At 54.3% G+C, this 264,571-nt stretch overlaps 14 protein-coding genes across 19 annotated transcripts; 7 read left to right on the top strand and 7 right to left on the bottom strand.

The window, feature by feature from the left end:
- Positions 1-3,974: 3,974 nt before the first annotated feature.
- Positions 3,975-14,067, top strand: SPARC (secreted protein acidic and cysteine rich). Its single transcript, XM_036391657.2, has 10 exons — positions 3,975-4,101; positions 9,922-9,990; positions 10,166-10,216; positions 10,371-10,455; positions 10,873-10,994; positions 11,200-11,320; positions 11,503-11,636; positions 11,767-11,915; positions 12,481-12,629; positions 12,816-14,067. The coding sequence occupies exons 2-10, from the start codon at positions 9,934-9,936 to the stop codon at positions 12,842-12,844; spliced, it is 897 nt and encodes a 298-aa protein (XP_036247550.1). The 5' UTR covers positions 3,975-4,101; positions 9,922-9,933; the 3' UTR covers positions 12,845-14,067.
- Positions 14,068-56,698: 42,631 nt separating this feature from the next.
- FAT2 (FAT atypical cadherin 2) lies at positions 56,699-102,823 on the top strand. The gene is given in 25 exon segments (XM_054516450.1): positions 56,699-59,698; positions 59,700-59,964; positions 60,365-60,679; positions 67,085-67,146; positions 67,986-68,297; positions 68,926-69,136; positions 71,592-71,731; positions 73,421-73,696; positions 74,131-74,341; positions 75,303-77,354; positions 77,357-79,354; positions 81,686-81,882; positions 82,511-82,664; positions 83,343-83,576; positions 84,355-84,744; positions 85,540-85,754; positions 86,357-86,494; positions 87,331-87,474; positions 87,727-87,924; positions 89,049-89,856; positions 90,595-90,740; positions 93,813-94,254; positions 97,748-97,901; positions 99,593-100,185; positions 101,241-102,823. Coding segments are annotated over 25 exon segments (13,188 nt in total). The 3' UTR covers positions 101,774-102,823.
- A 1,364-nt stretch (positions 102,824-104,187) lies between these two features.
- Positions 104,188-125,047, bottom strand: LOC118692125 (proton-coupled amino acid transporter 1-like). Of its 2 annotated transcripts, none has more exons than XM_036391756.2 (11): positions 124,980-125,047; positions 121,434-121,581; positions 120,652-120,742; positions 119,967-120,055; positions 119,641-119,736; positions 118,841-118,925; positions 116,553-116,771; positions 116,215-116,313; positions 114,658-114,824; positions 109,572-109,741; positions 104,188-106,856 (listed from the first exon to the last, which is right to left on the bottom strand). In XM_036391756.2, exons 2-11 carry the CDS (start codon positions 121,574-121,576, stop codon positions 106,588-106,590), a joined length of 1,428 nt encoding a protein of 475 aa, XP_036247649.1. In that variant the 5' UTR covers positions 121,577-121,581; positions 124,980-125,047; the 3' UTR covers positions 104,188-106,587. The 2 variants fall into 2 exon arrangements, with proteins under 2 accessions (XP_036247649.1, XP_036247650.1); XM_036391757.2 differs by having other exon boundaries at positions 124,916-124,999.
- A 940-nt stretch (positions 125,048-125,987) lies between these two features.
- GM2A (ganglioside GM2 activator) lies at positions 125,988-130,752 on the bottom strand. Its single transcript, XM_036391939.1, has 4 exons — positions 130,496-130,752; positions 128,577-128,729; positions 127,569-127,751; positions 125,988-127,455 (listed from the first exon to the last, which is right to left on the bottom strand). Exons 1-4 carry the CDS (start codon positions 130,610-130,612, stop codon positions 127,300-127,302), a joined length of 609 nt encoding a protein of 202 aa, XP_036247832.1. The 5' UTR covers positions 130,613-130,752; the 3' UTR covers positions 125,988-127,299.
- Positions 130,753-135,576: 4,824 nt separating this feature from the next.
- CCDC69 (coiled-coil domain containing 69) lies at positions 135,577-143,323 on the top strand. Its single transcript, XM_036391938.1, has 9 exons — positions 135,577-135,624; positions 140,571-140,640; positions 141,049-141,203; positions 141,395-141,470; positions 141,643-141,716; positions 141,951-142,052; positions 142,225-142,344; positions 142,593-142,690; positions 143,155-143,323. The coding sequence occupies exons 1-9, from the start codon at positions 135,577-135,579 to the stop codon at positions 143,321-143,323; spliced, it is 912 nt and encodes a 303-aa protein (XP_036247831.1).
- A 582-nt stretch (positions 143,324-143,905) lies between these two features.
- Positions 143,906-154,191, bottom strand: LOC118692204 (cationic amino acid transporter 2-like). The gene is given in 16 exon segments (XM_054516485.1): positions 143,906-143,962; positions 144,559-144,640; positions 145,577-145,655; positions 145,785-145,901; positions 146,158-146,266; positions 146,785-146,951; positions 147,278-147,420; positions 147,533-147,635; positions 147,975-148,111; positions 148,559-148,781; positions 149,066-149,202; positions 149,449-149,617; positions 149,875-150,015; positions 150,018-150,029; positions 150,113-150,587; positions 154,144-154,191. Coding segments are annotated over 16 exon segments (2,199 nt in total).
- A 275-nt stretch (positions 154,192-154,466) lies between these two features.
- On the top strand, positions 154,467-170,532 carry ANXA6 (annexin A6). Its single transcript, XM_036391732.2, is given in 27 exon segments — positions 154,467-154,568; positions 156,861-156,919; positions 159,480-159,564; positions 159,812-159,906; positions 160,065-160,178; positions 160,286-160,376; positions 160,490-160,569; positions 160,646-160,702; positions 160,851-160,944; positions 161,027-161,122; positions 161,370-161,428; positions 161,675-161,797; positions 161,977-162,035; positions 162,463-162,538; positions 163,429-163,510; positions 163,740-163,834; positions 164,262-164,375; positions 164,757-164,847; positions 165,274-165,353; positions 165,553-165,606; positions 167,422-167,439; positions 168,234-168,330; positions 168,632-168,727; positions 169,005-169,063; positions 169,782-169,827; positions 169,830-169,903; positions 170,178-170,532. Coding segments are annotated over 26 exon segments (2,013 nt in total). The 5' UTR covers positions 154,467-154,568; positions 156,861-156,901; the 3' UTR covers positions 170,238-170,532.
- Positions 170,533-176,941: 6,409 nt separating this feature from the next.
- Positions 176,942-191,009, top strand: TNIP1 (TNFAIP3 interacting protein 1). 3 transcript variants are annotated; one of them, XM_036391624.2, is made up of 17 exons: positions 176,942-177,053; positions 182,753-182,923; positions 183,926-184,048; positions 184,354-184,436; positions 186,412-186,603; positions 186,776-186,870; positions 186,949-187,030; positions 187,270-187,359; positions 187,605-187,670; positions 187,915-188,046; positions 188,131-188,259; positions 188,574-188,690; positions 188,997-189,122; positions 189,437-189,517; positions 189,633-189,827; positions 190,071-190,161; positions 190,517-191,009. In XM_036391624.2, the coding sequence occupies exons 2-17, from the start codon at positions 182,791-182,793 to the stop codon at positions 190,540-190,542; spliced, it is 1,761 nt and encodes a 586-aa protein (XP_036247517.1). In that variant the 5' UTR covers positions 176,942-177,053; positions 182,753-182,790; the 3' UTR covers positions 190,543-191,009. The 3 variants fall into 3 exon arrangements, with proteins under 3 accessions (XP_036247517.1, XP_036247516.1, XP_036247518.1); XM_036391623.2 differs by having other exon boundaries at positions 187,267-187,359; XM_036391625.2 differs by lacking the exon at positions 187,270-187,359.
- Positions 191,010-191,647: 638 nt separating this feature from the next.
- Positions 191,648-194,342, bottom strand: GPX3 (glutathione peroxidase 3). The gene is made up of 5 exons (XM_036391626.2): positions 194,174-194,342; positions 193,030-193,183; positions 192,722-192,839; positions 192,452-192,551; positions 191,648-192,364 (listed from the first exon to the last, which is right to left on the bottom strand). The coding sequence occupies exons 1-5, from the start codon at positions 194,258-194,260 to the stop codon at positions 192,143-192,145; spliced, it is 681 nt and encodes a 226-aa protein (XP_036247519.1). The 5' UTR covers positions 194,261-194,342; the 3' UTR covers positions 191,648-192,142.
- A 4,573-nt stretch (positions 194,343-198,915) lies between these two features.
- SMIM3 (small integral membrane protein 3) lies at positions 198,916-200,712 on the bottom strand. Its single transcript, XM_036391765.2, has 2 exons — positions 200,584-200,712; positions 198,916-199,921 (listed from the first exon to the last, which is right to left on the bottom strand). The coding sequence occupies exon 2, from the start codon at positions 199,918-199,920 to the stop codon at positions 199,741-199,743; it is 180 nt and encodes a 59-aa protein (XP_036247658.1). The 5' UTR covers position 199,921; positions 200,584-200,712; the 3' UTR covers positions 198,916-199,740.
- Positions 200,713-203,066: 2,354 nt separating this feature from the next.
- On the top strand, positions 203,067-216,591 carry DCTN4 (dynactin subunit 4). Of its 2 annotated transcripts, XM_036391489.1 has the most exons (14): positions 203,067-203,239; positions 204,555-204,625; positions 205,055-205,233; positions 207,135-207,178; positions 207,884-207,991; positions 208,574-208,594; positions 209,516-209,589; positions 209,926-210,038; positions 211,297-211,406; positions 212,801-212,874; positions 213,226-213,280; positions 213,744-213,851; positions 214,229-214,326; positions 214,497-216,591. In XM_036391489.1, the coding sequence occupies exons 1-14, from the start codon at positions 203,105-203,107 to the stop codon at positions 214,708-214,710; spliced, it is 1,404 nt and encodes a 467-aa protein (XP_036247382.1). In that variant the 5' UTR covers positions 203,067-203,104; the 3' UTR covers positions 214,711-216,591. The 2 variants fall into 2 exon arrangements, with proteins under 2 accessions (XP_036247382.1, XP_036247383.1); XM_036391490.1 differs by lacking the exon at positions 208,574-208,594.
- A 203-nt stretch (positions 216,592-216,794) lies between these two features.
- On the top strand, positions 216,795-224,171 carry RBM22 (RNA binding motif protein 22). The gene is made up of 11 exons (XM_036391491.1): positions 216,795-216,900; positions 217,663-217,716; positions 218,616-218,645; positions 219,701-219,833; positions 220,090-220,190; positions 220,358-220,530; positions 221,063-221,263; positions 221,747-221,911; positions 222,318-222,406; positions 222,908-223,039; positions 223,727-224,171. The coding sequence occupies exons 1-11, from the start codon at positions 216,847-216,849 to the stop codon at positions 223,855-223,857; spliced, it is 1,263 nt and encodes a 420-aa protein (XP_036247384.1). The 5' UTR covers positions 216,795-216,846; the 3' UTR covers positions 223,858-224,171.
- Positions 224,172-224,705: 534 nt separating this feature from the next.
- On the bottom strand, positions 224,706-231,402 carry MYOZ3 (myozenin 3). Of its 2 annotated transcripts, none has more exons than XM_036392067.2 (7): positions 231,223-231,402; positions 230,217-230,303; positions 229,750-229,913; positions 229,431-229,505; positions 229,184-229,331; positions 228,734-228,905; positions 224,706-226,251 (listed from the first exon to the last, which is right to left on the bottom strand). In XM_036392067.2, the coding sequence occupies exons 2-7, from the start codon at positions 230,245-230,247 to the stop codon at positions 226,089-226,091; spliced, it is 753 nt and encodes a 250-aa protein (XP_036247960.1). In that variant the 5' UTR covers positions 230,248-230,303; positions 231,223-231,402; the 3' UTR covers positions 224,706-226,088. The 2 variants fall into 2 exon arrangements, with proteins under 2 accessions (XP_036247960.1, XP_036247961.1); XM_036392068.2 differs by having other exon boundaries at positions 230,217-230,275.
- A 328-nt stretch (positions 231,403-231,730) lies between these two features.
- On the bottom strand, positions 231,731-246,094 carry SYNPO (synaptopodin). Its single transcript, XM_036391911.1, has 3 exons — positions 245,638-246,094; positions 234,956-236,895; positions 231,731-233,683 (listed from the first exon to the last, which is right to left on the bottom strand). The coding sequence occupies exons 1-3, from the start codon at positions 246,092-246,094 to the stop codon at positions 232,916-232,918; spliced, it is 3,165 nt and encodes a 1,054-aa protein (XP_036247804.1). The 3' UTR covers positions 231,731-232,915.
- Positions 246,095-264,571: the final 18,477 nt, after the last annotated feature.

Genomic DNA, 264,571 nt, shown 5'->3' with positions numbered 1-264,571 from the left:
AAGGAGGCAGGGGAGAGACCTTCCCCATGGGGCATGGAAGAGCCTTCCACCAGAGCACCCAGGGACAGCTGCGAGAGTCCCCACACCTCATGGAAAGAACAAGACATCCCACAGTAAGCCTGTCCTGCTTTCTGGCTCTGCAGCCTGCTCCCAGGCCATGAGTCACTGCAGAGCCATGCACAGCTGCCTTTCCATCCCCTGCCCTGCTGGATTACAGCTGAGAATCTGCAATCCACTCCTTCTTCTCCATCTGCTTCTGACCAGCACCCATTGAAGAGACTGTGAGTGTCCATCTGCTCCATCTGAACCAGGCAGCAGCCCCACAGCTCAGCCGAGGGACAGGGTCCCATCCCACAGGGAAGAATTCCCTGCCCCATGCAGGACAAAGACAGCCACTCTCAGGCATGTTCCAAGGGCATTTGGGTTCATCCTGCCCTGTGCAGATGGTGCTTCCAGTGCCCTGCATCTGCTTAGTGCAAGCCCAGAGAGCACAGCCCTTCTGCCTCTGATCTGCTTCTGAAATGGAAAAAACCAGAAACCCTCCAGCTGACACACTCCCAGAGAGCAGGAGAGATGGGAAATTCCTGGGATAAGCAGATTCCTCTCTGCTCTGCATTTACTCTCAACTTTTCCTGAGCTGGGTGCTCCCACCCCTGCAGCCATTGACTTCCCCCACACTGCCCTGCACCTGTGAGGAGCTCAGCCTTCAGCCACACACCCAGGGAGGAAGACTTAGCAAATTACATTCCCACTGTGGTTCCAGGGCATCCTGTTTATTTATATGCACTTTGGGTTCATTGTTTTGCAGCAGCATCCACCAGAAATTAATGCAGACACATCCTCTAGAGAAAAACTCATTAGAGAATCCCTCCCAGAGCAGAGGGAAGGAAAGGCTCCTCACACTGACAGACTTGTGAGCAGGGGACAGCAGGATTATTAATCCACACTTGTATCACTCCTCCAGAGCTGCTCACTCGCCTTTTTCTTCATCTCTTACAGCAGAATTGTTCCCCTCTTGGAAAGCACCAGCCCAGATCTGCCCAGCCTGGCTCAAAGCAGGATGAAGAAATTTGGATTTTAATCTGGGGTTAGCTGGAGTTCAAACCTCACCCCTCCAGACCTCTCGGCTTTGCTGTAAAATGAGCTCAAGCCCCAGAGGGTCTTGCCCTGTTTGCTGTTTCCATCAGAGTTTGTGCAGCCACTTCAGCTGGGAGCCAGCACTGGGAGCCCTGGGGTTCATCTGCTGTGCCCAAATTTCACTGGCACAGGGTCAGGAGCCTGAGCTGGACCTGCTGCAGCCCTGCCAGGGTTCCTGGGGCTGAAGAGGACCCTTGGGCAATCTCCTGCCCATCCAGTGCCCCAGATGGCATAAGACAGCTTTCTAAATATGTGTGAGGTCCAGGTTTCCTCCTGGCAGCCTGACAGCAAAATCTCCTCTTTGCTGACCCTACTAAGCCTTACAAGAGTGGAAAGGACTTTCCAGGACTTCCTTTGCAAGCTCTCAGTCATTTCTGGAGCTCTTTAAAGCTGCTGAGTTTAAAGAGCCAGGCTGTTGCTCCAGGCTCTTTGTGATCCCCCTCCATCCCACTGCTGTTGCCTGGCACTGTGTCCTTCCCAAGGCACAGGACCTGGCTGTCCCCACGCTGTGCACCATGAGCACCCCTCACTGCCACCCCCTGGGCTCACTGGATGAGCTTGGGGGCCATTTCCAGATGTGAGTGCACCACTGCTTTTTGCTCTCACTCAGACCCAGGGCCCAAGCCACCACATCCATAAAGAAAGCCCTGCTATAATTATCTCCGTGGCACTATCATTTGTTTAAGCCCTCAGTAGAGGGCTTAACTCCAGGCTTTAGTGCAGAGCAATTGCCACGTTGACAGTTAGAAAAGTCGTGGTTTCTTTTCTCTTCTTTTTTTTTTTTTTTCCCTCTCTAAAATTTTTTCCAGATGTCTTTTTTTTTTTTCCTCAGGAGAAGAACCAGCAGTGGTACAATTTCAATGTGAGCCGTGACTAATCCACTGCAGAGAGCATTCAACAGCTGTGTCCAGCTCCTTGGGTTACAACTCCAGCAAATGAAACTTTGGCTTAGGGGACGTGTGACCTCTTGGAGCTAAACTGGACCTACAAGTGACACCTGGGAGCCACGGACACTTGTGGTGGGAGAGCAAGGTGCTCCAGTTGGTTGCATTAGAAGGAGCCATGGACTCTTAGACACCATCACAAATCCAGCCTCCACAGGGACCTGGGAGGGTCACATGGAATATCTATGAATGTCTCTGTGAGTGGTATCAACATCCACATATCAGCACCCAGGGATGGCTTTTGGAAGTGTGCAGCCAGGTAAAGAAATGGGTGAAGAAGATTTTCTTCTCTCGTTCTTTGCCACCAGCCTCCTGAGCTGCCTGATCCCAGAGATTGCCTGTTCACTGGGAAGTGATGATGGGTTCTCATTAACCCCTCCTCCCTTCTTTCCCCTCTGCCTTCCCTTTTTGTCCTGTTTATATTTTTTTGCCTTGTTGGCCATGGGATGTTTAGTCTTACATCTGACCTCTCACATGCAGCAGAAGTGCCATGAGGCTGGGTGAGGAGTGAGCTGATACAGAGCCATGACACAAAGGCATCCCACAGAGCAAGGAGCCAGCACAGCCTGGCAGGTGATCACAGCCCAGTCCCTGTGCTGACATCTAAATCCTCAGCAGCATCAGTGGGAAGAGCTAAGCACCCAGGTCCATGTCTCAGCCCTCTCAAAGATAGCACATTATCAAGAATGAACCCAAACCACAGGCAGCCAAGACAAAACACGACGTTGAATTTTGCTGTGATCTCAGTGTCCTTCACCCAGCATCCACAATCTCACTGCTGTGATCTCAGTGTCCTTCACCCAGCATCCACAATCTCACTGCTGGTGCCCAGATGTCCTCAGTCCTGCTGGCTACACGAGACATGAGACACCATCTTTCCATTGCCCTGGAGAGCAGCCCTAGGGTGAGGTTTGATGCCACAGGGGGATCACAAGCTGCAAAGGGCTGGATTACCCACGGGGCTCAGGACAGCCCTCTATGGCACAGAGACATTCTTTAAGGATGCCCAAACTGTAGCAATTTTTGGCTACTGGTTCTCCTTTGCAGTGCAGTGCCAAGGCCATGCTGGTGCTGGGGGAGCAGATGCACCTCAGACCCTCTCAGCCATGGAGAGAAGCAAGGGGAGAGGAGCTGGGTTTTCACCCTGGGCAAAGAGAGGAACAGATGGGAAAACTCAACTCCAAACAGCTTTGCTGCTTGGCTGCCTCTGGTGGGCAGCTGCTCCAGCTGATTTATGATCTGTAAATAGTGAGTGATGTCTGAAGAGACCACCAAATTCAGCTGAGTGGCAATTCTGGCTGTGGGGTTTGTTCAACCAGGCCAGATCTGCTGGATGATAACCACAACAGAGAGATCACTGTGCTGAGAGTCACATCGACCAGCCCAGCATTTCTCTGCCTACTTACAGCATTTCAGATATGAAATTATCTACACTCCACATTCTCTGGGTCATTCTTTCCTCTCCCTCTCTACAAGGCAGTCACAGATATCAGCAATGTTAGGAGACAGGATGAAGAAGCAAAAACTCAGTTTTTCTCTGCACCCCCCTGAGGATGGGAAACACCAGCTCAGGGACTGAGAAATGACAGCATTTAACATTGCAATTGCAGCAGGTCGAGGTGTTAGGAGGTGCAGAACCAGGCAGAGAGATGGCATTTCCCCATCCCCGTGTGCTGTCAGTCCGAGAGAGACAGAGAACTGAAAACTCAGCGCAGGCAGCTGCTGTGACAGTGACTGCTGGGAGGGCTGCTGGGGACTGCTCTGTCCCTGACAGGGACCCTTTGATTTTCAGCTTGATTTCTCTGGTCTATCCTGTGGAGCCAAGCTCAGGGACTGCCCACTGGGAAGCGGAGGAGAGGAAGAGACCGATTTGGAAAGCTAGAGAGGAGGAGGAGGGGGAGAGGCAGAGGGAAACCCAGCCCACCCTTTGGCTTCCTCCTGCCTCCTTCTAAAACTTGCAGAGTCCTCCAGCCTGTCCAAGCGCCTGAAGTTCCCTCAGCCGTGCTGCCGGGACTGCGAGGTATGGCCCGAGCTCCGCGATTGCCTTTGCTGTGCTTTTCCTCCCGACACGGGGGTCCCACAGCCCCACTCGTGGGGGTCCCTGGCCCCGCCGTCCCAGCCCTGTCCCCATCCAGTGCTGGCAGTGCGTCACTCGGGATGGGCAGCTGGACGCGGTGCCTTTAGAGACCCCTCCTGACTTCACCCCTTTCTCCTCTTCGCAGCATTTCCCCTTCTAAACCGTCTCTTATTCAATTTCGCTGCCAGAGCTTTAATGCTTTGGTGGCATCTGACTGTAAAGGTTTGATTTGCCCTCATTCTTCTCCCTCCTCCCTTTTCCCCCTCTGTGTTTTCAGCTGGTGGGTAGCTCTTTAGTGAGATCCATGACACCAAGGTGTGGGCACATCAAACCAATCTGCAGAGAAAATCAGATGTAGTTATGAACAGTCCCCACTTCTCCCAGCCTGAGGTGTGTTGGAGGGTGATGTTTTACTCACCGGAGTATCCAGAGGAAGAATAAAAGAGCTGCTGGCTTCATGTCAGCGGTTTTATTTCTTTCAGAGCAGCCGGTCTTATTTCTCCTTTGAAAAAAAAAAAAAAAAGACACTCGGCTTTTTGTTCCAAGCAAACTCTGAATGCCTTTCAAGTCTGCTGCCCTGGCTTGCCAAACTCTGGCTGATCGACTGTTAGGGAGACGGAGATTGCAGGAGAGGAGGAGCAAAACTCTTTCGGGGTGTTTTTTTTTTTTAAGTTTTAAGAACTTGGGTTCCGCCAGGCACAATTTTAGGTCCACATAGAAGAGACGAGGGCTCGTTTCCTTTAAAGGCAGCTGCTGTCCTTCCCGGCCCGCTGACGTGACAGTCTCACTCTGCTCTTTGTGTCCCTTCTCTAAGAAAGCATCCAGCCAAAAAAAAAAAAAAAAAAAAAAAAAAAAAAAAAAAAAAAAAATTTAACCGGCTGAATCCCCAGCCAAACCGAAAGGCAGAAGTTTCAAGTTGGAGTGAAATGGGGGGTACCGGCAATGGCACCAGTACTCCTGAGTCCTCAGAGGGCACCAGCTTGAAACAGCCCAAAAACTCAGCATCCCTCCAAAAGGACAGAAGTTAATTGCAGCCGTTTGTTGGGCGAGTTTTAAGTGGAAAAGAAAAGCTGTGGCGTCGGGCGCGGCAGCTGAAGCCAAGCCATTGTCTGCCACATAGGCAGGAGCAGGGGTGCGGGCGGTGTTGGGAGGGGGGAGAGCAGAAATAAACTTTTCGAACTTTTTTTTCAAGCCCTTCCTTCCACAACACTCTGCTCTTCCATGACTCAGCCCCAGAGGAATGTCGGCTCCCATGGAAACCTTTTCTGGGTCCTCTGGTCCGAGGGATGTCAGGGCTGTTATCGCCGGAGCGCTTGTGGCAGGGCAGGTCCAGGGAATGCTTTGGAGATGGTTTGCATTTTTTACAGAATATTTATCGGACAGTTTATTCTCTGTCTCCTTGGTGGAGCTGTGCGGGATCAGCTGGTGGCACCCCCGGGGCTGGAGGGACCCCCCGCACCTGGCACAAAGCGTCCGGGCTGCTTTGGACACTGCCTTAGGTCCAGCCCACACAAAAGAAAAAGCTCAGGCAGGACAGACAGCAAAATTCTGTCTCACTCAGGGCTCATCCATGAGTGGCTGCCTGCAGCCCACAGCACATCCAGGCTCTTTGCTTGGTACTAATTTAATTGTTTTCCATTATGGATTCAGTCTGTAATCTGGAGAAACTATGGCAGCTCCAGCACAGAGCTGTGATGGGGCTGGGCTCTTGCTGTTGTATCAACAAGCCCTGTAAGATCTGAGCATTTCTGAGCTCACACAGAGCTCCCAGCACAGGGAATGGGCTCACACAGTGCTGTGGTGTAGCCGTGTCTTTAGTGACTCTACACAGGCACATGGGGCAGGGGGATTTTTCTCCCCACTGTGTTTTACTCAGAGCAAGTGTGTGTGTGAGCTAAAGGGAATTTCAGTTCCATCTAAGCCTTGCATGGCTCTCTGAGCCTGCACAGTGTGTGAGAGGGGTCTGTGCAGGTGGCAGGAGCCCGGCTGGCTTCTGCCCAGTCCCCTGCCCTGCTCCCCAGGCACCCAGGGCAGCTGCAGCACATCTGGGTGAGCCAGCACGGGACGTGCAGGGACCTGTTCAGCAGGGAGCTTCATGGGAACTCACACAAACATCTCCGGCTTCAAATGGAATTTCAGCCTGGGAGTGGCTGATGAGTGAAGCTCAGAGGGTCTTGCGTGCACAGGGAGGGCAGGGCAGGCAGTGGGGACCCAGCCCTGGTGTTGTGTCTCCGTGGGGGTCACACTTGGTCACCCACCTGCACCTTGAGCACTGTGACCCCAGCCGGGTTTGGCAGAATCTTTTCCTGGGGCAGCTTTGCCTTTACACTCAGTGTGAGGTGGGGGAATGTCAGATCCTCCAGAGACTCGGAGGAGCAGTGGGCAGAGGGAGGGTGGGTGCAGGAGACCCTGCTGGCGGGCTGGGGTGCAGGCAGGAGCTGAGGCGCGGCAGGGCTGTGCCCCCCATTGCCCATTGCTGCCTCTGTGGCTGCAGGGGGAGGAGGCCACGGAGCCCCTTGCCCGGGGTAGCAGGGGTGGCAGCCAGGGCGAGGAGGAGCTGCCCAAGTGGCCAGGGAGAGACTCCTCCCCACGCTAACGTGGCATCCCAAAGGGCTTACGCAACCCTGGACAGGGCCAGCGCCACATGGACCAAGCTCCACCATCCATGGAGCCTCTCCTGGAGGCTGCACCCGCCCCATCAGCGTCCTCCCCACCCCACAAAGGCTCCCCAATCAGCTGGGGTCTCCAGGAAAGACCCAGTGGCACAGACTCTCTGTGCATCACTGTGGGGTACATTCCCCATCAGGAGGAGCTGATGGTGGTGCCACAAGCTTGGGGGGAGCCTGGTAAAGAGTTCCCTGAGCAGCTGGCTTGGGGTTTATGGAGGTGCTGAGGGTCAGGCTCTGCCCTCTCTACACCCCATGGTTTTCTTCTCTGGGGTATGGCTGTGAAATGCAATGAGCAGCTGGTGCTGCAATGAGGGCCATGCTGGAGAGGTGAACCATTGGGGTTCACCTCTCCAGGTGTGAAACCTTCCTGGGGTTAACCTCCAGGAGGGGTTTGGGGGAGCCCCCAGACTCTATTTAAAGAGTGACTGGGAGCTGAAGTCTCCATGTAGGATGTAAGTGGGATCAGGTATTAAAAACTCTGCACAGCCCATGGGTCCTGCAGCCCATGGTTGTCTGCTCAATCCACAGCATTGAGCATGGCAGGCCTGAGGAGAGGGTGGTGACCATGGAGCTTCTCTTATTCTATATTATCAGCAGCCTTTTCTGAGCTGGTTTCCAGCATCCTGCAAAGTGCTGGTGTCTGTTGATTCCTTTAGGATGCAGAAGGGCCTAAGTCCCTGGTTGCTAAAATCTTTTCCCTGTTTTCTTCTGTCCAAAATGACCCCACAGCTGCCCTCTGCCCTCCATAGGGCTCACAAAGCAGTACCAGGCATTCCCAGTGCAGAGCCCCTCAGGGATCCTTCCAGGTCCCTCAGCTCGTGGTGTGGCACAGCTGCCAGCTCCAAAGAGCATCCTCTTGGATAGCAGGACCATGGTTGCTCCACCAGGAGGGAGACTTGCACCATGGACCACGTTATCCTCATAGAGCAACCCTGTGTGCAGGGCTCCTGAGCTGTTATTTCAGGACTTTTGGCCACCAGGCATTCAGGAATGACCATTTGCAACCCAGCCAGGGGCTCACAGACTCTGCAATGTCCTCACTGCACAGCTTTGCCTCCAAAAAGTTGTTATTTTATTATAAATCTGTTTTACCATCTAAGGCACAAGACAGTTCTGCAGAGGCTGTTTGCTCAGACTTTTTCATGCTCCTTCTTCCTCCAAACACAACACTGGCAGCTCCAACTGTCTGCTGGCTCCTAGCAAACACCTAATTCCCTGACCCCACTTACTGCATGCCCAGACTTTGAAATTCAAGGCTTTTTTAAAGCTTGGGGAAATGATCTAAGATGGCCTTGGCATGGGGTTGGGTTCTCCTTAGTGCCACCTTCCACATGTGCATCCTCTCCTCCAGGCTGGGCACTGCCCAGGGAGCACCACTGAACCTCAGAGCACCTTCCAAAGCAAAAATCCCAGGAGGAGCCTTTACTAGCCAGGGGATACCAGCAAGGGAGGACATGGCCAGAATCACCTGTACTTTTCCACCTCTCTCCCCAAAGAACCCTTGCAGGAAGAAAGAACCAGTGATCTCTGCTGGCAAATGCTGGCAGGGAGAGGAGGGAGCTGCTCAGCTGCAGCCTCAACAGAGCCAAAGAGCTCATCACCCCTGCCCACAGCCCCAAAGAGCTCATCACCCCTGCCCACAGCCCCAAAGAGCTCATCACCCCTGCCCACAGCCCCAAAGAGCTCATCACCCCTGCCCACAGCCCCAAAGAGCTCACCACCCCTGCCCACAGCCCCAAAGAGCTCATCACCCCTCCCTATAGCCCCAAAGAGCTCATCACCCCTGCCCACAGCCCCAAAGAGCTCATAACCCCTGCCCACAGCCCCAAAGAGCTCATCACCCCTGCCCACAGTGTGACCTGCACCCCACTAGAGGCTGGGTGAGGTCCTGAGATTGCAAAGAGGATTTTCCCTGAGTGTCCAAACCTCTCTAAATCAGGAGGCAGAGCCCAGCCGGGTTGGTGCCCTGGCAGCACAGCTTTGGGGTGGCCTTACACCCAGAGAGCTGCTGTGCACAAGCAGGAAAAGGCTGCAGTGCCATTGGATACCCTGGGAGAGAAGGAGAAACCTCCTCCAAGGCTTTCTGTGCCATCAATAATCATGAACAGCTCGGTGGCTGGCCCCAGGGCGGGCTGTGTGCAGGTGGAGGGGAGGAGGGCAGGCGGAAGGGGAGGCTTGGCAGGAGGACAGGTCCCCTGGCTGGCAGGATGCAGGGGACAGAGGATGTTCCAGCAGCGATGCCAGCCGCATACCAAGCGGGCAGCTGAGCTCCCTGTGCCCGCACACAGAGCAACCAGCCCTGCCAAACAGGAACCGGGGGGACGAGGACACGGGCATGTCACCAGCTGTGCTCTCCTGGCTCACACTGCAGCCGCCCCCTCTCCTGCAGGGGCTCTGCAGCAGCTCAGACTGAGGGGGTGCAAAGGGCTCGTCCTTCTGGAGCTCGTCTCGCAGCAGGACACAACCCCAAAGAGTCTTGGGTCCCTCAAATGCAGTCTGGGGAGCCTTGGGTCTGAGCAGGAAAGGGATAAACAATAGACACACCAACATTTTGGGGTGCTGGGGATGAGGGACTGGTCTCTGATACCCCTAGGGGTGTCTGTGTCCATGGGGAAGGGGTTTTCTAAAGGATTTCATTCTCAAGTGCTCTGTCTCATTGTTTGTCTGTTATCTATTTCCTTCATCCAGTTCCATATTTATTCTGATTGGCAACTAAGATGATAGAGTTTCATTCCTTGTACCTGGCACTCTTATCAGGAGATTTTTAATGTGAAAAATATGGGGGGATTGGTGAAAAAAAACCCTCCAGAGAAGGAAAGAGCCATTTTGACTGTGATTTTCCTAAAGGCCATCCAGGAGAGCAACAGACATCTAAACCCCACTGTCTCATTTTGCAAAATCAAACGACTTTATCTTGGAAACACAATTTGGCCCAAGGTTTTGGCTTCAAAAGCCATCATGTGGGTCTGTAACACCAAACAGACGAGGCAGGAAATGGAGAGAACGCCTTCCTCGAAGTGTCTGCTCTGCCTGGAGCCCAGCAGCACACAGTGGCCTCCTTCCTCATCCCTCCTTTTCCTCTGCTTTATTCAAGGTCTGCTGAAAGATGAGGGCCTGGATTTTTTTCCTTCTCTGCCTGGCAGGCAAAGCCCTGGCAGCACCGGTAAGTGCAGGAGACAGCAGAGCTGTCAGGGTTGTTCATCTGGAGCAGCCAAGGGGATTTGCTTTTATAAAAAATAAAGTACTGAGGAATGAGGGACAACTTGAGGGTGGCCCTACTGCCTGTTCCAGTGGGTCCCCCCCCTTGGACCCCCACGCATGTGCGTTTTCCTCTGCAGCAGGAGGCTCTGCCTGATGAGACAGAGGTCATCGAAGATCCCACCACAGAGGTAGGTGGTTCTGTCCCTCCTCCTCACCCATCCCCTCAGCAGCCACTGCTCTGCAAAGAGCATCTCCAAAGCTCTGGGGAGCCATGGGGGGCTGCTCTGCCCCACAGGAGCTGGGGCTGTGCACCCACAGCAGAAACACCGACCTCTTTTGCAGGAGCCCGTGGGGGCCAATCCTGTCCAGGTGGAGGTGGGAGAGTTTGAGGAACCCACAGAGGATGTAGAGGAGATTGTTGCAGAGAGTAAGTCACTCTTCCCCTGCCCTCCAGCTGGCAGGGACACTGTCCCCTCCTTGTGTCAGGGAGCTTTAGCCACCCCAAACAGTGATGGGCTCCTTTGGGCAGGGCTGTAGCACAAGGACGATGCCAGCCTGGATGCACATTCAGAGCAAGAGGCACATGGCCTCTTCCAGCCCTGGGCTCTCTGTAAGCCCATCTTTGCAACAGAAAAGCCACTGGTGTGGCTACAGAAAGGAGTCCAGGATTAGCCCCAGGGCTACCATGGACTTCTGTAAACCTTCCCATCTTCTCAGTGTGAGAACAGATGTGGGGACCTGTCCCTGGTGAATTCTCAGTCTTCCCTCTGTGCTGAGGTGCCCTGAGCATCTCATGGGAGGTGAGGATGTGGCTGGCTCTGACTTTGCTCCCCTCCTGCTCCAGATCCCTGCCAGAACCACCACTGCAAGCATGGCAAGGTGTGTGAGGTGGATGACAACAACTCACCCATGTGTGTGTGCCAGGACCCCTCCAGCTGCCCTGCCACCGCCGGTGTCTTCGAGAAGGTGAGGGCAGGATCTGCTCAGTGCCCAGGGCAGGGAGGGACCCACATGGGCTTTGCCAGAGATGGTGACACATGGAGACAGTGTCAGGGTGGCTGGTCCCCATCTGGTGATGAAGAAGGAGCCATTGCCCACCCCAGGAATGAGTTAAACATCTCATCTGGAGGCTCTCCCTGCCTCTCACGCAGCATCTCCCCTTCCTGTGCAGGTCTGTGGCACTGACAACAAGACCTACGACTCCTCCTGCCATTTCTTTGCCACCAAGTGCACCTTGGAGGGAACCAAGAAGGGACACAAGCTGCACCTGGACTACATTGGGCCTTGCAAATGTAAGTGGAGCCACTCCCTCCGACAAAGGCACCTCTAACTGGGCACAGCCCCATGTTCACGGCCTGGTGGAGGGCAAAGATCCTGGCAAGCTCAGGGCTGAGTTGTGAGGGCACCAGGGCTGTGTCCAGGGCGTGGAGCTGCATGTGCAGATGCTGCACTGAGCCCTGTGTGTGACTTGCAGTCATCCCTGCCTGCCTGGACACGGAGCTGACTGAGTTCCCCCTGCGCATGCGGGACTGGCTCAAGAACGTGCTGATCACGCTGTACGAGCGCGATGAGGACAACAACCTGCTGACCGAGAAGCAGAAGCTCAAGGTGGGGCACAGGGCACGGGTCTGGGAGCTCACCCCCACAGTGGAGGCCAGCACATCCAGAATGACCTGTGGGATTGACTCTTGGTCCCCATTTCCCTGCTGACAAGGCCTCCCCACCTCTCCCATGGCAGGTGAAGAAGATCCACGAGAACGAGAAGCGCCTGGAGGCCGGTGACCACACCGTGGAGCTCCTGGCCCGGGACTTTGAGAAGAACTACAACATGTACATCTTCCCTGTGCACTGGCAGTTCGGGCAGCTGGACCAGCACCCCATTGATGGGTGAGTACCAGCACAGCAGGACGAGGAGCCCAGAGCCATCTCCTGCCTGAGGAGCAGGGTGATTTGGCAGTAGAAGGTGTCAATGCAGGCTCGAGATGTGACACAAGTGGGTGGCTGGTGGCAGAGGTTGTGGCAAACCAGGCTGGGGTAGAGGCACCTTTGCCTTCTGCAAACTGCTCTTCTGCAGCAAGAGGGGCCTCCCCCAGCCCCAGCTGCTCCCACCTCCCTTGGGTGTGGAGTTTCTCCCTTCTCAGATTTACTGTTCTATGACAGTCCCCTAAAATATCGTAGTCCAAAGGCCCTGGGATAACTGCAGCAGCTGAGATAGCAGCTGCTGGCTTAGCTGTGGGCTGCAGATGGGCATGGGAGTGATCACACACTCAGCTCAGGCCTGTGGGGTGGGGGCAGCTGGCAGGGACCCCCAGCTGGTGGCTGTTTTGTGACCAGCCCTTGACCCTCGTGACACTCGGTGGCTGATACTGGGAGGGCACAGGGCCAGCAGCCAAAGCAGAGAGCTGGGACCAGCAGCTTCCCTGCTGTGAGGGTGTGGTGGTGACCCTGGCAGGTACCTGTCCCACACGGAGCTGGCCCCGCTGCGTGCCCCCCTGATCCCCATGGAGCACTGCACCACTCGCTTCTTCGAGGCCTGCGACCTGGACAACGACAAGTACATCGCCCTGGAGGAGTGGGCCAGCTGCTTTGGCATCAAGGAGCGTAAGTACCCAGGAGGAATGGGGCAGGAGGGGCTGAAGAGCACCCCCAGAACCCCCAATGTGCATGAGGCAATGCATCACAGCCAGCCCTGGGTGAGGGCAAGCAGGGGGGACTGGGAAGGGTGCAGGAACAGTGGGAGCCTGGCAGTATCCACCTCCTAACTTTGTCTCTCTTTTCCTTCCACAGAGGACATAGACAAGGATCTTGTGATCTAAACGCTCACCTTCCTGCTCTGCTGCCTGTTTTGTCATGTTTTAACCTTCCCACTTCCTTTGGTTTTTAAACTGCTTTTGTTTTGTTTTGTTTTTCCCTGGGAACAAGGTGCTAATATAGGTCTAAACATATGTAGTAACGGTGCTAAGAGAAATAACAGTCCTCATTCATAGCCTTATCTATCACCACTAGATTACTCACCCAGCTGTTTCCACACGCTCTTACCAGCCTCTTCTCTCTCCTACGTCTTTACTGCTGATTGTTCCTGTGCTAAATATCCGCTCTGCCTCACCATCCGCTCTCAGACTTCTCTTGACTTCTCGCTAGCAGCACGTTCCTGGACACTCAGACACAAAACCCTCTCAGCTGATTCACCGCCCCAGGCACAGATGCCAGCGAGGGAAGGCAGAGCCAGAGGATGTAGGAGGATTGGGTTCTCAAGCAGAGCAGCTGCAGGTGACATTGTGGCCACCCAGCTCGTGGTAGGAAGGGTGGAGAGGGGTGAGAAAGACAGAGAGGGGTAGGATTTTGTTTTTTTTTTTCCCTCCCATTCCCAGGGTTTAGCAGTTATTGGGCACAGAAAAAAAAATATAAACTGAACAAGCGAATAGGGAAGTGCACAGAATTTAAAACAAGTAAGATGAAATTATTACCATCCTGTAAAATCCTCTTGAATAATAAAGTTTGAAAGTGCTACATGCTTCACCATCACTCAATGACCACGCTGCTGTCGTGTTTTCTGTGTGGCTGCCTGTTCCCCAGGGTGTATGTGTGGCTCACCTTGGTTCTGTGATTCAGCTCCAGGTGAGACAAAGCTCTTGGCTCTCCCCAAATCACAGTGCCCTGAAGCACTTCCCACCCCTCTGCCTTGGCTGTGCCTAATTCCAGCCCTGCTCTTCCAGAGAAGCTGTGTCAGACTTGGAAGGGATATTTCTGCCCAGAAAGTGGCCTGTGTGCCACATGCTTGAGGGAAAGGCTGTAATATTTTTTTTTCCTGTTGTGGATTTAAGGGATGCAAAGGATGGAAGGGAGAAGGTATTTGGATTTTGCTTAATAAGAGAGGGTCCTGACAGGAGCAAAGTGATGGTTAAATCTCACAGGCTGAGAACTCTTTTTTTACCTCTGAATGTTCCCTGTGCCTTATATTATTAAATTCCTGCCACAGTGTGAGCAACCTGATGAGTTTCTGTAATAAAAAATACTGATTTGAAACACTGACAATAAACCAGCCTGCAATGTTCCTCTGTTTCATCCCATCCTGGTGAGAGAGGGACTGCCCCCTCAACACCAACCTCATGCATGGGTTCAAGTTGTTCCCACAGGTCTCCCAGCCCCAAAAAAGGTTCTGGTCCAAGGTAAGCTGAGGTGTTTCTGCCCATTCCAGCCCATCACTGTAAAGGGCTTGGGGAATATTGGGTGGGAAACATGTGGGCAGAGATGGGGTCACTGCAGCAGCCAGCACAGACACTCACATGGCTCTCAGGCCCTTGTTTTCATCAGCAATAAAATCCCTGGGAAAGGCAAAAAGGCACAAGAGTAGGAAAGTAAACACCCCCATTTGCATGGGCTAAAAATAGCCAAGTTTCAAGAGCTCTGGCTCAGCTGTGAGGTCCGTGCTGACAGCCCTGTGGGGTGTGCTGTGCTCCCAGCAGGGCTGTCAGGATCCTGCACAGGGTCACTCCTGGCTGCAGATCCCACAGGACACAGACACTTTATATGGCCAAGGTGTGTGACCCCCCTGGGAAAGCTCAGCCCAGGGGGGCAGGGGAAGCACAGCACCCCTTGCCCTGGCCACACTGCCCCCCAGGGCTCCTAGCCAAAGGGGGCTCCCAGGGGAGACACAGTGAATGCCTCCCCACTGTGGGAGCAGCTCTACAAACTGGCAGACCTGACACAGAGAAGGGCACCACTGCCCGTGACCCCTGCAAGAGCCAGCTGGATGTGACCCACCTCCAGGCCTGGAGAGCTGTTGAGAGGAGGTTTGGGCAGGGCAGAGGACAGGAGGACAGGCAGGGGCTGCAGGAGATCAGCCATCCTGTGCCAGCTGCTCTCCAGTCACTCCCTCTCAGCCAGGATCCCTCGCTCTGCTCCCCTGTGAGAGGCAGCTCCTCCACTCCTTCCAGCCCAGCCCTCCTGCCAGGGCCACCAGACAGCACAGGAGCTTGGGTCCTGTGCAGGGGAAGGGTCTCCAGCCCTGCTCTCCCCTGCCTTCCCCTCTGGTGCACGAGTCCCAGCAAGCTCAGGAAAGCCAGCAGGCTGCCCCAGGATTGCTGGGTGTCACAGCTCTGGAGGTGCAGTGATCCCTCTCCAAGGCCATGTCCCATCCCATGGGACAACACTGCTGTCCCAGCAGACTGGCAGAGCCCAAAGGAGCCAACCCAGTGCTACAACAAAGTGCAGCTGGCCTGGCTTTAGCTGAGCATCAGAACGAGCTCAGGAGGTTTGGGCTCTCTTAACCCTTCAAAGGTCACAGCCTGAAGCATCAAGTGGTTGGAATTTCACTGCCTTGGGGGAAATGCCATACAAGGGGTTATGTCAGGACTTGAGGAATAAGCTGGCCTCTTTCAGACCCAGACAGTCAGCAAGGATGGAACAGAACAGCCCTTTCCCTGTTGGAGCTGAAATGGAGCCTTCCCGTGCCTGCACAGCAGTAAAGAAACTCCCCTGTACTTTCCGAGTGGAAATTCTCCCTGTGGTTTGTGCTGACTGAGGACACAGTTTGCAAACCTGAAAAAGAAAAAAAAACAAAAACCAACAAACTAAATAGAAAACTAACAGACAGATCTGGATCCAAAACCAGCACCAGCCTCACCTGAGTGCTCCAGTGCATCTGCAGAGATGGTTCCTCTTGGTGCAGTTACCCACTGAGCCATGTCCTGCATTCAAGAGAGGAAAGATAGCATAGACAAAGATTTCTGTACAGATTTGTGCTCTGTTTTCCTGACTCTTACTTTTGTAAGAGAAACAAACTGTGGCATAAATACTGCATTAAGGTTTGTGGCTGAAATGTACAAAATGCAGGTGATGAAAAAGGTGACAAGCCAGGGATCACCGGGACTACTCCAGTCACACACCTGGAAACAGCCTGGACGCAGAGCCCCAGCACCTGGAGCCCCTGCTTCTGCTCTCGCTAACGGTGACACTGGAAACCTGTGGAATTAAACTCATCCTACAGCACAGAAACATGGAATCAAAGTTCTGAGTTGGAAGGGACCCACAAGGATCTCTGAGTCCAACTCCTGTGACAGGACAACCCCAAGAATTACAACATGTGCCTGAGAGTGTTGTCCAAATCCTTCTAAAAATCAGACAGGTACTGTGGCCTTGGGAGCCTCTTCCAGTGCCCAATACCCTCTGGATATTTGAAAATATCCAACCTAAGCCTCTCCTGACACAGCTTCACACCATTCCCTCAGGCTCCATGTGTGAAGGCTGGTATTTCACACAGGTTCGAGCCTCATCAGCTAAAATCAGCCCTGCAAAGGAAGACTGAACCATGTGACTGAGGCCTTCGACCTGTGTTCAGGCACCCAGGGTGGTGGGGTCGATGGAGTCACCATTCCCAGTGGGAATCTCACACACAGGTCTCTGCCACAGCAGTTCAAGCACCCCCAGAATTACTGAGGGGGGATCTTATCATGGGTGTGGCACAGAGGGTGTCAGGATTTCCTCCACCCATCTGCCCTGCTCCGGCCTGAGGAGCAGCTCCCAAAATGCTCATATCCCCTGTGCAGCATCCTTTGGTCTCAAAATCCCTTCTTTTGAAAGATGCACGAACTCCGTCAAATCTTGCCCAACCGCCAGCGAGGAGACAATGCCGGGGGAAACCCCTCTAGGGACGCATCTCCTGCGGCCGGGCTGGAGGGAGGGCAGAGGGGAGGGAAGCAGACACATTTTGTCTGCCCCCTGAAGCTGTGAGAGGCGCGTCCTCTCTCTCCTTCCGCCCCGTTCTGCTCCTCCCCGGCCGGTCCCGTCCTCGGCAGCGGCGCGGAGCGGCCGGCGGGGGGAGCGATGCGGCCGGGGATGGAGCCGGGGCTGCGGGGAGGCTCTGCCGGAGCGGAGCGGGCACAGGGAGCTTGTCCCGGGGCTGCCCGGGCACAGGGCGAGAGAAGAGACCCGCTCAGCTGAGGGCTCTGCCCTTCGCAGCGGAGCGGCTCAGAGCCCTGCTCCCTCTAGGGCTGCGTCCCCACCACGCTGGGCTACTGCATCCCAATGCATCCCATTGCATCCCAATGCATCCCATTGCATCCCATTGCATCCTATTGCATCCTATTGCATCCCATTGCATCCCATTGCATCCCATTGCATCCCAATGCATCCCATTGCATCCCATTGCATCCCATTGCATCCTATTGCATCCCATTGCATCCCATTGCATCCCATTGCATCCCATTGCACCACATTGCACCCCATTGCATCCCAATGCATCCCATTGCATCCCAATGCATCCCATTGCATCCTATTGCATTCCATTGCATCCCATTGCACCACATTGCACCCCATTGCATCCCAATGCATCCCATTGCATCCTATTGCATCCTATTGCATCCCATCGCATCCCATTGCATCCCAATGCATCCTACTGCATCCCATCACATCCCATCACATCCCATCCCATCCCATCCATCCATCCCATCCCATTCCATCCCATCCCATCCCATCCCATTTGCTAAACCCTATTACAAATATATTTGTATTCATAATATTTATTATTTATTTCATAAATTATAAATTTTATCTATAATTTATTTCATAAATTACAAATATTATTTATTTATTATATTTATCACTTATTATAATAAATAACAAATAATTATTTATTGCATTTATAATAAATATTATTTGTTATATTTAATGAATATTTAATTATTAAATAAATATATAAATAAATATTTATAAATATATAAATATATTTTATATGATTTTATAAATAATTTAATAAATTTTATATAATAAATTATTTTATAAAGTATAAAATTGATTTATAATGTATCTTATAAATAATAAAATTTATTTATAATTTTAAAAATAAATAATAAATATTATTTATTACATTATTATTTTATAATAAATAATAAATAATTTTATTATATTTATAATAAGTAATTATTACATTTAATGAATATTTATAATATAAATATATAAATAAATATTTTATGTATATTTATTATATTTATAATATGTGTAATATATTATATTTGATCAAAGCAGTTGATCAAATCTCAGGCTGAGTTTGGCCAGGGGGTCCACTCTGAACCCCATGACTCAATGGGAGGCTCTTCCTTACCCTTTGCACTCTTATCTTTTTGTGTCTCTGGTCTCCAAGCAAATCCTTTTAAGATGATTTTGGTAATTTTCTTCTGTATGCTTCAGCAACCTAGGAAGTGACAGAGTGGATGTTGCCCATCAAACTCTGTTAAGTTGCAGTTTGACAAACTTTCATTCAAACTTGCTTTTGCTGACACCTTTGTCAGTGACTCTTTAAGTGACCTAATGACACCATCCCATCTCACCCCGAGGTGCCTGAGCCCCCCCTGCCCTTCTGGAGCACAGACCAGTTTGCACTCTAAAGGACTCATGGCCTGTATGATTCCAAGCTTTGTGCTTTGCAGCTCGCTCTGTCTTTCTCAGTACCATTCCCTCTAATTTTTGAACCTACTGGCTGGTCTTGATTTGATGGGCCATAAAACCAGAGCCATGGCCTTCCTCTGGGTGGCCTGAGGACAGAGAGAGGATGCAGACAGACAGACAAGTACTTCACTGCACAGTGATGCTGAATTCTAACAGGAGCTGGGCTTGGCCTGATGCTCTGGTGCCAAGGTAATTGCACAGTAAGTAATTATTTGTGTCAGGTTTTATCCAGTTTCTGCACTGCCCGTGGAGAACTTCCATTACTTTCTGTGTTATGTCCTACCACATAAACAAGGGCCATTTCCCAACTGAGTCCATTTTTTGCCAGGCTCAGTATTATGCTCCTAATCAAAGAAAGTCTGAATCTGTGATTCTTGGGAAACAACTCGCCCCAGGACATATTTTTATGTGCATTCCCTACATTTTTCTTAATTTCATATTCCTTTTGATTGCTACTCCATCTGGATTCGAGAGACTGCACAAGTCTCTTGTTGTTTCTTGTCCAAACACCTCACGGATCACCTTCACTGCCTGGGTTTTGGAGACTGCTGCTGTCAGCTCTGGGGCCAAAATTCTCCATGCTCAAAGCCAAGCCTGACCACAGCCTGATGGTCACTGTCTGCAGCTGCCCAGAGCAGTTGTGGCACCACAACCATGCCTGGCAGGACAATTCCTGGTGGCCAGGGCTGTACCTGACACTCACAGGGCTTTTCACAGCCAGGAGCAGTGTAAAACCACCACAGGACTCCTACACTGAGCATCCAGTGCTGCCCAGCCATGCAATGCATTTCCTTCCCATGAAATGAGGGGTCTCCTGGAAACTGGAGGCTCTTTCTCCCCCAGCACTAATCTCCCCAGAAGAGCTGCTTCAGCTCACAAGTGCCTGAACTGGATGCAGTCTGGAAGCTGGGTTAATATCTGGGTCACCACTTGTTTGCTCTGCTCCTTCTCCCTGAAGCATCTGCTGTTGAGAGCAGAGATGAGTCAGGGCAGACCTTTGGTCTGACCCAGTCCTGCTGCTCTTCTGCACTAACCACACCTGCAATCATGCCCTGTCTGCTTGGGCTTGAGCAGCACCATTCATCCTGCAGGATTCCTGTTGTTTCCTCCTGGCCATGGTGTCCTTAATGAAAACTTTATCTTCCATCAGATGATTCCCCCTTCACTTGAGAGCCAGCTCCAGGTTTTAGCTCTGGTGCAGATTTTCATGCCCTTCAAAGAGCCCTTCCCTGTTCTGAGCACTGCCCACATGCTGTCTGTTTGGTGAGCCTTTATCCTGCTCCACAGGAATAATTTCCTTTTCCTTTACAGCTTGCTCATCCAGGAGTATTTTACTTAACATGTTCTTGTTTGCATCCTTCTCCTTTGCCCAGCAGCTGGCATGGGATGAACTACCTGTGGCAGGAAGAAACATGCTGTAATAATCAGAGGGGAAATCTGGAGGGCTCCAGAGGTTTGTTGCCCTTCAGAGGCAGATGCCCATATCCCTTGCACATTAACCATAACACAGGGCCTGTGCTGGCAAACTTCAACCCCTGGCCATGGAAACTCATTTCCCCTGGAGATCTTGGCATGGCAGACAGAGTGGAAGGAGAATAAATTTCCCTCTCCATATGCAAAGGGCAAAAGAGGAAGGGAGGAGAAGACCATCCTCTTCTCCTTGGCTGCCTCTGCCTGAAAACTGGCAGGGATGAAAGTGCTGCACCTAGAGATCACACCTACAAACCCCTGCCCATGCTGCCCTGCAGGGAGGAGAGCAGGGCTGGGAGCCAAGCAGTGCTCAGCCCAGCACTCCCACCCTGCTGTGCCCATCCCTCCTCCTGCCACCCCCAGACCCCATCACCACCACACAGCTGCAGCATCACAGGCATGACCCCCTGGCAGACCCAGTCCTCCTACTGTGGATGGTTTCTCTCCTCAAGGACGCTCAATTCTGGCTTGAAAAGCCAAATGTTAGCTGAGGAGGAGCTCTTTGGAAAGGAGCTGGGCTGGGATGTCAGGGCACACCTTGCTGCTCCAGCAGCCAGCCCCCCCCTCTTCAGCCCCAAGCTTGGGGCTCTGCTGAGGGCTCCCCTTTCCCTCCACGCTGGAGCTGTGGCTGCCTCCCCTGCTCCTGGCCTCCAGCTGTACCTTTAACATGTGTGGGCAAACCCAGGTTCCTGAATGCAGCTCGGTTCAAGGCAAAGGTGTTGGGGCACGTTCCGTTTGGGAGAGCAGGAATGACTGAACTGCTGGGGAAAGGCCAGCCTTGGACTGCCAAAGCTGGGAGAGGCTTCCTGATCCAGCCCTGTCTGGGAAGGCTTTGAATGGACCCAGGGAGGAGGCAGAGAGGGTTGGGATCGCTGGCAGCCACAGGGACAGAGGAAACAAGATGGGGTTGAGACATGCCCCTGCTGCTAAAGGTTCCTTCTGTGAGGATGCCAGAGGATCTGTGAAGAGAGTGAATGAACCTGCCTTGGCATCCCTGCTTCTTTGGAAATGTTTCCTCTTTCCATCCAGGTGTGAGAGCAAAAATCTTCCCCTTCCATGCAGACCAAACCAAGGCCAAATGGCAGAGCCGTACTTCACACACACGTGTGCACACCCACGCACAAACAGGGGTTCTTGGGTTATCTGACAAGCTTCTACTTCTTCTTCCATGTTCTGTTCCCTCTCTTGCTTCTCCCTGGGCTCAGCTTATCCTTGCACAGCTCCCTCCATCCCAGTGAGTTAAGCTGAGGGTAAAGCTGAGTCCAGGTGGCTCTGACTCTGACTCTCACCAGCCCCACAGAGAACAGGAGTGGGGCTTGTTAACCCAAGAGATAACTTTGGTGGGTGAGTGCCTCTGGATGGGAGTCATCCATCCATCCATCCATCCATCCATCCATCCATCCATCCATCCATCCATCCATCCATCCATCCATCCATCCATCCCCTCCATCTCTGCACTCCCTCTTCCTGTCTCCATCCAATCCTGCCAAGCCAGGTCCTCAGGGCCACAGCTGGCCCCAAACTGGTCCCCACACAGGGCTGGAGAGCTTCTCTGAGCTACTCTGAGCACCCCAGGACCCCTTTGTCCTGCCCACTTTCCATCCTGCCTTCTCCAGAACCCGGCAGACCTCCCAGGAAATGCTGGAAGGGATTTTCTGCCTCTCTGTGCTGGGGTTTCCTCCTCCATATCTCCACATCTAAATCACCAGGGACATGCCACAGCCAGCAGCCACCCCAGCACTACCCCCATCCCTCTGGAGTGAAGTCAACCTTCCCCCAGAGCTAAACAGGAGGCTCTGCTCCCCACCCTCTTGGCAAGTCCATGGCTCACCCACAGGGGATTATCAGCCTTCATTCTCCTGGCCCCATCACTCTCTCCTTCCCCCCTCAGCCTCGGGGCTGGGGAAGAGCAGGCACTGATCTCTCAGCACGTTTTCCTAGCAGGACCCTGCCTGTGACCTCTGCCTAGAGACCTACAGAGGAGCAAAGTTGGAAAACATGAGCACAAACTGAAGGGTCTCAGCTTTGCAGCTGAGTTTGTTCATCTGCAGGCACCCCAGGAACGGGATTAGCTGTGGGGTCCAGCTCTTATCTGAGTACTTTGAGTCTGACTCTGCCTTGCTGAAGAAGAGATGGTTGGATTTCTTGTAGATTATTTAGGGTATCAGAAGTAGCCTGGCAACAACATTTTTCTCCCTTGCAGAACTCAGAATTAAGCCATGTGCTGCTTTGAAACAATGATCACACAGGTGATCATTGAAAAAAAAAAAACACCCAAAACCTCCACTGACTCCTACCCATTTCCAGTTTTGCTCAGTGCCAGTGCCTCTCATTTCATCTGACTCTGATGATGACGAGGAGGATTCCAGCACTGGGAGGCATTGATTGACCAAGTTCCTCATCCTTTTACTCACTTCCCCATCCACCCACACGTGGCCAGGCTTCGATTCCCTGAAGGATCAGCCCTTGGCGTTCCTGGAGCCTCATCCACAGCAACAGCCAGCACAGATGCCCTCAGCAGGGTTGAACTGTTTGAGGGAGGGAGTGCTGATTTTTTGGTGGGAATCCAACGAATGATCTCATCCTAGAAAGGAAGCCAGAAATCACCATCTCCACCGGGCAAGCCATGGTGCTCACTGTAAGCTGCACAGACCACCCCATGCTCTCTGCAGATGGCCTGTCATGCCTCCCCACCCCTCAGTCCCACCATCACCCCCACCTCCACATTCTTCAGCTTTGATTTCTTGGCAGGAATGGTCAGGACTGCTGTCATGGCTGTGACTGCCATCCCACCAAATGCCAACTGGACATCAGGCGAGCTGGCCAGAAGGAGAAGAAAACAAGTTCAGTGTCAGGGTAGCAAAACAAACCCCAGAGAAGAGTGGCACAAGCAAGCAGTCTGTCTGATAGGGCTGGGGTGGCAGAAGCAAGCAGTCTGTCTGATAGGGCTGGGGTGGCACATGTGGTGTGGTGGGTGCTGCTGGGCCAGAGGCAGATCGTGTGTCCCTGGCACAGCCCCATCCCTGCACTGTCCCTTCGCCATTTCCCTGCTCTGGTGGTGGCAGGGCAGCCTGGCCATCCTCCACAGAGCTGGGGGCTGTTCTGCACTCCAGCTGTTGTCCCAGCCACCTCCTCTTCCCCTGCTCTGGCATTTTCTCAGCAGGCCCAGGCAGCAGCACATCAATGGCACCATGGCTGCTCTGAAACCCTCAAGTTGTCCCTTCCCAGCCCCGTGGGAGGAGGCCAGCAATGCCACAATTGATCAGCACCATTCACTGCTTGCACTTCTCACCTGAGCCCCCTCCTGCCTCTGAGCCCTTTCCTGTCTGCCTCCCAGCTGCGTTTTCCAAAGAGCAGCTACAGGTGGTGGTTTTGAAGCCCAGGAGCCATGCAGCTCCTGTGATGGTCACTGAGCCTCCATCCATCACACTGCAGCCACAGCTGCACTCCAGACTGAGCCCTCAGCGCTGCCTTGCTGACCCAGCCTGCTCAGCTCCTGGAAGCAAGGACAGGGAGCACCCTGCCAAGGTCACAGAGAGGGCAGGGAGATGTGGTTTGTGCATGCCCACAGACACCACTGCAATGCTCCCACTGCCCGTGGGCCAGAGGCTCAGAGATCCCTCCTCAAGGTCTCTCCCTGACCTGCAGCAGGGCTGCTCTGTGGTGGAGTGGAGCCCTCCTGGCCCACCTGCCTCTCACACATCAATCCTCTTAGATCTCATCTTTGTTCTCTATCCCACTGTGACATCCTTTTTTCCATTCCTCTGTGTCTCCAGACATTTCTCCAGACCTCTGGCTCTTCCTTCCAGACTCTACCATCTTCACCATCTTAATTCTGCATCCAGTGCCTCTTGCCACAGCCCCCCATTTCACAAATCTCATCTAAGTATTTTTGCTCTATTTCTATCACTCACCAGCACATCCCTCACTGGTTCCATTTCCCTCCCCAGCTCCCCAAAAACCACCTCCACCCCCTTCTGTCTGCTCCCAAGTGCTCTCTCCGCCTGCCTCCACCCACAGCTGCCCACAGCACTGCCTACCTCACACGTGCCTTTCCCTCCCCACCTTCAGCCCTCCCCTCTTCCAGCTCCAGGAGGGCACAGAGCCATCAGGAAAGGTTCTGCCCTTTTGGAGAGAAATCAGACCCAGATCCCCTTCCACAAGTGCAAGAGACAGCCAGAGGGAGAGGTGCTTTGGATGGGTGCCTCCCTTTGGTGGGAGGAATTGGGGTCCACAGGCAACAGGTTTTGGTTTCCTGGGCTGGAAAGTCCTGTGGGACCTCCTACCCTCCCTGCCTATCAGCCACTCTTTCCAGATAGCCCAGGGTACCCTCCGCTGAATGTGGTGCAGCTCCTTCTCTTTGTTTCTTTTCCAAACTCTGCAGTACCTTTGTTCCCTGCAGATTTCAAATTGCTGAAAGATTTATAAGACCACAGTAAATCACAAGATGCAACACCCAAACAGGGGCTTTAATTATCATCACAAAGGTATTAAACAGACATCCAAAAAGAGAGGGGGACTGCTCATCTCTCTGTGGGTATAATTCCCTGTTGATGTGTTTGGGTACATCTCTTCCCCTCACCCTGCATATTTGTATACCAGTGCATGAATTCACCTTTGAAGGCTTTACAAGAATGTATAATCTCTGCCTTTCATGTGCTTCCATATCTTTTCTCATCTCGATTACCAGGCCTCCCCTTCAGTCATGTTCACGTTATGCCATGAAAGGCATTGTGCACATCCATGGAGAGGAGCACAAACTGGTGTTTACTACCTCCAGACATATTTCCACATAAATACATTCTGCACCAACAGCTGCTTTTGCACCTTACAGAGACGTTTTGACACATGTGTGTGTTAAGTGTTTATCCCATGTCCCTACAACCATTCATTTCTGCACATGCACAACTTTGGGATGGTTTTCTCCACTGCTGCTGTCATGTCCTTGGCTCTGCACCATTCCCCACCAACCTGCCCCAGCCTCTGCATCCTGGCTGCCCAGCAGAAGGGAAACCAGAGATGTGTATTTTACAGGTCACTTGTTTTATTTACAACATCTACCTTGGGTTAGCCTAAGATGCCCAACCAGCTTTGAAGGCAATCCCTTGATCCTAAAAACACCCCAACGTTTGTGTTCTTTCCCTTGGAATTACCTCTGCCTTCAGAGCTGGCTCTCATCAAAGGCCCTGGCAGAGAACAATCCCCCCCACCTTCAGTTTTCTGTCTCCTGAACCCCACACAGGTCCACATGTCTCTGTAAGAACAAAAGCACACTCAGGAAGGGTGGTGGAATACCACAGCCTGTGGTCACTTTGCCTTTACCCTCTGTTTACAGCCCATACATGCAAAAATCCACCACAGCAGAAGACATTGGCCAGGTACATCCATGTGAGGAGCTCCCAGGGATTTGTCCACTTGTCCATCTGGCACTCACATGCTCCCACTGCCTTGCTGGTCCATTCCTGTATAAACATGAGCAAGCTGTGGCCATCCTGTTGTTGTTTCCACGTTCCCCACAGCCGTTCTGCCCTCTGGTAATTTTGGACAGAAGCACTTGGGAAATTATAAACCACAGGTAATATAGAGGGCCCTTGCAGTGCTGCTGGCAGTCAGGCTTTCTGTTCCCCATCCTCGGTGATTTCAGGTATGAAGAGAAAGGAGATAAATCAGAGATACCAGAACTTGTGAGAATCCACACACTCTCCTGTTCTGCCAGAAAACAAAGAGCAGAAGAATGTCAAACCCTGCAGCCAGGAAGCAAATGTCCCTGCTGTGCACTGTGGGGCTCCTGCCCATGCACACACTCCCTGCTGGACACACTGGGCCACGTTTGGAGCCAGCCTGGCCAGCAGGCACACCAGCTGCCACAGGAGCCTCCTGACCTGCCCCACTCTCCAGCAACGCTGCAAGCTTTGGCTCAAGGCCCCTGTTTTGTGAACTAGGACCTGCCCTCACCTTACCCCAGCCTTGGCACTCATGCTGATGGATGTCCTGCTTCCCAGGACTCACAGCCAGAGCCAGTGCATGCCCAGCACAGTCACCCAGCACCTGCTTCACCCTGAAACTGCATCTCCCCAGTAAGAGCACAGCCCAGCAGGGAGGTTCTGTTCACCTTAAACCCCTTGGATTCAGTGGTTTGAAGCCACCCTCAGGGCTCAGTCAGAACAAATACCAGCTGATGGCTCTCCCCCTCACCTGAGGATTCAGTCACAACCATTGATACCTCACGGGCCCTTGGTGCAGGAGCTGCAAAGGCTGATCTGATCTGCCCTGAGAGAACTGTGCACAGCCAGGGGCTTTGGCTCTCCCCTCTCCAGCTCTGCATGCCCCAGGTTTCCCTGTAGCCAGCCCAGGGAGCTCCCACAGGGTCCAGCTCCACTGCACTTTCCTGTGCTGCTCTGCCCTTTCCCATCTGCTGCAGAGGTATGGTCCCTCCTAATCCCTTTATAATTTCTCCCATTAACACTACACGCTGCTTTTGCAGAAGGAAATCCTCTCCAAGCACCTAACAAAGATATGCCCCATCATTTCCTATTCATTTGGGAATCCTGCATGCTGCTGAAATCCACTGAGCTGTGCTAAGGACTGGCAGGGAGCTCACAGAGTAAGCAGTAAGGTAGTGTCTAAAGCAGAATTTCCTCTATAACCAGCTTAGGGAGCATTAAGAGCATATTAACAGCAATCTGGGCCTGGCCAAGGATCAGCCAGTGCAGATCCACATGGGAACACCTCACAGTGCCACACTCCCCAGCAGCAGCAGCTGCAGCAGCAGAGACATTGGCATCAGGGGTGTGTTCCCAGCTGCAGCCAGCCTGGGCTCCTCACACCCTGGGGCTGCAAGCAAGAAGTTCTCCAGACTTAAAACTGGATGAAACACCTGGCCCCAAGCTTATCTGAGAGCAGAGCTGTGTCTGGAGTGGCTCTGTGCAAGAGCCACAGCTCCTGTGCCCTTGTCCAGCTTTGAACAGCCTTAAATGAAGGGGCAGGCGGTGGCAGATGGACACAGAGAGAAGCACCTCAGCCAGCTGGGTGGATTTTGTGACAACAGAGCAAAAGAGAGGGGGCAGGATCTGTCCTCTGAGCACAGAAAAAGACATTAAGCTGCACATTGTGCCCCTCATCACGCTCCTGCAGGGCTGCTCAAGCCGATCTCAGCCAAGCAGAGCCCCAGCTGAGGCACTGGGACACCTGAAGAATTACCCCTCCCTGGTTGTGCAACGCTGGTGTGATTTGCATAACAGCAAACTATTGCCCAACAATCACATTTAGGCTGCTCACAATCATCCTCTGTACACACACACCAAGCCATGTCAGCATTGGCCAATATTTATTAGATCTCACCCATCCATCTGCCTGCCTGCATCCCTGCAACACTTGTGCTGCAGCAGACCAGAAGGCTGGGTTTCCCATGATCAGTCAAGGAACTGGTTATTTCTCAATTCCTGCTCTCCTGCTGCTTCCAATCCATATTTCAGGCATATTTACTCCTCTGATTTGACACCAAGGATGTTCAAGCTGCTCACCTGCAGATTACTCATTGGCATTAAATAAAACCCTAACAGCAAGAAAATGCAGCTGAGTGAGACACTCTCCAGATACCAGGGAGAGCCCCTCAGAAGGCAAAATGACCCCAGTGGTCAGCCCAGCCACCTAAAGCACAGATATTGCCTCCAGAGCCTGGTGTGTGAACCCTTAGGTTATTTCCCTATGAATTCCCTAAGAGAAATCACTTAATACCAGATGACTTCTTCTAAAACCCAGTATCAAATCACCACCCTCAGCCCCAAGGGGCAGCAATGGCACACAATTCACTTTTTAGTGAAGCCCTGGCCTCCGTGGGGCTACAGAACCGTGGGGAGAAGGTGTGCACCAGAGTCTGGAGAGGCAGGGATGCTGAATGGGAAGAAGATTCCTTACAATATTCCAGCCTGGGCTTTAGACCTCAGCCTGGCAGATGGTCCCTTTGCTGCCCAGTGCTCTCCACAGAGCCCATTTGCTGTTATTTACCTGAGTACAAGTCAGGCAGGCACAACCCTCATTGTCAGAGAGGAGCACAGGTTTTACAGCGGGGCTTTCTTCAGGCAGCTCGAGAGATGGCCGGGATATAAAACCCAGGAGAGCTTCGCTCTGGGTGGCACCCACCGGAGATAATTGCTGCTGGATACGTGCCTGGGGCTAGGGAGAAGTTCCTACATCAGCACGGAGGAGCTGCTCCCCAGGTACCCCTGCTCCTTCACCTCCTCCTGTCCCCCTTCCAACCTGCACCAGGGGAAATTCAGCCCCTCAGCGCCCAGGTGAGGTGGCTGTGAGGGGGTCCAGCAGCACGGGAGGGGTTAAACCGCAGTGCCAGCAGCAGGAGCCCACCTCCCACTCCCCTCCCTGTGGCTCCTGCCTTTTCCCGCTCCCCCCAGACGAGTTCTGGTTTGTCCTGAGGTTTGCTTCTTGCTTGCCTTGTTTATGTGAACGATAATTTTGGATGTGGTAATGGCAGAACTGTAGCAACATGCCTCCCTCCCAGCCCCCTTCCTCCATCAGGGCACTGAGCTGCTCAGTGCTGCAGCCCAGACACTTTGGGGCCTGGGAAGGACCAAGCTCCTCACCACCCAGCTCCCAGCATCCTGCTCACTGCCTCTTCCAACCCCAGCCCTGGTAACAGAGCTCAGAGCCATCCTGGCCAGCGCTGTGGGGTGTCCTTGGAAAGCCTCCCTGCCACGCTCCCACCACCCTCGCTGCAGCAGCAGGGGTGGAACCAGCTCTGGGCTTCACCTGATTTATTCCATGTGCCTTCTGTGGGCCTGTCCCCCACACAGGTCTAATAAATCATGAACCAGATCCTCTCAGAATAATATTAACAGCCATGTTTATAGTCAGCAGATTGCAGGAAATTCCCTCCCCACACCTATCACTGTCAGGCTTATCACTGAACTTTCAGGGGCTGCGATTTTATTCTTGATTCCCGTGCCAGGAATAGACGAGCTGCAGATCCCTCACCCTGCCCCAGAGATGTGTATCTGGGATTCATCCCCTGCAGTTATTGATGGTGTGAATTACCACAGCACCTCTCAGCCCTTGTCCCAGGGTGCCTCAGCACCAGGCACGTGTGTGTGTCTGCCAGCAGCAACAGCACCAAGAAGGTGCCTGAAGGATGGTGGCACCACCAGGGTGAGGTCCCCTTCTGCCCAGGACCAGCAGGGAACAACCCCTTTGCTTGGTATCAAATAAGGGATGCATGGGTGGGTGGGATAAGCCAAGATACATCCTGAGAATGAAGGCAACAAGCAGGATGAGGAGATTCAAGTGGGTGCAGCCATGTTGTCCTTTAGGGACCTGTGTCCAGATCAGACACAGCTTTGCTGCTGCTCAGATCACTCCTTGTGTAGACAGAATGGAGCCAGCAGCAAGGCCCAACAATCCTGGCCAATATTCCCACCAGAAAGCTCAGGTCAGAGTCACAGCCGAGCACAGAGCAGCTCCACACAGGGGAACCACAGGTGGGATGTCTGTGCTCCCCACCACCTGCTCCTGCCCTTTCTGAGTGCAGCAGGCTTTTCAGTGACTGGCCACAGGGTTGCTTCGACCTGTTAGGGACATACTTTTGCAAATCACATCTAAACAGATGCTGGATGATGCCAGGCTACCACCACATTAGCTTTTTGGAGAGCCCAAAGCAGCCTTACCCTCAGCTCCTAACTCCATTCTCCCAGGACCAGAGGATTTTGCTGCAAATGGCTAATGCTCATCATGCTACAGAGTGCACCAAAAGCAGACAGGTCAAAGAGGAAGGCTCACCAACTGGCTTTCTTTTAAAACTGGTGTCAATGCCACAAGTTGTTTTTATTGTAGTAGTTTTTAATTTAAGAACTCTTAACTGCTCTGAGCCAGTGGAGAGCAAATGCAGACCACAGCAAATGAAACAGCACAACAGAAGGAGCACAAGGAGAGTCTGCTCCATCCACACAAAATGCCACCCACTGCCTGTGGGAGAGGACAGCTGGGCAGGCAGGATGGCCCTGGAGCAGCTTCCCCAGCTGGAGAATCCCCAGCCTGCAGCTGCAGCACAGGCTGTGGGAATGGCACAGAGACCAGCCCAGCTCAGGGCATGGCATGGCCATGTCCCCTCAGCAGTGTCCGTGTCCCTGCTTGCCTGAAGCACCAGCAGAGGACGAGCCACGGGGCTGGGGACAATCTGCAGCCCCTGCCACCAGCACAGGGCAGGCTGGGCTGTCACAGACGTCTTTTATGAAAAATCCTTTCCTTAGGATTTTTCCTCCTGAGAAGCTGAGAGGCCTCAGGAACAAAATGTAAGCAATGGTTATCTGCTGCTGTGGAATGCAACAGGTGCATCTGGGATTGGTCTCATGTGGTTGTTTCTAATTAATGGCCAATCACAGTCAATTGGCTCGGACTCTCTGTCTGAGCCACAAGCCTTTATCATTCCTTCTTTTTCTATTCTTAGCTAGCCTTCTGATGAAATCCTTTCTTCTATTCTTTTAGTATAGTTTTAATATAATATATATAATAAAATAATAAATCCAGCCTTCCGAAACACGGAGTCAAATCCTCGTCTCTTCCCTCATCCTGGGACCCCTGCGAACACGGTCACACTCTGCTCTGCTCTGCTCTGCTCTGCTCTGCCCCGGGGCTGACAGCCACCAGAGTGCCCTGCAAGGCTGCACACGAGCAGCCAAGTGCCCCATCCCCGATTGTTCCCCCTCTGCAAACTCTGTGTGCTGCATCGCCAAGCAGCCCCGGTGCCTGTGCAGGAGGAAGGCTGCCCACACTCCTCCTCTCCTCCCATGGCCCGTCCTGCTGGCAGCAGGCAGGGCTGGGTGAGCCACTCCTGGGTGATTCACTGCCCAGCAGGCAGAAATGCTTTCCTGGATACACACAGCTGGGCCCGGGGAGAAGGCGCGAGTGCTCTGATCCCGGCTGAATCACCGAGCTCCGGCGTGCAGGGACAGCGCTCGCTGGGGTCGTGGCCAGGTGAGAATTGCAACAGCGCGGCGTGACTCACCGAATGGCAGGGAAAATGGCATTTGGGGCAGGAGAGGGGAACGGGGGAGGAGAGAGCCCGCCGGGGCACAACCCGGGGGTGGAAGGCTCGGAAACACCCAGGTCTGTCTCAGGGCGAGGAGGGGAACGCACTCCTGCAGAGCGCTGAGAGGAGAACAAACTCCTGCAGGAATGGGGTGGGGTGAGCGAGCCCACCCCGGGAGCCTCCCCAGCCATGGATTCTGCAGCCCAGAGGCAGTCACACAAGCCCCCCATGAACAGAGGGTGCTCACAGGAGGTTTGGGCTGGATGCACCTCGCTGAATTCTGCCATGTCCCTGTACGGCGTTTATCTTCCATGCTGGGACTTCTGTCTTGGTAGAGATGAAGCAGTCAGTCAGTGCATCACAGCTCCTGAAATGCAGGCAGTCCATGCACATCTTTGCTCAGATGCTGTGGCACCTGGAATGGGAATGCTGCTCTTTGGGGCTGACACCAGACAGAAGCTTAAACTCATTTTTTTTTATTGTCATGGCTGCTCAACAAAGCTGTCTGGGCAATTCAGAGACTGAGTGCTGTGACAGGTTAATGGTCTTCCAGTTGATTGATCACTAAGGTGAAAAAGTCTTTCCCAGCAGGGAATCCTGTGCCAGCAGCAGGATTGTAGCCTGCCATGTAGCAGTAATGTTGTGGTAATCGTGAAAGGAGCTTGGAGGGGAGGAGTGTGGAATCAGTGGCCTGGGCACTGGGAACTCTTATCCCTGACAGTGGCACTGCCAGGCTCTGGCAAACCAACCCATGGACATTGTTCCTCTCCTCCCCTGCCCAGTCCCTGGGACAGCATGCCCTGCACCTGCACCCCAGCAGTGAGCCAGTGTCCCCATTGCCCAGAGTATGGGCACTGCTGTGGGTAATTCCAGTGGCATGCCCTGCACCTGCCCTACAGGGTAACAGGCTTTTTCCCACACCTATGTTCCTGAAGGCAAGGCAGCCCTGATCAGCATTTCCATGTTGTGTTGAAACAAGACACAAACTCCCTGGAGTGAACTGTCCTAACAGCCTTGCCAGGGGCAGCAGGAAAATGGGCGGAGATTCCCGTTCAGGTAACAAGACTTTCCTAATTCCTGCTAGGAAATGTGTGTCCCTAGTCCAGGGCACAGCCCCACCCCTACTTCCAAGGAAGGGTGAGAGCAGCAATGCTGAGCTGACAAGTCATGATGGAAAGCTGCACCCTCCTGCATCCCCCCAAACCAGCTGGATTTCCTCCTGGGGACTGCAGTGGAAGGGAAACAGGGCACCATGAACTACCCACACCCAGACCAGCAGAGGGGCTCCCCCATCTCCCTCTAATGCCTCCAGTCCTTGGAGGATTTCAGGTTAATCAGGCTGGATCATTAGCTCAAGCTGCAGCCCCGTTGTTCATGGATCCCTGGGACCCCTTGTCCCAGAGGGCAGAGCCCACAGCATCCCCAGAGCAGTGTCCCCAGAGTGGTGGCAGTGTTTATGTACATGACAACAGCATGTCAGAGCAGGGGTACAGAGCCAGAGCCCTGCTGTGCAACATGCTGTTCAAATGGAGAACTGCAAAAAAAGGTAATACCTATCTATATAAATAAACCAGGCACATCTCCATTGGGAGTTTCTGAAAAAAAAAAAAAATCATTACCCTTTGGGATGCAAAGCAGCTAGGCCTGGAGAGCAGCTAAGAATTGTTATTAAATAAATTAATTAGCTCAGCAGAGCCCGCCAGGTACTGAACACTTTCCACTTCCAAGCAGGTAAATGAGTCCGTGGGAACAGAGGCTGCTCCACGCCTGCCAGGCAGCACAAGCTGCATTTTAATGTGCATGCAATTTCTGCAGCTCTGCCCCTGCAGGTGGCACTGGGTGCTGTGTGAGCCCCCGGAGGGACCAAAGAGCCCCCCAAACATCAGGGACCACAGCCACCTTCCCGTGTGCCCCAGTGCAGGAGGGGTTTGTGCACAGGGATGTCTGTGCCCAGCAGAGCCCAGAGCCTTCCCTGCAGGGCAGCAGCAGGTCTGGAGCCAGGGCTGGCACTGGGGTGGCACAGAGCAGGGCCAGGGCATGAGGAGTGCTGAGCATCACCTCGAGAGCACAGCCCCACGCTCTGCATGGCCCAGAGCTGCTGCAGGCAGCATGCCTTTGATCCCCTCCCCTGCCCTGTCTTGCTGCCTTTACACACCGACTTTCATCACCCTGGGGTCTGGCAGGAGCAGGCTGAGGAACTCCTCTCCTCCCATGGTAATTGCCGGGCTGGCAGCAGGGACAGGGCAGCACTGCCCTCCCTGCCAGGGCCAGGGGCTCAGCTGGGCTCTGACCCGGCCAGCAGGAGGTGACCCAGGGCCAGGCTGGGGTCAGATACGCTGAGAGGAGACAAAGGAAAACAGGAGTTGGGAAGGAAAGGCGGAGGTGGTAAGCAGGAACTCTCCTCCCTCCCATCCTTCCTCCCATCCTTCCTCCCATCCTTCCTCCAGGGCAGGGCCAGCTGCAATGACCCTTCCTGCATCTCCCGCTCCAAATTTTCTGCATCAAAAGGTGAAGAAATCCCTGTCCTGCACCAGCTTTGTTGAAACTGAGAATTTCAAGGGGACTGTAGAAAACACCAGCAGTGCTCAAGCCTCCCTTCCAGGGAAGTGGGGAGTTAGATCTCTGCTACAAGAGGAAGTTCACAATTACAGCACAAGTCGTTACTGGAAAACAAAATTCCCTGGCATGTTGCAAATAAAATCTGAATTCCCCAGTCTGGGGTTCAAGACAGCCCACAGCCTTCATTCCAGGGCCCATCTGAAAGATAAAATGAGATGATATTTATGATGGCGGAGACAGATAAAAGTTGGTAGGGAAACAACTCCAGGAGGGCATTTCAAACAATGACTGTTACATCCAAAACAGCACAAGATTCACTTGCAGAAAGAAACCCACAGTGCTGAAAACTCCTGAAATTAAATCTCTGTGCACACCCTCCCCAGTAACCTGAGCAGCACTATTGCAAACAGCTCCAGAGAGCAGGATCGTGCTGCCTCTTCCTCTCCTTGTGGAAAGAGGGTTATTAAGTCACTGGGAATCTTTGAACAGCCCTTATTTTTTATTGTGGGTGACAGCAGCTGTGTCCAGGGCATTCCAGAGCACCCAGCTGCTGCAGCACACCAGGACTGGGGTCTCTGCTTTGAGTGCAGCCCTGAGGCACCAAGAGTGACCCACAAAGAGCAGTCAGTGCTCTCCCCACCCAGCAATGAATCCTCATTCAGGTTAATTCCTTAATGGACCCCAATCCCCACCCTGGATCAACCCTCAGCATCCCCCATGGGGGGAGTCCTAAGAGCAGAGCACAAGCTCAACCTTCTGAGCACCCCTGCCTGCCCATACAGATGTGCCTGCCCATATAAACACATCACCTGCCCTTTCCTCCCAGCCTCCTCCAGAGCCACCACAAGCCCCAGAAGCTCCCCAAGGGGCTGCAGAAGCCTCTCCTGTCACCCCACAGTTGAGCAATCCACAGATTTGCCACGATTTGGGCAGGATTAGGCAGAGCTGCTGCCAGGCTGATCTGCCCAGGGAGGACAGATTATTCCTGCCAGGAGCCAAGGCTCTGAAAAGGGACATTGTTTCAAGGATGATTTGCTGTTTTCCCCTCACACACACACACAGATCTGTAGCTCCAATCTGGCTTTTTTGTGAGGCACCTGCTACCACCTGTGGTCAGGGATGAGACTGGAGAGGGATGAAAGCCAGGCTGGTCAGACAAAGCCAGGGTGCCCTGCTGAGGGGTGAGCTCTGTCTGGGTGCTCACCTTGCCCAAGCCCAGCTGCTCCAGGTGCTGCACAGTGATCTGAGGTCACCCTACAGCAGAAGATGCTCTGCTCCCCTCCCAGGCCAGCCCCCAACAGCCCAGCTATGCCCAGGATCCCCGTGCCCAGTCCTTGCAGCAGGGAACAGGTTCCCCATCCCATCCTGGCTTGGGTGTGCTGGCAGCTGGGCAGGGGCAGTGCTGCTGCTGACCTCAGGCCCTGCAGGAGCTGGGCTGGAGGGAGATGCACCCTGCCCTGGCCTCCTCCTGCCCCCAAAGCTGTGCTGAGCCACCAGGAGCCACAGGGCAAACTCAGCTGCTCAGGATGTGGGATCGGATTGCAGGGGCTGTACAGCAGCAAACCCACACCCCAAACACAGTTCCTCTGTCAAGCCAGCAGCCTTCCTTCCCCAGGGGGAGGCAGAAGCCCAGAGCTGCAGCTGTGGCTGCAGAGCTCTGTTCCTATTTCTCTTTGCCCTGTGAGATCCCCTGCAGCCCCTGCCCATGGCAGCACTTCCCTCTCCTCAGCACAGCTTGTTCCCCTGAGGTGGGATTACCCCTATCCTGCTCCAAAGCCAGCACTGCAGCCTGGCTTTGGTCACACCAATCTGAGAAGTGATGGGCAATCTCTTCTCCTGACCTTAACCTTAGTCTTAACCTTAACTTTAGTCTTAACCTTAATCTCCAGCCAGCTGCTCTCCTCCCCTTTATCAGGCAGCAAACTCCCCACCTGCACATTTTCCCCATTTCCTTTTTCTGCCAGCACAGTCCCTGCCCAGGTGTGATGCAGGCAGACCCACACCAACCTGACCTCTAAACTTCAGGAATTCAAATTAAAATGGGCCTGAGAGATAAACCAGCCTCCCAGGTTTACTTTTAAGCTCAATGCAACCAAAAGCAGAGGACATTTTGCAAAAGCCAACATTGCCTCCTGCTGCAGCGCTTCAAAACAAAAAAAAGAAACCCCTGGATTATGGGATGGCTCAGTATGAGGTTTGGTCCATGGGTCAGAAGCATCTGTCAAACATGCAGCCAAAGAGGATGGAGAATGCCTTGAGGTCTTTGCAAAGCTCCTGCAAAGGGCTTAGTGGGAGGATTTGCATCTGCCAAGCAAAGAACAGGGCCTGGGGCTGTGCCCCCAAGACCCACTGGTCCCAGTGGTGGGGGTTGCTCAAGCTCCAGGGCTCACCACGGTGCTGGGAACGGGGCAGGAGCCTGGCCAGAGGAGTCATGTTCACACCCTGGCTCCTTCCAAAACACTCAGGGATGGTTTGGAGCAGGATGCCAGAACCGCCCATCATCATACTTCACTTTTTTCCTTTAGTCTTTGCCTTAATCCTTTAATGAATTAAGTGGAGCAATTAAGCAGGATTTTTATTTCTTTTTAAAGTGAACACGCATGAAAATGGAGATGGGTATTTTTTGCAGTTTGAACGCTTAATATGATAATTAATGCAAAGCCCCTCAGCTTTAGGGATTCTCCACACCTCTCACCCAGGCCTTTTTCTGTTTATCTTCCTGGCAGACTGCCCCTCATTCCAATGAAGGTTGCCCCTTCCTCTTGCTCAGGCTATGCCTGAGCTGCACAGATCAGGGCAGGAGGGAGGGCTGGGTACTCAGAGCTGCTTCACAGCAAAAGCCCCAACCAAGAAGCATCAGGGGTGGAGAGTGCTGCCATAGCAGAAAATGGAGAAACCTTCTTTCTGGGGAAACTCAGAGGGGACCAACCTTGCTCTCCATCAGTGTATCCAGCCTTGATCTCAAACAGCTGAGCTGAGCCCTCATGCCCAGCTCACGGGGGAAGGGTTTGCTGGGCAGGGTGATGAGGGCAGTGCCTTCCCCAGCCCAGACAAAACAGAAGTTTTGGCTCTGCAGAGGAGGCTGGACAGGCTCACCTTCCCAGGCAGCATTTCCACACCCTGTATCTTCTGGCCCCACCAAGTCCTCAGGTCCCTGCTCCCTTCCTCTGCTTCCCCTCATCCATCTACTCCCTGTTTGGCTTAACATATTTGCAAGTGTGGCTGAACACGTCCATGCCTCATTTTCCCCACCAGTGAAAAGAAGGTTAACAGATGCCCCTGTTTCCCTGGAAGGATGCAGGCACTGGGAGATGACAGACATTTGGGGAATGCCATGGGCCCAGCCCAACACTGCTGAGGCTCTGCCACCCCTGTTCTCAGCACACATTTTTTACCAAGAAGACTGTCAGCACTACAGACATCATTATCCCCTAATCCAGGAACGAAGAGACGGAGCCTGGGACTGATACACATCAGAGCAGCACAACTCCAAAGGTAAATTTCTCATATATTTCTCCAAATGCTTGGACAAAGTGCTTCAAGGATAGGGAAAGTCCTGCTGTAGCCCCAGAGGTGTTACCAAACATGGCTCAGTTGAAAGCAGGCAGTGGGCCACCAGTGAATCCCACAAAGGCCATCCTGACTGGGCTGGATGGTATCCCTCAGCACTAGGATTTGCTGTTTGGGAAATGCCTCTGCAACCTGCATTTCTTTCATTTTTCAATCCTTTTTTTTTTCCTCACTTATTATAAACTTCTTCCTTTTTTCACCAAAACACATTTCCTGACGCAAAAAACTCCTGGTAAATGTTCTCTGACTCACTGAACTGCCCAAACACATCTGCCTCCACAGGAACTGGACCATCCTGTTTGTGGGTACCAGAGCCACCCCCAGCCGTGTGCCCAGGGCTGAGGAAAGCTGTTCCCATTGAGAAACGCTCCCTGCCAGATGTGGGCAAGCCCTCCCTCATATCTGGAGAGCAGTCAGACATTTTGATTTTCTCTCCCAGTTGTTTGTTTCCTTGTCCTGAGCAGGAGAAGCCTTGGAGATGAGGCTCTTTGCCTCTTTCTGCAGAGCAGCTTTTTTTTCCTGTTGGACTGTGGTTTTGCAAACCCAGAAGGAAGACAATAATACCCCCTGAAAAGTAGCTTCAGTATTGGGAGGGAAGTTTGCTCCTCTCTTTTGCTAGCCTGTGAGAAATCAGTGGGTTTTTTACAATGGATTTGTTCAGTAGTACAAATTCATGGAGGTTTGGGCTGCTGGGACTGTGTCCCTTGGTGGCCACTGCCCTTTACAGCACACCTGAGACCCAACCTCGTTCCATCCCAAGGCACAGAGTGCTGGAAAGCCTGTGGTGATCATGGCCAAACACAGCAGTCAATAAAGCTGATGACCTTTGCTTGCTTGTCCAGTCAGCCAAAGGAAACACTTTTCCCTTCAGGCTCCTGTACTAGATACTTCAAAAATTAGGGAGACTGCTCCCGTACCGTCCCTGGGAAATCTCAGGGACACACATCCATCAATATTTTGCAGTCTGAGACAGTAGCAACATCTCCTGCTACACTGGTACAAGCCCAGACACTGTGCTTGGCTTCCTGTAAACAAAAGCTGTTTAGCTCTAAATTCCTCTTTTGGCTGAGGCTGCCCTGGTTCAGGGAGGATGGTATCGAGATAATCATCACATGGATTGTGTTCCTGGGACTGGCTGCCTTGCACAACGGCGCCTCTTTAAAATGCCCTTGGAGCAAGGAACTTCCAGCCTGGTTTCTCTGCCAGGCAGGACTGGGTGTCAGGTCTAAGCACCAAGGCAAAGGAGAAGGAGAGAGAAGGATCTGAGAGGGGAGCATGGTACTCTGGGACTGAGGGTTAGCAGATTAATAAACATTTATGGACTGCAATGGGTTAACAGATTAATAAACATTTACGGACTGCAATGGGTTAACAGATTAATAAAAATTTACAGACTGCAATGGGTTAACAGATTAATAAACATTTATGGACTGCAATGCAAAGGAGAGTACAAAGGACTTGGGTTGAAGAAGAACAGAACTTTTTCCCCAAAGCATGACAAAGCAGGAAAGGAGTGGTGTTTCCTCGGGAAAAGAGTTAGTGGTCCACGGTTTTTCAGGCCAGATCAGAACAAGCACAAATTATTTCCCTATTTCAAAATTAACCTCCACTTTGAAAGAGTTTCTGCTCAAGCCAGGCAATCGAGAGACATTTGGGTGAAGCAAGAGTGTGGGCAAACCCTGCTCTGCCTGTGCCCGATCTCCCAGTGCCCATGCAATCCCCAGCACACGATCCAGCAGTGCACTGGACTAAAAGTTAAACATCCAGTCCAAGCTGGTTGTGTGGCATCAGTGAGGGGAGAGACTCATCTTCTGGGAATGGCTCATTCTCCCTGGACAGACACCTGAACTGTGGAGCTGTAATTTAACTTCTCATCCTTGCTCTACACTTTTAACTCACTGTCCTCTATCCCCCGCTCCTAGTAAGACCCAAGCAATTCCGACCTTGTCCCCTCCTCTATTATCCACTGCCACCCACCAACACCAAGTTGAAGTTTGGTTTTGCATTCAGGGTGGTGGAAAAGCACATCTGTGTTCATCCACCCATCACAGCCCCAGCTCCTTCATGCAAAGCTGGGCCAGCAGAAGGCACTGACCAGGTCCCTGCCCTGGCCAGTATCCTAGGGTGATGTTATGATGCTTGCCTTGCAGTGCATGGTGGGGAGAAGGGGGTTCAGTGCAGCCACTTCAGAAAGACCTAATGTGGCACCATTCCTGGTGCACAAAAGCATGACCAAGCAAAGTCCTGTGAAGGGGGACCAGCTCCTGAGTGAGTCACACCAGGAGGGTTTAGGGGTCTGTGATACAAGAGGCATCTGGGAATGGCCAGGAATACTGAGAGAGAAACCTCCTGCCAGACCTGGAAGTGAGAGGCTGTTCCCTGGGCATGCCAGCAAGGAATTCACCTCATCCCCCACCACCCACTCTAGCCTGGTGGGCAGTTTTGCTTGAGATCATTTCCCCAGGCCTCGCTGGGACGTGCTGCCTCCTCTTCCCACGGCGTCCTGTCGGGGACTGCGGTGACACGGTGACACGGCACTCTGGAGTGAGGGCTGGTGGCACAGCCAGCAATGAGATCAGCCATCCATGAGGTCAGCCATGCCTGAGATGAGCCATCCAGGAGATCAGCCATCCCTGAGATCAGCCATCCCTGAGATCAGCCATCCGGCACACGGGGCAGGACCAGTGGCTCAGGATGAGCTCATGCCTGGATGGAGGGGAGGAGGAGACACACTGACTCACCAGCTCATCCCATGATGGGGGCCTGGTACAGCCTCCTGTCCTCCCAGGAAAACCTGCAGCTCCAGCCCCCAGTGGGGCTCTGCTCGCAGGGATGATGGCAGTGGGGCCATGGCACACCTTGGTACTCTGCCAGTGCGTCCCTACTGCCTCACCTGGACACCAACCCTTCCCCCAGGGTCCTGAGCAGCACCTCTCCCCATCCCTTCAGGGTCCCATCTGTCTGTAGAGCAATGACATCCCCTCTGTGGGCTGGCATCCCAGCCTTCTGTTGCACTGAGCTCCTGACTTGTCCTGGTGCCAGATGGCTTCGGAGGGAGATGACTTCATCTCTTTTAAAGGGGCAATGGATCTATCAGCAGTGCCCTGCAGGAATCAATGTGCATCATGCTTGGTGGGAAGCCAACATGGGGAGCATGCCACAGCATCCTTATGATCCCACACGGGGCCCAAAGAGGCTTGGATTCCATTCCAACACTGCCAACAACCTTGTGCCCTTCACTCTCAGCCGTGTGTCATGCTTCATCTGTCCCAACAATAAACTTGTGGTGTGGGGGACCAACAGGAGCTCCATGTGATGCCCTCCTGAGTGTCTAAGGGCAGGGACTACCCAGCACTCAGCCTCACCAGCCAAAGATGTCTTAATAGATCCCACACTGAATGGAGGGGAGTGGTCTGCAGTGCATCAGCCTCTTATTCCCAAAATTATGTCTGATGGGTGGCCTGAGTCAAACTGATTCATCTCTGGACTCCTCTTGGACTTCAGGCCAGGATAACCTGGAGCTCAAAGGAAATCCCAGCTCAAATTTGTACTGGGTACAAAGGGTGAGTCTCAGAGTGGGAATGAGGTGTGCTAACAGAGATATGAGTCAAGGGCTGTGATTACCACTCTGCTGCAAGGGGAGAGATGGATCCAGCTTGTGCCCCTTGGGAGATTCCAAACCACCCAAACGTCCCTCTCCAGACAGCACCCCCTCATTCCCCCACAGATCCTGCCTGTCTGGGAGCTGCAGGGTGTTTTACAGGTCCATAGGAACGATCCCGAGTCATTGGAGCAGCCCTGGTCAAGGAGGCTGCAGCCAGACCCAGCTCAGGGAGCCGATCCCTGCCCAGGAGTGGATCCTCCCTGCCCCCAGCAGACGCTGCTGCTGGCTGGGGAAGCGCTGCCGCCGCCGTTCCAGGCAGATAATCGCCCCTTCCCTGGCAAGTCCCTGCACGCTGCCGTGCAAACAGACCCACAGAGCACGGCAGCAATGCAGGGCTGAAGGGCCAGACACACAGACAGGCTCTATTCCCTGCAAAGGGGAAACAGGAGTCGTTTGTCCCCGAGGGAGGTAACTCAGAGACCCCTGCGCGTCCCTGAGCGGGCGCTTGCGCCAGGAGCCTGCTGCCCACCCTCACCAACACAGCTGCAGCATTCCAGCCCCCAGCTCACCCACACCCTCAGGAGGGAGGATCAAGGGGGTCACATCACACCATCGTGGCTGTTTCTGAGGGCAGAAGGGTTTGGAGTAAAACAAATCCAGTGCCACATCTCAACAGCACTGCCCTGACCTGCGGGTCCATGGAGGCAACACTGCAGTGGGGCCAGCTGCAAGTGTTGGCCAGGAAAGGCACATGTTAGGGAGGATCATCTGGAAGATGGGCCTGCAGGCAGGACTTCAGGAGACAGGCAGGGCAGTGAGTCCAGCCACTGGCAGAGAGGCCCCTGTAAATGTTTCTTGCTGGTCCAGAGAGGCCCGTGGTGATTTCCCTGCCCCCAGCCTGAACATTCTGCTTTCTGGAAAACTCTGCATGCAGGTAACCCACAGCAGAACACCTTGGCTTTATTACATGGAGATCTTGGGTGGAACCAGGAAATGGAATCTCTCCCCATGATTAGGGAGAAAGAAGCACCCTTGCCAGCCAAGTGATGGAGCTCTGACATTCCCCACACCCTGGAAAGGTCCCATTGCTTCTGACAGGGTGAGATCCCGACAGCAGGACATGGTGGCATGAAATGTTGACAGCAGCTTATGGAGCGTTGCTGGCTTGTTTGACTGACTGTCTGAGTGGTGTGAAGAAGGACAAAGCCAGGCACCATGCACAGCCCCATCTTCTTTCTTTCCTCCTGGCACAGCTCCCCCAGCCAGGCCAATCCTCTCTGCTTGCAACCACAGGTAATTCTGCAACCCACCCCCTTCTGCAGGAGCAGGAGTTGCTCCTTGGGATAAACACAACGCTTTTCTTCCTAACCCAGTCTGACTTCAGGTTGAGCAGGAGAGCTGAGGAGGCAGAGCCAAAGAGTTTTCACCAGTTCCATGCTCTCGCTCACCACTGATATGGAATGAACAGCTGGACCCCAGGAAAAGCTCTCCTCTGCTTCTTGTGCTTCCTGGATCACTGGGATGGTAACCAATCCCAATGTGCTCTGAGAGACCATGTTTGTCTTTGTAAGGAAGGCAGAAGTCCATCTTTGTATTCTAGCTAACTATATATGAGGATTTTGGGGCTTCCATAGATAGGTTGCTGCTCACCCCAAAGCCATGATTTAATTAGGAAAGGTAATTTTGTTATTAAACCATCTGGTACATTTGGAAAAGCAGGTAGGCTTTTGGATAATCAAGCCCTCCTTCAGTCATATTCCTCATGTTCTGCTGCTCCATAGCCAAGGAAGTTTTTTTCTGAGAGCCAAGTCCCCTGCAGCCAACAAGAGCAGCACCATGCTCTGCCACCTCTGTGGGAAGGAACACCCAGTGCCACCAACCTGCTGGAAACAAGGTGGAGCTGTCAGTGGCTTTTGCATTCACTGGTTATTGTACATTTTCTGTAAGGGGATCAGGTAATAACAGGCTCACACCCAGTTTTTCTGCAGGGCCTGACCGATACACAGCCCTTCTGTGAGCACCAGCCTCCCCAAAGAGCATTTCATCAGCAGAGCAAAGAAAAGGGATGAAAGAGGGCCCCTGTCACCACCTGGGAGAGCAAGAAGACAGTGCAGACAGGGAGAGCTGGCTCGTGGGTGGCACTGCTGAGATCAGCACTGCTGGCCTTGCTAGCTGAGGGTTCACACCTTGCTCCACAGGATGAGACCCAGTCCCCACTGCTCCAGAAGGAGCAAGGCACCTGTGCAGTGGTGAAAGGCTCCAAACTCAGGGAAATGCTGGTTCTTGCAGCAATCAGCTGATGCCCCGAAGCCAGAGGTTTGCTCACTTGCACCTTGGTGTGTCTAACTATAATACAGGTATTGTTCTGAGCCCTGCGTCAGCCCTGCTGAGATCCAGCCACCAATACCTGATTTTCTCGCCTTCCCCAGCTGTGAGACATGAGACATCAGCTTGTGTGAAGGAACTTTTCCTTTCCTTCCTCCCAAATGCACCTCCCAGTGCTATCACTGGCTGATCTGGCCTCTTCTCATGAGATGTCATTGAAAAGGAGCTAATTTGCAATTTTAAGGTACTGTTAGTTCTACTGTCACTTTCATAATCCTCAAAACTTCATTACAAGTTCTCCTATAAATCATCCAAACCAACCATCTGGAAAAAATGGACAAGCTGCACATGTAAATCCAATTAAATTTTTGCCTTCTTCCCATTCAGTTCAAACTGTTTCTGAAAGGCCATGATGAGCTTGAAACCAATGGCACTTTCCAAGTGGAGTTAAATGCTGTGAGCAGAGCACCCAACAAGAACATTTGAAACACCAAAGCTACAGAGATTTCCCAAAACCCAGCAGTGTCCCAGGGGAGATTGTTCAGTCTCACCATGCCATGCACATTTCCTCTCTCGTTTCTGGTACAAACTCCCTTGATTTAATCGAAATTCCTGACCAATTTTGATTCCATCAAAACCACATTTTCTGGTGAATTTACCATGTTGCTCTCACTCATCTCCACCAACAACTCCAAACAGTCCCAATATATCATGGGTCAACTTCTTCACATCTTTTTGGACTTGCACCATGAAATCACATGGATTTTCCAAGGGATTGGTGTCGTGTGACTTAAATTGACAGCGTCTAGTTTGAGACAAGTTCCAATTGAGGCTGCACGTGTGGCCAGAGGATCAATAACCTCCTGTCTTGTGAGGCTTGCTGGTGACCAGTAAAGTGCAAGTTTGTGCCAACCACTCCTCCTCAAATGGGATGTTAATAGACCCTGTCTCTCTCCTCCACTCATTCCTGTGCCATCGTTGTGTGTAGTAGCCTCGTGAGGAGCAGTCAGGCACCTATGCGGACAGTTTGAAGTTAAAATTTCCATACACTTTTTTTTTTCCCCCTAAAACTATACAGAGGGCTTTGTGGTAATTTCATCTGCAAAAACACACCAGAGGGGAAGGAAACTTCACTTAAAGCTGAACATTCATTTCCCATGTTGAGAACTGCCCTGTTCAAACCTCACTTCAATCTAAAGGGGAAATGTTAATATTTACTGGGGTTTGGGGTGGAAAGGAAGAGGGGAGGCAGAAGGGCACAAAGAGGACTGAAGGACCCTCACAGAAACACCCACAGAAGGGTTCCTGTCCCTCTACCTTGGTCCAGCCCTGAACAACTCCCCCAGAGCCAGGATGCTCCACTTGTACACAGAGAAATCCCCCAAAGCTCCTGCACGTTGTCGGGTCTCCCCACGCTGCCATCTCTCCTCGCTGCCTCCTGCCTTTTCAGGGCAGGACCCCCTTTTCATCCCCTCTCCTCCGTGCAGCACGGAGCCCCCGGGGCTCGCTGGCACCAGCCGAGGTTTCTGGGGGCTCCCCCAACACAAACAACAACAACAACAACAACCACCTTCAAAGCGCCTCTCGCACGCAGCTGCTCCGAGGGCAGATTCAGGTTTCCCCCACCCCCTTCTACCCATCCCTCCTTACAACACCCACCTGGCAGATAGCTAAAAACAATCTTTGAGTTTTTCAGGTGTGCTGGGAGGGATTTACCTGACCTATTCCACCAGCCCACCGCCACCCCCCCTGCAGTTGAAGCCCTGGATTTCAGGGCAGCGCTGGTTAATCTAACAGTAAAAAGCGCTGCAATTATTTGGCTTTAAGGCTTGGGTCCTTGCCCACTTCTGACACAGGCACACACACATACAACTTCACGGAGGGAGCGGGCGATGCCCTTCCTCCTCCTCCTCCTCCTCCCGCAGCCCGTCACGGAAGGGCTGGCGCTCCTGCGAGCCAGTTCCACCCCTCGCTACTTTCTCCCTCGCCGCTCCCGGCCGGTGCCGCCGGAGTTCCAGCCGGCAGAACCCCTTCCTGCAGGAGCTTCTCGGAGCCCTCTGCTCTGATTCGCAGGCAGCATGGAGCCCCGGCGGGCAGCGAGGTGCTGCTGCTGCTGCCGGAGAGGATTTGCAGCGCAGGGAGCGCACAGACAGCAGTGAACTTCAGGAGAGGTGCCTCTCCTGTTGCAACAGGTAAGGCACGCTGCTCGCCGGTGTGGGGAGTGGGAATGACTCAGGGAGCAGTCTGTGCAGCATGGATGGAGGAAGGCATGGAGGATGCAGAGATTTAATCGTGAAACTGCTTTTGCATGTGAGTAACTTTTGCTGGGAGCAGCATTCACCTACAGAGAGAGCTTTGGGATGCAGAGCCCTTCATCTCTTCCTCACTTCTGGCAGCCCTAGCACGGGGTTTATGGAAGGAGGCAGAAAAAGTTTATTCTTGTTTGCATCTGGCTTAGCTGGGAAGCTTCAGCAGGCTGCAGCCAGTGCAAGCAGGTGGGCTCCAGGTATCAAAGGCAAAAGCGACGCTGCAGAGCAAGGCAGGTGTGGAGGGAGTGAGCAGAGAAGCAATCCAGGTGTCTGAGCAGGGCAGGATTTCGGCAGGGAGCAAGTTTGTGCTGGAGTAAATGGATGAGCTGTGGCAGGAGCAGCGGTGGCGTCTGGCTGTGGGCTCAGCTATTGGCCATGTACAGCCCTGCTAACCAGGGTGAGGTGGTACAGCTCCAAACTCTGTCCCCACGTGCCCCACTAAGCCACTTCCATTGTCACCTTGAACTGGGCTGTGCTTTGGGGATCCCGAGTGCAGTCACAGCGCTGGTTTTCCCCTGCCCAGCTTCCCTCTACACCCTGTACATCCTCACCTGCCCTTGTGCCCCTCCACGATGGGCAGCAGAGCCAGGGAGCTGAAGCCAGAGGCACCCTTTGTGTGTCTGCACCTTCATTCACTGCCAGTGCCTTGTGATGGGATGAAATCCCAGACAGAGCAAGCCCAGTCCCACTTCAGGGCGTGCAGGAATTATTTCCTATGTACGTGTGCAGCCCTGATAAAAGAGGTGGAAATACAGGCAGGGAGGCCTGGGCACTTGGAGCCAGCCCTTCCAACCTGCAGTTATCAGCTAATCAGCCTCCCGGGAAATTGAAGTTGGACTCGGTGGAGCACAGCACACTCCAGAGGGGCAAAGATCAGCGGTCACGCGACTGGGGTTGCTTCAGAGGAAACCCTCAAAGAAAGCTCCTGCTCCTTTGCCTTTGTGGCTGCGGAGGGCTGAGAGCTCCCAGGTGGTGTGGAAATTCAGGCTGTGTGGTGGTACGAGCTGGGCAGGCTCTGCTGGGCAGGCAGGGCTGTGGCCAGCGGGCTCCTGCTCGCCCAGGGTGCCCTGGATCCCGGCAGGGCCACATGGATTGCTCTGTTCCCCCATTCTGGCACTCAGAGAGGCAAAGAGCAGGCAGGGGATGTGAAGGGAGCTGCCGTGGCTCTCCAAGCTGTCAGCTAGACAGACCTGTGAGGTTATAGGAGCTTTGGGATGGAAAGCAAACAGTCTGTATTGGGCAGAGCTGGGCTATCTCGGGATTCAGGACAGCAAAGTCTCCGGGCTTGGCATTGTGTGCTTTTATCATCTCCTAATGTGCAGCACACCTCACCTTATCAGGAATGGTTCAGGGACAGACACCTGTGTGCTGTAGGATTGGGGTTCCTGAGAGTCTGGGCAGGGAGAGGTCTCTAACACAGCCAGGGGTTTCTCCCAGCCTGCTTGTTGTGCTCAGCATGCTCTGTGACAGTCCCAAAATGAGCCCAGCTGCCTGTGGAGGGAGAGTGCAGCAGGATCTGCTCCTCTCCCGAGCCTTTCCCTTGTACCATGAATGCATTTCAAACCCTAATGTTCCCAAACCAGTGCAGCTCCCAACCCCACAAACAAACAAGCATCGCTCATGTACAGAGGAGAGTTCAAAGGAGGCACAACACCTGGAATCAAACATCTGTGAGGAGCTAATGCATTTTGCATCCTGCTCTCCTGCCAACTGCTCCAAGGCAAGTGCTGCAGGATGGTTCCAACTACCTGCATGCTGCAGCAATGGCATTCCCTGCTCCCTGCACCTCGCTTTGTTTCGTGCCACGTGGGGAGCATGCAAGTGCAGCTGCACCTCGAGCAGTTAGCACCGGGCTTCCTCCTGTATCATGGACAAACATAAGAGGATTAAATACCCCTGAGCCCTTTTAAATTTTTTAAACTGGGTTGGCAGCATGGATGCTGCATTGTCTATTAACGAGCTGATCTGCTGAGCAAGCATTTTTTCCTCTAACCACAGTTTTTCCTTGGCAATGAGGCAGGTACTGCTTTATTAGCAAAGAAACTTTCTTCTCTAATTCTTGCAAGACGGAGCTCCAGGGAGGGGCAGGCTGCAAGGCCTGCTAGGAAGGTTTGTAGCTTAGAAATGGACAAGGAGCAGGGTTGAAACAAACCAAAGGAAACACTTTCCTTTTTGTATGGAGGGCATAATTAACTCTGGAACAAATTGCCACAGGATATTGCAGACACCAACAGTTGTGTTTGGCTTCTAACAAGGTTTTGATCCATTTGGGATGGATGGCTCCAGTGAAGGTTCTTAAATGCAGTAGCCCAAGATCAGACAGGTACTTGCACTGATGCTGAAAAGTGGGAGGAGGAACAGGTTACCTGTGCCTTCTTTTTTATGCTCCTCCACTAAGCAATCAAACCTGATCGTTTTGGGAAAGAGAATAGAGAGGTAGCCAGGCAGGGCTACTTGGATGCTCTTCCATCGTGTGACTATTTTTGCGTGGCTGGGTTGCGCGTTGGACAGAAGCTGTGACTCAGGCAGCCCGGGAGACGGGGGTTGTGCCATGAATAGCCACTCCATATGGCCCCGGGTGACAGGGACACTCTGTGCCCAGCCTGCTTGTCACGGGTGCTCCACGCAGTGTCCACGCACCCTTGCTGGCCCCTCAGAGGTGCTGCGCTGGCAGGAGATCTCAGAAACACACTTAAAGCAGAGAGTCTGGAACAGGAGGGAGTGACCTGTGCTGGGAGAGCTGACAAGGACACGCTGTGGCAGTGAGGCCAGCCTGGGCAAACGCGTCTGTCCTGCGGGTTGATCTTTTTTCCCGGTGAAACGCCGAGGCTCCCCAGGGCACGGGCTGGCCTTGCAGCAGCTTGTGCAGCGCTTTGGACACGGCACAGGAGGTGGGAGGCTGCGGGCAGCTCTGGGAGCTGAAGGTTTTCTATCAGTTTGCATTCAATAAATACCTGCTGCAGGGAATTTTTGTGGCACGGTTAACTGGCGTGCTGGCCAGCCATCCTTGATGCCTTGATTGTCTCATTCATTTTTTTGTCCTCTGTGTCCTTACGCTGCCTCCAAAGGCAGGAAAGGGGCGGGAAGGAGCAGCTGGAGGCGGACAGATGGACACGGAGAGAGAGGGGCTGCAGGCAGAGCAGAGCTGCGCTCCGAGCTCACCTGCGGGCAGCAGGAGGGAAGCACCGGCAGGGGAAGGAGAAAAACCGTCGTATCAGTGCGGGGACAGGTCTGCAGGGTGAATGAGAATTGCCGGGTAGGAGGACAGGGTGAGGGCAGGGCTGTGCTGCAGGGCAGGCGAGGCTGAGCTGTCCCTCCTCACCTGCACCCAGCGGGGCACAAGGTCCTTCAGCAGCTTTCACGCCGAGATGCTTCTGGGCTCCTTCCCAAGGAATTTTAGCGATTTTAGGATAACATGTGTGTTCCCCACGGGGAATCACAGAAAGGGCGCTGGAGGTGATGAGGGCAGTGGCCTCGTTAGCAACAGCCAGGCTGAGTTAAGGTGGCAGTGAGGACTCGCAGGGTCAGAGCCCCTTCAGGCTGTGCAGAGCTGCTGCTCTCCCCAGGCTGGGGTGAGCCGAGCCCTGTTGGTGTCCGTGGGTCAGGTGTGAGTCGTGTGTGGGGACCTCTGCTCTCCCAGCTTTGCAGCACCTCAGTAAACAGCTGGTTTGTGAGCAGCAGAATTCATGAAGCCGGGTTGCCTGCGGCGCTCCCTCTTGTGTGGATTCTCTGATGTCTAATAATCGGGTTGGGCTCACATTAGAGCTTTTTCTTCCAGCTGGGAGTCTTAATTTGGATTTGTCTCCTCTGTCCTGCTGCTCTGCACAAGCTTGTGCAAAGTTAAATCCTTTCAAGTCTTTGCCTATCTGGTTAAACTTGGCTGGAGCTGGCCAGTGGATCTGAAGGGTAGCAGGAGTGACAGTGTGGTCCCACACAGCCAAATCCCTCAGCAGTCTGCAGACAGGGGAATGATTATCAGTGTAAGGTAACTTGCATCCCAAGCATGAGGAAAAGGTGAAAGGCTCAGTATGATTTTGGCAGGAGAAAGCAATCAGAGAAGAGCCCAGGATCCCTTGTGGGCTCTCACAGATAGCTTGCAGTGACTGAGGTATGAGATCCTTGGTGCTACAAGCCTCCATGGCATCTGAATCACAGGGTGAGTGGTGCACAGTCCCAGCAGCAGCAGAGCTGGGGCACACTCACGTGAGATCCTGGCATGTTCCACCTGGCTCTTGTGCCAATGTGCTTGGGCTGCTGCACTGTGGTGCCCAACCCCAGGGCCCCTCACCCCCTGCCTGGTGAGCAGCTCCCACCAAATCTCCTTCCTACCAACACTGGCTGCCCCTTCTTCAGCCCCCAGGGCTGTTTCTTGTCCCAGCCAGCAGGTGCCCCATTCCCATGACAGCCACAGTGGGATGTGCTGTCTCTCCCTGTCTCCTGGCTGTCACAGCTCCTCAACACCTCCTCTGGTTATCTGTGCAGTGGCAGCTTTTGGATCATAAGCAGGATTTACCCCTTTGCTCCCATAACTGGGGAGAGCAGAGGAAAGGGATCAGGAATGATGCATAAGGATGGTTCCCCTTGCACAGCCCTTCTTCACTTCCCTCCTGTCACCCTTGCCCTGGGACAGGAGCCAGCAGCAAGGCAGCTGGCACTGCAAGGTTCCCTCAAGCCCCAGACCCCACTGAGGGCTCCATAGCTCTGGAGCTGCTCAGTTAACTCTTGCTCTAGAATGATGCTGCAATGCCAAGACAGAGAGAGATCATTGACCCTCGCAACTCTGCAGAGAGTTCAGGCGTGTTCAGGTTGTCCTGTGCCTAAGAGATGAGCTTACAACAGTGACACCTCAGCTAGGTGACACATCTGGGCCAGGCCTAGGTGTTGGCACAAGTGCAAAATCCAGCTTTCCCTGGGTTCCTCACAGAGCAGACAGAAATGCACATTGCAGGTGGAAAGGTGACCTTTGGCTTCACGTACCTGGCGATGCTGTGGGACAGAGGATGGCTTGGAGGCAAAGACACACAGCACCTGCTTGCTCCAGTGAAGGGTCACAGCAGGGCAGCAGGAGCAGCACCAGGGCACAGGCAGAGCCCCAAGGATGGAGGAATGGGTGAGATGTCCCAGGGGGAAGGGGGTGAGTGGCTGGCTGGAGGAGGCCACAGTGAGATGTCATGGAGCAGGGTGCCTCTAGAGTCACTCTGGCTCTGAGCATCCAACCTGTGGAACCTGGCACGGTCACAAAGGTGGCAAAAGCACCCAGCTGTAAGGGGGAAGGAGGAGTTGGACATCAGAGTAACTAAATGCTTCCCAACTACCCTTCCCATCTGGAAGGCCATCCTGCCACCTCCTCTCTGGCTCTACTCATCTGTGTCTTGTACCACTCAAGGGACAGCATCCCCCCCTGTTCCCACCGTCAGCCCTGAAGGGTGGTCCTGGCAGGACCCCTCACAGGTCCCCTGGCCACAGCAGACCAGGTCTGGGGAGGGCAGGGCTGCCTCAGAATGAAGCATTTTCACCAAGCCCTGCAGCAGTACAGAGAACAAGGTTCTCTCTGCCAGATCCCCCTCCCAGCCTGGGGCCCAGAGTGCCCCACACAACTCAGTGTCTCACAGGCCTCCCCAAACTCCTTCAAGGGAGTCTCTGTTCACCAACACCCATAGAGGCTGCCAGCCCAAGCTCCTTGGGGAACCCAAACCCCCTGGGTTAAAGCACCTGCCTGGTTTAGCTGGCAGATGGTGAAGGAACATCTGTAGTGTTTTAGGGCTGTACCTGTTGTGCTCAGGGACATGTGTGTGACCTCCTGCCACGCTGGGCAGGCCAAGGAGAGAGTCCCTGCTCTGCATGCCAGCATGAGACTCATTAACCCACGGCTTTCCACGGCTCTGCAGCTGAGATGCCCTCAGTAGAGCCCACCCCATCAGTGCACAGCCCCTTTCAGCTGTGGAATGGCTGTGGCACAGGTCTGGCTCTGCCCTGGCAGCATTTCATGGGACACCGGGAGCAAGGACAGTCCTTTGAGGTGAAGGGCACGTGCTCCAGGCTCTCCGTGTCCAGCCACCTTGCTCCAGGCTGCCCAGCAACCTGGAAACAATTTCCAAAACTCTGTCCAAGCCATTCAGGGATTGGAGAGTCGAGGTGGGGGAAGGAACAGCCCAACTGTGCCTGGATGGAATCTGCAAGTCCAGCAGAAAGCTGCACCCACACCAGCACAGCCCCCAAGCAGGCTGGTGCAGGCAGTTCTGCAAGCATCAGCCCTAAGAAACCATCCACAGGCGCTGGAAAACCCCGAGATACACTGAAGAAGGAAACACCATAACTTCAGGGGCTCTTTTCATTAGTTTTCTGGCTTTGTGTAGTACCTCCAGGACATGTTTCTCCTGTGCACTGCAAAACCAAGCAGAGACTGCACAACCAAAGGCAGGAGCAGGATCTCCAAGGATGGGATGGTTTTGTTTGGTTCTTTTTCAAAGTCCAAGAAAACAGTTTGAAGGATACCCATCTCCACAGAGCATTCAAACCCCACGGGGTGACTGTGAGCAGCCATCAGGGAGCTCCCCAAATGGATCCAAAAGGATCAAATTCCCACCAAAATCACTGTGGCAGAGGAGAGGGCAAACATTAACCAAGCAGCACAACCTCCCTGCAGGGTGAGCACAGGCTACTTCAGCATTGGGAAGCAAAACATTTCACAGACGTGGCCAACACAGTGTCCATTTAACTCTGTGACTTTGCCACACTGAAAGCCCAGGCACTGCTTTCTGGTCAGTCGTGTTTGGGAGGCAGCTGTAAGGACATTGCCCCATCTGTAGCTGGACCCCTTCTGCTCCACCAAGCCGGGAGAACAGTGTCCCATCTCCTGCTGCCTTCCCAAAGCCTTGTACTCACCATCTACAGGATTGCTCCCTTTGCTCTCTGTTTCACAATGGCCATTGAAATGCATCGTAAGTAATTACTTGAACAGCCAGTCTCATCTCCTGTCTTTCCCTGTTCTTGCAGCCTCTGACAAAGAAGTTGATGTGTTTGGGGGTGATTTTGCTTGGTCCTTATCATGGGGAAGAGGCTGTTTCTTGTATTGAAGGAAAAAGGGAGAGAAAATGGAGGGAGGTGAGGGAAGAAAACAAGAGGCAGAAAGAAAACTTGTGATGCATGCTGGCAAAAGAGTAGTAAGGGAAGAGTTGTCCTTCTTTTCCAGTGAAAATGATGATTTTTCTTTAAGCTTCTGATCTCAAAACCTTGTGCCAAGCCCCCACCACAGCTCATGAGGGGAATGCTGCTCTGGGTGCACTCAGCACTCGCTTTGTTTTGTGTTTTGGGTTTTTATTGCTTTTAAATGCTCCTCTTGAAGGGAATCAAAAGGTGGGGCTGGGGCCACACCTGCTTCCTGGCAGGCTGCAGCACTTTCCTGTGATATGGCCAACAAACAGAGCAGCCCACACCTTGCAGGAGACCCCTGGGAGGGCCCCCAGAGACCCCCTGGCCCTGCCCCAGCCACTCACCCCAGCTGGCCAGAAGAGCCTTTCCCTGCACCAACCCCCCCAAATCACCCATCTCCAAGGTCTCCCCACGCACACACTTTGAATCTCAGCGCTGTGTTTGTTCCCTCGTTTCAAGCCAACAGATTTGGGCATGTCTTTGACAGAGGTTCACAATTTGGATGTTAAATTTAGCCGCGTGCTCGGGCTCTGATTAGAGATACCCCGGCTGTTTACTGCCTTTGTGGGGAGTTTGCATCCACAGGGCTGAGGGGGAAGCCCCCCGAGGCTCTCTGATCCTCGCCTGGTGATTAGGAAAGGAGGCTGAATCACCACATAATGATGCCCTGGTATTTCCCTCAGTGGGAGCGAGCCCTGCCTTCCACACTCCATCCCACCGAGGGCTCCCTTCAGCACTGCTGCCTCCCCAGTGCAGCAGCTCCAGCAGGCCACCAAAGAGAACTGGAGCACTCAGGAGTAGAAAGAAATGGTCCCATGAGGTGAAGAGACCAGAGGCAAGTGAGGGTGTTCAAGTGTTAGATGCTTGCAGCTGGTCTGGCAGCCCTGAGGTGTGCATGGTCCTTGCCACAGGTCCCATGGGTCGTGCACTAATTACTGACAGCACACGGACAGGAGGAATGGTTCTCTTAATCTGCATGAAAAATCTGTTTGATTTCACCCAGTTTCCATCTGGAGATCCTTGAAATCCGTGGCAAGGACCCCTGAGCTTGGCAGTGCTGCTCCTCCTTGGTAGCCACCTGCATTTGGGAATAAGGGCTGGTAAATTGATTTTTTTGCTGGTTTCATGCTATGCAGAGCTTTCAACCCATGGAACAAAAGTCATAGAGACCCACCTCTTTTCTGCTGGTTCATTGCTGTCATCTTCCAGGGTCAGTCCCAACAGGATTTTCCCTGGAGCTGAGCCAATTCACCAGATTTCCCCTGTCTTCAGAGCACTGTCCCCTGTTTTTCTGTTAATCTTCCCCATGGCCCTTGAAAATGTCCCAGTCCCGGATAATTTTGCGTCGTGACTGTGGCATAAATGATTCCAGAAGCAGAGGACAGATCAGGGACAGCACAGACATCTCCTGGGGGATCTATTACACTTCAAATTGCATTAAAACCCTGCTGGAGAAAGAGAAACAAGACCCTCAGACATGATTGCTTCCCATGCAGCCTACTAAAGGAGAAACTGCAGCTGCAGGTCATAGGGGATGATTTCCAGGCCCAGGGTGGGAAGTTGCTGTCAGGGGACACAGGCTCTCTGTGATACTGCTCAACTGAGCATGGTCCTGACCCAAAGAGAAGCTCTTGAAAAGCTGATGGTGATGCCTCCCAGACACTTCTCCCTAAGTTTTGACCGTGTCTTTCAAAGTTTCAGATCATTTCCAGGGGAAATGAGGCTTCTGCCTCATGCCCCAGATGTGTAGTCACTCTCCATCCCTCATAATACCTGCTGAAGCCATTGATTGCTCTCAGTCCAGCTTGTAATTGAGAGCAAAGCTCTAAGAAATATTGAGGTCACAACAGGTTTTGAAAAATAATTATCTGGACAGAGGAGTAAAACCCTGCTAATACAGAGGGGGAAAGCAGCAATGTTAAGTGAAGCCCTTCTTAGATGTCAGGAAATAACACAGGGAAGAGGGAGGTTAAGTACATTCCAGGAGAGATTCAGACGAAAGCTTGCATCTTGTTAAATGCCAGAAAACCCACTCCTTGCTGAAGGTTATCCTCCCATATTGAATTGCTGGTGCCCAGGAAGGCATGTGCTCTGGATCCAGCTTTTCTTGTGGTTGTGGAGTTCATAACGTCTCTGCTTTGCGGCTTCTCTGAAGTCTTACGAGAGATGAGTTCACATTGCCGTTCGAGTACAATTCAATTAAAAAGTCAATTAGCCCAGATACAAAGCCATCGGATTCATTAAGTCTGCTGTTGGTGGAGCAGCTCTGCTTTGGTTGCTGGTTGATTCTGCTGCCTTGCTGCACTCTGGGCCGTGTGGATTCTGGCCCGGGCGCTCGCAGCCACGCGTGCGCAGCCTGCCAACGTCTCCTCTCCAGGTTCAGCAGTTGAAAATGCTGCAAGGGAGTAGCTCTAGGCAGGTCCCTACATGCTGCACAGCTCTGAAGAGCTGTTAAGTAACGAGCAACAAGCAGAGCTTTTAAGAACATGGTTTTCGACTTCTCAGAAGGAGCCACAGTGCCTTTCTGGGTCACCCATCTCTGCCCCCCCGAGTTTTTCTTTAATTTGAAGTGCATTTGGGGTTATGTTGTGTTTCCTAGAAGTGAAATGGTGACATGTAAAATTGAGTCTGAATTTTGTCAAAACTTAATTGTGTTGATTTCTCTCCAACGTCTGCTAGTTTGACTTCAGCTTCAGAGCAGTTGTTTCAAAAAGGAATGACCACAGAGAGATTTTTTGGATGGTTGGCTTCTATTTACCAAGGAGAAAAGGATTTGAAGCAAATATGAAATTTACAGCTTTGTATTTATCAGTAATTAGATACCTCAGTGAGAGAATATGACACATGCTCTTAGTTGGGATCTAACAATTTGTTCCTAACATTCAACTTGAGTTACAAATTGAACTAGTTCTGGTTCTTAAAGAGATGAGTCTTGAAAAAGTGTCTGGAAAAACAAGTCTTCCCTGTTTAAATTAGGAATGTGCCAAATGACTGGCAGGTACTTGATATATAATTTAAATTTAAAACAGGAAGAAACAGTTCTAGATAAGGATCTCCTAGGATATCTAGGGGAAATATATGCACCTATATTTAGCTTATCCCTGGTTTCAACCCCTAACTGCACACACAGCAGCGTGCACTTAGCTTTTGAAAAGAACAGGCCTTGATCCTTTAACAAGCTCTGCAAAGCTCCCTAATAAAGTTACATCCCTGTTAATCACATATGTGCTCCCCAGTTCCTCCTTTGATACACCATGGAGCCACAGTTCCACCTTTGATAAACCATGGAGCCACAGCTGCTCGGGAACTGCTGGAGAAGGGAGCTGATGGAAGGTGGTCATGGACAGCAGATCCTCCACAGGAATCCTGACCCTGGGGCTTTGCCATGAGAAGGCAGCAGCCAGAGAGATTACTCAAGGGCTGAGGGTGACATGGGCAAAGTGTCCAGCTGGAAACCTGCTCCTTCAGTCAGCACAGAGGAGAGAGGCAGCAGGGTCAGGCCTGTGAATTAGAAGAACTTTGAGGTAATTGAGACAGGGCTTGACTAGAAAGTGAGAGGAAGCTGTTGGAAAGGCCACATAGTGGGGCTACACATTCAGAAGGAATTTTTACAACATGGCATGTGTTCCCCATCATTACTGGGGAAGGACAACACATTCTGTAGCACAGGGAGAGAAAAGGGAAGACAGCCACAGAGAGGCACATAAATCAGTTTGTATTTTGACTCTCAAAGATAATTTTCAGAAACATCAGTGAAGAGAGAAGTTAAGATGGAGAAGGGAGGCTGGAGAAGCAAAACAAGAGGAAGTTTGGATTATGGGTGGAGAGGGTAGATATGCTGTTTGACTTAGGAGAAAGCAGAATGAAGGGAGGTCAAGATTGTTCAGAGTAGCAAGTTAGCCTGATCAGAGCATTTTGCATGACTTAGCACATTTTGCCCCCTCTATAAAGACAGAAACTGAAGCAGAGAAGGTGAAGAAATTTGAGCCAGCGTGGGGATGTGGGAGGACAGATCTGTCACTGGGACAGAGGGAAGAAGAGCTGAGCTAACAATTGTATTATCAGTAAAGGTCAGGGTAGACAGAGCAGGGAGGTGAGGCTGAGCCCTTGCAGAATTTCATCTGTAACACACTGACCTTAATGAGAATTACCAATGTTCTTCCTTTGACACCTGCAGGGCTCAAGGAGACACCGCACCATGGAAGTCTCCATCAGGAGTCACTTCCTGAGTGTTGCTGTTTTCCTCATGCATTGTGTGGTCCACAAGGCCAGCTGTGAGAAGGGCAACACTTCCCCTCTGCACTTCACCCACTTCTTCTACAATGCCACCATCTATGAGAATTCAGCCCCCAAGACCTACGTGGAGAGCTACGTCAAGATGGGTATTTACAAGAGAGAGCCTGAGTGGGACATCAGGTACAGAATAGCTTCTGGGGACAACACTGGTCTGTTTAAAACAGAGGAGCACGTGATTGGGGATTTCTGCTTCTTGAGAATAAGAACCAGGAGCAGCAACACAGCACTTTTAAACCGTGAGGTCAAAGACAGTTACATGTTAATAATCAAGGCCACAGAGAGCACCTTTGCCTACGAAGCCTGGGCCAAAGTCTTGATTCATATTCTGGACAGAAATGACTTGAAACCTCTCTTTTCACCCCCCTCCTACAAAGTGTCCATCAGAGAAGACACTCCTCTGAAAACCGTGGTCAGCACGCTCAGTGCCACTGACGCTGACGCTGGCCAGAACGCTGAGTTCTACTATGCCCTCAACACCAAGTCCAACCTATTCACTGTGCACCCCACCACAGGGGCAGTTATGGTCACAGGCAGGCTGAACAGTACCCATCGAGGCAGGCATAACCTGCAGGTTTTGGCTGTGGACAGAATGAGAAAGATCACGGAGGGGAATGGCTTTGGGAATTTGGCTAGTCTCACCATCCAGGTGGAGCCATCTGCCAGGAAACCCCCCTCTATCTCCTCGGTGAAGGTGACATCACCTGACTCAGATGAAGACTTTATCTATGCAACTCTCTCTGTAGAAAGTGGTGACTCAGAAGCAGGGATTGATTCGGTCGAGTTTGTGGATGGAGATCCAGGAAGACATTTCAAAGCCATCAGATCCTACTTCGGGAGCACTGAGTTCATGATTGTGTCAAACAAAGAGATAAACTGGTTACTTTACCCGTTTGGTTTCAACCTCAGTGTGCAAGCCAAGGACAAGAGCAAGCCACCACTGTTCTCTCCTGTCAGAGTTGTCCACATACCTCCCTCCAAGTATGTTTCTGCCAGGTTTGAGAAAGAAGTGTACCGGGTCCAGCTCAGTGAATTCTCCCCAGCTGGAAGCCAAGTTGTTATGGTGAAGATCACACCAGTTGTCCCAAATCTTAAATACATTTTGAGACCTACTCCTGACAGCACAAGCTTTAAGATCAATCCTCACACTGGACTGATAACTACAGTCAGAGCAATGGACTTCCATGAGCAGTCTAGTTTTGAGCTTGAAGTTACAAGCAGTAACAGTCACACATCCACCACTGTTATTGTTGACATCACCGACTGCAACAATCACGCTCCAAGTTTTACTCAGTCTTCGTATCATGGGGCCTTTGATGAAAATGTTCCTCCTGGCACCAGTGTCTTAACAGTAAGGGCTTCAGATGAAGATAAAGGAGACAATGGCTTTGTCACCTACAGCATTGCCAACCAGAAATCAGTTCCCTTTGTCATTGACCCCTATTCTGGTGTCATTTCCACCTCCAAGTCGATGGACTATGAGCTGATGCAGAGATGGTACCACCTGCGGGTGTGGGCGTCAGACTGGGGCTCACCCTTCCGCCACGAGACTGAGGTGTACGTCTCCCTCACACTCAGCAATGTCAATGACAATGCTCCTGTGTTTGAGAAGGCAAGCTGCAGTGGCACCATCCCACGGGACTTTCCAGTTGGGAGCCCTGTGGCCACGGTCTCTGCAATCGACAGTGATGAGCTGCAGCATATCAAATACGAAATCAAGTCTGGCAACGACTTACAGCATTTTGAACTGAATCCCATCTCTGGAGTAATATCCCTTAGAATATCTCTGCGAGATCTTCCTTCTGAACAGCCACTTTTCTACTCTTTGAAAATAACTGCAACAGACGGAGAGAACTACGCTTTGCCAACATCTGTAAACATCACTGTGGTCAGCCAAGGCCTCCCCGTCCAAATGCACTGTGAGGAAACAGGAGTCCTGAAGCAACTGACAGAAACCATCATACACTCCATCGAGTCTCAGTCTCAAGGCCATGGGCAGGATGATGAAACATCTCTGAACTTGCACCTTATAAACCATAATGCTCCTAAGTTTGATGACAGCTTTCCACGATCCATTGATATCATAGAGACTGTTCCCATCAACTCAACTATTGCTGACCTTTCAGCCATTGATCCTGACACTGGTTTTAATGGAAAATTGGTTTATGTGATCTCAGATGGAAATGATGATAGCTGCTTTACAATTGACCTGGAACTGGGTCTCCTTCAAGTCCTTTCTCCCTTAGATCATGAGCAAACCAGCTTTTACATTCTCAACATTACTGTGTATGACCTTGGCACACCACAGAAATCATCTTGGAAACTATTGGCTGTGAATGTATTGGATGCCAATGATAATACTCCTAAATTCACTCAAGGTGCCTATTGGGTGGCAATACCAGAACATGTAGCAGTAGGGACAACAATAGCTCAACTGAAAGCAGAAGATGCTGATACAGATGACAATGGGAGAGTAAAATACTCCCTCCTAACCCCCACAGACAAGTTTGCCATTAACAGTGTCACTGGAGAAGTGACAGTTACAGGTGCTCTGGATAGAGAATTGTGGCCTTGCTATGTGCTGAAAATAGAAGCTAGGGACCAGCCCAAAACAGGCTTCCAGCTGTTCTCTGTCACAGACCTCGTCGTGACTCTGGAGGATGTCAATGACAACACCCCTCAGTGCCTCCCAGCCCTCAACAGTGTGAAGGTCCCCGAAGACCTGCCCGTGGGGACCATTCTCCTGTTTCTGGAAGCTTTTGACCCTGATGCTGGCTCTGGGGGGGAGGTGAGGTACAGCCTCATCAACAATGAGGAGATGATGTTTCATGTGGATAAGCTGACTGGGGCGCTCCGTTTGGACAAGGAGCTGGACTATGAGAAGAGGGACTCTTACAACCTCACCTGTGCAGGTCAGTGACGGTGGGAAGCCCTTCTCTCGCTCTTCCCTCTGCCACCTGGAAGTGAACGTCATTGATGTCAACGAGAACTTGAACCCACCACGCTTTGCCTCCTTTGTCTTCAAAGGCTGGGTGCAGGAGAACAGCCCAAAGGGCACGTCAGTGATGGTGGTCACAGCCAAGGACATCGACAGGGGCAAAGATGGAGAGGTTCAGTATTTCCTCCGAGAAGGCACTGGCCTGTCTGTCTTCCACATTGAAAAGGACACAGGTAAGGACTTCTTCATTTAATAGTGCACCTTGAAGGATTAAACTACCTAGTTTTGGCCTGGCTCTTTACAATGTTCTATGCATTCAAGCCTTTCTTGATTTTGCAGAGATGTACTAATTTACCCCTGGATCTGGGTAGGAACAAGCAGGAGTTTTTCTCTTTAAAATAATGGCAGATCAATGTCTGTCCTGCCCCAAAATACCAAGGTCTTCTCTATCACCCGTGTACCAAAAATTAACCTCAGCAGCAGCAAGCCCCTCACACAATCTCACAGCCACACAAGGTGGGTGTGAGAGTTTGCGTGTGCAGCAAAGAGCAGGAAGCAGACTTGAGACTGCTCTGTCATCAAGGAGTCTGAGTTCCTTAAATCCCTCACAAACACTCCCTGTCCTTCTCCTAGGCACCATACGGACCATAGGATCGCTCGACCGGGAGGGAACATCTCACTACTGGCTGACTGTGCTGGCCCTTGACCTGGGAACAATTCCTCTGTCTTCTGTGACTGAAATTTATATTGAAGTCACTGATACCAATGACAACCCACCTCAGATGTCCAGACCTGTCTTCTATGCCTCTGTGATGGAGAATTCCCCACCAAACACGTCTGTCCTTCAGCTTGATGCCTTTGATCCAGACTCCAGCTCAGAGGGGAAACTGACCTTTCACATCCTAACTGGAAATCCTCAGGGACTCTTCACCATTAACCTCCTTACAGGTAAGACTGACCCAGCTCAGCATCTGTTTTTGAGGCTTCCAAGTGCCCAGAGGATGTTACATATTCAATATAAACAGCCCACACAGCTGCCTTTGTCACACTTTTCTGCTGCAGCAAAAGTCTCAGTCTCCAAATACATTCTGTGGGGAGTCTGAGGATTGAAACCCTCAACCTGAGGGCTGCCATTGGCATCCATATGGCTCTTAGAATGACACAAATGTGCTGCTTTCAAAGCCCTAAACAGTTGCTTTTAATCTTCCCCCTTATAAACAACTGTTGCACAGCCTGAGCCAGGGAACAACACCCTTCTGGAGGTGACTGTTCCTGACACAGACCCAGGCAGGATTAACAAAAATGAATTCCACTGCACTTAAAGGCTCCACCCATTCTCCAGCACCATTAATGTAGTAAGTGTAGTAAGCCTCTTCTGCCATCTTCCTAGACTATATCTTTCATCTGAGGATTATTTACCAGATCTTCCAGAGCCATCAAAACCCCGCTGATGTTTTGTGTAAACAGCTTCCTCAAAGTATCCCAGCAGAGCTGACATTGGGCCAGTCTGGCAGGGAAAGCTGTGCCGAGCCCTTCATGCCATCAGCTCCTGGGAGAGGAGGGAAGGGAGGGCACAGAGCCTGAGTATGGGAGAGGATTAATTGCATGACTTTGATCTCCTGGAGATGATAAAAGCAGTTCAGCTACTGCAGCGGGATGGAAGCTTGCTCTCAGATGAGGAGCTGGGTGGATTGGAAAAGGCTAGTGCTGCTCTCAGCTACATGTTACCAGTGGTGTGATGGCTCTCTGGCAGTGCTCTACAGCTGGAAGAAAGAAATTATTATTATTATTATGAAATACTAAATTATTTTTGTCACAAGGTCCTCACAGGGTGTGTTTACATGGCACTGTATAAATGCACCTGGAGATGTCAGCTAACTGTGACCACTGCTGCCCACAGCTGTAGCTGTCTGTGCTGCCAGAAGCCTTTTAGCCTGCTCAGGACATTGCTCTGCATCCAACTTTCCCACATAATCCAAACAGCCATGCACAACGCAGCCCCAGGACAGCTTGCACAATGCAGGGTTCTGCAGAAATGTTCCTTCAGAAGCCCTGTGGCACAAAACCCCTGCCTTTTTGATGGGATGTGGAGCAGGATGGCTGTCAGGACACCAAGCTGGCTCCCCTCTTCAGCTGAGCAGCCATGCACCCTGCAGGAAATTCAGCCTTTATGCTGCAGGCAAAGCTTTCAGCCCCATTTGAGTGCAAAGTCACGATCCAAGGCTGTTCCATAGGAAAATGAGTGACTGGCAAAATCCAAATGTTTGCTAATGAGACACCTCACCTCTGAGCCATCCCATTAATCCAATCTTTGACAAAAAAAGCTCTCTCAGGTATGAGTCATCTCCTCTCCATCTCTCCCTGTACTCAGGTGATTTGCATGAGAAGAGTGATAAGTTTGTCAGTTCTGAAAGAAACTCATGGGCTGATCTTATCTCTTGGACAGTTGCTGGAAGTCTCTTCTTTAAACCCTGAGCTTGGAGGTTGTTTAAGGTCCTGCTTCCAACCCTGATGACGATTCAGTTATCCATTACTTTACTTGCATGTCACCCAAAAGAACCTATAATTACCTGTGAACATTGGCATAAACGGAGCAGTTATACCCTCATGTTTACAGTATCTAAAGAGAAGTCATTTGCTGCTGCTGCCAGGAGGAATATCACAACTTGTCTAACGCTCAGGGCCCTAGGCAGCCTTTTGGAAACCCAGCAGTATTTTCATTCTGCAGGCTAGTTGCTCCATTTAGTAGAGTAAAACAATAATCTTTGGTCTCAACTTGGTAGTGGAGTGCTGGAAGATGAGCTGCTGTTATCCCCATTAGTACAGGATTATGTTAAAAAAAAGTGTTATTCCGCTGCAGGGCTGAAGACTGTGATCAAGACATCTCCTTTTGGCCTATCCCACATGGTCATTTTCATCAAAGGACAGACAAATAAGTCACACTGGCACTGAAATAAGAGCACAAGAGGGCCAGAGGTCAGTCTGAGTCTCTCCTAGGTAGGACATTTCTGGTAGTGGCCTCTAGGCAAAGGGAGAGGAGGAGGAGGAAGCTTGTTCTCATCCTATGTCTTAATAGGAATTAACGTCCTGATGTACTGCTACAACAGGTGTACCCACACCCAGAATAACCCTGCAGAATAGCTCTGGATAATCATTTAGGGCAGAGTGACACACTATTGCAAGTAACCGAATTCAGTTACTGGTTGTGTGTTTGATTCAGTGTCTTGACATGGGGTGGATTGGCCAGTGGGGACATAACCAGCAGGGCCCCTTGACTTCTCCTGAGGCCTTGCAGGGGAACCAGGAACAGCCATGGTAACTGTCCTGGGCTTCTCCAGCATTCCCAAACACCACAGAAAGGCTCTAAGATCTCCAAGCTCTCAGTTCTCTAAAGAGGGTGGAGAAAAAGGAGGAAAACACATGAAAGGCTGATGAGAAGAGGGAACAAAACTGTGCACTGAGATGAAAGCTCTGTGCCATGGGCAATGGAATCTCTCCAGCCCAGCCTGGCAGCTGGTGTGGAGCAGGGTTTGTGGGAGACAGGGGTAGAGAGATACATGGAGAGATGGGCAGGTAGCAGGGCTTGGGGTGTTCTTGGGCTGGAAAAGTTTTCAGCTTGTTTTGTTCAGGATTTGATGTGAAGGGGGTTTGAGTGCAGACAGGACCAGGAGGAACTGGGAGGCTGTGGCAGGAGGAGTCAGGACAAAGCCATTCATCCTGCTGAAAGGCTGTTTGGAGAGTCCTCTTGCTCTGGATTATTTGTCTCCAGCTCTTATCTAGTGCTTGTTCTTCTGGTGTTTCTTCTGCTGTGACTGTGTCCATTGGCTTCCCCAGGGTGTCTGTGGTTCCCTGCAAGGAAAGATTTCTCCATAGGGAAGGACATCCTGCTCTTTAGGCCCAAGGGATGGTTGCATGGCTGCTCCTCAAAATTAACATAACACATAGCTGAGCATGGAGCAGTGCACAGTGGGGTCAGAACAAGAGGCGGGGTGGTAGGAAGAGAAAGATAAAAAGGTTAAATGGAAACAGGAGTAAGACAAGAGAAAGAGGGTTTTAGGAGGACAACCTCTTCCCTTCTCAAGCTCTTGTGAAAGCCTCAGTGCCTGCAAACCTGATTCTGGCTATTTTAACTATCTTAGATTTTCCCCCCTGCAGCAAGGGCAGGGGGCCAGCAACCTCCACCCCAGCCCTGTTCTTGCCAGCAGAAGTTATTATTATTTTTTGTTCCCTGACAACAGTGCCCTGGTAATTTTGGTGCTCTTGTTCCAACATGACCAGCCTTCCTCTCTGCCCTTTGCAGGCAGCAAGCAGGAGAGAGGCAGACAATCCTTTCTCACTGCTGTGTGTGGACAGGCTGCTGGAGCACAGTCTATTCTGTTGCATGCAGGCAACAGAAGGCATTGTTCCTGGACCTTCACCTGGCTAATTGGCCAGGTGCAATTAAGACCTTTGACAGTGTTGTTCAGTCTCTGTAGGATTCAGCAGAAACCATCAGGGCCTCATGCAAGAGCACAAATGCAGGACACCCACTCAACTCCATCACAGGTCCCATGGGACAGGCTGGATGGGGTTTTCCAGCAGGGCAGGGCACTGATAACTCACACACATGCACATGCACACACAAAACACTCATTAAAACTGAGCGTGCACTTCCCAGGCCTTGTAGGGGACAGCAGAAAGAACCAAGGAACTGTGTCCCCAGGCCACAAAAGCTGATGGCAGCTCCCCTTTAATAACAGCTTCCAGTTGCATTTTAGCCCTCTGGCCTCAGAGGGTGTATAACCAAGCAGCAGCAAATGAAAATGTGCATTAATTCCAGTTGGCCTCTCTCAGGAGCCGTGTGCAGGGTCCCTCTCCCCAGCTCTGGGTGCTCTGTGCCCGTGTGAACACTGCTGTCAGTTTGTGCATCTCAGCACCGCGGCTGCAAACGGGAATTAGGGTGATTAACCCTAATTAATTGACCACAAGGCCTTTCAGATCCCAGCTGGTAACTGGCTCCAGAGGGGGGAACCAGGAGCCGCGGTTGGGCAGGAGTAAGGGACAGAGTTTGCCTGGGGTAGAGGAGAAGCCAACCTTTTGCCTTGTGGCTCAGCAGATGTGAAGATAAAGCAAAAAAATTCCATCTGGTGAGACTCCCAGCTGGGATACAGCACAGGTTATGTGATAGAGAGCAGAGCCAGCCCTTACTCCCCAGGAGAATGAGCATCTTCAGTGATACAGACATTCAAGTGTCATTAAATTCCAGTTCATCTGCCTTCACTGCAGTCCTTCTCCAGCACTAGAAAGCTGAGCTATGATCCTGCTTTCTTTCATTTTTTTCATTGAATCATAGAAGAATTTCAGGGTGTGGCCAAGCAAATCCAGATAGTTACTTTAGAGTGGTTGAGTTCCCTTCCATCAGCTGGCATGCAGTAATCCAGTACAAACAAGGTGTTAGTCTTCTGCAACTGGATTTTGGAATCTGATAAACCAGAAACATCCCCAATGTGCACATAGGTGTCTGTTTTCAATATCTGTGCGTCCTGTGAGCTTTTTGGGCCAAAATTATGAAGCATTCCCTGAAGTAGCTGCAGTTCTGGGCTCAATAGCCAACCTATTGGTAGTGAGGACAGGAACATCAGAGATCTCAGTGAGCTGCTGCTGCAATTCCTTCTCCAGGTCCCCATTAGAAGAGCATTTCCATGAATTTTGCTGCTAATGGAGCCATAGAGGCTCTCACTAACCTGGGAAAGTTTTAAAAGCTCCTCAGCCAGCAGGCTGTCTGCTGAGTCCTTTTCACCTGCTGAGATGTTAAAAGGATGATTAGGGAGAGAAAAAAACCCACTATGACAGACAAGCAAACAGAATTTTTCAAGCCATCTTGTCATAACGCATTAAGGAGTGTTGATTTATGATTATAAAGGCATCAAATAAATGTTTAGCACCATGGCTGGTGCCAAATGTGAATAATTGCAGAGAACAAGTGGAAACGGTGAACACGAGTCGTGTTCCAAGCAGCTGCTCCTTGCTCCCTCCTTCAGCTGCCTTGTGTTTCCTGCAGCCATCTGAAATTTTCTCCTGCTGTCATGCTCAGACAGACATACACAAAAACTATGGTACACCTGAAGACAAGACTGTTAATTAAAGCTGTCTGGTTCTGCCCCAGAAGTGAGAGTAGAGACAGGTTCATGCAGCTGGGATGTACAAATCTTTCAGGGCGCACAAGTGCAGGTGCTCACACAGACATGGCATCCCATGGGAAGCATTGCCCAGGGTAGCATGAACCTGTGTCAGCGCTTGCTGTGCTCAGGGAAATTCACCCTGCCTTTTGTTGGTGTGAAGAAGCAGAACTTCCCTTCACAGGGAAGAGAGAGACTCCCTTGATAATTGGGAGTGGACAAAAAAACACGTGTGTCAGCCTTGATGACTTTCAGGAGGACAAATATTACATATACAATACAGTACAATATTACATATACAATTTCCATTGTTGGTAAAGCAGTTGTAAAATGATATAGAGCTGCTTTTCCCCAAAAGTGAAGAGTCAAGGTACTCAGCAAGGACTGTTATGAAACCAGACATGGAAACAGAAGCCTCAATTCCATCCTTTTCACTCTTGCATCTACTCAGCTTTAGTCATTGACAGGCCAAAAAGGGGCAATTATGATGTTTTTGTTTCAACTCTAGTTTATTATAGCCACAGTTCTTCCCTCCTGCATCCAACCTATTCCCTGTGGTTAAGCTACTGTGTATTTTTCAGAAATCCCTCAAATCTTGCAATTGTTGGAAGACTCACCCTGTGTCTCAGCAAGGCTTAAATAATATACCAACATTATTTTTGATTGTGTACCTTATTTTTAGCCTGAATGCATTTGTTCTAGCAGTTGAGCAGAGGGTATTTCCCAAGACAGGAGACAAACTTTTGTCAAAACACTGTAAATTACAGAGAGCAAGGTTCAACAGAGGAAAAACAGGAGTAGAGACTTGTTAAGAGACTTGTTAAGAGGCCAGACTTGTGCCAGCACATGCAGAATGTTTCTTACTTAGAGGCATAAGAAAAGTTTTGTTTTCATGGTCCTGCAGCTTTTCTCACCTAATGCCTTGCCAACCCTCAACTGGTGCAGGCATCTGGTAGGTGTTCCCCCTCCTCCGTGGTCTCTGTGATCAGAGAGCAGCAGCAACACCTCCACAGAGGGATTCACGCTGGGAGGGGATGGGTTACCCTCTGGGGGTATCTGCCTTTCTCCTCTGATCACAAAGGGAGCCTGAAACAGGACAGGTGGGCAGGCTGATCTTGGGCATTCAGGGATCTGATCAGCCCTGGCTTTTCTTGCATGCTGAGTCTTGGAGCTCAAAGGGTTTCTTTCTTGGCAGGTCTGATTTCCACGACTTCACGGCAGCTGGATCGAGAATACAAGGCTGAACATATCCTAGAGGTGGGTAATGATGATTGTAATTAGCTTTATTTACCTACAAGTGTATTAAGTCCTCAAAGGGTTTTCCTTGCAAGTTGGAGCACAGAGAAAGAATCTCATCCCATCAGCTCCCAACTGCTGGGAAACTTAATTAAATGGTGTGTGTTAACCCCAGAGACAGCTGCAGCAGTACTGCAGGGTTTATTATTTTCTTGCTGAGGACTGGAGCAAAAGTTCTGTTCTGGAAGCTGTGGGAATGCAGGAAGAGGACTGGAACTGTCCTCTAGCAGGGTAGTTTATACATCATGGGGGAAAGAACAAGCCAGAGAAACCCACCCTTGTTTATCCCATTGTATCAGATATTGCTGTGTAGCTTTGCTCACCAGCACCCATCCTCAGCTGCTCACAGCTGTAAGTATTCCCATCAGAGGGATCTGGAGGTTTTTGAGCCTATCAGGGTCTATCATTTCTGTCTGCAATGCAACATGCTGGGAGCATGCACAGGCAGGGCAGGGTGAGGACGGCTGGTACCTGGCCAAGCCATGGCAGTACAGATGTTTTGAGATCTCTAATCTGTGTGTGATCTCTAAAGACCAGCCTGACCTACTGCCCAGAGCAGCTGGAGGCAGGAGCCCTGCAAACTCACCCCCCTGTGCATGGACAGGCCCTGCACACTGCCAGACACAGCCACCAGGCTTTGCCCTGCAGAGAGGAGCAGTGCCTCTGAAAATGTTGAGATACAAATGCAGACCCACACAAAACCCCGTAGCTGAGTCCTTGCCCACCAGGCTGGAGGCTGGCTGGTCACACTCTGGGTCACCTGAGAGCCCCTGTCACCTACTCCCTTTGCTTGCTGACAGGTGGCCGTCTCTGACAACGGAGAGCCAGCCCTGAAGTCCACCAGCAGAGTCGTGATCCAAGTCCTGGATGCCAATGACAGCCCTCCCAGTTTCCCCCACAAGCTGTTCATGGTGCAGCTCCCCGAGAGAGAGGCCTCAGAGACCCCACTGCCGGTGTACAGGCTGATCGCTTCCGACCGCGACCAGGGCCAGAACAGCCAGATCACCTACACCATCGAGGAGGAGGAGGAGGGCATCTTCACCATCAACCCCACAACTGGCACAGTCTTCTCCAGGAAAGCTTTTCCTGCCTCCGAGTACAACATACTCACGGTGAGAGGAGAGGGAAGCACAAAGAGCTGATGGGGAGAGACAGGCGGAGGGGGAAAGAGAGAAAGGGGTTCAGAAAGAGAAAAGATTAAAGAGATGGAGAGAATGCAGCATTGGAGAGGAGGAGAACTTGAATAAGGCAAATGTGTTAAGAGGGAGAGAAAGTGGGAGGGAATGGTAGGAAATGCAGAAGGTGGGAAGCTATTAAAAATGGACAATAAATTTAAAATTAACTGTCCAACCTACCTTCCGAGAGGAATACAGTGATCCATGGTTCTATACGGATGTGGACCCAAACCTGAGCAGTCTTTGTGTTCCATCTTGCCTCTGTATGGCATTCTGATCAGGCCGTGGATCTTGGATATGGGTTCAAAGCCTTCCCACAATCTGTGGGTCCTTGCAGACAAGACTTGTGATCCAGGTCTCTGCTATGGATAGAGCTTGGCAGATTTACTTGACAGTAAAGAGGAATTTGGGTTGCATGGCTCTGCCTTGGAAGCAGCCAGAGCATGGCCCACTGCCTCAGCATTTGTTTTGTGGGATTTTGGGCACACTGGGAGCTGAAACTTTCCATGGAGCTCCCATGAGATAACTCAGCTTTCTCCCTGGGTGCACATGCCTTTCTCTGCAGGTCAAGGCCACGGATGGTGGCAGCCCCCCGCTCTCCTCCCATGTGAGGCTCCACATCAGCTGGGTCGCCCGGCCCGGCCCTTCCTCAGAGCCTCTGGCTTTTGATGAGCCCCACTTCAACTTCGCCGTGATGGAAACAGATCCTGTGAACCACATGGTGGGAGTGATCAGCATCGAGATGGGCCCCAGCCAAGTGTGGTTTAATATCACAGGTGAGGCACAGAAATCAGAGCAGTGTCCGTGAGCGTTTGCTTCGGCTCCCTTGGCTTTCAGCGCTCACATGCCTGAGCTAATGGAATTGTTTGCTTTAGGTGTAGGTGAGCTACAGGGAAAGCTTTCTCACAGGCACAAGAGGTTTAAACAGCCATTAGACAAAGCTGCCCATCCAAGGCCTCTGGTGCCAAGTGCAATTACCCAACACACTTTTTTAATGGCAGTCTGGAACTTGCCTGTGTTTGAGGTGTTCTCCGATGTCGCACGAAAGGCAGGGCATGCCAGTGCCAGCTCCTCCTAGGAATCAAGTGACACTGCTGGTTTTGTTAAAACTGCCTGCAAGGATCCAGGTGTGTGGCTTAGTGTTACAGATACCCCCCGTATCTCTCTCCATGTTGAGTCTTGAGCAGGGAATGGAGAAGGAAGCATTCCTCAAAGACTTGGTCTGCCCCAACTTGTGGGGCTCTCCCTTCCTCCTCACCACATCCCAGGGGTGATTTAGACATGGAATGTGGAACTCTAGGGCCTCCTTCAAGACACAGGATTCAGAGGGGACGTGGGCTGTCACCCCAGGGGACTCTCCAGGCAGCATGTGCAGAACTGGTCCTACCAACAAGGGCCAATTGTGCTCATGTAATTTGATGTTTTGAAGTGGTGCCCCAATCTACCTTGCACAGCCTTTCCCCCTGGTACTGCCTGCAGGGCCTGCCCTTTTCAGACAAAGCCTTAATTGGGCAAGTAAATAGTTTTTCCCTTACTGTGTTAGGGTAAGGATAATGGTGTATAAATACAATTAACCAACAAGAGACACAACCCTACAAGGAGCAGACAATATCAGTGCAAGGTTTATCTGGCATTAGTAGTGTCTGCTTGGGTCTGCAGAATTAACGGTGTATTCCTCTGAACATTATCCCATTATTTCCCTGCTGAGTGCTGGAGCATAGATTGACCTCATCTTCCCCAGTTCCTAGAGCTCCAAGTGATGCTGAAGGCTCTCTTGGTTTCTATCCTGGTGGAAAAGGACAGGATTTCATTTTCCCTGCAAGGGAAGGAAAGCATCATGGTAGCTGGCAACCAAGGGGGTGATGCAGAGATCCAGGAGCCTTCAGCACCTCATTCAAAGTTTCACCTTCCCCAGACCACAATCATTCTGTCACTGGGATTGATGGAGTCTGCAAAAACTGACAAAGCAAATCATTCCTCATCTCTTTCCTTTTCTGGGCTTCTTCTTTCCGTTGGGCACTGTACACAGGGAGCTCTTCTCTCTTTTCTCAGGGAAAGACATCCATGGGTCTTTCTCCCTCTGTCTCTGCTTCCTTGTGTCTCCTTCCCAGCAGGAGAGCAGTGGTGCAGATGGCTGGTGAGCACTGCCTTCCTCCAGCAAGGGAAGAGATGTAATTTTACAACCAGAAAAGATTTTACCAGCTGGTAATAGAATAAAGCAGAATCAGAGCATCCAGTAGCCAGGAAGGAAGAACCTGAGACCTGAAATAAGTTACAGGAAACTGTTTCAGTTTCTCCGTATCTCAGAGCAGCTTTGCAGGGTTTAATGTGCAAGAGGGGCCCAACAGGCCCCAGCAAGTGAGGCATGAGAAAGGAGCTGCCATGCCAGGGCTGAGCAGCAGTAGGGTGAGGGACAGCCTTCTGCTGCTGAGCTGCTCAGGCCTGCTGTTCCTGGCCATTCTCAGCCATCTGGGTTGAGGCAACAGGCTCTGCTCACCCTGGAAGCACCGTCTGCCTCCCCAACTGTTGGAGTGTTGGGAATTCAGGGAGCTCACAGGCTCCCAGCCATGGTGATGAGGACCATTGCTGATACGCTCACAGTGTGACCTTGAATCAGAAGCCAGCAAGAGCCCTGTTCTGCCCAGCAGGTCCCTGGTCCATGCTAAGCCAGTGATGGTGCGTGGCTGGAAACCTTGTGCAAATAAATCAATGCTCAAATGGGCCTGTTGCCAATCTAGCCAGGACATCACATGCATAAGTGCATCCTTTCCCCTTCTCTCCTCCTCCTCATTTCCTCTCATTCCCCTCATCTTCCTTTTCACACTCCTTTGTCACCATCTGTGATTATCCCTTTGTCCAGCTTTGCCTTGTCCTCCCCATCTCCTGTGTGCATCCATCTATCTATCTATCTATCTATCTATCTATCTATCTATCTATCTATCTATCTATCTATCTATCTATCTATCTGTCTGTCTGTCTGTCTGTCTGTCTATCTATCTATCTATCTATCTATCCGTCTGTCTGTCTATCTATCTATCTATCTATCTATCTATCTATCTATCTATCTATCTATCTATCTATCTATCTATCTATCTGTCCATCTGTCTATCTAATCTATCTATCACATGGTGTTTTGAGTTTCCAGATTTGGAATAAACCTTACCTGTGGCACTATCCCCAGTCTGGCTGACTGTAACTGCCCTCCTGTTTCCCTTCTCCCCCGTGTCCCAGGTGGTGATGATGACATGGATTTTGACATTGAAAAGAGCACAGGCAGCATGGTCATTGCAAGACCCCTGGATGCAAGGAAGAAGTCAAGCTATAACCTCACAGTAGAAGTCACTGATGGGTCCAGTACAATCAAAACCCAGGTAATGTTTTTTTCTTTAGTGGAGACCCTGTTGAGAGGGAGGATATGCCAAAGGGAACCTTTCCTCTGGGTGTGCTGAGCTCTGGATCAGCTGCCAGGCACAGGAATGTCCTTACACTGCGATCCTCCATTACACAGTGACAGTGAAATGGAGGATCCTCCAGTACACAGATCTTATACCAAGCTAAGATTGTTTTTATGTTGTTAGAAGCACAGCTGGTCTAGGAAAGCTTGGATCTTTCCTGTTGATCCCAGGCAGCACTCGGGGACACATCCACACCACCAGCCAAACTGGGGTGGCATTTCACACACTCAGACCCCAGTTTGGTCTCAGCTGCTCAGGCTGAGTTACAACAATCTGGGACAAGGGAAGTGTGTACACGGTTAGGTCAGGTTTGGGTCTGTGTTCCCATGTCAAGGTGTGTTCCTGGGATTTGCTAGCCCAGGTACAGCCAGCACAAATCCATCTGCAAGAGGTGAGGTCAGGCCCAGGGAGTGAGTGGGGCAGCTGCAGAGATGCTGTGTGCTCTGAGTTCCCACATATAAAGTAAGTGCTGGTAAAAGGAGGCACTTCACTCTCAGGCATGTCTCTGAGCCCTGGCTAAAATGATGAGATTTTGCCCATCTTTACTACCCTAAAGAGAGGTGTTCAAGGCATGATCTTTCACTAGTCATTCTCTCCATGCATAAGAGGCAGCCAAAAATCCAGCCCTCAATGCACAGGAAGACCTAGGATGTGAGTCACCTGTCAGTAATGCTTATCACAGGGAATTCTCTGTGGGGGATGATGAGTGAGAAACTCCACCATTCCTGTGAAACGTGATGCTAACGGATGGCCACGTCTCAACTATCTTCAGGTATTGTTCCAAATAAACAAAGAAAGCCCCACCTTGCCTAGTGTGCATTCCATGCCACCTTGCATCTCATCCCCACGTTTATTTTGGCACTCAAGGCTGCTAGCAGATGTCAAGAAACCTGCTTGTGTAAAACCTCCCATGGCATGCTCAGGTTTGCTAAAGGAAGCCAATTATTACACTTGGTTGAGGCTTCCTAAGATGCAGGAGGCACATCAGTAGGAGGATCAGGACAGCCAGGGTAGGAGACCACACAGGAGAAAGCAGTGACTTCCCAGCAGGATTCAGGATTCCCAGTATGTGCTGTTCAGTGCAGAGAGGAAAACTTGGCTAAAAAGGGTATAACAGAAATTTTGCTTCTCCACACACTTGCTGCTCTTGAGATGGGCCAGACCCTCCTTTCTTTAACCAAACATCCCCTTTTGTCAGCTTTCTGTTGAGTAAATAATGGGGGTTGCTGTGTAGGCACCGGCCAGCAGCAAAGCTGGCACCACGGCTGAGCTGCTGCTGCTTTCCATGGCAGGCTGTGACTGCTTCCCCACGTGCCAAGTGCAGGCACGTTCACTCTGAATGCCTTGCCAGACTGGAGAGATTTTGAACAAGGAGAGGAAGCAAACTGAAAAACACAAAAGGGGAAAGCACAGCAGGTTTTCCTTGGGATGAAGGACAAAGGGGCTCCTCCTCATCAGAGATGGCAAAGCTCCCAGAGTTGGAAAACTGTGATGGTTATGGCACCCAAGAAGCACCCAATGTCAACATCCAAGAAGGATTGGTAGCTGAGATTTTACATGGCTGCATGTCCAGTTGCTGCCCTCACTGTGCTGTCTCCCCCACAGGCATTTATCCACGTGATTGACATCAACCAGCACCGTCCCCAGTTTCTTCAGAGCCACTACGAGGAGAGGATTCCTGAAGATACCCCCCCAGGGAGAGAAATCCTTCGAGTCAGTGCAACAGACAAGGACAAAGGAAAGGGGCTCATCTACACCATCCATGGCAGTGTGGACCCCAAAAGCACAAGACTTTTCCAGCTGGATCCAGGCAATGGAGCCCTCACAACAGCAGAAGGCTTCAGTTCCCAGCCCATGCCTCAGCACACCCTCACAGTGATGGTGAGTCCTAAACAAGCCCAACCAAGCTGAGTCCACTGGTTTGGCCAGGATATATGGGTCACTGGAGAAATTAAAAGTGGTTCTAGTCTTTGAGGGAGGACTTGTCTGGAACAATAGGGAAGAGGAAAGCAGGGTGTTAACCTTTACTATATGGCTAAATGTAGTTAACACCCTGCATTCCTCTAACCACCTTCTTTGGAGGGCCACTGGATTCTTACAAAACAAAACACAGTGTGTAATAGTTAATGTTTGCTTTCAAATTCAAGGCTGAGCTTTGGTGCTGAAACTTCAGGCTCATTCCCAGCCAAGGGGTCGGCACCATTGCAAAACACCCATCTCTGTAAGAGTGCTGATGAGGTACTCGGAAGATGATGCAGACAAGACTGGCTTGTCCCTGGGTGTGACTGTTCCTGCTCTCTCTCTCTGCCATTCAGGTACGAGACCAGGAGGTCCCCATCAAGCGGAACTTTGTCCGAGTCATCGTGCACGTGGACAGCTGCAACCTTCACCCTCCCCAGTTCAGCAGCATCCATTACGAAGCAGAAGTGCTGGACTCTGCAGCGGTGGGCACAGAGGTCATACAAGTCAGAGCCCTGGATCAGGACCAGGGAGCTAATGCTGAAATACACTACTCCCTTCAGGCAGGTGAGAGCCATGCAACAAGATGGTTTAGGTTGTGATCATACCTGCATTACCATGCTCTAACTGGTGGCCACTTGACAGCTTTCTCCTTGCAAGGAACATCAAGTGGCTGCACAGTTCTAAAATGTGATTTTCTTCCTACGCAGAAAAAATCCAGAGTGAGTAGGTAATGGCCATATTATGGATTATTAGCATCTTTTCTTAAGAAGACAGCTTAATGTTGAGTCACTAGTCAAAGAAAAATAGTGACTGGATGAGTTAGAACAGCCTAAAATCTGATCCTCTTTTTCCATGGGAACTATTCAGTTGTTAGGCAAAAGTACTCCCAATTCCCACAGGAGTCATCACCATTCCACTATTTCTGTCAAGAAATACATCCTCAAGGAATGGTGAGAACCCTCTCAGCATTGACTGGTGGTGGTTTTGAGTCATTCATGTTCAATGGGCAAATATTTTATCATTCACTATATAGGTTAAAACTTAAGTATTTATGTCTGTGCCACACGGCCTATTTAGCCTGTAAACTCTTTGCAGGAGACAAGCCATCCTTTGCTCCATCTTTCTCACTGCAATTTAGATCAAGGACTGAGGAATTTAATTGCTCCTGAAGTATTGGTAATTACAAGCATGACAGGGCTTGAAGGAGCTAGTACTGTCTTTTCTACCATGTTCTGCACACGAGGCAAAAGCTTCAAGCACATGCTCTGCCACCACTAAATATGCTTAAATTAGAAGGGTGTTTATCTCCAATTTACATTTTGATTGATTCAAATGTTAGCTCACAGATCTCAATGGGTTTGTTGTTCTTACAATTAAAATTATTTAGAAATGAATTAATTTCTCTCAGTAGAAGAAATAGATGTTAATCAGGTCTGCAATCAGGAGAATCTATGAAAAAGAGTTGCAGAAAACAAAGACCAGTAAGGTGTTTGCATTCTTCACTCTGTAATTTCTCTTCTTGCAGGTAATGGGGAAGGCTTCTTTAGCATCAACCCATATTCTGGAATTGTTACAGTTGCCCAGAAACTGGACCCATCCAGGCAGGAGCGATTTACTCTCATTGTAAAGGCAGAAGATCAGGGCTTTCCTCAGCTTAAAGATTCTGCTACAGTACATGTTCACATTAGACCCTCAGATCGAACCCCTCCAAAATTTCCAGAGGCTGAATACATCACAGAGATCAGTGAATCCACTGCTATTGGCTCTCCTCTGATCCAAGTTTCAGCCACAAGCTTGTCACCAGTCAGCTATGAAATAAAAGATGGAAATGGAGATGGAGTGTTCTCCATGAACTATCAATCAGGCCTTATTTCCACTCAGAAGAACTTAGATTTTGAGCAGGTGTCTTTTTACCAGTTGAAAGTCCGTGGTACCAACATGGCTGGAGCATTTATGGATGCAGTGGTGCTCATCTATGTCATAGATGAGAATGACAATGTGCCTGTCTTCGTTAAGCCTTCCTTCATTGGCTGGATCATGGAGAATGCCCCATCCCAAAGCATGGTTCTGGATGAAAGCAATGCTCCCCTCGTCACCTATGCAACAGATGCTGACCAAGACTCCAATGCTTTGCTGACCTATGAGATTTTGGAACCAGAGGCACTGAAATATTTCACCGTGGATCCCAGCACAGGGACGCTGACCAGTCGTGCTGATATAGACTATGAGCTCACCCCAGTGTTCCACTTCAGTGTACATGTGCATGACAGTGGAAGTCCCAGCTTGTTTGCATCCAAGCCTGCCAAGGTCACAATCCACGTTAAAGATGTCAATGATTCACCTCCAGTCTTTCTCAAAGACACCTATGACATTTCTATCTTGCTACCTGCCCACCCAGGGATGGAGCTTTTGTCAGTGCAGGCAAAAGATGCAGACTCGGAGGTGACCTACAGCATCGTGGAAGGGAACCTTGACAATGCTTTCCATATCCATCCACTAACAGGTCTCATCTCCATTCTTAACACAACTGGCCTGAGGAGCTACCAAGAGCTCACAGTCAGAGCTGGTGATGGCTTGTATAAGAGCACTGCTCTGGTTAAACTAAATTTAACTCGGGCACAAGGTACCAGCTTGAAATTTGAGCAAGACATATATACAGCAACTGTGATGGAGAACTCTACAGATGAGAAGACTCTAACCATTCTTGGAGTCAAAGGGTATCAGCTAAATGAACCTCTTTTCTACTCACTTTTGAATGAAAAGGAAAGGTTCAAAATGATCCAGGCCTCTGGAGTTCTTCAGACCAAGGGTGTGAAATTTGACCGCGAAATGCAAGACATGCATGAGGTAGCTGTGGAAGTGAAGGACAACAGGAAGCCACCAAGAGTGTCCCAAGCCACAGTCAGAGTTTATGTAGAGGATGTCAATGACAACCCCCCACAGTTTGAGAATGTGCCATACTACGCCTCGGTGCAGGACAGCACAGAGCCAGGGGATGTCCTTTTTCAGGTGTCAGCAACGGACAAAGACATAGGGGATAATGGAGCTGTTACCTACTCATTTGCAGAGGAATACAAATACTTTTGGATTGACCCTTACCTTGGAGACATCTCGCTTAAGAGGCCTCTTGATTATCAAGCATTAAATAAATACAACCTCCGGGTCATTGCTAAGGACAAAGGAGAGCCTCCCCTGCACGCTGAAGAGGAGGTGGTGATCAGTGTGAGGAACAGATCCAACCCTCTGTTCCAGAGTTTGTACTACCGAGTGAAGGTGCCAGAAAACGTCCCCCCATACACATCTATCCTCCACATCCAGGCCCGCAGCCCCGAAGGCTTGCGCCTCATCTACAACATTGTGGAAGAAGATTCCCTGAAACTCTTCAACACCGACTTCAAAACTGGTGTCCTCACTGTCACAGGGCAGCTGGACTATGAGCTAGAGACAAAACACACATTCACTGTTAGAGCCACAGACACAGCACTTGGATCCTTCTCAGAAGCCAGAGTAGAGGTGGAGGTGGAGGACATTAATGACAACCCTCCCATATTTTCTCAGATCATTTACACAGCGTCTGTCTCGAGAGTTTGCCACCACAGACCCCTGTTGTCCAGCTCTTTGCCTCTGATAAGGATTCGGGCAGAAACAAAGTGGTCTCCTATCAGATCATGGATGATGGTTCAGATGCTGCCAAGTTCTTTAATATTGATGCCAGCACAGGGCAAATAACAACAGCTCAAGCACTTGATTATGAAACAAATCAACAGTTCCGCATGAAAGTCAGAGCTGTGGATCATGGGGTGCCTCCTCTCAGTAGCGATGCCCTGGTAATCGTAGATGTGACAGACATCAATGACAATCCCCCTGAGTTCAGCCAGCTTCAGTATGAAGCCAAGGTCAGTGAAATGGCTACGTGTGGGCACATTGTGATCAAAGTCCAGGCCCTGGACCCCGACAGTGGAGACACCTCCCGGCTGGAGTACGTGATCCTCTCGGGTAATGACAACAGGCATTTTGCCATTAACAGCACTTCTGGGATAATATCCATGTTCAACCGCTGCAAAAAGGACTTGGAGCCATCTTACAATCTCAGAGTTTCTGCTTCAGATGGAGTTTTCAAGAGCACTGTGCCTGTGTATATCAACACCACAAATGCCAACAAATACAGCCCCTCTTTCCAGCAGAATGTGTACGAGGCAGAGCTGGCAGAAAATGCTGAGATAGGAACCAAAGTGATTGAGCTGCTGGCTATTGACCCAGATGGTGGTCCATATGGCACCATAGACTACACCATCATAAATAAACTTGCCCATGAGAAGTTCTCCATAGACAATAAGGGCTGTATTGCCACACTGCAAAAACTGGACAGGGAAAATTCCACAGAGAGGGTCATTGCCATTAAAGTCATGGCCAAGGATGGGGGTGGGAAGGTGGCCTTCTGCACTGTCAAAATAATCCTTACAGATGAGAATGACAACCCACCTCTGTTCAAAGCCTCTGAATACACCCTGTCCATCCAGTCCAATGTCAGCAAAGGCTCCCCTGTCATCCAGGTACTGGCTTACGATGCTGATGAAGGTGCAAATGCAGATGTCATTTACTCTGTTGACTCTGTGGAAGATGTGGCAGAAGACCTTGTGGAGATCAATGCTGCCACTGGGGTTGTTAAGGTCAAGGAGAGTCTTATTGGTTTAGAAAATAGAGCCTTTAACTTCAAGGTGAAAGCTGAAGATGGCAGACCCCCTCACTGGAACTCCCTTGTTCCAGTGAATCTCCAGATTGTCCCCAGGGAGGTGACATTGCCAAGGTTTTCTGAGCCCCTTTATACATTCTCTGCATCTGAGGATCTTCCAGAGGGGTCAGAAATAGGGTCAGTCAAAGCTTTTGCAGAAGATCCCATTATATACAGCCTAGTGAAGGGAACCACTACAGAAAGTAACAAGGATGAGGTGTTCACATTGGATGAACAGACAGGGGCTTTGAGAATCAAAAAACCTATGGATCATGAGACCACCAAGTGGTACCAGGTTGATGTCATGGCTCACTGCTCACATCTGGAGACTGAGCTGGTCTCTCTGGTCTCTGTGAATATCCACGTGCAGGACGTGAATGACAACAGACCTGTTTTTGAGGCAGATCCCTACAGAGCATTTGTCATGGAGAACATGCCTTCAGGAACCACAGTCATCCAAGTGACAGCTAATGACCAGGACATGGGAAGTGACGGGCAGGTGACCTACAGTCTGGAAGCAGAGTCTGGCAACCTCCGTGGGCTGTTCACCATTGACGGCGAGAGCGGGTGGATCACCACCCTGAAGGAGCTGGACTGCGAGGAGCAGGAGATCTATCGCTTCTACGTGGTGGCCACTGACCACGGCAGGAAGGTGCAGCTCTCTTCCCAAACCCTGGTGGAGGTCACGGTGTCTGATGAAAACGACAACGCCCCGCAGTTCACCTCAGAGTTCTACAGGGGGTCGGTCATTGAGAACGCGGAGCCGGGGCAGGTCGTTGTCACCCTGAGCACCATCGACGCCGACATCTCCGAGCAGAACCGGCGCGTCACCTGCTACATCACCGGTGAGTTGGGCCAGACTGTGAATCTCCAGTGGGCAAGGGGAGAGTGTCATCTCGAAGTGTGGGTTTGAGACCTTGTCTTACAGGTTGCTAGTACAGAAATAATGTTACACTGACAGTCCTGTCAGAAACAGGAGATGAAGGCTGAGCTCTGTCATGAGCTAGACTCAAATGAATCTGGGGAATACAAAACCCTTTAGTAACTGCAGTGGGTTGATCATTAAAATATGAATGATCATTAAAATAACTATCTCACCACTGAATTGACCTATTTCTCTGGGAATAAATAAGATACATATAAGTAATTATATATAACTGCAGTGGGTTGATCATTAAAATATGAATGATCATTAAAAATAACTGTCTCACCACTGAATCGTCCTATTTCTCTAGAAATTAATAAATAAGATACATGTAAGCAATTACGCTGTACTGTAGAAATATTTATTTACACTTTCTTAACAGAGGAATATTTAAGACAGTGTAATTGTAATAGCTATTCAAAGGACAGGAGAGGCAGTACAGCAGCAAGGAAGATTTTTCTCACACAGATACTGTGATCTGTATTTAAGTTCTTTGACCCAGCTATTTCTCTTGCCAGCACTGCAGACAGTTTATACATCACATATATACCTGTAGCCTATTTGTGTTTTTTAATAACTATGTATAACTTTTTGGTATTGTGTGTTTCCTACAAAACCACTTGGAGGCTGGCATAGTAACAAGGCTGCAGATAGTCACTCTGCACTGGGGAATATTTAAGACTATCACGTCAATCTCAGTAAAGGTTTTGGCTAACAAGAAATACTAAAGATTACTCTTGCATCCCTGAAATATCACGTGTGCCAACTAAAATTAACCACTGCTGTAAAATAACTAAAAAGTTACACTGGAATGTTTGTTTTGTATTTGCACAAGTAGAAGCTTGCTTTTATGGTATTTTTTGACCCTAAAGGGTCTTTCTAAGACCTGGGGCAGATCCTTCAAATTAAAATGTTCGTTCAGGCTCAAACGAGGACCCTTCAGGGTCAAAACATTAGGCCAGATCATGCTGCAGCCTGTTATCTATTGTTGTAACCATCTGAAACAGGGGAGGAATGCTGGTACTTTCATTTGGTTTATGGCATGCCTCGGTATTTGCAAGCCTTTGAGAGGAAAGATTTAATCCATTATGCATTAACATTTCTGCCATCTTGAACGTAGTAGTAACTTCCAAGTACTTTAAACCTGAGAGGATGCACACTTATGTTAGGGGTGAACACCTTGTGCTCTCTGCTCTGCACATAAAAACACAGATCAGACTTTACAAATAAACATGGACATGCAGCAAAAGAGAGGATTAGGTGAACACAGAGTCCAGCTTCCCCCTGTCCACATTGATTTCAAACACACAGAAACTAAATCTGGGCATAGGCTGGTGTTTCCCAGCATCAGAAGAAGAGCTAGTACAGGTGTCATAGTGCCTCCACAACCTCATCACTGCCACACAAATGAAAACAGAAAGGGAGTGAATTTAATTTATCCTACTGCGTGAGACCCTTCAGAGTCCAGCATGAACAGATTCCACAGCCAGCTCTCTTCAGTGACCCCCATTGCCTGTTGTGCCCTGGGTCAGCAGAGAGCACCAGCTCCTTCCCAGGAGAGAGGGATTTTCCTGTGGCAGCATCCAGCCCATTTAAAATCCAACATATGTAACAACAGTAGGAGCAGCATGGATCTGGTGGACCAGAGAGCCTGCCTAGTCTGGATTTACCTGTCTCTCATCATTTGGCTCTTACAGAAACAAAAAGTAGCCCCAGAAAACAAAGAAAAAATGTTAAATACCTCTACAGGTTAGAGGAAGTACAACGGTACATGGTACCATAACAGTAAGATCCAAACCATGTCTGCAGGGTGTTTACAGCTCTCAAATCCTTTTAGGAACATGCAGAAAAAAGACTGACAGGCTTTGGGAAGGTGAGACAATGTGGTTTTGAGGCAATGAATATGCACATCTGCAGAACATTACTGACTTTTCTACAGTCATTTGTTTCCTTCTGTCACTGTAATGTGCAGACAGGGAATAACTAAATTGTGCAGGGTATTTCCCAGCTGTGCAGTGAGGTTAACCAAAAGCTCCTCACCTGCTGGATATGCCACCAGTGCCCTCTCTGCATCACCAGTGTGAGTCAGAGTCATGGTATCATTTGGGTTGGGAAAGACCTCTAGGAGCATCCAGGTCCTTCAGGTCTCCTAAGGAGCATCAGTGGACACACCTGTATTCTGTTTCCTTACCCCTTCTGATTTTCAGCACTTAGTAAATGCCTTTTTTACTTGCTTCCTGCCCCCCTCTAGAAGGAGACGTACTGGGACAGTTCACAGTTGATCAAATTGAGGGCGAGTGGACAATTTCTTCCAAGAAGCCTCTGGACAGAGAAGATACAGAGAAATATCTCCTCAAGGTTATGGCTTCTGATGGGAAATTTCAGGCTACCACTGAAGTGGAAATTTTTGTACTGGATATCAATGACAATAGCCCTGAGTGTGGCCAGGTAAGACATCTGTTCTGGGACATCAGGGGCATAAAGGGAGATCCTGGGAGGGAAAGAGCACAATAGAAAAAAAGAAAGAACAGGCAGAGCATGTTAAAGGATTTGGCTTGTCATAATTCTTCTCACACGATCCTGTTGCTTTGATTATGCTTAACAATTTTAATTAAGCAGCATGTCAAGCAAGAATATTAAATCTAGCCTCCAAGCATGTTTGCCAGCAGCAAGTGAGAGCCTAAGCATTATGAAGAGTAATTTTTGGAGATAAACAATGCCAGGAAGCCTCCTGGGAAGGGGCATGTAAATTACTGAGTTTTATATCCTGCTAAGCTGGGAGATTCCCATCAGGAGGTTTGTTGCTGTAGAGAGCTGATTGCTGGTGTGGACGTCACCCGTGGTGAGAACGAACAGAGGTGGTTACTTCCCAAAGGAGATTCAAAGGCTTGTGTGAAATGAGCTCACTTGTCCCAGTCCACACCCCAGCAGCCAAGAATGGGAGGCACATTGTGTTCACCTATAAAACACAGAGTTTATCCTCTGTGAAGCTTCTGTGGGTCTGTTCTCCCTCCACATGGGGTGGAGGTACTTTGGAGACGGCTCAGATGCCAATGATTTCTTCTGTCCTGGCCAGATACTTTACACTGGGAGAGTCTCTGAAGATGCTGGGCCGGGTCTTTTAATTTTGAAGATATCAGCAAGTGACCCTGACGTGGGCAGCAATGCCCAGATCACCTACAGCCTGCACGGCCCTGGTGCTGAGGAGTTCCGGCTGGGCCCGCACACAGGTGAGAGCAGGGCTGCTTTCATCCTCTTCCTCACCCTCCCCTGAGAAATGCAAGCTCCCAGCATGGCTTAACACTTACCTCCTCTTGAGAAACACAAAGAGCTGTTTATTCCAGCTGTCCCAAGCTAGGAAGGAATGGCCACAGCAGAGAGGAGAGGGAGTTCTACATCATCCTGATTGCTCTGTCTGTTCTTTTGAAATGAAGAGCAGACACTATTGCTAGCAGCCAGGTCTCAAGGAGGAAAGAGCAGCAAGTATTTGGCTTCAGCCAAAGACACAAGTTCTAAATCCCAAAATACCTCTTACTGTGTCTTGGTCAGTGTATTTACCCAGACTTGATGATCATTCTAGAGATTGCTTGGGTTCATTTCATTGCAGAAAGCTCAGTGCAGTGGAGTTTAGAAGTACAATTTATTTCTGAACAGTTTTATCCCATGATGGCATCCCTTGGATGAAGTTCATCTGAACTTGCAGGACTGCCCATGCAAAGCCTTGCCAGGGCCCTGGCTGGCAACGATCTGAGGATAGCCCTGAGCAATGTGGCATGGACACATCACCACTATTAACTCAATTATTGTCTCCCACGGTTCATCCAGGAGAACAGCTGAACCTCTCTGAGGTCTTGTAGGCTGCAGCTGTGATTGCTGGAGACACGAGCACCTCCTGTTCTTTCCCACAGGGGAGCTGACCACATCTGCACCCCTGGACCGTGAGCAGAAGCCCGTGTACCACCTCGTAGCCAAAGCCACTGACGGCGGGGGCCGTTCGTGCCAGGCAGATGTGACACTGATCATTGAGGACACCAATGACAACGCTCCGAGGTTCTTCCCCAGCCACTGCGCCGTGGCCGTCTTTGATAACACCACAACCAAGACACCCATCGCTGTGGTTGCTGCCAGGGACCTTGATGAAGGTGAGTCAGAATGGGATTTATGTGTTGGTAGAGTTCATCTTTCATTCTGAATAGAAGCCTTTGAAACCTAGGGAAGTGCTACAGCAATGGGCTTAGATGATTGAATCTTGGCGAAGATGTGCCTGGATCTCATTGCTGACATATTCTTGACTACTGGGCTGGCATCAGCATTTTTGTGACCCTATTGGGAGCACAGTATCTGTAGAAACATGCAGACCTTCTTTGAGAATATGCTCAGTGACTGTGGCTGTGATGCACAGCACAAACTGTGACGCAGGGATCCAAACTGGACAGAAACTTGTTCAGAGGTGGGGACTGAGAATGAGTGTAATAAAGGAAAAAAGGAGCTTTAGATATGGGTGGTGTAGGTAATATGGATGGAGAGGTCCTCCCGAAAACACAGAGATTCTCCGAAGTATAGGTAAGGCTCCTAAGAAAGGAACTTTCAATAAACCTCTCCAGCAGAGGCTGGATCATATTTATCTTCTTTGGAAGCAGATATGAAGAGAAATTACATTTGAAAACAAGGTAATTAAAAATGAGGAACAGTAGTCAATGCAGACAGCTGACACTGGTGGATAATGGTGAGGGCTGGCTAGATGACTGAACCTGCAGATGGGCAGGGGCACACTTAAAGTTTGTATGATGTTCATACAGCCTCCATTTATCCTGGGAATTGAAGATCATTCTGTTCATGTAGTCCTAATGCATTATAAATGACTAAACCCAGCAGCATCCCTACCCATGAATTACTGCAGCCTGTCTGTTTCCCTTCCAGGTCTCAATGCTGAGGTGGTCTATTCTCTGTCTGACTCTGCCAATGGGCACTTTTCAATTGAGGAAACCACGGGGGTGATCCGGCTGGAAAAGCCCCTGAAGGACTCCCAGCACTCAGCATTTGAGCTGACAGTCTGTGCCACCGACCGGGGCAGCCCGCAGCCCCTCTCTTCCCTCGGCACTGTCACTGTCTCTGTTGTGGATCTCAATGAGTACCTGCCTGTTTTCCTGGCCCCTGAGTACGTGGCCATGGTGAAAGAAGATGTGGCTGTTGGTACCGAGGTCCTCAACTTGTCAGTCCTGACAAGGGACAATGCAGAAAACACAGAGATCAAGTATGAAATTGTGAACGGCAATGACCACGGGAAATTTCAGCTCAACTCAAACACAGGTAAAATGATCCTGTGCCCGAGCAGGTCCAGGATGATCCAACATCAAAGGATGTCTTTGTGTGCATCTTCTCTGGTTCTTCCCCATTTGGCTCCCACTTCTGCTTACCTCTGTCTTTACACATCATAAGGGTAGGAAATAAGTCTTCTTTTCTACTTCAAATTTTACTGTCCACATCACTTAAGTAGTGATCCAAATCTTACTGAAACCAATGGAAAGATTCCTCCTACATGTATGAGACCTGAGACAGGCCCATGTGAGTCAGGGATACATGGAGAACAGGATGAGAAAATTTTCCCACTTCAAAATTCAGGAGAAAGTGTTTTCATTTAAAAAGTCTTTCCATCAAGGAAAAGTCTTCCACGAGGAACCTGCTGCCCAGGGTAACAGGCAGCTTTATTGAGTAGCACTCAATGAACATGGATAATAGTACCCTAACTATGGGCAGGTGTTGAGCCATGATTGCCAGCCAAATAAAGCCCTATTCTGTTTGCACAGAGATGTGATAAGAGCTGTTATCAGAAGGCCAGTGCTAACTCCCTGAAACGAGCCCTTGGCTGCATCAGCAATGGCCTTCTGCCCTCGGCTGTAACATCCTCATCAGTGGCTCCTCAGCCTCTCTGGTCACAAGGCTCTTGCTAATTCTTCCACATCAAGGGGGTCGAAGTTAGGTCAACTACACTGTTTCAGCTGGCAGTTTGGCAGTTGCGTTGGCATGTCTGCAGTATTCCAAGAAATCCCATGTGCCGTTCATTTGAAGTATTTTCTGTCCTTTCCTCCCCATCTCCCAATGTAGGTGCCTTATACATCAATGGGAGCCTGGACTTTGAAGCAAGTCACGAGTATTACCTGTCCATTGAGGGCACGAGGAAGGGCTCAGCCTCTCTCAGTGATGTGACCATGGTGGTGATCAACATAACTGACATTAATGACCACGCACCAGAGTTCATCCAGGATCCCTACTCCACTGACATTCGGGAGGATGCTGCCATTGGAGAGATCATCCTCACGGTATGACTGAACCACGCCAGCTGTCTTTACCTCTGCTTTATTTGTGCTATGCAATATTCACTCCTCTTGTGCACTTTTCTTTTCCTTGGACACAGTGACCTCAGTGGGCTTGTGGCATTCAGCATCTAAGGTTAAAGCATGACTTTTAAAAAGGATGATTGGCGGAATTCCTGAAACTCCACAGGCATGGAGAACACTTTGCCTTATAAGACACCTTTAAGTGAAAATTAAGGGCTTAGGAGCTTTGAGAACATCCCAAGAAAACAAAAATGCCTGAAAAAGGACCATGCCCTTGTGGCCTGGGGAAGGCAGAGGCTCACCTGGGCAGAATAGCAGAGTCCAAGGTGATGTGGAGTTCCCTGTCCAGCCTATAACCATCACAGGGGTGGTAAAGTCAGGAAAGGGATGAGGAGAAAGCTGAGGAAACTATGTTGTCTTGAAAAAACTATTGGATGACACTTATTTGAAGTACCTTCCTTTCCCCCTTCTCATTTGAGACAAGCTCCAACCAATACCCTAAAATGAGAAAGTACTCCCATTTCTCCATGGCATCCTTTTTGGCCCAAGGATCCTAGTGGTTTGTTTTTTTTTCCTCCAAACAGGTGTCAGCTGATGACTTGGATGGGTCCATGAACAATCAGATCACATATTCCATTGTGGAAGGGAACCCACTGGGACACTTTGCCATTCAACCCAAAAATGGGCAGATCAGCATTGCCAAGCATCTGGACAGGGAGGAGGTGAGCTCAGGAAAATGAGAGTGGGAAGGCTGAAACAGATGTGCCCAAAAAGACTGAGGGAGAACAGCTTCCTCAGCTACCTCCTGTTTTCTGAATTATTTACTCATAATATTGTAGGTAGAAGACAAGGCATTCATTTGTTTTCTAGACTCACAGATATTGCAGTAGGAAGGCTGGGCTTTAGGAAAGGCAGTATAGAATCATAGAATGGTTTGGATTGGGAGGGACTTTGAGGATCATCTAGTTCCAACCCCTTCCATAGTCAGAGACACCTTCCACAGCTCTGAGTTTTGGTCTCAATATTGAGAATGTTGGTTGTGGAAACCAACATGGTTGGGTTCTGCTTCTCTGCATTAGAGAAAACAGGTGTGGGGGGGGGAGAAAGGTCACCTGGACAATCTCTCATTCATAAAACAGCAGCAGCTTGTCTCAGCCTGCCAGAGTTGAGAAGCCTTTGGATAACACTCTGAGGCACATGATGGAATTCTTGGGATGTCCTGCGCAGGAACAGGAGAAGATCCTGATTGGTCCCTTCCAACCCAGCTTATTGTGTGATTGTATGGTTCTTAAACAACTATTGGCAGGTGTTTGCCCAGCTTAGTTTCATCCATCTTTGCCAAGTTTCTCTTTTCTGCAACTGTTGTGAGGTTGATTTAGTTTAGCAATGAGCTTTGAGTGAGATTTATGGATGGAGAGCCTTAGCCAAAGGCAAAGCTGTTGTGGCCATGGTGCATGACCTCAGGCATTTCAACAAGCTGCAGGAGAATAAAACTGTGGTGTGAAAAAGCCACCATTTTGCCCTTTCTCCAAGTAATGCTGCCCTACAAATCCTCCAGATCCCCAGTTACTCGCTGACAGTTCGAGCCACGGACAATGGCCACCCTGCTCAGTTCAGTGATGTCCCTGTGCACGTCCATGTGTCTGATGTCAATGACAACCCTCCTCGCTTCTTCCAGCTCAACTACAGTGTGGTGGTGCAGGTAAGCCAGGAGACAGTTTGTTCTCCCAGTCCCTCTCATTGCACTCAGGAACTCATTCCTAGGCTGCTGTTGGAGTAAAGTGGGGAGACAGTGATGAATCACGTTGCTGCTTTGTGCTCTGTGGGTTCTAGGGCAGGGGTGGGATTTGTTTTCCTGTCCCTGATCCAGCAGCTCCTGGGGTGCTGTAGGTTCCCCTGGGCCATTTCTCTTTGCTTGCCTTCCTCCCTCCAATAGAGTCTTTCCCCATTTCAGGAGAATGCTCCCGTGGGGACAAGTGTCCTGGAGCTGATTATGAGCGACAGAGACTCTCCAGAAAATGGACCACCCTACTCGTTCCAGATCACCCAGGGCAATGATGGGAAAGCCTTTGAAGTCACCCAAAATGGTCTGCTGGTAACATCGTCTGTCCTGAACAGAAGAGTGAAAGAACAGTACCTATTGCAAGTCCAGGTAGAGCCTGTGTTACTGTCCTGGTGTCTGAATTCCCCAGTGAGCTTAAGTAGCAATAAAATGCGATTAGCATGGCCCAGCTGAACGAAAACATCTCTGGCTTTGAAGAAATCCAATCCAGGCACAAATTTTGCAGCTTGGAGCCAGCTGCAGAGCTCATTTCTCCACACAGTCTGCCCACAAGAAGCAGGGGGCCAGCTTCTGTGTTGATAAAATCAGATAATGTGATCATGAACAATACTCTGTCAGCAGTTTCCTTAGACAGATGCTTTCCCCATAATCATTCTAGTGAATTCCAATTTAAAGTGAGACCTGGATCTGGTCCTACAAGCTTTCTCTAATTATCCTTGTCATTTAAGAAGTGGTTTCAGTTCCTCTTCAAAAAGGATTTCTATTGTTGCAGAATGAATTCATTATTTTTCAACATTATCAGTAGGGGTAGTCCATTACAAACAAAAGGATAATAACATGTAAAGTACATACTTCTTCAGTAATGGCAATTGTTGCAAAAGCTGAGTACTATTATATTACAAACCTCAATCTCTAACTGCTTAGCATTAGGGAGAAATTTATCCCATAATCTGATTATTCGCATTTTTCTGTTTGAGGTTCCTTGACTCAATGCTAGGCAGACATTGTCAGAGGTGGGACAGGGGCTTAAAGAGCCTGGAAGGTGAGCGAATGTGTTGATGTGCGTAACTGCTTTACAACTCTGTACACTCAGTTACGCTTGGAAGCACAAAGATTGGCAACATCACAAAAAATTATTAAGCCTAAGGAATATTCAGAGCCACTCAGAGGTGCCTCAGCTGCTGCTGAATGCACAGGGAAGTGAGCGTGACCCCACCACTAGCAGAGGGCCTCAGTCGGTCTCCAAGGCCTCATCAGTCTCCTCCATCCTTCCCTAAGGAAGGGAAGCTCCCCTTTCCCTAGGGCCTTCTGCAGGCAGAGCTCCAACACTGCTGCCAAGTTTTCCCATTCCTTCTTCACTCCCAACCTGCTGCCTGAGAGCTTCCACTCCCTGCTCCCTGAAAGGCACTCTCCTCTGCAAGAGCTCACCAGTCAGGTGAGGTGACAGTGAGTGAGTGTGTGGCTCTAACAGATCCTTCTCTTCTCCTTGCCAGGTCTCCGACAGCGGCATCCCTCCCCTCTCCTCATCTGCATTTATAAACATCCAAGTGACTGAGCAGAGCCAGTACGCGCCCTCAGCCCTTCCCCTGGAAATATTCATCACCACCAATGAGGACGCCTTCCGAGGCGGCGTTCTGGGCAAGATCCACGCCACGGACCGGGACCCCCACGACACGCTGGTGTACACTCTGGTGGCACAGGTGCCCAAGGAGGGGCTCTTCTCTGTCGGGGCTGCAGATGGGAAGATCATTGCTGGGGACAAGCTCCCCCATGGGCACTACCTTCTGAACGTGACAGTGAGTGACGGAACGTTCACAGCCACCACGAGCGTCAGTGTCCACGTGTGGTGCTTCACGCAGGAGGCCTTGGACAAGGCCGTGGTGCTGCACTTCCGACACCTCTCCCCCGAGGAGTTTGTGGGGGACCACTGGCGCAACCTGCAGAGATTTCTGGGGAACATCCTCGTCACCCGGCGCCAGAACATCCACATGGCCAGCCTGCAGCCTGCAGCTGCCTCGGATGGAGTGGATCTGCTCCTGGCTGTCGGAGAGCCACACGGCTCCTTGTATGAGCCGCGGGTGCTGGCCAGCAAGCTCACTGGGTCAGCTGGGGAGATGGACCAGCTCGTGGGGCTCCGGATGAAGAAAGCGATCCATGTGCCCTGTCATGGGTCAGACTGTGCCCACCGTGTCTGCAAGGAGACCATCCAGCTGGACCCAGGCATGATGTCCACGTACAGCACTGCCCGGCTCAGCGTCCTCACCCCGCGGCACAGCCTGGAGCAGATCTGCTCGTGCAATGGTGAGCAATCCTTCTATAAACCTGGGCATGTTGTGCTCTCCTTCAGTACAATATAGAGCACCTGGGTTTTCCATGGAATTAGGTTGCCCAGTGACCAACAGTTCTGCCCACAACTTCAAAGACTTTAAAATCTGGAAGTTTCATATAGTCTCTTTTTAAAAATTTATCTCCTGTAGCATTTAATAACAGCAACATCTGTCTCTCTGATTGGGAAAAGTCACTCATATTTAGCAGGAAATGAAAGGTCAGTGATCAGAAGTTTTTATCTGTGATCTCGTGTGTTGATCCTGGACCAAAGCACAGAATAACAAATAAATTTGAGGAAAGCCAAATAAAATATATTTGTTACACTGGTTCAAGGATACTTCAAGAAATAAGTGGAGGGAGCAGGGATCAGTGACACTAGGGCAGGAACGTAAGGGGATACCACAGAGTAATAGAAAACCTTGCTAAGGATGGAGAAATTCAAGGGTGTTGTAGACCACACTGAGGGCACCTTGAAGGACAGAAATAGCCAGGTTGGTATTTCAGGGTTGCTTCACAGTTGAGTACATAGAGGAAATACTGGGAGTTCCTGGTGGGGCTGTGGGAGATGCAGTGCAGGGATCCATGAGTTGCTGTGGACGGGACTGCTCCTGGACAGTTGTGGCTTCAGGCTAGCAAAAGAGGCAAGGCTTGATACAGTGCACAGCCTCTAAGTGCCACAGAGATGAAACCTTTCTTTCACTCTCCTTTCAGGAACAGCTGTGAGGTTTGGGGGCCACAGCTACATTTGGTACCAGCACTCCCAGGCTGGCTCCTGGCACATGCACTTTCGCCTCAAGACCCACCAGCATCACGCAGTCGTGTTCCACACCAACGGGAGCGACCACGCCACGCTGGAGGTGGGTATGGCACTGCAGGGGGACTTCTCTCACAGCTACAAAAACCTCACTCTCTCGGGGGAGGGAATCACAGAAAGAATATGCAAAAATATGTACCCTTAGTAATTTGTGAAATACAAGACTTGGGAAGCCCAAATGAGAGCCAAGCAGAGTTTGGCAATTGCTGCAACCACAACGGGAAATCATCCTCTATACATGTAAGTGCATGTGTTGGTCTCTGGTGTGACTTCTGGTGAAGTCATCAGACACCCATAGCACGGTCTACATCACCTTCTTTCTTGTTTCTTCATTCCTCTCTTGCATCTCACCTCTCAGGACAAAGCATTTATCAGGTGGACTTGTCCACAAACCATTGTTTGTTTCCACTTTAGCAAAGGGCAAACTTTCTCCCATACCTCAAATTAAAGGTCTTTTACAATAATGGACAGAAAAGAAAGAACAGGAATCCAAAATTTTATTTTTCACACACACACACACACACCTCTCTTCTCAATCACTTTCTTCAGATGGTTTCACTATTTTAGACACCTGCAGAGACAGGAATATTTCATTCTGATCACTCTTCCTCCCTTTGACTGAACACTGAACTTACCAAAGCATTCAGAGATCATCTCCCTCTTCCACTTTGGCAACAGAAGGAAAGCAGCAGATGACTAAAGAAAAGCTGTTTTATATATTCCTCATCAACTGAATTCAGACTAACTGGAGACTAAGATCACAGGACATGCTTACCAGCTTACAGAGATTTGTCCTTGAGACTGATCACGTTGAGATCTACACACTATAACCTACCTGGAAGTGTTCATCCTATTTTTGGATTTCCCCATCCCTTCTCATGGTTTCACAACCCCATCTTCCTGTTGTTCCATCTTCCCACAGTTACAAAAGACCCACTCAGACAGGGAGCTGCACGGCAGCCAACCCCCACACACATGCCTTTTGCACATATTTCAAGCTCCTGCTGCCACAGCCATCACTCCTGAAGAGCAGGAGCAGAGAAATACCATCCATGTGTCCTGTACCCATCTCTGAGAGTGATTTCAGGCTGAACTCTAAAGGCCCAGTGTGAAAAACTTCTCATTAAGGGTCTCATGATTTCTACCTCACCTCTGGGAAGGAGAGTCACCCAAGAGCTCATCAGAAGGAATCCAGCACTTTAGGTGGTGCTCAGGAAGTACAAGATGGCAAGAAACTCCACTGATCCAGGCCAGCACAGGGAGTCAAGGTTCATTATTGGTGGAGTTCAGTGAGCTCATGATGTGCCCAAGCTTGTCTCCACAATCTTTTCAACAGGAAACACTCATAAATCCTCCTCCATAAAAGTGTCTGTGAATAATTTCTTTCCTGACTCACTTTATTAGCAATATCTTATGGATAAAAAGGTTTCTAAACCACCTGGCCTGATAAAATTGAAGGAGTCCCTCAAGATTTTAAACTTTATAGACTGAAGTACTCCAGATATGAGCCAAAGCCTTGAAAGGACCGTAACTGATGGTTTGTACATTTGATGAAGAGGATGAGCTCTCCCAAGAGCATGCATATCACCACTTTTCCAGTCTCTAAGCTCTCCTGATGTTCAGAAATAGGTTACAGGAAGAGGATGGCAGACCAGGCAAGCTGGGAAAGGCTTGGCAGTGTGTCAGTTCTTGCTCCAGGGAATCGAGTTCTCAGCTGTCTCCCAGCCCCAGAAATTGATAAGCCAAATCTACAGACCCATCTGAAGAGAAATCATGTTCCTGCAGATGAAGTGAAGTGACAAAGTTCTCTGGTGTGCTTGCCAATTGTGCAAAGGGATTTACACACGTGTTGCCCTGAGGCTCTTCCATGCCATGTGCCAGCTGCTTCTTGTTCTTTCTTCCTTCAGCAGTTGCTCTCTCCTCCCACTGTATTTATTTATACCATGGGCTCCTCTAAGAGTTAGCTGTTGTCCTGCTCTGCTCCAGAGTATCGCCTTCATATTGTGGGTGGGTTTCTCTAGAGTGTAGCCCATAATCATTCTGCTCTTCTAACGCCTTCCAAGAATGAAACCCTTCTTGCTGTCTCTAATGTCCTCCAGGGACATCTCTCCTGCCTGGGATGAATTGCTTGATGTTACATAGCAGGCTCTGCAGGTTTCCCACCAGCACTTCATTCCATCTCTTTTCTCCTTTTCCATAGGCTCTTGGCTTCTGTGAGAGAGAGGTTTTATCAACAAAGCACTGGGGAGATAAAGGTGAAAAAGGGGTTTAACCCTGACTTCACCCTGAAACAACACAACTAACTTTTTCTTTCTCCATCCTATATGACTTTTAAAGATGAATCTTGGGCCAGAAATAGGAATTTCTGATGTCCCCATTTAAGGCAGAGGACTTTGGTGTGGTTCACTTTTAGCAGCTCAGTGCCTTGTCTCTCTCCAGTCTGATGGAGATCAAGGATTGGATTGCAGTAACTTTGGCCTTGTTTTCCTGCATGGGTACAACAGTTATTCCTTTCTCTGCCTCCCAAGTCCTGCTTTTTCCTCCAGAGAAAGCTGCCAGTGCTTCTCCTCAATAAGATTCTTTCACCACCCTCACCCCTGCCAAAAGGGCAACTGGTCCAGCACCTTCCCCACTACCAATGAGACAGTGAGAACAGAACAAAAGCCACGTGGCCCAGAACAAGAGTCCATCTGTGACTGGTGGTGCTCTTATGGATAGTCTGAATTCCAGGGCTCTGATCAGGCTCAGGAAGGTGGGAGAAAGGGCAAGCAGCTGCAGCAGTAGCTTTGTGATCCCATGGCTCTATTGCATGGAAAGATGGGCTTCCCTCCTTGCATGCTGGTCAAAGGCTGCCAGGAAGGACCATAGGTGAAATTGTGCCAGAGAGGTGAAGGTGTTCTGCAAAGTAAAGGAGTTGCAGTCCCTTAATTGATCCAGGCATAGGTTAAAAAGGTGAAAAAGGCTGCATTTGGTACTTCTTGGAATTAGAAAATTGGGAGTAATCTCAACTGTCAAGGCTGGGAGAGAGGGGAACAAGCAGCAGGAGGAATGTTGAAACCCTTCATGAAACAGCAGCCACCTGTGTCCCAGCTAGCTGTGATTCTGTGTTTTACAGATGGTTAATGGAGTGCCTCACCTTGGCTACAGCTGCCAGGGGAGCTCCTCTGGGAACCTCTCCTCCTCACGGTTTGTGAGCGACGGCGAGTGGCACTCAGTGTTCCTGGAGGTGAAGAACTCTTCCGTCCGCCTGCTCGTCGATGGCCTGGGCAACGCCTCCCTCCAGCTGCCAGGGACCTGTGGTGTCCCCCAGGGCAGGCGAGACCTGGTCTTTGGGGGCCTCCCAAAGTTGCTGCAGTCCCAGAGGGTCACACGGGGCTTCAGGGGCTGCCTGGACGTGGTTGCAATCAACGGCAGAGAAGTGGTTCTCCTTCCAGGGAAAGGGCAGTCGAGGGAAGTCTTGGAGCAGGTGGGCATAAGGCAGTGCTGCTCCCCCAGCGGTGCCTGCAGCAGCAACCCTTGCCTCAACAACGGGATGTGCTCTGAAACTCACGGAGGAGGTACGTGAACATCTCGCTCAGAGCTGTGGAGGGCAGTGAGCAGTGATGGGGGGAAAGATGCAGCAGCTTTATTATCCCTGGGGAGGGGCTATTCCAGAGGGGAAGCAGAGATCCTCTGTCCCAGGGGACCTCAGGTGACTCAGTGCAGGAGCAGCTGCAGGGTGTGAGATCATCATCCTGGCTCTCACCAGTGGACCGTGGGCCCAGAGGGCAGGAAGGTGTTTCTAAGGAGTGTGCATGACATAGGAGAGCAGAGTGTTGCCAAAAACTCAAATGCATGTAGAGATTCCACCCACCCCTCTGCATCCTTTTTGCTTAAGGAGCTGTTAACAAGGCTGGAATCAGGCAAGATGGGATCATGTGGTGATGGTATCTGGGCAGAAACAAGCCAAGATCTTCTGCAGTGAGCGACTCCCCAGGGCTATGCAAAGGGATATGGGAAAACTGTAAGCTCAAATCCAAGAGTCCCAGGCTAACGTGGGGTGCACACACCCAAAAGAGGTTTGATACAGGCTCTGCACCAGGCAGTGTCCCTGCTGCCCCATTCCTGCCATCAGAGGGGCTCCTTGCAGTGAGCCGTGTCCTGTGTCACAGGGACAGGGGCTGTGAGCAGAGGAGCTGCTCCCAGTGATGTCCACCCGTGTGTCACTGCCCTACAACTGGCTGTAGCTGCCAGCAGAGCAGGGCTGCACCCCATAACACCCTCTATGAGATGGGTACTGCCTGTGCCTCAGCCCCTCAGAGGGGCAGTGGGGTGCTTCCCACGCTGCTGTGTGGGGCAGAGGCTGCTCCTGCAGCTCTCTGGGGCCCTTGCCAAAGCACACCCTGCCCGGCAAGCAAGTGAGGACAAAGGAGGCACCACCTTCCCCTGCCCTGCCCGCTGCCTCTGGGAACAAGATTCCCAGCCCTGTCGACTCAGCAGCTGCCTGGTTCAGGTGAACTTGTTTGACACCAGGTGTAAATGTACAGAACAGTTAGTCTGGCTGGCACTCACACCTCAGCCTTCAGACCCTCTGCACAGAAAACCTCTCTGGCTGGGCTGGAAGGGGCTCAAAGCCCACAAAGGGAAAACACATCTCTGCTCTAAGTCAAGGCATCCCCTGCTTTCATTGCAGAGAGAATACAGTGGGAGGGAGAGGTGAAAAATCATTCCTTCAGTAATAACCTAATGATCATCCAGCACCTTTCCCATAGTTTCCTTCTAGGATGAACAATTTCTCCTGCAAATGGCCCAGCTGGCCAGGAAAGAGCCTGTGGGACATGGCCCCAGGCAGGGCACTGCTGCAGGGAAGGGATTGCCCAAGGGATGTTTATTTGGGAGGTTATCCTGGTTACCTGAGTGCCATGGGCTCAGTCCTGGGTACCCCAGGCAGGCAGCACGAGTTCCTGCAGAGCTGTGCCCAGGATCTCAGTGAGTTCCTGCAGAGCTGTGCCCAGGATCTCAGTGAGTTCCTGCAGAGCCCTGCCCAGGATCTCAGTGAGTTCCTGCAGAGCTGTGCCCAGGATCTCAGCGAGATCCTGCAGAGCCCTGCCTGGGATCTCAGTGAGTTCCTGCAGAGCCCTGCCCAGGGATCTCAGTGAGTTCCTGCAGAGCTGTGCCCAGGGATCTCAGTGAGTTCCTGCAGAGCTGTGCCCAGGATCTCAGTGAGTTCCTGCAGAGCTGTGCCCAGGGATCTCAGCGAGTTCCTGCAGAGCTGTGCCCAGGGATCTCAGTGAGTTCCTGCAGAGCCCTGCCCAGGGATCTCAGTGAGTTCCTGCAGAGCTGTGCCCAGGATCTCAGTGAGTTCCTGCAGAGCTGTGCCCAGGATCTCAGCGAGATCCTGCAGAGCCCTGCCCAGGGATCTCAGTGAGTTCCTGCAGAGCCCTGCCCAGGATCTCAGTGAGTTCCTGCAGAGCCCTGCCCAGGGATCTCAGTGAGTTCCTGCAGAGCCCTGCCCAGGGATCTCAGTGAGTTCCTGCAGAGCTGTGCCCAGGATCTCAGTGAGTTCCTGCAGAGCTGTGCCCAGGATCTCAGCGAGATCCTGCAGAGCCCTGCCCAGGGATCTCAGTGAGTTCCTGCAGAGCCCTGCCCAGGATCTCAGCGAGATCCTGCAGAGCCCTGCCCAGGGATCTCAGTGAGTTCCTGCAGAGCCCTGCCCAGGATCTCAGTGAGTTCCTGCAGAGCCCTGCCCAGGGATCTCAGTGAGTTCCTGCAGAGCCCTGCCCAGGGATCTCAGTGAGTTCCTGCAGAGCCCTGCCCAGGGATCTCAGTGAGTTCCTGCAGAGCTGTGCCCAGGGATCTCAGTGAGTTCCTGCAGAGCTGTGCCCAGGATCTCAGTGAGTTCCTGCAGAGCTGTGCTCAGGGATCTCAGTGAGTTCCTGCAGAGCCCTGCCCAGGATCTCAGTGAGTTCCTGCAGAGCCCTGCCCAGGGATCTCAGTGAGTTCCTGCAGAGCCCTGCCCAGGATCTCAGTGAGTTCCTGCAGAGCTGTGCCCAGGGATCTCGGTGTGGGATTGCAGCACAGGCAGGGACTCGCCTGTGGAGCAAGCCTGGGAACCACGTGGCTGTGTGAGAACACAGCTGTGGGGAGAGCACCCAGGCCAGCCCAGCACCACCCCAGGACCACAAACACAAGTGAGCCCCACATCCAGGACATGTGTTTGGGCACACACAGGCCTGTGGGCAATGTCCAGCACCTGCTGCACCAGTGTCGGCACGTCCTTCTGGTACAGCCACTGACACACATGTGGGAACAGGCCCAGGTTGTTTGCCCTGTGCTCTAAAGCAGGGTTCTTCAGCTTGTGGAGGAGTAGCAAAGACTTTTCAAGTGCGCTGGAAGGTGCAAACTCTGAATTTCCCTCACTGCAGCACCAGCCAGGTGACGAGCAGGAGCTCAGCAAAGCCAGGGACATTCCCATGCTTAGGGCTGTGCTAAACAGCAGCCAAAAGCACAAACAGCAGGAGCCCCTCCGAGTCCCTGGCTGTGCTGGGTTTCCCTCTGTCTGTGAACAGACATCTCCTGCAAGCAGGAGAAACTCTGCATGTTGAGACAGGCACTTCATACCACGAGAACTCGCAGGACCAAAGACTCCTGAGAACAACAAATTACAGGGGATTGCACTCAACAGAGTCAGAAACTGTGAATCAGCCTGCCAAGTTCCCCTTCCTTTATCCCAGATTTGTCCCTCAGCTTCTCCATGCAATAAAGCTATGCCCTGACTGCATCTCTGATCTGTGTCAGGAGAGGACGGGCTTGACTTCTTGCTCAATCAGCTCCCTAGTGCCACTGTGTTGCCCCAGAATGGCCACCCAGCCTCCAGCAACTATGCCAGGTCCTGTAATGAACCCACCAGACCTCCAGGGATGGCCTGGGTGTCCCACAGCATCTCTACAGCAGCAAACTCCTGTGCCTGGGTAGCTGTGCAAGGGGCTGTGGGGGCCATCAGCACCAGGCTCTGCTCCTCTCTGTTCTTGCCCATTTTTTCACACGGATATGTTCACTCTCACCCTCCAGGTTACACCTGCATCTGCCCCGGGCTGTTCTCTGGTGAGCACTGTGAGCTTGGGGACAGTCCCTGCGAGTCCAAGCCCTGCCTGCATGGGGGAACCTGCACCCTCTCAGCCACTGGCTACTCCTGCCACTGCCCTGACTGGTACCTGGGTGAAAGGTAAGGTCTGGGGGGCTTTGGGACAGCTGACATCCCATGATGGGCTGAGAACATGAGCATTGCACCTTTCTGGAGCTCACCAGATCAACACACTCTGGGATTAATTGCAAATTGCAGGCGCCTGAGCGTTGCAGCCGGGAGGTGCTGGAGGGCAGAGCTGAGCAGAGCAGGACACAAATAACTCTGCCATCGTGTGGCCACTGCCTCTCTGAGCAGGAGGGAAAACAGAAACATCTCTGCTTACAGGTGCTTTGGTGGCTGCAGGTGCTGTGGGGCAGTGCAGAGGCTCTCTGTGATGGGACACAGTGCTGCTGACACACACTGCTACTCCCTGTGACAGGATCTGAGTTCAGCAGCAATGGGAACACCTTGGCAGTGGTGGGGGAGCTCAGCTGTGATGGGGGCCTGGCAGCAGGATACAGGCAGACACTGCCCTGGGTGGCAGGAGGGTGCCCTGAGGCTGGGAGAACCTGCCTGGCAGAGCTGTGAGGTGCCCCCTGCTTCAGTAGCCTGAACACCCACCCTGCAGGGTGCTAAAGAGGTTGTTTCTATCTGGGACCAGCTCTACGGAGTTCATGCAAAAGAAATCTCTGTCTCAGCTCGCAGCTGTGATTCATCCAATTCAAATCCCAGCTCAAGACAGTGGGCATTACCACCCCAGCCCAGCAGCCCCTCCAAGACCCCCACCTTGCCTCCAGCCCAGCCTGGTCAGAGATTCCCAGTGCAGGCTCAGACAGCATCACACCCAGTTCATCCTTCTGCCTTGCCCATCACACCCAGTTCATCCTTCTGCCTTGCCCATTTAGCCAGCATGGACACTGGTCCTGTGGATCAAGGCAAAGGCAGAAATTACCTGTTCAGCTCTTGAAATAAAAGCATGTAGCTGAGCATTAGGTGGCAGTGTAATTCCTGACATCAGCCAGACCCTGTGGGTGCATGTCACACACACCCGCTCACGCATCCTAAATCACTGACTACAACAGGAGCAGTGCAAACCTCACAGAGTTTGTTCAGTAATGAGGAAAAAAAAAAGGCATGAAAAGCTACTAAAGCACTGTATATTCGCCCCAGCATGGGGAGGTCATTGCTCTTGGAAGGAAAGGTCCCCTGTACTGTTGGCAAACATTTAGGTTGTGTGTGGGGTGGAGTAGGACAGAGAATCAGAAATTCCATCTCAGTTCTACAGATGCTCCATAAAAAATGTCAAAAAATTCTCTCCAGCAAGGGTGTCCATTCATCACCTCACAGGGTAGTCTTTTCCCAAATGTTTTCTGTAGCCTGCCAGACATCCAGAGGCTCCACAGAGCTTGGAGGACATGGGAGGCTTCATAAGAGGTTAAACACACCTCACACTGACCCTGGGCTCCCTAATTTAACAGGATGGGAGCATCTCTCTATGCAGTGTTAGCCCTAGAATTCCAAACTCCTCTGAGGCAGAAAGCCCCCTATTTTATTTTGGCTGTACAACTGAAAAATAAGACCACTCTGTAAAACGTGGTCTCTTGAACAGCATCATTTTATACTCAAGGATCCTCTGTCAGGATAAGCAGGTAGCAAGAATCCAACGAGGGAGAGAGAGCAGACCAGGACAGAGCATCCATGGGTGGTGTAAGCCAGAGCCTGACCAGGATCAGGCAGTTCTGGTGCATCCCAGGCTGACAGAGGTCATCTCCATCCCTTTCTCCCCACAGGTGCGAGAAGCTGGCAGAGGAGTGCCCAGACAACCCGTGCCGCAACGCCGGGCGCTGCGTGAGCAGCCAGGGCTCCATGTACTGCATCTGCCCACCGGATTACCAGGGGGACTACTGCACCCAGCCCATCATCACCCCGGCCATCGTGCCCACGCACTGGGCGCTGGGCCCCGAGGAGATCGCGGAGATCGCGGCCGGCGTGCTGGGGGCGGCCATCCTGGCCACGGCCTTCGTGCTGGTGCGCAAGCGCTGCCGCCACCGCGCCAAGGCGCACAAGCCGGTGGCCCGCGAGGACCCCGACCTGCTCTCCAAGAGCGAGTTCTCCAAGAGCGTGGGTGTGGGCACCCAGCCCGTGCCCCCCATCGAGCTCAACATCCTCGGCGACGCGGCGCACAACAACCTGGACCGGGCCACCCCCGAGCAGCGCAAAGGCACCGGCAGCCCCGAGTTCGTCACCTTCAACTCGGCCAACGCCCCCAAGCACCGGGGCACCATCGTGTGCAGCGTGGCCCCCAACCTGCCCCCCGCTGCACCCCCGTCCAACTCCGACAACGAGTCCTTCATCAAGTGCACCTGGGCCAGGGAGGAGATGGGTCAGTAGCCACAGATTCTTCTTGCACTTAAATATCCCTCTTTCCCTTGGGAAGTGGATCTGAGGTTTGCAAACATGCAGGAAAAATGGTGTTGGCTAAAGCAAAGTAGCGTTGTCATCTTATTGCAAAAGTTTCATGCCTTCTTGGTGATTTCTCACGGGCACCTCCTTAAAGCACTGACTCCTCATAGCACAGCCAACAAACTCCAGCTTCCTTCTCAACCAGCTAACCCCCTCTTTTATAGCACTCATCCTCACTGGACACAGCTGTGGCCTCTTAAGGGCAGGCCTATTCCTAATCTTTGGTAATCAGTACAGCTGCAACTCCTCAGGGGTGAGATTACCTTCTGCACTATCTTTATTTTCTTACATTCTATCCCCCCACAAAGTAGGGGCAAAATCTGCCTCAGCCCTGCTATAGGACCTTCATTGGCTCTTCCTTCCTGGTTCACCACTACATTGTCTGCTTTAACCTGCTTGGTTTTGTACACAATCAGCAGGGAAGCCATTAATGCACAGCAAGTTGTGATCCTGCATCAAAAAAGCCTATGAAAGAGAAAAACTGGAAAAAGAAAATTAAGATCCTAAAGCCAGTAGGGGTTTTAATGAAGACATTTGCATCAGTGCTTCTGGGCAGAGGGATGACATTCTCAGGGAAACACCTTGAATGGCTCTGGACAGCAAGGTTACCCCATGCAGGAGTTCCTCACAGGAGTAACTGCAGGGAAAGGGAGAGATCCAGGGCATCACTGCCCCAATCCCTTCATAACATGAGTTTCTTGCATCCAAACATAATGATGAAGTGTGTCTTTTGGGTGCTGGAGTAGTGGGTATCTGTAGGCTGGTGGGAACGCAGCCTCAGCACGCCCATGGGTGATCTCAGGTCCCCACAATTCCCAAAGTAGCAGCTACACCTCCCCTGTCCCTACATCTCCTCTTCTCCCTAGTCTGCCATATTTCCTGCAGGCTCAGAGCCTACAGAGGGAATTGGCAGGAGGGCAGAAGAGAGGCACCAGCTGCTAGAGCTGCATCTAACACAACTTTCTTTTGTTCCAGTCTACCCAGCAGAAACCACCTACTGGCCGCCCCGGTACCTGTCATCAGATGTCCAGGAGTATTCCCACTACGAGATCATCCAAGGCCCCCCTGCCTCCTCCTCTCACCCTCCTCTCCCGCCGCCGCCCCCTCCCCCAGCAGACGCGGAGCCGGTCGCTCTCTACGGGGGCTTCCCCTTCCCGCTGGACCAGAGCAACAAGCGCGCCCCCATCCCACCCCGCTACAGCAACCAGAACCTGGAGGACTTCCTGCCGCTGGGCCCCATGGACGTGGGGGCATCCCAGTGCCAGAACGAGTACACGGCCATCAGCTACTACCCAGCACAGCTGGTGCAGGGCGAGGGGGTCCCGTTCCAGCCCGAGCCGGGCTACAAGAGGGTCAGCATGCGCCTGAGCGTGGCCCAGCCCTCGTACGCCGACTGCGAGCTGGGCCACCAGCCCAGCATCCGAGCCCAGCCCCTGGCACCACCCAACTACGAGGGCTCTGACATGGTGGAGAGTGACTACGGGAGCTGCGAGGAGGTGATGTTCTAGCGGGGCTTGCTCCTGGGATGAGGAGAGAAGCACGTTTCCATGCAGGACAGAGGGCAGGGGGCTGGCACACGCTGCTGAAGGGAGGCTTGTGTGTGTCCCTCTCAGCTTGCAGTGTCCCCCCCTGCATGGCTGGGTTGTAATTTTGGCTGGATCTTTCCCCTCGCTGCCCTCCATGGTGCTCCTGCTGCAAATGGAGGGGAAATGCTCCAGGCACTGCTGGGACATGGAGGATGCTCCTGGGATGCCAGTGACTAACCTGCCTCCTCACCAAGGGACTGCCTCCAGCACCATGCAGGACCACAGCATGCTACCTCCTCCCACGCCAGGCTTCCTGGCCACAGGGAGGATGAGGAGGAGGAGGGCAAGCACTGCAGGTATGGCAGCAGTCATGGAGGAGAAAGGTGTGGAAGGATTAGCAGTGCACAGCCTGGCAGTGCCCCTTGTGGGGCACAGAGGCTCCCTGCTCCCAGCTCTGGCTCCAAGGGCTTGCATCAAGCCAACAGTTTGATCGTGGAATGGATCAGCTGCTGCAAACCCTCTTTGTGTCTGCTCCCTGACACTGGGGGAGGGAAGAGGGAATGCAGCTGGTCCCACCAGCACATCCCTGACTGGCTAACAGAAGTCCAAGGGAAAAAAAAAAAAAAGAAAAAAAAAATTTGTGTAGAAAAACCAAGCAACAAGGTTTGTTACAGCAGGAACCACCCACAGACTCAAACCAGGCTGCCCAGTTGGGCTGTGTGCACGCGAGTAAGGGAGACCCTGCCCTGAGGATTGTGTGCACAGCCTTGTCCCCATGGCTGTCACAGTCCCACACTGATGCAGCTGCACACCCCGTGCTGTGTCCCAGAAAGACTGGCCAGCACTGCCTGGAATCTCTACCCAGAGAGGGGCACTGAGGCTACTGAGCATGGGTTTGCCTGTTTGTCCTTGTGCTTGGACATGTATCGTTCTTCGTGAGAGGTTTGCTTTGGTTGGTTGTTTGATGTAACTTTTTTTGTTGTTGAATTTTTGGAAAGTATTAAAAGAGTTTGGATTTTTTTACTATTATGACATCCTTGCCTAGCTTCAGCCAAGGGAACAACAGCTTAGTTTGGGCACCAAAAGCGTTCAGAAAAGTGCCAAGACAGCAAGTTAAACACTTTTTTGAGGATCCTGTAAGTGCCAGAGGGATGAGGCAGACAGACCCACAGTACCCTGTCTTGCTTTGGGAAACCATGAGCCTCCTGTATCTCTTAGCTCAGGAGTAAAGGGCTTGAAAGGACCCAAACTGAAGCTTTTGATTTTCATCCCAAACAAACACCACTTGTTTTACCTCTCAAAGCTCTCATGCACTTCCATAAAACTTTTTCACCAGCTCTGCTCAGCAGAAAGCAGTCTCTGCCTAGATTAGACCTCTTTTATGTAGTTGGTTTTATTCTGTTTGGTAAATTGCTCTGATCCTAAAATAATGCATTCCTCTACTTCGAGGACACTTAATTTTGAGGTGTCTCAGCAACAGGCACCACTTTTACCCATAGGGAAAACACAAATTGTTCTTCCCAGCAGCAGAAGCAGCACAAATAACAGTGATGTTTTCCTTTAGATTTTTTAACTCCCCAGGGCAAAGGCAGCTTGAGATGAAGCTCTTCTCAGTAATACCTGGGAAGGAGCAGCCTCAGTAAAGCCATTTCATGGGATGGGGACAGCCCTGCAATGCTCAGCCCTAAGAAAGGATGGCTGTGGATCCCACCATGGTGACTCTCCAGAGTCAGAAATACCTGAAGCACTCGGAGTGCCTGTGCTCAGCAGTCTCTCCTGCCCTGGCATTCAGGTCACCTCAGATCCACAGTCCCCATCAGCCTGCAAAAGCCTTCTAGTTTAAGGAAAAAATTCTGCCAGATTTCTAAAGATGAACTTTTTATAGCACAGATTTCCCAACAGCCCTGTAATGACACACTGCAATGGCATGAATTATTCAGCAGTGAGGATAAGCTGAGCTGCAGCAGCGCTGGCAGTCTCCCAGTGTGGGCTGACTTTTGCTCCTTTGATCTCTAGGGCGGATCTACAGCAGCTCAGCATCCCCCATCTTTTTTTCACATGCCAAGCTCTTTTTTTCAGCTGCAGCCCCACTTTTGGCATAAATATGGAGATGAAAAACCAAGGCCCAGCTTTGGTGAGGCAGAGAAAAGCTCAGCCCTACAAGCCCAGAAGCTCTGCCCACAACCTACTTGCACAAATGAGGTCAAAAGAAAAATTAAATTTTCCAAGCAGCAAAGCTGGAACACTTTTATTTGAAACATTTACTGGGAGGGGAAATCGTGTGTGCTGTGTGGGGGTGGGAGCAGCACAGGATGGGATCCTGGCTGCCTGCTGGGCTCCACATCTCCTGCTCACTTCTTTTGGAAGAAAAACCCACACTTCACACCCCCAAAGCCTTTACACATAAAAAATAGATCATATTTATTGATTAAAGTAAGATACATGATTCAGGTGCAGCACCAGCTCTCCCGCTGGGCAGGCACCTGTGCTGTACACTGACAATATCCATAGGCACAAGACATGGACGTGACCATTGCTATATTTACACAGACAAGTTTCTTGGTTACTGAGCAGCCTACAATACACAAGTGTCAAGTTTCCGTGTCCATCATTGACCCCTGGCTCAGCAGAGCCCCTCACACCACCTGAGTCACCAGCACAAATTGCCCCATCTTCCAACACCCCTGCTCACCCCATTAAAAGGGAAGAGCTGCCAAACCCATTTAATGCTTCTGTGATATCCCAGCCCCCTGGGAAATGAGGTCTTCACTGCTGCTTGCAAAGTGAGTTTGGATACCCAGTGCCAGGCTGGGCACATGCCTTGGCACACAGCTGTCCCTAAAATGTGGCCAGCCTTCTTCAAGTGCTCTACTAGCAGGGCAAGGGGAAGCATCACACATCCCCTGCTCCTCACAGCACTTCCTCCTCTGCTTGACAGTTCTGACTCAAACCCAACCCCAAGGGCCACTCTGGGGTCAGTACACAGAGATGGACGTGAATATTGCACTTGTCCCGCTTGTGTCATGCCCTGGAGCCCCTTCCCAGCCCTGGGTGCTTCCTCTCTATCCCCATGGTGCCCTCCAGAGGGAGGATTTGAGTTAAAGCTTTGCTCTGCTCCCGACCAAGCCAAAACCTTCCCCAGGACAGCCTTGGACGAGACAAGATGAGCCCCAAGTGATGCAGAGAGCAAAGAGGGGCTGGAAAGGGGCAGAGACGTGGCACAGACCCACCCCACACCTGGCCATGGGTGCACATAGTGGCATGTGGCATCCAGAGCTGCAGCAAAGGGGCACAGTGCAGACACAAGCAGCAGGAGAGAGGCAGGGACACTGCTCCACACAGCCCTCCCCTCACAGAACCCAGCCAAACACCGAAAATAACTGCAAACCTCACCCTCCAGCAAAGATGGGAACACAGCCCACTGGTGCTGTACTCAGCCTCCTTTCCCACCACCAGCAGCCTTTGTCCACCCCCAGGGAGACATGGCTGCAGTGGGATGAGGGATGAAAGCTCTCCAGAGAGAGCTGGCAATTGGGAGATGCTGTGAGCAGGCAGGAGTTCGACCTGTCCTGTGGAGGATGCATTTGCTCCCTTGTCTTAAAAAAGTAGAAATCCAGTAGAAAGGTGAGGAAACTCTCTAGGGAGGAAGCTGGGCTCTCAGAGAAAGGAAAGCAGCAGTGCCACGGGACCATCCCCACCAGGCATGCACCAGCCACGACAAAAGAAGCAACAGGAGCACAGGGAAAGGTGCCAGGGAGCTGCATCCTACAGGAAGAGAGGAGCTGGGCAGAAGCAGAGGATGCAGAGGGAGTGCAACCAGGAGAGGAAAGGTTAAAAACAGAAATATTACGGAGTTTTTGTGTGTGATTTGACATTCAGTATCAGCCTGCAGAGGCAGGCAGAGCGTGCCAGGGCCAGCTCAGGCACTGTAAACAAGGTGATGTATCCTTGTGGTGTGTGGGCAGCATGTGGTGACCCCTGGGGAAACCCCCTCCCACCCAAAGGGGACCAGCTCAGCCCCTCATTGTGGCAGAGCCTGTTTGCTCCCCACACACCTCAGTTCTGTAAAGCTTCTGAAAGCCAAGCGTTGGGTTGTGCACTGGATGGGGATAAAGAAGTGTCACTACTGAAAGCATGGACCAAGGGTCAGCAAACCCTCCCAGTGCCCAGCTCCAGGGCCTGCTCAGACTTCCTGCTCAAGGCAGCTGGAAACAGAGCTGAAGCACTGCAGGAGCCAGTGCCCATGGATGGGGATCCCACTGAGAGAGCTGTGGGCCCCAGCATGCCCCGCACCTCAGGCTCTGCCCACCCTCCCAAGAAGGCCAAGGTGAAGAGGGAGCTCCACACTCTCTAACCTGAGCTGAGGTTTGTCTGTTGCTGTAAAAATAAAGTGCTCAGGGAAAAAAAAAATAAAAATCAAACTGGCACAAAAAAGAGTAGTCCCTGTTCCCTGCCCTGACTGAAGGGACAGGGGAAATATGGAAAGGTTGGGATTTTAAAAAATAATAAAATAAAATCTACATCCCTGGGATTCCTCACCTCTCAAAGTGCCTATTTACAGAGGGACTGTTTTGCTCTACCACCTGCCCTAAGAGCCCCAGGGAAGGCACTGCCCCAGCCTGGACCCCACCTTCCAGACAGAGCCCAGGGCAGGATCCTGCTGCAGCTGGGCCGTGGTGCTGGGCAGCCCCATCCCCTCACAGACCAAACCCACCACGCTTCCCAAGAGGAGAGGGGAGCAGTGCCCGCTGTCCATGCAGCCCCAGCTCAGCACCCAGAGGGGCCAGCAGGGATGGTCACTGCACCAGGACAGTGGTGGCATTCACCACGGTGGCCGCGGGTGCCACCAGCTCCACCAGCGCCTCGTACGTGCCCACCACGAAGCCCACGAAGCCGAAGAGGCTGATGGCGATGTCCTTGGCAATGACAAGGGGGTGCATGCCCTCCGAGTAGTAGGTGGCAATCTCCAGCAGCGGGGGGAAGATGAGAGCCAGGGCGCTGCTGCTGACGGAGCCCACCAGGGAGATGACGAGGTCCAGGCGCGGGATGAGGATGGCCAGCACGCCTGGAGAAAGAACAAGCACGACGTCAGTGCTGCCACCTCCCAGATGGCAGAAAGGCTCCTCCCCGTGTCAAAGCTAGCAAAACCCCACCCAGGCATGCCACTGGCTCAGTCCCACCTCTGCCCTCCTCCCTGACACAAGACAAGGCTGCATATTTTTCCAGCAACACCTCCCCAAGAAGCAATTAAGCTGTTAAATTAACGAGCCTTTTTGTCGCCCTGGGCGCCACCAGAGCGAGCTGCAGGGCTGAGTAGGATGGGTGCTGCTGGCTGCCAGCATTCCCGACCCCCCTGTGTGAGCCAGCACTCCTGCTCCCCACACCTGGGGAGCCATAAATTCTCAGAAACCCCATAAAAGCAGGAGAAGGGGAGAAAAAGGCATCTCCCCCCACCCCAAATCAATCCGTGTGGTTTGCGTGTGTTTAGAGCTGCTCCAGCAGCAGCACACCCACGGCACAGCCTGGGGGAGAACATTTGTTAGGAATCATTTGTTAGGTGAAAACTGCAGCCAAGGAAAATCCCCCTGGGAGACTCCTGACAGCTTGAGCTTAGCAGTGTGAGCTTCAGCTTTGGGATATTCCTGCTCCTCCTCCTGCATGGCACCAGGAGGGGACAGAAGGATGTCAGAACACAAGAGAACCCCCTGCAAACAAAGCAGACTTCAGTGCTTAACCAGTGACCAAGAGAAATAAATTGGTTTATTGCTATGAAAGCTTTTCTGCTTAGAAACAGGAGACACCTAGAAGGGCCTAGGTGGAGCAGCCCCTGTGGAGAAGGGACATCTCAGGGCTCCTTACTGGAGGGATTTGTTCTCTCCCTGGCCATCAGCTATAGGTAAGAGAGGCTGTTAGAGCCTCCCTGAGCCAAAGATCACCCATGGAACTACAGAAGAAGGAAAGTTTGGGAGACTGACTGTGCCACTACTGCAACACTGCTGTTATCTGGATAAGCCTAGAGATAAACCATCCCTTCACCAAGGGAAACAGCAGCAAAGGTCCTGAGCCAGTTTATCCTGGTGCTCAGCCCTAAACAGAGCCAAATGAGTGCTCTGCTGCAAGCAGCATCCCTGCTCCAGCAGCCTCTGAGGAGTGCAGAGCAGCTCCCCTCCAACAGCATCCTCAGCCCACCCCACACTGCTGTTAGGACTCAAAAGTAAACAAAATTATTAACTCCCCTCTAAAACAAGCAGATTTGAAGCACCAGCTGCAGTCCTCAGCCTCCGGGGAAACGGTCTGATTTCTGCAGGTATTAATTCAAAGAGGTTTTAAGCATGCTGGTTTTGAAGTTTAAGCTTGAAAGAGACCCATACACCAGATTGCATCCTCTCTTTAGAAGCCAAAGCCCTGGTGGGGGCTTGTTGTGCAGCCACACAATCCTCCAATGAATATTCATGCAACCCCCCTAATGGCTTTTATCCTCGGCAGGAGCCACAGAGATCCCTTAATGGAAGGGTGAGGGGAGGAGGTACAAAGGAACCTGCATCCTTCCACCAACACCTCTGCTGCCTCCCTACCCCCAGACAGGAGGGCACTGCTGATGCCTAAAGCCATCCCAACTCTCCTTCACTTCCATGGCTTGCCACAGCCCAACACCCCCCCGGAGAGGCTCCAACCCCACAAGCAACTTCCAAGTTCACCCACAGCACGAGGGTGACCAGAGCATATCATCCAGCAGGGCAGGATTTCATCCCTGCACCCTCTGAGGACATCAAGGCTTCAGGAACTCAGCACAGAGGAGATGGGCTTTGCCCATCTCTGTTAATGCACTGCTTCAGGCCTTTCATTAGTGAGAGCCAGAAGCAGCAGCACCCTGCTCTCAGCCAGCTCCACCACCCTGAGTTAGCACCTTGCTCCTCTCAAACCCAAGCCAAAGCCAGCTGGGACACAGGGCCAGGTCCCTGATGCTCAGCTCTGATGCATCAGCAGCATCAAGCCATGGAGCAAAGCTCCATTTCAGCAGGGGACGCCAGGGAGCTCAGTCAAGCATCTCAGCTGTGCTGACAACAGCAAGCATTTGGTCCTCAGGAATCAAAGCCAGCCAAAATCAGAGACCATCTGATTTGCTCCACACCTTTCCCAAAGGTCCACCAGGCTCAAGTCAGGAGCCTGATCCACCAAAACCTCACTACAGGGCCCCAGAGACCATGAAGGGAAGGGACCCTGTGGGGCTGCTCCAGGCACACCTGCCCAGCAGCACACCAGAGCTCTGGTTATGGCCTCCCCCCTGTCAACTGCCTCCTGCTGTGCTCCATGCTGCAATGAGTGTGTGGGCACAAGAACAGCCCATCCCTCACAGTCAGTGACTCCTTTGCAGCCCTGTCCCCATCACACAGGCACAAGGAGCGTGGCTGCACACTGCCTACAGAAAACAGCCTCTAGGCTAGGCTGCCCTGGCACTGAACCCTGTGCTGGGTGTTCCATGCAAACCCTGGTGGGACTCGACATCCTGCAAAACTGCCATCCCCAGGCCTGAGGCTCCATGGGGATCTGTCACTTCTAGACAATGCAGTTTCCTACTCCTCTACTGAGAAGACTGGTCACATACAGAGAGGGCAAAGGACCACTGCTGCTGCTCCTTGGAGGTGCCTTGTTTGTATGAGCCAGGCCCAGGGACTACCACCTGTGAGGGCTAAGGGTGCTGGGGCCAGGGGTGAAGGCTCAGTGGGAAGGAGGTGCCACAGCATCACAGGGAAGGTCAGACAAGGAGGTTTGTACTCACAGGTCACACAGACCAGGGCCATCCTGAGGAGCAGGTTGACCAGCCAGCCCCAGCGCTCCGACACCCGGGCCACGAGGGGAGGGATGATGATCTCGGCAGGCACGTAGAACTGCACGGCGTAGGTGAAGAAAATCCCAAAGGAGAAGAGCAGCTTGACAGCTTGGTACAGCCTGCAAAGGACAAGGACACAGTGAGACAGGCTCTTGCTCCAGCCCCTGCCACATCAGCAGCAGAAAAGGATGCTCTGCAAGGAGTTTTGTGAGCTAAGGGTCTAAACTCCCGAACATCCTTAGAAAATTAGGGGTGATGCATTTAATTCACAAGGACCTTCACGGAGCAAGAGACAGCAAAGATGTATCAGCTGCAGCCATGATTACACATTCCAGCTGCTGCTTGGCTTCTGAGGAGGGGGAAAAGGACAGCACTGCTGGGATAAGTCTGGGCTTCCATGCAGAGTGAACATCACAATGTTCCAAAAGCAAAGTCATGTAAACAGGCAGCTCAGCCTCCTCCATCAAACAAAAGGAGCAGCTGTTTTTGGAATGCTGCATGGTACATGTTTGGGGGGAAGAGAGTTAAAAGAGCAGTTTGGGCTGAGCAGAAGGAAGGCAGAGTGCAGACAGGCTGCAAACAGCACCTTGGGCTCACCCCAAGTCAAATCGCAGGGTGTCCCAGATCCTGCAGTGATACAGTGTGGCTGCAGGAGAGAGCCCGTCTCAAGTGACCAAAAGGCACCTCCCAGCCCCATCTCTGCCCTCAGCTTCCAGCAGCAGAAAAGCCTCTCCAAAAGAGAAGTAACATCTGGTTACCTCACATATGGTCCTAACCCTTCCCCAGCTCAAGACACACGAACCAAGCAGGAAACATGGGTCCTGGCCATACCACTTGGGTAAATAAGGGGTGGATCCAAGCTGAGGAATGTATCTGGCTCCTGCCTTCCCTCTACCTTCTTTGGGCCTGTGCCCTTCTGTATGCTGGGTCTCAGCACCCACCTTCTACAACAGCCTTTAATCAGAGAAATCCAAGTATTCCCATGCAAGGCAGCTTTGAACACTAGTGGCAGAGTCTGGCAGAGTCAAACATTTCCCACAGATGGAGTCAGGGATCACCTAAGTGAATGGAATGTTACACAAGTCTATGGGACCAGTCCAGATGTATTCAAGGTTGCAGCCAACAGGAGCCTGAAGCCACCTTATCATCTTCAAAAGAGCAGGGTGCTCAGGGAGAGGACTTATTGCCTTGGGAGAAGAATAATATCCACCTTCAAGAAGGATGAGAGAAGGTACAGGCTAATCAGCCTCACCTCAATCCCCAGAAGAATATAGGTTAAGTGCTCCTGGTATCTATTTCCAGGCACATAGTGGACAGTAAAGAGCCAGCAGGGATTTGCCAAGGGGTAATCACGGAAATATCCTCATCAGTGACCTGGATGAGCTTTCAGTGCAGCACATTCTCATCAAATTCCAAGCAAGATCAAATTGGAGGAAATGTCTGACACAGCTCAGAGCAACAACATGATGTCACAAGCAAAGCTCAAGTGCAAACACAAATTCCCACACATGTGAAGGGCTGGGGCCAGGAGAACGGGACCTGGGGGTCTTGGTGGGCAGCAGACTGAACATGAGCCAGTAGCAGGACCCTGCAGTGATGAAGGTCAATCACAAAGCAGGCTGTGTTAGCAAAAGCACAGCCAGGAGGTGAAGGACAGGGATCAAGAGATTATTTTCTTGTTCGGGGCTTGTGCATCTTGAGTATTGTGTCCAGCCCTGACACTCCAGCACAGGACACTGACTTATTCTGCAGAGCAAGTTGAGTGCAGGCTACCAAAATGGTTGAGGCTGGAGCATGATGTCTAAAAAGAGGCTGCAAGCCCTGGGCTTGTTCACCATGATGAGAAGGTTAAAAGGGGATATTATTAATGTCTTCAGCTGCCTAATAGGAAGGCATGGAGGAGAGAGTAACAGCTCTTCTTGGAGTTGCACAGAAGAATACCAGGTGCAATTAGACAGAGCTGCATCTTCAAAGGATGGTTCAGGGCCTGGATTGGTAGGCAATCACTGTCCTTACTGATAGTCAACACTTAAGCTGGTGAGAGGACCCAGTGATCCCATGGTGTCCTCTCCAACCTGAATTACCCTGAGGTTCCAGAGGCAAGCTGAACACAAAGTTACCTCCAGAGTCCAGAGTGCACCTGTGCAGCCACACATGTGCACAGGAGCCTTGAGCCACCAACCCATGGCTGGCATATCTTATCACTGCATTCCCAAGAAAGGGATTCTATAAAAGCCATAAAGTGCTCCAGGGCAATCTAAGATTAATAGTTGTTATTAAAACAAGTACGAAGGAAGACTGTGTACCTGTCCTGCACAGGTCATGAACCATGACAACAAGATCAAAGGGCGTTTTAAATACCCTTTAAAAGAGGAAGAATTCAAGCATTACCCTTGATCCACAGAAAACAAAAGGCCCATGCAGGGCCTTGGAGAGGCACTCTGCCAACCACAGCAACGCCTGCTTCAGCCAGATTGCCATGCCAGGCCATCCCAAAAGGCTGCAAGAAGTGAAATACTCTCCTGGGACCATAAGCTCTGCCATTACCTTCAACTGGCCACATGCAACCCAACAGCTTCCCCCTCATTACAGCATTTCTTCACCCTTCACATAGTGCAGTGAGGCAACCCTTCCTAGGAGGCAAGGAAGAATTTCTGCATAGCAGCACCATATTTTGGACACTGTGGTTAGACCTGAGCACTGGGAACTGACACACTCCTCATTTGAGGAAGCTGTGGTTTCAGAGAAACGAGACTGGAAAAGTCCTTAGTCACCCTGCAACTCAACGATTCCTGCAGCACTCACCAAATCTGCTCCAGAGACCTCCAGGCAATGGCTGCAGCTAAGGAAGGCTGCAGAACCTCCACCACAATCCTTGCCTTGTCTCCCAGGCTGCAGGCAAACCCCATGACTTCTCACCCACAGTCCTTATGACCAGCTCCTACAGCCCAGCCTTTTACTGCCAGGAAGAAAACCCATGGGCGAGGCAGGATGGGCAAGACTTTCATTTCAAGAGCAAGTCTTCACCCAGCACCTGTGGTTTAATCTACAGGAGTGGTAGTGAAGGCTTTATCTCAACTGTCACAGCCCTTACTTGAGATAACCCATTTCCAAGTCCAACATCCACTGCCAAGAGGCAACATGCACAAACATCAAGGGTGACAAGTGACAAGGACCACAGCACACCTTCCCTGCAGCTGGCCTGCCACATGCCCAGGCTTCCCCAGACACTGCTTCCAAAGGGCTACTCTCTTCTCAATATCCAAAACCCCTATGGCTACTTTTAGAAAAGTAACTTTAGAATGCTTCCCTTTCAGAAAAGTAGTTTACTTTAAGAAAAGACAGAAGGTGTGGATACTCCTACAAACATGGATTTGCACTCTTCTCTCTGTAGCCTAGCAGGTCAGAGTAATCCCATTCTAAGGACCTGTTCTAAGGGACTGTCATTCCTCAGGGCACACAGAGCTGAGATTCCCTGCAGAAGCCCCTTTACAGCATTTCAGGTCAGCAGATATCATTGCAGGCATGTGCAGAGCCCAAATCTGGAAATGACCTGCTTTCCACCTTCAGGAGAAATAGCAGTATCTCATCCCCTCCACACTGTACTTCAGTTTACTGAGCAGAAGAGATTCACACCTCCTGTGCTTGGCATGGTGGGATTCAGACCTCCCTATAACACAGGCACATCCTTGCACCAGCCCCATCCCTCCTCACTGAGAGCAGGGACCTGGCAGAGCTCCCAACACCTGCAGGGGACAGGACAAGGCTCTGGGCAGGAGCAGGATCATCTACCACAGCAACACCAACATCCAGCAGTGCAGTCACTACACAGACCCAGCATGAATGAACATCCATGCACTCAAACTGAAAAGAAACCCACAAAGCAGTAATTAAAGCAAAACCAGGCTCTATTTTTGTCAAACCTTTGCTGTCTTCAGAGCCCCAGCTGTGCAGCTCTACCAGGACAGCATGTGGGAGCACCAGTGACTCAAAACTTGAGTCCTGCCCAAATTTACTCCAACAGTGAGACAGTGAGTCCCAGTGCAAGGTGCTGGGTGCTACTAGGAGCAGAGAGGATGGGCTGAAGTGGAGGACAGGCACCCCCAGCTCCAGGTCTCACTCTGGTCTCTTGCAGGATTTCAAGCCAACAGAGACCATCAAAGAGGACTGCTTGCATTTCTCCTGTGGAAGAGTATGGAGCCATGACACTGAGCAGCCACCCATGCTCAGGGACAGAGCAGCACACAGCTTGGGCAGCTGCTGCAGCAGCCACCAGCCCTGGCAAGAGGAGAAACAGCCCTCCCAAGGCAGGCAGGCATGGGGTCAGGCATCAGGGCTCCAGAGAGAAACTGGAGCATCTCAAGAGGCTTCACCAGATCCCAGAGGACAGACAGGTTTGGGAGGCTGCTGCAGAGCTCATCCCCCACAGAAGGAAGGGGTATTCTCATGGCACCAGTGCTCATAGGCAAAGCATTGGCTCAAGATGAGCCACAACCAGGCACAACGTGGAGCCTAGAAGTGGGAGTTTCAGCTCCAGGCCTGCAAACAAGGAACACAACCCACACATGAAGATGTCACATCTCATTCTGGCAGCTCCCAGCTTTGGATTGGTTTTTCATGTGCTACATTTGAGGAAGAGAAGTTTTGCACAATTCAGTGATGTTCTGGTACGGCTGCATGGGGGTTGTGTTCAACATCTGCTAGTTAGTGCACTGCTGAGCCCCCAGAAAATGCCACAAGGCTCCAAGAAAAAAACAAGAGCTGCACCTACCCAGGCAGGGACCTTCAGGGACCCTGATGAAGCAGCCTGAGCTCCAAAACCAGGCTCAGACACTACAGCAACAAGCCTCTTCCAGCACATGCATCTGACAATCCTTGTCAAACTCCTTGAAGTTTGCCTATGGCACAGTTCCTCAAGATTCCTCAAGCCCACCCAGATTAGCTCCCGTAAGGACTGAGGTCCCTCTCTCCCACCTGCCTATCTGGGCCCCTCATTCCACACCCCCCAGTCCCTCCACTGCCCACAGGGACTCACCAGCAGTTGGGCAGGTTGAGTGTGATGCTGGCCTGAATGTCTGTCCCGAAGCGCAGGTAGCCCAGGACACCCAGGCTGATGTACAGGATGGTGACAATGCTCATCCCCACGTACAGGATCACTGGGAACTGACGGGGCTTCTTCATCTTGTTCTCCAGAGGCAGCACCTGGGAGAAGAGGAGGAGGAAGATGACAGAGCAGCAGGTTGCTCGTTCCTCTATACCCCCCTCAGCCCCAAAAAGAAGGAGGGGCAGCCCCATGGTCAAGCACAGCCCACCATGCCAGGATGGGATAGTCCCACGTGGAGCCTGGAGAATCCAGCTGTAGAAAAAACTATACTGGAGATCTGATTTCTGTGCTCCCATTGGAGCACAGCAATTGTATTAAAAATGGGACCTGCTCCCTGCCCTTGACAGGAGCTGTGCCCAGTGCTGGGTCTTGGGGCAATGCCAACCACCCATATCTTGGGTGCATTATGCTCTGCACCCCAAAACAGCACAGCCATGCCCACTGTTTCACATCGTCCTATTTTCCCCAGTAAATTCTGGAAGACGAAGACACACTCTCCTCTACTAGCAAGTTTATCTGGACAGATTTCAACCAGGCAGGACAATAAAAAGAGCAAGGAGAGGTAATTCTCCCACCTCTATACTACTGACACTAAATATAGGCCTTCAGCAAACAATTTTATAGCTGTCCTTGGGTGGTGTTGATTTCAAGAAGAGAGACAATGGCAGATCTGGTGAGGAGGCAGGACAAGAAAAACTTTTATTTGCTTTTTCACCTCCAAGTCAAGAGAGGAAGAGAGCATTTGTGCCTCAGTGCTGGCAAGAACCCTCTGCCCAGGGCATAGCATTCAGTAAGCACTCCTCCTGTAATGGATTTGGCCCTCTCCAGCCCTGTGTTTATACAGCCAGCTTATATTAAGAGATGAAAACATTTTTTCCTCCTTTGAAGGGAGCTCCCGGAAACAACTCACAACATCTTAGGGAGTAATTAAGCTCTCCACCCACCCACCCAGCTTTTTTCACAGACACAGTTGGTCTATTTACAGCAACTTGCATGAGAGGCCCATTTGCATGGGCAGGCTGGGGCCACGCTGCTGCCAAAGGGAGATCTCAGTGCCCCCGCAGCAGGGTGGGAAGGGAAGGGAAGGATCACATTTTTTCATGCCACACTTTTTGGCCTCCCATCTAAGCAACTTCAGGATCCAGCCTGGTTACAAGACTCAGGACAATTCCTCATCTTCAGGTCAGCCAGCAGAGCCCAAGGCAGAGGCTGGTGATTCCCAATCTACTGCCAGATAAAGCCACCTCTAAAGCAGCAACCAACCTCCTGAGGTTTGGAGCACGTGCTCTTCCAGCCTCAGATGGAAGCACCAGAGTTTGACCCAGGAGATAGCCTGGAGCTAAAGCTAACAGCACCATCCAGAATTTGGGCTACTGTCAGAAAAGTTCAGCTGCAACTGCAGCTGCAAAGCAGAGCAGGTGCTGCAGCAAGTCCGAGCAGGGCTGAGCCTCCTGTGCAGCATCCCCACTGCCACATGCCCAGACTTACCACGCCAATGCCTTCAAAAGCAAAGATTGCAGTGCCAAAGAACAGAGGGTAGGTCTTCCAGGCTGCTGCTAGAGGCAGGTTTCTGGGATCAGGAATATCCTGGAAAAAAGCCCATGCAGAGTTCAGACACAGGGAGGATGGGGAAGACCTGGCCTGTTCCCATCACTCCCTGTCACAGCCCCACGCTGCAGGGAAAGCCCTGCAGAGCAGAGGGAACCATCATGCCCACAGGAACAAGCAGTACCCCACAGCATCCAAATGCCCCACTGCCAAGCTCCCTCCACCTGCCAAAACATGGGAGAGCACAGGAATGGGAGAGGGGAGCCGTACACACGTACCCTGACAATGTACTGGTAGATCACTACAAGGCTGACAAGCATGGCCACGTTGGCCAGCATGGAGAAGATGGACAGGACCTTGAGGTTCTGGATGAACGTGAGCAGCACCACGAAAGGCAGGATGGAAAGCATGTACAGGCGGGAGTCCATGGTGGGGGTCATCACCACTGTCCTGTTTGGGCTGCAGTCATTGGTGGTCCCATTTGCAGCAGACACAACCTGGGGAAGCACAGGAAGCCCTGGTGAACTCCATCACACAGGTCTAAAAGCCACAGATCTTAGCAGCCCATCCCAGGTGGGTCAGAGTACCTCAAGAGGTCACTTCAAGCACAGCTAGCTGATTAAAATCAAACCAACACGTGTTTTCACACAGCTCTAAAGCAAATCCCTGTCATCTTGCAGGGGGCAGAGGTGGAACTGTGAGGTGGAACTATGGCACCTGAGCCAGGATAGCAAATCCTGCCCAAGCCCAGATACAGCGAGCAGGAGGACTCAGCAGCCAGGCACACAGAGGGCAGAAGGCACAGGCTGCATCTTTGCACTGCCCACGAGGTCAGTTGAGAAGAAAGAGGCACTAAGTGCTATTTCCAAAGGTATCCCTTCCCTCTTGCTGCACCAAGTTGTTCTCTAAGTCACACAGTCCTTCAGTTACCCAGTGCCCTGTTCACATGCAAGGACATCTGCAAACTACTGCTGGCCCCCAAGTTCACTTTCTCATGACAAACCATTCTTTCCTTGGGGTCTTTCATTCCAAAGGCACTCCAGGCCATGTGCTCACTTCTAAAGGCAGCTCAGGCCTAGGAACCAGGTGGCTGAGCCATCCCTCCCAAGAGCATGGGCTCCCTGAATCACCAAAACAACCATGACCAAGCTGGTTCAGGTACCAGGTCCTGTCCAGTCACTGCAGCAAAGAGCAGTCTGCAAACTGATTTAACCTGCTCCAGAGCAAGTCCTGCCCCAGAGGAGAGGCTGAAGAACTCTGTGTAAACCAGCATCCTCTGTGGGAAAGGGCAGTGCAGGGCCATGCACCCATGGGACAGTGCTGCTCAAGCCCCAGCCTGCCCTGCCTCTTCATGGCTTGCTCCAAAGCCATTTTCCAAACCAAAGCCCTGCCCAACACAGTGGCACCTCGCCCAAGGTACCACCTGCACTATGACTCTCCACCTAACACGCTATTCCTCACCACAAAAAGAAACAAGCAACACTCCCCTCTCCCCACCCAAAAAAATTCCAAAACCAAAGCCAAGGGGTTTCCCACCTGTGGCCTAAAAAACTGGTGCGGATTTGCAGGTTTTTGAAAATTTCCCCTGAGGCTTGAGACAGCCTTCAGTCTTTGCTGTGAGGGGCTGAGGAGAAAGAACAGGGGGCTGTTCCCAGGGGTGGGGGCCAGCAGCAGCCTGGCCCCTGCACACACCCTGGTCCCTCCTGCTCTCAGGGCTGGTGGATCACCAGTGTTGACCTATTTACTCCTCCTGCCACCCAACAATGGGAATCTCCTCACTGCTGCTGCAAGAGCAGAGGAAGAATCTCACACTGGAGGGACCCCCCCCTTGCTCCCCAGGAGCCCCCTCTGAAGCTGATGGCCACCACTGAAAAGCTGACAAAGGGCACAGCCATGGTGGCAGTGACCAGAGCACTGCTGCAAGAGCACAGCAGGAACACATGGGGAAAAAAGCTGAGCAGTGTCTGCAAGGCACTGAGCTGGTGGAGGCTGGGAATGGGGACTCATTATCCCCAGTTTCTTGCAGAACAGGAGCCAGCCAAGCGGTTCGGGGTTTCTGTTTATTTCCTCCTGAGGCCTGGCAGGAAGAAACTCTTTCTCTAAAGATGTAATTAAGCTTCAGAGCCACAGGATGAGGAAAGAAACTGGAATGCAAACAGATCCAAGGAAGGGAGAAGAGAGGTTCACAGCAGGTCTTGGGACTTACACATTACCATCGACACCAATAAACCAATTACTGAGGGGGACGGGATAGAAAATGCACAGTCCCTCTGCTTTCATCCCTTTCCTGTTGTTCCCTCACCAAGGATGGCCTTACTTTTCCTGAGCAACACAGACACCTCCAGCACCTCTGCAAAATCACAGAGATTCTCAGGAAAACCTGCTCTGTTTGAACAGGAAAACCAATCCTCAAAAGTATCTGGGCAGAGGAGTGGCCTTTTCAGAGCAGCATATCCTACAGAAACCAGACCTTTGGGGGAAAACAGGGCACAGGAGCTAAGAAAAACCCAAGCACCTTCACACCCTCTCACCTCCCCCCAGCTCATGAAGGAGGTGTAAGTCCAACCTGTTTCAGATTGTCCGCCAGAAAGACAAAGTACACGCAGCAGAAACCCAGCTGAGTGATGATCAGGAAAAGTCCCACTATACGCCTGGAAAGCAAAAGAACAGCATTTGTCAGCCAGATCATAAGGAAATAAGAGCCCACTTGGGTTGCACTTGCAGAGCACAGCAATGCTGCTCTCCCCAAGGTTGGGGTGTACAGGTCAGAGCACACCCAGCTCACTTCTCTGTGATCAGGACAGAGGACCTTCTCTCCACCCAACCTCATAGATCTCAGGCTCTCCAGTCTCCCCCTCTCAGCCTTTCACAAGGTCAGGACCAGCCTTAGGAGAAAAGTCTCCCTTTTAGGTTCAGCATATCCAGTCTGTTGCTGAATTGTCAGAGCTGGAGGCAACACTCCCTGGACACAGGAACAGGTGATTGCTCCCATCCCCTGATGGGCAATGATCTGTGTGATGCAATGTGGGACACCCACAGGGCAGGGAGCAGCCACTGGACACGTTCCATGTCTGGCAAGATGGGCCAGCACTGCAAGACCCTACTCACCCCTTTGTTATGCTGTGGAGACTTAGTTATCCCACATATTTAGTGTAAGTCACATCTAGCTGGGGACAGTACTGGATCAAAGACCTCAGCATTACCCTCTGGGGGACACTGAGCACTCAGGGCAGGTGAGCCAAAGAGCGTTTTATGGCACTTGTGCTTATCTGCTGACACAGCTCAGTGACCAGAGGCTCTTCTGTCCCAGTTGCAGCACATGCTAGGCTCAAAGACGAGTCCCTGCCTGGGGCAGGGGAACAGTACCTTCCCCAGATGGCATGTGTCCTCAGGCAGGCACTGGGAGTTGCCTCCAGCCCATACATCACAGCACCTCCATAGTCCAGGAACTGCTTCTGGAACCTGTCCAGAGAAGGGAGAAGGATCATCACATCAGCCCTGTGTGCTAGTTCCCAAGGCAAATAGTGACATTAAAAGGAAAACAGTTCCTGTGAAAAAGAAGAGAAGTTCCCAACTGAGGATTTGGCATGAGCAACTTGCTGCTGAGGGGCTTCAGAAAAACCCCAGGGCTTTTTGGGCAAGAGGGAAGAACTGTAGGAGTTGCAGGGCTGAGAAGGGGAGTTGCTCCTTACCTGTTGCAGAAGTGATGGGCGCATTTGACCAGGATGCCCATGCAGTGCACAGCCACAACTCCCATCACCAGCAGGCTCAGAGGACCCAGCTGCAGGGAAGAGAGGGGGAAGGCTGCACTCTGATGGCCAGAGGCAGAGCTGCACTGTGCCTTCTACTTCCAGACAAAACTCCACGGGCTGGGTGAGTGCAAGCACTGCTGGAGGCTGAACCAGAGCTCTGGTGCAGCTCCCAGGAACAGCCCCCCAGGACCAAGTAACCGGACAGAGCCACGAGCTTGGCAGGAATTATGCAAAATAAGCAAGTTGGGGCAGTTTGGCTGTAGCAAAACACTTCTAGGATTGTTTTCCAAACTATTTTGCACATCTCTACTATACAGGTGATGAAGAGGTCATGACCTGGACACAGTGTCCTGCCTGACCCCAGCAGAGGAAACCACAGGCCCAGCTCACACACTGACCTCCCCCATACCAGACAGCAACAATGCAGGAGCAGCAGGAACAGTCTCAGCAGTGAAACAAAGCCACAGAGCTTCAGGTGCAAACACGGGCAAGTCACCAAACAATGAGAGGTGATTGGGCATGGACTCAAGCCCCAAAACCCCCAACACTGGCCATGTGAGCTGCCCAGTGCCTCGGGGTCACTCTGCCCCACAAGCTCCAGCACAGCAGGGCTGAGCTGCCTTACCAGGATGCCAGCATTCTTCACAGCCAGAGGCAGCCCCAGCAGCCCTGTCCCAATATTCCCCTTCAGCAGATGGATCAGGGTCTGGTACCACCTGAGGGAGAGCAGATGCAGAGGTCACTGTCAGCAGGTGCCCACTGACAGACCATACACAGCTTATCCTGTTAAGGGTCCACAGCAGCTCTGAACTGCTCCAGGGAATGCACATGGAGGTCATGATCCTGTCCCCTGAACCCACCTCAACCAGCTGGGACCCAGCTAGGTGTGAAAGCAAAGACTGAAAAACAGATTTTGGATGGGCATTTGCAAAACCAACTTCATGGCAAAACTCAGCATAAGCACAGCCCAGCACCAAGGACCTGCATAAGGAAGTCCCTGAGGTGAAGGGATCAGTCTCTGTCAGACAAAGACAGCATCCTCTGCACACCTGGGCACAAGGAAGCCCCCAGACCATGGCTGGCTCTGAATGTGGGCATGCTGTTTGCTTGCCAGAGTTCCTCATCGAATGAAGGTGGAATGGGAAAATATTGGGAAAAGCATCAATCACTGCCCACTGTCAGCAAGCCCAGCTTCAGCAGAGAGCAAAGAGCTACAGTGGGGCAGCTGCCACTTGGTGCCAGCACCCCACAGAGGCAGGACCACAGCTCTGCCCTCATCACCCTCATGAGATCTCCCCATAAAACCACAGTTCCACCATCCTCTAGCAAAGTCAGCAGGGAGCCAGCACGACCTCATCCACCCTCCCCAGTGCCAGGCAGCCCAGGAAGGAGGGAAGCATCACTCACGTTGTCCCGTTGGTCTCCCCGAAGCGCTGGTAGGACTCGGGGTGGGCAAAGCCATTCATGCCATCAGGAGGGCTCCCCTCAGGTGTCACATCTGTGGAACTGTAGTCGTTGTAGTCCTCGCTGCGGAGGCGCCGTGTGGACATGGTCCCTGTGGGGGCAGTGGCATTAGGGGTGCCCAGCTCAACAGCCCCATCCTCAGGCACCTTGGGGTCAGCCATTGTGCAGAGAGACGGCTCGCACTGCCAGAGCAAGGTCTCCTCCAGGGCTGTTATACAGCCACGTGCTCCCGCCCCAGCAATCACAGAGCTGGCATGTCCTAAGGTCAAAGGTGCATGGCACATTCCCACTGGCTCTTCCTTCAGGCTCGTGCCCATGTTTTGGGCACACCCAGGCAGAATGGGGTCAGGATCCTGCAGGCAGAGCCTGGATGTGACCCAATTCATGTCAGGCATGGGAGCTGTGTACCTCTGCTCTAAGGGTGGTGAGTGTGACACCACAGGCAGTGGGGTACGAGGGGACATGCTGGCACTGTGTCCCCTGCTCTGGCACTTGGGACTAGGGCTGTCAAGTGGATGGGCCAGGAAAGTGTAACTGCTTTTAACTCGCACACAGTGTGCTGCAAGGGAACAGTTTGCTCTTGCCAGGGAAGGGAAAGTTTCCTAACTTCTCTTTTTTTCTTTTCCTTTTTATTTTTTTCCTTATTGAAGAAATTGTACTAAGGAGAATTTTTACAAAAATTTATTTTACTCCCATTAGTGAGGAGCACAGACCATGTGCTGACAGCAAAACACCTGCCCCAAAGGTTTCACAGCCAAGGAGGTGCCTATGGGGAAAAGGGACTTCCCAGGATGAGGCACCTGCACAGCCTGGAGCTCTTGCTCCAACAGAAACTCCAACAGTGTCCAGCAAACCAGGAGCACCAGCACAAGCCTCACCAAGGACACACACCTCATGCCTTTGTCTGGAAAACAATCAGCTGGTTCAATTCCCACACATGCCACACCCAGTATCCCAAACACCCACTGGGAAGGAGCACCAGAGGCAGGGAAATTATGAGTAAGGCTCTTGCGCCACAGACTGGTGTTCCAGTCCCTGCCCCACGGCTCCTCTGGGCTGTCATGCCCCAGGCTTCACACCTGCTCCAGCAGTCCTGGTGCTCCCCCATCCCACTCCCCAGCACTGGTAAAGAGCTGGGAGCAAGAGGAAGCAGCAGAGAAATGTTACTACTGCAAAAAAACTGTCTCGTTTCCTGGCAGAGCTCTTCATGAACCCACCAAGTCATGCAAGCGCCTGCCAGATGCAACCTCAGCATAGACCAGCACATCTGGCCGTGCCAGGAATGCTCAGCCTGGGCCACCTGGGTGCTGCTTCACCCACCCACAGAGCACACAGGCATTCCCCAGAGCACTGCTCTGCCAACCTGGCTGCTACATGGAAAACAAGCCAAGGGCTGCAACCACTGGGAGGGAGGGTCCAGCCTGGCGATCAGAAGGGTAGCAGGGAGCAGGAGTTTTCCCTCAGGTCTGGATGCTCCAGATCCCAGCTGCTCTGGAGCAGTTATCCAGGCCACAACAGCAGTGCTGTATTTCCTGTGGCACCAGGCAACACCAGCAGCAGGAAGCAGCAGTGTGTCCCATGGAGTACCAGGCTCTGGAGCAGCAGTGAGGCTGGCTGGCTGGCAGGCTGGCAGGCACTCCAGAGCCAAAGGCAGCACATGCATCACTCCTGCCCAGCCTCCTCCCTCACAGCTGGGATGTGTAATCGTGTCCTGAACCGGCTCTGCCGCAGGCAGGGCCATCCGGCGGGGCAGGGACCGGGAAGAGCGGCAGCAGGAGTTTACACAAGGAAAGCGTTAGAAGCCATTTGTCATCAGTGACAGCCCAAGGGGCAGCAGAGAAACCTGGGAGGCTCTGCCAAACCCCCATGGGCTGGCAGAGGGCAAGGAGAGTGGGCAGAAGTGGTGCAGGACTGGGTTGGGCACGGGTACCCTTCCCAAGGATGGCCTGCACAGCATCCAGAGTATCCAAGAGCAGTGAGTTTGAGATAAACACAACGTGCTGACATCACTCTGCCTGATTGCTCCCTGTGGATTTTTTTTCCCTTTCAAGCAGGCCCGTCTGCTTTCTGCTTTGAAGAGCCAGGGAAATGCATTCATCGTGACTTGCCTGCCTTGTGTCTGGATTAAAGGTTGCATAGCAGCAGGGAGCGAGCACTCTGCTCTACCTCAACCAACAAGGAAAAGCTGCAAAACTTGTCTCATCCACAAGAAAAACATTTAAAACCAAAGCAAAACCCCACTACACCATTTCCTTGTGATTGAAAACAGCAAAGGCAGGAACATTCGGTTCCCACTTCAAACTCAACTCCTCAGCCACTCTCATGTGCTTTTTTTGCCACCCACACACAGAAGCAATTTCATCCTATTAGGAAAGCTGGGGGGGTAGTGACAGCAATTTGTCCCTTACAGTGACAGCCCCATGCCAGAAGTCAAAAGCAAGTTGTTACTTGCTGCTGACCGTGACAGCTCTCCCCAGCTGAGCTGGGGTTATGTGTAGATCAGGAAATCTTCCAGAAAAGTGAGCTTCACAGCAAAACTCACTGCTGCTTCCCACCACGCATGTTGAATCCTTCATTTCCAAAGCACTACTTATAATAATCCACCTCAGCGTGACACAAGGGAGAGCCAACAACAAGCCCCTTCCCCAGGCCACCATGCCAGCCTGACACCTCCCAGTCACAGCATCAGTCCTCTTGTCCCTGTGCTACCCAGTGCTTTCACAGCTCCAGAAAGCCCCCAGATTCACCTTTCCAACATTTCACAGCATGGCCCAGCACCCAGAAAGGCTGCTGGGCACAAACCCCACAAGTCCCCACAGCTCCCACCCCAGCCAGGCTGTGCTGCCCAGCTCCCCTTGCCCCTCCACAGAGCAGCACAGCTGAAGCCTGCAGAGTGTGGGGCTCCCTGCACCCTCCCAGTGCCACAGAGCATCCCGCACCCTTCCCAGCAGCTCACATCGGGGGCAGTGCCCCCTACACTGCACGGCACGCCCGGAGGAGCCCCATGGGGTGCCAGCCTTCCTGCAGGGCATCGCCAGCACGCCCAGCACACCCATGTCAGCCTCCAGCACACCCATGCCAGCCTCCAGCACACCCATGCCAGCCTCCAGCACACCCATGTCAGCTTCCAGCACACCCATGTCAGCTTCCAGCACACCCATGTCAGCCTCCAGCACCCCCAGCACCCAGGTCAGCTGCCAGGACCCCCAGGCCCTGAGCACCCGCCCATGCACAAGGGCTGCCAACGAGGCTCCGGAGCCCCGAGTCCCTCAGCGCACCCCGGGTGATCAGCGCAGTCCCTCAGTACCCCGAGCACCCACGCGGGACGGCGGCACTGCCGGCACCCCGCGCATCCACCGCGCCCCCGGCTCTCCGGGCACGCGGCGGGCTGACAGGCGGCTGGCCGCCCCCACCCACCGACCCACCCGCAGCCCCGCGGTGCCAGTGCCGGTGCCAGTCCCGGTGCCTGTCCCGGTGCCGGTTCCGCACCTCTCCGCCGCCCGCACCGCCCGGCCCCGCCGGGCCCGCTCGCTCGGCCGCGTCGTCACGTGACCGCGGCTCAGCTGAGCGCGGCGCGTGCGCGCGGGCAGCGCTGAGGGCGAGGGGCGGGGCTGGGCGGGGCTGGGCGGGGCCGGGCGCGGGCGGTGGCGCCCCCTGGCGGCGGGCGGGTCCCGAGGCCGCTGTGGGGAAAGGCGGGAGCGCCGAGCCCCGAACCCCCGAGGGGCGGCCGGGGACGGGAAGCGAGCTGGGCAGCGGTCTGGAGCACAGGACTGTGAGGGAACTAAGGTTGTTCGGCCTGGAGGAGGCTCGGGGGTGGCTTTATCACGCTCTACAGCTCCCTGAAGGGAGGGTGAAGCCGTGTGGCGTCGGGCTCTGCTCCCAGGCAACCAGCGACATGACAGGAGGACAAGGTGCTGAGCTGCGCCGGGGAATGTTTAGGTTGGACTTTAAGAAGGCTTTCTTCACAGAGAGAGTGATCAGACTGCCCAGGGAGATGGTGGAGTCACCATCCCTGGAGGTGTTTAAGGAAAGGCAGGACCTGGCACTCAGCACCATGGTGAAGGGGACATGGTGGTGCTCAGTCACGGGTTGGACTCACAGAGTGAGATCGTGATCACAGAGATCTTCTTCAAGCTCATTGATTCTGTGCCTCTGTGATCCCCCTTGCCTTGGGGCAAGGCCTGCAGAGCCATGCAGGTGTCATGGTTATAGAAAGTCACCCAGATGAGTGACAACCTCAAAGCCCCCCAGCATGAGCTGGCCCCCCTGGGCCATGGCTGTGTCCCCATGTCCCCACATCACAAAGCAGCGCTTGCATATCTCTGCCCCTCACACAGGAACTGGGCTCGGGGCTGCTTAGCTCCACTGGCCACAGCATCCTCCACTGCTGCCCCCACCACACCACCTCCACTTCCCCCATCTCACATCCACACTATTCCCAGGGAAATAAATGTCACCTCCAGGTCACCCCCAGCAACAAGAGGCACTGGCTCTATGTCCTGGTAAAAAGATTTATTAAGAACCTGCAGAACCTGCCCAAAAGGAGGTTGCAGCTATGGCACTGAAGGGGAGCAGGGGCAGAGGGTTAGTGCTTCTCCAGGCAAAGCCACAGGGTAAAACAAAGTGAGTGGAGGGCACAGAAAGGCAGTGGGAGCACATCTGCATGGTGGAGGAACACCCGCAGCAGTTAAGGCATATAAAGTGCTTGTAGAAGACCAGCCCTGTTGAGGGGCTACAAAACAACAAGCAGGCAGGGACAGCAAGGGATGTGGGTGGCTGGTGGCACCTGGCACAGGGGAGTGATGACAGGCTCACGCCCTGCCCAAAGCAGCAAGAAGGACACTGCCTGCCCACATGACAGTCCCCAGCCAGGACACCCCCAAATAGGATCTAGGCTGGTGGTCTTCATGGTCATCTCCCAGTTATCCCATGTTCAGGATGTTGCTGTGTTTGGGTGCCTCTGCCAGCACAGGGGAAGGATAGTCCCAGTGCAGCATCCTGCCTCGGCTCACTCCCAGAGGAAAAATTAGATGAGTGGGACTGGTCCTCAGCCAGGCTGTGCCCCAGCAGTGCATCACAGCCTTGTGTCCCCCTCTGGAGCAAGCACAGCCATCAACCAGCAACCTCTTCTGCTGCTGGGAGCACCACCAACCTCTTGGTCCCCCCTAAGTGGGAATGTCCATGTGGGGCTCGGGTGGTTTCCATCCTCAGGTGTTCCTGTTTGCCACAGGAGGAGCATGGGGAGGCACAGGTACCTCATGCCACCAAGCTGGTTCCCCATGCAGGACAGGGATGCAGCAACAGCAGGTTCAAAGCTGCTGTGTGGGGTGGGGACACTTCTGCAAAACAGCCCCCTGCTCTGGCCAGAGATGGTGGGAAGCAGGAACACCCTCTGCAACTAGTGCTGCGTCCTTCTAGCCTGCCCCAGCACTCCCAAACACTCCCTCATCCCAACAGACTGCTCCAAGAAATACTGCTTTTCTCTGGAATGTTTTTGTCTAAAATTGCCCTGATAAGAATAAAAGAAAAAAAAAAATAAATTGGATAAAAAATAACAACCCCAGATCATGCTGGAGTTAGGCTCCAAGGCCACCCTGTCCAGGCAGGAGACACCCTGGTGATGGGTTTGGGGAGAGCAGAACAGCCAAAGGGGCCTCTCTGGGTGTAGCAGGGGAGGAGGCACTGGGGGGGACAGGAGGCGCCTCCTCCTGACAGCAGGAGGGATGGGCCTCACAGGGATGGGTTGGCACAGGATGGGATGGGACAGGGGGCCAAGCTGGAGGGGATATGAGGGCCGGTGTCGCACCCCTCAGTGGGAGTGCAGGGAGAAGGCCAGTTTGACACAGCTGAGCTCCTCCCCGCCATTGCTGACCACCACCCGCACGCGGTAGTTGCCGTTGGTCATCCAGGAAGGGAGCTCCACATCGGGCACGTCAAAATCGCTGGCTGGCAGGGAGTAGGAGCCCTATGGAGAGAGGGGACAGACAGGCAAGAGGTCAACCAAAAGGCCAGCCCAGCACCAGAGGGCACAGTGGCACCCAGCAGCAGTGCCAGCATCACCGCAGGGCGCGGCCGTACCGCTTTGAAGGGGCAGTGGCAGGGGATGCCGTAGGTCAGCAGGGGCTCCGGGCAGGGCGTGCCGGGTGGGATGAGCTCATCCAGAATGCTGCAGACATCGTTGTAGGTGCAGCTGCCCAGCTGGTCGATGCAGGGCAGCTGGATCCAGAGGTCACCCAGTGCCTTCTCTACCACCAGCGCTGCCTGGAGGGAAGGTGTTCAGCACCAGCACAACCAGCAGGGGCACCCACAGCTCCTCACCAGCCAACTCCCTCAGCTCCTGATCATGCAATCTTTGGGATGTCCATGAGGTCACCAAACCCCCTCCTGCCTCCCCCTCCTGGCTTTCAGTTCCTCTCAACCTGCAGCTTCTGTTCCTCCAACCCTTGATCCCTTAAGCTAACACCACCCAACACCTCACATCCCCACCTGCTTCCCCTCTCTTCTGCCTGTCCCAAAACTCCCAGCGTGCTTCCATCCTGCAGCTCTGGCTCCTCACTCCTCCAGCACTCACCCCACAGTTCCAGGCCCAAACAGACACCATAGCATTGCTCAAGACAGCCCATGCACACTGGACAAGAGACATGTTCTGTCTCATTCCAAAAAACTTCCCAAAAAGTGTTGCAGGGCAGCTGGCATGGCCCAAGGCTCCCAGAGCAGTGGGGAGTGGCATGTCCTTGGAGGGAGCAGCTGGGTTGGCTGCTGAAAAACAAGTGCAGCAGTTACCTCCAGGAGCACCCACAGCACCTGGGTTTCACTTCCCTCCTGGAGCCAATACATCCCCAGGACATGAAACGAGTCAGGTGGTTTCTGCCCTAGGAACAAGGTTGGGAGGCTCCTACTGAACTGTCTGCTCCCACTACAGGTCTCTCCATGCCCCCTGCCCTGTTCTGGCTTACAGAGCCCAGTGTGCTCAGCCCTGCACCTCACTCCCCAAGGGCTGCTCATTCCTGCACCCATTTCCCAGCTGCCAGTGGTTTGGGGAAGCTCTGCCCTCCCTCACCACACAGAGGGACATCTGGCACTTACCTTCAGAGGGGAGCCCATGGTCTTGCCACTCTTGACAGCCGCGCTGACACGCAGGCTCCCCGGGATGCTGATGGGGTCGGGTGCCACAGAGAGGCTCTGCAGCACCACGGGGTCTGTCTTATCACCACAGTTCTCCCAGGCAAAGCCACCAACCTGCAGCACCAAGGGACAGGAGGAGTTAGAAGCGGGACAAGCCCTGCCTTGTGTTTGCAGGAGGTTTATCCAGAGCTGCACTCTGACCCCGGCCAAACGTCTGCTCACAAAGAGCCAGAAAATGACCTTCAGCCCCTTCAAATGCCAGTTCTTGAACTCCCAGCTCTCTGAGACTGAGGACACTGCAGAACCCTCTGTCCATGTGCCTCTGCATGTACTTTACACCCATAGAGGATTACCAGGCTGCAATTTCCAAACTTGCCTCAGCTCTGCCTCCAAACACTTGATGTGCAACCAGGGCAAGATGCATCCTTCATGCCAAGGGCACCAAGCAAGGTGTGTGAGGACAGGTCAGAGCAAGCTGGGACCAGGTGGTGGCTGCACTGTCCAGCAGGATGCTGAGCAGGGGTGTGGGGATCCCCTTGGAGGGGCTGTGGGGTTGGCACAGCTTCCCACCTCATCAGCAGCCTTGCTTTGTGAGCCCTCATCCACCAGCTCCAGCCACCTAGCTCCACATAGGAGCAGGAATCACACTCGGGGACCAGGTGAGTGTCTGGGCTCATCCTCTGCCTGATGCACCCCAGGGGCCTGGTCCTGAGCTACAAATGAGTACAAATCCTGATCCACAGTACAAATGAGCCAGGGAAGCAGCACTGCCTATGAGATAATGAAAATCCACATGTAAGGAGATGTCACCCGAATGAGGGACATCACTTATGTGTCTGGTCTGAGTTAAGAGTCATGCTGGGACATCTCCCCTGTTTCCTACAAGTCACACCAACCTCTCCAGCCACCACCAGTAAAGACACTTTGATTCAAAGGTGGAGGGCGAGCAGCACTTGGCTGCAACAGCCACTTCTGAGCCTGCCAGAGGCAAATGGTAGAGAGCAGCCCCAGCTCCCTCCCCGAGCAGGTTTGGCCGGAGCATCCCGTGTCCCCGCGGCATGACGTGGGGCTCTCCTGCCTGCTCGCAGCCGCAGAACCGGTGGAGGCTGTATTGCCTGGTGCCACACGGCAGCCCCAGCGGGCACAGCGCAGCCCACGCAGCCGAGCAGCCCATCCCACATCCCGCTCGCCCGCCGGGAGCAGCCCCGGGCAGGACACAAGCCGGGACAAGGGTAGGCTGCACCCCGACACTTGAGCAAGAGCCGGGAGCCCCCAGCCCGAGAGTCTGCAGGCAAAGAGGCTCCAGCGAGCTGAGCATCAGTGTGTGGCTGCAGAATGCTGCCCGCCGAGCCCCCTGCAGCCTTCCCAACCGGTTCCCCCTTCCCTCGGGCAAGCGCAGGAATCCTGGAAAATAAATTGCGATATTTCCCTTCAGACCGCGTGGAAGTTACACGTGGTTATCGCCTGTGTCTTAATCAGCGAGTGTTAATGAGCCAGACCCAGAACTCCGTGGGAATAGGGAAGAAGAACCTGGGCTGGAAAAGATTCATGGAGCAGCAAAATGAGAGCCGGGCTACGATCAGCCGAAGGACGAGGCCGCTGGGTTTCAGCGTTGAGAAGTGTTTGTAAACACTGGATCTCTCCTGCTCCGAGCTGCCCCCAACCTCCAGCACTGCTCCCCAGCGCGGGGCTCCAGAGGGTCCATGGACCCCTACTCCCCTGCCCAGCCACAAACACGCACCCACCAGCGATCTTCCACCCTGACGGGATGGGAAAAGCTCCCGATCTCCTGCAAAGCCAGCGGGATGACGGAGTCTTCCCCCTCCCCGCCCCGCCGAGTCCCCTCTCGGCAGCCCGAGGGGTGCGGGGTCCCTGCTCACCTTGCTGAGCCGCCGGGCCCCGCTGCGCTCCACCAGCAGCGGCGGCTGCGGCCCGGCCAGCGCGGCCGGGACGAGCTGCAGCGCGCACAGCGCCAGCGCCAGCCCCGCGCACAGCATCCTCCGGGAATGCGTCGGGAACGGGCCGGGATGCGTCTGGGGAGCTGCTCCGAGCGGAGGGCAGGCACCTCGCCGGGACCGGGCTGGCAGCGGCCGGTCTTTGAAGCCCCGAGCAGAGGGGACGAACCCTCTCTCGGAGCCCTGCCCACCGCCCGATTCCCCTCCCTCCCCCGAGGACGTTCACATTTTCCCTTCCCCTTTTGCTTGCCTTTTTTTTTTTTTTTTTTCCCTCCCTTTCCCAGTTTCGCTGCCAAGAGCAGGACTGGACTCGCAGGGATGCTGGGACGGGAAGCGCCGCTTTCCCAAGATCCCAGAGCCGGCACTGGAGCGGAGGGGCGGGAGCTGCACCCACCATCCCGGGGCGCACACATCACCCCGCTGCCATGGGGGAAGCACGACCATCTCCCCACCACCCGCCCCTCCAGCCAGGGCTGCGGCTCTCCGCGCATCCCGCTCGGGGGTGCCCCGGCTGTGCGAGGGTCCGTACCCTCTGCTGGGCAGTGCCCGGGACCCCACGCTCCCCCCGCGCTCGGCACAGGGCAGGCGGCAGCTGAAGAGCAGAGGTATTTGAGATATTTCAGATATTTGAGACCCTCGAACCCGATGTGTATGAGCAGAGGGGAGGCAACGCTGGCATCGGGTAGCCCCTGACTGGGCAGTTTGCCACAGTACCCCTACCATCCATCTATGTAAAATGCTGGATTTATCATCCCCTCTTCCATTCCTACCCCCTGTTTGAAGATCATTTTCCAGACAGAGCTGCCCCAGGCACCCCCATCATGCTGGAATGGTCACACGGGTACCCCTCCATCAGGAGTGGCACAGTAGCATGGATTTTCCCATATATTTTGGTGGACAGATGCTTTTATCCTGCAGAGGGGACTGAGCACACATGACACAAGTGTGAGTGTGGCAGGTCTCACACCTTCCCCCCTGCCACAGCACAGTCAGCAGCCACTTGTGAGACCCTTCCTCACATTCAGCTCTGCTCTCCCTTGCACACGGACACCGCTCGGCCTCCCCATATTGTTCCCAGCCCTGGGAAGGGTTGCCTGGCTTGTCCAAACCCCCGTCTCAGCTCTATTTTTAGCCTTTCGTCCTTATTTAGCAGCGAGGCCGGGCGGCAGCGTGCAGGCAGGGCGTGGGAGCAGGCAGGGGACGCGGTGGATGCTGCTGCCCACCCCGAGCCGGCAGCGACAACTGCGCCGCTGGTCCACTGCCGAGGCTTAAGGGTGAGGAATAAATAGCCCGCACCTCCCAGCCGGGGACGGAGCGGAAAGTTATCCCCTGGGATTAGCTTTCACTTTGAGGCCCTGGAGCAGCCGGAGGACAGGGATAAGGAGAGGGATGCAAGGGGAGAGGCACGGGCACAGAAGGAGCATTGTGTTTGGGGCTGGGAGGGGAGCAGAGCCCCTCACCTCGAGCCTCTGGCATCGTATGCTTTTCTGCTTCTCACAGCCATTGTGAGTGAAGGTTTCACTTCCCTATTCCCATCCTTTTCCATTTCATTTTGCCATGGGGGAAAAAAGAGAATAAAGGACTGTGAGAACAGGTTAACCCACATCTTTTTGCTTGGAAAAAAGCAGGGACAGGAATGACTTGAAATCGTTTCACTACCTCAAGGCAGAATCATGTGTGACCTAAATCCCCACTAAAAGAGCCTGTGACTTTTTTTGGGCTCCAGCACATGTGAGAACTTCTCCAATTCAAACAGTTTTTTCAGCTATCTCACCCATGCAAAATTGAGTGCAAGTCATGAGGTCTCAGCAGACCTGGCTAAACACCTCAGATTTGCATTGAAGAAAAGCAGTCAGAATTTCGTTAGCTCTCATTTACAAAAGCAAACAGACGGCAAATGATGAGCAGGGTGTAACCACGACCACTCTGTGTCTACTGCTTGGGCTGCGGCTCTACCAGGAGCCATCAGGCATCACCACATGCCAGCTCATCACCCAAAAACCTTCCAGCAAAATATCCTCCACCTCTCTCTTTTTTTTTCTTTTTTCCAGACTAGGTTTCTGAAAATAAGATATACAAACAAGAAAAAAAAAAAAAAAGGAATGACCCCATCTGCACTCACAGAACCACTCTGCAAACAGACCATGCCAGGCTGGCACTGACACTGCCTTGTACCCATCCTGTTGTGCCCAGTCCTTACCAGCTAGAACCAGAGAGAGAGCCACAAGAGACACTTCAACAGTTTGCACAAATGCTTTTCTTATCCAAAAGCTTTGGCAAACACTTTAAATGACCATTGGTACAAATTAACTCGACTTTCCAGCTGTTATCCCATTTACGGCAATTCAGCCGAGCATGTGATAAAGCCTCCTCGTCTCACTTTTCTAGACACAGCCCTGGAGATGTCTCCAGCTGCTGTCATTCCTGGGGAGAGATCAAGATAACACCAAAAAAAGACATTAGAGCAAACTTCAAAACGAGCTGAAGCTGCCTCAGGTGGGGCACCACACCACCTCTGCTTTTCTGCCTTTGCCTGGGCAGAAATTCCCTCTTTCCCACAGTCTCCTTTTTCTCCAGGCTGTCTCATACAGACTCCAGGCCCTTGTGCTCCCCAGATCCCCGAGGTGCTCTGGTTACCCCTATGATGCCCCTTCTTCACTCAAAAGCAGCTGAACAGAGCAGTTTCTGGCTGTTAAAGTGCTGCCCTTTAAAAGGGAGCAAGTTTTCCATGTATTGGGGCAGAGGAGGATAAAGAAAGGCTGAGATGAAAGACCAGTCTGGCAGGCACATATCCCATGAAGTTTCCACAGGAAACATTGGAGAAACTGAGGAATTGCTAAAATCAAGCTAGAATAAGAGAGGTTTGGGGTAGCACAGGCAGGGCTTTTGGCAGGCAGCCTCACAAGTGCACCCACAGGCTGAAGGAAAGATATAATATGGTCTGGGCAGTCGTGTCTCCAAAAGGCAGCGATCTCTAGAAGCACAGGGCTGTCACAGCAGAGCCTGCAGCAGAGGCTGGGGATGGGGATGCTGGAGCTGGCCTTGCTGCACAGGCCCATCCCCAAGCCCCAGCTCTGTCCTGCTGGCTCGATGCCTTAGCCTGATGTGACCAAACTGCTTTTTCTCCACCATTGTCAAGAGAAATCCTACCAGGAGCCCCACCTTGTGGCATGGGGGCATTCCCAAGCACCCCCTCGGCACCCCACAGTTAAAAGCTGAAATTTCCAGAAGCACACGTGCAAACTACTGGACCTTTGTGCACCAGCAAGACGTGATGGCAGCTGGACAGGCTCCTCATCAGCTGCCCACACAGTTGCTTCTCTTTGCAGCCATGGCCCCAGCGATGCAAATTCAGCCTGGAAATCTGCATGTGCTTTGTGCTTGCCCCTGTAGACCTTCAGTCTCTGAAGTCTGGACCGGGATTTTCAATTAACCCTGGAGAGGTGGAGAACAGCACCTTGCACTTTTATCCCACAAACGATCTACTCAGCCCAAATGAGTACTCTCATGCAGGGAAGGAGTCTTGCCCCATGCTGAAGTGCTGGAAGAGATAAGAACTGAGAGCTCGCTCTCGCTCTCGGTGGTTTCTGAGCAGTGGGAGAAGATGCCAGAAGCTTCTGTGACTCACAAAATTTCACTCAGGTTTGGCAGCACCCACCCAAGAGGACGCAGGCAACTGGTCCCACCAGTCCCCGGGAGACTTGGGGCAGCATGGGCCTGCCCCTCACCTTCCCCACCCTCCCATCCAAGTGGGTGTTTCACAACTTCCTCCCGTGCCAGGGTTACCAGGGCAAGAAAAACACCTCCAAGTCGAACGTGACAGGACGACCAGGCACCTCCACTCCCTCGCTGCCCAGGCGAAATGCCAAGGTGTTGGCATCCCCAGAGCCGCAGGCTGCTTGGACTTCTCCCAGGGGATATTTGGAAAATGTCAGAATAGAAACTTGTTGACAAAAAACTTGCAATGTTTCCATACAGGCACGGCCTCGTGACCAGGTTCAAACACTCCGATTTCAGTAGTTCTGGGTAGCACCAATGGGTTTTCAGGTCAAAATGTGTGGTCATTCAGGAATGTATAAAAATATAATTTTAAAAAAGCATTTTAAAAAAATCATCAAAATCAAAACATTTGGAAGAACCTACCTTTCCTCACATTATTTTTTAGATGGGACATTTTCAAATCCATGTATTTCCCTATGTGTTCAGGACCCATTTCCATAGTGTAGGATTTCTCCCTGGAAAAGGACACCCTGGCTCCAGGCCCAGCATTTGGGGTGTTTGGGATGCTCAAGGGAAGAGTTGACAGGATGCAATCCCTCAGGCAATATGGATCACACCAAAACCCTCTCCAGCCAGCACAACGACCCTCAGAGCAGAGCTCCTGCCAGGAGTAACACCCCAAACCCACCACTTGTCCACAAGTACCCCCACACAAGCTGAAACTTGATGGGGTGATGGTAAAAGCCAGATGGATTTTGCTTTCTCACTCTCATCCCTACTCCTAAGGGGGCTGGGGTGGGTTCAGCAGTGGAAGCCCCCTGAGCAGCTGGTCCTGATCCCACCCTAGCCCTGGTGCAGGGCTCCTGTTCCCCTTTCTCCTGGTCCAGGAGAGGACACCGCCAATGCAGGGGTCCGGCTCTCCCAATCCCACACTCACAACGGGGCATCCTCAGTGCAGGGGCCCCGTGGGTCGGAGCATTCCCGAAGCACCCCGGCCCAGGGCGGGGACACCCCGGGGTGGAGGGGCCCAGGGCCAGCCCTGGGGGCGGGCAGGCTGCGGCCGGGGGCCCTGCCCGCGGCTCGGGGGTGCAGAGCACCCTCTCCCGGCGCTGCCTGTCAGCAGCTGCCGGACGTTTTTATTACTTTTTTTTTTTTTTTAATTATTTTTTTTTTCTGCCTGCCAGCTGGGGCGGCTCATCCCGTCCCGTCCCGTCCCGGAGCGGTGCCGCTCGCCGGGGGATGCCGCGCCCCGCGCCCCGCGGCTGAGCGGGTCCCGCCGGGGCTCCATGGGCTGCACCGGCAGCGCCCTGCGCTGCTGCCCCGTCGGTGCCGAGGTAGCGGCTGCGGGGGCTTTTGGGGCTGGGCTGAGCTGGGCTTGGGCTGGGCTTCTCTCGGGGTCGGGGCTCCGTGAGGTCGGGCTTTCGTGGGACCGAGTGCACACATTGTCGGGGTTCGATGGAGTTGGGGTTCGCGTGGGGCTGATGTTTGCGGGGAGTCCTGCTTGCACTGCTGGGGACGAGGGGTGCTGGGAGCACCCGGCGTGGGTTCCTCCCTGTCCCGGGAGCGGTGGTGCCGGGCGGTGTGGCTGTCCCCGGCTGCCTGGGACCCTACCGGCATTGTGGTGGGGGAGGTGGCAGCGGGGACAATGAAAGCTGGCAGCCACCCGCCCTCCTGCATCTTCCTGCACTCTCCTGCACCCCTCCAGGCTCACCCCGACATCATGGGAATTTTATAGTTAAGGGGGTGCAGGATCTGGGATGATGATGCCTACTGGAAATGCTGGTCCCATAGATGACAGGGATGGGTTCCCCCAGCTAGACCTCTGCCAGCTTCCCACAGCATCCTCCCTCGTCCCAAAGGCTGTGTCCCCTTGTGCTGAAGGCATCGCTCCTGTAGGGGAACACTTTGAGCCCCCTCAGTCTCAGCACGTTGCTCTGTACTGAAGAGCTCTTCAGCAAGGTCTGAAATTATCTGCTGATTGTTATTATCATTGTTATTGTTATTATTTGATGTGGTCATGCTGCCCCAGTGCCTCACCACTGACCTCGGGAGATGTTTTTGCTGTCGGATGTGCTGTGCTTACTGCTGTTGGTGTTGTGATCGCTGGAGGGTGGCAGGGGAAGGAGGGAAGGCAGAAACACCCCTGGCACGGGTGGCCCTTTGCAGATCCAGCTGTGAGAGTCCCCACTTGGGACCACAGAACCCACTACAGGATGTGCAGGGGGAGCAGGCACAGGGCTCATGCAGCCTTGCAGCAAACAAGTGCCTTTATTTACAGCACTTGCAGGCTTGGTCGCTTCTCCACATCATGGAAAAAATCCCACTCTTTGCTATGTCATAAGATCAGATATTTCTGGGCTGGTTTGTGACTCTGAGAGCTCTCAAGAACAGGCAGAGGACAGGGAGAAACAACAGCCCCAAGGCCCCAGGTGCTGAGAGCCCCACATTTACCGAAACACGGAAATTTGTCATTTGCCTCAGACGTCTCCCTTCCTGCGCTTGCCCGCTCTCGAGCTCTGCTCAGCCCTGTGTCACCAACAGTCACCACCCATAAACAGCGCTGCTGCTGTGACTGAAAGTCATTCTGAAAGAAGCACCTAAAATCCCCGTTATGGCTAAAAGGCATAAGGGCAGGCATGGGGCCACTCCTGCCCATGTTCTCATGTCCAGAGTGCCAAAAGGCAGGATGGGAGACCTTCACCTCCCACTGCTGATGGGTGGACTTGCAAAGTCGGTCCCTTGAGGTTGCTTAGGGTTAGGGGAGACTTCAGACCCCAGGGACAAGCCCAGCCAGAAGCTGGGGCCATGTGCAGGTCACAGGGTTGGGGACTCTAATGGGGCTGGGGGCTGCAGAGGCTTTTGAAGCCAGTCCCAGGTTTGAGGTGACCTTGAGGAACTGGTGCTGGGCTGGGTCTGGTGGGTGGATGACATACCAGGAGCCACTGTGTGCCCTGGGGGAGGTGCCTTGGCAGCCTCATCCTTCCCTGGCACCAGTCTGCGGGCAGCAGGGCGATAAGGGAGGCACAGAGAGAACCCAGCCCTGAGCTGTGGGTGCTGCCCCTGGGGTTTCCTTCCCCTTCAGCTCCATCCACCCCTGCTTGGCCACTCACGGTCACCGCTCATGCTTTGGTCACACTCCTGGCGTGAGAGAGGCCAAGTTGCCTTCCCAAAAGTCAGGGCTGAGGCTTGGCCGCCTTCCAGGGCTGGGGTGAATTTATTTTGAAGTGCTAGGAACTGTACGTAGCACCAGGAGTCAGGGAAGGGTCAGAATGCAAAACTCGGGGCTGTCAACAGTGTGAAGTGTTTGCCTATGGTCTGCGGCACAGATCTGACTGCAGGAGAGGTGATAATCACCTCCTAACACAACCATCACCATCACTGGAGGAAACACAGCAGCAGGGTTAGAGACAGGTCCCACGGACCCGTGCCAGCATTGCTCTGGCAGCACTGAGCATCTGCTGCAGGTCCTGGGAGGTGTTACAGTCATGGACCAAATCCTGGCCCCCTTCTCCAGAGCCACAAAGCAAAGCCTCCTACCCAGGAGCAGAGTCAGGATTTAAATACTCATTTCCTGCCTCTTTGTGATTTCCTTTGCTAGGTTGCATGGTTGAATTGCTTAATGTACTTGTAAAACAGGAAAAGAGGAAGAAAAATACAGTCCAAAACCCCACCTCACGCTAAGAGCTGAAGCAGAGGCTGCAGCCACCCTGGCTGCCCACACTATGCCAGCTGCTCTGCTCTGGTGCTCCCCACCCCAGAACTCTTGGAGATGACTCAGGTCCTGTTGGAAATCCCTATTAATCCATCCATAAACAGTTCTGCTCCAGACTATTAGAAATATTTAGTTCTAAGAATGTAGATACTTTTGGTTTTTCATAGCTGGAAGGTATTTTTGGCAGAGGTTTCCAAGAACTTACAGGATAAGCTACTCTGTGGATGGCCCCCACCTGCAGGATGTATCAGGCTGCTTTTTCCCTGGCCAAAGCTGTTCCAGCTGGAGCAATTCCCAACCTGCTCCTTGCACACACTGTGGATTCCAGGATGATTTTCCAGCTCTCCAAAATGCACCAGGCGATACCAGAGGTTTGGGTGCCACAAAGCTCTGGAAGTGACAGTGGAAAGTCCCTCCATATTTCAGAGCTTTCAGCCAAATTTTGCTGTTCATTCCAGAGGTGGAGCTTTTGTTCCAAAGGACAATTGAGTGCTTATGACTAAAATTAGCTCTAGATGTTATTTTAATTGCTCCTAGAGGTAGGAAGGTGCCTCACTCATAGCCTCAGGGCAAGTATTTAGATTTGTCTGTTGATGCTGGTGAACCTGTTGCTTGCTTCACCTATTTCTGAGTTCAGTGCTGGTGTCTCAAATCATCTTCCTTTAGAGGTGAGAGGCTCTGAGGTCCCATCCTGCTGAATTTGGGGTGTGGGGGAGAAGTGAAGGTTCCCTGGGTGTGTGCTGGGGACATTGGGGACATTGCCTGTGCTATGGGGGTGACCAGCCCTGGGCTCTCTGTCCTTAGGCATCGCTTATGCCAGTGAGCAGGACAAATGCAGCAGAGGTGGTTTGGTTTGGGGGTTTGGGGTCCCTCCTGGAGGTGGTAACAGCATCCTGCTCTCACCTCTGCTGAGATCATCCAAAACCCTTGAGGTGGGTGTCACTCCCCTGTGTCAGCAGGGTCCTCCTACACATCCTTTGCTTTGTTATAGGGAAGATATAGGGTGTGGGGCTAGGGGAGGAAGCCTTTTGTGACTCCTATGATGCCCTCAAGACTGCAGACCCTTGTTCATCTCTCCCCTTGCCCCCATCCCCTGCCTTCAAAACCCCTCACAGATGTACCAGGGAGATGCGCACTGGCATGAGGTGTGTCGGGGACAGGCAGGGATTCCTGGGGACACTTTGCAGTCAGGTGTGCCAGGATCCAGCAGCATCCCAGGGAACCCCACGCTTTCGGGGTGAGCTGCATGGACAAGGAGAACGAGCCCTGTGAACTCGGACTACCGGGTGCCTCCTCGGCCCCTCGCCTGGGCCACGTTCAACGCCGCGGCTGCTCATGCCATAGAAGGGAAGATAAAGCCGTGGCTTCCCAGAGGCTCGGAGCTCTCCTGCTCCCTGGAACTGCGCCTCCCTCCAGCTCCAGAAGGGGGGCTGCAGGGGAGGCGGAGACAGGCACGGCTGTTTGCTTTCCCTTGCTTTTTCCCAAGCCAGGCTCCCTAATCCGGGCTGGATTTGGCCGCGCCGCTGTGCGGGGCCGAGCCGGGGAGCAGCCAGCACAGGGCTGCTCTCCTTAGCGATCGGGATTTTTAGGGACAGCTCTGCCGGGGACTGGAGAGCAGCTCCGTGCCTTCAGGTGAATTTTCTCACCCCTCGTGCACCTATCCAGTATCCAGAAGCACATCTCAGTGATGGGCATATGGGCATCAGGGACAAGATTTGCCCTCTGCCAGCGAGGCCGAGCAGTGAGAGCCTGCGAGCTTTGCTTCTATCTTTCAGCAACTGATAAAAATATATCCACTCGTTTTTTTTTTTTTTTTTTTTTTTTTTTTTTTTCCCTCCAAGTGACTAAATTAATCCCATGCAGGGCTGGAAGGCATCCCACGGAGCTGTGTTGCTGGAGGCAGCTCCCGGCTCTGGGTTATCTCAGCCCCGAGGCAGCAGCGGGAGCGTGCGGGGCTGTGCAGCGCATTCCTGCGCTCCTGAGGTCATTGCTTGGCCGCCTGCTCCCGCCTGCTGCCAGCCCTGCACAGGGGCTCTATCGCCTCTGATTTATGGGTACTTTTCATTTCTCACTCCTGCTCCAGCTGTGTCAAACCCCATCTGTGTAAGGCCCTGGCAGAGGCGTGTGTTTGGGGGGCTGCAAGGTGCCAGGGACCAGACTGAGCTCAGCATCGCAGGACAGGAGGAGGGTGGCAAGGGAATGCCAAAGCCGGGACCCTGCCAAGTGCTGCCTGCTCTCCCCCACCAAAAGTTTTGCTGCTGGAGCCCATTTTGCACCAGCACCATGTCGGTGGGGGTGGCATCCCCCAGCTTTTCCAGCTGAATGCTACCTGGTGAACTGTCTGGGATGCAGGGAATTGGCATGAGCTTGAGGCTGCCTGATGGGCAGTACATGCACACCCATGGGTGCCCAGTGCTGGGAGAGGGCAGGGGGCTGGGGAGGGGCCGCTGCTCCCCAAGGACCTGTGTTTTAGCAGAGCTGATGGGGGCTCAGTGCAGGGTGTTCTCTGCCTGCAGCCACCTGCCCCACTCTGTTCCCCCCTGCTCCAGCCCCCTCTCTCTCTGCCAGAGACAGCTAAAAGCCCAGCAGCAGAGGGGATCAGCTTCCCAGGAGCTCTCGGCCGTGAAGACACAGAATGGTGAGGAAAAAATGTGTTTTCCCCCTGCTTTGCTTTCTCAGTGTGATGTTAAGGAAGCACTGGACAGGCCGCAGCATGGCACCAGGGAGGATGGGGAGGATGCAGGTGCATGCTGGTGCAGGAGGGCAAACAGGGCATCCCAGAGACAACAGCATCCCCTCCTCTCAGTCAGACAGGTCATCCCCAGAACAGGAGACCTGACAAGCTCTGTGTGCTCTCTGAGCCTGCCAGCACCATCCCAATTCGGGCCGATTTGGACCAGAGAGATGGAGGGGGGTGTTTCTCCAGTGGGAGGAGGGCAGTGCTGAACCCGGCCCACGGCACTGTCAGGTTCAGCTGCCCAGGATGTGCAGGCAGCCCAGCCAGGGGGAGGCAGCCAGTGCTGCTTCAGCCGTGTTTGTCCTGCAGCCAATGCCTGCCCGCTTCCTGAGCACGGGGAGAAGGCAGCACGGCCAGAGGAGTGGGCGGAGAGTGCGAGATTCCTCCAAGGCCAGGAGGAGGAGGAGGAGCAGGATGCCGGCCAGGCAGGCACTGCCAGCATCTCCCAGGACATTGAGATCCAGGTGAGCTGGAAGAGCTGGTGTTGCTGGAGGCAGCAGCTGGGCATGGAGCGTGTCACCAGCCTGCTCTTCCCTGGCACATGCTGGGCTCTCCCAGTTTTGGGAGAAGGATGGGTCTAAGAAAGGGTGAGGAAGCCCAAAGAGTGAAGCTCTGCATCCCTTACACTGAGATTTCTCATCCAACTGCTTCCCAGGTGGAAAAGAGAAAAGAGCTGGAGCTGAAGGAACAGCTTGATACCCTGAGGAGAGAGCACACAGAAACCCTGCAAGGTGTGTGCCAGGGCAGTGGGGCTCCCTGCAGCTCCCTCTCCCTGCTACTGCCACGTCCCTTTGGCTGCCTATGGGCCATGGGGACTCTGTTCCCTGCTCTCCACCTCTGTGGGGCTCAGCTGGGGCCCCAATGTCCCCACACTGATGGCACTCAGCTCATGTTCCCCCACAGAGCTCCAGGGAGCACATGAGCAGGAGAAGCTGCAGCTGACAGAGTCCCACCACAGGGCTGAGGCAGCCTTACAGGTACCAGCAGGGAAATCCCTGGGGAGGGGGAGCTTGTGGAGGGCTTGAGGACCATCTGCTGGTTCTGCCATGGTGCCCCACATTCTTCAGTGGCCACCTCATTCCCTGGTGTGCTTGGGGACTGCACCAGCTCCTCCAGCCACGGTGTTATTTGGGTACCACAGCCCAGCAGTCCCCTGGCTCAGAAAGAAGTCCCAGATACCTCTCATTCTGCTTTTTCCCTGGTTCTCCTAGGAGAAAATTCAGGCACTGAATTCCCAGCTGAAATCCTTCCAGGACAGGATGAAGCGAGTGGAGGAGTCACTCCTGAGAACAGACTACAAGAAGCACATCCAGGTGCAGGGAGGGTGGCAGGGAGGGACCTGCTATGGGGTGCTGACCCAGAGCCAAGGGGCCTCTCTGATGGACCCTGGCAGGGGGGCTGGAACCAGAGGGGAGCACTGAAGGGGGGAGCAAAGCCTGTCCTGGGAGGTGTTGAGGTCCCTTGGACACAAGTGATGGCCTGCAGGAGCACGGGAGCCCCAGCCCCTTCTGGGAGCAGGAGCTGGAGAGCCTGCACTTCGTCATTGAGATGAAGAACGAGCACATCCACGGTCTGGACAAGAAGCTGCTGCACCTGGAGACCGTGGTGAGTTGAAAGGGGGGGTGACAGGTGGGCTTTCCTCTTTGCAGCTCCTCTACCCACCTAAATTCTGCCCAGAAACTGCAGCTGGAGCAAAGCTGGATGGAGCCCGTTTCCTCTCTTGCCATGGGGAGGGGATGGGTGAGCAATGGGGAGATGGGGGAGCCACCACACCAGCATTTCACCCAAAATGGAGTGGCAGGGGGCTCAGAAGTGCTTCCCAGCTCTCTCCTCACCCTCCTGCCCCCTTCCAGGAGGAGAGAAACCTTCTGCTGGAGGAGAAGGTGAAAACTCTCCAGCAGGAGAACGAGGACCTGCAAGTTCGCACCCAGAACCACTTGGTCATGGCGAGGTAGGTGCCACCCACCCGGTGCACAGGTGACATCTCCGGTGGGGGGGACACAGGTGGCACTGCGGGAGCACATCACAGCCCACGGTGCCACCGGCTGCTTTGCAGGGAGCAGAGGGGCTCGTGGGCACTCAGCCTGTGCCCTCTGTCCGTGCCCTCAGCCTGTGCCCTCAGCCTGTGCCCTCAGCCTGTGCCCTCTGTCCGTGCCCTCTGTCTGTGCCCTCAGCCTGTGCCCCAGCCTGTGCCCTTTGTGCCCCCAGCCTGTGCCCTCTGTGCCCTCTGTCTGTGCCTTCTGCCTCTGCCCTCAGCCTGTGCCCTCTGTCTGTGCCCTCTGTCTGTGCCCCCAGCCTGTGCCCTCTGTGCCCTCAGCCTGTGCCCTCTGTCTGTGCCCCCAGCCAGTGCCCCCAGCCGGTGCCCCCAGCCCGTGCCCCCAGCCCGTGCCCCCAGCCCGTGCCCTCTGCCCGCAGGCAGCTCTCCGAGGAGCTCCAGGCGGCCCGCGGGGCTCTGGAGAAGGAGGCGCAGCTGCTGGACCAGGCTCGCCGGGAGAAGGAGGAGCTGCTGTACCGAGTGCTCCACGCCGGGGACGGCGCCCCGTTCCCCATGGCCACGGGCGAGGTGCCCCTCATCGCCACGTAGCACCGACCGCACCGGGGCCTGCGGGGGCTGCCCTGCGAGCCCAGGGCTGCTCTCACCAGTGCCCCACGGTCGGGGCAGGGCTCCGGGCTGGCCGAGCCCTCGGGGCGCCGCATGGACCGCAGTGATGGAGCATTTCACGGCAGTGATGGAGCATTTCACGGCAGTGATGGAGCATTTCACGGGACCTTTACTCCTGTGTTTCCCCAGCCCGTGTGCGGCTGCAGAGGGACCCTGGCCTCCCACCCACGCAGTCCCTGCACCCCTTCCTCTGGTGAGGGGGTGTCTGGGGGTGAAAGGGGTCAGCCAGGACACACAGACTTCCTTTGGGCCAGATCTGACCCAGCACTTGGCTCTGAGTATAAACAGCACCAGTGCTGCCCCAGGGCCATGAGGACGATGAGGAGGCCACTAGGACAAGCACCAGGAGGATGAGGAGGGCACTGGGGACATGGTGTTAACCTCACCAGGCAGGGCTCCCACCCATGCCCTCCTATTCCCATCACCTCCTCCACCTTCATCAAATGTCTCCCAGGTACAGCTCCTGCAGCTCAGGCATGTCCCAGCGCACAAAGACCCCAAGTCCTACTTGTCCCTGCTGCCCATCAGCAGCACCACCAGTCCCACGTCCTCCCCCCAAAGCTGGACAGAGGCTGGAGCAGCACATCAGGGAGCAGAGCATCCTCCCAGGGGGTACCAGGCTCTGGCAGGTCACATCCCTCTGCTCGAGGCAGGGCATCCCCAGCAGGGAAGGAGCTGCCAGCATGGCTGTGGCTCAGGGCTGGATGCACACAAGCACTTTCCCCCTGGCGTGGTGGGGGCCACTGCTCTGGGGCTGTCACAGGCCTGTCCCCTCCCTCCCCAGGGCTGTTTAACCACAGCTGTACATGTGTGAGTGTGTGGGTGTGAGTGTGTGTGGGTGTGTGTGTGGGTGTGTGTGGGTGTGTGGGGGGGGTGTGTGTGTGTGCAGGTGTGTGTGGGTGGGTGGGTGTGTGTGGGTGTGGACGTGTGTGTGTGTGTGTGTGTGTGTGTGAAGGTGTGTGTGTGTTGGTGTGTGTGCGTGCAGGTGTGTGTGTATGTGTGTATGTGTGTGTGGGTGGGTGTGTGTGTGGGGGGGGGTGTGTGGGTGGGTGGGTGGGTGTGGGTGGGGATGTGTGTGTGTGTGTGCGTGAAGGTGTGTGTGTGTGTGTGTGTGTGTGTGTGCGTGAAGGTGTGTGTGTGTTGGTGTATGTGTGCACTGGCCAAGGTGCTGCTGGCTGTAAGGATTACAGATCTGTAAGAAGCAGCAGCCTTGGGAATCCCATGTCAGTGGTTTGGGGACTGGTGCAGGAGTGTCCCAGAGTGGGGCTGTGTGCTCCACACCCCATACAGTGGGAAGCAGGGGAAGGGTGGGAGCTGGCACCACAAAGACTCAACAAGGAAGCTCCAGATGAGGCCCTTAAGGCTGATCCCCATTTTCCTGCTCCTTTTCCTTCGTTTCAATGGGCTCCCAGCTCAGGGCAGACCCAGACCCTCCTAGCATCAGGGCCACTGCATCAGCCACTTCCGTCCTTTGTGCTGACCCTAATCAGCAGCACAGCAGCTGAATGGGCAGCCAGGAAGGCAACGTGGATGTGGGGTCCAGCTCTGACCCACTCACCTCCATGGGGTGGCCACAGGGGGAAATGGGGGAGCCTGTTGTGTCAGAACCATGTCCCACCAGGGCACCCTCTGCTCCACACACCATCTGTGCCTCCCCCAGGGGCTGTAACACAAAGCAGGGATGGCCCAGCAAATCCTGCCTGGTTATGGCTGAAGGGATCAGGATTTCTGGACAAAGGGATGTGAGGCTGGTGGGCTCTGGGATCCTGCTCTGGACACCTGGTACCATGTCCCAGAGCCCCAGAGGCAGATCCTGCGTGGGACTTGGAAGAATGTGCCCGACTCTGGAAAAGGGGACACTGGGAACTGAGGAGGAGGAATAAATGAGTGCAGAAAAGGACTTGCACACTCTGAAGGGGGGAAAGCCTGGACCAGGCAGTACTTGGCAGTCATGGGGGGGGATGATAGCAGCTCAGGCTGGGTGCCCAGGTGAAATGGAGGTTCAGGGCAGCACAAGAAGCCTCTCCACCTCATTGTGAGCAGCTGAAGGAGCAGGGGTGGGCAAGGGAGATTTCAAAGGAAAAAAAACAACACAAAAACACAGCCCAGTAACAGCAGCAAAAACACTTGAGTGCTTTATCCTCTCCAAACAGAACTCTGTCTGCAGGAGCTCACTGTGAGGATTTGGGTTGCTCAGGGAGGTTCACCAGAGTCAGGGAAGCAGCTCCTGCAGCTCTGGCAGGGCTGGCCTCCTCTGTGGGACAGGACCCACAGCCCAAGGGGCTTCCTTGCCCCCTGGGCACAGGATGGAGGGAGCCAGGCACTCAGGAACTGGCCATCCCCTTTTATTGCCCTGGAGCAGGTGGGCACAGGGCAGTCCCACGGGGCTCCAGGGCCACCTCCCTGGCTCTGCTTTGGGGCAGCTCCCAGGGACCTGTCCCTTCAGGCCAGGGGCTCTCAGTGCTGTGCCAGATCCCATAGCCAAAGTAAATGAGGAAACCTGGGAAAGGGCAGAATAGGGTGTGTATGGACTGCTTTTCTTCCTTCCCCTCCCAGCCACCAAGTGCTGGCCCCCTCCTTTGGGCCACATATCAGAGGACACGATGCTCCCACCGCTGCTGGACATCAAAGGTCAGCATCTCCTCCCTCCCCACCACTGCTCAGAACAACATTAGTGCCAGGGGCTCTCAAACCACCAGCACTCCACCCAGAGGGGCGGGTGCCAGCTCCGGGGCCTCGGGAGTGGCCGCGCTCACCCGCAGCCATCCAGAGCAGGTACCGCAGCCATGGGGCCGCGCTGAGCCGGGCCAGCAGCACGGCGTTGATGGAGATGCTGAGGAGAGGCAGGAAGGGCAGGCAGGGAACCTGCAGGGAGCACAAGGGTAAATTCCGCGGCTAAATGCAGCTCTTTGCTGCTTTGGCTAGTCCCACGGGCAAGGGGAAGCCCAGCCTGGCTGTGAGGCTCAGAGATCCAAGCTGGGAGTGCAGTGCTGGAGAGGGATGCTTGTGGAGGGTGTTTTGCTTGTCAGATCCTGCACTGAGGCAGGATTTGAGGTGAGAGGCAGCAAAGCACTCATAAAAGTAAGCCAAGGTGTTAAGGCCAGGTATCTTTTCACTAAAGAGCAGCCCTGGTTCCTCAGCTGGGAGATGCTCCTTCAGGTCATGGGGGAAAGAACCCTCATGGCCCCAGTGGAAAACCCCACAAGCGACATGCTGCCTCCAGCAGTGCCTTATTAATGTGGGTGCAGCAAAGATGTGCCTGAGCTGCAGCTCAGGGAACAGCTCCAAATGGCCCTTTCCCCACAGGGCTGCAGCACCTCCTGCTGCCTGTGCCCCAGGTCCTTCCTCCTGGGTGCACCCCGAGGGCTGGGCTGGGTGCTCACCATGAAGGATGCCTTGTCCTGACTCTGAGGCTGCCTCCAGATGAGAAGAACTGCTGCCAGGATCCCCAGGAGAGGCAGGGCCAGAGCTGTGACGCACCAGGCACCCCCAGCCTGCAGGCAGGGCAGCCCAGCACTGCTCACCCAGCCCAGGGCACAGGCCAGGGCAGCTGCAGAGGGACCACAGTGTCAGGGCAGCTTCCCTGGGCTGGCCCATCCCTCTGCCAGGCTTCCAGAGGGGACAAATGACAACTGGGGGACACTGCTGGGTGACTTCTCGTGGTGGGTTTGGCTTTTCTCTTCCTCTGGGGGGTTTCCTGAGGTCCCACTGGGGCAGCCAGCTGTGTGGCAGTGGGGTGAGGGCAGGAATAAGCCAGGCAGCCCCTGCATCTGCTGCTGGGTGGTTTCCACCAGGCCAGCTCTTGCTAGAGCAGGGATGTCCCCCCAGGGTCCCCAGGCCAGCTCCCTTAGAGCCCATCCATTGTTCCAGACACACCTGCAGCTGTCAGAGCCCAGACCACCAGAGCAGAGGAGTGAGGGGTGGGATGGGGGGGTGGCTGGACCAGGTGGTTCCACCATGGCTGCACAGCTGGGACCTTCCCCACGGGCGTGTCCCGAGGGCTGGGCTCAGGCCGGTACCTGAGGAGCAGACACTGGGTGTCAGTGCACACCATCCTGCACCTGCCTTGTCCCAGGCATGGCCCACAGCAGAAGCTGGGCGAGCCCTGTCCCCTGTCCCCAGCAGTCTCACCTGAGCAGCAGCACACAGCCAGCCACCATGGAGTAGGCCAGCAGCGTGCCAATGGACATGGTGTCAACCAGGGCCTTCAGGTCGAAGAGAAGGGCCAGGAGAGCTGGGGGGAAGAGAAGCCCTTTCAGCCTTTGAGCAGAGCTGGCAGTGCTGCTGTGCCCACCTCAGTTCATACTCTCCTGACACCCACTCTGCAACAGAACCTCGATGGACTGGTGATGCTTTGGTCACTAGCACAGTGTCCCATCACCTCCTGCTTGGCAGTGCAGAGAGGCTGGACCAGAGTCTGGGACACCATGGAGGCCAAACGGTCCTCACCCACCGTGAGGAGATCTGTCTCTGGGTGAAGAGACATGGCTCAAACAGCTGCAGTCAAGCTAGAGGAAGGAGGACACCCACCAAGGCCTGCTCACAGCTAAGGGTAACCCAAGCACTCACCCACCTGCCACTGCCCCAGACACCAGAGTTGCCACCACCGGGCACTGACGGCGACTGACTTTGGCCAGAGGCTGGAAGAGGAGCCCATCTCGAGCCATTGCATACAGGATCCTTGGCATGGGGAACATGGAGCCCAGGAGGCTGCATGAGACAGGGGAGGAGATGGGGGAGAAGAGGGGAGGAATGCAGGAGGTGCCATCCTGCCTTTTTTGCCCCTCCAAGGGAGCTCCCTTTCATCTGTATGGTCCATAACCTTCTCAAGGCCATCTAACAACATCATCACCTTCCTCACCATCAGATGAGGGACAGTGTCAGGGAAGAGATGTCTGCAGTCACCTGTGCATGCCAGCCCACTCCTGTGGACATGGAGCCACAGGGCCACTTCCTTCAGTGGCATGCCAACGGGCTTGGCTGCTCTCCCTGATCAGGAAGGGCCAGGGTGGGAACATCCTTGTGTGGAAGGGATTTTAATCAAGCAGGGAAAGCAAGGAGGAATTCAGGAGGGAGGGGTTGGGGATATCTCCTGGATGTGTTCAGCTCCAGTACCTGCTCTGAACCACAGAAATGCAATCAGAGGATGCCCCTCACCTGGTGGTCAGGGCACACAGTGACCCCACAGCCACGGCATACTTTGCACTGCTCCAGCCAATGTACTCAAAAGCCACTGGCAGTGGGCTCGTGGTGTCCAGGAGGTAGTAGGGCATCATCAGGGTGAGGGCAGCAGACACCCCAAAGTAGGCCAGGAAGCAGATGAGAAGGGAGAGAATGATGCCCATGGGGATGGATCTCTGGGGGTCCCTCACTTCTTCCCCTGGGGAGAACAAGCTCAGCTGTAGGAACAGAGGCTCATTTAATGTGCCTGGCATGCTAAGAGCCCAGCACAAGCTGGAGAGAAGATCCCATATCCCCCCAAGAGAGAGCACAGAGACCTTCTAGCAAGGACCACTAGATGTTTTGAGCCCCAAGGATATTGGGATAGAGAATGTCTCTGCTTCCCAGCCTCACACCAGTTCCCAGGACTGTGGGGACAGTCACTGCCACTGCCAGCCCAGCCTGCAGGGAGGGTCCCACCAGCAGCACCCCCACCCCACTTACCTGTGGTAGCAATGCAGTCAAATCCAACAAAGGCATAGAAACAGGTAGAGGCTCCAGCCAAGGTGCCAGTGAAACCATAGGGCATGAACCCTCCCACCCCAAAGGCACTGGTCATGTTGTCAGCCATGGACTGGTTCCTGGGGAGGAGGAAGAAGAGTCAGGCAGTGCAGGGGGGTCAGTGCAATGGGGACCCAGGATGGGGTCAAGCTGAACATCCAACCTGCTCAACCCTCAGCATCAACCCAGCAGGGCTTAGGATTTTGTCTCTTTGGCACGTTGAGACAGAGAAACAGAGAAAGTGATGTCTCCTGGCATAAAGCACTGGGGGTTTGACTGCCCACCGCCCTCTGAAGGCAGCACAGGCAGAGTGAAGCCCCTCATACCCAGCCTCGTGGGCAGCTGCCTGTGGCAGGTCGTTCTCCCTGAGCTTCCAGTTGCTCATGTGGCCTTTGATGAAGCCACTCACTGTGACAAAGAGCAGGACGAGCACGTTGAGAGCTGTGAAGGCTTTGTTAACCATGGTGGACTCCTTCACTCCAAAGGAAAGAAGCGCTGGAGAATAAAAAAATCAAAACTGGATGAGGTCCCTGGATGACACCAGGGTAAATGTTCATGGGGAGGGTGGAAAAGGGGGGCAGTGGTAAATTCAGGACAACTTACAGATTTCCCCAGATTCCCTTTCTATTCCCCATTTCTTGCTCAAGAAAACGGCAAAGCCTCAGAGGGGTCAGCCCCATCCTGAAGAGCCCACGGTGAGGTGAGGAGCTCATCCTACCTGATGGAGGGTGGCACAGGGGGAGGCATCCTACCTGCCAGCAGGACCACCAGGCCAGCAGCAAAGGCATCTGGGTGCTCTGCCAGCCCCACAGAGCTCATGGCTGCGTGAGCACCCAAAAACCTCCCCATCTTCTTGCCGAGGAGTTGGTCGAAGGTAGCACTCCAGGCCCGGCAACGCTGGCAGTACCTGGGGAGAGGGGATGGCTGCGTTCAAAGGACACCCAGGAAAGCCACCAGCACATGGTGGGAGGGATCAAGAGGGCCTTATACCGATGACATAGGACAGCAGCAGGTTCCAGCCAGCCAGGAAGGCGCAGAGCTCACCCACTGTCACGTAGCTGTACAGGTAGGCAGAGCCAGCCAGGGGCACTCGAGCCCCAAACTCGGCGTAGCACAGCCCTGCCAGGGCAGACACCGCAGCCGCAATCAGGAAAGAGAGCACGATGCTCGGGCCAGAGCTGGTCTTGGCCACCTCCCCTGCCAGGACGTAGACGCCAGCCCCCAGCGTGCTGCCCACGCCCAGGGCAGCCAGGTCCAGCGGGGAGAGGCAGCGGCGCAGGCTGGAGCCCCCCGAGCCGGCTGGGACTCGCTTCCTGCGGGACAGCAGCTGGGGAACAGAGCGGAGGTGGCTCCAGCACGGCACCTGCAGGACAGGAAAGCAGCAGCCGTGAGGACACTGTGCCCCCACTGTTTTGCTGCCCCACTGTTTTGCTGCCCCACTGTTTGCTGCCCCACTGCTGCCCCACTGTTTTGCAGAGATAAACAAAACTCCACAGCTTTTGTGAAAGTTGGAAAGCTGGTATGTTTATTACAGCGCTGGACACATGTGGGAATCGTTCCTTTAAAATGACATGCGTACTTCTGGGAACTTCAGGTCCCTTTTTATCCCCCTCTCAAATCCATATGCATACAATTTCACAATAGGTTCATACAGATTCATTTTTATGAATTTCGCGTGACATTTGCCGCTGGTTCTTCTTTATCAGAAAGAATTCCTAGGTCAGGTTCACCTGCTCTCACAGCAGTCTCTGTCTCTATCACCTTCTGTCTCCCCCCCTTTATCTCTGTCTTTCACTGAAGCAGTTTCTCTGAGCCCAGGCTTTTGCAGTCAGGCTACACAGCAAGCTCCACACTTAAAGATGTACATTCCACCTAAATCAAAATGGATTTCTACCCTGGAAAATTTCTACTCTGCCTCACCCACTGACCACCCTAATGTGATACAAACCCAGCCTCAGTGATGGGCTTGCAGCTCCCACCATCCACAGTGCTCCTGGACTTGCTGGGTGCTGCCTGCTCTCCGTCCCTGCCAGTAAAACAGCCCATTTTGGAGCAAGATGGGGCTCAAGCAGCTGTGCTGCTCTCTCATCCCCAGTGACAAATGGAGCTATGCATGGCTGGGGTTTGTTTGGCTCTGTCCAGTTTGTGAGAGGGGACAAGGACACATGCTTGACCCCTCTGCCAGCTCAGAAATTCCTGTTGCTCCAGCAGCCTCCTCAGCAGGGACACACAGTCAGGATTACCCCAGCTTTGACACTGAAACTATTTGAAATACAGAACCCATGCCAGTCGAGGAAGGATGGGAGATGCTCTGGTCCTAGAAATTGCCTTGAAGTGCACCAGGAAGGACCCACCTGCTCAGCTGGAGATGCTCCCCCAGCACCTGTAACTGTGGGTCAATGGCACAGCTCAGGGGGAGACTGGATCCCCTGGGCCATCAGCCTGTGCAGTAATGCTTTGGCTTGCTGGGGGCACCAGTGGGGATGTCAGCCTGGCAGAAACCCCAAATAGTGTGACATCTGTGCTCAGGGGAAGGTGTGCTTGGTATGGCATGCTTGGGATTTGTGTGCCCCATCCTGCACATCCTTTCCCAGGAGCTCCAGGTCTGGACAACCTGCCTTCACGTCCCATGGTGCTGCCAGGACCTCCAGGCTATCTCACAGCAAAGCAAAAGCTGTGCCACACACTCCAAATGCCATCATCTGCTACTTCCATGGCTGGAGACCCTGTGCAGTGGCACATCCCCGTGGCACAGGGGACATGTGATCCCTGCTGTGGCGTGGAACTGGAGGGGACAGGGACAGCCCTGCCCGCACCCAGACCCGCAGGATGAGGCGTTCCTGGTGTCACAGGGAGCTCCAATCCCCAGGACAAAGGCTGTGCCCTGGGGGTGAGGAGGAGCCGCCCCCCAGCATCTCCCCCCCTCTGCACACCGCGATTTTCCCTTCTCCTGCAAAGAAAAGACTCACCCCAGCCATCCTTTGCTCCAGCGGCGAGCTGCTGAGGACAGGGAGCACCAGGCATGGCCCCCTGGCGCTGTCCCCTTAAATCCCTTTTGGGAGCACCCTGGCCCTCCCCCTGCTGACCACCGCTCCGGGCTGCACAATGGGAAATCTATGCAGAAATATTTTTCCCACAACGCCTTCCAAATCATACACACAGCCTGCAATGCTAATAGGCTCAGAGGCATTATTGAGGGGGTTTAAATCACTTTTCCAAGCTCCCTGGGCAGGTGGAAAGGGGAACTCTTTCCCTCTGTCCCTGCTCCTTGCACCAAGACCCACATCTCAGTCTATGGAGCTGCTTTTGGAGGAAATTCAGGCAGAGAGGAGCAGTAGCAAGGCTGGGTTGGGGTTTAGGGGTGCATGCACCTACAGCTATGACTGACCCCAGCTGCCCCTGGGGAATACAGAGGGAGGTGAAATGGGCTGCAGCAGCAAGGCAGAGGAGCACAGACCCAGCTCCATGGGATGTTTGCAGCAGCATGTCCAGCTGAAACTCCCCGAAGCAAAATCCTGAGGCTGCTTGCACTTCCCTGGGCATTCCTGGGGTGCAGCTCACAGGGGCTGAGCAGAGGAGTGCAAGCAGGGGCAGGGGTAAGTCCAGGGCTGGGCCTAAATGAGGGCACAGGGTTATGTGGATGGGGGTCCCAGGTGAGGCTCCCTGGGGCCAAAAAGGCACATGAGTGTCCTTGGGCACCAGCACAGCTGCTCTGCACGGCTGCTCCTGGCAAGGAGAGGCCATGGAGGACGTGATGGGGTGACCTGGTTGGTCATCAGCATCCTGGGAGAAGAGGACCAAGTCTGGGCTCTGAGCAGGTGCTTTGGTGTGAAGAGCTACCTTTGATTTTATTGTAGATAGCACTCAGGCTGGGTCTGCTTACAGTATTTTGAGACAAAAAACTCTCAGGCTGTGGCTCAGCACATCCTCTGGCTTTCAGCTTGCAAAGAGCAGAGGAAGGGAGCAGGAGCCATGGAGGAGGAAAGCAAGGAAGGATCCAGAGCATCAAAAGCATAGATGTGCACTCTAACCACAAGGCTGCCTTGTCCTGGCTCTATGGGGCAGCCCCATATCCAGAGACCCTGTGAGCTGCTGGGCCCTGTGAGCACCTCTGGGGCAGCAGGGCTCAGCACACCAGGGAGAGCAGGGCTGCTGTCCCACACTGCAGCACAGCCTGAACAAAGCCGTGCTTGTCACCCACGCCATCTCACATGAGCGAGGTCTCCAGATAGCAGCACCAGCCCAGGGGAACATTGCTCTGAGGGAAAAACAGGCCAGGAAGGAGCAGCCAGTGCTGGGAGGCCATGAGGGTCTCCCCCTGCCAGGCTCCTCCAGGGGAGCACAGCCCTGGGGCTGCATGCCAGCCATCCTGGGGCTGTGCTGCCCTGGACAGGCAGGGCTGAGCAGCTCAGCTGCCTTGCAGCCCCAGAGAGATGCTCAGGCCAGTGGGTACCACCAGGGCTGGGGTGCCTGAAAGGTTACACACCAGCGGCCTTTGGCATCCCCAGGAGTCCCTTGGGATTCTCTGCTCTGGCTGGTGTCAGACAGCACTGCCGTGGCTCCTGGGAAGCCCCGCCAACTCCTCCAGCCCTGCCACGGTCTCTGCGCTGGCTGGGTGGTGGCAAAGGAGGTTAAACGTGGGTGAGGCAGGGAAGGAAACAGCCTCAGGGCAGTGCAGGCAACGGTACAGCCTGCCAGGAGCATCCTGGAGAGACTCAGCCTGCATCTCATCCGTGTCTGCAGCACGGGAAGAGAAGACTGGGGGCAAAACCAGGTCATCTTTCCAGCCCGGGTCCTGCCCCGTGGGTGCTCATTGCACAGCCTTGGTCAGCACCTCCCTCCTTAAGCAGGTCCTGGGGGACCAAGGTCAGGCTGTTCTTCCCTCCTCAGACTCCTGCAGAGGGTCAGGGACGGACATTTCCCAGCCATGAGCAGGGAAGGGGTGATCTGGGGTGATTTGGGGTGATTTGGTGCGGGAGGAGGCGGCTGGCTGGCGGCAGGACCGGGAGGCACTGGGGTACCCTGCGCCTGGCAGGAAACCACAGCTGGGGCGACAAGAGGGGCGACATTTCCGCCCTGAAATGCAATCACCGGCATTGCCTGGCAGTGTGCGTGTGGCACTGAGCCACCGCTGCTGGCACAGCGCCCCGCACTCACCAGTGGGGCTCCTGAGCCCGGAGACCCTTCCCCACAGCAGGGTGATTTTGTGGGTGACCCCGGGCCCCGCCGCACCGCGGGTGATTTTGCGGTGACATTGGGTGCCGCGGGCTGAGCCCTGGCACGGCACCGGGGGTGGGATGTGGCCGTGGCAGGCGGGGACAGGGGGCGGTGACGTTGTGGCCGTGAGGAAACAGCTGCTGGCCAAGGACGAGCGCTCGGCCCCGCGCACAGCCCGAGCGCGGCCGCGGCTCCTGCGAGCGCACCCAGCGAGAGCTCCGCGCTGCCGGTCAGTGCCCGCCCGGGCCGGGGCACCGCGGGCTGCGGGCTCGGGGTGCGGGGCGGGGTGCCCAAAGGGGCCCGGCACTTTTGTCCGCAATGGCCTGGGGGGAGGAAAGTCGTGGAAAGCCTTGGCTGGGCTGGGCGGTGAGCTGCGCAAGCGGAGGCTCCATCCAAGGGGTGGCTGTAGGGGGAATCCCTGGCGTTTTTTTCTTTTTATGAAAAATCTTTCCTTCTTGGCGAGCCCCCGGGGGCTGCGCTGCCGGTGCTGCTTTTTGAGTGCTGGCCGGCCCCGCTGGGTGTGTCCCGGCCGGGATGCGCCTTAGTCCGGGCTTTGGTGCTGCGGCGGCTGCGGAACCGCCCATCCCTCCTTCCCTCCTTCCAGCCGGCATCCAGGCTGGGGATCCCCCCTGCTTTGGTACCCACCAAGCTGTGCACAGGTAAACGCTGCCCACAGCAGCCCAGAGCCTCGGAGCTCCTCAAGGCCTGGGAGGTTTTTTGGCAGTGGGGTGGGGCAGGGCATTTTGGGGAAGCCCTGTCAGGGGCCCGGTCCGGTGTTTCTAACCCGGGGAAGCTCGCTTTGCTTCAGGACAGCGGGTGGCGGGGCGCTGGGTGTTGTGGCCTCGGGGAGCCCCCCAAGCCAGTGGGGCTCTTGGGGTGCAGCCCCTGAGCTCACAGCTCTGGCGGGGCTTTGGAGAGCCTGGACGGGTGCGCTGCTGGCAAAACAGAGGCTTCCACAAAGGCTGTGTGCATCACTTAGGATTTCTCACGGGATCCCCATAACCCACATGTCTCGGTTGTTGGGTGGGGGGCAGGTGTACCCCCATGCTGCCCGACGGACGGGATGTGTTTGTGCGGGGATTTTCCCGGGGCTGCTCTCCCGGGATCCGCGGAGGTGCCAGCAGCAGCGGGGACAGGGACGGGGCGCTACAAGGACAGGTCGGGGACTGGGTGTGGTCGGCGATTCCCCAGCGCTGCCGAGGTGAGCTGGGTGTTCTCAGCCTCGCTGCCTCATGCAGGGAGTGAGGGAGCAGGGCTGTGCCACGCTGGGATCTCCCCACGCCCAGGAGGGTTCACAGGCCCCAGAGGGGCATTACCAGGCTGCTTGTGCCGGGGTGGGACCCCTTGGCACCCACCCAGCCCCCGGCCGCAGTGCGGCCCCACTGCCTGTGGGACCTGTGGGGCTGTCCCCGGCCCGCAGCCACGGGAAGGGGCGAGGCTCACACCCTCCCCAGCTGCAGGGGGAAGGAGGGGTGAAAGCAGCTCTGCGTTCCTGCAAAACTCTCTCCCCTCAACCACGGTGCCTGTGGGTGCTTTTAAAAGCTCCCCGTGCCCAAGCAGGGGCACCCAGCTGTACGGATGGTTGCGGGGCTGGGTCTCCCCTTGCCTGGGAGCTCCTGCAGGGATGTGCAGCCAAGGCAGGGGAGTTCATGTGATTTCTCCTGCCCGCTCCATGGCATGAAACCCAACTCCTCTGGGGTCAGAAATCCCCCGGGGTGGCCCTGCTCCGCTCTGAATTTTTCTGCAACGTGTCTCAGAGGGAGGGTGAAGGAGCCAGGCGGGGCCGTGCCTCAGCTGACGCTCAGCGGTTCATTCATGGCCGGGCTCCATTTTCCAGCTGTTTTTCTCCCTCTGCCAGCTGCTTTTGGAGCAAATGGCGGTGCTGGGGGACTTTCTCTGGGAGGGTGGGGAGAGCCCACGCCGCAGTGGGTTGCAGTTATAAATGGTGCTGGTGTTAAAAAACAACCTGCAAGTTACCCTGGAAACCGACTGTGTTTCCTGGTCTCCAAGGATGTGTGGGACTGGTGGTGGCCTTGATGGCTGCACAGAAACTCAGATAACAGCTCTGGGGATATTGTGGGGGCTGCCCAGCACCACGAGACAAGGAAAAGTCCCCAGCAGCTGCTGAGGCTGGGATGGCGCCAGGGCTTGGGGCTGCAGGGGAGCAGAAGGGACGTTGAGGGGTGCAGTGAGAAGGCCCAGCCCTGCAGAGGATGTTCTGCCTGTTTCCACGTATTCAGTACATTTTTTTCCTCTGGTTTCTCTTGGTACTGACAGGAAACTGTGCAGGCTCTGCTCTGCCCCTGGCCTGTGGGGTTCCCTCAGTGCCAGATTCCAAAGGCTCAGTAAGCACAGGGTGGCTGTCAAAGCCTGCAAAGCCCCTTTCCCTGATCCATCCTGCAGCACCTGGCAGTGCTCTCCCATGGGCACCACCCCCAGGAGGGAGCAAACCCTCCCTTGATTCACAGAGCCTGCAGAGAGGGGCCTTGGCTCACACTGACCTCTCTGTTCCCTTCCACAGCTCCTCCTGGCCCTCACTCCAGTGATTTCCAGCTTTGAACCATGGCGCCCCAAGGAAAGGTAAGGGTGACCTCCACAGGGCAGGGCTGGGCCCAGGGCAGCCCCCAGGGCTGGGGCAGTGTCCCCAGCAGCAGCAGCAAGGATGTGGTGACGTGCATGGACACCGTGCTGCCCAGAGCCTGTTTACATTCCTGCCTCTCCAGCCAGTGCTGTCTGGATGTGATGCAGATGGGGGAAGTGCTGGGCTGGGGAGCAGGGACAGCAAGGAGCAAAAATCCTTTTGGGACCACAGTGGGATGGGGAAGAGAAGAGGGGCCGTGGGAAGGGGAGGAGAAGAGATGTTGCACTGGGGATTTGGGCATTTGATGGAGAAAACTCCTGCCTGAGCATGCTGCAAGGCATGCAGCTCTTTTGGGGCCTTCCCCCTCTCCCAGCTTGGATTACTTCCCACTCCAGACTGGGGCTGGTGCAGTGTGGCAGCTGGGTGAGCAGGTGCTCCCCTGCAGCCAGGAAAACATCTCCGTGTGGGTGGAAACCCTGCCTCGATGGGCAGGCGTGGCTGGCTCGGTGCAGGCTGCCTGCTGCCAGGGGAGGAGTCCCAGCCCAGAGCCTCCCTTCTGCTCTGCTGGGGCCAGGCTCTGCTTCCCATTCCCTGGAGAAATCCAGCAATCATTTCCTCCAACCTTACTACCCAAAGCTTCCTGCCCAGCTAAGGCAGTGGTTGCTCTGGGTGGGGAAACTGAGGCACAGTGCAGCATTTTCCTGCAGTAGTCCGGGACCCCAAGCAGCCATGGGGTGGAAGAGAGCAAAGCCATGCTGGGAATTTCGCTTCCACCCTCCTGGCCCCAGTGTGGCTTATTTTTAGCTGGGAGGTCCCGGACAGGCCAGGATGACTCAGAGGCTGGAGGAGGGGAGGCAGGAGGCCCCTGGCAGCTGAAGCAGCATGGAAAGTGGGAAGGGGGTATGAGGAGTATGTGGTGAGCAGGATGCTGTTTCCATCCCAGCTGATGTTCCCACACTTGCCTGGGGCTCATTCCCACGGAGAATGCAGGGAGTGTGGGGTGATGCAGAGCACTGAGCTCCTGCCTCAGTTTCCCTTGCCCCAGCAAGGCAGGCAGCTCATGCTTCAATGGTTCAGCAGGCAGGAACACAGCCCTGCTCTTCCTCTCCATTTAACCAAAGCCAACATCTCGACTTCCCAATACCCTCCAGCCACCCTTGTCCACTCCTGCTGCCTCCAGGCACCTCCTTTGCTTTGCAATTTATTTCCATCCCTGTAAGGCATGTGTGTGGGAGCAGCTTGTGCCAAGCCAGGAGGGTCTGGGAGCTGCTGGGAAGTGGGGCTAAATCCAGCTCTCCTGATGAATCACCTGCAATACGATCTGTCCTGTGCCTGCATGGTTCCCTGGAAGGGCAGCATCTCCTCTTGGTCCCTGCCACAGGGGACACCAGTGCCAGCAGCTCCTCCCAAGAGGGCCTGTGGGATGTGCCCAGCTTCTCTCTGGAAAACAGGAGGAGAGAGGCTGGTTTGTTTCTGAAGGTGCTGGGGGGATGTGCAGCAGAGCTGCTGTGACATTGGGATGGGAGCCAGGAGAGTGGTGGGTGTGGAGCTGCCCTGAGTCCATCTCCTTGGGCTCATTCCTGGAGGCACTTCCTGGGTCAGGGACATTGATGCTCATCTTCTTTGAGGATATGCTGGCTTTTGATGTCCATGCTGGCAGCAGGCCTGGGCCTTTGTGCAGCTCCTGAGATGTTAAGGAAGCCGTGCAGCAGATCCAGAGCAGATGAGCCCAGGGAGGTGCACATACCCAGCTGGCACAAGCAGAACCAGGGGAGGATGCTCAGTTTCCCAGAGTGCTGACACAGCTGACAGCCCCAGCTCAGCTCCCAGCCCTCCTGTTTGTCAGCATGACTGCTAAAGAAATGCTGCTGCTCAGTTCTTCCACTCTGTGCCTCTGGTGGGGATGTATCCCAGTTGCTTATGTGGGGGCAGGATGGTTTCACCTCTGCTTCCACCCAGGGTGGTGCTGGTCTCATTCAGAGTCCAGGCTCCCAGGGGGTGAATTCCCCTGAACAAAGCTGACCTGGGAAGGGGGATTTTGATCCCTCTTTTTTCCTGAGGTCTCTGGAGGTGTCATTCCTGGGCAGTCTGAAGTGGCAGAAGAGCAGATAGAAGTGGATCATATCAACCCCCAGGATTCCTCAGGCTCTCAGGAAAGTCTTTCCCAATACCCAAGGTCTCTGCTCCAGCCCCTTGGATCAGCCTGGGCCCCATGGCAGTGCATGCTGGAGCAGGACACGCTGTTGGCAGCTCTGGTGCTTCTCAGTGTTTTCCATTTAGCAGCCCATTTGTGCCTGTAATTTTGTCTCATCCTCAGCATCCAAAGTGGTTCCTTGCTTGCAACAGGCAGTGGAAAATTAATTCCTGTGTAGGGAGACTAAACAGGAAAGGAAACAACTGCAGAGGAAAACAAACCGTTTATGTCTGAACTCGAGCTTTGCCTTGGGCAACCTGAGCCATAAAGGATCTGACCTCAGTCCTGCTCAGCTTCAATTTCTCCTTCCCCCATCCCACTGGGGCTGCTCCTTCCTCTTGTACCTTCTCCCTCCTTTCCCATAGGTCTACAGGGGCTCAGTGAAGGATTTCCAGGGATTTGATGCCAACCAGGATGCAGAGGCCTTGTACAATGCCATGAAGGGATTTGGTATGGATGCTCCTCCAGACTGTCCCAGGGCTGTCCCTGGTGTCCCTTTTTCCTGGGTGTCCCCTATTCCCTGGTTGACCCTTGCATGGCTGGGTGTCCTGCATCCCTTCCCCTCTCAGCTGACTGACTCTCCTGGTTTCCTCTCCTCCCTGGAGCCAGCTTGGCTATGCTTGTTCTCCCAGCCCCTGCTCCAGAGCAGCTCTGGGCACAGCAGGCTGGCTGTGGTGACTCCTGGCTCTCCCCACAGGCAGTGACAAGGAGGCCATCCTCGACCTCATCACATCCAGGAGCAACAAGCAGCGGGTGGAGATCTGCCAGGCCTACAAGTCCCTCTATGGGAAGGTAAAGCCAGGAACACCCCCTGGCCCATGGCCCCACTGCAAACACAACTGGCTGTGGCTGCCACCACCCAGCCCATGCAGGGACCCACCACTCCCTGGACCCACTCAGAGATGCTGTGGAGCAAAGGCTCCCCCAGCCCCTTTCTCCCCCTCCACCAGGACCTGATTGCAGACCTGAAGTACGAGCTGACGGGGAAGTTTGAGCGGCTGATCGTGAGCCTGATGCGGCCCCCAGCTTATGGAGATGCCAAAGAGATCAAAGATGCCATCTCAGTAAGGAGGGGGTGGGCACCCTCCCAGGGGTGGGCACGCTGCCCAGAGCCCCTCTGAGGGCGCCCCAGCCAGTCCCAGGGCTCATGGGGCTGTGTCTCTGCCCGCAGGGCATTGGCACAGATGAGAAGTGCCTCATTGAGATCCTCGCCTCCCGCACCAACCAGGAGATCCATGACCTGGTGGCTGCCTACAAAGATGGTGAGGGCTGAGAAAGGGCAGAGGCTGCCCTGTGTCCCCTTGGGCCACAAAAAGGGCAGAGGTGAAGGGATCCAGGTCTCCAGGTCTGACCTCTTCCCTTCCTTTTCCACCAGCCTATGGGAAAGACCTGGAAGCTGACATTGTTGGAGACACATCAGGCCACTTCAAGAAGATGCTCGTTGTTCTGCTTCAGGTATGTCCATCTGTCCAGCATCTGTAGGTGGTGGGTGCCTGTGCCCTGCAAGGCTGAGCCCATCTCCCTCCTACAGGGTGCCAGGGAAGAGGACGATGTGGTGAGCGAGGACTTGGTGGAGCAGGATGCCAAGGTGAGCCTTGGTGGGTCACTCTGATAGGTGGTATCTGGGCAGGGATGGGGCTGGTGGCACTGGGATGTCTGGATTTAGGCTGCAAAAGGTGGGTGAGTGCCAAGGGAGCACCCTGAGTCAGGCTGTGCCACTTTCCCCATCCCCCCAGGACCTGCTGGAAGCTGGCGAGCTGAAATGGGGCACAGACGAGGCCCAGTTCATCTACATCCTTGGCCGGAGGAGCAGGCAGCATCTCCGCCTGGGTGAGCATCACCTGCGAGCTCAGGGTGGGCCTGAAGGTGCCTTGGCAGCTTCTCCAGGCATCTCCTTGCTCTCATCCCACAGTCTTTGATGAATATCTGAAGATTGCTGGGAAGCCCATTGAGAGGAGCATCCGGGGGGAGCTCTCTGGTGACTTTGAGAAGCTGATGTTGGCCGTGGGTAAGCCAGCCCCACATGGGGATCCTGCAAAAACACACCACTGCCCTTCCTGGGCTGGCAGGGCTCAGCACCAGGGCAGCAGGGTCAGGGCTGTGGCTGTGCCTGCTGTCTGGGAGCTCAGGGAGGCTCCTTCAGGATGGGTGGGGATGCTGGATGTGGTTCCCATGGGGTGTGGGCGCTCAGAGGCTGGGGGCACTGGTGGAAGCTGGGTGCTGGCATCCCTCACCACACCTCAATTTCCCTGCAGTGAAATGCATCAGGAGCAAAGCAGAGTATTTTGCTGAAAGGCTCTACAAGGCCATGAAGGTGAGTGTATTTCCCCTTATCTACAGGGTCACCCCAGCACTGTAGGGTCTCCTTTCCACGGGGTGCTGCTGGAGAAGAGGGTGACACGGGTCCATGAGGGTGACCTGGGGTCTCTGCCCTTCCCTCCAAAGGAGTTATTCCTTCAGAGCCAGGGCTGGGTAGAAATCAGATAGGGGGTCCAACATGTGATGGGCTGAGCAGAGTTTCTTGGCCATCCAGGCCTGATGTGGGGTTGGTCCGTTGCAGGGTCTGGGCACGAGGGACAACACTCTGATCCGCATCATGGTGTCGCGCAGCGAGATCGACATGCTGGACATCCGGGAGGTGTTCAGGACCAAGTATGACAAATCTCTCTACAACATGATAAAGGCAAGTGCTGGGGGTCCCTGCTCACCCTCTAATAGCTGCTGGTGCTGCCTCCCTCATGATGCCAGCGCCCCTGGGAGGGCTGTGCTGGGTTCAGGGAGACCCCTCTCCATGAGCCCATCCCATGGCACTACCTTGTTTTTACCTACTGCATGGTCCTCTGTGTCCATCTGCTTTTCCAGGAGGACACGTCTGGGGAGTATAAGAAGGCTCTGCTGAAGCTGTGTGGAGGGGATGATGAGTAAGACCACCTGTCACCCCCCTTTATCCCTCTTTGTTCCCTTGGTGCTGGGTACAACATCTGGGTCAAAGCCTGGTGGAGCACCTAGACCAGCAGCACCCACAGTGACTGTGGTTTGGTACAGGGGGCCCTGTGGCCCCTCTGCATGGCCAGCCACAATGTCATGGTCCCTTCTTGGCACATGGGAGCCCTGCAGGGCAGGGCCAAAGCCCTGGAGGGAGGATGCTCTGGTGGGGGAGGTTGGGATTCACCACACATTTCCTCCCATTCCCACCCATCCAGCCCCACAGCAAGCACCTGGTTCCTGCCCCTGCGCCCAGTGGATACAAAACACCCCTCGTGGAGGAGCAAGACAGGGTGAGGGGGGGCTGCTGGCAGGTGCAGGGCCCCATGGCTCACTGTCCCCTGTCCTTGCCCTCCGTTGCAGTGCTGCAGGTGAGTTCTTCCCCGAGGCGGCGCAGGTGGCCTATCGGATGTGGGAGCTTAGTGCGGTCAAAGTAGAGGTCAGCACTCCCACCCCCCTGCACCCCTCTGTGCTGCCTGCCAGCTTGGGACCCCTGGCTGCTCCTCTCTGCCCTGGGGCACAGCCAGCCCCACTCCTCTGCTCTGACTCTCGCTCCCCGGCTTCTCTTGATGCCATTCTCTGGTGCTGGGGTACGAGGCTGGCAGGATGTAACAATGGCAGGGCTGGCTGCCCCCCGTGGGCTCCACTAACCCCCTCCTCTCTCTGAGGCCTTCCTCCCTTGGGGCAGCGGGTCCTGCATGTCTCTGCAATGCATCACATGCAGCCCTGGCTCCAGTGCCCACCAAAGAACTCCTGCCCCCTGGGGCAGCCCAGAGCTGGCCAGGGCATGGCTGCAGTATGGGGAGTGGCAACATGCATGCAGCTGAAACTCCCACAAAAGGGTGCTTTGGGATGTGCAGAAAATACACCCTGAGCCCTACATGAACACTGTGAGATGATGAAGATGTGTTTGGAGCATAAGGACACAGGAGGATAGAACTGTAGGGCAGGAGTGGGCGCCCTTTCAGCAACTCCTCTTCTGTCTCTCAGTGACATGGCCAGCCCAGGCTGAGATGTTCCAGGCTAGGGCAGGCAGGTGTAACACTGGGCAGGACACTGAGGCTCCAGGGATTGTCTGTTGCTGTCCTCTTCCTGCTCTCTGCTGGTCTGGCTATGGTTTTCCCCTTAATGGAAGGGGTGACAGTGGTGGGGAGATCCTCACTGATCCCCAGGTGCTTGCACTAACACAGAACCTGCTTTGGCCTCAGCTTGCTGGGTGGCACCTTCCCTCCTCTTCATCTCTCCTTTTCTCCATCTCTCCATCCCTTCATCCCTTCCTCCCTCCCTCTCATCTTGAGGGTGATCATGACCCCCTCTCTGCATCCACAGCTGCGAGGAACCGTGCAGCCTGCAGGAGACTTCAACGATGATGGGGATGCACAGGTGCTGAGGAAGGCCATGAAGGGCCTGGGTAAGTGGGGACTGTGACTTTGGGCCCTTCCTGCTGCTCCTCAGCAGCTCCTGGGGCACAGAATCCACCCTGGCCCCCACAGGGCTGCATGGAAGCCCTAGGGGGAATAGAGACTGTGGGAGTTCTCCCTTCCCTACCGAGTTTGTGGGGGTGGTGATGTGCCCATGATCAGGGGTGACACAGGGTGGCTCTGCTGTCAGTGACACAGTGTCCTCTGCTGTCCTTGCAGGCACGGACGAAGGAGCCATCATAGAGGTGCTGACCAAGAGGAGCAACGCCCAGAGGCAACAAATCATAAAGGCTTACAAGGCTCATTATGGCAGGGTACTGCAGCCTCCATCCCACCCTGCTTCCTCCTGCCCCCATCCTGCCCCCTCCCACATGGAGATCAGCCCCTCATTGGAAGGAATCCTGCCCAGGGAGCACTGGGCAGCTGGGGCACACCCACATGCCCTGGCATCACTCCCCCATGGGAAACAGTTGTCACAGCAGCCTCCCAATCTGGGTGCCCCACCAGCCCAAACAAGGGTGTCCTTTCCCCTTGGCTTGCCCCATCCTCAGCTCTGCACTGAGGACTTCAGAGCCAGAATCTCCCCAGAGCCACCCAAATATGTGACTTCAAACTTCCCCAAGGGTTTTCACAGATGTCTCCAATCCCTAAGCTCTCCTCTCCTTTTTTTCTCTCGTGTTGCCTCAACTGGTCCATCCCTGCAGAAGCAGCTGGGGACTGACCCCTCAAATGCTTTTGCAGGACCTGATGGCAGACCTGAAGTCTGAGCTGTCTGGCAGCTTGGCCAAGCTGATCCTTGGGCTGATGCTGACACCGGCACAGTACGATGCCAAGCAGCTGAGGAAGGCCGTGGAGGTAATTGTCACACTGCTGGTGGCCCAGGGCTGCCAATGCCCACAGCTTCACATGGCCCAGGGTCTCTCTCCTATGGAGATGAAATATCAGCATGAGGACAAAAGACCTGGTTTGCACTCAAGACTTGCATGCCTCAGCCAGCTGGTAGGGGCCAGGGTAGGGGCAAACCAGTGACATGCACTGCTATCCACTAGTCACACCAGCTGGGACCAGCAGTGTACTTGGACACTTCCATGTTGATTCCTACCAGCCCATTTGCTGGATGTAGACTTTTGCCACATGGTTGGCCTGGACCCCCCTTGCCTGGCACTGCAGGGCAGGGCCATCCTGTCCCCATCTGGTGTTGGTACCTGCAGCACCCACCATGGCTCTCTCTTCCAGGGGGCTGGCACAGATGAGAGCGTCCTCATCGAAATCATGGCCACGCGGAACAACCAGGAGATCAGGGCTATCAACGAGGCCTATCAGGAAGGTAGGGCACAGGAGGGACAGGGGGAGCACCCAGGTTCTGGGCACTGAGCACCCTGTGCAAGGCCCTTCCAGAGCCCAGGCAAAGTTTTGTCTCTGGGTTGGGTGCATGGCTTGGTGCTGTGAAGGTCTGTTAGTGCCTCCAGCAGAGTGCTGCTCCTCGCCTCTCTCCATCTCATGGTGCCATGTCCCAGCTCTGCCATCAATGTCTCCTTCCCTGAGAGCTTTCACAATGATCCTATCTCCTCCAGAGTACCTGGAGAAGAGGCTGTGGCTATGCTCAGGGCATTAGAGCTGCTGGGGTGATCCCCTCTTCCCTGGGTTTGAATTCAACATCTGCTTAGCCATGCTTCCCATGGGGATCACAGGGACAACAGGCACTGGTGGGTGGGAATCTGAGCTGCAGGGCTCAGCCATCCCTTCTCCACAGCCTACCACAAGAGCCTGGAAGATGACCTGAGCTCTGACACATCAGGGCATTTCAAGAGGATTCTCGTCTCCCTGGCTCTGGTAAGAGCAGCTCTCACTGGGAATTCTCCTCTCCCTGCCACAGGCAGTGCTGGGGGTCTGGAAGGACAGTGGCTGGAGAAGACACAGCATCCCTGCCTGGCTGGGCAGTGCTGCTGGACTCTGTCTGCCACCCCCTCACGTGGGGCTCTCCCAGGAGATGTCCCCTCTCCATCTCCGTGATTTTTTTATCCAACCACAGGGCAACCGTGACGAAGGACCAGAGAACCTCACCCAGGCACACGAAGATGCCAAGGTAAGACCCATACTGGCAGTGCTCTCATGGGCTTTGCATGAAAAAAAAGGAGAGCATGTTGCATGCCCTGGTCTGGAATTTACATTCTCAGGGAAGCAAATGCTGCTGGGCCAGGGTCTCTGAAAACTGCAGGGGGAGATGCCAGGTGAAATGACCCCCTTGGAAGTAAAGCTCCCATGCCTGATTCCTGAAGCTCTGCTTCTCCAGGCATGGGGAGGGCAGCCCCAAGGAGTTCCCCACCTGTAGGCTGCAGAGCTGCCACTCTGGGGTTCAGTAACACACACTGATGCTGAAATTTGAGCTTCAAACACAGCTTCGGGCTGGTCTGCAGGAGCCACCCCCCTCTGTGTGTTGTGCAGGGAGCAGCCCTGACACTGGGGTGCTCCACACCTCTCCTGCTGTGGTGAGACACCACTGGAGGGGGAGGCTGAGCAGCCAGAAGCAGTGCAGGGGGATGTGGGGGCCATTCCCTGGCTGAGCTCCTGGTCCCAGGAGACCTGTGACCCACAGGCTGTGTCCCCTGACCCCCTGCTCCTCAGGGCTGCATCTTTTCTATAAGGGGCTGGGAAGATCTGTGCCGGGTCCAGCCCAAGATCTTGCTTGGCTGTGCTGTGCCAGCACTGGATATTCCAATGCACGGGAGAGCAGCACAGCACAGCTTTCCCAGCAGGGCTGCCACCAGCAGAGGGAGTGGATGCTGTGCTGCCTGTGTGCCTGTCCGTGAACTGCCTGCACCCTGCCACGTTCTCTGCCTGTCCCTCTGCCCATGCACTGCCTGCACCCTGTCACACTCTCTGCCTGTGTGCCTGTCCATGCACTGCCTGCACCCTGCCACGTTCTCTGCCTGTCCCTCTGCCCATGCACTGCCTGCACCCTGCCACCCTTTCTGTCTGTACTTCTGCTCCTGCCTTTTTGGGACTACCTAAAAACAGAGGCCAGACAAAATTAAGGGAATAAAAAGCAGTTATATTCATTGAAGGCCCTTCAGGTATATTTAGGGCACACGTAGCCCCCCAGGGGCTACACCCAAAATAGATGACAGGCCACAGGTTTTCATACTTTTATAAGTTTGCTCCATTTGCATATTAGGGGTTAATATTCCAATTACAGCTTCAGGTAATAAAGTAATTTACCCCAAGTTTGCTCCCCCCAGCTCCCTTTTGTTTACATTTCTTGGGGCCTGAGACAGTAAGGTGTCCTTGATTCCCAGGCCTAGAGAGGAATTGTTTTGTCTTACTAAAATGGGAAAGCAGTAGCTAATGGAGTTTAACTCTATATGGAGTTTAGAGTTATACACTAAGGCATTGCAAGATTACAAATATATGAAAAATATAAAAGCTAAAATCCTAAAGCATCGCTGTCATTCACTGCCTGCACCCCCACTGCCTGTTCTGCTGCTCACCTCACCCTGCTGCACAGGGAGAGCCAGGGATGACAGCAGGGACAAGCTAGCCAGGTGGCACCTGACCTGGCACCACGCCGTGTTTTGTAAGCAAAGCTGCCCTTCCCCTCATCCCACTGGCAGAGGTGGGCTGGTGGGAGCCAGCCTAAAGCCAGGCAAGGATGCTCCAAGAGGAGCAAGCTCCAGCGCTGGGGGGGATTCACTTTCTTTGGCCCAAGACCACCCTCCCAAGGTCCTGGTGTAGAGTCCAAACTGGGGGAGGACACAGGTCCTGCTCATGGGGAAGCAGGGGACCTGGGGACAGGTAGTTTGAAGGGATTTTGCTAGACTTCCCTTGCTTTGTCAGGGAGTTATAAAGGTTGAGCAGCACCTTCTGACCCTGTTGTCTTCCTGTCTCTCTCTCTCTCCACCAGGTTGTTGCTGAGACCCTGGTGAGTGCCTGCCCTTTTGCTCCTCACCCTTCAGCACGTTTGAAGGGATGCTGCAGTCCTGGGGTGCAGGGCTGGGGCTGGGAATTGCAGCCTCACAAGCCAGGCCTTTCTGACCCCATGGGCTGTGCTCACTGGCTTGGGACTCTTGCATCAGGATAGGGGACAAGGGGACAGATGGGACCTGCAATGAGGGCACTTCCTTGCAGTGTGGGGCAGGAGAGGGAGAAAGGCACCTGCCCTGCCCCTGGGGACCAAGCCTGCCTGCTGCCTGCATGTTCCAGGCAGTGTGGGACCCAGGGGTGGCTTCCCTGGCTCCCCAAAAGTGGGCACTGGGGAAGGGGTGACTTTCTCCTGCAATAGCCTAATGGATGAGATGAGCACAGCCTCCCACTGATGCCCACAGAGGAATGGCAGCCATTTCATACGTGGGCAGCACTGCTGTGGCCCAGAGTGGCTCCTGTATCTGGCAGCCCTAAATTTCCTCTTCAGCTGGTGTTGGTCACCCCTGAAACATCCTCCACAAAGGACAAAAAAAGTCTTAACCATGAGCATTGCAGAGCTTTTCCCATAAAAACTGGAAAACATCTTTTCTTAGAGATAATCTGTGAGTGTGCAGCTTCACATCCATGCAGAGGAAATGCCTTTTTTAGGGGAAAAAAATCCCCAGCTATTTTCCTGCTCATAATCTCTTTACAAAAGGGTTTCCAGTCAGGACTGGCTGTCCCATGAAGAGCTTTTTGACGCCTGTGTTCCTCTCTGCTATATCTCCCTCTTCACTCTTTGTTCTCTCCCAGAAACTTGCTGATGTGTCCAGCAATGACTCCAGTGACTCCCTGGAGACCCGATTCCTCAGCATCCTCTGCACCCGCAGCTACCCCCACCTCCGCAGAGGTAGGATCACACTTCTCCATCAGCTGCAACACCAGCGCCTGGATTTGGGCTGGGTGGGAGATGGGGAGATGGGGGTCCCCTCAAGGCTGAGGTTGAGCCCTGTCTCCCCAGCTGTGGTGGGCATGAGGCAGTGGGAAGGGATGGTATGGCCTGGCATTTGAGGTGGCTTGTTGAAGTCACCCAAGCCTGCTCTGGTCCCACCTGGTCCAGAAGTCTCCAGAGCTGAGGCTCCAGTCTCCGGGGTGCCCAGGGCTGGGGTGGAGCAGCTCAGCAGTGACCCTTTCCTCTCCCCCATGCCCAGTGTTCCAGGAGTTCGTCAAGATGACCAACCACGACGTGGAGCATGCCATCAAGAAGCGGATGTCGGGAGATGTGCGGGACGCCTTCGTGGCCATCGGTCAGTGCTCCCTCAGCACAGGGCTCCCCAGGGCAGGCAGCCCCTCCAGCTGTCACTGCCAAGGCAGGGGGGCACCAGATTCCTCCCGGGAATCTCCCATGTTGGGCCATGGAGACTCCCACTGGGGCATGGGGTTGGGGCACTTATGGGGTCCCTAGAGAGGGCCAGGCCTGCTCCAAGGAGGGCTTGTGGCTGAGACAGTGCTGCCACAGCTCCTTGCTGTGCTGTGTCCCCTGGGTGCCATGAACCCTCTTTCTGTCCCCTCTGTGTGCTGCAGTCCGGAGTGTGAAGAACAAGCCAGCTTTCTTTGCTGACAAGCTCTACAAGTCCATGAAGGTGAGGACAGACCCTCCTGGGGCTGGGCTGTGGGAGAGGGCTGGGCTGGGCTCCTTTGGGACTGTGCTTTAACCCCATGGAAGGGATGGAGTTTGTCTTCTGGGTCTTCCTAGGGGAGTAGGGAGGGCTGAGCTCAAACCAACATTTGGGGCTATCAGGAGATGTGCCAGGCTAATGTCATGCTGGCAGCATGTCCAGGATATGTCCAAGGAGAGATCACAGAACAGGGTTGGAAGGGACCTTTAAAGGTTTCATCTAGTCCATTTCCCTGCAATAAGCAGGGACATCTTCAAGACTATTTAAGGCCCCATCCAACCTGGCTGTGAATGTTTACATAGAGGGGAACTCCACCACCTTTATGGGCAACTTGTGCCAGTTTCACCACCCTCACTGTAAAAATTTTCTTCCTTGTAACTAGTCTGAATCTACTCTTTTAACTTAAAACGATTACCCCTTTTCCTATCACTACATTCCCTGCTAAAAAGTTTGTCCCCATCTTTGTCCCAATCTTTCTAAAGCCCCTTTAAAGGTCTCTCCAGAGAATTCTCATCTTCAGGCTGAACAACCCTAGTTCCCTCAGCCTTTCCTCACAGGAGAGGTGTTCCAGACTCATTTTGTGGCCTTTCTGTGGGCCACAGCTTGGACTGTGCTGGAGATGCCAGGAGCATCTGTGAGCCCCAGTCCCTGCAGGGCTTTTTGTTCAAGCTCTCACTTGCAGGGTGCAGGCACAGATGAGAGGACCCTGACCCGGATCATGATTTCTCGAGCGAGATTGACCTGTTCAACATCCGGGGCGAGTTCATAGACCTGTTTGACAAATCACTGCACCACATGATTGAGGTGAGGGGACAGGGACATCCCTTCCTGGCACATCATCTTGTCTGGCCCTGAGGGCACCTGAGCCATGAGTGGCACAAGGGCTGAGCATCACCTGGGCAGGGGGAAGCTGCCCCAGCAGCCCCAGAGTTGGCTGGTCTGGCTGTAGAGAGGATGTGCTGGCATCTTCCACTGCTGCAGGAATGCCTGGAGGGTGTCCAGGACACAGAGCTGTGCCCAGCACTTTGAACCAGGCTTGCCCAGGGCTGGTTCTCTGACACAGCTCTCCCTCTTGCAGAAGGACACCTCTGGCGACTACCGCAAGGCTCTGCTGGCCCTGTGTGGCGGGGAGGACTAGGTGGCACCTGGGGCCCTTTGTGTCTGAGCCAGCACACAGCCACTGCCTTGATGTCACCGCAGCTTCGGGGGCTTCAGGGGACACTCAGTCCCCTCCAGAGAACAACTCACTTTGCGCTGGAAAGCAGCACCACATTGCAAGCAGGGGAGTCTCGGGGAGGGGAGCAGAGGGGTCTGGGCAGGGAGATTGTCTTGAAGCAAAATAGTTCATACCCGAACATGCCACTAAACCAAAGAATTTACCCAGATGGAAAAGACAATTTTAAATCTGATAAATAAAACCTCACTGTTGCTGACCCTGGGGCGAGAGCAGTTGACTTACTGGGGCAGGTTTGGGTGGGACTGGGAAGCCTTGGTGTCTCCTTGCTCCCGTAGGCAAACTCGGGTAAGAGCCCAGCCCCAGCTCCAGGGAGGGCCCTGAAGACACCACAAAACCTCTCTGAGCAACGCTTCTGCTGAGACAGGGGCTGAAAATGCATGTGGGGCTGGCAGCAGTGCAGGGACTTCACCAAGGGCTTCACTTCATGCCTCTGAAAATCCCCGGCAGGGTTGCTGCCGTTGTGTGGATGATGCTTTCATAAACCAGAGATACAAATCAGACTTGATGGCATCCACCCGTCCTCACACGCGGTTTCCTGTGCTTTCAAGCTGCTGAAGAAGCAGTTGAGAGGCACATGCCACACAGGCTACACCCCCAAACAGTTTGTTTGCACTTCCCCCAACACTCGGGAGAAAAGAACTGGAATTTCCAAAAGCGGGAAATTCCAGCACTTTCAATTGTTTCCAAGTCAGAACAAAAAGTTGTGAATACCCTAGTCTTCCTCAGAACAGCTGGGTGAGGAAAGCTTCACCTTCAAAATATCAAAGCAGTGTTAGGAATAATAACACAATATTATTACAACACTTCAAAACCAGCTGAGGTCAAGAAGCAGCAACATGTAGAGACAAACCAGGGAAGCTGAAACAACTCAGCTGGGTAATATCCCACTAAAAATTCCCTTGATGCCTTCCTGTAAAACATCCCCTTGTAACAAAATAACCTTTCTTGATGGAAAACAGTCTGGTTGAAGCTTTTTCACCCTCCCCATACTCCCCATAGAGATTTGGGTTCAGCCCCTGTGTGTGAGTAGGATTGGGCATCCCTGCCCAGACAGCATCCTGGGGGCTCAACATACCCCACACCTGCAGCAACCTACAGATCACCTGCTTGGCCAGGAACCTGCTGCAAAGACTGAGCAGCTGCAGAAGTTGTTTTGAAGGGAGGATGCAACCCCAACCTTCATCTGCCCATCTCTTCCTGCGGCTCCACACTGCAGCTCCGAGCTTTGCAGCAGAGCCTTCTGGAGATGAGGGTGGCACAGAGACTGCAGGGAGCAGAGCTGGGCACCTCCCTGCAGCTGGGAAGAGGGCCCAGCAGTGAGGAAGGCCCAAGGAAGTTGTGAGGCTTGGGAGACAGCCCATCTGGGAGAGCCAGATTTGGGGCAGCAGAGCCCTCTTCCTCCAGAGCAGGGGGAGCCCTGCTCAGTGTTAGCACAGGGCCATGACACGTGAGCCACCATCTGCTTCATTCTGGTTGCCAAAACACACTCGAGGGGTTTGTACAGGGAGGATGTTCCCAAGGGTAAACACTCCTGGGAAATACACTATTTATCAGTGAATTTTCTGGCTGTACCACAATTTCTGTACACCAATGGCCACGGCCATTCACCACCCACAGTCTGGATGTCTCAGACTGGCACAGGACCACAAATCAGCCCCTCAGGGCCAGTCCCCAGCCCAGCTCAGAGTGATGCCACCAACCAGGAGGACTGGCTGACCAGAGCACACTGTTCCCAAGGCCAGGAATTTCCCTGGTGCCTGCTGCAGGCTGCTCCTACAATGCAGACAAGGGAGCAGAGTCACACAATGTTTGGGCACAGGAAGGGAGAGTGAGGTGGGGTTTCCTCCTTGAACAACTCCCTCTTCTGGAAAAGTCCTGCAGCCAAAAATCCTTTGTCTTGCCCCAGTGCCATAGTAATCCATCTCCTGCAGCACCTGCTGTTTCAGCTGGAGCAGAAAACAGCTGGTGGTATTTTAATTGCTGCAAATACTCGGCACAGTCAATACCCCATTTGAGCACAGGTTATTTCAGCATCTGCGCCATGGGTCTTTGTTGGGTCTGCCCTACAAAGAACCACAACCTGTCCTGAGCTCAGCAAAGCTACCTATCCTAAGGCAATGCCAGGAGGGTGATGGGATCTTGGGAAGCACTAGCATGGCCTCTGGGACTCACTCATAAAGCAGCTTCATCCCTATCCCTGTAGCATCCCAGTTTCCAGAGCAAACACACTTCATAGCACCACTGTCTATGAACACCTCTGCTCCCTGTGCTGGCTCCAACCCACCCAATCCAAGAGCAGTCAGTGACAAATCTCATGCCTAACCTCGGAGATCAACAAGGAGGTGAGCATTTCAAAGAAGGCTAGGAAAGGAAGGGGGAAAAATCAACAGGGCTGTGAGCAGGGTAAGGGCTGGAGGCAGGTCCATGCTGGCCATCCACGCTTTAGTTTTCAGGGGTACTGCAGGGAAGAGCCTGGGATTTACACTGTGCACATTGACCAGCAATGTCGGGGGCAAGGGCTCGCTTCCAGGCAAAGCCAAGGCCAGATTTCACAGGTTGCAACATCCAGAAAACCCCACGAGCCCATGTTTGGGCACAGAGAGGGCTGGACCTCTGCTCTGAGTCAGCCACTAAAGATCCTCTTTGCTGCCAGCCCCTGGAGAGGAGGAGCCACAGAGGCACATGGGATGCTGGCCTAAATCCTTAAAACTATGAAAGCCACTTCCATCCCACCTGTCATCCTCTCCTTCCTCAGAAGGGAGAAACCCAACCTTCAGCCTTGGGAGGTGGCGAGCTGGGGCTGGGGAAACAGCTGAGCTCTCCAGGACTGTTCCCATATCTCTGGAGCAGCTCTACAGGACACGATGACTGCTGCTGAGCCCTGTTCTCAGGCATTGCAAGTGGATGAGACACAGTCTGGGGAGAGAGGAAGAGGGGAAAATCCCCTCTGTGCCTATTGCTGGTTTTGTACAATGAGATTCCAAATTATTCAAAGCTTAGATCATGAAAGGAAATCCTCTGAGCAATCCCACACCTGGTTCCCACAGTTTTTGGCCCCATTATGGGACTGCACCAGGTCCCACCACAGCCCATCCCTGCTGACTGTGAAGGAGGGAGAGGATGGCAGGAGGTGGTGATCTCCTGTGAAATGGGTGACACTGAGTCTGGCCTCATGTGCCAGAGACAGAGGAAGAAGGGAGCCCTCATTCAGTGAGAGGGTAAAGCAACCCAGCATCCCTGGAAAGCCAGGGTGTGATCCAGCTCCCTGTGAAGGCAGGGTACTGCAGAGGCTTGGTGGAGCAGGAATGTTCCCCAATACCTCCCCTCTCTCCTATCTTGATCCCTTCCACACTCCCTTCTGCCCTCCCAGCAGCCAACTATCCCAGGCTCCCTCCCCTGCCTCTCCCTTGCCCTCCATCCCAGAGCCCTCCCATCCTGCCAGGTTAATTTGAGTTTCTGATTTGCATAAGCAGCAGATCACAATGTTCTGGAAATCCCCTCCTGCAGCCAGAGCTTCCTCTCCACTCTCACAGCGTCACTGTCGGCCTCCTGCTTCCTTTTGCTGCCGGAGCACCGGGACACATCCCACCAGCACTGTACAAACAGCAGCTCCCAGCACTGCACAAACAGCAGCTCCCAGCTGCTGATCTGAGAGGGATCCATCAGCAGCCCCCTGCAGAGCTGAGCCCTGGAATGCTGAGCCAAACCAGCTGGATCCCCCGCCTGCTCTACTCCTGCCTTGCTCCAGGGCCAGCTCCAGGCACAGCCACCCATGACAGCCAGGTCCTGGCTGGCCCCATCAGGGTTCAAGTGAGCTCTGTTTGCCCAGCAGCAGAGGGCAGGGGGGTTTTTTTGGGCAATAAGAGCTGTTGGGCCAATGCCACTTTGAATTCACATCACTGGGCCCACCCTGCTCACTCCAGAGTGGGATCAACTTGAAGGAAGCCAGACTTGATCTGAGACAAGCAGGACCTGAGGACAGGGGAGTTCTACCACCCCCATCCGCAGCCTGTGCTCCTTCTCAGCCCGTTTCCCACAGCACAGCAGCAATCAGGGCCATGTTCACATCAGTAAGCTGCAGCTGAAGGGGCTGAACTCAAGTCTCTGTGACAAAAAAAAACCCCTAGTGTGTCAACGTGTCAGCTGTGAACACACCCTCACAGCCACACAGGCGTGCTCATAAACCACAGCTGCCATCAGGGGAGTCTTCTCCCCTGGGAGCATGGTGGGACCAAAGGAATGAGGAAGGACCAGCAGGACCAAAAGCCTTTCATTTTCATAGTGGAATTCATGCTGGCATTTGGGCCAGCCTGAGCTGGAAATCTCAGGTAAAAACACAAAGAGCAGCTGGCTAGAGAGGGAGAGAGGCATCCACAGGTTCCCAGGTGCAGGCAGACCCCAGACCCCCAGCTCCTCACCCTCCTGCCCAGCACTCACACTCCTGCCACCCAAACCAGATGGACTAAAGCCGAGCCCTCTTCAGGCCTTGCAATTCACACCTGGCAAGTGTAGACCAAATGCCCTGCCAGGTACAACTCTACCTGCTGGCAAGGAGCTGGGGAAGTTGGAATCGGCCTCTATAAAATAGAAACATTTAAAGCTTTGGTGTTTATTCCAGCACCAGCTGGCTCCAGCCTTGGTTCTGACCGCCAGTTCTTCTGGTGGATGGTTTACAGGGATTCTCTGCAACCCAGGAAAACCATCACCTGTGCACCTCCATCAACAGACCCAGCTCTTCCCTGCTCCCCCAGGAAGATGCATCCTGTTCTGACTCCAGATAGGGACAATGATGAGATGGAAATACACGTGGAACAACAATGCCTCTTGCCAGATGCAGCAGTTTCTCTGAGGAAAAGCACATTTGCAATCCCAGTGAAGTTGCCCAGAAGTTCCCAGGCAGGGAAAATGATGTAACGAGGCTCTCCAGTTGTCTAAAAGTGAATCACAGCCTCTACGACAGCTCCCCCCCCATCCCCTTTTTGCTGACTAATACCTGACACGAAGGGCCCCTGGGAGGAACAGCACAGGAGAGCCCTTTAAGTGGTGCCTGGCTCCCTATCAAAACCACACAGAGGCTGTGTCTGGGACCTCCATCATGGGGAATTCCCCTTCTCCATGCCTAAAAGTAAGCTCAGCTGGGCCAGCCTTTCTGCATTTGGGGATTGCAGACACAGAGCTCCTGCTCTGAAGGGCTCTCCCTCCCCCAGACCCTCCAGGACCCAGCCTGGTGAGTAGCACAATGATTTTTTCGGTGCGAGATTTCCCGTTACGGAGTGAGGGGAAGGTAGGCAGCTTTTGGGGTGCTGCAAAAACAAGCCACCCCTTCTGCTCCTAAAAGAAATAAGCAGGGTTTTGTTATTTTATGCAGGTTGAGGCATTAATTTATAGACAAGGTGTTTTCTGGTTTGTTGGGACTGCATTTCACTTTGAAGACAGGTTTTCTGAGCGTTTACAGAACAGCACTGGGCCTCTCGTTGGGGTAAAACAAGACTTTCAGGGAACAAAAGGGAAGATGTTGGGCATGTGTGGGGTCCTGGTCTCTCATCCCCAGCTAAGACTTCAGACAGGAGCACAAAGAGCACATCAGGGTCCCATCGGGGACCCTCGTAACCCAGCCAGGCTGCCAGGCTGACGTTCTGCTGCCAGTGAAGGGCAGTCAGGAAAAGGAGTTTCTGGGGTTTTAATTTTTATGACCCAAAACATCAAATCCCCAAGAAGTGGTGGAGCTGTGTGAATACAGCTGAGTAAGAAGCCAGGCCTGGGGCAGCTGGAAACAGCTCAATCTCCAGTGAAGGACCTTGATGAACCCAGCACCAGGTGACCTAAGGAGGACACGTCTGGAGTACAGGCAAAGAGCAGAACAGCTGCTTACAGCAGGATTTCTTCACTCCCGGTTTGTTGCTTTTATTTACACGTATATTTAATAAAAACCCACCACCTTCTCCTTGTGGCAAACAGGACAAAGAAAATCAGGTAGCTGTTGAGCAAGTCCCGAAGAGCAGAGTGAACCCAGATGCTCCCTGTGCTTGGTGCTCCTCTGGCCGATTTCGGTGCTTCACCACGGCACAATCGCAGCAGCAGCACAGAGCAAAAGGATCCCTGAAATACACACTCCGCTTAGAGAGTGCAATTCCCTCATTTAACATTAACCTGGAGGCTCGGTGGGGAATTCTCTGTGTCTCAGAGGAACGCCAGCCTCGGCCAGCCGGCAGCACCACCCTCCTCCTTCCCGGGGCCGAGGCCATCAGAGCGCTTCGGCACAGCCTCCCTCAGCCATGAGGGGGTACACGAGGAGCCCCCCCGGCCCCGCCATTTTGTGTCTGCACAAGCCGGGGGAGCCGCTGCAGGGCTCGGCCTCTCCGCTCCCCTGCCAGAGCAACCTCCCGCAGGAAGAAGGCGCAGAGCTGGCTGACACCGCCCCTCAAAGCCCCACCAAGCCGGGCGGGACCCCCGTGTGCCCCCAGGGAACCCACGGGACACAGAAACAGCAGCTCCGCCATGACGGGCACGGTCCCCACCGGCTCCCCGCCCTCCCCTTTATAGCCCCCGCCGCGCGCGCATTGGCTGCGCCGCCTGTCCGTCAGGCTGGGAATTTCCCGGGGGCGGACCTGGTGCCGGTGCCGGTGGCGGAGCGGAGGGACCTGCACCAAGACCCCCGACCCCGATCCGACCCCGACTGCGATCCGGGCGGCGGCCCCGCCGTGGGGCGCACGGCAGGTGAGCTCGGAGCGCTGCGGGGCCCTGCCGCCCTCGCGGACAGGAGCCCTGCCCGGGGCACCGGGGGCTTACGGGCACCGGGGTCGCGCCGCCCCAGCGAAGGGGCCCGGCGCGGAGGGAGCTGCCGGGGTCGGGGCTGCGCCTTGCCCGTGTCTGGCCGGTTCTCGGGCCGCTCGGGTGCTCGGGGTGAGACCCCGGTGGGGGCCGGGGCCGCGCCGTTCCCCGGGGGTTTGTCCCGGAGCCGCCCCGTGTCGCGGTAATCGTGCCGTGCCTCAGTTTCCCCTCTCCCGGCCAGGCGGGGTGTCCGTGCTGCCGGCGGTGCCCGGGGGGAGCGGGTGGGGGTCCCCCGGCCCCCCGGGCGGTGCTGGTGCCCGGGGCGGCCCCGCTCCTCCCTCGCCCCGCCTTGCACAACCCCGGCGTTTCCCCGGGCCCCCGCATCTGCCTCCCGGCTGCCCCCGGTGTGCGATCCCCCCCCGGGCACCGCCGGCTCCTGGGCTCCCTCCGGGGGGGCTGCGGCGGCCATGGCCTCAGGGACCCCCCTGTCCGTGCTGTTTCCCTTTCCCTTTGACTTTTTCCCTCTGGTCCAACCGCGTGTGTCCGCAGCGGATGCTGATCCAGAGGTTGAAACAGCTGGAGTAGGGATGGCAGCATCCTCCTCTGTTGGGAGGGAGGCACAGCTTGTCTCCCCCTTTGCGCTCCCTCGATTCCGTTCAAGACCCTCATGGAGGGGAGACAGAAAAAAAATCAAACCAAAACATAAAAGATGCTGCCGGTCACTGCTGCTTTTGGGTGAGAGTAGCTCCAGGTAGGACTCATGGGGATCTGCATCCCCTCAGAGATCTGGCTATCCTGTTCTGTGTCCCTGGCACACAGGTTGCCCCCTGTATCAAGAAGTCAAACACAGCCTTTTCCCTTGAGCAGGTTATTCCCATCACTTGGGTGGGTTATTCCCAGCCCCTGGGGGAATGGGAGCTGTTCTGCTGCCACAAGCTCTTTTGGAGTGCACATTTCATGGAGAGCGCTGTCAGCTGAAGCATTCCTGAGCCTGGACTTTGGGCACTGGGGAGAATTCTGGAGACAGGAAGGCTCCAACCAGGCACGTCCTTGAGAGCTGTTTCTGTGGTGAGGTGAAGCAAGCAAGAAGAAAACAGGAGAGGCTTTTTGCTGCCTTTGGCATCGTTCCTGGTTCTGCAAGAAATCCCAGGACGCCCTTTCAGCCCGACCTACGCCAGGCAGACCTATTTAGCACAGGGCCGTGGGTTGTTGCCTGCCAGCAGCTGGTACAAAACTCTCGTGGGTGGAGGAAACCGAACCATCTACTCTTGTGGCATTGCAGATTTTGTTTTAAAGCAGCAGTTCTTGCACTTTGGGTGGCACTCTGCTGGTGTAGCTTTGTGGTGTCACTATCTGCTATCACCTGTCAGCTTGGTTGTTGCTGGCTGAAGCACACCAAGCTGGACAGGAGTAGCTTGGAAGCAAGGGAAAGGCTGCAAGGAAAGGGGTGGCTGTGCCTTGTTCTGCTTTGGAGTGCTGTGACAAGCAGCCATGATGCTGCTGAGCTCTGCAGGGAGAAGTGGAGCAGGCAGGATGAGCCAGATGTCTTTGCAGCAGAAGACAGGGTCTTGCATAAATCCCCACCCTGTGGTGCCAGGAGAGCACCACCACCGTGCCTGGCTGTGTGTCCTGCCTGCATTGAAGCTTGAACCCATCCTGAGGAGCTCTGCAGCTGTGTGCGGTCAGCTGTGTTTGTAAACCTGGCAGACCCAGGGAAATGCTTTATTTTCTTTGTGAGCAGCCTCATCAGAAGCGTGTTGTTTCATGAAGCCTCTTTGGAAAGTGGGTTTTTGAGGCAAGAGTGGGATTTCTGGCTGGGAACATCTTTAATACCTGCTGTGTTTTGGGTAGTCTCTTGCCTTTCCCACCCTCTCTTTGTGGCTAAACTGGCTGGAAAGGAACACACTGCAAGTGGAGGTTCAGACCTTTCCCTTTGAGACCTGAGCCTTGCAATGCCTGCTTTTCTCTTCTTTTATTACTCCCAGCCCAGTGGACTGCAGTGCCCAAAAAGTCTCATTAATTGCTGCCTCCTAAAGCAAGCTCTACTTTTGCTTTCCTGCAAATGAGACCAGTCCAGCAGTTCAGGAATGGTTTTCCCTTGTCTGGGAAGCTGCTGGAGCCCTGTGTAGAAGAAAACCAGTCTGGGGGCTGCAGTGTTTTCCAGTAAAATGATGAAACAAAGAAACAAAATCACTCCATGGTGTCTGAGTGGCTTTTGCTTTCCCTCTGAGGAGGCAGGCTGGGGACCCAGCAGCCCCAGCCATGGGAAAATTATGCTGGCAGCCTGCAGGGATTTGCTTTCACCTCCTGTGATCCTGGTGCGGAGGAGGCTTCCTGCAAATGTTGAGCACTGGAGTAAGGAAAAACCCCTTCTCCTTAGGGGGTTCCCATCACAGAATGGGAATTGAAGGGCTGCCAAGCTCTGGGAGGCTGCTCCCCACCCTGGGGTCACTGCCCAAAGCAAACCCCCAGCAGTGCCAGCCCCCTCCTGCACAGGCTTCACATCCTAAGCCTTGGTATCTTCAGTGTTCAGTAATTTTAAAGTAGGAATCACATCTTTCTGCCACTTCTGCATGGCTGGAGCAGTGATGGCTGTGGCAGTGCTGCGTGTTGTTCTGGGTGACAGCAGTGACAGCTCCAGCTCACTCCCAAGCCACAGCACAGCTATTTAAACACCACTCTGCTTTCATCTTTGCCCATGAGTCTCCTCTGCCCGCTCACACGCTCATTCTCTACTTTTGCTGAGTTGCCTTAAAAATTTGCTACCTAAAGGTCTTGGTGTCCCACATGGAACCATCAACGCCCACAGGTGCCCGTCTGGCAGTCTCTGACAACAGCTGGGCACGGAGCCAGTGAGCTGCAGCCACGGTCTGAGCCTGGCCCTCAGGCCCCAGGGCTGTGAAATATTGTCAGATCACCTTAGGAACTGTTGACTGGTGAAGAGGGAAGTGTTTTCTGGTGGTTTGGTGGTTTCTGCTGGAGTTTGTGGTAGTCGTGTTTTCTTTGCGTATCTAACCACTGCTAGGTGCTGGTGTATGGTCTCCTCTCTCCTCCACTTGTGTTTTTATTGAAATGAGACTTTTGACTGTAAATCTCACCTGTCAGAACTATTAAAGAAAAAAAAAATACAACCCAAGACTGGGATCGGTGACTTGGTCTCTGGTCCCCAGGGTGACCTCTCTGTTTCAGCAGTGCCTTGCAGAAATTGGACTCTGCCTCCACTCCAGGAACACCCACCCTGTCCTCAGTGATGGCCTGGAATGCTGTGGAAACCCCTCCCTCTTGCTGGCTATTGTTTGCTGTGAATTTGTGGTTGGTCTGTGCTTGGGTCAGCTGGAGATAGTCCAGTTCCTCTCTGCAGCTGTTGTTTGAAAACAGCTCCTGTGGTCCCTTTGCAACAACCTCCCTGGTAGGGTACAGACCTTGAGTAGAAAAGCTCTTGATAGAATCTTGAGAACAGGGAATATCAGAGGCTTGCAGTGGCTCCATCCAGCTGGGAGAATATGGGATCACTGTGAGTGAGCTCTGCTGTTTGGCAGGGTGGTCAGTGCAGCTGGACTCTGAGGGATTCCTGCAGGGGTGCACAGGGGACAGGTACCTCCCATGTGCTATGGGACAAGGCAGAAAACCTCCAGGTTTGGGCTCTGGCATTAAGTGAATGAGGACTGGTATTTCAGGCTGCTCCCAAGCCACATGAGGAGATGGTACCACAGGACAGGGGAGCTCTTCCCTCTTCTTCCTCCTCTTCCAACCTTCCCTGACACACACCTGGGCTCATCCCGGTGCAGGATGCAGATGCCCCACAAGGTGGTCACTGCAGGGTGGGTTTGGTACCCAGCTCCTACCAGAGCCCCAGGTCTGGAGCAGCATGTGGTGACTGGACAGCAGTGAGAAGCAGGCTCGGGTCCCCAGCCAGCCTGTGGCACTGTCCCCATCCTCTGCCAGGCTGGCCGGGCAGGTGGCATGGGCACAGGTGATGGCATTTCCCAGCCACGAGGGCCCCACTGGGTACATGCTGGGCCCATCCAACCTGGCCCTGATCCCTTCTAGGGATGGGGCATGCACAGCTGCTCTGGGCAGCCTGTTCTGGTGCCTCACGCCCTCACAGTAAAGAATTTCTCCCTAATACCTGATCCAAACCTGCCCTCTGTTTAAGGCTGGCTGTGACAGTGCTGCCATCGCTGGGAGCCACGGCTCAGAAATGGCCCTGGCTCTTCCACAGCTTCCTGTCAGCTGCTCTGGGCTCCAGGAATAGCCTCTCCTCAGCTCACCCCACACCACACAGCTGGGCAGCTCCCAGTGGCACTTCCAGCTGCTTGGGATGGGGTCACTGGCTCCCCATGAAGGGGCCAGAGACAATGGAGGGCTTGGCAGCACCCACAGAGCTGGAGGATGATGAGAGGCACCAGTGCATCTCCCAGAAGCAGGGAGCTGCTGAGGCCAGGCCTAATTCCCTGTTGCTGATGCAGGCATTAATTGCTGTTCCAGTTGTGGATGCTGCCAGGTGACAGCTGTCATCTGGAAAGTCCCTGCTGCTCCCTGGGAGGCAGGTCATCCAAACTGGAGATCAGCCTGGATCACTCATGGTATGAGCATTAGTCTGAGGCTGAGACAGTTTCGGGTACAGACTACCCCCCTTCCCCTTTCTAAATGCCTCCTCTCAGCCCTCTCCTGCTCACCAGCTGTCTTGGCTGGGACAAGAGCCCTTCGGGGTGCTCCTGTTGTGCCCCCAGGCAGCATCCCAGCTTCAGCTGGCACCAGGACCTTCTCAGCTGCTGCTCTGCTCCATGTCCTGACAAGTGGCATCAGGGAGGATAGTTCTGATAAGTTGTGCTGTGATTCACAGCTGCTGCTTTATGCCCCCAGGAGATGGGTGAGACCTGGAGCCAGAATCCTGCCCAGCTGTCCCCAGGCCAGACTTCAGCAAGGGGGAGGCCTTAGGCCACGCACAAGTGCATGGGTTTTGAAAAGCAGTTAGCATCCTGCTTGTGGGTGTTTTGTCTCCTTGGGCTTTGCTCCCAGCCTGGCTCATGCCTGGATGTTTCCTGTGCCCAGTTCAGGAAGCCACGCTGCTGGCAGCCGGTTTTTCTGGCTGAGCAGGAGGACAGAGTAGGTCACTGCCTGGCTCCTGGGGCTCATCCCCCAGTACTGCCCAAACCTCCCCTCAGCTGCTGGTTAAGGCTTTTGGAGTTGCAGGCACTGCCTGTCCCCAGACAGCCCCTGACAAGCCTTCATGCACCCCAGAAAGAGCATGTGTTGAGCAGGATGCCCTGGTGACAGTGCCCAGGTTTGCTCTGGTGTGGGTGAATGCTCCTGAGCTGCATCTTCATCTCTCCTGGCATGCAGCAACCAGGGGTTGCAGCCTTCTCTGTGACTGCAGTGCCCTGCATGGGTGAGAGCCAGCCCCAAGTGGGGCTGCTGGTGATGCCTGCTCGTGTGACAGTTCTCATGGCTGTGAGTCACCCCACACGTTCTCCCCAGGCAGGGCTGGAGGGGGAAGTGCCTTCACCTGGGTCACTTGTTGGCTGGCTGGTGAGCAGTGAGGCACCAATGCAGCACTCTAGACCCCCATAGAGTTGGGACCAGGTGATTGTGGCACCAACTGGAGCTAGAGAAAGGTGACACCGTGCTCCATTGCCTTGCAGGGATGCCTGGCTGGGAGGCAGGCGACTGAACAGCAGGCATGGAAGGGAGAGGACCTTATCATATCTATGACCCTGGTGGGGGCTCAGAGGAGAATGGATCCACGGCCCTGGAGCGGCTGGTGGAGGAGAACGCCCGCCTGAAGGAGAAGATGCAAGGCATCAAGTCTATCGGTAACTGCTGCGTGCCAGGGGGATGAGATCTGCCTTTGGGGCAGCCCAGCCTGTGCCCACAAAGCCAGGGCTTGCTTGCTTGCTTGAGGAAGGTGCTTGTAGGAGCTGGGGGTCTTGGCACTGGGGCAGCAGCAAAGCTCTCCCTGTCCTGGAGGGTTGAGCAGGATGTCTGAGCTTTTTCACGTGGCAATGCAAAAGGAGCAAGAATTTTGCTGAACTTCTGGGGTGTTTCATGCTGGAATAAATGGCTGGAAAGAAAAGACAAGTGCTGAAGCAAGGATACCTTCTTGAAGTTCATGGGTGCTGGGACCAGTTCTGCTTTTGATGAAAATCCCCACCTCCTGCAAATGCTGTTGGGCCAGGGGCTTTTCCCAGGTGTTTCTCAAGGAATCTGATGTTGAGCACTCCCTGCGGCAGCAGGAACATGCCAGTGTTGAAATGTTCCAGCTGAGTTGTGCCACCCTCCTTCTTCTCCTTGTCAGCCTTCCCCCGCTCCCACCCCCAGTTTTGCTTTCTGTCTCGTGAGCCAGCTTCCTCCTTTGAGTCCTGCTTCTGCAGCCGAATTTCCACCTGCCTCGTGATTCCCGCTGTGTCACCATGCCCTTACCTGGGACAGGGACTCACTGGTGTGACAGCAGCCCCCCCTCATCGGGGGAGGATTGCTTTGCTCCTGGCAGACCCCAAAGTGGGGAGGTTGGACCTGTAAGTCCACCACCCAGGCTTAAATTTGCCTCTTCTTGGAAGCAGAGGAGAGCCACAGTGGTGCCTTCTGCCTCCTGTAACCAGTGCTCTGTGTGTCAGCATGAGGAGGATCTCTGAAACCAGTGAGCCGTTGATCCAGCTTTGCTGTTGGATTTATCCCAGAATAGTTGTTTCCAGCTGAAGAACTGCTATTCTGGGTGCTGCTCCAGCCAGATGGGGTTTTTAGTGCTGGTGGATAGGGCTACTGCAGGACAGGCCCTGGGGGAAGGAGGCTGAGCATCCTTCTGTTGCCCACAACAGGAGAGCTTCTGGAGGAGTCCCAGGTCGAGGCATCCAAGCTGCGGCAGAAGGCAGAGGACCTTGTGAAGGACAATAAAATGCTGATTGGATCATCTTCCTTGGAGGACTTGGTGGAAACTGGAGGTAGGAGATGTGAGGCTCATGGGGGAGGAATAACCTGATGGCTCAGAATCCTCAGCTTGGGGGAAGGGAAAGGCTGTGCAAGAGACGTTAATGAAGGTCCCCTGCAGCCATGTCATCTCTGCAGTGTATCAAACCGCTGCCATCCTCCCTTCTAAAAGGAGGTTTCTGTCCCATCCCCATAGCTGGGGTAGAAATCATCCATCAGTGCCTGAGCTTGCAGGGGTGTGCTGTCTGCATGCCTGTGCTGGGTGGAGAGGCCCTGCTCTCCAAAAGGCTCATGGCTGCCTCCTCTCCCCTCTCCACAGCCGTCGGCCCTGATCCCAGCTTTGCACGGGCAGCCCCAGGCAGTGCCCAGCCGGACATGGAAGCACAGAAATCACCTCCCACTGTGAGTCTGCTGAGTGTGGAAGCTGGTGCTGGCATGGCTGCAGAGGGAGGCACTGTCCATCTCATTAAAGCAAAAGGAGGAAGCCTTTACCCTCCAGAAACAGGGATGAACCTGAAAGGAGGGGTCAGCTCCCCTGCTGCACTCCTGGTGGTTCCTCTCTTTGTGTGATGGGCATCCTGGGCTGCCATTCCCTGGGGAGCTCTGACCTGCTGCCTCCCCTTGCAGGGATCCTCCTTAGAGCTTGAGATTGTTGCTATCCAAGTGCAGGGGTTTCCCCAAGAGGGCAGGAGAGCAGTGAGTGGTCCTGCTGCCTGCAGGATTTGGTGTTGGCAGCTGGGGAGTTGAGCCAGTGTCAGGGGTTTGAGGGTGTGAAGGGCTTCAGCTCTGTACCCAGGCAGGCACCAGCAGGGCTGGCTGACCCATGTCAAAGAAGCCCTTGGGCAAAGCACAGAGGAGGGATAAACTGGGCAAGGGTCCTCCCCCAAACACAACTGGCCTGGCTGGGCCTGGGTGAGGGGCCAGTGAAGCAGCCCCAGCCAGATGGGGACACCAATGTCTGCAGATGCCACATGACAGTGACAGGAAGAGCTGTGACTACCCAGGTAGCTGTCAGTGATGCTCTGATGTTCAGCTGGTGCCCACACTGGGTGGGAGGACCAGGCCTCCAAGTCCTGTCATTGCTGACAGGGTCTGCCCTAGCCAAAGCTCTGTGTGCTCCATTTGCTGCCACCTGAATGCCCTCCTGACTGTCATTGCCCCATCCTGTCCTGCTCTGCTTTTTTGTGTGCTGGAATGGAGGGGAGAAAGGATGAGGAGCCCAAAGGGAATGAACATCAGCTGGCACCAGTAAGAGGACATGCTCTCATTGCACATCCTGTTATCATTGCCCAGAGAGACTCTTGGAAGGGTTGAGTCCTACTGGACACTCCTGGGGTGCAGCTGTGAGGTGATGGAGAGCAGAATAGGATCTGCTTGGCTACCAGCTGCTGGTGCCTGAGCCAAGTCCAAGTCATGTGCTCACACCTGGATTCTCCCAGCTTGGGTCCTCACTGCCTCCCTTGCCAGCAGACATGGGTGGAAGGAGCTGGCTGTGCCCCACACACACACTCCCACAGCAGGTTTGGGGCTGTAAACTCCGGGGTCAGGGGACACACTGGGCTGCCCTGTGGTGCAATCTGGGGCATTCCCACAGGCAGCAGGTGAGTCAGCAGGGCTGGGAGTGGAGCAGGCATAGGTGTGCCAGCACAACCCCAGCTCCTCCCAGCAGTGCCATGTGTGCCAGCTGCTGTGCCAGCAGCACCTCCTAGGCTATGGAAGACTTAACCAACCACACCAGGGGAGCATAAACCTCCGGGGACACTCCCCATGGGCAGGGTACACTCTGGCACTGGTGGGTGTGACCTGGGCTTTCCCAGCTGCTGTTTAAATCTGGTGCATCACCCGCTTGGCTGTCACCTGCCAAAGGGCTCAGGTTCCTGGTGCCTGGCATGCCACAGCAGCAGGGAGCACAGAAGTAGGACAGGTGGAAGGAAAACATGGGAGTTGGGGTAAGACCACCACCCCTTCCAGCACACACCAGGGTGTACATAGAGAGGGCAGTCTCAGGAGCTGGGATTTTTAGTCTTGGTGCAGACTGGAAGAGCTCAGGTGGAGGAGACCAAGGGTGGAGATGCCTCCATTGCTGTCAGCGATTTGAGAGCATGTTCTGCTCAGACTGCCAGGGGGCACAGGGAATCCACGAGCAGCTGCCATTTCCTCCTCCACCCGGGGACTCAGTGTGCCATATCCAGCACCTGGGAATCAGATCTTTACAAAGCTGCCACAGTTTTTCAGTGTACTGAGAGGTGCTGCAGAGTGTCTTGGTGCTGGCCCAGCTCCCCACCACAGCCCAGATGGGACATGAAGTTAATCTGCCCTAAGAGGAACTTTACAATGCTCCTTTAACTGCTCTGACCACACTTGATCCCATTCCCAGGACTTGGAGCAGGCACCAAACGAGGATGCCAACCTGCTGCCCCAGCTGCAGCAGCTGGAGAACACACTGAGTGGCTGTGCCAAGGAGGCCAGCAAGGACCAGGTCTTTGTGCGCATGGGCTACATGGCCTCCGAGCTCAAGCGCTTGGCCTCCAAGGTGCACAAGAATGAGCAGAGAACGTCGTTCCTGCAGGTGAGCAAGGCTGGCCTGGCACTTCATGGAGGGTTTCCCCCTGGTGTTTTTTCCCTCCAAACCCCTATGCCCACCCTGAGGTGGACACCCACGTCCTTAGCGTGGCTTGGTGGGAGGTGTGGGTGACCCAGGGCTGGCCGTGGTCCTCACACTGCCAGTGTTCACCCTGCAGACGTTGTGTGAGACACTGCACAGTGAGAACAAGGAGCTGCGCACCAAGCTGGAGCATGACCTGGAGCAGAGAAACCAGGCTCTGGAGAAGCTCAGGTGAGGATGGGCTCTGTGGATGGGGACAGAGCTGCCCTGGAAGCTTCTTCCTGCTGACCCATCTCTTCCTGCCCACAGGTGTGAGAACCAGGAGCTCCGGAGGATGGTGACACTGAGCAGCCAGGACAGTGGGAAGAGGGAAGCTGCTGAGCAGCAGCAGGTGAGGAGGCAGCATCTCCTTGGAGAGGGCTGGGAAGGAGGCAGGGAGCCCGCTGACACATCAGCAAAGATGGCCTCATTTTAATTGAGCCCCCAGTTTGTCCCAGTGTGACCAGCAGGACTTCTCAGGGTCTCAAGGGGATGGGGGAGGCAGTGGGAGGGGAACTGGCTCGAGTTTAGCCGGCCTTGGGCACAGCCTCCACAAAAGCCCTGAGGGTCCCCCCCGTGCGCGTCCAGCAGAGCGGGGCCATGGTGGAGAAGGCGCCGGGCAGAGAAGAGCTGGAGGCCAAGGAAAAGAAGGTGAAGATCCTGGAGCACCAGCGCAGGGAGGTGAGGACCAGGCTGGGAGGGAGGCACCACTAAGGAGGCGGGGAGTGGGCAGAGTGGGCACAGGGCTGGGATGGCACCGAGAGACTGGGGCAGGGCTTCAGAGCTGCAGGGAAGCACTGCTGGAGCTGGGATCTCCATCCAGCTGGTCCCCAAAGTGCTTTCATGACAGGAGTCTGCTGGGGACCACCACAGCTGGTTCGTAGCAGGATTTGGGCTCCTGTTCAGCCATCCCTCTCTCCCTGCAGCTGCTGGAGGTGAATAAACAATGGGATCAGCATTTCCGCTCCATGAAGCAGAAGTACGAGCAGAAGGTAGGGCTGGGTGCTCAGGGCTGGGTGCTTGGGGGACACATTCCTGCTGGTTGCTCAGGGCTGGGTGCTTGGGGGACACATTCCTGCTGGGTGCTCAGGGCTGGGTGCTTGGGCGACACATTCCTGCTGGGTGCAGGCTGTGGGCACTCAGAGGAAATGGTGTAGGGAGGTTTGGGGGCTGCCTGTGCCTCCTTTCCCCCAGTGTGAGTCCTTCCAGGCCAATGTCCCCACTCCCTCCTGGCAGGTCACAGACCTACACCAGGAGCTGGCTGAGGCCCGCAGGGCAGTGACCGAGCTGGAGTCGGAGCGGGAGCAAAAGCAACGGGATTTTGACCGCAAGCTGCTCCTGGCCAAGTCCCGGATCGAAACAGAGGAGGTGAGTCCCTTGGGAAGGGTGACAGGGAGCTGCCAGCCCTGTTGCCCTGCCCTGGCTGATCTCCCCCCACCCTGGGTCCTGCAGGCAGAGAAGGAGAGGCTGGCCATGGAGGTGAGGGACCTGCAGCAGAGGATGCGGTTCCTGCAGGAGCAGCTGGCTCCGGTCACCAGGCAGCGGGAATACCAGGAAAAGGAGATCCAGAGGCTGAACAAGGTGGGGGCCAGGGCACAACTCCTCACTGCAAAATGTCTTTAATGTTCTCCAGTATTTTCACCTCTCTTGAATCCAAAACTGACCCTGATAACCCACTCTTGCTCAGGCAGAGACATGCGTCAGGCCCTCCACTTGTGTGAGGCCCACCGCATCCCTCTGGGCTCTGAGGAAGGGGGGTTCAAGGAGAGTCTGTTGTCCCTCTTGCCCCTGCCCAGTTATACCCACTTCCTATGCTGGGCACATGCCCAGGGTCCTCCAGTGACATCTTGGGCACTGAACTTGCTCTGACCCTGCTCTTCTCTCTTTCTCTCTAGGCACTAGAAGAGGCCCTTAATGTCCAAGCCTCTCCACCACCCATCTTTGCCATGGAGCCAGCAGGGAAGCTGCCACAGCAGGAGCTGCTGACCCAGAATGAGCTACTCAAGCAGCAGGTAGGGCAGGGCACAGAGCCACTGGGGACAGGCAAGGAAATACATGTCCTGAATTTCCACAGCAAAGAACCGTGTGCCAGCAGCAGCTGGGCAGGTGTCAGTGCTGGGGTGGTGGGAGTTGGGGACCCAACTCAGCATCCTCCAGGCATTCATCCAGAAGGACTGCAGCCATGGGCCATGGAGCCAGCCCACATGCCTGGGGCTTGGCATGGCTGGTGGAGTCAAGGATGGCAGCACAATGATGGGGTTGCTTAGGGGAGGTGTCTGCCCTCAGCCAGGTGCACCCACATTCTTCCTTCCTGCCAGGTGAAAATTTTTGAAGAAGACTTCCAGCGGGAGCGGAGTGACAGGGAGAGGATGAATGAGGAGAAGGAAGAGCTGAAGCAGCAGCTGGAAAATCTGCAGAAGCAGTTGGTCCTCTCCAACAACCAGGTGAGCAGTGCTGGATGCTACTAGCAGCACTCTGGGAGCCCCATGTGAACTCCATGTGTCTCAGAAATGCTTGCCCCCAGTGTCACAGTCCCTGTACGTACCTAAGAGTAGGGGCTGAAGGACAGGAAGGCCAGAGGGGTGTGTTTTCTTCTGCTTGTCTCTGCCAGAGAATCTCCTTTTATTCATCTCCTCTTTCTGCACCTCTCCTGGGGGTCTGATGCGGGGAGACTGATGCAGACATTCCCTCAGCAACCCTAACTCATGAAGATGGGGAGTGGCAGGGTGGGCTCTGCACTAACCCCTCTTCCTCCCAGCTGCGAGCCTCCAAAGACGATTGCCAGAGGGAGAAGGAGGAGAAGGAGAAGCTGAAGAAGCTGCTGAAACAGCACAAACAGGTAGGGATGGGATGGGAGGAAACCCTCCTTGGGCAGAGGGGCTGGGGGCTGCAGGTGATGGGAGGTGGTAGGCTGCCCTTGGGATCTCCCCAGCATCTGTCCTGGCTCCTTGCAGGCTTCTGGAGAGAGGCTGCACGCCGAGCCAGGGCCGGGGCCGCTGGGCCCAGCCTGCCCCATGTACCAGTACCAGTACAGTCCCCCCATGGCTCCCCCCATGTACCACGGCTACGAGGAGTGGCAGCAGATCCGATACCCGCCAGCCATGCCGGGCGAGCACACGCAAGGACAGAACTTCCACCATTTTCCCCCGGTGAGACTCCACCTGTGCCAGCAGGAGGGGGAGCAGAGGGTGACGTGTGGGCGGGTCTGGGGCTCCCTGCCCTCCCAGAGTCCCAGAGCAGGGAGCTGAGCACATGTGTGCTGGTGGCATGTGACTGCTCAGCCCCTTTCCTCCCCCTCCCTCTCCTCTTCACACACTGTCAGTCAGTCAGTGTGTTGCCTGATGATTCACATGGCAGGTAATTCCCTGTCTCTGTTCCATCTCCTCCCACAGCCTGAGTACCCCTGGCGCCCGCCCTGTGCCATGGCTCGCAGCCAGAACGCCCAACCAGTGGCCGGGGTGAAACCAGTCCCCAAGGACATGGGTAAGGCTCAGACCCTCCCTGACAGGGGTGCCCATCCTTCACCCTGAGACTTGGGGCACTTGGCTAAACACATGGGGGAGGGATGGGGGCACATCTTTCCAGACAGTGGCCATTTTCCCTTAGCCCCCACCTCTCATCAGCTGAGGGGATGATTTTGCTATGGGGTTGGTCCCTGCTACATCCTTGCCAGCATCTCCACAGCACCTAAAGTCAGGCTGAGCCCAAACAGCTCATGGAGTTATGGCAGTTGGTGCTCAGGGATAACAACCATGCCATGGCTGGCATCCCTCCTGTGGGGCTTGTGTGAAGATGAAGAGCTGTGCTTACCCTGTGCCATCTCTCTCTTGTGTCTCAGAACAGGCAGGTCCCGGATTGCCCTAACGCCAAGGACCGGCCACGCTCCGACACCAGTGGAAGAGGAGTAGGGTGTGTGTGTGTGCCCGTGTGTGTGTGTCCAGGAGCTTCCTCCGGCCGCCAATTCCTGTGCAAGGACGTGCTGCTGCACGTGGGGGGCTCAGCAGCGCCTTCCCCCAAGGATATCATGAAGGAGGGACTGAAGGTGCCATCGTGGTGACAGCCAGCATGGGGTCAGTCCCCTGCGGCCATCCCCTTCCCCACGAGGAGCCAGGCCTGGCCTGGCAGCGCTACAGACCCAAGCCAGGTCTTCAGGGAAGAGGAGCCAGTGTTTGCCAGGAGCTGCCCCAGTGCAGAGCCCCTGGAGGAGTGGGTAACAGCGGGGACTCTCCCAGTGGTGGGAGACCCCACACCCCCAGGCAGGTGCTGGCCGCAGCCGTGGCCCGGCCTGAGGGTGGTTGGTGTCTTCGTATTTATTTAAGGACTGAAGTGTGCCTGAGTCTCTCTGGTTTTGTCCTGGGCAGTCTCTGTGTGGGGAGGGGGAGAGGGAGGGATACCAGGGCTGTTGGTCCCCATGTGCTTGGACACAGACAGAGTGCAAGGGGACCCGACTCTTGCTTGAGCACCCCAGGATCTGTTGCCCCAGGTGTGCGCCCCCACCTCCCTCTGTGTGCTGAGCTCAGCTCCTCACCCTCCCCTTTTCTGCCCCCACCTCTGCCAGGGCAGGGAAGCCCCTGCTGCCCCCTCTGCCTTTCCATGCAGCAGTGGCCTCGGGGACAGTCTTTGATATTGCACACAGCAAATCTTGCTCCATGAAATAGAGCTGGAGAGGAAAAAACAAATACAACCCAGTTTCTGTAAGCATGACTGTCACAGGTGTGACAGCAGGAGGCATAGGATTCCAGTATGCTCCTCACTGGGAGTTGTCCCTGGTCCTGCCTCCAACCCTTTTTGCCCACCTGTGCTCTGCACTCCCTCCCCATCCTGTCCCCAAATGCTGGGCTGTGATGATAATTCCATGTCTGCAGTTACTATGGAAAAAAATTAGTTTCTCCAGTCAGGCACTGCTACCCTCAGGCTGGCCACAGTGCCCCCCACTCTAGCTCCCCTACCCCTGGCCAACACGTGGGGCTGCACATTTGCAGAGCCTTTATTTGGTGGTTCTATGGTGGGTTGGTGAGGGGCTGGCCACCCCCAACCAGGAGAGCAGCACGTCTGTGTGCCAGGAGCACGGGCAGCCTGAATGCACTGAAGAGCTGCCCCGAGCTCGGCACGCTCAGGCCGGGCCCGCCCCAGCCCGGGGCTTTCGGGCCAAGCCTTCATGGAGATGTGGTCTCCTCCAGGGACTGCCAGCCCCTGCATCCTCCCACTGCCCGGGGTGGTGGAGAGGAGGGGGCAGGCTGGAGGTGTCACCACCAGGGGTGGAGGTGGGACACAGGGATATTGGAAGTATTTACTGAGGTCTCTGCCATGAGATCCTCAGCCCATCAACCTGACTGGGGGGTGCCAGAGACAGTAGCAATGGAGGGATCAGGGTGTGATTCCTGCTGCTGGGGAACATCTGGGGAGGGAATGGAATGGGAAGCAGCTGGGGGGATGCTGGCCCTCATGCCAGCAGCCCGAGGCTCTACTGGTCATCGTGGTTCTCCTGCTGCCGCCGCCTCAGGTAGGTCATGATGTTCTTCTTCACGACAGCAATGTTGGCGCGATGGTACCAGCGCATGACAGGCACACCCTCGGGGCTCACCAGGAACTTCTCGAAGTTCCACTTGATGTCATGGATCCGCAGAGGCTCCCAGAAGAGCCTGTTGGGGTTCCCAAAGTCCTCCACCACCGGGGGACAGGCGTTCTGCAATGGGGAGCCAATGCATCACTGCCTTGCCCCTCTGAAAAGCAAACTGGGTCTGTCCCCCTCACCTCTTGCCATAGCACCCACCTTCAGGAAGGTGAAGATCTTCTGCTCCTTGGCCCCGTTCACATCCCCTTTCTGGAACAGCTGGAAGTTAGGAACAAAGCCACCTCCTGGCCGGACATACCTACAAGGCAGGGAACAGGATGTTGTGCAATGTGCAGCTCTGGATGCTTGCACAGGGGTGGTGACAGGACCCCAAACACTTTGTTTGGGTCCAGAGGCAGCAGCAGCTGTAGCATGGGCTCCCACTGCTGGGGGAGAGAGGTGTCCCACAGCCCCCACCACAGTACTCACTTAAGTGCAGGGAGGATCTCTGAGTTCTGGCCAGGTTCCTGCTTCCCAAATTGGTTGGAGGGGAAACCGAGGACTACGAGCCCCTCGTTTCTCAGCTCATCTTGTAGTGCATTCAGTTCTGCATGAAGAAGAGCCAGAAGTGGGTTAACAGAAGGCTGGGCACACCTCCACACCTGCAGTTACCATCTGGGACCATTCCAGTCAGGCCAGGCCCTGGGGAGCCGGCATTAACCCTTTCCCCAGCTCCCCAAAGCAGAATGGACCATGGGGCCTGCCCGTGCCCTGCCCGTGCCCTGCAGGACCCTTACCAACATACTGCAGTGTCAAGCCTCAGTATGTGGCTACGTTGACGAAGAGCACAGTCTTCCCCTTGTACCTCTCGAAGGGGATGTACTCGTCCCCATCGATGGTCAGGGCCCCGTAGTTGTAGATGGTGTCGTTCACCGACGGGTAGCAGTCCACCTGTGGGGCGAGGAGCACCCTGTGGGAACGGGCTGGGGGCTGCCGGCCACCCCTCTCCCGATCCCCACGGCCAGCAGGGCAATGGGGCCAGCCCGGCTGCGGGGACAGCTGCCAGCGTTGTGTCCCCTGCCCTGAGTGCCGCTGGCAGCAGCCACGCTGCGGCGTGCCAAGGTCGCGCTGGGGGGACGGGCCGGCTGGGGCGGGGGTCTGGCTGCAGCTCGGGGATGTTTACCGAGCAGGGAGCAGCAGGAAGGCGAGTGGCTGCAAAACAGCCCGAGCACGGGGGAGGCCAGCACCAGAATCCCGAGGCTGTGGGCAGGGGAACAGGACCCACCAGCCCTGGGAGACAGGGGCAGGGCAGGGGTACCAGGTGGGAACAGGCCGGGAAGGGTCGGGCTGGAGCAGCCCCTGCCTCCGGGGCCACCGGGGTTAACCCAGAGGAGCCCCCTCCTGTCCCGCCAGGGTACCCAGGCTCAGCCGAGTGCCACCGAGGGGCTATTTTGGGAGCTGGCAAGAGGTGAAATCACAGGGGTTGCACTGGAGGAATGAAGGTTCCGTGGGACTGTGGGGTCCCTGTGGCAAGGTGGGGTGCCCGGCTGGGGGGGGACAGTGCCCCTGCCCGCTGGACTGTAGGGACACCGTGGGTCCCACACCTTCCCGACATGGGGGAACACACCCGGACATTGCAGGGCAAAAAGCCCCCGTGCTCTGCCTCGGGGAGGTCACTTGGGGGACACCTGGCTCTGTCCCCCTTTGTCCCCAAGCCCAGGACAACGATTCTTGGCCCTTGGCAGGAACCAACTCAGAAAGTCTCCCCGTGATCCAGGCACCGGGATTGCCGGGGGAAGGAGGGGGGCTCAGGGGGCTGCCGTGTCCCTCCCGTGCCCCGGGGAGTCCTGCAGGGAGCCCGGGGAACAGGAGCGTCCCCAGGGTGTCACACACCCCCTAAACCCCCCTGACCGCCCCGTGGCCGTGTCCCCCTGCTCTTACCTTCTCCCTCTCCTCACTTCGCCCCAGCTGGACGAGCCCAGCCAAGAAAAGGGGCACAATCCAGCTGCTGCGGGAGCAGCCCCCCATGGCTGGGTGCGGGGTGCGGGGTGCCAGCACCCCCCGACAGCCCGGGGCGAGCGGCCGGGACAAGCGCCGCTGTCGCCTGCTGTCACCTCGGAGCCCCGCGGCGGCCGAGAAATAGCTGCGGGCTGCGAGGGGGGAGCCAATGGCCGGGGGGGGCCGGGCCGGGCCCGCGTTAACCGTGTGGGCTCTGGGACGGACGCACGGACACACGGACACATGGACAGACACCGCCCGGGGGTGGCATCCAGGGGGACACGGGGCAGCGGCATGTGCCGAGGGTTTATGCAACATGTCACCCGAGCCGGGATTAAACCCGCGGGGTGGGGGAAAGATATCGGGGAAGGGGGGAAGGAGGTGATGGGGAGGTGGAGAGAGGTGTCCCATCCTTCTCAGGCCACCCAGCCAGGTGACATTTCCCCCCCAAGGGGGTGCAGGCACCCGAGGAGCACGGACCAAACCCCCCAGCAGCAGGCTCGGGGTTCGCTGGGTGCCCCCCAATGGCTGCTCGGGCTGGGCTGGGCTGGGCTGGGCTGGGCTGGTCCCGCTCCTCTCCTGTGTGCCCGGTGAAGGAAGGTGCTGCTAGAGGAGGAGGATCCCTCCTGCCAGGGGCTGTGGCTGCACTGTGACCCTGCTGGGGTCAAGGGCAAGGCACTGCTGGGTGTCCCCAGGGGCAGGAGTTTCCAGGGTCCTGTTTGCTTAGCCAAGGAATGTGAACATTTGCCCTGAGCTGTCTCCAAGGAAAATATCCGTGGTGAGGTGTAAATTCCCAGAAATCCCCCCCAAAAAATTATTCAGTGGGAGAATTAACTGGCTGGAGGGGAGCTGGGGGAGTTGTGGTTTTGGGGAAGGCTGGCCTGGGGTGGAGGACAGTATGGGGTGGCAGGGGGTGAGCCCTGGGGGGACCATGAGTGCCAGCAGGAGGTTTGGCTTTGCTAGAAAGCAAGGTCAGCCCTGCCTCGATGCTGTCACTGAGCCAGCTGCTGGGGATGCCACCAAGGAAGGGGACTGAGGCCATGGGTTAAGAGGAAGCTGGGAGCAATCTCCCAATCTGTGTTCCTCGCCAGAAGGAACACCATGTCCTGGGAAAGGCTGTGGTGTGAGGCTCCAACTGCAGCCTCAGCTGGCGTGGGAGGGCTGGGGGTTGGGTCCATCTCCCAGGCACACAGAAAAGCCATGGAGCAGGGGAGCTGTGGGTTTTTCTGTCACTGGCAGCATTTCAAACCTGCACTGCTACTGGGGGAATGGCTTAGCTCTGCCCTGCCTGGACCCCAAGCAGTGTGGGGTATTCCCCCAGGTCCAGGCAAACCCTCAGGGTGCTCAGCCACTGCCTGGGCACTGCACAGAGCCCATCACAACATGCCAAGAGCCAGGCCAGCCACAGAGGTGCCCTGGGTGACTCTCACAGATACAGCTGTGAGTGGAGCGAGGTGGCTCCTTGCCAAAACCAGGGTTTGACCCTCCCCACCTACTTCCCAGGCTCTAGGGAGGTTTGAGGCCATGGGGCTGCAGCTCCTGGCCTGCACATTCTGCATCCTGCAGCCAACAAGGACCAGTGTGTGCCAGTGCTGTGCTCCCCAACACAGCTCACACTTCTGAGCCTGACCAGGGCTTGAGCCACCTCCTGCAACAGAGCTGGGACAGGCCTGGGGAGCTGCTCAGGACTGAGCTCCCTGCCCCACATTTCCCACCACAGGAACAGCGACATCTAGTTATAGTGGTGTGTGGCACAGTGTGGTTGTGTCCCTTCCACGTGTCCCTGATCCCTGCCATGAGCAGTGAAAGTTTGAGTCACTCCTGAACTCGGTTTTCCTAAAACCAAAATAAAAATAAGGGACCTGTTAATCCAAGTCCCTCCTCCTTGGGTCCCAGTGCCAAATCAGCCTTGGAGGAGGATGGGAACGGGGAAGGAGTTAATGAGACACAGCCAATGGACTCCCTCTCTGCCACTGTGCTTCCCTGGCATCCCGGGCATGTCACCCAGTGTCCCCAGCGTGATGGACTCCCTCTCTGCCACTGATCTTCCCTGGCATCCTGGGCATGTCTCCCAGTGTTCCCAACACACTGTTCCGTCATGCTGGAGGCCGCATGCTGCAGGATTGGTGTCCCCCACCCCAAAAAGCAGCCGTGCAGGGCGGGCTGACCCTCACACGAACCGTCCTGCTCGGTTGTTTTCCACCAGAGCCGAGCTGGAGCCAGCCCCCGCCTGCTGCAGATGTTTGGCAGCAGTCCGGGGCGGGAGGCCAGGCGCTTCCAGCCCCCCGGCCCCTATGCTGCCACTGCCACCAGCCTCCCTGGTGTCCCCTGAGCCACGTGCCAGGGCTGCAGGGACCTTGTGCCAGGCTGCAGGGCCCCAGCTGAGCACGGGGAATGTGAAAGCAGCAGTGGGGACCATCCAGCACTGCCTGCTGGGGTTACCCCAGAGCTGACCAGAGGTATTTTCATGCAGAGGGACAGGGATGGTGCCAGCAGCGTGGCAGGACAGTGGCAGGGAGCTTGGGCAGCAGCAGCAGGCAGCATTGCTCTGGCTAGCAGCAGTGCAGCTTCCCTCTGGCAGCCTGGCTTGGCATCAATCCCAGGGCAACCTCTGAACCTTTGTTCTAAGTGTGCAACGGGGAAGCAAAAGCAAAGCAAGTTCTGCCAGGAGAGAGGCCCCAGCTCTTTGAGCTCCAGGCTTCCCCAGGCTGCCAGCTCACAGCTCAGCCAGCCCTCGCTGCTCTGCCCCAGCCCGTGTGCTCCCACACACTGCCCTGGCTCAGCAGCAGCCTCCCTGCTGGGCACGGTGCCCAGCACCCTTTGGAGTGGGGGTCCGCCTTCCTGAGTGCCCCCACAGCCCCCAGGCTCTGTGCTCTGCCCCCTCCAGCATTGCCATCCCCTCCTCTTCCAGGGGAAGATTTGCTCCCTGTGGAAATGCCCCTGGCCCATTTCCCCCCTTCCCCCTGCAAAGGGAGGCAAGGTGAGAGCCAGCATCCTGCATCCCCTTCTCCCTTCTGGGACTGCCCCACCTGCCTCCCCCAGCAGCAGCCCCAGGGGCCAGCAGCCAGCTCCTGGCACATGCCAGCACCTCCAGGGAAACATCCCAGGGGATGCTGAATCACTTCAGTGCCCACATCACCCTGCCTGCTACAGCGTCACCGAGCAGGACCCGCTGCTCAGCAGAAAGGCATTTTTCCTTGGCAAAACTCCATGCAAACACTGCCTCCAAGCTCCAGCACTGTCCAGGGCCACAGGGGGATTTTGTTATCTCGCTCCATCCTGGAGGAGGAATTTCTAACTTGAGAGTGTTGGAAATCCAGTTTAAATTAATTCTCCACCATTTTAATGCTTTAAAAAAATGTGACTTTTCCCTGCTTTACCTCTGCTGCCATTTAGCTCCATGTTTGTTGTTGTTATGAGCAAACCCATCTTTCCAAGGCCTTTCCTGGAAATGTTTGCCACAGGTTTGAAACTTCCCAGAAAATTCATACCAATAAAGGAAATCTCTGACTTGCCTCTGCTGCTCTTGACAAGGGGAAGGCAGAGGTGGGAACAGCAATCGTGTATGGTGGCATGGACGGGGAGAGGTGGTCCATGCTTTTCCTCGTGTTTTGCTCCAAACCAGGCTTCCTTCCCAAACCACTCCAATGTTTGTGGCTTCTCCCCTATTCCTCTCATAGCAAAGCTGCTCAGCTCTAATTCCTGATGCTGCTGGCCGTCCCCACATTGTCCCCAGGGAAGCAATTTTGGGGTGGAGCACAGGGGAGAGCAGAGCCAGGGCTGCTCCCACCCTGCACATCTGTAATGTCCTCCAGCCGCTGCTGCACTGTGCCAGCAAGGGAGGGAGAGAGGAAGAAAAACAGGAAAATAACTCTGGTTATTTGCCTCAAACTCTGCAACTCGAGAGGGGAAGACAGAGTTGATAGCTCAAAACAGAAATATGTTTTTTTTGGCTGGGCAAGGAATAAGTGTCTGCTCCCTTCCAGCACAACCAGAGCCAGTGGTTCCAGGGCAGGCGCTTCTGCTCCCCAGGGTCTGTATCCCAGTGCTAGGCTCCCTCCCCAAGGTGGGAGGTGTTTGCCCAAAGTCCTGCTTCACAGGGAACTCCTGCCCCTCTGGCCCCACCACCCAATGCAAACCCAAATCTGGATGTTGTGGATCAAGCCACACAGGGTTTCCAACAAACACTGCAGGGCTGGCTGCTCTTTTCCACACAGAAAATTGGATTTAAACAATTCCCACCAGCATCACCGTAGTGTTTCCCCACATCCTTCCTGATTCATGCAGTTCATTTTGTGACCTTCCTTGCTGTGAGTCACCAAGACGCCGTTTCAGCCCCAGGGCTCCTGCCACACTGACCCGGCACGAGGCTGGGGTGAGGGAAGTGGTGCCGGTCACCCGAGTGGGATAAAAACAGCCACAACCACTGTCAGAAAGTCCTGAGAGATCCTTCCCACCCACGGGGTCCAGACTGAGGTTTGCCCTCCTGGAGCGTGGGGCTGGGCTGCCAGTGAGCTTCCTGCTGGGCTCCAAGGCTGGGGAGAGCCCCAGGGACCTTGAGGCAAGGCAGGGCACGAGGTCAGAGCAGGGAGGGTTTCTGGAGAGGCTGCAAAGTATCCCAGATCCTGCAGAGCCAGACACCACCTGCAGTGTGGACAGAGCTGCACGACACACTCACATGAAGGATAAAGTCCATTTATTTCATAACAAAGGGCAGTACAAGAGCTTACATGATCCCTTGCCACTGGCTGGGCACAAACCTGCTCCTCCTGCTTTGCTTGCCCAGGTGAGGCACACACAGACTCCTCAGCAGGGCTGGAGTGCTGGGCAAACAGTGGGAGCTCTCACTATCACGAGAGTGGGGAGTGCAGCCAGCATGCAGACAGGAGGGCTGGCAGGAACTGCACACACTCCTCTGCCCCACAAGACACAGTGGAACCAAGAGTCCTGCAGGATTTTCCTACCATTTCTGCAGATAATGGGTAGAGGAGAAGCTGGTGCCAGCTGCACGTCTGCTGTGCAGCCAGCACAAGCTCTGTCACTGATGCTTTTAGCCAAGCACTAAATGCACAACCAGAAGCCACATCCATCTTGCTTTGACTCTTTTTTCCCCAGCCACCTTGACAGCTGGGACTCCAAAGAAGAAATAACTTTGTCAGGCATTTCCACTCCTTGCTGCTTGCCTGGGAGGAGACAGTGTCACCAGTGAAGGTGAGACCAGCCTGCCTCTCTCATGGAGTGAGGTATTTCCAGCTGCACGTGTCCACAAAGTCACACCTCTCCCCACTGCTGCCCACGCTGGCATTTCCCCCACAGCCCCCATGGGCTCAGTGGGCAAGATGAGCAGTGGGTACCCAGCAAGAGCCAGCTCCAGGAGCAGGTCTGGGCTGGCTCACCCCAGCTCCTGGCCAGGCTCCAGCTCTCAGGGTGCCCTGTGAAGGTGCCTGGCACAGGGTGCCATGGCAGCAGCCCCCAGCCCAGCGAGCTGGCCGTGCCCCCGTGCCCGTGGCTCACACGATGCCGTTGCGCGTGGGGTGTGTCCGCACTCGGTAGATGATGACGGCCGTGGCTGGGCACAGCAGCAGCGCTGTCATGATGAAGATGGTGGCCAGGATGATCAACACGATGACCCAGATATCCAGGATGTGCTTGGGGAGGTCGGTAGTTCTCGCGAGGTGAGGGAGGTCCATCCTGCAAGGAAAAGGCAGAGGGGAGGTGGGGCAGCCCCGTCCATCCCTCCCCAAGCCAGAGTCTCCCCCAGTCCCCTGCTGCTCTCTCCGGGGACACCCCTGTGGCCAGGTCCAGCTTTCACCTTGGGCTCCTTCGAGAGCCTTTGGTAAAGGTTCCTTCAATTACCTGCAGGATTTACGGCATGCTTTAAAGGCACTGGATAAAAGCCCAGGGAAAAACTTCCCTATTAATTGCTACTGTTTGTTACAGGAACTGATAAAGGGAAGCCACAACCGGGTGTCCCGCCGGTCACGGGGACACGGTGGGGTCGGCTCAGCCAGGAGCCTCCTCGTTTCTGGGGAACCTCGTGTGTGCGTCCCCCCCCATCCGCACCTCGTGCTGAGTCACGGATTTTCCATCAGCTGAAGGGGACGGAGGGGCCGGGGAGCGGGGACCCCCTCCCCGGCGACCGCGGCTGTGCCGCCGTCCTGCCCCGGCACCTCGGGGCTGGGGGACACGGTGCCGTGGGGAGAGGCGGCAGCTGCCGTGCCCTGTCTGTGCCCTGTCTGTGCCCTGCCCGTGCCCTGCCGTGCCCTTCTGTGCCCTTTCTGTGCCCTGCCTGCCCTGTGCCCTTCTGTGTCCTGCCCGTGCCCTTCGCGTCCCACCTGCCCGCATCCCCGTACCTGCGGCGCTGCCAGGCTCCGGCTCCCCTCCGAAGGCGGCTCCTGCTGCAGCTCCGGCGGCAGCGGTGGCAGCGGCGGATCCCGCCGGGAGGGAAAGAATCCCGCCGAGGAGAGAGAGACTCCGCCCGGCCCCGCCCGGCCCGGCCCGGCCCGGCCCGCGGGGGACGGCACGGGGGGAAGAAGGGGAAGGGGATAGGAGGAAGGGGAGGGAAGGAAGGAAGGAAAGGCAAAGCAAGGCAGGACGTTTTTTCTACACCAGGATAAATAAGAACGCACTCCACCTCATCCCACCCACAATGGGGTTCCACTGGGGGAGTGCCTCTGGAGCTGCGGGGACATTTCACTTCATGGTCCTTAACAAAGGGTCCTCCCTACCCTGTCCCCCTCCTGCCTCAGCAGGGCTCACAGGCACCCTCCTGCCCCCGAGGCCCAAGGCAGGAGCACCCAGAGCCTCCACAGCCACAGCGCGGTGCCCGCGGTGCCCAGGGTTCGGGCAGGGTGATTTACACACGGCCAGGGAGGGGACAGAGCTCAGCCCGCCGGCTGGGAAGGCTCTTTCTGCTGCCCAGTGGAATATTCCACTCCACTGGTGATGCTGAACGGCAAAAGCAAGATAGGATGCTCCGACTTTCCTTCTGGGACACAAGCTCAGTGTCAGTCACGGTGGGAGCCACACACTTCACCTTTCACTCCTGCCTTTTCCCAGGGAAAGCTTTGGGCTTCTGGTGGTGGAATGCCCTACCACATGCTCCTGTGAAAAACGCCAATCACTTGTTTTTAAAATTTTACAAGTTTAATAGTCATAAAATGGTTATAAAAATAGTAATACAATTAGAGTAATAATAATTTGGACAATTTGAATTAGGACAATATGAGACAACAGAAACGAAGAGTTACAGATGTCCGGGTACCTTGTTCTGGGCAGCACAAGGCCAAAAAAGGACATCCACTAACAAAGGATTAACCCTCAAAAGCAATAGCCGGTTCAATATTCATACATCCCATACATGATGCATAAATTCCATTCAAACAAAGGATTTGGTCTGGTCATCATCATTTTCTTCCTCCTAATCCTAATGGCATCTTCGATCCTGAGCGAGGAAGGAAGAAGTCAGTTTCTTCTGATAAGACAACAATCAATTCTTTTTCTCTGAAAGACTTAGGTATCCTGTGGCTGCTATCTGGTGTGAGTACCTCATTCCTTTCTTAAAAAAATATCCCACTTACACAGTTCCTATTTTAACTACAAAAGTTACCTTTTAACTACAAAACTACATTTATCATACTATTAAAATGTTAATACAGCACTACTAATCAATACAACAAAATACATATAGTAAATATCTGTGTAGAGCCATGTAATATGCACTTTTCACACTTCCAAGACACCCCTGTGCTCCAGGCCCTCCTGGACACGCAGCTCTGCGGGGAGCAGAGCACAGGCAGCCTCCTCCCTGCCCCTCCAGCTGCTGCAGGCGGATAAAACCGTGAGGTTTTTATCTGAGCAGTGGCACATCCTCATGGACAGGGCTTTCCTGTGGAGCAGAGGGCAGGGACTGAGTGCAGGCGCTGTGTGGGGATGGATCCCGGGGTGAGGGTGGGGGGTTCATGCCACAGGCCAGGCTGGCTCTGCCTTGTTTGGGCTCTCCAGAAGCACACTGGGAGGGGTTTGCTGATGCCAGCTCTGCCCTCAGCAGAGAATGAAGCAGTTGTAGTGTAGACACCAAGCTTCAGATCTCTTAAAGTCTGCTGATGTGTTTATTCTGCCTGCACACAGCAGAGCATCTGCAGACCTCGTGCTTTCCTGCTGATCCCCCGGCACAGGAATGTTCATTCTTGTGAGGATCCTGTCTTAGTGGAGGTGAGACTGAAGAGAAACCACCTTTGGGGTGTGAAACACCACCCTCTCTGCTCTGCTCTGCTCTGGTGAGAGCCACCTGAGCTGTGTCCAGCTCTGGACCCCAGCGTGACAAGGACACGGAGCTGCTGAGGTGACACCAGAGGAGGCCATGGAGATGTTCTGAAGGCTGAGCCCCTCTGCTCGGGAGCCAGGCTGGGAAAACTGGAGAAGGCTCTGGGAGACCTCAGAGCCCCTTCCAGTGCCTAAAGGGGCTCCAAGAGAGCTGGAGAGGGACTGGGGACAAGGGCTCGGAGCGATGGAACTGCTTCCCACTGCCAGAGGCAGGGACAGATGGGATACTGTGGAGAAATCCTTCGCTGTGAGGGTGGGGAGCGCTGGCACAGACCAGCTGAGGCTGCCCCATCCCCGGCAGGGTCCAAGGCCGGGTTGGAGAGGCTCCGGGACCAAGGAAGGTGTCGCTACCATGGCAGGGGTGACTCTGGGTGGCATTAAATGGCACTTGGTGGCAGTTGGTGGCCCTAGGTGGCACTGGGTGGCACTTAAGGGAGGCCACGCCCCCTTGCTACCCACGCCCCCTTGGTAGCCACGCGGTGTCACGTAGCCAGGCCGACGTGGTGACGTCAGGCGGCGGCGGCGCGGCGGAGCCCGCCCCCTCCCAAGATGGCGTCGCTGCTGCAATCGGAGCGGGTCCTGTACCTGGTGCGCGGCGAGAAGGAGCTGCGGGCGCCGCTGCCGCAGCTGTACTTCTGCCGCTACTGCAGCGAGCTCCGCTCACTCGAGTGCGTCTCGCACGAGGTAACGGCGGACCGGCCGCGCCGCACCCGCGCACCAGGCGGGACTGGGCGGGACCGGGCGGGACGGTGCTCTCTCTACGCGCAGCGATTGGGTCGCTCTCCTGCCTCTCACTCCTTTTCTCCTTTGGTATTGGTTGTTAGCGCGGCTGGCGGGTGGGCGCAGCTCTCCACGGAGCGCGCTGATTGGCCGCGAGTGATGGATGGGGCGGGGCTGAGTGTTGATTGGCTGTGCGCGCCTGTCTGTCGGCGGAGCTCGGGCTGTGATTGGCTGGGGCGAGCGCACAGGCACAGGGGCGGTTCCCCTCATGGGGGCCGAGACCCCCTAAACGGGCCCGGTCGGGGGAGCGGGGACCCCCACCCAGACCTCAGTGGGGCCCGACTGGGGCCGCGGCGACCCCTCACCCTCGTGGGGACCCCTCACCCTCGCAGGGACCCAACCCTTGGGTCTAGACCCCACCCTTCCCCACACCAATGCCCATCGGGCCCGGCCGACCCCCAGACCCACACCCCATGTCGATTTTTGCTGTGGAGGGCTGTGTGTGTTTTTTGCAGCTACGATTTTTGGTGTGGAGGGGGGGTTTGGCTTCGTAAATTGTCATATTAAAATCGCCGAGATTGGTTTTGATGGAAGAATGGGTGAATTAAGAAATTGTGATATATTTGGGAAGCCTTGAAGGAATGACTGTGCAGCCCAGATCTCAGAAAAAGCAGCTTTAATGAAATTAAGGTCTCTGAAGTGTGGATTTGTGACCTGGTTGTATCCGTCATGAATTCACTATGGTGTGAGCAGTGCTGTCATTGTGCGTGGCCATGCTTAATAATTAGTTTGAATTCCTCCTCAAGAATGGGGCCCCAGTCTTGCTGCTGTTGTTTTTATGGACAAAATTCACTGTGACAGCCGAGAGACACAAAGCATCTTCGGAAATATGCATATTCTGAAATATCTGACCAGTGTAACTGTGAGGACACAATAAATTTAGGTCTAAATAGAAAATAAAAATTAAAATTTTTGTTCAAGCTGAAAAATGAGATTCTGTTAACTGCTAAAGGTCAACACTCAGCTGATCTTTTCCCATTTACAAGGCAGAGTAGTTTAATCCATTCTGCCTAAAGATACCTTATAATTTATGTTATTAAAGATCAAAATCTGGCTGACATGGGCTAAGGTTTTGCATACCAAAAAAATGTCTCAAGCCTTCCCTGGCTTCACCCTGCTGTTGCAAGACACAAATCCTTGTTGGATCATGTGGCAGTTTGGGGCTTTTTGGACAAAGGTGTGCCAGATAATGTGTGTGATGTGGCTGTGTCTTTTTCAGGTTGACTCTCACTACTGCCCCAGCTGCCTGGAAAACATGCCTTCAGCTGAAGCCAAGCTGAAAAAGAACAGGTAAAGTTTCTTTGGGTTTTTTTTTCATCAAGTCTCCCTGTTTAAAACAGTCCCTTCCCATGCCTGTCTGAAACTCTTCCAAAATTACATGGCTGCTTGTTGTATTTGAGTCTGTTTTGGGGAATAAGTGTCTTTCCATGATTTATCAGGGAAAGTGTCTTTCCACGATGAACAGGGCTGTTCATGTTCATGACTTTTGGGATTTTTTTAATGACCTGGGCTCATAATACAGAGGTTTTTTAGTATCACTTTGTGTTTCTCACTGCTGCTGCTCTTATGCTGACTCCGAATCCCCCAAGTTCCCATCACAGCCTGTTGTCCCTCGCGCTGTTGCCTAGGAGTTAATGATCTGTTGTTTTAGTGCTGGGTTGCTGGGAGCATTTCTCTCAGCCTGGCACCCTTCTCAGAGCCCTGCCTTGTTGTTTGCAGGTGTGCCAACTGCTTTGACTGCCCTTGCTGCATGCACACCCTTTCCACACGGGCCACGAGCATCCCTGCGCCGCTGCCCGACGACCCGGCCAAGACCACCATGAAGAAAGCCTATTACCTGGCATGTGGCTTCTGCCGCTGGACTTCCCGGGATGTGGGCATGGCAGACAAGTCTGTTGGTAAGGGACAGTTCAAAGACACAAAACTGAGTGACAGCATGAGCCCAGTTTGTGTTTTGAAGGTAACAGGTAATCCAGTTAGTTCCAGCAAAGTTTGCCAGTTTCCAGCTTAGCACTGCTCTGTCGGCCAGGGCAAGTGGCTGCAAACTGAGGACATTTTCATGGGAAAAAGAAATCATTTCCCCAGGGTCTGGGGATCAGATCGAAGGTGGCGTTTGGGGCTCTAAGGACTTGAAGGGTCCTAGTTGCTGGCAGTTTTAGTTTTGGGGGAATCCAGCAAAGTTTGCAAATTTCTAGAATGGCAGACAAGTCTGTTGGTAAGGGACAGTTAAAAGACTGTCTTGGTGTCTGTTAAGGAAGGCAGGAGCCTCCCCTGAAATGGAGAATGAAAACCCTCCCCACCCCTCCGAATTACTATAAATTTTAAATTATAAGGAGCTCTCAGGCAAAAAAAATATGGGAGGAGGAAATAACAGATCTTTAATAGGGAAGAAAATAAAAGGATAAAATAAACAATCCAGTACACTAGAGCAACACTGACAGAGTCAGAACTCAGCCTTGACACCCTGTTGGTCAGGGTGTTGGTAGCAGTCCAGTTGGAAATGTGGCTGCAGCCCTCCTGGAGTGTCAGGGGTGGTTCTGCTGGAGCAGTGATCCTGTAGAAAGGTGTAGTCTTCCTCTGAAGATCCAGTGGAAGAAGAGGCAGCTGCTGTTCCTCTGAGAAATCCAGTGGAGAAGCTGTGCTGGTATTCCAAAATCTCCAGATTATATCTGGCTCTAGGAATGCTTGGCTCCTCCTTCTGGGCAGAACATCTCCCAATGGGATGCTGTAGTTCTTATCAGTCAGGCAGTGACATTCAATAGCCTGTTATCAACAGATGTCCCCTTCAGAGGGGAGGGGATCACTGATTGTGATCACTCAGAGAGAGATAAGGAAAACTGCCACTCCACAAAAGACAACTGCCATACAGATGGTAATAGAATACATCTTGCCTTGCAATCTGGAACAGACACAAAACTGAGTTACAGCATGAGCCCAGTCTGTGTTTTGAAGGTAACAGATAATCCAGTTAGCTCCAGACTTGTGCTATGGACTTGATATCTGGTAAGGATTGGAGTTGTAGTTGGAAATTCACAGGAAAACTCTTTGTTGCTGAAGACTCCTCTGAAGAGATGAGCTGAGTTAGTGGAATTGTGTGACCCACTTTCATGCCTGTGTTACCTGACTAGTGAGAAAACTGTCAAACTGTTTTAGTCAGTGCACTCTCCCCACTGCTGAGATCTTGTTTGTGTGCTTTCACAGGCTTTGAAGCTGCTCAGTCTGACAGCATAAACACCTAATTTATTTTCCATCACTTTTGTTCACTTAGACTTATTCCAGAGTTGCTAGTCAGTGTTTGAACTTGGCTTTTCTCTTCACAAGAGCACTAGAACAAAGCTTTCATCTAATTTTTTGGTACATGAGATGTACAGAAAATATCTGTCAGGTGGGGTTGGGTAGGCCAAGCAGATCCTCTGGCTTCTAGTGTTGATGTGACTGAAAATGGAGCTGAGGATGCAGAGACAGCAGCAGCCAGTTATAAGAGATGCACATATAAACACAAGTACCTGCTGCTGAAGTGACTCCTGGGTGTTGTCCTAAGTGTCTCTCAAGCAACATTTGTTTAAAAACACAATATAAAAGCTGTCAGAGCTCCTTCATTCCAAACCTACCTGTGCAACTCTTTCAGAGGTGAATATTTGTAAAGACATGAACTTAAACAATTGCAATGGTAGGTGTAGGAAAAATAGGGAATGCCATATTTTATAAATAACACCAAGATAGGTGAGTGTTGGGTGTGATTTCTGTGTGGCATCTGGAAACCTCCTGTGGACTTTGCTTTTTCTCTTCTCTTGTGCAGCGAGTGGGGGCTGGCAGGAGCCGGAGAATCCTCACACACAGAGGGTGAGTGAGTGGGAAAGCTGTGCTTGGGCTGAAATGCATCAGCCAGAAAGAACTGTTAGAGTGTCAGGCCCTCTCAATCGCTTTTTCTGCATCTATATAATCCTTCAGATACCAGTTCCAGTTCCTAATCTGCACCTTGAATGGAGGGAAGGCCTCTTAGAGGCTGCCCTGAGGATATCGCAGTATAAAATCTCCTTTTGAGAAGAAGCTCAGTTGAAATCAACCTATCTAATGGTGCTGTTAAGGTGAATGTGCTGCGTATGTATGTGAAAAAAAGCTGTTTTCCAATCAAAAGTGTGCCCAGGATCTGGAAAACACAACTGCACCTTTAACACCCTTCCCTTTTACCCGTTAGAGCTCCACTCTAAATGTGACCAGCCTCGGGGAGGGGGGAAAAGATGCTAAAGATGCTGTTTGCTCTGCCAATCCAAATTGCTCAGAGTTGGCCACATGGCATTACTCTATGCAGTCATAGCAAATTCATGGACAAAGTCTCAGTTGCTGAATTGCAAAGTGAGAATTGGACACTGCCCTCCAACACACATCATTCCCAGGAAGGGTCATTTTGTCTTAACATGTTAAGGTACACAGGCTTGCACAATACAGCTGGTACTAGGAACAGAGTGAAACAAGCAGCAGGAACCCCAGCTAGTTCACAAAGAAATGCTGCAGCTGAGGTGACAGTACTGCCTTTCCTCCCTCCAGATTAACAAACTGGTTGAGTACTACCAGCAGCTGGCTCAGAAGGAGAAGATCGAGCGGGACAGGAAGAAGCTGGTGCGACGCCGCAACTACGTTCCACTGGCCTTCTCGGTGAGCTGCTGTGCCATCCTCTCAGAGCAGCAAAAGGGATCCACAACAGCCTCAACCTGGAAAATTAGACAGTTGGTAGCATGATAGGGCTGCCCAACTTTGGCTAATTGAGGACAACATGAAGAAAATGAGGCTTTCTTTAGGGATGAATACTTTTACACTCATTACTGTGTATTACATTGCCACTCTCTCTGATAGTCCTCCCCAGCAGTGCCAGAAGGTTTATACTTGCCATGCCTAGGAATATGTTCTCCAGCAGTGAAGTGCAGTCCAACTGCAGCCACATTGCCAGTGGCAGCTCTTTCTCAGGACAGTTCATCCCACAGCTTAGTGACAGATAGATCAGCATTGTCTGACACTTCTCTGCATGAAATCTCTACTGAAGTTAACCTTAAGACTTGGTTGTGGCTTGAATGACTTGTTTATTGTACCTGGCAGGTAAATGCTCACTTTGTTTAGCTGAGTGACTGCATATGCTTGCTACTTCAATGAATTGTGCTTGCTCTGTGCCCTTGCTTGTGTCTTATGGCTGCATTTTTTGTCTCCGTTGCTACCTGCTGCTATTTTGGGGGCTCTCCACAGCAACACACTATACACGTAGTGGTAAGTCTTTTCACAGTTTCTGCTGGTGTTAAAGCTCTCATGGTACCAACTGAAGGGGAGTAACAGATCCTACACCATGCCTCAGAGCCTCTGGCTTAGGTGTGCCTAGAACAAACACAGGTGAAGCCTAACTCTTCAGAGGGTAACATTTGTTACAAAAATATTTTGTGTTAGTTTAGAAACAGGGCAGTGTCTTTGAGTAAGTAATGTACCCTTGAGAAGCAGTCCTTCACCAAACTAGGCTGAAACACAGCTGTCTGCTTGGCCAAGGCAGGTGGCACTAACATTAATCATCTCATCCTTGAAAAATCACCAGAGTAGGCTGATGCTCACATTTCTCATTTGGTGAGAATTCAGGTTTTGAGCCCTGCCCAGAGGAAGATGTCTGCCCCCAAGCACCCTGCGTACAGCTCAGCTGTAGAAAGCTGAGGAGTAGCTCAGCTATTGCTGGTGAAAGAGACTTGTAGGTAAGGAGGCTTGCAGGAGCTTTTGACAGCTTTCAGCTGCTTTAAGTAGTGCTACAGAGCCTTTCAGATGGATGCATAACCACATCAACCCACTGTTTTTGGCAGCTGAGCTCTCATTCTACACTACTTGACATGGAGTTGCTCTGAAGAGAATATCCAGGGAAGATGTGTCAGTAGTGCAGGCTGGTGATTTGTGGAAGGAGCAAAAAGCTTTATTAGCAGTAGCCACACACATCTGTCTTTCCCCATCTGCAGTGCAGTGGGAATTGTTTTCTCCTTGCTAACAGTTTAAGCAGAAAAATGTATCTTAGCAAGCGATGAATACCTTTTCCTTTTTGCTTTCCTTTGCTTGTACCCCCATGCTTGTCATGCAGCTCAAAGGATGAGTTTGCAGCAGGTTTTTGTGTCCCATCAGAGGCAGACCTGAGGGTGACAGTTCCTTTTTTCCTTGTAGGACAAATACAGCCTTGGAACGAGGCTGCAGCGCCAGAGGCCCGGAGCTCCCATCAGTGCCCTCGCTGGACTCTCGTGAGTCTCAGGGTCAGGGTTATGTTTGTGGGGAGCATTGGAGGGGTAGGCAAAGAGGAGTAAAGCAGCTCTAGAAAGATGATAGACAATTAGCAGATAGCAGTGAGAGGAGATTTCTCCTTCTGAGCACTGGAGAGATGTCAGATCCTCAGGCATCTCTGTCCAGCAGCTCCAAATGTTCTGCTTTCTCCCAAGAGGAGCAAGGGACTGCTCACACCCTTGTTGCAATTATTGTTGTGCAACCTCAGCTCTCACTGTCTTCTGGGCTATAATGCAGTTGCTGTCAGAGCACACATGCCCTATTTCATGACTGAGTTGCCCCTTATTTTGTTTCAGCCTGAAAGAAGGAGAAGACCACAAGGAGATCAAGATCGAGCCAGCTGATGCAGTGGAAGAAGTGGAGCCTCTTCCTGAAGATTACTACACAAGACCAATCAATCTGACAGAAGGTAAAACCTTAGTATTCTGTCACTTTTTGGCTTATATTTTGTAACATGGGCATTGCCTACAAGTCTGTGACATTTCGTCATGGCCCAAGTTCCTGGTCATTTTTATGCTGGGATTGAAATACTGGGAAATACTTGATTTTTTAAATGGTAACTTTGAATGCAGCCTCAGCTTCATGTTGTTCATGCAAAGGTCATGTTGTACATGGCTACAGAGCCAGAAGGCCTGAAAGGTTATTTAATTTTCTTACTGGCCTTAATTTCTGTGTGGATGGAGAAAAAAGCTGATATCCTTTTTCAAATAATAGCAGGAAATAAGGAAATAGCAGCTGCTGGGGATCTGGAACAGAAGTGGGCTGTTGAGTAACAATTGCGCATTGCTTTGACATCAGCTTGGAACAGCCTGTGTACACTTGCCAGTTCTTTAGCTGACTCATAAATTTAATCCATAAATACTGTAAATTGATCAGTAAGAGTTGATGTGAACAGGATAAACCAGCAGGTACAGGAGTGTTGTGGGCTTCCAGCTGAGGTAGCTCCAAGTGGAACGGATGATGTTGGTAGTTCTGCAGGCCTACGAAGTCTGCCAGTATCAATTAATTTATGAAAGGTTTATGGAAAGGAGTAGATCTTCTTGGTCTCCTTTTCTCATCAGGCTGTTGGCATTGTGAGTTTGATGCTGCTGAAGAAGACAGCTGCCAGGTGGCTCACTTGCCTCTTAGGTACTGAAACAGTGAGGAACCTGCATTTTGAGAGAAACCCATGGGAGGTTTTGGCTGCTGGGAGTTTCTTGCTTTGGGAACTGTTTTCTCTAATTCTATGTGTGAGTCTGAGTTATGCAAACTCCTTGCTAAGAAGCTGTGTATTGTACTCATGCAGCACCCAGCTGTGAGGGTAACAAGGATGTGAAACTCATTTGCTGTGGTGAGGGAAAGAACTGTGTTCTAGATGGTTAGAAAACTCTTGTTTCCATCCCAGTTCAGCTGTGAAAAAAGATGTGGGTACCTTGTTTCTCCTGGGCTAACACTGATGTTGCTCCCATGTTACTGTGCCCAGTCAGGGCAGCCCTTTATTCAGCTTTTGCTTTTCTATTTATTTCTAGAAATGTGATAGTTGCCAGTGCCTTCTGAATTACAAGGTGCAGGTGAAATTAAGTGTCTTAGAGATGGTGGCAGATCTCCACACAGTGTGAGGTGCATATGTAGTATCCATTTTCAGTTCCTGAGACATTTCTTTGTCTTGCTTTCTCTTGTGCTGCCAGTGACGACTCTGCGGCAGCGCCTGCTGCAGCCTGACTTCCAGCCCATCTGCGCTTCCCAGCTCTACCCACGTCACAAGCACCTGCTGATCAAACGCTCGCTGCGCTGCCGGGTAGGCAATTCCATCCTGAGCACTGCCCCTGCTACAGGAGCCTCCTCCAGCCAGGTCTCATGAGCTCTCAGAGGCCTGGAACACACCCAAGATAGTTCAGCTACCCTTGGAGTCATAAAAATCAGCAGGATGGCTTCTGTTGCAATGTTGGAAACAAAAAGTTTAATAAAAGGCAAAATAACAAACAGAGAAAAACTGAGCTAGGTGCAGGAGGTCTTTGCTCTTGGTAAAACACCTTACAAAAGAAATTAGTTTTTTTGTTTACTTCTTTTTCTAGTCAATTGCCCAGGCAGGACTTTTTGGCTTCTGTCTAATTAACTATCTTTAAGTTTGAGGTGAAGTCTCCTAGGCCTATGAGGTGGCTTTTTCACCTAATCAAAGAGAGAAACTTCTGAGCTTCTTTCCTTTTTAAGGAGGCAAAGGATAGTTTTGTCACTCCGTCAACAAAGAGCACACTCCTACATGCCCTTTCCAGGCTCCCAGCACTTGGGTGCTGGGAAATGGGCTCTGTGCTCCTCTTTCAAAAGAAATGGCTCAAATGCTTCTGATTGTTGAAAGTTCTCAGTCAAGTTAGTGGTAGCAGCATTAAGGGGGTGAGGGAGGCTGCCATGTCTCTGGTGTGATGACAGTTGTGAAGGGGCACAACACTGTCAAGGATGTATAAAGACACCAAGGTGGTTTGTGCTAGTGCCCTGTCTAGCCAAGAATACTACCAGTGCAGTTGAAATAAAAAAAAAAAATTGTTGTTACTAAGGACAAAAGTCAACAAGCAAAATATTAGGGAGAGGCAGTGCAGAATACTGAAGATGTCACTAGAGTGAAGGCAGGAAGATGGTATTTCAGAGAAGCATAGCAGAGATCTGTGAAGACAGGCAAGGGTTAAATCCAAGTTCTGCTGTTGGCTTTCTACATGGCCCTTACTACACTATTGGTTTTCTCAGTCATACAAGGATATTTATTTATCTAGTTCCTAAAGTAATTATTGTAAGTATTTAAGATGCAGGATGCTGAACAAATGCAGAGTATTTTCTCAGAAATAAGTAATCTCAGACTGATCCAGTATTTGAAGAGTAGCCTGTGAGGAGATCAGGATTTCTAGCTGCTTCATTTTTTAATGGATTCTGGAGCATAAGGCAGTTATTTGTGCTGCAGTCAGTGTCCAGGTGTTTTCAAGACTGGTTCAAAGTCTTGTGTTTCTGAGGTTGTGCTGGCAGTGCTGGATATGACATTTTGGAGTATCAATAGCTGAGCACATGGGTGGCTACAGGCACCCCAGATAGTTTTTGTGTGCTGTGCTGGATGTCATGGCTAGTGACACAGCACTTGTGGCTCTGATTCTTCAGTGTGTGACTGCACACTGTCTTTGGTACTGACTTAAATACCTTTCTCTCTAGAAATGTGAACATAACCTGAGCAAACCAGAATTCAATCCAACCTCTATCAAATTCAAGATCCAGCTGGTTGCTGTGTAAGTAAGAAATGGGGACTGGGGACAACAACTCCCTGTTCATGCTTAGTTAATGCCTTCTATTTTAATTTCCTTTGACCTCTTGTGGGATTGTGTCATCCCTTAGGATGGTGTAATCACCTTTTTAAATATATTTAGCTTATCTGTAATAGGTTTGCTTGCTGATCTACTAAAGATTTCAGCAGTTTGACAAAAACACTTCATGCTGTGCCAGTCCCAGACTGCAGCAGGGTTTTGTAGGGTTAGGGTTATAGAGCAAAAGGACACTTCATTTTTCCTTTTAGGAAAGCTCTAATAGCTTTACAGACAGCAACACAGTCCCTCACAGTCATTTGCTCTGTTGTTTTGTAGTAACTACATCCCTGAAGTGAGAATCATGTCTATTCCCAACCTGCGCTACATGAAGGTCAGTAGCTTTTCCAGAAATGTCTTAGGCTGAGACATAGCCAGGAGCTGTGAATGTGGGATCTTTCTGGAAGATGACATGGTGTGATGATTGTTTCCTGAGGGCTCCACTCACTCCATTTAGAGGGTACAGGGTTTAAAGGAGTGGCCAGAGTAACTCTGCATGTACTTGTCACTGCAGCAGCAGATTGCTGTGCAGTGTGACATCATCACTTGCCAATGTCTGAAGAATAAAGGGTGTGGAACTGAGATCTCAGCTAGACTCCCAAGATACATATTTCTTATATTAAGAGTTTTGCATGGTATTGATGCCTTTTTTATGGACGGGGGCAGTCACTGTCCATCCATTGAGAGGATGTGATGCAATTTTGGAATGTGTTGAGTCAGAGAAGATGGAGGTGCTTACAGTAACAATGATTTTTAGCACAATTGCTTCTTGAACTGTGATTCCTGAATCTCCACAGGAGAGCCAAGTCCTTCTGACTCTGACTAACCCTGTGGAGAACGTCACACATGTCACATTGCTGGAGTGTGAGGAGGGAGACCCTGATAACATCAACAGCACTGCCAAGGTATTGATTGTACCCTCCTGCTGGGTAAGCCCATGGGTTTACCACTCCCATTTGTCCTTCCACAGGACACACTTTTCATATGTACTTCAACCCCTGCTAACTGTGCTGCATTTCCCTCCTTGGAGCATAAATTACTGTCACCAATATAAACAGCAGCTCATTAAGTATTTTGAAATTTTGGCTGTTCCTTGAGATCCAAAACCCAAGGGAGAAATTTATTATTTCACTGGCAGGGTGGTAATCAGGTGGTCCTAGAGCAGAGAAAAGCTGTGGATGAGTCAGTTTTCTGTTAAGCTGCAGTGAAGCAGACCTCAGAAGAGGAGAGCCCTCCTGCTTGCACTGCTAAAAGGCTTCTTTCTCTCCCTGCTCTGTTTCAGGTGGCAGTTCCTCCTAAGGAGCTTATTCTGGCTGGCAAAGATGCTGCAGCAGAATATGATGAGCTGGCAGAGCCTCAAGACTTCCAGGATGATCCTGAGTGAGTGTCCTGTGGGGATCCTCTCCCTTAAAAACTCGGCTCTTTGAGTAACTCCCTCTCCTCCTGTCTGTCTTCAGTGTGGTTTGAGTTCCTCTGAGAGCATTGTTCCTCTTGGAACAATGCTTTGAGAACTTGGCTGACCCAGTGTTCCTGTGTGTTCTGCCCTGCAGCATTATTGCCTTTAGAAAAGCCAATAAGGTGGGAGTTTTCATCAAGGTCACCCCACAGAAAGAAGAGGGCGAGGTGACCGTGAGTTTCAAGATGAAGCATGAGTTCAAAAACCTCACTGCTCCCATCAGGCCCAACGAGGATGGTGACCACACCTCGGAGGTGATCTGGCTCACCCACCACGTGGAGCTCAGCCTGGGGCCCGTGCTCCCCTAGCGCCTCCCAGCGCCTGCTCCCGACGGCTGGATGGACTGGCACCCTGAGAAAGCACCTCTGAAAGGTTCTCCAGAGCTCCTCTGTGATGTGTGGGTGTGCCACGGGCCCGGCCAGCTGCCAGGAGGGGGCTGAGCTGCCGTGGTTTGGGCTGGTTTGTTCTCTCCCCCCTTGTGTAGTGCCCACTAACCACCACTCCACTTCCCCTCACTGCCCCAGGCTAGAGTAACTTGCAGCACGACTTAGAGCACAGAAAAAGATCTCCCTCCAGGTTTGCACTGAATTGGGCTTTATCTAGAGATGATTAGGGCTGAATTTGGATTTATCAGCAGAAAAGTAGGCATGCTGTTTTTTTCTCAGCCCACAAACCTGATGTTACATACCCAATAATGAACAACTTCTCTTTCACACAGAGCAATGCCCTTCCCAAACAAACATTTTAAGGAGTGTCCCTGCCTTCTGCATTCTGGCAAGTTACTGCCAGCAGCATGATCTTTTAGTTTGGTTTTCTGCTCCCTCATAGGATACCTCAACTGTGGGGGCTGGGCCACAGAGCCCTACCCTTCTGGCATATGTAGCTTGCTTAGCCAAGGTGGCAGATGTTTTTTCACAAAGGAGTTGATCAGTTTGCCTTTAAACTTTAAACATAGTGTACTGTAGTGTTCATGGATCTGACTGGCAACCAAGCCTGCTGCATCTCAGCTGGATGTGGCAGCAGGATGTGCTTCAAGCTGAGAATTCAGGTGCTGCTGCAGCTCTCAGAATGCTCTGGAGAGGCAAAGATGCTCCAGAGAGGCTCCCTGGCAGACCTCAGCTCAGTAAATGTTGTGTTGCTAGGGGTTGTAGCAATGAGGGTATGAAACCTGGAGAGTTAAGATTAGTTCTGGTAATTATAAAGCTACAGTGGTGATTTGGGTTCATAATCTTTGTTTTTCCAGTTAGGGCGGGTGGGAGGGAGGTGTAAAGGTGGAAACTCATTATGTGTTAATGACACACACTGTACCAGAAGGTCATTTACCCAGGGTATAATTTGGCTGCAGTCCAAGCTAAAATGGGTGATTAAGAGCTGTGTATCCAGGAGACTGAATTACTGAGAAGTGCATGGCTGGTGCAGGCAGGTGAGATGGCTCTTCCTGCAGAGCATTCCCACTTCAGACCTTGACCTTTGTTAAACATTTCTGAGGGGCTTTGACACCCTGCTGTGCTGGGAAAGGCTTGAACACCAGCCAGCCATGGCCCTGTCATGATGCTTGTGCCATGGCTCTGCCAATCCTCTGCATGGAGGGGCAGGATGAGGCTGCCTGCTCCCTGGGGGGGTGGTGCAGCACCCCAAAACATCTCCCTTAGCTCAAGGAACCTGCTGTGGTGTGCTGGGGGGCTCACAGCCCTGCTCCTGCAGCAGGTCTCAAAGCAGCGAGGCATCACGTTTACAGCTCTGTGTAGGTGACACACAGATGTACAGCATGAGTTTGAGACTTGTAGTTAGTAGTTAATGTGTAGTGCTAGTGCCTGCTGTGGCTTTCCCTGTCCGGATAACAAAGCACTTCACCTCTGGCCACAACTTCTCCTGTTCAGTAGCCAAAACAGCTGCTGCACTTTGACAGCACCACAGAAAGACCTCCCAGGACCCAAGCCTGGAGCTGTGCCTGGGGCTGGGGTTTGCTGCAGGCAACGTGACCTAGGCTCTTCTCACTACAAACAAAAGGTGCACTGGGCTGTGGCGCTCTGAGCTCGGCGAGCTGCTCTCCCCTCTCTGCAGGTGCTGTAGGCCATAGGAAAGGTATTGCCGTGTCCCTGCCTCTGTCCCTTCTCCCCGACAGGCGCCTGTTGCCTTGTGCTTGACGTCGTGTAGTGACCTTCAATAAACCACACGTGGCTCTCGGATTCTGTGCGCTGGCTCTTATTCCAAAACACTCATTATTTAAACAGCACAAAAGGCGGAGCTCCCCCCGCTTTTCCCAATGGTCTCGTCCCCGTGCTCCCCCGCTCGTTGCGCGTGGTCTCGCCCGTCGAGCCGTGCCTGGAGCGCCCCCTGCCGCTGTGACGTCACCGCTCCCGCAGCCCGCCTTTTCCGTCACAGCGCTGGTGGAAGTGGCGTCACTTCCGGCCGCCGCCTGCCGGTAGCGGAGCGGGGCCGCCATGTCCACATCGCTGGGCTCCAACACCTACAACCGGCAGAACTGGGAGGATGCGGTGAGCGGGGCGGCCGCGAGGGGCCGGGGCAGCCGGGAGGGGCGGGCCTGGGCCGGCGGGGCCCTGCTCCGCCACGGGAGCGCGGGGGGCGGCAAGGCCGCGAGGCGGGCGGAGTGCGGGGAGGCGGCCCCCTGCCCTGGGGACGCGCTGCCCTCCCTGGGGACCCGCTGCCCTCCCTGGGGACCCGCTGCTTTCCCTGGGGACCCGCCACCTGCGGCTGAGCCGCCCCGGGGGGATGTGCCGCGGTTCCCCGGCTCTCCCTGCGGCCCAAAGGGAACGAGCTGCCCGCCGCTCCTTCCCCCGCGCCGCCGTGAGGGGCTGGAGCAGCTGCGGGGCTGAGCTGGGCCTCTCGGGTGCCCCTGGCCGCGTCCCTTCCAGCTGAAGCCTCCCCAGAGTGGGCCCAGTGCAGACAATCGCTGCTGAGGGATAACGGGGGCGGTGTCACCTGCTGCAGTCCTGACACTGCAGGTTCTGACAGGGCACTGACAGGTTCACAACGCAAGAATACGATTTTTCTCAAGAATACACTTTTTATTCGGTTATTCTAAGTTTTATTCCAAGCTCCAATAGCGACCAGATTATGATTCTGTAGTAATTTGGGCCAGGGTCGTGGCTTGCAGGTCTCCCAGTGTCTCTGAATCCATTTGCATTTTTTAATTTGTCTGATGAGTTAAACTAGATAATTTTTCAGAGTGTGACTTGAATGCTGTTGTGATGGCAGAGCTTGTTACAAATTCCTAATTTTCTTCTTGCTTGATTCAGGACTTCCCTATCCTGTGCCAGACGTGTCTTGGAGAAAATCCCTACATTCGGATGGTAGGTGCCTGTTGGGCCCTGCAGCCCTTCCTCTCTCTATGGTGGCCCTAAAACTGTGGGTTTGGGGACTGAAATAAGGCTGGGTACAGGAGGAGGTGCTGAAATGAGCACACACTCCTGAACAGCTGGTTCTGCACAACAGGATCTGGTTCCAGCTGTTGTTGGTGTGTAATATCACAGTTAGGGGTGTGATTTAAGAACAAATCAATCACAGAGAAGAGAAGATGATCCAGTCCAGTGTCTGGAGTGCAGGAAATGGTAGAAAATGAAATTTTAGTATTGGCAAGGTCCAACATGGAGAGCTGTGAACTGCTCAAATTCTAATTAGTGCAATTTCTAAAATGCGACAAACATGCACCTCTAAAATTAAGTTAAAGGTGATTTATGAAGGTTAAATTCCTGTTTGTTTGCCTAGGTTTGCTCTGTGCAGGGTGAGTCACCCCACGTTCTGTTGCTTTTCTCTGCCTGGCCTGGTTGCCCTATGACCTACATTGACATTACCTCCACATTCGTGTTCCACAAATTTTCTGAGAGATTGGTTTGTTCTTATAACCCTAATGTTACTATAGGGGATATTTCAAAACCTGTTTGTTTCCATGGGTTATTTAATGTAACATCATCTTTCCTTAAAAAGAGCTGATAATGTTCCTTTTCATTCTCACCTTTCATCAGTACAGGAGGTGGGACTTAAAGTACTCTGTGACTTGAAAGTTTCTAAACCAAGAGTGTATTGAAAGTATTTAGGATTTATATTTTTTGTCCTGCGTACTTTCCAAGGTGTAAGCCAAACACGTAGGGATGAGTGAGTCTAAATGAAGCATAAATATGAAAAAACCCACTGTGTTACCATATCAATTATATGTTTCATGTTTTACTTTTTTTTTTTTTTTATATTTCAGACCAAAGAAAAATATGGAAAAGAATGCAAGGTATGTTTGTGTGTTTTGAAGAAATATTGTCAAAATTGGTGCAGATCTAAGAACAATCCATTTTAATGATTAAAAACTGTCAGCTTCAGAAGAGTGCTTATCTGGGTTAACTTAAAATATTTATGTAACTACTTAAATTTTTAGGTCGGTCTACTGTGCTTGTTAGACAGAGTCAGTTCTAAAATAGTAAAATTATTGAGCAAATCCTGAGTCTGTGTAAACAAATCTTCATGTTTATTAGAATGAGGTTTTGCAAATACTATTGTACTATATGTGAAGTTATCGCAGGATTTTAAATGATCCATGTTTTCTTGGGTGAGTTTGTTATTTTTACTGAGAAGTGCAAAATACCTGGAGTTTGGGTTTTACTGTATGTTATTCATGGCTATTTGATGATTTGTGTTGGCTGTCCAAGAAATAAGCCACAATTATTTCCAAGAGCAAGAAATGCTCAGAGTTGCCTGGACTGAGGAAAATTAAAGGAGGTTTTTGACCTTTTATCAGTTTTCATGTGAGGTGGAGAAAAGGTATAATTTGGAGTCTGCACATACTGAGATTGTATTGTGTACTCAAGCTGTGCCTGCAGAGGAAGCAAATGCATCATTCCATGAGATAAGAGGGAGCATCACTCTTCTGCACCAAAGCTCTCATAACCTCCTCCAGGTTGCTGCTGTGCTGGTGCCTGATGTACCCATCATTGTAATTCATCTCTAGAAGCTCCACACTGACATCACCTGGAATCAAAGAGAATTTATGTATCTTTGAGTAGATCTGCATTTAAATAAATAAATGCAATAAATAAAAAGAAAAACAGCAAAAAAAAAAAAAAAAAACAAACCAACAACAAGAAACAAACCAGCTTCCCTAACACTTATTCCTGTCAAAGTAAAACCCCAATTAGAAATGAGTTTTTCCTCAGCTCTGAGTCTTAGCTTTAGGACAAAGAAGTTGTATTTATGGTCTGGAGAAGCTGGATGAGTTTGGAGTGTGTTTCCATGCCAGAAGCAGACAGTAGCTGTGTGCAGGGTGAACCAAGTGCCACCTTTGTGTCCCAGATTTGTGCCAGGCCCTTCACGGTGTTCCGCTGGTGCCCCGGCGTGCGGATGCGCTTCAAGAAGACAGAAGTGTGCCAGACCTGCAGCAAGCTGAAGAATGTCTGTCAGACCTGCCTGCTCGACCTGGAATATGGTGTGTACCCAAAAACCTCATCCAGGACAGGGAGCTGCCCTCTGAAATGGGAGCTGATGAAATCACTTTAAATGTGTGCATGTTATTGGCACTGCACAGTCTTTGAGAAGAACAGCTCTTGTCTCTTCAGGGCAAAGTGTTTACCCTGAGTAGCAGATGATTTACCTCTGGTCACTGCAGATTGCAGAAATCACTATTTCTGCTCTTTCAGCTTATTCTTCATATGGATTGGTTGGGGTTTTTTGTTTCATTTTAGGTTTGCCTATCCAAGTCCGGGATGCAGGACTCTCCCTTAAGGATGAAATGCCTAAATCTGACGTCAACAAAGAGTACTACACCCAGAACATGGAGCGAGAGGTGAGTGTAGCTAGCCATGATCCTGCTTTTTGGGTGCCTGTGTGTGTGTGGGGAAGAAGGGGCAGCAGTGACCTAGCTTCTCTTAAAACCACTTGCTTGCTCTTATTCTGTGCATTAGTGTTCAGTGCTGATACACTCATAATTATTTGTGTTCTGCCTGCTTTTAGATAGCCAATTCTGATGGCACCAGACCAGTTGGTGCACTAGGAAAAGCTACTTCTACCAGTGACATGCTGCTGAAGCTGGCCCGAACCACTCCATACTACAAACGCAACCGTCCTCACATCTGTTCCTTCTGGGTAAAAGGAGAGTGCAAGAGAGGAGAGGAGTGTCCCTACAGGTACAGACACAGCTTGGACAGTCCATCTCTTCACCATGGTCAGATGCAGCTTCCCTTGGAGATGCTGCAGTGGGCATGAGACACTACAGTGATTTGGGTCAAGGCAACACTTGCATCCAGTGCCAGCAAATGAATCTCTGTGGTGGCAAGTTGGTTTGTGAGAAGTTGGCTGTGTCCTTTGCCAAAGCAGTGACTGCAGCTCTTCTCTTGTGTAGTCAATTTTTCCCTTTTGTGGCGTCAGTCCCCTCAAGCAGGGATCTTTGTATTTGAACAAGAGGCTGTTTCAAACCCAGCTCTTGTGTTTTGTAGTGCTGAGTGTTGAGCTGTCAGAAGCACCATTCATTCAGAACTTGACGCAGTCCTGGCTGCAGTTGAAGTCTTCAGGGCTTTGTTCCATTTTGGCATGTTTATGTGGACAGGGTTAAGGATATAATTGACCCGAGGCTTTGAGAAGGGAAACTGGCAGCTACAGTAATTTTAATCCATTCAGTCATCCCTGATGTTATAAAGTGCTTTGTTTGCTGAACCTTAGACATGAGAAACCTACAGATCCAGATGATCCTCTGGCTGACCAGAACATCAAGGATCGTTACTATGGAATTAATGATCCTGTGGCTGACAAACTTCTGAAACGAGCATCAACCATGCCTCGTCTAGATCCTCCTGAAGACAAGACTATTACTACACTGTATGTTGGAGGGCTTGGAGATACCATCACTGAATCAGATCTCAGGTGTGTTGGTGAATCTGTATTGCCCTTGCCTTTTTGTTTGACACTTTGATAATGGCTCTTCAAGTGAGGAACAAAAATAAATCTGGATTTCAGTTTTTTTTTAATGGGGAACTGGTTGGTGGGCAAGTGCAGAGGAGTGCCAGCTTGTTGGAGAACAAGAAGGAGCATTTCAAATGCTTTGATTAAAATTTATCTCTTTTAAGATGAGTCATCCCTTTGTGCTGTTGGGGATACTGCGGAACCCTTTTTACAAGGAGTTCCTGTATCTAGCTAGCTACTGAGAGAAGCTGCTGCAGAGCTTTAATTGCTCCATAATTGCATGGAGGGCCAATTATGATTAACTGATTGATTATTGATTTCTAATGATTAGTTTCAACTGGAAATGGAGAAGATGAAGTTTCTGAGCATGCCTATCTCACCTGCTCTGTACCCTGTGAGTAGGAGGAGTGGGGAATCATAATAATTTTTTTTGGTCCTGTACAGAAATCACTTCTACCAGTTTGGGGAGATCCGGACGATCACGGTGGTGCAGAGGCAGCAATGTGCTTTCATCCAGTTTGCCACCAGGCAGGCTGCAGAGGTGGCTGCTGAGAAATCCTTCAACAAACTCATCGTCAACGGCCGCAGGCTCAACGTCAAATGGGGAAGGTAAGGGTTGGGGAAGGAAGCCTGGAGGATTTGTAAGTTCTTCTCTCAGTTTACAGACTTGACTGGCAGGATTGGGTATGTTGCAGAAGTTGATACTTGTTTGGTAAATAGTTGGGGTCCTCTTGTATTTTTTTTTTTACAATGGGATCTGGCTTGGAGATGACACAAGTAGCATAGGGGATTTCTTGGCTGAGGATTATGGATGAGTTTTGGTAGCTTTGCTCCTAGTCCATCTCCTGTAAACACTGTTTGCAAACTTGGTACCATCTGTCTGATGTTCTGTGAGTTTTTCATCTTTGCCCTGAAGAAACTGATCTGGAATAGATAATGCGAAGCCACTCTGGTGTAAATATCTCCTTAGCCTGCTTTTCTCATCCTTGTTCTCAAACTTTTGTTCGTTTTTCAGGTCCCAGGCAGCAAGAGGAAAAGAAAAGGACAAGGAAGGCACTACAGAATCGGGGATAAAGCTGGAGCCAGTTCCAGGACTTCCTGGAGGTAAGGGAGTTGTATCCATCTCTGAAACACTTAATGCTGACCCACTTCCATGAGTGAGACTGGAAGTTAAACTTCCAGGAGCAGTTACAGTTCAGGATGTTAGAGGCTGTGGTGAGCCCAGAGCAGTTACAGTAGGTTTGCAGCAGATCCAGCTGGATGGGAGATGAGCTGTGTCAACAGATCCTTGATGAAAAGAGAGCTCTTTATGTGATGAGTGAAAAGTTAAAGCTGACTTCAACTTACTTAGCTCACAGATACTTGCAACCCATGCTTTTAATGTCCAGTGAGTGTTGTATGATGGACAAAGCAAAGCTGGTTTCAGATGGAGGAATTTGGTGACTGGGATTTCAGGGCAGTTCAGCTTCTCACTCCAGTTCATACATGCAATAGTAGCAAGAGTTTGCCCTTGTGAAAGTGTGTGTTGTGCTCCATCTCTGAAGGCAGACACCTCTGCTTGTCTTGCCTGAGAGATTTTCATAACCATATGTACTTTTTCTGCAGCCCTCCCCCCTCCTCCAGCTGCAGAAGAGGAGGCTTCTGCAAATTACTTCAATCTACCTCCAAGTGGCCCTTCAGCTGTGGTGAACATTGCCCTGCCACCTCCTCCTGGCATCGCTCCACCGCCGCCTCCAGGTACCTGTGCTTCCCCCTCAAGAGGGGGTGTGAAATTCACTGTTAGACAGTCTCTTCCTCCTTGCCAGGCCATGCTGCCCTACTGATGCATGCCCTGAGCTGATTTTCCTCGTCCCTGATCACACAGTGTAAACGGATGAGCTAAACTGAGCTGTCAGCACAGTTTAATTAAACTGAGCTGCCTGTTGTGGTTGGTATTTGCTTGCAAATTCCCAGGCATGTTGGAGATCACTGTTACTGGTACTGAGACCTACTCAGTGCTTTTGCTGGCTGTGTAAATGCCACATTAACCCAAACTTCAAAGGGTAATTTTGCAGATGGTTGAATGCTGGCATGTCCTTGGCTCTCTATATATCTCTCCAGAGATACTTTTTTTCTTTTTAATGGAATTTTGGACTCTCACAGATGCATTTGCTCTGCTCTGTGGTTGAGTAGAAAGGATTTAGATGGATATTAGAGACACCTGCCCAGTCCCCCTACCAGCTTTTATTTGTAAGGATGTGTGTTGGGTAGGGATTGGCCCTAGTTGTACTGAAAAGAGGGGCAGGAGTTCAGGGAGATGGGAGATGTGCACATTTGTGGGGCACAGCTGTCAGCCAGCTGTGGTATCAGCACTTTGAAGCATCAGTACACACACATCAGGTTTTCTATTGCTTTGCCTGAAGCTGCCAACTTTTGTTTCTGCAGGTTTTGGACCACACATGTTCCATGCCATGGGGCCCCCACCTCCCTTCATGAGAGCCCCAGGCCCCATCCACTACCCATCCCAGGATCCCCAGAGGATGGGTGCCCACGCAGGAAAGCACAGCAGCCCCTAGCACGTCCTGCCACTCTCATCCTTGAAGTAAATGTTATTTTCTAGTTACCATGGTAGCACCATATGTTGAGCTGTGGGTGAGCTAGAGATGCCTTATTTCCCTGCTTGCAGCCACAGGGCAAGCTCAGCTCCGTGTCTCCACTTGTAATCGGGTTCTTGATATGTTCCAGGTCTTTCTGTTAGTGTGGGGGGTGGGTGGGGGACAGACAGAAGGGCTGTCAGGGGTCTGTGGGTCTGGGGTACCAGAATTACAGTGCTATCTGTGTATCCCATTGGCACACTTTTGAAATAAACTTCTGGAAAAACAAAACCAAACCCTTTTCAAGCCATTTGATATCCTCGGTCGGAATGTTATGGACTGTTAAAATGTAACCAGAGACACTTTTCTGTCAGGTAACTAATGATGTATTATTCTAATGAGGTATTAAACCAGGACTGAATAAGAGTTGAAAAACGAGTTCATCAGACCTGCCAAACCCATGGCTTGGCCTTACCACTATATAGAATTTTCCTCTCTCTTTTTTCCTGACTTCTTGATTAAAAAAAGACAAGAAAACAAAGCAGAAGAGGTGTAGCATTTGTGGCACCACAGGCTGGCTTTCTCTGGAGAAAGAGCTGGACTTTGGGTGTGGGTAATTAGTTCTGTTTTTGTCAGGGGAGAGCTCACCCGGGGTGGTGTTGGACATGCTGGAGGATGAGAGAGGGCTGTGGCATTTGCACTGCTCTGGTCCAGAGTGTCTGTAGCCAGGACCTGTGAGTGCTGTAACAGATTTGGCATGCAGGAGGCTTCACATCATCCCAATTTATTTATTATTTCCAGCCAGTTACCCGGGGTGCCTAGATTCTGCAGATGCTGGACAAAGAGGAGAGAAACGGAATTGGAACAGGGCAGCAGTTAAGCATCACAGATTTATTGTTTCTAAGGAACAAACCATTTTTCTTTCCATTTGCTTGCCCCCTCCTGCTTCTGTGGGAAACAGAGTAATGAAAGCTTCCCACCTGAATGATATGTTGTGGCAGCAGAATCCCTGCGTGGGGTTTGCTCTGCACAGCGTTACAAACTTCACAAATGAGGCAGCTGCTAACTGCATTTTTACCACAACGTTTACTTACCCCATTTAACCACAGTGGAGGAAAAAGGAACTTTTATCCTGGTGCTTTTGGGAGTATAAGAAAGGGTAATGTTAAGAACCTGACAAAAGCAATTGAAAGAAGCCTGTGTTGAGTCAGAGGTTTTTGTGAATGGGGTTCCCCAGGTATTCTGGTGACTGTAGGCTGTTGTTATCTGCATGTCCCACTGTGTGTCACTGCTGGAAATGTTGGTGTAGTTGGATCCTCATTGCTGATTTTCACGTTCCCAGGGAAGCCTGTGCCCTGCTCTGGAGGTACAGCCGTGCTGCTTTTCCTTCCCACTGGTGTGGAAGTTACCAGAACACCCCAGCAGCATCCTCACACTGGTGTGGTTCTACAGGGCCTGATCATTGACCAAGTACAGGAAGCAAATCTGTCATAAGTCACTCAGAGAGCCTGGATTAGATGTTCAAGCGAGACATGCAAAGAGCAGTAGGAAGGGGGAAATAGCTGCCAAGTGCTAGCCAGTAGCTTCTGGAAAACAGAGCACAAGTTTCCAATTCCCAGCATTCCTCTCCCCTCTATTGTGGCTGTGCTGTGTTGGTTAACAGGTAGATTCCCACTCCTTCATTTGTTCTTGTGTCCAGCCAAGCTCAAGGTAGCTGCTTTAAACATGCCAGTGCCTCAAGTAACTTGTTTTGCTCCTGCTCTCCCATTATCACCTCCTCGTTGCGTCCTGACTGGAATGACCGATTCAGAGTTGTCCTGAAGATGGAATTTCTCTGCAAAGGCACTCTGTCCAAGCAGGTCTCGTGTGCCAGTGAGGATGCAGTGAGGCAGCTTTGGGGTGTTGCAGCTGGGGGTGCTGCTGTTTTCCATGAGGCAGGGAAGAGGACAGGCTGTACGGGATGTTTTGTACGGGTGCTTGCGGGGATCTGCTGGATTAACAGCGAGGACTTGGCTGGTTGGCTTGGCACTGACTGCAAGGGGAGCTCAGAATGGTCCCACACTCGAGCTCCTTCAAACCCCACTCAAAGATGCTGACCCAAGCCCACCAGCTGAGCTCCCATGAAGGATACCTGCCCTCCCTCCCCTCCCCTGTGAGCGTGTCCAAGTCCAGTGAGGGATCCATCCATGGCCACGGGGAAGGGAATGCGCGTCCTACAGCTCTTCGCTCTCCGGCAGGATCCGCACCCAGCCTTGGGCCACCCTGTTGAAGTTGGGCCTGTGGGAAATCACCTCCAGCACACTCAGGTTATCCAGCTCTACAGTGGGCAAGGAGAACAGCTCACCAACCAACGCCCTGTCAAATGGGGCTGGGGTCCTGCAGCACAAGGAGAAGCACACTTAGTCACAAGGAGAGGCTGGGTGCGTTGTGAAGGTGTTGGAAAAAATAAGTTTGGATTTACTGAGCCCAGCACAATGTAGCATTGTTGCATTGCCTAACCCTCCTCTTCCTCGCCAGCACACTGTTAAAGCCCTGCCAGCCCAGCAGGGTGCTTCTCTGGTACAGAGCCCACCTCAACTCAAACCTGCAGAGTGGGTTTGATGCCTGGATGTTGGGAGAAGTGTTCTGCACGTGGAAGGGCTTGGACTCAGAGACCGGTGACAGTGACAAACCTCTGGTCTTGAGAGTGCCTCATCTGCATGTCCTATGTCCTGCAGGAGGGCTGGGGCTGACAGCTCTGCTCAGGATCACACCAGCACATGCAGCTCCTATTGGCCCTCCCTCCATCCTGCCTTTTGGGACCACTCCTGAACAATGACTAACAGGAGGAGCAGTGTGGGGGCAAGAGCTGTCATCTCTTTCTGGAGAAATGTGGAAAGGGACTGGGGAAGAGTGTGCCAGCCCCCAAAAAGCCAAGAATGTTGGTTTTGGAGCAGCACATGGGGGCTGAGTTATCAGTGAGGCAAAACTGGGAATGTTTGCTTTGGGAAGCACAGCTAGAACATGAATAACGTGGCACTGTTTTGCAATAAGAGGGGAAAGGCAAATGAGACAAGTTTGTTCTAGGAACTTTCTTTTGGGAAAAGAGAGTCTTGTCAAAGCTCAGTTTTCACTCTCTCTTAAAGCAGCACATCTTAGCAAGGTGGCCCAGGTTTTTGCATCAGTCTGAATATTTTAAATTGTGGATAAATCAGCCTGCATAAACGCAGTTGTTGTGGAGATGGTGGACTTGCCCTTGCTCTGTGACCCATGAGAGCTGTGCTGGGATTCAGCTAGCCTTAGGCAAGACCACTGGCTTTTTGATAGCCAGCTTGTTCCAAAAAGTTTGTTTCTCTGTGGCTTGGTATTTGAACTGAGAAGTGATTTAAAAGCTTGGAAAATTGTGAAAAGCCCAGTTAAAAGCAGATTGGCTTTCTGAATCTTTCTGCCTCACTGAAGAATTAGAGGAGGTGGCAAGAGGCTTGGAGTTAAATTAGCATCCATCTGTATTAAATTACAGTTGAAGACTTAAAATAGAAAGGCAGTGTGTGAGAGGGGAGAAATGGTACAGGGTAGAGTATTATTCAGAAACATGCCCTTGCTTCAGTCCCTGTCCATAAATAAATCCTGAGGCAGAAACATGGCAAAATGTTGAAAGAAAAGAGCCAAGTGTCTGCAGCAGCTCCTTGTTCTCCCCTTACAGCACCTCCTTGGCTCAAACTCCTCAAGGAGAGCCACAGGGCAAAGCCCCAGGGCTGAGGGGGAGGAGAGCAGCAAAGGGACGGTGGTGGCCAGGCTCATCTCTGCCCTTTAGGATGGCTTTTCCCACAAGGAGGGGTTGTGGTCCCCCACAGCCCCTTCTGCCAAGTGCTGAAAGCACAGCATGCCTCAAATCCAGCCCTGGGGCGGGTGCAGGGGAGCTGCTGCTGCTGCTGTTGGCACATGGTCTGTGGAGACCAGTGCTGTGTCCCAGGGGGAAACTCCAGTGGGAACTTGACTACTGGAAGGTGACTTTGGCCAGGCCACCAAAGCCAATGTAATTCCATCCTCATCACAGGGGCTTTCAGGGAGGAGGACAGCCAGGACTTTTTTTGTTGATTCCCTGGGATGATGTTCAGCTTAAAACTTCAGTTCTCCTTATTCTGCCATGGGCTGCTGATGCTTTGCTACCAGCAGATCTCCATCTCCTGGATCCCCACTAAACTCCTTTCCAGAAAGGAGATCTCTCTTGGCAGTCTGCTCCAGGGTCCCACCCTTGACCCCAGTGTAATTTGGAGGTGTGAGGGGGCACCAGCTGTGCTCCACCAGAAGCAGCCACAGGGCAGGGAGCTTGCCAGGCTGAGCCACCAGAAACCCCCTGGCCTGGAGGCTTTGGGCTCAAGCAGGTGTTTGGAAGGAATCTGGTGACCTCTTAGCACTCTGTGGGAAGATTAACCTTATACCCCCACTGCTTCCAGCAGCTGCTTGAATACCTTAAGGAAATTAGGAAAGAGACTTGGCACTGTGTCATTCCTCCACCCAGCCCAGAGCTGTGCCCAGCTGGGAACAGGAGTGATTCCTACTCCAGGGCCATGTTTGTAAGAATTGGTCCTCCCAAATTTCATCCCTGAGGTTACCCAGTGAGGTCAAGCTGCTTAAGGCTGTGTGAGCCCAGTAGTGAAGCTGAGAGGAGATCTGGGGGAGAGCTGCTGGAGGCAGGAACCTTTGCAGGGAGCCACAGAGGAGCTCCTGAGTAGGAAAAGAGCATCCTGAGCCCTTACTGTGCCCCTCTGGGCTATAAAGAGGGCATCAATGGTTGCATTTCCCTGGCAGGATGGTGGGTGCTCCTTGAGGCTGAAGGTCTTGGCCAAGGGCTGTTGTGGCTGGGGGTGTCTGTTACCTGTTGAAGCTCCTGAAGTCCCACGCAGGGGGTCTCATGGGCGGCGGGTTCTTGCTGTACGCGGCATTGTCCCTGGCACCAAAGAGCTCCTGCCACGGGGAGCGGTAGCCCTTGGGGATGGCAGTGGCATTGAACTTCTCATGGGGGATTTCTTTGAGGGGACTTGAGTACCCTGTGCAGGGGAGAGACAGTGTGGGCTGCTGCAGGGGCCACAGCCAGGCTGAGGCAGGGGGCTGGGAACAACCTGGCCTCTGCATGGCCATGGCCTGTTACTAGGGCAGGAATGAAAATCTGTAACATATATATACTTTTTTTTTTTTTTTTTTGTACATATAAAATCTCTGGGGGAGGGTTGGGCAGACCCCTGAGCAAGCAGCAGCTCACTGCCTCCAGCCCCTGTTGCTGAAATCACAGCAGAGCTGGGTTTAGGTGCAGGAAGCTTTGACTTACCTGGGGCCAGGGCACTGGGGTTCAGCACTTTGCTCATATGCAAGACCTTCTCTGACTTCTTGGGTACTTCTGGGGGGCCACCTTGGGGTGATGCTGCTACGTGGAGCTCGGAGTGATAATTCTCCTGGCCCCCAGCATTCTCACCTGCCTGTGGAGGGGAGAGTTAACAGGCACAGGGGAGCTCCCCCTGCCCCATCTGGGACTCAGGGTGGTTGAAAGCACCTCAGAGCTTCCTCCATCTACTCACCATCTGTTCATTCACTGTTCCTTCTGGACCACCTTTCCCAGTGTGGTGGGAGCCACCTGCCCCTTGCCCTGGGAGCTGCAGGAGACAGTGAGTGGGTGCAGAGGGGGATCAGCACCATCCCCCTCCTCTTTGGTGGATGTTGAACCCCATGTTTGCCCACTTCCATGCCCAGCCCACCAGGACATCTCTCCCCTCACCTCTGCATAGCAGACAGCCAAGCATGGCTGCCCTGCAGATAGAGCACTGACCCTGCCAGGAATCAGGAATTCCTTCCCTGGAAAGGCTGCAAGGGCCAGGGAAGGGCTGCCCTCAGACCCACCTGCCTGGAGCCACTGGGATGCTCAAAGACAAAGCGCTGCACGCGCTTCTGGCGCTGCTGGAAGAGCCGGGAGCCGCGGTTGTGGGGCAGGGAGAGCTCCTCAATCATCAGGTCCTGTGTTGTGCTCATCTTCTTCCCCAGGTCCAGATGGGGCTCTGAGGAGGCTGAGAGAGCAGCTACAGCTGAGGATGCTTCAGGGTTGGGGACCCCCAAGGCAGCACAGACTGTGCATCCCCTCCTTGGGGTCTCTGTTCTGTGGCTGGGCCATTTGCCCACCCCAGGGACTGGTGCTTCCTCAGTGTGAGGAATTGCCAGGGAGCTCCAGAGGTTCAAGCAGCCTCTCCCACCCTGTGCATGGACTGTTCCAGCAAAAACAGGGCAAGAGGCCTCAACCAGAGCTGGGTCTGGTCCCTAGGCAGGGAAGGCAGCACTGTCCTGGGGCTGGTGACACACTTGCACCCCCTTACCATCTTCAGGGCCCGGTCTCATGATGGCCATCACTTGCTGCTGTGCTCCTGGAGCAGCTCTGTGGGAGAGGGATGGATCCTGTCAGGCTGGAAGAGAAAGGCACTCCAGGAGTGACACCAAACATGGGAACATGTCAGCCCCAGGCATGCCCCAGAGAGATGCTGGGATTCAACTGAGCAACTCTCCTGTTCAGCATCATCCCCAAGCATCTCTCCTGTTCAGCATCACCCCATAGCATCTCCTTGCACCGCTCTCTGTCCCCTTCAACAGACATAGGGAATGTTCAAATCACACTGCCCCTCAGCCCCTGCCTGTCCTTTTTCCTCTCTACCTTTCTTTAGGGCAGAAACTGTCCTTGTCCCTGTCTTTGCCCACAGAGAGCTGTTGTCCTTGTGCCCCAAGTGCCCTCGGAGCAGCAGGTGCTGGCCGGGCAGGGGCCCTGGCTACTGCCCCCCCAGCACCTCCGCCTTAGCAGAGCTATTTTCAGCTGCTGGCTCCCGGGGTGCAGGAGCTGCAGCCCTGAACCTGCAGGGAGCTGGTGAGCCCAGCCAGCAGCAAGAGTCATGGCACCACTCAGCTGGCTTGCTCCAATGTGGAGAGGTGACTGGAAACCAGGTCCAGTGTGAGCCCCCTGAGCTGCCCACCTGCAGCAGAGCCCTCCTGTGCTGCTGGGACACTCGGCTCCCCAAGTGCTGTTCTACCCTCTTTGGTGCCTCTGGCACCCCTCAGCTCGGGCTGATGCAGGGCAGCTTCCCCTGAGGGCCCTGCAGTGCTGGGGTTCCTGTGGGGCTGGGGTGCCTGGCACAGCTCCCTGCCAGCTCTGAGCTCAGCATTGACCACCCACACAACGAGCCAGGGACCTGCACCCCATCCTTCCCTCTGCCCCCCTCCAGGGAGACGGTACCCTGACCCCCACAGTGGTGCTGTCCCCTTTTCCAAGGACATCCCCAAGCCCTGTGCACCCACCCACCTGCTGACCCCCATGTGGGGCCTCACCTTCCCTACCTGGCCAGGGGATACCCCAGATGCTTCTGGGGCACTGAAGCTGCTTCTCCTGCTGTGGTGGGAGTGAGGCTGAAGCCAAACTGCAGCCACCAGCACCGGTGGCCTCTGCTGGCCCTTCCCGGCACCCTCGGGCTCCTGCTGCTTGCCCCAAGCTGTGCTGGGCTCCAGCCCAGATGCCAAGGTCCAGCCACGGGACAGAAGTTATTTCTGGCTGAGAAAGGGGGCGGAGCAGGGCTGTGACCCTTGGGGACTGAGATGCCATCACCCCAGCGTGGAACAGGTCTGACTCACAGGGATGAGGATGCCATAATCCTGGCACGGAGCAGGGCTCTGACCCTTGGGGAGCCAGGACGCCACAACCCAGCGTGAAGCAGGGCTGACCCACACGGATGCAGACACTGTCACCTGGCATGGAGCAGGGCTGACCCCTGGGGACATGTAGCAGCAGCAGGAGGTGGCCATGTGCCATGTGTGCTCAGGCCACCTGGGGGACAGATCAGAGCCAGCCTGGGTGGAATAACGGAGGTTTATTTCAGAACTGGGTATACAGCGGTGTGGTGAAGGCAGGCTGTGCTGGCTGCTGGAGCCAGGGTGGGAGATGTGTCCTGGGAATGAGGGGCTGTGCTCCAGGAGGGGCAGCTGCAGTGTGGAGGTGCTCCAGGGATCAGGGATGGCTTCAGCAGTGTGTCCTGGGGGAAGGGAAGGGGTGATGGGCTCTGTGAATAGGGATATGCCAGAGCCCTGGCAGCCCAAACACAACCTCCTCTCCAGGGCTGGCCCAAGGTTGTGGGGACACTGACATCCTCAGAATCACCTTCTGTGCCAACACCTCCTTCAAACCCTCTGCAACTTCTGCCATTTCCTTCAGCTCCTCCAGTTCCCCACCTGCCCTGGCTGTCACAGCACCCGTTGGTTCCTGTGTGTGCCTCCATCCACCAGAGTGGGGATGGGATGAACTTGGGTATGGGGACAGTGACAGGTACACGGTGGGGCTGTCCCTCTTGGTCTGGGCAGGGCAGGAGGGCACCTGTAAACAGTCCCCTTAACATGGCAATAAATAACTTTGGCTGTTTTGCTTTCTAGGGAAAGAAGGATTTAGGAGTATTTCTTTGAGAAGGAGTCAAAAGTTAAAAAAAAAAAGGCAGTGTAGAACTTGGGGGCTGGAACTAAAAATTAAATTTTTCTCTCCAAAATCTGGTTTTAATTGACACCAGCCAAATCTGGAGGCTGGGAGAGCCTGCTCATGGCATCCAATCGATGCAGCCCACCCGCAGCAGATGTGCCCCCCCCAGGGAAGCAGTGACAGCCCGGGATAACACCTGGGAGCTGGGGACAAGGGCTCACGGGGCACCACCCAGCCCATCCCTTGCTGGCTGTGCAGGATGGGGCTGGCTGGCAGGCAGGGAGGGGCCGGCTCCCCCCTCTGCCTGCTGACCACGCAGTCCTGCCCCGAAAGGTTAGCGTGGTAAAAATAGAGCAGGGCCATGGGGCGGCGGGCGGGCGGGAGGCACCTGACCCCGCTGGCACACAGAGGGGTCTTGGCAGCTCCGAAGGGACGCTGTTTTTTTGGGGGGACACTGTTTTTTGGGGACCTCAGCCCCGGGGGTTGGTGCGTTCCCGGTGGGGGATGAGCGGGGGCATCACCCGGGCTGACGGGAGCAGGGAGAGGGGTTTTTGGCGGGGGCTGGCTTGTCTAGGAGGTGCAGGGAGCCCCTGAGGGCAGAGCCCCCGTCTTCAGCCGCAGGCTGCTGGTCCAGCCCCGGGGACAGAGGTTGAAGCTGTGGATTCCCGGGCTCTTGGTCCCCGAGTCTTCGGAGTCGAGGGAGACGTCCGAGTCCGTCGGGGACCGGGAGGTGCAGCGCTTGGCTGGGGAGCGCCCGCCCACCACGGGGGATGGCAGGGGGCTCTTGGGGACGGGGGACAGCCGGGCCACGGGGCAGGGAGACGCGCTGGACGGCAGCAGGAGCCGGCGACCCTCTGCCCAGGCGGCCCGGGGCATCCCGGGGGAGGCGCAGGGCTGGGGGCTGCCTGCCCGGGGCGATCGCAGGGGGCTCTTGTGGGTGGGCGAGGGGCTGCCCAGGCTCCCCAGCGCGCTGCCCGCTGCCTGCAGCGCCGGCGCTCTCGGCCCCAGCCGGGGCGATTGGGGCAGGCTGGGGGGGCCGGCGGGGATGGGGGTGAAGGGCCGGGAGCTCTCCAGCCCCGGGGCTTTGGGAGAGGAGCTCTTCCTGCGGGCAGCGTTGATGATGTTCCTGGCCAGCCGCGCTTGCATCTGCCGGCTGGCGCGGGGCTCCGCGTCCTGCCGCAGCGGGGACAGGGACCGCTCGCTCCACGGAGGGGACGTGGGGGGCCCCTCGTCCAGCTCGGGCACCGAGGCCGGGCTGGCCCAGCCGTCCAGGCTGCCCGGGCGCCGCGCCAGCCGGGGCGTCCAGGTGGGCGATGCAGGGAGGGACGAGCGCCTGTCCTGGAGAGGGACAGAGAGCGGGTTAGTGACCCCCGCTCGGGGGGGATGCAGGTACAGAGCAGGGGTACAGACGGGCACCGAGGAGGGGACAGGAGGGTGCCAAGGGAAGATTCATGCTGGCACAGCCCCACGGGAGCTGGGGATGTCTCCTTGTCATTGCCCCCCCTCCAAGGGGTCCCCAAAACGCATTTGACCCTGTACCCCCTCGCCCACCAAGGAGATAGGGGCAGGCTGAGCCTGCCAACAATCATTCTTGTCCAGAGTATGTCTCAGGACCTGTCATTACCCGCAGCTTCCTAAAGGCTCCCTGTGGGGGATGCTCGGAGCCCCCCTTGCACTGCCCCAGGATCCATCACCCAGCACGGCTCCCCAGGCGGCAGGAAAGAGAAGAGCCAGGTGTGACAGCGCAGAGAGTGTATTCAGAAAGAGGGAAAAAGAAAAATGCAGAAGTAAAGCACAGTCAAAAGGCAACTTGGCACCATGGGGAAAGTGACAGGAGGGCATGGGCAGAGGCACACCTGGATGACAAGCCTTGGGCTGAGCATCACCCAGCAGCCCTGCCCTTGGCATCCTCCTCATCCCAGCACATCCCTTGCTTCCAACCGTGCCACACGGAGCCCAGGTGGGGACAGGGACCCCACAGGGACCCTGGACCCGGTGCCACTGGGCTCTGCCATTGCCCAAGGGGTGCAGTTCTTCCTCCACAGTGAGGAAGCAAACGAGGACAGATCCTGAAGGAGCAACAGAAGAGCGAGCAGCAGGCACAGTGAGGCAGAAAGGCAGTGTGTCCCCTCCAGGTTTGCTTTGGTAGGAAGCTGAGAAGAGCCCAGGACAGAGGGGATGTGGAGGAGCAGGCAGAGCTCTGAGAGCTGGAAAAGCCAGAGGTGAGGAAAGGAGGGAGCCAGAGGTGAGATGCTCCATAACAGTTTCCAGGAGAGAGAAGAGCAAGAGCAGCCCTGTTGGACAGGCAGGCTCCTGCTGCCTCTTTGGGAATCCTGCACCTCTGGGCCCAGTTCCTGCTGCCTCCCTGGGACTCCTCAGCTCCTCTTGCACGGGGGCTCAGCATCGTCTGTCACCCACTGTCCCAGCGCTGCAGCCTCACATCACAACCACTTCTTTTTTCTATTTTCTTCCCCCTCCCCACAACTTTTTTTAGTGGTTGGTTTGGCTTTTGGCTCTCCCATGAGCAGTTAGTTCGGGAGGACTCAGCCTAGCACCGCTGCGTTTTTCTCTCTGCCACCACTACTTGTAGTACAAGGAAGGTTTCCACACCTGCGGCTCGATGCCGGCGTTCCTGGTGGAGTAGGAGGGCCGGGGTGCCTGGAATCCTGCCTTAGCCCGCGGCGGCAGCAGGCGGCAGGGCGAGGCCAGCAGCGCCTCGGCCGGGGCTGCAGGGCTGGCTCGGCTCTCCTGAGCCAGGGGCAGAGCCCCGGCAGCGCTGGGGAAGGGGCTGGCACTGCTCTGGCCGGCGCTGGGCACCACGGGGCGATGCCAAACCGGGGAAGGAGGCAGCGGAGAGGGCGGGCAGGAGGCTTGCTGGGGATAGGGGTAGGAGTCGGGAAGAGAGGGTCTGGGTGGAGGCACCTCCTGGGGCATGGACCTTGCTGGCCCCTTGGATGGGGAGAGGATGAAGAGAGAAGACTGGAGCTGGTAAGGCTGGTGCCTGGAGATCTCCAGCTCCTTCTGGGACACCTCGTTCTCCATGAGGTTGTTGCCATACAGCGATGCAGGAGGGGTTTTGGAGGGCCTGCAGGGACTCTTGGAGGGGCGTCTGGAGACCATGGGTGACAGGTAAGCGTTGTTGTCGTACTTCCAGGAGGGAGGCAGGGACATGGTGGGTGATGGCGACCGCAGCAGCTCAGGCTGGGAGGGGGCCTCAATGATGAACTTCTCCATCCTGGATTGTCGGCGGGCAAAGAGCTCGGCCCCCTTCCCTCTCGCCTCAGTGAGGATGTGGCTGGGCTGTGGTTTCTTCTTGGGCTGGATGGTGGGAGACTTGAGGCAGGAGGACCACGCTGGAGCATCCTCAGCTGGTGGGAGGTGCTGCACACCCCTGGCTGTGCTGTTGGGGACAAAGTTCGCAGCTTCAGCCCCAAGGGCAAAGGGCTCATCCTCAGCACTGGGCTCCCCCTGCTCCTTCTGCTTCTTCCTGCTGTCTGCACTCTGAACCAGGTCCAGCAGGTCGGGGTTGGGGCTCAGCTTTGGCTTCTCCAAGAAGGTGAACATGGATTTTCTGCTGGCTCTGCGTGCAGCCGACTCCTCCAGGATCCCTGTTTTGGGCAAGGGGTTTGGTCCGCTCACCCCACAGCCCAGGAGGGGATCCGGCAGCACCTTCTGCTCCTGGCTGGGGTACAGGGCCGAGTAGGCAGGGGGGGAGCGGACACGGGTGAGGGGTGGGGGGCTGCTGAGGGTCTCTGCATAGGTTGGTGGCGGGGGCAGCTCGGGGGCGGGGGGTTCCTCGGCCGGCTGGGCACTGGCGGGGGATGCCTGGGTGCCGAAGGGTCTGGCTGTCCGGTTCTTCACGGGCTTGGGCTTGGCCAGGGTGAGATGGACCTCGTAGTACTGCCGGCCCTGTGTCCCGTTCTGCTGCCGCCCGCCTGGGGGTGCCATCCCTGTGGCTGTCCCCGCTGGCGCGCTGGGCACCTCGCTGGGCACCTCACTGGGCACCTCCCCGGGCATCTCAGCGGGAACCTCCCCGGGCACTTTGACCTTCTTCCCCTCCTCGGGGCTCTGTGGCAGGACAAAAGCCGCCGTGTTCGGCCCCGCAGGGGCTGCTGCATTTCCGAGCCCCTCCACCCCTCTTTCCATCCCGCTGGCCGCCTGCTCCTGCACGCCGTTGGTGGCGGCCGATGCCATGTTCTCCTTCAGGTAAACGCTGAGTGGGACCTGCTGGGCTTCAGCAGGAAGCTCCTGGCACGGGGAGGCGTTTGTCAGCATCCCTTCTCCTGGGTTGCCGGGCTCCGGCTGCATGCCCTGCCCCTGGCTGTGCTCCATGGCTCCTTGGTGAGGCCGCGGCTCAGGGGGGCTCAGCGGCTGCCCCCCGCCATGCCCGGCCCCCGTGAGCCCCTCGACGCGCTGCCGGCGCCGGTGGAACAGCAGCACGCCCTTGGAGCTGGGGCCGGGCGCCGTGGTGAGCTGAGCCGCGATCCTCTGGCTCCGCGCCTTCGCCTCCTTCAGCTCCTTCTCCGAGAGGCTGGCGCTGCGAGAGAGACCTGGGCACAGAGGAGAGGGGCATTAAGGCTCTCAGAGGAAATGTGGGGTGGCATCCTCCCCGCCCAGGACTGGCAGCCCTTCCTCCGGGTATCCCCCGGCATCCCGACTCTTCCCTGGCAGCGGGGAGATGCGCTGGGGCTGGGATACACGGTCCGGGCACAGCGGGGACCCAGCACAGCCATCACAGAGATGCTGGGACAGATGGGAAAGCTCAGGGGACGCCTAGTGACACTCAGGACCTTTCCACCACCCCAGCCCGTGTTTCGGCTGGGTTCTGCGCACCCACCGCGCTGACCACATGGGAAAGGAATTTCTCGGAGCGGGTCTCGGGTTGCAGCTCCCATGGCTTCGGCCCCGGCTCACAGAGGCAGTGGCGGGGAAGAGGCCAGCGGGTGTCCCCCAGCCCCTCGCCCCGAATCCCGGCACGCTCAGCCCCGAGCGGGCAGGACACAAAGCCGGGGGAGATGCCAGCCCACCCCGACCGCACAGCAAGGCCGGTGGGCAGCCCTGGCGGGGGACTCATGTGCGGAGCAACACGAGATGGCAGCAGCCGACAGAGGCTGTGCAGATCCTGCCCAGCTGGACACAGACACGGACACAGCGAGGAGCCACCCTCGCGCCCCGGGACTCAAGCGCTAAAAGCGATGTGCTAAAAGCCTGGCCCGAGCCCCGCGGCGAGCAGCCCGGTGCCGCTGGGCTCCTCCTGTGCCGGACAAAGGTCAAGGCACCAGCCCTTCCCTGAGACCGAGAGGATGTGGAGCTGCCGGGAATGCATTTTCTCAGCGTGAGCCATTTCCTATGAGCTTGCCCCCCCCGAAAGCGCCCGTGGGAAGGGCAGTGCCCCCCACCCTGCCGAGGCCACTGTTGGGCACAGACACCATCGGCATCAGCCCCGCACCCAGCAAAGGTGCAGCCCCTCTCCAAAGGCACTGCCAGGATGGCTCTGACGGAGTCTCTGCTCTGCTCTGGCCCCAGCAGGAAGGTGGGTGGCCAAGGCAGCCCGCTCCCAGCCCTGCTCTTCTTTCCTTCCCATCCCATCCCTTCCCGTCTTCCTTTCCTTCAATGTGTTCCTCATTTTCTTGCCTTCTGTGCTGCTTGGGACTCTTCCAGGATATTTTCAGCAGTGGCTCAGCCTACCAGCGAGGGAAAGGGATGGATGACTAAGCCAAACCCTTCCAGCAAGCCCACGGTTAGCAGGAGGGCTGCTGGAAGCCGGGCAACTCCTGTTCCTCACCCTTCATCCCTCCTGCCTCCCTCAGCACCCGGCAAGTCCTTGCACACAGCTCAGGTGTGCAGGATGCCCTGCATGAAGTTTTCAGGAGGGTTTTATCTGGGCAGGGGGCAGAGATGCCAGTGGAAACTCTCCTGCAGACGTCGGCAGCGGCGTCGCCGGCGGTCAGAGTCCCCCGTTAGCGCCCAGCATTGTTTTACGCCCCATTTCTGTTTGCTTTGGCGGCGGCACAGAGCGGGGCCGCTGCTTCCTCCGGCCGGGCTGGCTGGAGGGCGGCCAGCACCGCGGCTCCCGCTCCGCGGGGTCACCCTCGCCGCCTTTATCTCCGAAACGGAGGAGAAACGCGGCCAAGGAGCCGTCGAGAAAGAAGCCACAGGCTCCAGATGTCTGCGGGTTCCGTGCTCCGAGCGGAGCATCCATCCCCGCTTCCTCCTTAGGCGGCCGGGGCTGCCTAAGAAGCCGAGCTCTCGGCGGAGCCATTTCGCAGCCTCTTGCTCTTGCTACTGCCTTTTAACAGCAAACGAGGGGCCCTGGGGGATCTCCTCCGTGCTGGAGGGATGACTCAGCTCTTGGCCAGCCCGTTCCTGCTTGCACTAGCCGCCAGATACGCTCCCACGTAGCGGGGACCAATACCGGGATTTGCCCGCCGGGATTTTGCCCCGGGTGTCTCCAGGGCATTGCTCCGGGCCAGGGTGTGCTGCAGGGTGGACTCCACCACCTAAAATCCCCTACCTGGAATCCATTTCCATCCACACCCGTACCCTCCAATCTCCCAGCAGCCCCCTGCCCACCCAGCGCCGCCCATTCCTGGGCTGGTGCACCTGGGTCCACTGGAAATGAATCCCTCAGGATACTGCTTGGGATGCTGAGGGTAAGAATTGCTCTTCACATCCGATTTTTGTGACACAGATGAAGAGCCCTGAAGGCTCAGGCAGTCCAGAGGAAATTGCTGCAGCCTGAGCCATGGGATGAGGTTATTCACCCAGTGCTAGAGCCTTTATCCATGTGCCGTGGTGTCTGGAGGGATTCTGTCATCTGGGGCAGCTTCTACACCACGCACTCCCCTCCCAGCCACAGGGAACATTCCTTCATCCTTCCCTGCCATCTCCTGCCATCTCCTGCCAGCCCCGGGGGGGCTCAGGTTGGTCCTTTTCCCCAGCCCCAGGCAGGCAGGAGGGAATGCACTGAGAATGTCCAGGTGCTGAGGAGGAGAAGGAAAAGGGGTGTGGGGCTCAAGGCAGCCAAAGCCAGGCAGGAAGGAGTGAAAGTAAAATTACTCCATGTGTCCAAGGGCACTGGGAACTGGTTTCCACCCATTATCCTGACCCAGTCCAAAATCCAACAGGTGACAGCTCCTATTTTCCTTCCTTCCTTCCTTCCTTCCTTCCTTCCTTCCTTCCTTCCTTCCTTCCTTCCTTCCTTCCTTCCTTCCTTCCTTCCTTCCTTCCTTCCTTCCTTCCTTCCTTCCTTCCTTCCTTCCTTCCTTCCTTCCTTCCTTCCTTCCTTCCTTCCTTCCTTCCTTCCTTCCTTCCTTCCTTCCTTCCTTCCTTCCTTCCTTCCTTCCTTCCTTCCTTCCTTCCTTCCTTCCTTCCTTCCTTCCTTCCTTCCTTCCTTCCTTCCTTCCTTCCTTCCTTCCTTCCTTCCTTCCTTCCTTCCTTCCTTCCTTCCTTCCTTCCTTCCTTCCTTCCTTCCTTCCTTCCTTCCTTCCTTCCTTCCTTCCTTCCCCCTCTCCAAATATCCCATCTTTTTCCAAGCCAACGACCTCCACCAGCCCTCTCCACTGCCTTGTGCCCTCCCTGGGTCTCTCTTGGTCCAGGGATGCTGCAGGAGGTGCTCCCTGTGCATCCTGTGGCCCATGGAACTGCCAGAGTCCTGGCACACAGAGCAGCTCCAGGTGCTATTCTGGTTTAACACACTCCAGTTCTGGCCACAGGAGCCTATAGATCTCTATCTATAGATTCATAGATCTCTATCTTTAGATTTATAGATCTCTATCTATAGATTTATAGATTTCTATCTATAGATTTATAGGCAGTTGCTCTGTAGGTTTTCCATTGCTCCAGGGATGACTTCCTGAACATCCCCCAAGTTCAGGGCTTAACAGCTTCTCTGTGAGCTGTCAGCCATCCTTCCCACAGCATGTGCAGTGCTCTCTCCTCCAGAGAGAGGATGACGAAGGTGATGAAAGCATTTTTGTTACTCTCACTTCCTGGACAGATGGGGGGGAAAAATTCCTTCCATCTCAGCTTTCCATGAAAAGGATGGATCCCCCTGAAGGGTGCTAAAGCAGGATGTCTGAAGCCCAGCCAGGAAAGGCTGGAATCACCATCTGACCCCAAATGGAGGTGAAGGATGTTTCAGACATGGCCTGTGACCCATCCTGCCCTAAGGTGGACTCCAAGAGCTGAAATGGGATGAAGATTTGGCCTTAAATTGCAGTTTCACTGAACTGACAAATTCAGTGAAAGCTGATGATCCTCACATGGCTGGGATATCACAGGAAGGAAAAACAGAGACTTGGAAGCTGTGCCTGGTGAGAAGTCCTTGTAGACAGAAGACAAGAGGTACCCAGGCCTTAATGGGACCTGCAGGGTGCCACAGGTCATGTGAAATCTCAGAGTCAGAGCTGGCAGGTGACTCCAAAGTCTTCAGTTTGGGCTCTGTCCCTGGCCTGCTCCAAGTGTGGATGCTCAGCCACCCTGGGGCTGCTGCCCAGCTTGGCCATGCTCAGGGTGTCCTACCAGACCACCCCTGGACACAGCACCCACCATCCACAACCAGCAGGCACTTTTCCCCATTTCCAAACATTTCTTGGACTTCTGTGGTTACCCAAACGGTGCCTCTTGCTGGTAAAATCCCACTGGCAAAACCAAGAGCGAAACCAAGACAAACCCCATTTCCAGAGGGACACGCTCTGTGCCACCTGACACGAGCCCCAGTGCACATCCACAGCCAGGCAACGCTGGGGAGAGGAGATCCAATGTTTTCACCCAAACATTCAGGACTTTGGCCACTGATGAAATGTAAGCAGGTTTTTTGGCAGAGCAGCAATCTGGCCCCTTGCCCCAGCTACAGCTGTGCAGGATTTTTTGCAACGCTTACCAACTCACCCACATTTCAGTCTGTGCACACATTCCCCTCCAGCTCCCAGTTATCCCAAATAATCTGCAGCTAGGAAAACACAGAGGGTAGCACAGACAGGCAGCTGAGCTAGCTAGAAACGGATATGATTCAAACATATGGATAGAAAGATGACAATTTTCTGCCTCATTCCCAGCTTCCAGCCCTCCTATGCCCCAGATACAAAACCTCCATGAGGTTCTCATCCCTGCTGGCCCTGCAGCCCCAAAAAGATCTGGCTCAAGGGGTGGGTGCAGTGGTGGGATCAACCTCTCCTGCCTGGCAGACACTTTGTGCTGGGCCTCTCCACACGGGCGCCTTTGCCAGTGACAAAATGTGGCACAGCGAGAAAATTCGTTGCGCTTGCAAGTTCTGCCTGCGCTCTGTTTGCAGGGGCTTTGCTGGATTTGGAGCTGTTTGCCTCCCCAGCCGTGGCTGGCACTCAGCACCCAAATCCTGCTGAAATGGCCCCACAGTCTCCAAGCAGCAAGTGCTGGGGCACCCAATTCCCACACAGGGGGAGGAGATGGGGGTGGTGGGGATTGAGTGGGGGATCTCTGCCCCTGCCCATCCCCAGTTCCTGGGGGATGCAGTGAGCAGCCCCAGCCCTACATGTGTCCACACTGGGCAAGAAGAAGCTGTTGCCATCACAGGTGGAGGCAGCACCTTCCTCAGCTGGCTAAAATCAAGCTTTTATCTTGGAAAAGGCAGCTGGAGCCGGGCAGACCTCCCCCAGACAGCCCTGCCATCCATCCACCCCGAGGGCAGCAGAACCAGCCCGTCCCACGGCCGGCCGGGTACCACGGGCGCTCCATCCATCCTGCCTGGGAAGTGCGCCCCAGCCCCGCTGTGCCCAAAGCCGCTGGAGCTCTCTGTGACCCGTCCCGGGCTGCGAGGTCCCGGGGCAGCCCCGCCGGGCCGGTGCCCCGAGAAGGTCAAACGGCTCCGAGTGTCCCTGCGGGGTGGGCAGAGCGGGGAGGGCGGCGGAACGGAGCGGGGCCTTTGCCTGTCCCTTGCACAACCCGTAAAGGATCCATCCTGCTGGCTGCCAAGCCCAGGGCCAGACCTCGTGTCCCCAGCATGGGTGGCACGGCCAGGGGAGGTCACGTCCCTGACGCAGCGGACAGGGGACATGGCCTGGGAAGGAGTTCCGCGGAGCTGCCAGGTGTGCGGCCCTGCGAGCCCCGAGGGGGACCCCCAGGTCCCTCCACGGCCCCGCCGTGTGTCCCCGCCGTGCCTCCCACACCCCCATCGGACACCCGGGTGCCGGCGGAGGGAAGCGACACCTGCCCCGCTCATTCCTGGGGACAAACCCCGCTCAGCCCCGGTTGTGTGCACCCATCGCCCACCCTTCGCCCACCATGGCACCCACGGGACATCTGGGCATGCACTCCCGTCCCCCCCAAGCACCCCGGACCCCCTGCGCACTGCCATCCCCCGGACACCCCCAGCCCCCGCCAGCCCCTCTGCGTGCCCGCACAGCCTCCTTGCCCGGTCCCTTCTGCAGCGGCACCTCCCGCCCGCCGCCCGGAGCCCCCCGGTCGCTGCCCCCCGTAGCCCTCCAGCCCCAGCGTACCCGCGGTGCCGGGTGCCGGTGCCGCCTCCCCGCGCAGCCCGACTGCACCGGGGAGGAGGCGGCGGGCAGGAAAGTTGCGGCAGCTCCGCCCTCGGAGCGGGCCCGGGGGGGCGGCGGGCGGGGGCCGGCCCGGGGGGGTGGCCCCTGCCCCTGCCCGCCCCGACAGACCGACAGACCAAGAGACCGACAGGACGGGACGGGTCCCCCCGCCCGGCCACTCTGGCAGCCGCCCCGCCGCCCCCGATGTTCCTGCTCCGCTGCTTCTCTATCTGCATCTGGGTCTCGTCCCGGCGGGGTCTGCCCTCAGCCCGCTGCGGGGGCGGGGAGAAGCCTGGGCATCCCCTAACCCAGCCTGGGCATCCCCTTCCCCAGCCTGGGCATCCCCTAACCCAGCCTGGGCATCCCCTAACCCAGCCTGGGCATCCCCTGATCCCATCCCGGTGCATCCCTCTCTCCCAGCCCTGCACATTCCCTATAACCGTCCTGAGCATCCTCTCACCCATCCCGGGACACCCCCTTACCCAGCCCCTCACCCTTTTTCCCTCCTCCCCCCCACAGCACCTCACGTTTCAGTCGCTGCTGGGGGTGTGGAGCCTCCCCTTCCCGCGGGTTTCCTCAGTGCTAACGTTTTGAAGCACTTGGAGGGAGGCAAAAATCCAGAGACAAAAACCCAGCACGGGTGTCACTGCCCTGGGGACCTCCTGGGAACAGCCCTCAATCCCCTCTGCCAGGGCTGGGCTGCTCCCAAGGGAACCCCAGACGATCCCTGGGGAGGCAGCATCACCTCCACCACCCCTCTAGGGCTGCAGAGCTCCCTGGCTGCGGGTGAGACCAGCCTCACCCCCTTCCCATGCCTGTCCACACCTCAGGATGAGCTCTTGGCTTGATTTTTTTGCCTTTCTAATTTCCTTTCTTCCTGCCCCTCTGTGCTTTTTTGTGCTTTCCTGGTTTTTGAGGGAGCCTGGCGCTGGCTCTGCAGCCCCCGGGGAGTGAAACCTCCGTTTATTTGCACACCAGACGGAGAAACCAGTCCTGCCTCCTGCATCTCCCAGCCTCTGCCTCTTCCCGGGGCTCCTGTGCTCCCCAGCCTGCCCTGAGAGGTGCCAGCCAGCCCAGGCTGCCGTGCTGGATGTTTGAGAGCAGCCAGCCTGGCCCTGGGCTGCTGGATGGGGACCAAAGGGGCACCTGGGACCCGCCTGGGTGGGTCCACACAGCTCAAGGTGGGGCACCCGTTTGGCTCCTGGCTCCCAGGGCCAGCCCTGCACCACTCTGGGTGTGGATGGATGTGCCCTCTTTTCCTGAAGAAGCTGGAAAGGGTGGAGGGTCCTGTAGCCCATGGCAGATAAAGAGAAGAGGAGCAAGCCCCTGACGCCTCCCAGGGATGCTCCTGCTGCAGAACAGCCCTAGTGCCCCTTGTGAGGGCACCTGCCCTTTCCTCTCACCTGCACTGATCCAAAGCTCTGTCCCCAGACCTGCAGGCTTTTGGCAAGGTCCCTGCTCCCAGGACCCTCGGGGACATCCTGCCTGCAGGCTCTGGAAAGTCTGACGGGTCCTGCAGGCAGTGGCTGCTGGTGATCTCACTTGGAGGGGGAGGAAACGGGACAGACAAACTCTTTCCAACAAACCTGTTGAGTTACTTTAAAATTCCAGGCTGGCAGCAAAAGCGCTGGATGGCTGCATGGATTAGGAAAATGCTGAGCCTGGACAGAGTCAGGCCTGACCTTTCCCCACCACAGATCTGCCATCCCAGAGCAGTGAGAAATAGGAAGACTATTTGGGTCCATCTGGTTTGTGTGCTGAGCCCTGAAACACGATGCTGCTGGGGCAGCTGTGAGCCAAAGGGCTTGGCTGAGCTTCCCAGCCCGTGTCCCATCCAGGGGCCGCTGCTTTGGAGGATGCCTGACACTGCCAAAGGGCAGGGAGTGGGTTCTGGACACTGGGTTCGTGTCAAGCACCCCCAGTTGGTCCCACCCAGTCCTGGGGGCTGCTTTGGGAGAGCTTTTGCTCTGAGCTGAGCAGCAGCATCCCATAATGCCACCCCCCCCATGGGGACAGGGACACACCTGGCACGGTGTGGCAGCTGAGATAACAGCTGGGCAGGAGCAAAATAGAAATCAGGGTGGAAGAGGGGTTTAAAAATGGGTCCAATGCCTGTAAGAGGATGGGTGCTGTGGGAGCATCTCCCACAGGGACGTGGGGCATCCCAGGCATGGCAGCAGCCCCAGGAACCCTCGGTATGAGCCTGTGGTTGTGTCACTGTGGCTGAAGGGACAGTCATGGGGGGAGGAATAGCTGTGGCACAGGGGAGAAGCGAGGAGATGGCAGAGAGCATTGTAGGAACCAACCAGCCCGAAATCAAGCGCTTGGTTTTTAAACCAGGGGCTGACAAAAATGGCCCAAAGCCATGTGAGGAACACTTGGCCATCCCAAATCGAGGGAGGTGTCCCTGTCCCAGACAGTGCATGGGAGCTGGTTCTGATCACTCTTGGGCAGGATCCCACCAAGCCCCATGGCCAGGGTGAGGGCTGGGAACTCCATCCTGGTCATGCCCCACTGAGGGATGGGCTGAGCTCCTGCAGACAGTGGGAACCCGCCTGCTGCCTTCCCAGCCCCCTCCCGAGAAAATCCACAGATTCCTCCTTATTTTTAAGGCCAAAGAGATCATCTCAAGCTAAATTAGTCCCAGCAGCTCTGCTGGAAGCCTGGAATTTCTAACCCAGGGAAAGTCCTGCCCTGGGAAGAGCTGGGTGTTCTCACTAGGAGCACAGTAGTGCCTTTCCAGGGGGGACAGTGGCCAAAGGGGGTTTCTCTTACCTGTTTTCCTTGGCTCCAAGTCAGGGTTGATGAGAACCCGTTGGATCTTCACCACTTTCCACTCCTGGCTGGGATTGTCTGCTGTGGGGGGCAGCTCTGGGGCCGAGCCAGGGCACCTGGGGGGGGCTGCAGGCTCCTCTGCCAAGGCCAGGCTGCTGCCATTCAATGGGGGCTGTGGTGCATCCCCATTGAGCCCCCTGAGGTCCCTCTGGCAGCTCCCATTTGATTTCCCTCCCAGCAGTCCCGACCGTGCCTCCTGCTCTCCTGCCTCTGGAACACCCCAGAGCTGAGGGCAGCTCTGCCCCCCTCTGCTGCCCCTCTCCTGCCAGCAGCCACTGTCCCCCTCAGTGTCCCCCTTGGCTGTCCCACGGACACAGGGGGGCTGCTCAGCCTCGCCAGGCACAGGGCAGCCGGGCTGGGAGTGGAGGCAGAACTGCTGCAGCCTTGTCCTCAGCATCTTTCTTCACTGATTTCCTTCACTGGCACTCCACAGCCTTTCCAAACAGCTCTGCATAGCCAGGGGGGTGGATCCTCCCTCAGAGCATGGGCAGCATGAGGGAGGGCAGCCACTGCTCCTGCAGGAGGATCAGGCACGATGCCACAAGAGCAGGCAGGTTTTGGAGACCTGGATGGAGGGATGTGTCCAGGGCAGGCAGGCCAGCAGGGAGGATTTTGCATGAATTTCTCTTTTCCAGGCAGAGGACCAGCATCCAAAGACCTGTGTGAAGGGAAGGAAGAGTGTTGAGGATGCTTGTGCTTGCACTGATTTCCTATGGCCACGGGGCAGCTCCCAGCAACCCCAACCTGAACTCCAGCTCCAGCACCACTTCCCATGAGGAAGAACCCCCTGAGATGCAATTTGGAAATGCCCCAACCCCACCACCGTGCTCACCACCCCATGTCCATCCATCCTCACCCTGGGGACAGCACCCTGTGCCCGGTTCCCCTCACTCTGTCAGACCAGATGTGGCACCCCTGTCAGTGCTCAGCACTGTGGCACCACTGCTCTGCAGCTGGGAGTGTCCAGCCAAGAACCAAACCCCTGAGGATGTTGCTCAGGGTTATCAGGAACAAAAAAGGGAAAATTTCCAGCACGCAGCTAAACTGTGTTTAACCACTGAGTGACTCATGCGGCGTCAGGACAAGCGCAGACAGAGCCACTTCCCTCCTGCCAGGCACAAATCCTGCTGGGATGACGGAGCCAAGCCCCAGCACAGAGGAGTTATCAGCTGGGAGAGGGGGATGTCATCTCTCCCAGAACAGGATATGGGCAGCAGTGCACGGAAATTCCTGTGAGTCCTCTCACACAGCATCACCCAGCCCTGCTCACGGCAAGGCTGGTCCTGGGAAGCACCTCCTGGGAGATCCACAGCACCCAGGGCACGTGGAGCATGATGGATTTCCCAAGCTCACAGCCAGCTGGGGAGGAAAAGGGGTTCCTGCTCATCCCACACCCCTCCCTGAGTTGTTGTGAGGTTTCTCAGTGAAATAAGAAAAAGCACCAGGTCAACATTGCAGGTTAAGCTCTGGCAGGAATAAACCCTGCAGCTTCCTCGGGGCTCACACAGCTTCTCTGCAAAACTTTTCCTGTCCTTAGCAAGGTTATTTTGGAAAAGAAGGCAGATTAGAAAGCAGGCGCGCGGGCATTTCCCAAACACAAGGCTGCATTTTTTGGAGAACGCCCAAAGGAAATCTTCTGCCCTTTTTGAAATCCTTCCTCTCTGCTGCAATTATTCAGCACAGATTTGCAAAGAGAACCTGAGGAGAAAATGTCAATGTTTCTCTCTGAAAAAGAAATTTCACTCTCCTCTTTACGTAATTTGGGGGATCAATAGTTGCAGGAAGCCACCCACATCTTTCCTTAGAAACATGGCAAGTTGTTGGAGCTGGAGAAAGCCAGATTATCTCAAATGAGGACAAAGAGAAAGTTGCCCAAAATAGCCCCAGCCCAGCGTGGGTGGGCAGAGAACCTCTCAGGGTGGATCTGCATCTCCCCACTCCCATTTCCTCACCCTATCCCAAGGGAGCAGGTTTCTGGGGCAGCACAATCATGTCCATCCAACACCAGAGCTGCCTTGACAGTTTGCTGGGGGAGCTGGAACTCCCTGGAAGCATCTTCCAGAGCTTCCCTTCCATGTGGGAGCGCCTTCCACGCACGGGCATCTCCTGGGAGTGACACCCACGGCCCTGGGGCTCCCCAGGCAAACCCTTCCTGCTGAGAGCCGGGCTGTGGTGTTCCCTGAGGACACTCTGCTGGGACAGGGCTGCCCACAGCACCAAAATACTGAATCAGGCCTCTGCTGCCCTGCTGGGAGCCAGCCTGGGCCTGGCACAGAGGTGGGGAATGGTGGCAGAGCTATGGAGAGCAGCCTCCTTCCCCCCAGGACACAGCTCCTGGGCTCTGCCAGCAGCACAGGAGGGGAATATTTATGAGTGCCATGGATCTCTAGCAGAAGCTGCTGGGCTGATCCTGCCTGTTGGAATACCAGCCAGGTAGGATGTGTGTGAATGCCTCGGATGCATCACTGTGCTGGCAATAAGAGGCAGCAACAGCAGCCATAGCCACAAAACGAGGCTGAGATAGCCCCCAGCTGCAAGCAAAGGCTGTAAAGAGGGATGAGGGTCATTTCAGACAGCATTTCAGGGGTGCAGCTCCAGAGGACGCCCAAACTGGGCAGCGGTGCCCAGCTCAGAGTCCCAAGAAGCAGCTGCTCACTGTGTCCATCTGAGAGGCTCCTCAAGCTTTGTGGAGTCCCTACAAGAAGCTGCAAAATGGTGCTGGGGAGGGAGTAACAACAACAACAACAACAACAACAACAAATCCTTCAATTCACAAAGTGTTGAAATCTGGCAGCAAGGAGATCTTTTGCTCGGCTTCTCTTCCTGCCCACTCGCTGGCGAGTGATGCACAGCCCCCCCACCTGCCTTTCTCACACCCTGACACCCTCCCCCCCCCAGCTATTGAAAAAAGGAAAACTAAAGTTAACTTTCCACGTCCCACACAAATATTTTTGGCAGGCGTTGCTGGCATTCAGGCTGCTGAGCCCGGGGGAGACGGGGTCTGCTCAAAGTCTTTGTCTCCATCTGCTCCCGGCACCCGGCTGGGGGTCTGGGCTGGTCTGTCCCAGACACAGCGCAGGGGCAGGAGGTGGCACAGCTGTAAAAAACGGGGGGCACCTCCAGGACAGCCCTGGGGACCGTGAGTGACCCAGCCACGGGAGTGCCATGAAGTGCGGGGCAGATTCAAACCCAAACTTTGGCTCTGTCCCCGACTTTCCCGTGTTGCTCTCAGCCACATCCCTGCCCCACGCTGGGTTTTCATCACCATGAAACGAGCCGGGAAGGGCTGTGAAAGCCGTCCCCAGCCCCGCTGGGCTCTCGGGTTTCCCGGGTCAGGCAGCGGGTCGCTGTCACTCAGGCAGGACCCTGCTGCCCAGACTTGCAGTCCCCAGCTCCGGTCACAAGATCGGCGCAGTCCCTTTCCAAAATAGCCCAGCTGCAATGAATACATCTGGGGAGCTTTACACCTCCCCTGTGCCAGCAGCTGAGTGTCCCCTCAGGGGAGCTGGGCACCTTCCTTCTCCACGTGGCACCTTCCTCCCGTGGCCCTTTCCCCAGGAGAGGGGAGGCTGCATCCTCAGGGGCAGCCCCACATCGCTGTAAGGGAGCTCTGCCCTCTCAGCTGACACCGGAGACACCTCGGGTGTCACCAGCAGCATTTGGCTGCCCTGTACACAGCCACGCTCCCGTCTGCTGCAATCCAATATCGCTCCCGGCTCCCTGGATACCTGGCCCGGAGGGCTGAGCTGTGTGCTGGGCAAGGCACAGCCGAGCTGCCTATGTCCCCTGCACAAGGACCCCCCTGCTAAACCCTGCAGGTGTCACCTGTGCCACATCCTTGCACGACAGAGCCAGGCTGCTCACAGCCAGAAGGAGATGGCAGCAGGAGGGACTCAGCTGGGCTGTGCAGGATGGAGGGAGGGGGGAAAGCCTTCTCTGGCAGGGTCCAGTGCTCAGGGAAGGGGCACAGGGAAAGAGGGATGGATGTGATTGCCTCCCTCGGCAGGACAGGGGATGCCTGCCCCCTGAGGAGCAATGGCAGGGTGGACAGGGATGGCTTCGTCCCTGTTACTGTCCCTGCAGGCACAGCAGCGTGCTGGGGAAAACAAATCCCTTTTGCAGCGCTGATTTACTACCTGACGGAAACCGGGATGGAAAAAACAACATTCCTGAATTCCTGTCCCCGTGCAACCCCTGCGATCTGCAGCACCCCAGCCGGCCGGCGGGGACACAGGCTGGACACAGGCTGGACACGGGCTGGACACGGGATGGACACGGGCTGGACACAGGCTGGACACGGGATGGACACGGGCTGGACACGGGCTGGACATGGACTGGACACGGGAGGGACATGGGATGGACACGGGATGGACTCGGGCTGGACACAGGATGGACACGGGTTGGACACGGGATGGACACGGGATGGACATGGGATGGACACGGGATGGACACGGGATGGACATGGGCTGGACATGGGATGGACACGGGATGGACCCCGGCTGCCGGTGCCTGCCCTGTGCCCGCATCCCGCGCCCGCAGCTGCTGGGGAGAGGCAGCAGGGGAATGCTGGGGATGGGCACGGGGCTGCGGGCACGGGGGCTGCGGGCGGGATTCAGCGCTGAGCGAGGCGAGGAGGAGGAGGAGGAGGAGGATGACAGTGGCATCCCGGCCAGCTGGACCATGTCCCCTCCCAGGCTGGAAGGAAGGGCTGGATGCGGGCAGTCGCATCCCTCTGAGCTGCTGCACGGCTCCTCCAGCCCCGGGCTTGTCCCTCCGTGTTCAGGGGCACTGGAGCTCTCCCTGGGCAGCTCCCTGGGGGCAGGGGCTGCCAGGCCCTGGGCAGGGCAGGGCAGCAGGATGGGGGGCAGGAAGGGGATGCTGCCCTTTGGAGGGCAGCACGGTGCAGGCTGGGCTGCACCCAGAGTGAAATGTGTTTGTACCCCGGCACAGCCATCCCAGCCCAGACCCACAGGCTGTTTGCCCCACTCCACCACCCCCATTCCATGGGGGTTTTGGTCACGTTTTGGTGCTCAGCACACCCACTCCCCTCCTCCCACTCTTAGCCCATGTTCCAGCCCCAGTCCCCAGGAAACCCTGGTGCTCCACAGGGTTTGCATCCATCAAACATCAGTCTGTGCACTCCAGCCAAGCAGCACCGATCCTGCTCTGCCCTCCTGGCTGGGTTCAGCAGTGAATCTTCCCCTTCCTGCCACCCCTCCGGGGCCCATCTGACCTGGGGGTCCCAACCAGACCATCCTGGGAGCTGCCCATGTCCTGACTGCATGACAGCCCCACGCAGGGCAGGTCCCAGCCTGTCCTACCCTCTGCTCAGCTTGAACCCTGACCCCAGCTCCAGCTGCTGCATTCCAGGCAATGAGGACAGCCCCAGCCTGGCTCTCACAGCTGCCTCAAGCCCTTCTTCTTCTCAGTGCAGTTCTGGGGAACAAAGCGCCAGGTTTGCCATGTCCCACCAGCTCAGCCTGATGCCAGCCCAAGGTGTCACCAGGGGGGTGGCCATCCTCAGGGACCTCTCCCCTACTGCTGTGGGACAGAGGGTGATCAGCTGGAGCCTCTGCAGATCACTACAGGAAGCCAGGAATGAAACTGCTGCTCAGGCTTTTCAAAATTTAAATGAAATGTAAAAACCAGAGAGGTCCAAGAGAGAAGATGAACTGAAAAATCAAGCTCTGGTCAGTGTGGCACAGGACTGGCACCACCATGGCTGCAGGGTGAGCTGGATTGGCAAGCCAGGTTCTGGCAGCTTTTGGCTCCACACATCCCTGTGTGCCCGGGGCAGCTCACCCTCCTCACCCATCCTGCAGGAACATCCCGGCTCTGCAGCCACCAGCTCTCTGGCACAGCAGGTCCCACACCCAGATCTCCCCTCAGAGCTGCAGCAGCAGCTGCCAGAGGGAGGGAAGGGAGGGAAGGGAGGGAATGGAGGGCGGGCTGGCACAGCGGCGCCTTCACGCATTTCCCAGGCAATACCAACACACAGCTCCTGGGAGAGGAATGAGGGAACTCTCACTGAACAAACCCTGCTCCTGGAGGAGAGCGCTCTGGGGATGGGGTCACCCCTGGATATCAGATGCCTGTTGATGGTTGTGCCAAAAGCAGTGTTGGGTGGGGAGGACAGAGCAGCCTCTGCAGTGGGGTTGGGATTCACCCTGCAGTGGGGGTGGAACTCATCCCACAGCCCTGAGATGAGTGGGATGAATTTTCTGGCAGTGGGGTTACAGTTCATCCTGTATCCTTGCTGGCCCCAGGGAGCTCAGCCTCAGCAGACATAAAGCACAAGACAGCACCCAAGCAGAAAACCCCACAGGGGCTCGAAAATCCAGTTTAAACAACCTCTGAGCATTCAGGGCTGCCTGAGCTGGGACAACTGAGTCTGAGCACCTCAACTCCCCAGGTTCCAAACCAGGCTGCAGAATTTCCCAGGTAATCCTGGGGGCTGCCACAGGCACTGCTGGGTTTCACAGCCGTGTTTGACACTGTCACAGCCCTGCCCAGGTCCTCCTGGACAGACAAACGAGGGGCTGTGACCTGGGGCTGTCAGGATCAGGGGATGTGACCTGCCAGTGCAGAGATCCAAGGTCAATAGGAGACCTGACAGCTCAGCCAAGGTTTGCTGAGCCCAGCAGCTCTGTCCCCTCCTCTGTGAGCCCCCCCACCATCACCTCCAGGCATCCCTGAAGCCCTAAAGCTCCCTGAAGAGCAGAACTGTGCTGCTAAGGAACAGGGAGCACTCCCTGCTGCCTCTCAAACCTGCAGCCCTGGCATGTCTTGGACCCCAGCTCTGATCCCAGGGAGGCAGGATGGGAACTGAGAGCAGAGATGGGTGCACACAGCCTGGGAACTGCCAGGACCAGGATAAAGGACATTTTAGCAGCACAGGGACAGAGTGCACACAAGCACAGGGTTTGGCCCCTCTGAGCCCCACGGGTCTGTCCATGGGAAACAAAGAGCATCCCGGGGAAGGGATTGTTTTCTTTCCAGACCAGGAAAGCAGCCAAACCCCAGCACATGCCCATTCCCAGGCCTTGGCCCCAGCAGCACAGCAGGCTGGTGGCCTTGGGACATGAGGTCCTTTCCCATCTAGCTCCCCCAAGGCTGAGAGCCCGGCCAGCCCGGGCGAGGCAGGAGGGCAGCCCTGCTGTTTGTGGGGGCTCTGGGGTCCCTGAGGCCTGGGCAGCACCACCACCTCGCTACTCAGAGGGGTCCCCCAGCATTTTGGGCTGGGGCTGTGTCTGTGCTCAGCAGTCTGGCTCCCTTCTGGCAGACCCGCTTGTGCAGTAGGAATAAACACACCGAGGACACATCCAAGCCAGTGCAAACAGCCCCTGACCGAGCTGCTCTCTCCCAACACTCTGTTTTTCTTTCTCTGCTTTTCCTCTCCTCTCTTAACCCCTTCAGGAGCCCGGGAGACCTGTGCCCAGCTGCCCTAGGAGCTGCTGGAGCCAAACCCCATGAAACCCTGCGAGTCTGACCACAAGGAAGGGCTGGGACAGCAGTGAGGTTCCAGGGTCCCCCCAGGGCACAGGGCTGGTTTTGCTGCCCTCGAGTCCCCTGGCTGTCGTTCCCCTCCCTCTTCTTCCTCCCCCACCTCCTTTCTCCCCTCCACAGCTCATCCTTTCCCCAACAGCTCCGGAGGGTCCTGGGGGAAAGGGCTGCTCCCCCTTCCAGCTCCCAGTTCACCCAGACAAGCACTGGGTGCTGGCAGGGGGGCACCTCACTCTGGGCAGGACAGAGGGGCCAGGAGCCACCCATGGCGAGGAAAGCACTCCAAGGAAGCCCACCTCCACCCTCCGCTCCGCCGGGAGCCCTCTCCATCCTGGAGGCTGCCGTGTGACACCGCCCCGTCCCCAAGGTCACCGAGAGCCAAGCCCCGCCAGCATCCCTCTGGGACGGAGCCCGGGGCACCTCTGGTGAGCCCAGGGATGCTCGCACCCGCCACGCTCACCTCTTTCTCTTCCCCTTTTGTCCCGTGGGGAAGTGGAGCTGGCTGCTGTCCATGCGCTCCGGCTGAGCCCGGAGCAGGTCCCGTCCCGCTGCCCCGTGAGCCGTACCCGGAGCCGGGTCCCGGAGCTGGGGCCGGCAGCGCCCGGCTCTGCTCGGCTGCTCTGCTCCAGCCGCGCAGGGCAGGGAGAACGGGGGGAGAGGGGAGGGAGGAGGGGAGGGGGGAAATGAAACTTTAATAGCACAGAGCCCCTTTTGTTTCCCAGCATATGGGATATTTCATACATGCTGAAGGCATTAACCACCTATATTCTTCAAGCGCTGGCGGCGGCTGGGAGCACAGCCCTGAGCTCTGCTCGGGGCACAGCGCCTGTCCTGGGGGGCTGCAGCAAGCAGCCCCTCTGCCTGGAACCCCCCCAGAAATAGGGAGACCCTAAATTACAGCCTGGAGAGCTGCTCTGCTTCACCCAGGATCCCCCTCTGCACGGTTATGTCTCCCCAAAAGAGCAACCAGGCCCCCAAACTCGAGGCCAAGAAAGGGATGTCCCTTTCCCTGCTTTTTGGGCATGCTGTGAAGTGGGGGAAACTAACCCAAACATCCCCGGGGGTCTGAGACCCCAGACATCCCTCCTGTCCGGGGGACATGGCAGAGCCCAAAGGTCCCATGAGCTGTGACTAACAGTGACAGAGAGGGGCTGGTGGCATGTCCCCTCCCTGACACAAGAGCATCCCTGGAGCAGCAAGCAGGCAAGGTGCTGACAGGGAAGGGCTGGGAAGTACCCACATGGGATATCCTCATGCTGTTTACCCATTTTCTCCCCTCTGTTCCCCGTTGTGGTGTCTGGGGACAGACCCTGGTGCCTGTAAAATGGGTGACACCACCTTTGCAAGTAGGAAAGGAGCATCTCCAGGTCCTGAACACAGACAGTGGCTGCCACTGCCCCCTGCAGCCCCCTCAGTGTGGGATAGGGAAATCTAGGGTCCTTGGCACTGCATCTCTCCCTTATTCCCATAGAAGAGATGTTGGCTTTGACCTTCTGGGCATCCACTGGTGGCAAAACTCCAAGCATGGTCTGAGATGGAGGGGGCCACCTGTGTGCTCTGTTTTCACCAGATTGGGTGGATTCCTCAGCACTGGGGCTCTTCATTGGTGCCCATCCCCTGACTGGCACCCATGAGTGCTCCCCAAATGGGTTACCCTTCATCAGCCCTCGTGTTTTTGGCCAGCCAGGGGAAGAAAGGCATGAGCCCACTCACGCAGAGTGTTGGGATACGCTGTCCATCCCACGGAGCCACAGCTCCACTTGTCCCTGAGCCCCCAGCCCTGCACTACACAGGATGCCCAGTAAATCCTTACTTTGTTCAGTGTTTATCCAGTCACACTCTAATTTGAAATAAAAAAGGCAGCCAGTAAAAGGCCTTTATAGCTCTTCAGAGCTCATAAACCGGCAGCGCTGGCGGACGGGGGCCAGATGATTGGGGGCTGCTAGGAAAATTTATTGCAGATTTTGGTAACTTAAACATTACAGCTCTGTGAGCCCCGGGACTGGTTTGCTGAGCAGCTCCCAGCGGCAGGGATGGAACAAGGGATGCTTTATTGGGGAAGGGAAGGGGGGGCTGACAGGTCTCACCCAGACCCACAGTTAACATCCACCCAGATTTAGACTGGCTCGTTTCTAAGGCGAGGCTTTGCACAGACTGAATCCATCCTCGTGCCAGGAGGGAGTGCATGTCCAGGATCCTATCCTCATGTCCAGGATCCTATCCTCATGTCCAGGATCCTATCCTCATGTCCAGGATCTTATCCTCATGTCCAGGATCCTATCCTCATGTCCAGGGCTGCTGGACACAAGGCTGCATCACTCTGGCATGAAGGCAGCCCTCAGCAGCATCCCAGGGAGATGATGAATGGGACTGTGCCAGCACCTCCTTGTGCCAAATCCCCTGGCTCGGTGGAGACCTTGCACCAAGCCCTGCCTGGGCAGGAAGAGCTGGGACGGGCTGGCCAAGCTTTTCGTGGGAGTCTGTAGAATTTGGAGAGAATGAGAGGAAGCGGCCGGGGTGGGGAGCGTGCGAGGGAAGGCGGGTAGCAGGAGGGAAGGCATTTTTTCCTTGCCAGTGCCTTGGCTGATTCGGTGTGAACTGCTATAAATTTGTTCCTTATCTCTCAGGCCATTTAATGTTTTCATGAAAAGAAAATAGTCTGCAGGAAAAAAACCCGATGATAAAAGATCCCTTTGGCATTGAGAGGAATGTTAAATGTCTGTAATCAGCAGGGTCTGGGGCTTGGAGTGCTCCTGGAGCTGGCAGGGAGCTGAGAAGTTGTGGAGATTGGGCAATGCTTGGAGCAGACTCTCCCAGCAGCCTCCCAGCTCTGGGGGGAGTTGGCATCTCCACCCCTGGGTGCCCCTTGCACACAGAGGACACAGTGCCCAGTGTGGGACAGCAGTGGCTCTGGCTGGGATGGCTCCAGACACTTCACTCTGCAGGCTTCAACATGGGTTAAACCAAATACTGCCAGAGAGAATAAAAAAGTGGGAATATGAGGTGCAAATTCTATGGGAGGAAAGATATGGATCCAAATCCTTCTTGACTGCTTCCCAGGACCAGGCAGGAGCATGGGCTGTGCCAGGGACCCCCACAGGTCCTTGCACCTCCAGGATCTTCATCCCTCGCCTGTCCTGCCCCCACAGAGAGGCCAGGGGGAAGCCCCAGAGCCCCATGTGGCTGGAAGCATTCTTCCCAAGAAAGCTGGCCCATGGACCAGCTGCTGTTTGGATTTACAGTTGCAAAAGCAAATCCTGCATGAGTCCTCCTTGGAACGAACCTCCTGGCCCTTACTGACCATGCCTGTGCTCCTGCTGAGGACTGGGGTGCCGGGCTGGAGGCACAGGGGTCACGAGCACCCCTCTCTGCAGGATCAGGAACTGCCTGGCTGCACTTCCCATGAGGTGTGGGCACTGAGCTGTATCCCTCCAAGCACCGGGTGATGCAAGCACACCACCACATGCTGCTGCATTCCCTGGGAGCATCCTGGACTGGGAGCATCCCCACCGTGTGGCTCTCTGGGGGCCATCCCACCCTGCAGCCTGAGGCCAGCAGAGCCATGGTACAGGGATACATGACCCTCTGAGCTGCAGCTTCATGTCCAGGCTGGAAAACAAACAGGGCAGCAAAAATGTGACTACAAAGGGGATGTTTCAAGGTGGGAAGGAACGGTTACTGACGACTTCTCTCCCCTCCCCCCCCCTTTTTTTTTCTCTTTTGTAAAGTTTCATTTTATACTCCAAGGGAGCAGAAATGCCATTTCAAATGAAAAAATCAAACCCTTCTGTTGCAACACACTCCCCAGCTCAACGTCTTCATGCACCAGCACACCTACATACCAGCTTTTCTCCCAAACACAGCCCTGGCCCAACAGAGCCCATTTCCAGGCAGCCTTCCCCCTTTGGCCAGTCCCATATCCCAGCATCCTGCCTCCCCTGCCTGCCCCACTCCCAGCCCCATCCCACCCTGCACATCCCGTCTCCACAGGCAAACACATTTTCTTCCACATCCATCACGTGGCAGTAGGATGTGCGTTCTGGTGCCAGAGCACGCACGGCTGGCTGCGCCAGCAGCGCCTGCACGGCTGCACAGAGCTGCTGCTGTGCTGGTGGAGCGCACTTGGCTTTTGTGGGATGGTTTTGGCTGTGCCTGGAATGGTGGGGAGGTGCCAGGAGCTGGCACTTGCCATCAGCACTGACCTGCTGGAATTGGTGTGGTGCCAGGTGTCTCACTCTTTGCTTGGACATCTGTCTGTGTGCCCACTCTGGCCTTGCTGTGGGGCATTTCTGTGCTGTTCAGAGGCAAAACCAGATGTATTTTGTAAAGCTGGGTGTTGCTTGGCAGACTGGCAGCACCACAGGCATCACGATGGCACCGTGGGATGAGGACAGTGACTGTGCATCGACCCTGGGCACCCAGCATCCTCCTGCCAGGGAATGTGGGCATGAGGGTCCCAGGCTCTCATCTCTGAAGTGCCCAGAGGCAGCTCCCCTCGGACTCCAGTGCAGCCCCACTGCTTTTCCTGCCCTCTGGAGGACCCCCCCATCCCATCCCGTCTCCTCTGACGCAGGTGGCTTGGCTCCCAGACGGGCGGCGCTCGCCCCGAGCCCCAGCCCAATAAAGCCCCTTTGTTCAGCTCAGCCAGCAGGGCTGGCTGACCCCGGTGATTTCCACCACCCGAAAACACAGTCCCTGCTGTCCCATGGGTCAGGGCAGGCATGAGGACAGGGACAGGGACAGCCCCCACACCCCTCCTCGGGTCAGGGTCAGTGCCCAGGGACACGGGCATGGGTCACTGAGGGTGCAAGGGTATGGAGCTGCTCTGTCCAGCCAGGAGGGATGGACAGATGGATGGAGGGACGCTGTACAGCCAAACCTTTCATCTCAAGCCTTTTAAGACGGGCAGAAATCACTGGGAAATAGTGGAGCTGCCAAGCTCACCAGGGTGGGATGGGGAGCGGGGCTGGCGCTGAACAAGCTGCTGCTAATGAGAAACAGGTGGAGAGCCCAGCATCCCCCCCTCCACCCAGTCCTCCCTCAGCCCTCGGGGTCAGTCTGTATTTTCTTAAGTCCTGATTGCAGAGAAATTGGAGGCTTGTGTGCCAGTGGGTTCTGGTGTGCTCCAAAGCAAAGGGAGCCTGGCAGGACCTGTGTTTATGTTTGGGAATGATTGGAGACTGTTCTGGCACTTTGCACCCTGGCTGAGAGGGCACAGGAGCCATGGGACGATGCCTGCCCTGCTCCTGCTCCAGCAGGAGCATCCCAGCTGGGAATGGCAGCGACCCATCCAACAGCACTCGACTCATCCCCGGTTTGCATGCAGGAGAAGAGGAACCCTGAGCTGCTGAGCCAGAGAGGAAACGAGAGCAGAAAAATGTGATAAACAGCTGTAAAGCCCAGCCCTGGCTCTGTGCTGCTCCCGCCGTCGCGGGTCGGCCCCTCAGACTGTTTATGGAAAGCCCAGTTTGCCGAGAAATCCATCTCCCGTTTCCTGTTGATCGCTGGGAGCCAAGGTCCCTCGGCCAAGGGCTGCGCCGCCCGCGCACGTCTCGCTGTGAGACAGAGCAAGGGGCTGAGCACAGGGCAGCTCAGGAGCTCGGGGAACGGGGCACCACTCCTGGGGGGCTGGAGAGTCCCCTGGGAGCTGATCACAGCTCTCTGGTGAGACAGGGCACCCCCAGCCCTGCTGGGCATGGAGGAATTGAGAATTCTCCCTCAGGCTCCTCAGCACCGAGGGGGTGTGGGGGGGATGCTCACAGCCACCTGCGGAGATCCAGGGCTGGGAGTGCCCATCCCGTTTCCAACCCTCAGTGCCCACCAGGCACATCCAAGGCCCCGGGCTGGGGACGGGGGCTGGGTCCCCGCCTTGCCTCCCTTCCTGCTGGTGTGACCGCGCTGGAGGGGGGCAGGAGCTGTCGCTCCGTGTCCGCTCGCTCAAGGCCAACCCCATTGTTGGTGCAGCCGTGCCGGGGAGAGCGGAGCCAGCCTGGGACGGAGCCGGAGCTGCAGATCCTGCCGCTCTTGACTGAGTCATCAGCCCGCGGGAGCTGAGCAAGGCAGAGCTAGGTGCTGACCTGAAATCCAGCCGGTTCTTTTCTCTGAATCAGGGCAGGGAGGCAGGGAAAAAGGCTGGGGGAAGGGGGGAGCAGTGAGTGGGTTTTGGCTGCTCAAATCTCCCCTTTTTTTCCAATTGCTCCAGGGAGAGATGGGCCAAGGCAGTGCCAGAGGGATGGAGGGAGGCTGCAGTGAGTCACAATGGGGACAGACACAAGGACATGACAGTCTGCAAGGAAAAGGAAGGGGCTGGGAGATGTCAGGAGTATGTGTGCCCATGTTTTCACTGGGCTCATCCCAACTAATCCTTGGAGGAAGAAGAAAGAGGAAAAGAAGCAGAAAGAGCTTTCCACCCCCTCTGCCAGGTCCCCTCCCTGAGCCGCAGTTCCCGCTGGGCGGGAATGGGGATCTTGCCCGGCATGTGCCTGCTCCAGCTCCGAGCACGGGGCCAAATCTGAGACAACCCCCCAGGGACAGCCCCATCCCAGCAGAGCTGCGGGCCAGGCGCAGATCTGGATCCTGCTGGCTGGGGAGGATGGCTGCGCACCAAAAGTCATCTCTGAGTGGCCGAATGGGTAAAAACAATCCCATCCCATGGGCAGCTGAACCTCCCCTCCCCACACCATCCCCTCCTTAAACCCCATCAGCAGTCGCTGTTGCAGCAAATCCTGACTCCAGCCCTTCCACGGGACTTCACAGACCCCCCAGCAAGCCCAGCAGCAGAGCCAGGGAGAACACCCACCCCAGACCCACCCCAGACCCACCCCATCCCTACCCTGGGCTGCTCCCCACGAGCAGGGGGGGTCCCCCAGCCCAGCTGGGGAGCTGGGGACCGTCACCCATGTGGTCACCAGCTGCTTGGAAACATTTCCCTGGCTCCGGGTTATATGAACAGATTTTTATAATTATTAGCCTTGGTAATTTACCGTAAAATATTTATTCTGGCTCATTCCAAGGCGTTTGATTCGTGTTGGGTCCGTACGGCTTGGGGGGGGGGGGGGGGTGTGCGTGGGGAGCCACGCGGCCGTGCAGGGCTGGATGCTCGCTCCCTTCCTGTGTAAATATCCATATGGATGTGTGTGGCCCGCGGAAGAGACCCTGGTGGCAGCCGGGACTGGGGGTCCGGCTCGCCGTGCGGCTCCAAACCCCCTCCTACTGCAATCCCAGCACCCCCAGCCCTGCCGGACATGGGGCAGGGCAGGGTGGAGGTGATGTCCTGCATGGGAGGAATAAGGGGGAAAGCCCCCTGGCAAAGCCCGGCGGGGGCAGCTGGGTGGAGGTGGCAGGGAGGGACGAGGGGAGGGTCCCGGGGGTGGCAGCGGCGATCCCAGCACGCCTGAGCGGTCAGCAGGGCTGGGCTGCTCACGCCTGGCTGCGGAGGATGGGCTTGGAAGATGGGAGCTGAGATGGGCTCTGTAGCCCCCAGTGCGGGGGGAAAGGACACCCGGAGCCTCCCCTGCCCGCCCCGGCGCTGGGATCCACGGCACGGCTCCCCAAGCCCCGGGGCCTCCGGCAGCGGCGACCCCCGTGATGCGCGGGGAGGCTCCAGCGGTGAAACTCAAGCCAGATGTGCAGCAGCGGGAACTCTTTAACATTTCCCTGCTCTGTGCCTGCAGCTGGAAAGCCCCTGCAGCAGCCCTGGCTCCCGGGTTTCTCCTCTCTCGCTCCCCAAGTGTGCCCTGAAAAGGAGCTGCAGATGCTGCCCCAGGGAGGAGCAAGGGCAGGGACACACGGGGGATGCTCCAGCAGCTCTGGGCAGTGCTGGGATCGTTGGGGAGGGCAGCAACCTGAAAGCACCAGCAAACAAAGGGCACCGAGTCCCCACGGGGCTTAAAATGACAAGGAGAAGTATTAAAATGGTTGAAAATTACAGATTGTGTGGGCTGAGTTCCACCCCCACAGCAGTGCCAGCCCCCTGGCAGTGGGAATGTGCTGGTACCAGCATGGGATTTGCCTCTCCCTGAGCTCAGACAAGTTTCATCTGCATTGACGTGGCCAGAAGCTGGATTTGCTCAAGGAAAAGTTGCCAGGACAGCCAGAATCACACACATCTTGTCACCCTTTGCCCCCCTCAGAGTCTGGAGCCTTGTTTAGTGTCTGCCTTCACTTTTCTTTAGGGCTCAGCATCCCCCCACACCCCTTCCTCATCCTCGGCCTCCTGACGTGAGAGGACACCCCAGCCTGCCTCCCAGCTGGCCCCTGCATTATTAAACCAGATCCTCCTTATCAGCCTTTATCTTTTTCCACTCATGCAAAACCTGCCTGGTTCCAGCTTTGCCAGCCATCAGTACTTCCAGCAGGAGCCAGAGGACTTCGGGTCACCCCTTCAGTGCTCACTTCATCCCCTTGTGCCCCTGCAACCCCTCTGGGGGGGGGAACAACCCACTGCTTCCCTGCCTCCAGAGCCCAGGGAAGCAGCCCCTGCTGCCCCCAGGCCCAGAGCTGCTCCCACACCTGGTTCCAATCACAAACACGCGGGAAGGGACAAAGGCGCCTTCGGGAGGGCAGTGGGATACAGGGTGAGGGGCTGCAGGTGGGGAGGGAGGGCAGCTGCAGGGCTGGGATGAGGGGCATGCTGAGGGGGGTACCAGCCCTGGGGGCTGGAGGGGCCCAGCTGCCCATCACCACATCTCTGCAAAAGCAGCACTCAGAGAACGGGGTTAACTGCAGGCACCGGAAAGCTGGGATTAATGGAAATTGGTTATAAGAATTTTCCCAGATGGAAGAAACATCTTTTCATCATCTGTCCTTTGACATTTCAAGTCTATTTTGCATCCCCAGCATTTTCTGATTTGGGCTGTGACATTTAAATGGGCAATTTGTGTTTACAGTCTTAGGCGTTGTAAATACCTTATATATAAGTGTCTTTGCATGTATAGGAGACATTCTATACATTTGTATCTTTGAAACAAGAGCTATAAATCTTTACAGGAAAATGTAGATCTACAAAACGATTTATATCAGCTTTGTAGTCACAGGGTAGATGAACATGTAACAGAAACACATTGACTTTTTCAGACACTGGGATTTAGTGTTGTTTTATCACGAAGTGTAAATATGTCACTTCAAAATCATGAGAGGCATTAAAAGAAATATTTTGCATGGCTTTTATTCAAGGACTTGCTGACTTGCACTGTTCCCCCCTCCAAGGCATCATCCCTCTCCAGTCACAGGTCCCATGACAAGGATGCAGCAGGGTCAGGGCTGCAGAGCCAAGGTCACATCCCAGCAGCTGTGGGGGGGATGCAAAGGGACCCAGCTCTCCAGCAGGGCCTGGCATGGCCACAGTCCCCTCCCAGCACACAGCACTGTGTGACACCACGTGGGGCCTCAGGAGGCTTCCAATAGCCCCGAATCTGACCTTCCATGAGGGTCCCATCACCCTGCAGGAGCACGACCCCAGCCAGAGCCTCACCAGCAGCACCTCTGTCACCTCCCTGTCCATGACAAGATCCCCTGGGAGGCCCCCAGCTTGCAGCAAAGGGCTGTGGAAGAAGGTGAAGCCATTGCTGTGCTCACAGTCCTGCCACAGTATAAAATATTTGCAGTATCTGCTTTAGCCTCACCTGGGCTGGGGACACCTTTCTCAAGGAGCAGGGGGCTCCTCATGGTCAGGGATCTCTGTTACTGACTGGGTGCAGACACAGCCTGTGAGAGAGCAGTGCCCATGGCCTGTCCTGACTCCTCCATGGATTCCAGAGCCAAGGTCTTGGACAGGCCAGAGCTTGCTGGGCTCTGGCCATATCTGTGTGCCTCTTTGGAGGAGCAGAGATGGGGGAGTGACAGTGAGATTCCTTCAACCTAAATCCGTGGTATAGACATACTTTGATTGAAATAATTCTGATTTCTGGTGAGTCTCATTGTAAAGCTTGATTTAAATGTCGAGGCTCAGCAGGCTGAGAAGGCTGGGGAGAGCACAGAGTGAATGGAGGAGGAACCCATCCCACCCATAAACTGCTGAGCACCCCCACCTCCATCTGCTTTGGGGAGCCAACACAGGAGATGGCTTTCAAGTCATCCAAGAGTTCTGTCTCTTGTCCCCCCGCCCACCCTGCTCACCAGATGATGGAAGGCACAATATCCCTCTGCAGGGCTTTGCCTCCCAACAGCCACAGGGAGCCAGGCACTGCTGGCAGCAGGCAGGAGGAGCTGGCTGGGTGTACATGCACCCCAACTGCTGCCACTGCCACCTCATTCCCGGCAAAACCCCTCTCCAACCCCTCCTTCCCAGGGCTGGGGGGGTCTTAAATCAAGTGAAGCACCTTAGGGGTGGGATCCAGGCCTGGTCTGTACAGCTGTGCTGGGCACAAGGAAAGGGTTAGGGGACAACAGGTCCCTGCATGCAGTGCCTGCATTCAGTGGCACATTCTCATCAGTTACCCCACTGCCTGCAGCCAGCAGCCTCCAACCCTGTGCCCAGCCAGGTGAGCCTCATCATCCCTGCTGCCCCATCATCCCTTCCCTGCATCCCTCCTGCCCACATCCCTCCTGGCCCCTGGGTGGGCTGTGGCACCACCAGCACTCCCTGACCCCATGGGAAGAGCAGCCCAGGCACAGCTGAGCTCCATGTCCCTCCTGCAGACATCCTGCACATCCCAACAGCCAGGAGGATACAGGACACGTTGGGGCACGGAGGTGGGATGTGTCAGGACGAGGATAGAGGACGTGTCAGGACACGCTGCAGGATGAATCAAGGTGCAGAATGCAGCCATCAGGGATGAACCCAACCCCACAGCAGTTTGTGGGCTGCAAAGCCAGCCCTCACCATGGCCACCGTGGTCCTGCCTGCAGGCTGGGGCTGCCAGGAGCATTCTCATCTGCTCTTCTGGGAACCCCAAGAAGCTGCTGACTGCCACCCAGTGCCCCGTGCAGCTCATGGAAGCTCAGAGCTGGGCAGGAGCTGCCGTGGGGTCCCCGGTAGGGGCTGCAGGACAAGGCTGCAGCAGGAACAGCCCAGACAAGCCCTGCAGTCCGGGGGGCAGTGAGGGTTTGAGCCTGCTGGCTGCAGCTGCCCAGCCTCTGGCCTTTGCTCAGCCCAGAAAGGATTTTGCCAACTTTGCGCATTTTTGGCAGAAGCTAAAAAACATCACTGGTGCCAAGGCGGGTGACAGGCAAGAGGAACAGATCCTCCCACACAGGGCTCTCCTGTGGCTGTGGGAGGGCAGAGACCTTCTCATCCTCCTGGGCACCCCATGGTCATGGCATGGAACTGAGCTGTGCTTATGACCCTGTTAATTACCAAGCAATTAATTCAGGACTAAGCTGAGCACCAGCTGGGCCCACCTGGGGCAGCCCAGGGCCAAGATGGAGGTTT

The sequence above is a fragment of the Molothrus ater genome, chromosome 15 (genome assembly GCF_012460135.2).
Source record: "Molothrus ater isolate BHLD 08-10-18 breed brown headed cowbird chromosome 15, BPBGC_Mater_1.1, whole genome shotgun sequence".
Classification (NCBI taxonomy): domain Eukaryota; kingdom Metazoa; phylum Chordata; class Aves; order Passeriformes; family Icteridae; genus Molothrus; species Molothrus ater.
This window is presented reverse-complemented; position numbering and strand designations above follow the sequence as displayed.

Excerpts from the sequence above, each read along its gene's own strand:
- SPARC (XM_036391657.2), top strand. The coding sequence starts at position 9,934 with ATGAGGGCCTGGATTTTTTTCCTTCTCTGCCTGGCAGGCAAAGCCCTG. Across the intron at positions 10,995-11,199 it reads CCGCCGGTGTCTTCGAGAAG|GTCTGTGGCACTGACAACAA; the intron begins GTGAGGGCAGGA and ends CTTCCTGTGCAG. Across the intron at positions 12,630-12,815 it reads CTGCTTTGGCATCAAGGAGC|AGGACATAGACAAGGATCTT; the intron begins GTAAGTACCCAG and ends TTCCTTCCACAG.
- LOC118692125 (XM_036391756.2), bottom strand. The coding sequence starts at position 121,576 with ATGTCCACACGGCGCCTCCGCAGCGAGGACTACAACGACTACAGTTCC. Across the intron at positions 120,056-120,651 it reads TGAAGAATGCTGGCATCCTG|CTGGGTCCTCTGAGCCTGCT; the intron begins GTAAGGCAGCTC and ends TCTTCCCTGCAG. Across the intron at positions 116,314-116,552 it reads TCTACCAGTACATTGTCAGG|GATATTCCTGATCCCAGAAA; the intron begins GTACGTGTGTAC and ends GCTTTTTTCCAG.
- GM2A (XM_036391939.1), bottom strand. The coding sequence starts at position 130,612 with ATGCTGTGCGCGGGGCTGGCGCTGGCGCTGTGCGCGCTGCAGCTCGTC. Across the intron at positions 128,730-130,495 it reads GGGCCCGGCGGCTCAGCAAG|GTTGGTGGCTTTGCCTGGGA; the intron begins GTGAGCAGGGAC and ends TTGGTGCTGCAG. Across the intron at positions 127,456-127,568 it reads GCCACTGCCCCTTCAAAGCG|GGCTCCTACTCCCTGCCAGC; the intron begins GTACGGCCGCGC and ends CTCTCTCCATAG.
- CCDC69 (XM_036391938.1), top strand. The coding sequence starts at position 135,577 with ATGGGCTGCACCGGCAGCGCCCTGCGCTGCTGCCCCGTCGGTGCCGAG. Across the intron at positions 140,641-141,048 it reads GGCCGTGAAGACACAGAATG|CCAATGCCTGCCCGCTTCCT; the intron begins GTGAGGAAAAAA and ends TTTGTCCTGCAG. Across the intron at positions 141,471-141,642 it reads GCACACAGAAACCCTGCAAG|AGCTCCAGGGAGCACATGAG; the intron begins GTGTGTGCCAGG and ends GTTCCCCCACAG.
- TNIP1 (XM_036391623.2), top strand. The coding sequence starts at position 182,791 with ATGGAAGGGAGAGGACCTTATCATATCTATGACCCTGGTGGGGGCTCA. Across the intron at positions 188,047-188,130 it reads CCCGGATCGAAACAGAGGAG|GCAGAGAAGGAGAGGCTGGC; the intron begins GTGAGTCCCTTG and ends TGGGTCCTGCAG. Across the intron at positions 188,691-188,996 it reads ATGAGCTACTCAAGCAGCAG|GTGAAAATTTTTGAAGAAGA; the intron begins GTAGGGCAGGGC and ends CCTTCCTGCCAG.
- SMIM3 (XM_036391765.2), bottom strand. The coding sequence starts at position 199,920 with ATGGACCTCCCTCACCTCGCGAGAACTACCGACCTCCCCAAGCACATC.
- DCTN4 (XM_036391489.1), top strand. The coding sequence starts at position 203,105 with ATGGCGTCGCTGCTGCAATCGGAGCGGGTCCTGTACCTGGTGCGCGGC. Across the intron at positions 203,240-204,554 it reads TCGAGTGCGTCTCGCACGAG|GTTGACTCTCACTACTGCCC; the intron begins GTAACGGCGGAC and ends TGTCTTTTTCAG. Across the intron at positions 212,875-213,225 it reads AAGATCCAGCTGGTTGCTGT|TAACTACATCCCTGAAGTGA; the intron begins GTAAGTAAGAAA and ends GTTGTTTTGTAG.
- RBM22 (XM_036391491.1), top strand. The coding sequence starts at position 216,847 with ATGTCCACATCGCTGGGCTCCAACACCTACAACCGGCAGAACTGGGAG. Across the intron at positions 220,531-221,062 it reads GGAGAGGAGTGTCCCTACAG|ACATGAGAAACCTACAGATC; the intron begins GTACAGACACAG and ends GCTGAACCTTAG. Across the intron at positions 222,407-222,907 it reads AGTTCCAGGACTTCCTGGAG|CCCTCCCCCCTCCTCCAGCT; the intron begins GTAAGGGAGTTG and ends CTTTTTCTGCAG.
- MYOZ3 (XM_036392067.2), bottom strand. The coding sequence starts at position 230,247 with ATGGCCATCATGAGACCGGGCCCTGAAGATG. Across the intron at positions 229,332-229,430 it reads GAACAGTGAATGAACAGATG|GCAGGTGAGAATGCTGGGGG; the intron begins GTGAGTAGATGG and ends TCCCCTCCACAG. Across the intron at positions 226,252-228,733 it reads GACTTCAGGAGCTTCAACAG|GACCCCAGCCCCATTTGACA; the intron begins GTAACAGACACC and ends CTTGTGCTGCAG.
- SYNPO (XM_036391911.1), bottom strand. The coding sequence starts at position 246,094 with ATGCTGAGGACAAGGCTGCAGCAGTTCTGCCTCCACTCCCAGCCCGGC. Across the intron at positions 236,896-245,637 it reads CTTGGAGCCAAGGAAAACAG|GTCTCTCTCGCAGCGCCAGC; the intron begins GTAAGAGAAACC and ends CTCTGTGCCCAG. Across the intron at positions 233,684-234,955 it reads ACGCCGGCATCGAGCCGCAG|GACAGGCGCTCGTCCCTCCC; the intron begins GTGTGGAAACCT and ends GTCCCTCTCCAG.